The sequence below is a fragment of the Sesamum indicum genome, linkage group LG13 (genome assembly GCF_026168435.1).
Source record: "Sesamum indicum cultivar Baizhima isolate 11 linkage group LG13, ASM2616843v1, whole genome shotgun sequence".
Taxonomy (NCBI): domain Eukaryota; kingdom Viridiplantae; phylum Streptophyta; class Magnoliopsida; order Lamiales; family Pedaliaceae; genus Sesamum; species Sesamum indicum.
The window spans coordinates 18,752,294-19,022,954 of record NC_142669.1 but is presented as its reverse complement, the minus strand read 5'-3'; the positions used below and the strand labels follow the sequence as shown (position 1 = coordinate 19,022,954).

Genomic DNA, 270,661 nt, shown 5'->3' with positions numbered 1-270,661 from the left:
TGAAAGGAAAATAAAATATTTAATTTTACACGATACCAATTCTAATTTTGATAAAAGAAATTATACGGGCAATATATCAATATATTTTGCTCTAATTTGTCATAGTGCTAAATTATAAAAATCGCCACTTTGATAACTATTTTATTAGAAATCGGACATTATCAATAACATCGAAATAAAATATTTATGTAAATTATATTTGTTTAAGTTCTTCTTCTTATTCTATAGTTTCTCAAATATATATAATTATATATATTTCCTTTTATCACTTTTTCTAAGGTTTTTTTTATCATATTTTTGTATTAATTATTAGAAAATAATAATAATAATAAGTTTTGGGGGATGAGAATTTATGTGGATAAGGTAAATTGATTATATTGATATTGATAGAGAGATAAAAGGCGTGGCGAGACACAATATATATTTTGTGGTGCATACTCTATTAGTAAATCATCTTTTCCACTCATTTTATGCCACGTGTACCAGAATTTCAAGATGGGGCATGAGCCACGCATAAGAGGAGAAAATTATTACACACAAAAGGAAAAAGAAAAAAAAAGTCAAAATATTATTGAAACATGAGTTTGCCACATGCTCATACTAATTTCCCTAATTTTAACGGTCTGGACTTTAATGGAGGCCCAAAGATTAGGTCCACTGGATTCAAGGGCTAAAGAGTTTGCTTTGGGCCTAAGCCCACATCTCATAATACATCGAGATTCTATTTTTTATCTATACAAAGGCTATTTACACCTCTCAAAACGACAATTAATAGCATTTCAAGGTGTACAGTGGGTTGAATTGGCCCATTACTATTTATAATCGATCTTGAGACAGTTCTGGACCTCTAAATGGATTCTAATTGGGTTTATTTTTAAACTCAAGCCCAGTTCATAAACCAACTCAGTTGAGGTCCGAACTAGGCCCATAATAAGCCCTCATCATGCACGAATGTGCTTGTTTTATTATTTTTTTTAAAGTGATACTGAATTTATATTTGTCCTATAACATAAATGACCATACATAGGAATAGAAAAGACTCAACAATTTTCTAGAATAAAAAATTATATGTCAAAACAGTATTAGAAAATTTTTCAATGACAAAATCTAAACCTATTGGCTCTGTGATGTTCTTAATGGTAAGTACTAGACCTGATATTGCATATGCTGTAAGTTGTTTAAGTAGATATATGTCTAATGTTGGATTAATTCATTAGGATGCTCTTAAGTGTTTACTTAGATACTTGAATGACCCTATGGATTATGGAATAAAATTTTCTAAAAGCAATCATGGTGCTAAATTAATTGGATATGTGGACTCTAATTATGCTAATGATAGAGATAATAGAAAATCAACAACTTCATATGCATTTACATCATGTGGCTCATGCATTAGTTGAAAATCCCAACTTCAACATATTATTGCATTCTCTACTACTGAAGTAGAATATGTTGCTACCACATAAGCATTTAAAGAAGTAATCTGGTTAAAAGGGTTATTAGATGAAATTAGTTTTCTAAAAGAAAAAGTAAGTATGTTTTCAGATAGTCAATCAGGAATCCAAATTTGCAAAAATCCAGTTTTCCATGACAGAACAAAGCACATTGATGTTAGATACCAGTTTATAAGAGACATAGTTGGAAAAGATATAATAAACCTGGAAAAGATAAAAACTGAACTAAACCTAGTAGATATGGGAACAAAATATTTGTCTTTGGAAAAATTTAAAACCTGCCTTCAAATTTTGAACTTAGAATAAATCCTAACCCATATTTATACCTATTTATCTTTCTTGTATTGCAGATACTTTGGCGTTTTTTCAGCAATGATGAAAATCGAGATCCAGCCTTGGGTCAAGTTCCCTTTTGGATCTGGTCCAAGGTGAAGAATGTTAAATAAAATGACCCATGACCACTAAAGGTAGGCCCAAGGCCCACTATATTTCACTGGATGGCTCAGCTTAGCCCACTACCCGAACCCGACCCTGTAAGCTTAAGTAAAAAATGTTTTAACCCTAACCCTAAATCATTTTTCCCCATTTTTCCTCCTTGGTTGTGGCCGCTTACCTTCAATCTCTCTCTCTCTCTCTCTCTCTCTCGCGCGCGCGCGCACGCCTCCTTGGCTTCTCCACTTCTCCTTCTTGTGGTTCTTCACCAGCCATTTCCAATGGTATTGGAAACGTGTATCACTGCCCTTATGCTTCTTCTCCTCCTTCATTATTACCGTCTAAATTCTCTTCTCTAAATCAAAAATCATTATCCGAAAAAGCTTGAAGCAAAATAACTTAGTATTCTTGAGAATCTTTGTGATATCCTAAGTGGTTGGTTGAATCTCCTTTGTGGCTAGTTCTGTGTGAACGATCCTAATGGTTTTTCATGGTTAAAAATCGGAGCAATAATGAGATTGATTGCCGGTCTTTTTGTGGCCGTGTCTTGCCTCTCCAGATCTCTGGCTCCCTGAGCCAAATCTGTTGCATTTTTTATTTTCTGTTGTATAATTATTATTTCATTTGTTGTATATTTATTCTGTAAATCTAATTGTATTATTAAAGGAATGAAAATCCACAAATCTGTAATAGTTAATTAAGGTTCTTGAGCATTTTTCTGAAGGGTGAATACCCAACATGAAATATGAATTTTACTATGTTAAATTTTTTATGCAATGTTAATTTGATTTATCAATTTAAATTATAAAAAATTAAAAATTTGATATACTTGGTATTTGGATATTTAAATAAATATATTTAAGAAAAAAATTATGTATGTTTTAGGATGGAGAAAAATACAAAAAAAAGTCCACAAAAAACAACCTCAAAATAAAAAAAGATAAATGAGGGTGATTTTTTAAGATTAAGAAGTGTATTTTAGCCAAATTGAGTCAAAAAATAATTTTCTTTCAAAACAGCCGAGATTTTTAGGCTATTTTTAAAATATAAAAGGATTTCCATGCTTTCTTGAAAATATAATTTGACCATCAAATCAGCAGTCCTTAGCCATTAGTATTTAATGGCAAAGGACCAAAAATGTTAAAATATTAAAATCTTGGTACTATAAATATCGATTAGTAAAATTTGAGACCAAAATGAGAATGCCGATAAAAAAATACAGTTTTGCCAAGATCATAAGAATTTCCCTAGTGGCGACTTCGTAATATACACGTAAACTCAGACCTTGTCTCGTAGAAATCCTCCTATAAACTATAAAGCAGCTCCCGAACTGAGAACCATTAATAGTAAAGCAGACGTGTACTGCCATCTTTCTCTAACCTGTAATAGAGTGGTTTGTGCCCACAAGAACTCTGTCATTATTAGACCTCTTTTTCAATTTTTGAATTTTTTTTTCCCATACTCCCCTTAATATTTCATGTACGAAGTATCATTGTCATTTAAACTCTGTCTTCAAGAAGAGGGAGGAGGAAAGGGTGCTTATATATTCAAGAAAATCAAGAGAATTTTAGTATTTTAGCTGATGGAAGACCGTAAGGAGGTAAAGGGAATTTCCCAGAAATCTTTTTTGTTCTGAATTTTCTTTTGCTTATTTGGGATTCATTTCTTTTCCTCTGTTTGATGTTGTTACCTGGAAAGTTGTGAAATTTCTATGAAGATGGAGGCTTTTTTTTTTTTTTTTTTTTTTTTAAGGTTTTTGAGTTCTTGCTTGTGTTTGATTTATGTTTAATGATGTCAAGAAGCTAACATAAAGCTAATATCTTTTTTTAATTTTAGCTTGTTTTGGTTATTACATGTCTTTTGTAGTTCATTTATTGCATGCATATATTGTATGTAAAGTGTAATGATCTCAGTTCTTGTTCTGTTTTAGATGTTCTTACTCTGTTCTTTATACATTTTTGGCTGATTTACTTGAAATTTCTTTGAAAAAGAATGTCCTTTTTTGTTTTTGATTTAGTGCTGATGGAAGTTTGCTGAGTTGTGGTCAAATAGTTGAATTTATACCTTTGATCATAAGTTTCCGAGTAATTCATCTGGAGAAGTAAGGAGAGAAGAAATATTGGAATGAGTCAAGAGTTCTCAGCTTTAGTTTATCTTTTTGACTATTTGCTAAGTTTGTGTGGAGGGGATGAAGAATCAAAGATGTTTATATCCTGATGTATTTTTCTATCATTTTCACTTTTTCTCGCGTCGAATTTGAAGAGTTTCTTGATTTCTTTCCACTTTTTAAAGAGGAATTTTGAGCTGTCTTCTTTTCAAGAACATGCTATGTCTGAGTGTACGATTCGCTGCTTTACGCAAGTGTGTGGAAACAGAAGCAAGATGTCCCAATTTTACTTTGCAGAATCAAGAAAAATATAGTTAAAATGCAATTGGAACACAATTTTGTGGACAATGATTTTTGTAATATTATCAGGAAGAACTTTTGCTTTTGAGTGCTCATTAGCTATAACTTTACATGATTGTGTAGAGGAATACACAATGGCTATCCGTGCCGCAGTTTGGGGACTGGGACCAAAAGGGAGTGTTGCCGGACTACTCTATGGATTTTTCAAAAATACGAGAAATGAGGAAGCAGAACAAGAGGGATCCGTCAAGAGCTAGTCTGGGGAACGAGGAAGAGCTCATATCTTCGACGAGAAGAGATACCAACACTTCCCACAGTGTTCAACACAACTATCATCAGAACCACTCTCCAACGGTACTTATCATACTTCTTTTCTATCATTCTACACGTTTAGGTCGAGGGCAGTTATGAGTAGTTGTTAGTTATCTATATGAAAATCTAATAGGATAGGATACATTAAGAAGGGTGAGTTTGGTCCTTCGGTTGGGACTTCTGAAATTAATAAGGGTGGCAACGGGACCGGGACAGGTTCGGTTGGACTTGAGAGCTACCCTACTTATAATAAAACCCGAGGCCAACCACACATCGTCCTCCACGTAGGACCCTGACAATGCGAGTGTAACCTGAACAAGTTATTGGTTTTTTCTGTTCCTTCAATTAATAGGTATAACATTTAAAAAAGAACTTTAGAGTTATATTATTTATAAATGTCCAACAGCTATTATTATGTTAAATATAATTTATTTTGCAAATACGTTAATTGATTCAAAGTTAAAATTCTTAATAAATTAATCACATGCATATCATCGAGATGGTATGGCAGAGCTAATTGTTGATCAATCATGACTCCCGGAGGCATTAGGCAACCAAAACTATTATCACTCATACATTGTTTGAACGAAACAGTCTGCATTTTGTAAGAGTAAATATTTGAAGCTTTTGTCCTTCCGTAGTTTTCAGAATATTTAAACAGTGATAAAGACACATAGAGAGCTGTGCTCAATTTGGATACGGTCCACAAGTGGTCTAAGGTCTTATAACAAGTATGCTGCTGAGATTGTCTATTGCTCTTAAATGGCGTCGGTGAAATGTGGGGGGCCTTTGACAAGTACCATAGCACATTCCCTTGTGAAGCAACTGGCAAGAAATGGATGTGTGTTTGATGACGAAAGCGATGCTTTTCGTACTCTTAGAGTTTGAAAAAATTCCAATTTCATCTGGACCACATAAATACTGGTGTTATACCTGCTGCTAGTTCTCAATCCGCAGTGCAGCTTTTTTTTGTCGACCTTCATGTTACATCCACATGACGGTCCCTATTCTTGAGGTGTGATTTTGTCTCTTGCCTGCTTGTTAATTGTGCTTTTGTATTGATCTCTGCTACAGGCGAGGAGGAGCTTCTTCAGCTACTTTAACTGCTGCGTCAAGGCCTGATTCTTGACGGGTCAATTGGGCGCACTTTCTAGTTTTTGTGTTGATTGATGTAATGCAGAGTCGTTCATCATTCACTGTGTTTTGACAGTTTTTTATGGGAAGAATTTGAGTTGTCGATGCCTTTGTGAATTCTACGTGTCTAGTTGTCCTCCCCCTCCTCGTTCCCTTCCATTTCATGCCTGCCAGGCTCGTTGCGAACCGGACGTTCCGTGTTCCTTGCATAGTGTAGATATTCATGTTGTTGTTCTACTATCATGCATTTAAACAAGGATCCACTCTACTTGCATATGGTGGATTGTTTCTAATGCCGTTTCTTTGCGAGTTTTTGGAAAATTTGTCCGTTAAGAGTTGTGGATGCTAAGGCGGAGTGGATTTTCTTTTACACTGTATTCCATCTTTTACTCCTTTCAACATATACACGGCACCTACCCAATATACATACACACCCAAAGTTCGAACACAAGATCCCCATAGGAAAGTCTTTGTGTCCGAACTATTGGGTTGTAAATTGTTGGAGAATACATGAAATTTTTCGGATTGGATCTTTAATTTTACTCCTATTGTATATTTTATTTCATTCAATATATACAGGTTTTGTGTATATTTTTTTTTAAAAAATAAAATATATAATGTAATCATGTATATCTTAATTGAATATAAGATGAAAGAAAAAAAAAAAGTTTGGAATAGAAAATCCAATCGAGCCTCAGCCACGATTGCTTGTGTTTTTCTCATCTCATTTCATTTCAAAATTCAAGATAATGTAAAAGTATTATATAGTAAAGAAAAGAGATAATACACTGCCCTGTTACAAGGTTTTATATAATTATATATAAATTTTTTGTTGTTCGAGAAATTATTCTTGATGTTTATTTAATAAAATATTTTGTTTGTTAAAATATTCCTAATTTGAGGATATAAATGAAATTATTAAATAAAAATTATATTTACTTTCGATTGATATATTAATGATGTATTGTAGGTCAAATAAATTTTTTTCGACTAAACAATTTGGTCAGAAAAATATGTATTTGACATGCAATAAATTAATAATAAGTTGATCAGAAGAAATATAAATTTTCATTCAAATTTTTTTATTAATATCAACATATTTGATAAATTTTAACTAATAGAGCGATTTATTTATTGAATGAGTACAAATATTAATAGTACTAAATATAACTTTTAAGATATATAAAATTTATATATAATTACATTAAATTTTAGGATAGGATAATGCAATTATCCGAAAAGAAAATCTCAAATTTCCTATGCTTAGCACACTTGGTCAATCACAAGTGCGATTCAGTTGTTAGTGATTGATATCGATGGAGTCAAATTCAATTGAATGATTAGTTTGGGTAAATGCTATAAGTGCCACATGTGAGAGTACGCTACCACGTGTGCTGGCCTTCCTCCTCCCTTCTTTCTGGGCTTCTTGGTTACCTGGGTTGTTTGGGTTACATGTTTTGAGTTGGGGGCTAGGCTGTTCCAGGCGCCCCTGTCATTTTGGTCTGGGCCATCCCAGACATAATTTATTATTTTAATATATATTTTTAAATAAAAATTATGCGCCCACGTAAATACTAGTTAATTATAAAACTCAAGCATCAACATTAGTTTTAATCTTGGGAGAATACACAATTAATTAAAATAAAGGGATAAATTTATGAAAACAATAAATTCCTTATTGAAAAATGGGATTCACTTTGGATGCCTAAGCGAAGCAATATAACTTTGTTGAAAGTAAAAGGTTAAAAGAATCATTTCTTGTCCCATTGATCACATGCAAATTTCTACTTCACACAACCACAAATCCCGCACTCTCAGGTTGAGAAGTTGCTGTGGCCACTACCAAAAATTTCCCATCATAAGAAGCTGAGCAAGAATTCCATGTTGACATTGTAAACAAGTGAGCTGTTCGTAGTCACCACCATTCTTGAAGTTTCTTGTAAGCTGTTCGTCTGTTTTATAGTCCAGTCTACGGTATGCCGCCGTCTCTCAGCCTTGAAATCCTCTTGTTTTATGTAATCGTATGTGTTAATTGGGTATGTTGCCTAGATTTGAAGAAAATTTGTTCTTTTCGCTGTGTATAAATTTTTGTATTTGTGTGGTCAACTGGGCTCGTTTTAGTTTTACTTGTAACGTTAATTTTTATGTGGGCTTGTTTAGCTGCTCTGTTTCTCTTTGAAGTTTTAATCTCCTGTGTTACTGTCAGTAAATGGTGGTTTCAGATTCTAATAAAAAGGAATGTGATAGGGTAGTAAAGATTGGATCTTTAAATTTTTGTGGGTTTGTCCATGTTTTAAATTTGATTCAGGGAACATTGATTTTTCTACTGAAATTTTTTTCGAAGTTTGTAGAATATCTTAATTGAAACTTGGTATGCAGTGACCTTCTTCATGCTGCTGATACAATTTTTTATGTTTGATTTTCTTGGAAATGTAATTAGTCTTGGAAGATAAAGGAATTGGTATAACATGGAGGCAAAAGTTTTGCAAGGCATGCAATCGTCAACATGGATAATGCGGGGAAGGATTGTGATGAGGAAACAGGACAGTTCTTTACAGTTTTTCCAGAAATCTGGGGAGCAAAAATGGAGTGAGGTTCCTGCTTCTTGTTGTTTCCCGACTAGCAAACGAAGATCACATAGACTTGTAGTTCTGAGGGTCTCTTGTTCTTCCGGAAATGTTCCAGGTAGTTGGTAATAAAAATTCAGTCTGATTGTTGCTGAAAATTGTGAATGAATGATTCTCTTGATTGCCCTGATTCTGAGATTGTTTTCTATCCCAGCAGTCCTTCCTAGTGGTTCTGATGATATGGATTAGAGTGTAATCTAAGATGCTAGGCGAAACGATTGTTAATTGTTTGGCCAAAAGCGCTAACTCACATTTAATCAAGAACTGCCTTGTTTTGCCTTATCTTGATCCGAAATTCATAGCGGGGTCTTTCTGCAACATCCAGATTCGCACCAATTAATGGACTATACCGAACTCAGAAATGGTCTCTTGGTGTTTTGGAAATTAGATGTGTCATGAGCTAGGTGCATTAACTTATAGGCCGGCTGCAGAATAGGATTACTTGAATTTTCTTTTATGAGAATGATTTTTAGTTTCACCGCGCTATATATAGTTCTCCACTTCTTAGGAGGTAATGTTCAGTTTAAGTGAAAATACAGCTAATATGCCGATTAAAAAACAATTTCTGCTTATATATAGGGAAGCTATTATTAATTAAAGTATCATTGTTCTCGTCTTTTGCAATTGGTAAGTAGTTCCTTATGTTTCTCTCTTTGTCTAGCTTCAGTACTGGAGTCTGGTAGTCTTCCAACATTGCTTGATGAATCTAAGATTTTAAAGGTGAGTCCTCAGTATTTTCTTACATTGATTGATGCCCCAACTAAAGTAAAACCTTCCCAGTCGAGGTTTCATGGCCCAGAAGTTGCCCTACCATTGTATATCCAGAAGTTGGATAATGTTGCATTATACCAAGTATTTCATTGTGGATGCTGTTGCAGAATAAAGCTGAAGAAATGGAACCATATATAAACGGCCGTTGCATATATCTTGTTGGTGGGTAAAGCATCACTTTTTATCGAATCAGCATAAGTTCTTCAGGTCATTGGCATTTTATCCCTGTTTTTTCATATTGCAGGAATGATGGGCTCCGGAAAAACAACGGTGGGCAAGGTTTTATCAGATGCCTTAGGATATTCATTTTGCGACTGGTTAGTCCAAAGATATACTATATTGATTCATCTTACTTAGCATACACTTGCATATCATATAAATCATGTCAACTTTATATTTTTTCGTTATGATAGATATTGATCGTTTTACGTGTTTGTGGTTGCTTCAGCGATACACTAATAGAGCAGGCTGTTGGTGTAAGTACTGTGGCTGAAATCTTCGAGCAATATGGTGAGGGCTTCTTTAGAGATAACGAGGTAGTGAGCAATAAACAGTTCTTTCCTATTGGATAGATCGTTTCCAGGCCTTGACATCAAAAGAGTGAAATGTTCCCACACACACACACGCGCGCAAGCACATATATATATATATATATATATAGGTTGATCAATTTGCAAAGAAACTATTTCCTTGTGGTTGATCAATTTGCAGTACTGAAACTTCGAATGGATGCAACGAATCTATTTTCATATGGTTGATCAATTATACACAGTGATTGTTGGCTGTTTTTTTTCATTAGACTTTTCTTGACGAGAAGTGTTCCGCATTGTTTTGTTGAATTTGCTATTTACAAAACTGCGCAGCCTTGTATTGCGGCAGCATTTTGTTTCCAACATATAAATATCTTTCTGGTTAAGTAAATATCTTCAGGCCCAGTGAATGCTGTTTATTACTCGACTATGAAGAATTTTCCATCTTGCTAATAGTTTTCGACTATTTGTTTGTCTTTTTCTCTGTAGACTGAGGTATTGCAGAAGCTTTCTTCAATGCATCGACATGTAGTTTCTACTGGTGGTGGTGCCGTCATTCGGCCAATCAATTGGTAATACCGTGTGAAATTCTTGTAACTTTTTGTACTGTTGATGACTTCATCTACCTCACAGTTGTTTTAACTATTCTCTTCTTTTCCTGCACCAGGAGACACATGCAAAAGGGTATCAGCATCTGGCTAGACGTACCTGTCGAAGTCTTAGCTCAGAGAATTATGGCCGTCGGAACCGATTCTCGCCCCTTGTTGCATCAAGAATCTGGAGATCCTTTTTCCAGGGTATTCAAACACTTCATCTCCATAATACTTGACATACACTTTCCTCAATAATATAGGACTGTTGTCATTTCGGGAAACCCTTTGAACTATTTTTCCGTTTGCTTATCTGTCTGTCTCGTGTTTGTTTAGATTATGAAGCGATTATCTACTCTTCTCCAAGAGAGGGGCGAAGCGTATGGCAATGCCGATGCAAGAGTTTCTCTAGAAAGTACGATTACTCTAATTAGATTTTTCTTCTTTTCTCTCTCGTTGTGCTTGTGCATAAACCTATAGTGCCGAAATCTGTTCGTCGTTGTGATATTCACACGTCTCGTTTATGCAGACATTGCATCAAAACTTGGACTCAAAGATGTATGCAATGTCACGTCAACTGCAATTTCAATCGAGGTCCGTCTCCCTCTTTCTCTCTATCATCATTCACAAACATTATGATTTCAACATTTTGGAAAATTCTACCAGATATGTACTGATCGGATCCAACTAATCACATGATAAGTAAATTTTTTTTTACAATATGATTGATTACTCGTCTTGAACTTTACACCAATCATGTGAGAAATGTAATTAATAGACATTGGCTAAGATTCGTTCAGACTGAGTCCGAACTAGAATTTTGTCGTCAGTGTTCTGTTTAAGATATATTTGTTTGCTGCATTTGGCTAACTTGATCATGCATGTGTTGCCAGGTGCTCTCTCAAATTGAGTATTTCTTGAAGAAATAAGGACAACCATTACTCAAAAAATTTTCATTCCTTTTCAAGTTTGGGAAGATCAGTGTTGTGTTTCAATTTTTTAGTAGTGGAGCATGGTTTGAATAATGTAAATCAGATTTAGCTAAACTAAACTATTTATAGAGCAAGTGTAATACACATTGGTCACTTTCCCTAAACTGCACACCAATCACAAGGTAAGTATATTGTACTTATCATATAATTAGTTCATATTCGATCAAATTTGATTTGGGTTAGAATTTCTCAACTTACGGATTGAATTTTCTATTTCAAATCATATTATATTTTTTTATTTTATTTAATATACACACGTCATTTTGTATAAATATTACCTTATATGTTTTATTTAAGAAAAGATTTTGTAGGCTTTCCTTCGATGCTACCAAATAACATGTGGATTTAAGATTTATATTTTAAAAGAAATGTTTTAAAGTTTGGTAGAAAGAGCAAAAAAGAGAAGAGAGGAGTAAAGTAAAAAAATTATTGCCACACTTTATCTTTTGTAACTATAGTAAAAAAATATTTACATAAGAAAAAAAAAGTCAGCTATACTCAAGTTGATAACATCGAACTCACCCCAAATACCCATGTGTAGAGACCCAATTTGGTGCAATGATCGCATTACTCGTTACGAGATTATCAATTTTTACTAGACTATTGATTTTAGAAAAAAGTGATTATTATATTTAAATTCATAATTTAATAATAGATTATATTTAAATTTCAAAATCAATCTCAAATTTAAAGTTAATAAAGAAATTAAAAAATATTTAATGAGCATAGTGAGTAATTATATAAAAGAATAATTTTGGTGGAATCAAAAGTTGTGATTATGTTGAAAATGATTATTAAGGATAGAAAGGTCAAAATATAACCTAATACTACGGTATCAGTTCATGAAATAGGGTTTTTGGGATAAGCAATTCCAAGCACCTCCCAATGAGTAGTCAGTAATGAGTCATTCTCAAATGGCTGTAGTCTTTAGCAATTATCCCGATTTCTTGGATGGATAGCGATTTCCAGCCGCCAGAATAGACCAAGGCAGCCTATTTGCCGGATTTGCCACGCCATGTTTGGATCAACCTCAAATATGTGTTATTATTATTTCTTTTACACACCATAGTCTAGGTATTTATCTCATTTATGGGTTTATCATAATTTATTTTATAGTGTTTAATCATATTAATATATTAATTGAAATTTATTATTTAAAGGATAATTTCAATTTATAATTTTACAACCCTTCCTCTTTTTCGAGGTTTTGTACAATTACACATAAATTTTATATGGTTTGAAAATTTATATTTAGTACCGTTCATGCTTGCATATATATATAAGAAATATGTCCATTTATTAGTTAAAATTTACTGAATTTATTCATATTTAAGAAAAAACTAAATGAAAATAGAAACTGACACTCAATTAACGTATTATTAACTTATTATAACTAAAACAAATTTTTATTGACTATTCTACTATTATAACGGTAAAGATATTCTTACATACAAGCATTAACATGTGAAGGTGTAAAAGGGTAAATCGATCGCAAAAAAAATTCTTTGACCAGTAATAATAAGTCAACCAGTTTAAATATGAGTTTTATTTATTTTTTTTTGTTAATATCAATAAATTCGCTAAACTTTGACTAACAAAGGGATTTATTTGTTAGACGAAAGCAAACTTAAAAGTATTAAATGTGATTTTCCAAATCACTGATAATTATGTATAATTATATTAAATCTCAATGAAGAAGATTGTAATCATCCGATTATTTAATTAGTTGTCTAATTTATTGAAATATCGATAAAATAATATAGTTATTGCCTTTATTAAAAAAAAATAGCATTTTATTCTTTTTCTTTCTTTTTTTTGATTGCTGCCAAAAGTCCCTATTTCTGTTATTAATGAGAGGGTCTACATATATAACCATCTGTTTGAATTGGTAGGTATGAAAAATTGACATCTAACAAACTAAAATCTATTGCACCTCCCCACTTATGATTTAAATTTTGGGTAAATTATATTCATACTTTTTTAAATTAGATTTTATTATACAAAAACTCATATTTTTTTTTTTGGTAAAATTATAAATACACATTTTTAAATAGCATGTTGTCATTATATATTTATGAAAAAGGCAAAGAATGTTACATAATCAGACTTAATATCAGGGGACGTTGAAGTAATTTACCTTTAAATTGTTATATTATTTCCCAGATGAGGTTTGGTCGGATTTGAACCAATTATATAGCAAGTGCATCATATTTGTTAAGTGATTGATGTGCATTTTAAAAAAAGGGACAAAATGCATAAAACTCCCCTGTGTTTTAAAAAGTCTGTAAAAAGCACCTTCCTGTTTTCAGAATAGGCTAAAAGCTCCCATGTGTTTTGTAAACTCAGCTCAATCACCCCCTTTCCGTTAAATCCAACTAACGGTGTTAATTTCTTAGAAAATGACCGTTATACCCTTACTTAATATAAATTATTTCTTATTCTAATGACCGTTGGATTTTTTTGATCAAATATTGATCGTTAGATCTAATCAATTAATCTCAACCGTTAGATTTTGAAAAAATAAAAAGTCTAGATTCAACATATTATTTAATTTATATTATATATAAATAATTTAAAATTTTAAAAATATATTATTATTATATATTAAAAAAATAACTAACTACCCCACCCACCCCCTTCCCCCCCCTACTGCCCCCCAGCCCCACCCCCACCCCCTTCCCCCCCCTACTGCCCCCCAGCCCCACCCCCACCCCCTTTACCCCGGCTTCCCCACCACCACATCTCGTCGCCGGCGACGAGATTTCGATTAAATCATCATATCTCCATAAATTTTCTACCAAATTGAGTGAGACTGGTCTCGTTAGAATCGTCTTGAAGAGACGAGTCTGATGGTGCTAGTTTGAGACCGAGATTCGATAGGACGGAGACGAATCGATGGAAAATATGTTCGGCGATCGTTGCTTGAGCCCACTCTCTATGATCGACGAAAACTCAAATTGAAGGTATGGAAATATTCGTCTTGAAGAGAGGATTCTAATGGTACCATTGGGCGTCGGAAATTCGTCCGGACGGCGTCGGAAAATTGTTTCGAAGTTTCCGACGAAAGTGGGCGAAGTACCAGATTTTTTTTTAATTTTTTAATTAATTTTAATTATATTAGTTAAAATATATTTTAGTAAATTAAGAATATTTTAGATAATTATAATAATTAAATATTTTGGCTAATTAATAATAATTATTGTAATTAAATATATATTTTAATTAATTAAAAATAATAGTTAGATTTAATAATTAACAATTACAAAATTATTTGAATTTAAATATAATTTAATTTAATATTTCAATTTAAATTTAATATGCCAAAATTTAATTTATTTTTTAAGGTGAGAAATGACAAAAAAATACACAAAACAAGCAAAAAACTCCTTTGTGTGTTATATAGACCCATAGAGGGGTATTTTGGTCCAAAAAATCATTAAATATCAACCTAAATCGCAGAAAAAGACTACCAAACGCAGCAGACGCGCGTCTTCTCCACTTCCCGTTAGTTGCTAACAGAATGGGGGTTTTTTGCTGACTAAAACAAAACATGAGGGGGTTTTTAGCCTATTCTGAAAACAGGAAGGTGCTTTTTGCATACTTTTTAAAACACAGGGGGGTTTTATGCATTTTGTCCTAAAAAAAGTGACCAATCACATGATTATTATACTTGTTTTGTAATTAATATGATTCGATCGAATTTGATTTGTGAAATATTATATATATATATATATATATATATTAAAAATAATCAGTTATCAAAGTGAACAAACTTGTGGGATTATTTTAAATTTTTGGACAGATAAAATAATTATAAAGAGATGATTGAATAAGAAAGCCTATAAAGGCGGCTTGGCTTATAAGCTGCAACTCCAGAAACACAAGATTGACATCATCATATTCACAGCACTGTGTTTACAGCAGCCACTGAGATGAAGTCGAAGCTGCAGGCGCTGTGGAACCACCCGGCCGGCCCCAAAACCATCCATTTCTGGGCGCCGACGTTCAAGTGGGGTCTGAGCATAGCCAACGTCTCCGACTTCTCCAAGCCGCCGGAGACGCTTTCCTACCCGCAGCAGGCGGTGATTGCTGCCTCCGGCGTCATCTGGTCCCGCTACTGCTTCGTCATCACCCCCTGGAACTGGAATCTCTTCGGCGTCAACTCCGCCATGGCTTGCACTGGCTTCTATCAGCTTGCCAGAAAGATCCGCCACGACTACTACTCCGGGGACTCTCCGCCGCCGCCGACGGACATGTCTGATTAGTTGTAGTTACTATGAATTTTCCCTGAATTTTTTCTGTGTACTAAGTTTTAATTAGGCTAAATTACCTTTGTTGTCCCATAAAGAATGCACATTTTTTCATTAGTCCCACATTTGACAGGATTTATCTTTTGATCCCATTTCGTTAAAAAAAATTCAAGTTAATTCTCTATAATTTTTACCGTTAATATTTAACGGTAGAAGTAGTCAAATGTTAATCAAATTACTGTTGGAAGTGCCTGCACGATGAGGTTTCAACGTAATAATATATTCATATTCATTTGAAAAAAAATTAAAAATATATATAAATATAAATAGTTCAAGATTGAACAAACAAAAAAGTTCAAAAAATAATTATAATATTTAAATATGTAAAGACAACATATTAGACTAACATTTGACTTCTGCCATTAAAAATTGTGGAGGACTAATTTGAAAACTTTTTTTTCTAACAAAATGGGATCAAAATAGAAATTTGGTAAGTGTGGAACTAACAAGAAAATGTACCTTCTTTGTGGGACCAAAAAGTAATGTAACCTTTTAATTAAGTAATTGTTATATAATTAATAGGAGAAATTAAGGTTAATATATTTTGTTTTCGGTGGGTCCGTGGATTGCGCAATCTCTTCATGCTGAGGGGTCTTTGACCTCTACACAGTAATTGATTGGTCGATACGTTTGGAACTGTGTTGATGAAATAGAGGATACAGAAGCAGAGTTGAAGCTGCAAAGCTGAAGAAGAAACATGAACAGAGCAGCTGGTCTGAAGAAGAGGGAGAAGCAGTTAGTGTGTCTTCATCTTCTTCACTCAACAATCTTGAATACAGACAGATTTTTCTTCCTGGATGCTCAACATCAGAGCCATAAACTCTGATACTGATTATCTTACTCCTTTTTCTACAACTCCAAACATGAGCAAATTGGAAAAACTCAAAGCCTCAGGCAGATAAGAATATCATAAAACTCAAATTACAAGGGAATGATAATCCTGGATTATAATATTTTAGGATACAATGATGCCACACGTCACACAATCCCCGTCTATATGCATTTGCAAACTACCTTGTTGCATAAGCATCCTAGTGGCTTAACCTCCTTTTAGTTCTACCTACACAAACAATCTTTATATCAATATTGTGAAACTTGGATCCCATCAATTGAGCCATGATACAACTGGACATTCAATTCAGGAAGCTGTTAATTAATTGAAAGATGGATTCCATAAATATATATCATTTTTTGAGGGAAAATGGTGCTATGAATTACCAGACATTGTAGATTAAAATCACAAGTAAGACCCTTTTTTCTTCTTTTGAGGTTGGATTTTAGACTGGAGGACTAAGTACATAAGGTATGTACACGTCAGAATAGTATTGTGTCTCACTATATATATATTAGCAGAAATTTCAGATTTTATTAAAATAACTATATGTAAAAATGGTTGAATATTATTGATGAATTATGCTTTATATCTATATAGTTAACACGTCGGGATTTAAATTGCAAAGTTAGTCAGACTTCATTAATTGCGACAACAAACGTTAGAGGGTCGAGCGATATCAAAAAAAAAATAATAGTAATGTTTAATTATATATATGTACTAGTTTCCAAATGCATATTAATTGTTCGTCACCAAATTTTATTATGCATATTCTGTATTGCACTAAATTAGCTTTCTATAAGTGTAATCATAAATTGAGCAATTGAGATATTTTTGTGATTCATAAGGAAAAGATGGTAATAACTTATAATTATATAAGATTTAAGCACGTGGGCAATTAGCTGAAAGGAGATTTTAATAATAAATTAAATTACAAGATAATTAATTAGATTTTAAAAATTCGAGTCTTAAATGGTATGCAAAATAATTCATGTCTCTAATCCAGTTAAGGTTATGTGGTCCAAAAATGTTTTAAGGTAAATTAATGAGTCAGAATCATCTCATAACAGACATTAAATTGTCCATAAAATGAGCATAATTACCCTGCTGACTCAATTTAGAAGTAAGTTAGTCGAATCCAACTTATAGGAATAAATGATTAATGCCTATTTGTGTAATGAATGACATAAATTTCAAATTGAGATAGCTAGATTGTAGGAAAGGGATTGCATCATAAGAATGATAATTAACAAAAGTTTTATAGGGTAAGTAAAAGAAATATGATTTACTGCATACCCCAAATTAATATATATATATATATATATTTATATATATGTAATTTAGGTTAGATGGTCAAGAGCATTCTAAATTTTATTAAGGGATTTAAGTTGAAAATTGAATTTAATGAAAAGGGTAATCACATATATTATGTTCTTGACATGTTTCGATGCGATTTATTTATATTTATGCATGTGCTTAACTTGAGAATACTGTTTTATTTTTTGGACGAGTAAGAATAGTTACTTATCGTATTATTATGTCTTATCGTGCAATATTGCTAAACACCTAAATTTTCCTTAAAAATCTATAAAATATCAGATCACATGAAGTATATAGAAAATAGTAATGCAGATCATTAATTTGTCGTATAATTGAACTCCAAAATTAACTTAGCAAGACCAACATTGCTTTATGAATTGTGTCAAACAAATTAAAAGGATTGCACAAAATTGCAAAAATGGATCATAATGTAAATGTTTATTACCATTCAAAGATTAACTTTTGCAGTGATTATAATCTTTATTTTTCGTGATAAATATTTTTGTTAATACACATTGTGTCATATTACTATTATTAATTTGTACACCACTTTTGCTTACAATACGTAAACATTTGAGTTAATTTTTCTTTATCTGATCAGAAGCTTATGTATCAACTATATATAATACTAACTTTCTAAATTACTAGATTCGATATTATTAAATCTCGACATTAATTTGACAAATATTAATGCATAGAGTACGTACATTAAATATAACAAAAAATACGTGTTATAGTTTAGAACTAAAAGATTTTAAAATACTTTATGTCCGCTAAGATTCCGATTAATAAAAATCACTTGACTCATTTGAAATACATAAATGTGTATTCCATTAAGTGAAAAATGATCTCCTCAGAAGAGCATAAATTAAAACAAAATTCCAGAAAATGGTGAATCTACTAAGTTTGTTAGATTTTTTATCTTTGGGTAGAGAATAATTCATTTGAGTGTGCTTACCTTCTAAATGTGAATTAGTAGGACAAATTAAGAATATCTGAGGTTTGTGTTGTAAATTGTATCATTGCTGACTTACTATAGAGATATGCTAATGACCCCTTATTCTACCTATATAAACCCCCATTTTCTACTACAATTCTCACCACTCTATCTTGTCATTAATCTTTCCAAACCTCATCGCCTCACGCTAAAATGGATTTTGGCATAGTTACGAAGGATTCAAGTTGGTGGGTTTTCACTCTCCCAGCTTTTCTTGGCTCAAAAACCGTTGTTGATGAATATGTAGTTCTCACCATACTCATAGCTTTAATGTCTATTGCACTTCTCAAATGGGCCTTTTCGCCAGGTGGAGTGGCCTGGAAGAATGGCAGAAACAGTAACGGTGCCGTCGCAATCCCGGGACCACGGGGGCTTCCCATTTTTGGGAGCCTCTTTACTCTCAGTCGCGGCTTGGCTCATCGCTCCTTAGCCTCCATGGCTTTACATTACAATTCCAAGCAACTCATGGCTTTCAGCTTGGGCTCCACGCCTGTTGTGGTGACTTCCGACCCTCAGGTGGCTAAAGAAATCCTAACCTCCCAACACTTTGCTGATCGCCCCATCAAGCAGTCAGCCCGTAGCCTTATGTTCAGTAGGGCCATCGGCTTCGCTCCCAACGGCACCTACTGGCGTCTTCTCCGCCGCATTGCTGCCTCCCACTTATTCGCACCTCGGCGAATTGCAGCACACGAACAGGGCCGCCAGCTAGACTGTGCCACCATGCTGAAAAACATGGCAAACGAGCAGAGTCTTAACGGTGTCGTCTCTCTAAGGAAGCATTTACAGGCTGCAGCTTTAAATAACATAATGGGCAGCGTTTTTGGGAAGCGTTATGATCCAACGGAAGACGGCGAGGAGTTTAGGGTTCTCAAGGCGATCGTTAAAGAAGGTTTTGAACTTTTGGGTGCCTTCAATTGGTCAGATTATTTGCCATGGCTTTCCTACTTTTATGACCCATCCCGCGTTGTTGCGCGTTGTGAAGCCCTGGTGCCCCGTGTGAGAAAACTCGTTAAGGCCATCATAGAGCAACACCAACTCAAGAACCAGTATGAGAATGCTATTTCTGATAATGCTGATTTCGTCGACGTCTTGCTTTCTTTGGATGGTGATGAGAAGCTCAATGAAGATGACATGATAGCAGTTTTATGGGTACACATATACCCATGTTTATTTCTACTTAATAACTATATATATGTTGTTATTTATCGAGAATAACCCTACTTCCATGTTCTTCTTATCTATTTAGCCGAAAACCAATTCATGTAAAGTTGAAATGAGGAGGGCATATCGAAATTAGGCATTGGTGATAATTATTGTTTGATGCATGCAGGAAATGATATTCAGAGGTACTGATACGGTTGCTCTGCTGACGGAGTGGGTAATGGCGGAGCTCGTCTTGCATCCTGAGGTACAAGCAAAGTTGCGTCAGGAGCTAAACGCTGTGGTAGGGGATCGTGCCGTGGTGGATGCAGACATGTCGAGGCTTTCATACTTGAACGCAGTGGTGAAAGAGGTTTTGAGGCTACACCCGCCGGGGCCGTTGCTCTCTTGGGCCCGATTGTCCACGGAAGACGTCTGTTTGAGCAACGGGATGGTGATCCCTGCAAACACAACAGCCATGGTGAATATGTGGGCTATTACCCATGATGGGGTGGTGTGGGATGACCCACATAAGTTTATGCCGGAGAGGTTTGTGGCGGAAATGGGCGGGGTTGATGTAGATGTTCGTGGTCGGGACCTAAGGCTTGCGCCCTTCGGGGCGGGGCGAAGGGTGTGCCCAGGGAAAAACTTAGGGCTGGCGACGGTGGCGCTCTGGGTGGCCAAGCTGGTGGATCACTTCGATTGGGCGGAGGACAAGGCCAAACCAGTGGATTTGAGTGAGGTTTTGAAACTATCGTGTGAGATGAAATACCCACTATCTGCTGTTGCTGTTGTGAAAAAAGATGTTATGGCATGAGATGATGTTCATTTAGGAAATATTGATGGTGCTACTGTTCAAGTGGCTTAGATTGAGTCCTTTGTCCGTGTCTTTTTATTTTTCTTGGTGGTGTTGTCCTAAGGTGAAGGGTGGTTTGCATTTACCTTGGTTGCTCTATGGGGTCGATAATGTCTCACATATAGTATTAAAGATCTCTATTAATAATAAGTGAGTTGCATTTCATTTGTGTTTCGTTTTTGCATGCGGATCTTCGTGGGGCTTTCTTTTCTCTTAGCACTTATGCTCTATAAATGCGTATTGCCTTAAGTGAAAAATTATCTCCTCAAATTAAAATAAAATCCCAGGAAATGGTGAATCTACTAAGTTTGTTAGATTTGGGTAAGAGAATAATTCATTTGAGTGTGCTTACCTTCCAAATGTGAATTAGTAGGACAAATTAAGAATATCTGAGTTTGCATTTAGTTTGTTGCCCTATGGGGTCGATAATGTCTCACATCTTATTAAACATCTCTATCAATAATACTTGAGTAGCATTTAAATTACATGTATTGCAAATTTTATTGGGTTACGGCATTCCTATCTTCGTGGCGCTTTCTTTTTCTTGCGATTAGTAGTTCACACGCATGTGATATGTGAAAAAATAAAAAAAATTATATTAAAACTATTAATGTACATTAATCAATGTGTTCAAATTACGTACTTTGTTAACCATATATTTGTTAACTATGTGATTCTAAAATGATATTATAGAAAAGAATTAAGTAGATGCTTTATTAAATTAATTTACAAAAACACTTACTCGATGAGCTTAATCTATCTATCCATATTATTTTCAAAGAAAGTCTTTTGTGGTATCAATTTTTGAATGCGCAAATTTGCACTTTAATTTGTTTATTCTCTTCAAAGAAAAATGTGGCCAAAATAATAATTTCAATATTTTTTAATAATCTCATAATTATAATTTTTTTTCCTTCTCAATTCGCTGCTCCACGATCTTCTATGACCATACTTTTTCATATGTTTTTCACTCACAAATTTTTATATTTTTAATAAACTTACAATTACAATTTATTTTTTCTCTCTCACCCTACTCTACATTTCTTTTTACCCATAGACTTCTTTTTTCCTCATCCCTCACATCACGATTGTTTCTTTTCATATATTTCTTAATTCTCTTCATCGGATAGCCATTTCTTTTTTATATGTGGGAAAAAGATTCGTTTGGTCCATTAAATTTGCCCGCTGTTAATTTTAGTCCATTAAGTTTGATCATTTTTAATTTAGTGCAGTAACTTTCATAATTGCTTAAATTTAGTCCACAAGCGGAATTTCGAACAATTTTACCCCTGCACAGCTTTCAAAAGAGCATTTAGTCCATTCGTACTCGATTTGTATTTTATCACCCATGCTCGCAAGAATAGTATCAGAGTTTAGGTTTTCTGAAGAAATATTTGTTTATATTACATTCAGATATTTTATCCACTAGAGACTTTTTAAGAGAATGGAACCGAATAAAAGTTTGAGTTGCAATATCAATAGGGAATATTTTCAAATTTTAGAAATACAAAAGAAGAAAATTTCTCATGAAAATTTTTGAAAAATGTTGCAACGGTCCCAAAAGGATATATCCAAATCTTCTCATACCAGAAGAAGAACAAGAATGGATGAGGAATTTTCAAGTCCTACAGACACTACCAAGAACGCAGTGAGGCATTTACACTCTACTGAAGTTCATGGTAGAATCCCAACTAGGAAAAATGGAACTAGTAAATTCCTGCACAATTATAGTTCTAAAAATTATGGTTAAAAGAACTGATTGAAAAGAACTCCAGCCGGAGACCTCGAAAATCTCTATCTAAGAGAAATTCAAAAGACAGTTTAAAACTATGGACATAAGTAAATCCATATACCTATGAAAATAGAAACTTTGAATCAAAAAGTGGACAAGATCCTTAAGATCCTCCAAATCTACACAAGGATCTTATAAATCTAAAGACAGAAGTTGCAGATCTAAAGAGAAATAAAAAAATAAAAAAAAATCCTAAGACATCCAAATCCAGACAAAAGCGGATCAGGGACTCCTTAAGACAAGTATATTTCCTACATCAGAAGGGAAAGAGAACAGTGATTCCAAAATCGAAGACAATAGATCATCTAATCATTTAAGCCATAGAATCCATAAGATAGTGGAGGTGACGAGGGCGGATCTATCATATCTACAAAAATTGGCTGAATTAATTTCCCAACTTAGGATTGTGGATTTAATCAACATTCGAACCAATCACTCCAGCACTACCACCAAATGATCCTTCACCAGATCATCCGATGAGAGAGTGTGGATTTCCACACCGAAGTAACATTGACATCCTTAGAAACTAGACTTAAAGAAAATTCAGGGAGAAATCCAAGGAGGGTGCCAGAAAATACATCTTGGCCACGGGCCATGCTTCAAACCCTTGCATCCATATGGCGCCATTCTCAATTTGGATGTTATTAATTTCCAAAATACCGATAAGTTAAGAGAATAAATAAATTAAGGGGTAAATTTAAATATTCAAAAATTAATATGAAAATAGAATTTTTTTTATAATAATATAGATTATAGACAGACTATACTCTATAAATTGGGACAAACCTCAAGGGGTTTTCATGAATGATCATAAGCCTAAGCAATCATGTGACGTATTCCACTTTCGATCACGCTAAGGTACATCATTGAATATTAAAAATTTATCTTTTATTCAAAATACAGCAAATCAAAATCATATCGATTGCTGCGCATGTATGAGACACTATATTACTTATACCACTTGCATAATAAACTGATGAAACATCCCTTCCGGTTTAAGCCTACTTACAAATATAAATAAACTTCTTTGCAAAAAGATTAAAATCGTACTATTTGGGAGCAATTAACACTGTAAATTATTCAAGTTAAATAAATTATTATCGAACTTTAGAAATATATTTAAATTTAATTTAATTATTAAATTAATCAAATTCAAACAAAGTTTAGTTGAATTAGATATAAGCCGAACTCGAGTAATTTGATGTTTTTAAATATATTTTAATATTTTTGTACTAATCAAGACAAACTTAAAAGCTTATCAAACAAAAACTTTGGTTCGAATTCAGTTTGCTAGGTTTAGTGAATCGAGTTCGGACGAGCTTTTATCAAGTGATTATGGCAAATATTGGTAATAAAATTGCATTGGCATTCATGTCATGCTAATGGAAACAACAGACACAAAGGAAAGTTAATAGTAACAACAGCAACCATCATACCCACAAAGGGAACATATTGTACCAGTTATTATTTGATTTACACGAGGTACTTACACCCCTGAACGAAGCCGCATTCTTCAAATTCCTTGTGAAGCCATAGACGCTGTTGAGATTCAGAGTCGAGCCGGCTTATTTCACGGCACGGCAGGCACATTTTTTAGTCACAGCACAAGACTGCTATCTTTGTGTGTTTTATACTGCTGCTGATGTTTCAGACGTTTATAACCAGCTGGAAGGTACGGAGAAGAACTTGAAAACGGTAGCAGGCCAAGTTCTGAGTGCTCTTACCAGCAGGATTTCGAAGGACTGTCAGAGGCGACCGTACATTATAAGCATTTCTCTTAGTCTTTTTGCTTCGGACATCAAGCTGTCAAAGGGCTTCGATTTGGGTACTCTCCAGCTCCAGTTTCCGTACTACGTGCAAGTAAATCAGATGCAAATCAGATGAAATCGTTAACGAGTGCATGTACTGACAGCTTCAGATGTAAAAGTTCCATCCAAGAGTTCCTATTTCTGGCAGATTTTAGGTACAGAATTTCCGTAGGACGGCAGTAGGCATATGCATGTTTTTTTACCTGAGTTGCTGGAATGTTCATCCTAGCAGAACTTCCTAATCCCAGCACGTCCTGCATGGGTATAATTGCAGTTTTCGCAACTGAAGAAAGTGCAGCTTGGATTAGCCCCCACGAGATATCTTCTTCGACAATATTACCGAGATACTTGACCACCTAAAAGCAGAAATGTAAAGTAAGAACAAGGTTCACGTTGAATCTTGTTTTAACTTCTGTACATGTTTGAGAAGTTTTCAGTGGGACGAACTGAACCACACTCACATTAGACTTCTCTTCTTGTGGCAAAATGTCCCACCATCCTCGAATCTGCTCAAAGAAAATACCATATGCGTCATTTTCAAAAAATAAGAATGCTTTGCTTTCATAAACCTTAAACACACCTACGCACACACACACAGAGTCAAGGGCCCAAGACTTATCTACATGGGTAACTCAAAGCACTGATAAATACCGTGTCGTTGTCATGAGTGCCGGTGTACACGACTTGGTTTTGTTCATGATTATGGGGCAAATGTGGATTTTCAGCATCACTACCGAAGCCTTGATGAAACCCCAAAAGAAGAGCAATTAGTCAATCGAAGTATCTGTGATAGACACTTACAAGCACAAGAAAAAAAAATAAGAAAGCAGCAAACAGTTACCAAACTGGAGGACTGCCATTCCAGGTGCCCCAATGGACCTCCTAAGCTGCACCACATCTTCCGTAATTACCCCCTGTGGCAGTATAAACAACAAACGGCAAAATCAAAAGAAAGAAAAAGGAGAAGATAGCCAAAGAAAGAAGATCGAATGGAAGTAGAATTGTGCATTGATCTGGCTAATATACTTCAAAACTATTAGTACGCAACTTATTATACACATGATGGAAAATTTCCTATCAAAATTTTGGAAATATTTATAGTATTTTTTGATCTCGTATACCAAGTCTTCTGCTATGATATTGATATCTCCAACAGCTCTGAAGATGGCGTCGAAAAGAGACTTCCCAGGTCCGACCTACTGTCATTCGGAACATCATTTAGGGAATGTTCTACAACATTGGTGGTCAAAGATATAGTTACAAAAATGATACAAGAGGAACCTGACCTTCCATCGCCCTACCATTGCAACTTTTGCTTCTGCACACAAATTGATGAAATGTAATTGTTTCCCGTTACAATAGTATCATGTAAGCTTTTTTCCAAATTAAAGCCATCTCACCTGAAGGAACAGCCCAAAAGCCAGCAAATCCTCGAAAGTGATCAATCCGGAAATCATCAAATAAATTTTGTGCGCGCCTTATACGCCGTATCCACCATGAGAATCCATCTCTTTCCATAGCTTTCCAATCATATAAAGGGCTATTTTCAATCCAAAGGGCTTAGTCAATGCTTCGTTATAAGAGTAGAAAAGAAAACCATTTTTTCCAATAACTAAAAATCAAGTAAGGCTGGTTTGAGACATTACAATTGCTGTAGCATAGAAAAATTTTCTTTGCACTCCGTTAGCAAGTTCAGTTAGTCCGATTTACTAGTATCGAGGTTAGCAGAACGCCCACATGCATTAATAAATGAAGCATTAAACTGATGAGGAATTTTGTGTGTTCAATCTGTAGAATGATGTTAACCTGTTCCAGAGCTGACCAGTTTCACTGAAGGCATCTGGAGGAACGCCACTAACTAGGAGAGGAAAGCTGCTGCTGTTCTGCTGGACCCATTAGATGGTGAGTTCAATAAATAGAGAAGTTTGGAGCAGAAGTGATTTCTCAGTGTTAATAAAGGGAGAACTCACCAGCAAAAATTGTTTCTTATTAGCCCACACATCTGCACTATGATAACCAACATATATAGGCATATCTCCCATGATATTGATTCCTTTCATCCGTGCATAATCATGAACCTTTTGCCATTGCCTTTGGAACAAAAATTGCTGAGCAATGAATATATCTATCTGTGGAAGAGAAAAATGAGGTGCAAGTCATACAAGATTTTCAGCATGGGAGCAAGTCCAAATAGGGTAAAAGGATCAAAGGAATCTTACAAATTCCTTTTTGCTTTGATAAATTTCTTCCAAAGCAGCAAGATGACGATTTTTCAACGGATCAGGCCAATCATACCAGCTAAATGTATTCAAAGTGTCGTCAATGGCAGCAAAGTATGCCGCGTCCTCAAGCCAACCTGCACAATTATGAAGCTTTATAGCACTGGATATGCTCTTTTACTTGGAACAGGGAGCATATAAACCTTAATAAGGAAGATAATATTTTTACTGAAGCATTTTCAAATTCATGGAATTAGAACAGACAAGTTCATGGCTTGTGTCTAGGTATTTCCGAAAATTAGTAACATGGAAATAAACGTAGAGGAGAATTTTTGAAGATCACCATGGAAAAGAAGAAGTCTCGGAAATGCATATCAGGAAAATAATATTGTCTCTGCTGAACTGAAAAACAGAACTCCATTCATTACACTTATATCAAACTATGACAAGTGCCTTACTTGTTCAAGCCTCTTGAAGCAATTAAGAGGCAATATAACTACAAGGAGAAAAATCAGTAATTTGCTGATTAGGGATTCACATTTTATGGAAAATGAAGAACCACAGTAGTAGGCTGTACAAGCAGATGAGGAATCTGCATAAGATTGACTGTCTCCTGAAATTAACAAATTTGGCATTTTTCATAATGGGCATATACCCCGAGATCACGAATATGTTGTTTTATAAGGAAAAAGTAAAGACAATATCAGGATATACCTTATTTACAGCTACACTGATAATAATTGAGTCCTCAATTATAGGCCCAGTAATGCAAGATAATAGAAAGTATTGAACTTTTGACTCAACTTGGTCTCACAGATATTGGCAACAGAAGCCATTCGGAATCTACCACTCTTGCACCTTTAACATTGTAAGCTATAATGTTCTACTCATTGGATCATTGACTAGTGTTGAACAGAAACACAGACATCTCACCTGCAATGTTTGGATCCTTACGGAACTCCAGAAGTTGATCCTTTAGCTCCCCCTCACACAAAATAAGCCTCCTTGCAGCCTAAACCAATAATGAAAACCAGGAAGGTATTTTATAAAAATCATCTCAAGCTTTAATCATTGAAATATGCAGCCAAGATGCTGATATCAGTTTTGTCCAATAGCAAACATGATACTGTCTATGCCTGAGGACGTAAAGAATATTGCATGTCTTTCAAGTAGGCTAATCATTGGGGTAAAACAAGCCATGCAGAAAATCAAATTATTATTAATCCCAATGACTGGAAGCAGAAAGCAGCAGCATTCCAGTAACAGTTTATATAAGATCCATTCCACAAGTGTTCTATTAATCTTCTGATAACGCTTACCGTTTGCACTAATCTAACTCTTAACATATGTTTATCTGACTAGTCACAAACATAACCTGGTAAATAGTAGTCATTGTCAGAATTCATCATATATGGGTAAAACCACTGTGTCTACTTCGGAAATCCCATATGTAACTGCAAGACATCTTCATCTCATTATGAATACTTTCCTATCTCACTTGTATGCTTTGATAGAATTACATGACAACATCAACACGATTATCCACGACCCACAAGATGTCTTATGGTGTAGAATTTTTTATCTCAAAGCAGCTTTTGGCTTACTTAATGTTCTCTAGTGTTTCATGTGAACGTGAGCATAGACATTATGCATGGAAGGAGCATAACAGCTCCATTAAATTACACTCACATTTCTCAGGGTTTATGAACTATACCCTTACTTCTTCATGTCATTTGTTCAGCTCCAAGATCTTGATTTGGTTAAATACTTAGTTATTCATCAAATTTCGTTTTAATTATGGAAAGTCATGAATGGATAGACCAACTTTTCAGACACACATTTACACGGCAACTGCAACTCACATGGACAACATTGTGCAGGAACTATTTCTAAGAATATGCCAAATGAATTACTGAGAAGACGAATATGAATACTTTACCTCAGCTACCAAGGGATCCTTGATGTCAGCAACAGCTGTGAAATTCACACGATCCATATCTCTGCAAGTATTATGACACGGAAATTACGGCCACAAGATGTAATAAGACCTCTACGCATTAGAATCCAGTCACACACAACTTATTTCTCACAATGGTTTTGGAAGCTCTTCCTTTGACAGTAGACCATCTTTCACAAGTTCTTCAAGAGAAATCAAAAGAGTGTTGCCGCAGTTAGCATCCTGATATTGTTCAACCATCAATCATTGAATCATCTGGTTTTACAGAGCTGAAAGTATAACAATATAATAGGAAAATGCACTCTGACGAACGCAAGCATCTATGCACAATAGTTATATCTCACTTTCACACGGTTCGTTTTTCTTACTTTTCATTTTTCAAATTCTAGATATGATTCAATCTATATTGTGAAGAAAATTATGCAACCTGTCCAGAGTATGGAGATCCCTCTTCATCAGCCCTCCTCCCAGGAGGAACAAGAGGCAGAACCTGCAAAAACACATCAACCCAATTTCAAGAAAACGTTAACAAAATCGCATCTTTTCTACTAACTAAGCAACATTACATGCAACACAAATAAAACAGTCCGCAAGTATCGATATCAATCAGATAGTCGAGTGGGGAAAAAAACAAGGAATAATGAAAAGCGATAATTGTGAGCTCTCCCGGGTAGAATAAATGGAATCCCCATTCAATTTGAGGGAAAGATTCTCATCAGAACCAAAGTATCATCTTGAACAACTACTCAACAAGATTTTCGAACCCAAAATATATAAAGTACAAAATGCGAACAAATTATCAATATGAACAATGACCTGCCAAAGGGAGCAGCCGGCGTCGTGAAGCCAGTCGACGAACTGGAAGGCTTGAGGGCCGAGATCACCGATGCCAAAAGGACCAGGCAACGACGTCGGGTGGAGGAGAATTCCGGCCCTCCTGCGATCCTTGACGTCCCGTTTCGGGAGCCACGTCTCGTAGTCCATCGGCAGGTCATCTCCTGCAGATAAGCCGCCACCATTCTTGAAGCGGACAGTTACACTACTGGGCTTGACGGGACCGGCGAGAATGGGCTTTGGAGAGGAAGAGGGAGAGGCGGAGAACAAGGAGAGAGAGGTGGATATTGCCATTTCAATGCTTCTTGGATCCGTCGGTAATGGCACTGCACTACATGTAGAGGTGCTGTGAGTGACTTTGAGGTTCGTGTAGCTTGAACTTTACGGTGGGAATGGGAGGAGTTCGATGGAAATGAGTATGGCGCTAGAGAGTGAAAGCAGCAGGAAGCATGTGAGTTGCTGCTGATCCGGATATTTTGCCTGTTTTGGATGTTTTTGAATCAAAATATGATTTGTAATACATTTGCCATTGAAGGGCTTTCTTGAGGAGGTTGTCTGTCTGATGAATAGGTTGTCTGTTTTCCTTTCGTTTGAACAACGAAGGCCCATCAAATTAGCCCATTAGGCCTAATTGGACCAAATAATGAGTGGTGAAGGAAGTAAACCCACGTTTGCTTACAACGTTGAGATTGATCTATGCACAATTTTTAATTTGGATGGAATAAGATAAAATTGTTGTACACTAACAGTACACGCACACATCACCTGTGAACAAATAAATATATGATTTGAGATACACATATACATATTTACAAAAATACAAATATAAATATTGTTAACAAAATCATACAACCTTTTTCTTTTGCCTACATAGAAAAAAATTAAATATGCTATGTATAATACTATTACGAATTTGTATATTATATAATACTATTACGAATTTGTATATTATACAATACTATTATGAATTTGTATATTATAGTCTAACTTACATAATAGTAGAATTATTTGTCAATTGACTTGCTTGTATATATGGGTGTAAACGAGTTAAGCTCCAAAAAAAATTCTAACTCAAGCTTAAACTCTAGTTTTTTATTTTCAGATCGAACTCGACGAACTCAAAATTTTTAGAGCTCGAGCACATAATTTCAAATTCGAGCTCAAGCTCATTAAAAGCTCGAGTTAAGCTCCAAATCGAACCGGCTCATGAGCCTGCAAGACACAACACACTTTGTACATATATGAAAACAAGTTCAAAAGTTCTATGAAATGCCGAAGCCTCCCATGTCTTCTTTGTCATCAAAATTTTCAAATCCTCGTACCATATGTTAAGGTAGCCTGTGAATTTTTTCCCCCTACTCAGATGAGATTAAGTATCCAATTTAAAAACAACCTTCCTCATATTGAAATTTAGAACAAAAAAATCAGGGAATAAATCTTTATTTTTAGAGATTGTAATAGTTAAATTTAAACCTATAGCAAATTCATCTGTCCATAATGTTTCTATTCTCATAATTCTATTTGCAACCTGGGGATATATGTAAATATATATTTACTTACAGAGTCCAGAAATATATGGAAGTTGAATGTTAAAATTTTATATAAAATTAGGTGAGTCCGATATTTTCTTAAATAAATTGATATTGTTGTAACCGACCCAACCCACTAAGGCCGTAATAGTAATAGTAAACCACAATCCTTTTATAAATGAATAATTTCACCATTCTTGATGAAATTTGGTATAGTTATATTTAAATTTCTTGTAAATAAAAAATACATTATTAATAATAAGGTTTGCTTCTATTTAATAAATTATTGGTGGTTGTCGTACATAGTCTCTACAAATATATAAAAAAAACTACAATGTGAGAGACGTTAGAGAATCTCTCTGTATGAAGGAGTAAATCTGTATCTATAGAGGGGTGTCCCCGAGCTTTGCACGCTTTCTTCATTCTCAAGAAGAAATGGATAAGGGTCGTTTGGATAAGTTATAATCTATTCTTATCTTCTATTAATCTTGTTGTCGAATGTTTATCTCCGAGTTGGGGGACCTTTCATCAGCAAAGACTCCTAACTATTAGGAAGTTCTAGCCGCCAAGGAGTCTAGAGTTTTGGGGGAACTTTTCTGGTCTGCAAGGAGTTCCAGCCGTCAGGAATGTCCTTCTTGCTAGGGCTAATGTGGTTCTAGGGTGGCTGCTGACCTCTGAGTTCATAAGGTGTCACGTGTGTGGATCTTTTGAACTAAATGTTTTGGCAAACTTTGATCATGGTCTGAGTTGGGGGATGTTCTGGATCTCCTCCCTTTGCCAATCTGTTTTTTAGGAGACACTCGCTAGGGTCGTCTGCTAGGTCGTCTTGGGCCTCTTAGGATGTTACAGACCTCTCATTTTTTTCTTCTTTTTAGATCGCTTGAACCTATTTGGGCCAACTTATTTTTATGCATATTTATACGATAAAAAGTTTTTTGTTACTAGTTACTGCCACACATGGTTGCCGTGAGTGTATAAAAAGCATTTTGGTATGAGATGATGAGAAAAAAGAAATTTGTGGAAAAAACAAAGCATAATTATAAATTATAATTAATGTGGAGAAGTGAGGTGAGAGAGAAGTGTGGAGTAGTGGGTAGTTAAGGGAAAAAAATATAATTATGAGATCATTAGAAAATAATAAAATTATTAATCTGACCAATGTTTTTAAAAGAGAAAAAATGAAATAAAGGATAAATTTGTGTAAATAAAAGTTGGTATAATAAAAGGTTTTCTTTTATTTAAAAGTTCTCATGAGTATATACAAAGAACTTTGGTGTGAGATGATAAAAAATATTATGAAAAATAAATAAAATATAATTATAAAATAAAATAAATGTGGAGAAGTAAAGTGTGCGAGAAATGTAGAGTAGTGGGTAGTTAAGAGAAAAAAAATAAAATTGTGATATTATTAAAAAAAATTAAAATTTCTAATCTGACCAAATTTTAAAAAAAAGTAAAATAAAGAATAAATTTGAGTATTTAAAAATTGGTGGGATAAAAGGTATTCTTGCATAATAGAATAGATAACATTTATGTAATAGAAATCATATAGCATCCCATTGAACAAAGAAAGTATATTAACTCTGATAAATTCTGGAGTCTCTTAACATTGCAAACCTTTATGATTTGAGAAATTATATATAATTTTCTTAACATTTATTTCTATTAACAAATGCATGTATCCATTAGTCAAATTTACAAAATTTATTCAAACTAGCCAAAAATAAAAAAGAATGAAAATTCATAGTTATCACTGACTTATTACTAACTTAATGCAGGTCAAACAAATTATCTTTTGTAACCAAACTACCTTATACATCTTCATATGCTAATACACGTGAGAAGTTACATCTTTACCCTTATAAAAAAGTAGTTTGGGAAAAAAAATTGTTTGACTTACAAACTTGTATGTTTGTAAGTCAATCGTGGGTAAATATAAATTTTCATTCAATTACTTTGTCGATGTTAGCAATTTTTTTTAATTTTGACCAACAAACAAATCTATTTATTAATTAGAAACAACGTCACAACTATTAATTGTAATATTATAAATCATAAGAATTTACGTATAAGAAGCTCAAGAAATTATAATTCGTTAGGATCAAAATGGTTATAGTACGACAAGGAGTCGGCGGATATCCGGCGGCCCTCTTACACACATTTTCCAGTGGTTTAGAAAGTGTAAGTTTTCAAAAATATAGTATTTCATAACTATTCACATACTGGTTTATATGAAATTAGTCTTATAATTGTTATTCTTGGTCTTGTTTTTATTATTTTTGTATAATTATGTGGCCCGAGCTCTTTGCCTAAGGCCTAAGCCCATCGCACTCGATGGCTAAAGCACTTTAGCCCTCTGTGCCTCTTAGCCAACATCATCTATCTAAATCCACTTTTTTTTACTTGGTCCACCTGTCCGACCTGCTTCGATCTCTTTAAATAAGGTGCCTCTCTCAATCAAAACCCTAACCCTGATTCCCGAAGCCTTTATTCTCCGTCTTCTCTCTCCTTTTGTCTCTGGTCTTGGTTTCTCCTCTGTCGTTTCTTGGTCATCCCTCCATCACCTCCTTTTCTCAATCATTTTCTTTGACTTTTAATGGCTTGTCCTTATAAATATCAGGTTTCACTCTAGTTCAAAGATAACCTGAAATCATAACATCTCTCATCCTCTGTACTTCAAATTAAAAGTTCTTAGTGAACTAACCTTTGTGGTTTGTTTAGTAATCCTTGGGTGGATCTATGCCTGAGTGCCTCTAGATTGATTTGTGCCTTTGTAGCTCTAGGTTGATCAGTGTTCTCTATGCTTTAAGCAATCGTGAGTTGGGTTGCAGACCTTTTGTGATGGTTGGTTAGCAGTCACTGAATCTAGTTTTCTGAGTTTTAAATCTTGTGTCCCATCTTATTCTTTATTTGCTATATTATTTACTGTATATTTCAGCTTTTGTATTATATAGATTTGTAATTCTTTATATTATTAAATAATTGTATAAGAGTTTTTTCGAATCCATTATCATCTCTGTAATAGTTTGATATAATTTTTTTTTTTTTTTTTTTTGCTATCTATTAGTGATTAGCACCCAACAATTTTATCGTGTTTCATAATCCATTTAACCAAATATTATGCTAAATCAGTACTTAAAACATTATATTTTACGATCTACCTAATCAAATCGAAAATAATAGATCAACAATTATCCCTCAATCTCATCTCACCTACTAATCCCATCAATTGAACCAAATATGTCCCAAATGAATGCTAGGGGTAATTTTATCCCAAAAAAAGAAAAACTTAGTGTGACAAATATCACTAACTTTAGTTTACTTTACCCATCTATAGACACCAACAACTGGACGCGATTTTAGTAGCAATTTTGATGACTCTACAAACACGTTTATTGCTTCCAAACGCAACTTCATCCCTCAACAAAACATAAATCAAGAAAATTACAACTTTCTTCAGAAAATTATTATATATATAATGCATGTGAAAAATGAAGCTCCTTTGTATCTCATGCTTTATCTTTAGCTGTCTGAGGAGGCGGCGGCTTCGGCTTCCCGCCGGTGGTCGGACCCCTTGCTCTTACCGCCATCACTTCTACTTCTCCACTCTGTCATCCACACACAAATAAAAAAAATAATTAAATATTACTTTAATCTTTAATTTTTTTTCAAATTATTTTTCTTTAATTTTTTCAAGAATGGGATCAATAGACTCCTTTTTTAAAAATATACAAAAAGGGTTGTTTTCTGTTTTTTTTTTTAAAATAAAGTGAAAGTGGAAATTTTTATCAGAACAATGGGTCAAAACATATATAAAAACTGAAAGGGAAAAAAGAAAAATAAAGTAAAATTTATACCTCAGCTTCGAACTTGGTTTCTCCTTCATAGTCGTCTCTTGCTGAAAAGTATAACGTTAATTGCGCTTATCAGACATGAGAAGCACGATTTTTAATTTGTCAATAAACGATACAGTGCAAGAAAAAAGAAACAGCGAGAGAGAGAGAGAGAGAGAGATCTGGTAAGGTTCTTACCACCTCCGCTGCCACAAGATTTAACTGATTCAAACAGGTGAAGGAAGCTTTTCTTCATTGTCGAAACAACTTTGGCCATTTCTCTCTCTCTCTCTCTCTCTCTTCTCTCTCTCTCTCTCTCAGTCTGTGTGTGTGTGTGTGTGTGTGTGTATGCAGACTGCAGCAGAGGTTGTGAGTCGTGAGGTGAGGGGGCGATGATTTATGGGTCAAAATTAACCTCACCAGCAGACAGCAGTAGCATGTGCTGAGTCTCTTAATTTATTCTCTTACATTACACGACTTGCAATTATTATATGCATATGCTATATTAATAATAGTAATAATGACTTGCAGTTGTACTACCAATTTTTGTTTTTGTTACTATATTGTTCTTCACAGACATAATGGGTTGGTACGCGGGCTGCCCCTTCTTCTCTATCCGTGTCTCTGATTTATTTATTTTTTCAGTTATTAAGGTAAATTAGAAAAAAATACAATTTTAATCTTGTAATTTATAGGGTGGTATTTTTGGTTATGTACAAATAGATTTTTGTAATTTAGTTGCATGTGACTTGCACATAACTCAATTAAATTGCATTTTTAGTCTTGTAATTTATGGGGCATTAGCATTTTTAATCCTATATATTGGAAGAGTTGTCATTTTCCGTCCTGCATGTATTTATTTATAAGACAAAAACATCCAATCTGAACTATCCCCAAAACTACCTTATTCCTGACTCAGATCAAATTTTACAAAAAAAAAAAAAAATCTAAATAATGTGTAGAAATTAATAAACTATAGAGGGTATTACAGCTTAGCTAATGCCCAAATGAATAACGCAAAAAAGAGAGATTTGATGCAGATATTCATGATCAACAAGTAACGTAATTCTTTTTAATTTCTATTTATTGCATTCTTCGAAACTTGTAGGACTCATCAAGTGCAAAAACCGGTTCTTTTGTAAGAAATTTTAGCTAATATCGTAAGCCCGGCACATTTTTTTCTTATATAAAAAGAAGAAATCTTTTGTGAATATTCTTCAAGTACAAAAAAGACCTTTTATGAAGAATATATTTCAAGATCATAAATCCGACATTTTATTCCTCTCCAAAAAGAAAAAAACAACTTATGACATCACAAATCCAGCACTTTTTTCTTCCTTGCACTACAAAAAATTACTATTGAGTAATTTGCTGATTACCTTTCTATATTATTTAAAATATTCACATAAGTCCACATTTCCTGTATTTTTTAAGAATGCTCCTGCATTCGTAGTGAGGGGCATATGTAGCTCCTTTCTAAGAAATACAGAGGGGGTAAAATGGTATTTTATTTTTTATAAAAACTTATGTGAACATTTTGAATAATATAGAGAGGTAATTTGTAATTTATCCAATTACTATTGGTTATAACTAAAAATCATAGTAAATAATTATTATTAACTATGATTACATACAATCGATGCAAAAAATTATTTTTTTCATCATGAACAAATTATTTGCCACATCTAAGAGCCATGACAAATGTTTTAACAATTCTCGAAAAAACTACGGCTAATAATCATTGTTTGATCGTGATCAATGACTACTTGCTAGAACTGTTTATTATTAATTATAATAATTAATCATGATTAAATAATATATTGATCATAGTGTCCATAGAAAATTCCTTTCTTACCTTTTACGTGCATTTAATTATGATCCGACTCAAAATTTTGAACTTTGAGATCAAATTCACTGAATTGACTCATAGGAGTTATTATGTAATCCCGTGTGGCATGATCTAGAAGACTAGAACTCCTTAGCTGCAATAGTACAAAAACTAGTCGTCCGACATGAGGCACAAGAGCCTTGTGTATGAGGCTATTGTATCTTGGTCCTGGCTGATGTGGCTGGTATTGCGTGGTTTTTAAAAGCCCTGAACTAGTGCAGTCAAAACATACATGGAGGTTGGTACATTCCAAGAACTCCATCGTCAATGAGATGTTGATGATCCTCGATATCCTATGGACTATGTTAATCTCTATAAGTTTGTGATCACAACTATGGATCAAATAGCAAAATAGTTTCTCGTATTGATTAATGAGAAACAAAATCGAGAGTAGATACATATATAGTTATCAAAGTTAAGTATAGAAACTGATTTAAAATTTCGTGCCCTAGATTTTGATCATGAGATAGCTTGATGGAAGGACCGTATCTATATGATACAGACAGCCAAATGTTCACAATTTCATGTATTCTCTAATGTCATGGACCATTGTTATATGTCCACCCATGTTAACGGGTATTTTTAGATTAATGTATTGATTGAGAGTGATTAATTGAATATTTTCAATTAATCTAGAGCAAGTCAAGGGTAAGTGAGCTCCAATTAAGAGAATGCAAGCCTTTAATCAAGAGCCTCGAGGGACCACACAAGGAACTATAATGTATTAAAGGCCCTTGATGCTTGCATCCTCATGAGTGGTTGGCCATTTGTAGGTGCTTGCAAGGTGTGTATATCTATATTTCTCTCTCTTACATACTTTCTTATATATTTATTTTTTCTCAAAGAGTTGTATCTATTTCATCTCTTTTTTAAAAGCTTGAAACTCATTCAAGGCTAGTCCCACGCTCTTGAGTTTCTAACAAGGCTCAAAGAAACACAAGTTTATATTTTGTATGAACTTGCTAGAGAGAGCTTTATTTGGCTCTTGTGTGGACAAAGTTAGAAATCATTGTTGGAGGAGAACCTTTGAAACCAGGATACTCCACTACTCTCAAATAAGTATTTACCTTTGACTTCCATTGCTCATTTTACGTTTGGGACTTATACCGATTCCTTCACCTTGCATGTATGTATATTTTCATAACCCAATTTAAAAATTAAAAGCAGTTGATCAATTTATATAAATCCTAGCTAATACCTTATCTTCTCAATGAGATGTCTTTTCAAAATAAAATCATAGCACGCATATAAAATTAAAATAAATAATATCTCTAGTATCATAATATCAATATAGGCACGACAATCAATATTAAATTCAGTCAATATTTTGATGCGACTTTGGAGGAAAACACATATACACTAAAAGGAAATTCATCATTTACACCATTTTCCAGTTGAACAACAACTAGGCTGATCAAATTCAACACATTGTGGGACGGAGCCAGAATTGTCCATCATGCGACCAAAAGTCGACATGTGACTTCGTCTCCACATGTAATTAGTACCAATTCCTTAACTCCTATAGAGAGAATTTTCTTAACAATTAAACAACCTTAAAGGCATCAAACCTCTATTCTTTACACCTTCTCCTAATAACAAGTGTGTAAAAATATTAAATAAATAGAACTAATACTAATACAATTTAAATCTTTGGAAAGAGATGAACAAGTATGATTATACCCGTACGAAGTATATACTCAAATCAGGTCCACTGCTCCCATCTGGGCTCACCATGTATAGCGTCTCCGAGTCCTTGGATCCCACCACCCTCTCGAAATGCGCCCGCACATACGCCAGCTCCCCTTCCGGCCCCTCCGCCTCCGACGGCGGCGGGGGGATCACTCCCGTCCCCATCGACACCGCCTTCAGCATCTCCATCACGCGCAAATCCTCCTCCGTCGCCTCCCTCCTCACGCCGTACCCATTCTTCTTCCCATTACAATACATCGTCCACAGCGGCTCCTCCATCAGCTTCGTCTTGTCCTTTTCCGGCCGCTTGTCGCATTCCATGGCGATTCTCACCATCCCGAGGCTCAGCTCCTTCTGCAGCGCGTGGGTCTGCATCGCCAGCTCCACCACCATCATCGGTAGGGTTCGAGGGTTTTCCTGAATCGAGAGGCTGACCCGGCCCTTTCGGTACCCGAAGAGCGTGCAGCTGACACGACCTTCTCCGCCGTCGGCGAGGCGACCTCCGGGAAGGGCAGGGAATTTGCAGACAGGGGTAATAATAGGGAGGGACCGGAATGCATTCCGGAAGGCTTTTCTGAAGGCTTTGACGGGTTTCTGTTTCTTCTTGGAGGAAGGCTGGACGAGGGTTACTGCCAGGGACCGCGGAGACTCAGGAGGAGAAGGACGGGAAGTGTCGGCGGTTGAAGATGGTGGCTGCGGCGGCGCTGGTGGGTATCCCATCACCGGATTAGCAATGGGAGGAGGATGGCGACCGAGCATGCACGGTATTTGGATCAATTATGTGATGAGCATTCAGCAACGGTGGTTTGTGGTGGGTGGTGGGCGCACTGGGCGGGGGTTGATGAGAATGAAGATGATGGAAGAATAACAGTGGTGGTGGATGATTCTGAGAAATGGAAAATGAGAGAGAGAGAGAACAAGAAAATGGGGAATGGGCAAATTAGTTCGAGTTGTTCAAGGAAACTTTTGTTTTGGTCCCATGAAGTTAGGAAGGAAGATGAGCATTCCCAGATATTAGGAACTAAATATCTAAAATTTGGAGGAAATCGAATCTGCACGATGGAAATTATTATGGTTCACAACTATTAATCCTGTAGACCTAGCTAGGATTATGACATGATTAACACCCCTTAGCACCTAGGAATCATATGATGATGTATCCTCAAACTTTGTAAGGGACAGGAAAATTGTAATTTTATTTGTGTAATTTAGGAGGTAGTATTTTTAGCTTGATACAAATTAATTTTTAAAATTTAATTTTATAACTTTATAAATTTGGTTTTTTTGGCGTTATATTTTTACTTTTCTACCCAATTTTGGACGAAAATAAAATTGGACTCTAGAGGAATTTCATATACATTGAATTTTACTTTCCCTCCATCTCTTCCCTCTAACCAAATATCAAATTATCTCTTATACATTACTTTTTATTTTCACTTTTTTTATATTTCTACTTTTCGTCCCAACCAAACATACTTTAATATTACAAAACTACATTGGATAAATCAATTCATACAAAATAAAAAATGCCCACAAAAGATATAAGGGTAAATTGCATAAAAAACCCTCTTGTGTTTTCAAAATTTAGTTAAAAACCCCATGTGATAAAATAATAGGCAAAAAAACCCCTCTATTTTGTAAAAAATTGCATACTCTCCCCTTCTGTTAGGTAAACCCTAACGGCGTTAAATTTTTGCTAAAATAATCGTTATACCCTTCTTATAACAAGCATTGATCTTTGAATGTAAAAAAATAAACGGTCCAAATCTTAAGTAATTTGAATATAATTTTTATTTATATACAATATATATAACGTAATATAATTATTTCTCTGAAATCTTCTCTCTAAGATTTCAGCGTCGTCTGAATGAATTCCTGGCCGTGGCTTACACCATTTGAATTCTCTCCTTAAGGCGAACATATCCGTACCATCAATTTGAATTTTCATTGACCGAAGAGAGTGTGCTCTAAGCACGACCGTCAAAGCTTCTTGCATCAATTCATCACTGTCCGGATGAATTTCGATCTCAGGCCACCACCACTAGACTCGCCTCGATCTGACGATTCAAACGAGACCAATCTTGCTCATTTTGATCAAGTTTTTGCTGATCCAAAAATTTTAAGCTTATTTCCATCGTGAAGTTTCTTGCCGTCACACCGCCGTCTGGACGAATTACGGTCTGAGACTACCACTGTTCGACACCTCTCGTCCAGATGATTCCAATAAGGCCAAGCTTGTATTTTCAACACGAGTCGCCGACGGAGAAGAAGAATGTTAAAGAAAAATTAAGTAAAATTATTTAATATAATAAAGTTTAAAAATAATAAACAAATATTAAATATTTAATTTAATTTAAATATATATTAATAATATTAATATAATTTTTATATAAGTTAAAAATTTTGATATAATTTTTAGGTATTTTTATATTTATTTAGTATATTTTATAAATAAATATTAAAATATATTTAAGTTAAATAATAATTGAGTAAAATTATTTAATTCAATAAATTTTAAATAATTAAATGTTTATTTTTAAATAAATATTAATAATTTTAATATAATATTTTATATAAGTTAAAAGTATATTCTATAAATAAATAATAAAATATATTTAAATTAAATAATAATATATAATATTATAATTATTTTTTATTTATATTCAAACAAAAGGGGCAAATTGGACATTTTCACTTAAAAAAAATCTCAAAAGCAGCAAAAGACAAGGACCACTTGGACAAACCGGGCGTATGGCTCACTCTCTGTTAGTTTCTAATGGAGAGGAGATATTTTTATTGTATTTTAGATAATATAGAGGGTTTTTTACTTATAAATACAACACATAGGGGGTGTGTGAAATTTTTTCAAGATATAACTATCAATCTTCACTAATCCAAATATATAATACATTAGCTCTCCCACCGACAAGAAAACAAAAATATAATCTCATCAACTAATTTAAATATACTTTTATTCCATATGAAAATTATTATTCAACTAAGGGTTAAATATAGTTAATATTTTCAAATATCCACCCCACACCCCTAAAGTATTAAAACCCTAAAAAAAATCCTAACTTTTAATTTTTTAAGTTTGAAAAGTCACATTTTACTCTTACAAAAATTATTTTTTGGAAAAAAATTAAAGAGATTCCTAAAATGCCAAAATCACCTTGTGTCGGAACTTTTTCTAGTTCTAATTTCACTCATTTATCAAGCTCTTTTATTTCTGTAATCTTAAAATACTTGGAGCTCATTTTATTTTAGTTTTACTTGTTTGTTAAATCAAATTACAATTAAATTTATACATGCATATATATTTATATATTTACTTAAAAAAATATACAATTAATAAAACCAAAAGGTTTGATGAACTAATAAAAAAATACAATTACTATGTATTTATATATGGTAATTATATGTATGTATAAATTTATTTTTTAATTAATTTGACAAACAAGTGTGATGCGTTTAAAAAACACACGGGTTCAATTGATATGACTATGCTCAAAACTTGGGCCAAAGCAAATGCAAATCCTGAAGGGGGGTCTGGAAAAAAGACGTTAGCACTCCGACACCCAAGTTAATATCGGATTTAGGAGAAAAATAATCGTAAAAAATAAAATATAATGAGAAATCGTGATAGATCAAGCAATTTCATAAGAGAAATCATGCTAAGAGTGCAATTACGTGTGTTCATTTACAAATATTAAAATTATTAGAAAGATATTTTTGCGAGTACATTATATAAATTGTTAAATGATGGATAAAATTAAAAAATATATATAAATTTGATATTAATATTTCCTGTTTAAATTTAAAAAATATATATATTTTTAAAATTAAGAAAAGGATACTGTTATAAATGGAGAGTCCTCAAAAGCTGTAAGTATAATTTAAAGAAAAAAAAACTTAAAAAGTTATATGATTTGATATTTTAGAGAAGTGTAATTAATTATTAATCCTTTTTTTTTTTTGTTAATAGTAACATTTTACTGAGAAACAGTGACCTCCTCCGGTCTCGAAAATCTTCAACCCTCTTCTTCTCCGCTTCTCTCTCTCTCTCTCTCTCTCTCTCTCTCTTCCCCGTTTTTTGTGTTGAATTGGAATTGCAGACAAGAAATGGTGGAGTTTGGGGATGAGTTGATCATAGAAAGCTACAAAGTTCCATGGCTGATATGGATCCAACTACTTATTACGTTTCTGCTCATCATTCTCCTCTTTTCTGGGTTCAGTGTCTTTACCTCAGACCCCTCATCCAGCTCCTCCGCCGCTTCGCCATCAACTGGCGCCGCCGCTGCCTCACTAACCCATCTCAACAAACCCAGTTCTTCCAACAGAAGAACCAAGGTACTCTCTCTCTCTCTCTCGCGCGCGCGCGCGCCCTTCTCTACCAAATACACCTCTTTCTCTTTCTTTTTGTTTCTTTGGTGGCCCTTTGTAGCTTTTGTTTCAAAGCTATTGCAATTGATCTTTACCATGTTGGAGAATTAGGTTGAGAGAGGAAAAACCTAGAAAGTTTTGATCTTTGGACCAAAATCATATGGGACTGAGCATGGCTTATTTTGCACTCATTGAATTTCCTTGAATTTGATGGTTCATTCTTGATTATTGTTTGATACTTTTATCCTTGGACAGAATTCAGGACATTCATTTCAAGTCATTTGGCAGTTTCTTGTGTGATATCTTTGGCATTGTTGATAATGTTGTTGATGCGATTTTCAGTGAACTATGCATCTAAATTTATCTAGAACTTTGTTCATTTTGCTCCAATTGTGTGAGATCCATCTTTGCTGGTTCACTTTGCTTCAGATTGATCAATTTCAAGTTTGATTTTAGTGTTTCCAAGGGATAGTTCATCGGAATTCATCCTTTGGGGATATAGCAACATAGACATTTTCAGAATTTGTCAAAATTTTGTTTCACTAACTGTAGAATAATGGCCCTCTAACTGCTCCCACCTTATTCCGTATTTAGACAGAAGAAGTGGTTGAATGTACACTTGGGATTCCCTCTGATAAAACGGAAACAGGGTTTATTGTTGGTGTTGGGGTTTGGGGATTACTGGAGCTGAGAAAGAGAAACAAGATTATGACTCTGCAAATTGGATGCCAAATATGTGTGTGATAGATAGATAGATAGGGAAAGAGAGAGAAGAAAGCGGATGAAGTTACAGGAGTATATTTGGATTGCTTTGAAGTCTTTTTGTGGTTCAGTAACACTAAAGCAATCTTGCCCACGATTTATAAGTGGATCATATCAATAAAGAATTTAAGCTGTTGGTTTCCAACGTTCTGCTATCTGATCATGTCAGCAGTTCAAACATTTCTTGTTATGATCATGTCAGCTGGAGGACCAGGGGGGTAGGAGGGATGAAGAAACTAGTGGAGTGTTGATCCAAGAAGACGGCCAAAACGGAGACGAATCCTCTTCGAAGGATTCTATGATTTTCAGAATTTTCCGACATCCAAACCATCCTTGCAATTATTTTGGGCTAGCCAAACAAGCGCTTCTCAAGTGTTTAGGCTTGGATTCCACCTCCGAGCACTCCAGCAGACATCAACACGACAAACAAGAATAATGTATGCGCGCATCCTCTCTCTCTCTCTTCATTCGCACGCATTCCCTGAAGAAAAGAAGTTAATCATTTGAATAAACTTCCAGACTTTATCATTCCACATATACCACATAAAAAGAGATACATCGACAAAGTGAAAACTTTTACAAATTGCTCACCGTTATTAGATAATGAAAATCATTACTGTGACAATGTTATTATGGTCGCTTGAATTTTGTACTAATATATAACCTTTTGGTAGTGACCATTGTTTGTTTTACTATTGCACAGGCACAGACTGTAGTGACACTCCTGGGCCGATGATTAGATGAGGAGAGTGAAAGTCAGGAGTCGCCGACTGCTGAATTAGGTCTTAAAATCTTGTGTAAATAATGACCCTATGATGTGTGTAGTAACAGCAAGTTAGTAGATTGATGTCAAATGTAACTAAATATCCACTAATTGTCATGGGCTCCAATTCTTTGATAGTTGAGCAGCTTATGCTTTTTTGCACTTGTAGATAACTATATGACTCTTGTTCTCTTCTTCTTTTTCTTTTCTGGCACTCGAAACTGTGCCTTTCTTTTCACTCCCTATCCTGTCTCAGCCTCTTGTCCACCTTTCCTTTTCATATTGTTCTGTGTACTATGAGGTCTTAAAATGACACTTCAGTTTTATCGAATGAACACCTCTGGCTCTGATGAGTATAATTTTACATCTATATATCATAGCTTATGAATTATTTACATAAATTATTCTGTCTTTTGATAATATAAAATTTTTGTGTTTTGAAAACTCAGTTAAAGATTTTATTGTATTTTAAAAATAGACTAAAAATTTTACTAAATTTTCTTAAATGTAGCTTACTTCTCTATGTTAAATGTAACTAACAGCGTTAAGATTTGTCTTATAAAGTAGTCTATACGTCTTTATCTATTATATATCTTATTTTTTAATTTTAATGACTGTTGAATTTTTTTTCTATAAGAACTGTCAGAGCTAATCAATTAATCTAAATTGTTAAATCTTAAATTTATAAAAGAATCGAAGGTTTAGATTTTTTCTTTTTTGAAAAAATGAAGGATATTATATATGTATATATATATATATATATATATATATATATATATTGGTCTTCAATGATATTAGCAGTTATGTTTGTAGGAGTGAATATGTCTTGGAATCTATCAAACTCTCTAGCAAGTTTAAATGTATATAATAAAAAATAAAATTATTATTTAAAAAAATAAATGAAATTAACCCTCACACCCTTCCGCAGCTGCCCACCCTCACCTCGGCCCGCCGTCCAACAAAAGGGGGCGCAGCTGCCCACCCTCACCTCGGCCCGCCGTCCAACAAAAGGGGGGTGACGACGATGTCGTATCCCCCTAGTTTGGGCGATAGACGTTGCCCATGATAAATTTGGGAGACAGCGAGCGACTCTCATCGCCTAGCTTATAAAAAAAAATATATATATTTTTATTTTTATTAAGTTTTTTAAAAAATAATAAATTTAGATGATTGTTTAATCTTTAACATTATTCTAAAAGATTTTGAAAAATTGATATTTCATTAAACATTGATCTATAATGTAAAATATAAAATATCAATTTCAAAATATTGTGCTAGACCATTTGTAGCTGGCCTGGCCGGTACCCATATAATTATTCTAATCAACTCGAAGATGATCAAGGGTAGACCACCTACCTACCATCAATAAATCTCAATATATATATATATAAACATACCATAACTATAACGTCAACGCATTCTATTATTTAATGTTAAATGATTAGTGGAAAAATGGCTTTTTATTATTATAATTAATTAAGATGGTCCAAATAAACACTTGTTACAAAATAATAATTAATCACGATTATAGAACGGCTATTACTCGTCCTTTCTCTAAGCAATGTCGAAACATTGACCACAGTTAAAAATCATAACAAATATTTTGATTAGGGATAAAATTATAACAAATATTAATTCACTGTGATCAAAATTTAAATTTTTTATGTTGATATATTTGACTTCGACAATAATAATAATAGTATTAATATATTATAATTTTTAAATTATTTATAGTTTATAACTTAGAGAATAATTATGAGGAAAAGAAAACGTAGAGAATAATGATCGATCAATATTCTATTAAAATAGTCAACTATATATGTTGTAATAGGAAAGAGAGATAGATTACGAACAGACAACCAACAAAATTACAATTCAGAGCTCGTAATTAAAAAAAAAATGAAGATTATACAAATATTTATTATAGTATTCCTAACATATAAAATTATTTAAATAAGAAATAAACTTGTTAAGTCAGCAATGGTCGTGGCTCCTAATTCATATCTACAATGACATTAATAGTTAATGTAAGTATACTTACATAATTATATATATATATATATATATATATTGATTAATGCAATACTACTGAAAAATGAAATACAAATACTTAAAGGGATGTTTGTAATAATTTAATTTAAATAGTTATTAGTTTCTTTCCCGTAAAATAATTTTAAAAAAAGTATTTTATTAATTGATTCACAATTTAAATTTTTAAACTGTTTAAATTAAAATTTGTTGAAGCAAAAACTTATGAGTTTCTTAGTTCCAAGTTCTGCAATTTATTGATAAAATTATGTGTTAAGTTTTCTACCTAAACACGAAAAATTCATTTTATTTTCACTTTGGAGGAATCACAATTGTGTAACTGAACTTACAATTTATTACAAATTTACCACAACAAAAGTAGAAATATTGCAGTTAAGCCCTTGAGTCTGCAAGGGCCTTCCTGATCAAAAACCTTAAATAGTTGTCTTCATCTGATTTATCTCTTACACTTGGATGTTTGTTCATCAACATGTCCTTAATTTTACAATTCATAGGCAATATCTAGCAATCTTTTGACCAAATTTGCTCTATTTTTATATCGGAAGCATTGACTTTTCGCATAATTACATGTAAAAAAAAAAAAAAAAAGTTACGAATGCTAATGAATATAGTTGCACAACAATTGGCCGTTGTTTCGATAAATAAGGTTAGAATATTAATTAAAATTAAAAATTATAACAAATATTGATTAATCACAATAAAAACTAAAATTTTGACATCAAGTTCAATTTTTTTAGATCATAATAAATGGTATTGATTTATCATAATTTTAAATCATAATTAATGTGTCATAGTGCCGATCGAAAATAATTTAATTTTTTTTTGTGAGATCATAAGGGAAAAACAATGCACTTAGCTTCTTATTATTACCTTGGTTTAGACAAGTCCAATTAAAATTAAAATTCTCTTTGCTCTAGTTAGTTTGTCCTTTTTTAAGGCAAAATAATAAGCTTGAAAAGATTATAATTAGTAATTAATTAAAATAAATTCAAAGTTATAAAATACATTACTTTCTATTGGTAAATTATTGACTATAATATTAATTATTATGGCTAAAAATTATGGTAAACAATTAATATTAACCACAGTTAAATAAAATCGATGCAAAAAAACTAGCTCATCCACCAAAAAGAAATTATTTGTCACAATTAAGAGATATGGTAAAAATATTTATCATGACTTTTAGCTATTCTTACAAAAATTACGATCAACAATTGTTGCGGAGTCGTAATTAATGATTATTTGCTATAATTATTTATTATTAACTATATACAATAATTATTCATTATTAAATGTTATATTTATTATACATAGTTCTTGTAATAAATTAATGTTTGACTAAACTAAGAAGAACCCACAAATAATTACTTTTGTCCTAATGATTTGAGACTTGAAACCTTCATATCAGACAGCAATTTAGGGACAATCAATTCAATTTTCAGTATATAATTTAATAAATGTAGATAGGCAAAATTTATCAAAATGTGCCATTTGGCAAAGTTGTATACATAGTCCTGTTAAACTATACATAATTTGTGATTGACTTTTTAATAAGAGAATCTGATGGATTGGTATAATTTTTTGGACTATATATGAAAAGTTGTTAATTTGTTTCATCAGTCAATCAAATATGCAATTATTTAGATTTTATTGTGTTGTCATTTAAAAAAAAATATTAAGAAAAAAAAAAGAAATTCCAATACCAAAATAAATTATTTTTCGGATCAAATATTTGTAATTTAAATCAACATCAAAACCGCCTTTCCACAACTAACCTCTCTTTTTTCCTCCCCTTTATAATTATCTTTAAAACCCTAACACTCCTCACCGTACCTCCCCACACAAAACCATCTCCATTTTCTCCAAAAGCTTCTTCACTCCCACCCTACCCCGACCCACCCCCCACCCCCAAAAAAAAAAAAAAAATGACAACACGAAGAACGCCAAACAGCCCCTTATCCACCACCTTCGACAGCCCAGACAGCCTCCTGCCGATCGCCAACGTAAGCCGGATCATGAAGAAATCCCTCCCAACAAACGCCAAAATCTCAAAAGAAGCGAAAGAAACCGTCCAAGAATGCGTGTCCGAGTTCATAAGCTTCGTGACGGGCGAGGCCTCCGAGAAATGCCAGAGGGAGAAGAGAAAGACCATCAATGGCGATGACCTCTTGTGGGCTATGACAACACTTGGATTTGAGAACTACGTCGGACCCTTGAAGGATTACCTCAGCAAGTACAGGGTGGTCGACAGAAACGAGGAACAGCATGGCTCTTCTTCACCTTGTACTGACCATGATGATCATTGTCAGAGTGTCGACAAGAATATTGTTCTTGCTGCTGCAGGGTCGTGTTTTCAGCAGGGTTTTTATGGTGGTGATTATCGTGATGGGGGAGTACTGATGGATGGTGATGATCTTGTGGGCAGTGGAGGTAATTGTGATGATCACCATCAGTTTGAACATGGGAATGGGGAGAGAAATATGTGTGCAACTGCATGTCATCTTCAACATGGGGTTGAGTGGTAGGGTTTGAATTGAAGAAAAGAACTTTTCTTGGGGTGGAATTGAAATATTCTTGAATTTGTTAATGATGTTGATGAGTTGTATTAAGTGAAGAATCTATGGGAGGGTTTTGTTGGAGGGAGATATAATGTATATTCCTTCCTTTTCCATTTATGAAAAAGGTTCCTTTTCTCCTAAAAAAGAAAAAGGAAAAAGAAGTTTTTATTCCATCTGAATCCAATTTTTAGATGAAAAGTGAAAAGGTTAAAATTGCTATTAATATTATTATTATTATATAAATTACTATTTGGGCTTAAATGCAATTTTCATCAAGTAATTTTTGTACTTTTGACATTTTAGTCTTTTAAAATTTTAAAGTAACAAATAAGTCATCTAGTTTTTTAACTTTTCTCGATTTTGATCATTCAATCATTGTAGTTTGCAAATGTTATAAAAAAAAAAAAAAAAAAAAAAACATATGCCTCTCACGTGCTTTTTTTAATTTACAGCTTTTGCTTCTATTGAACAATTTCTGCCAGCACAGAAGTAAATTTTTTAACTTGTATTTTAACATTTTAGTTCTTTATCTTATTTGGATAGCAATATAGGTTATGTAAATTTTTTAATTTTTTGTGATTTTGGTCCTCTAAATTGACCAATGAAAGCAAAAGCTTAAATTAAAAAAAAAGACACATAGGGCACATGATTTTTTTCCTACAACTTTCACAAAATTGGTGATTGAAAAACTAAAATCGTCAAAAATTAAAAAATTATGAACCTATTTGCTACACTAAAAAATAAAAGGTTAAAAAGTATCAAAACACAAAAAATATAGGACAAAAAATTATTTAATCCTTACCAATTGCGTCATATAATGCTATAGTCAATATGATGTTTCAAAAAACTAGACGTTATTTAGAATATTTTGGAAGAAAGGTTTGAAAGTCTTGAGCTCAAAATTAGATGGAAATTTGCATAAATTTTTTAATAATTGAATTATTCTCAACAAAATTTAATCAATAAAAGGGTTGATGAGAGGGAAAAAAAACATTTTAAAATTGTTCATTATATGAATCAAATGAGCCAAAATATTATAGTTCATAAATTCTCATATTAAATTTCAAATATATTTGAATAGAAAATTGGGTTTGATAAATGAAGAATTTATAATTGCTCAAAAGAGTATTTGTTTGGCGTTCAAAATTCAAATCCCAACTAAGATAGGGCTTTTTCCATATTTGGCCAAAGTATAGGGGTCATAAAGGAAATACCAAAATAATTGAAAAGTCGGGTAAATATTTGTCACGTATTTATTTTTAAACCCCGTTTTCAAACCAGAGACCCCCTCCCAAAGTTTCGCCATGGATGCCCACCACCACCGCCCCACAGTTCCGAACGGCACCGCCACCGTCGTTCCGCCGGCGGAAATCCCTCCTGACCTTTCAAGATTCCGTACAATTGACGACCCAAAATCTGCAACCACCATTGCTAAAAGAAAGAATAAAAAGAAGAAACAAACATTAGGTTCCGACTCTGCATCCTCAGCGTCTTCCAGTAATTGTTGCTGTGCGACCTCCTCCTTGCAAAAGGGTATCAAGGTTTTGAGAAACCCTACTAGAGTTCGGGTCGGGTCTTTGACGACCTCGCGGAGAAGAGTCGGCCCGAGCGAAGTTGACGCCCTCGGCCTTCCTCTGGGAATGTCAATTGCCGCAGTTGTTGCTCAGGTTTTTAATTGCAACATCTTGATCTTGTTTATGTATTCCTGTTGAAGCTGAGGATTCTGTCATTTGAGATTAATCTTTCTTTGTTTTCTTGTATATGCATTCTTGATTAGTGTAGAAATACCTCTTCTTTAGAGGAAAAAATTTGTGTGTTACTTGGACGAAGGTGACTTCTGAATAAAATGATTGAGAAATTTTCTTGTAGGCATTATTTTCTAGTGCACTCCCGGTTTTATGGTAAAAGTTTTAAACTTTAAGGGTGAAATCTTGCTTTTATTGATACAATTCCTGATGTTAGTGCTTTTCCCGAGCATAAATTGGGGAGGTTCAGATTGTGGTTTACATGCATTCATGATTCTATGGAAGAAGTTTGGGCTTTAATGGCATTTATAACTAAGTAGTGGAATGATTTTTACTGATTACAACGTTGAGAAGTGGGGTATTGACCTATGTATTTTCTCCTATGCATTTCTCGGTTTATGGAAAAAAGATTCGAGCTTTAGTGAGAACAACCCACATCCTTTTATCAGAAAAATGGTTTTGTATGATTTTATCCATTGGAAGTTCATGTTCTGTTTATACATTTTCAGTTTTTTGGGAAAGCTTTTATTTTTAGTATACCATATGTATGGGAAAGATCTTTTTGACAGTGAATAATTGGATAGTTGTCATTATAAATGCTTATTGGTGTTAATGCAAAAGGGTTTCTGGATAGAATGCGTTTCCACTATGAGGAGTTTGTTGTGCGAAGCTGATGTTTGCTTAAGGGTGGAGACCATCTTATCAAGAGTTAATTATTTCTGGGTTGATACTGTTACCTATATTGAGGCTTTCACTGGGATAAAAGTCATGCTGTTATTGTTGAACCTTTACATGTTGGAAGCAAACTCATTTACAGGTAGGGACTACTTAATGGCATTGTGATTTCACCAGTATTATGTGAAATGTCTGGCCTCAGTTGGTTTTGTTTTAGGAAATGTATTGGAAAATGTGTAGAAGATACTCATTTATTTGAAAATGAAAATGTTCTCGGATTAGTTGATTCAGAAGTTAGGGAAGGACAAAATGTGTTTGGTCTGATTTCCAATCAAATGATGCCATGTGTCATTTCAAGTGGCTCCATTTTATGTTTGTTGTATGTTTAATAATATATCTGATGATGGTTATGGGATTGATGTAAAATGTATTACTTATCTTATGCCGTAATAGTTTATTACTCCTCAGCCAATGATATGGATTGAGTCTGAGTGGATAAGGCATTTAGGGAAGCGGTGAAGAAGTTGAGATGTTAGATATCTTTACAATATTGTTATAGTTGAGAGTTAGTGGTATCGCATCATTACTTAAAGTGAGAGTAACTTTGGGAAAGTTTTCTATTTATGGAGACTAATGTTCCAACAAAAAAAATAGGACATAGATGGGTTATAATCTCATTGAACTTATAGAACGGGGAGTTGAGGAAGAGTGTTTGTGTTTCATAAGTTGCGGAGAAGGGTTGGTAATGAAGGAGAGAAAAAGAGGAGCAACAAAAAGGTGGCCATCATTGGGAAAGAGGTGAATTTTTAGACATCTTTGCAATCTTGTAATTATTGGGAGTTAGTGATATCATATCATTACATAAAGTGAGCGTAGCTTTGTGGGACAATTTCTATTTTGGGAAATGGAAAGAAATTTGACAATAAATCTGGGATAGATGGATTAAATTTTTGTTTAATTTAAAAGAGAGAATTAAAAAAGGGTGTTTTGTTTGGGAAGTTGGAGAAAAGGGTTAAATATGGAGTCACGGAGGGAAACGACAAACGGATTGCCATCACTAGGAAAGAGGATAGTTACAATACGAATTTGCATAATTTAAGTGTGTATCAAGGATACTAAGACAAACACTGTAACCAAAATTATGACGGTAGAAAAATGAGAAAATGGATCCAAAATGAAGCAAGAGGAGGTGTTCGTTTATCAAACTGGGAAAACAGACAAATGATCAGTTATTTCCTTTGTTTGTGGAAGAGTTCCTCTGACGGAAGTATTTAGTACTTTGTTGATAGCTTTGATGAATTGAGCAATGATGCTTCTTCATATCGATGTGGAGTTTTGTGATTTTGTGCTAAAAAACTCAAGGAGAAAGTCTGACCAACTAGTTTATCTGTTTTTATTTTTACATTCATCTGTGTTCATAGTTGAGGAAATGTTGGTTTTGGTGAGTGCTACAGTGTCTTTTGTTGTCTATCCATTGAAAATGACTTAGTTGTTCAGACATGTATAAGTAAATTTGTTTTTGATCCAGGCTTTTCCAGAGTGCTTTCTTTGGTCGAGGCAGTGTACAATAGTATTAATCTGTGGATGATGCTCATAAGTAATGATAATTGGATGCTAGATTTAATTTTACTCTATGCAGTTCTAGTTGCCCATTACTTCTTAGTTAGATGCCTTCTTTTTCCTTATGGAAAAATATTTGAGAGTTGCAATCCTATGTTTCATTCAAGTTTATACAGATTTTGGCTAGTGCAAATGAAGTAAAATTTTAGAATCATTATTTACATTCTGGCGGCATCCCAACCTCCTTTGTGGTAAGATAATATCATATTGGAGTTAAAATGCATATCTTGTAGTCATACTCTAGTCTTTTACTTGATAAGTACATAGGAGGGTTTATGTTAGAAAGCTTATTCCTAATTTTCTGCATCTAAAGTTAGGAAGATACTTTGAGGTCACAATGGTTGTGTAATAAAGCTGAGTGGAGTTTGTGGTCCTCTAGTTTCGACGTGTGGGTTTATCTTCTTCTTTCTTTTGTTGTACAGTGTACTTTAGTTTTAGGCTTTTAGCCACACTTCTGCTTCTCATTCAGTCATATTAACAATGCTTTACTGCCCGTACATTACTTACCACCATATCAAGCACCTTAAAACTGTGAAGACTGGAAATTCTTTTAACGTTAGGAAATATATGTTCATTCGTATCGTCGTTCACATCAGCGACTTGCATTTTATTAATAGCTTAACATGAATACTGCTATTGTAGTGTTGTACATGGCATTGTCGTGCATTGAGTAATCATGTTGTCAATCTGCTATTCAGCAATTGTTTGGGGTTAATCATGTTCTACTTTCACTATGTTGGGGGCATATTTAGTTTTTCAGAAGTGGATTTAATCACGATTTAAAGCAAATCATGATGTATTTTTTACTTGTTCAAAAAGCAAATTTGTTTTGGGAAATCAGAGTATTGAGAAGAGAATGCATTATAGATAGGGCATGATAAATATTTAACCTTCAATGCAATCTGGTCACTTCCTTACCATCTAAGTTATTGCATGGGTAAAGCCTGAATGCATTTTGGTGGCAGGGTCTAGCCCCGACTTCACGAACATATGTTATTTCCCAAATTATTCTTTTCTCATAAATCTTGTTGTCTGTAATTGTTTAAGCATTCGAATGGCTTCTTTGCTATATTTCTCTATATCTTTCAATTACTATTAAACATTTCAGTCATTTAATGTAGTATTTGTTGCGTTCTATCTTTAGGTTTTGGAGAGAAAAAATGCAGCCGGGGAGAAGATGTCTGTTGATCATCTGTCTGGGGTACTTTCTGTGACCTCCTTTGATGCATAGTAAATGACATATACTTGCTTAAACTATGAATTTATTTCTGTCTAAAAGAATCTTTCATCTCGGCAATTAACTGTCTCAGTGATTTGTACAAACTTCTGATAAGTCAGATGTTTCTTTATCAAACTAACACCTATTAAGCTGAGATGGAGAAACAATTCATTATATTCATTGGATTGGTAGAAAACTATTGTACTTTTTGATAATTATTCCATATCTTAGTTGTCCTTATCTTTTCTGTGTTTGGAAATTAAAAACTTGCAGATCTGCATTTTGGCCGTAAGAGAATCTCTAGGAAATGTAAGCCTTATCTTAACCTTGTGCTGCTCTTGCGGTCATCTTAATCTTTCCTTTCATACCTAACAATTTGAGCAGTATAATTAAGGCTATGTCTTTTCTTTTTTCTTCTCCCCCACTCTCTTTGCTTGTTAAACAGGTTTTTGGTGATAAATTTGATAATTTTTTGACGAACTTTGAGAAATCTTTTCGGAGTACATTGATGACATTGAGATTAATTAGTGATTCATCTCAAAATGGAGAAGAACTCCAAGGACCTGGATTTACAGGGAGTTCTAGCTCAACAAGAAGGAACTTCTTGTCTCCTGACAAACTCAAAGATTCTGCATGTACTTCTGGTGCTACCGATGGATTAGAATCACTTCATCATAAAAACAGCAAAGAACAACACCAAACAGCTGCATTTCAAGATAGTGCTTCTACGTCTCTTGATAGAATTGAAGATTCTGCACTCCCTTCTGGTGGTACAGATGGCTTGGAATCACTTTCCTGTAGAAGTAATACTGACAGGCAACGTTGCACTAGTGAGCAAATGGAGGAGAACCCGACGATGGATTTGATGAATCGGCAGCTTATGCTGCATGATATACAGCCAGAGCAGCGGCTGGCTTGTGTTTCTGCAAGCACCAGCTCCTTTAATTCCGGGGTCAACCAAACTATGCTAAGCACCATAGAGAAATCTGTCATGGAGCAAACTCGTTCCAATGACCTAAAGACATTTGAGATTGGTCTTATCATGAAAAAGTTGCAGCTTAAGGAAAGACAATTGGCGTTAAATTCTGATTCAAATCTCCTGGAGAGGTGGAAATTATCAATGGGTTTCTCTAAGGCATCCTTCAAAGCTGAAAAATTCAATACTCAGTTACAAGATACAAGACAAGTGGAGTTACTTAGGAAATGCTTGGACTTTCTGGTTGCTGGTTTGATCATGATGTTGGTTTCCCTTGCTTATGGAACTTATATTTATTCTCACCGAAGGATTGTTGAGGCTACTGAAGTTTGCTCACCGTTCACAGTAAGGGTTATCCCTATTCTAACAGTGTATCTGATCGTAATTGTTTATTGCATGTGCATGGGGCAAACTTAACTTTCTGTTGATAATTGTATGTTCTATCAGTGCGATATTACTCCATGTGTTGTCAGTTTTCTGCGTGGTTCTATCACTTAGAGAGGTTCATTTACTCATTTGTTTTCAGGAATCCAAGTCTTGGTGGATGCCGAAATCAATGGCAACATTCAACTCAGGCCTGCAGTTGTTAAGATGCCAAGTTCAAGTTTTCAGTCGCATGTTGTTTGGCGCTCTAATGATCGGAGCAATCGCTGTTTTACTCATTCAGCGGTCAGCCACTTCAAATCAGACGATGCCTGTTACTGTCATACTGTTGCTGTTAGGAGTGGTATGTGGCTACGCAGGAAAATTCTGTGTCGACATGTTGGGTGGCAGTGGAAACCATTGGTTAATTTATTGGGAGGCTTTATGCTTGCTCCATTTCTTCTCCAATACCTTCCATTCGATTCTGTATTTTATCCTCAATGGACCTATCATCGTTGCAGAAAAGGTGGAAGGCAATCCTATCTTTCCGTACTGGATGAGAAGGTTGATGTTCTATGCTACCCTGCTAGTTCTCCCGTTATTATGCGGTTTTATGCCTTTTGCGAGCCCGTTGGAATGGTTTAACCATTTCTCATCACGGGCTACGGATTTCATGGAATACATAGATGATTAACTGATCAAAGAGTAGCAGAATGTTGTAGATTAGTTTAATTGTATTCTTATCCTCACATCATTGTACCATATCAGTCATTGTTTATGTAATCCAGAGTGTAGATCTGGGGGGTTTCTAGGTGCTTAGTCTTTTATTCCTTTCATTCTGGTACTTCTCCTTAAGTTACAAATGGGAATAGGCATGTTCGTGAAGGGTTGCATCATTCCTAATGTTGCCTGTGACAATGTTATAAGCCTGTTACTCTTTCCATAAGTTCATCTACTGTTTCTATTCTTTGAACTGTGAACGTGTTAGATGCTTAAACAATCAAAGCACTGTTTCTCCAGCCTAGCAACGACAGAGTTTACTTTATAAAAGTTGGTGGCAGCCCCAGGTTAAGTATCAAACTATTCACCCAACAGGCAAATACTCCCGACAAATGTGTGCAAGGGATCCGAACTTGTGACATCGGACTTATCAAACCAATTTGAGTCTACAGAGATTAACTGTAGAATCACTTGACCGGCTTCTAACAGTCAGAGTTAAGCAACATAGTTAAACATCAGTCTTGATGGCAGTGGTATCATACAACAATATATGTTTACAATTTGAAGCGCTGTTGATTTTTGAAACTAATTCGGAAGTAAGCAAGCCACTTAGTCCAGTAGCCGGAGCTCCAAGCCACCTAAGGAAAACCTTCACATCATACTGGGAACACCTCACTTTCAGGCATATAGGTGTGAATGAGCCGAACTTGGTTTGTTATACTTAAATAGTCAAAATGAAACATATCCGCACAACTGGAGCCAAAAAACTGCACCTCCAGTCCAGGCATGAGGAATCATAAGGGCACCGAGAAGCTACAGTATCAGGTAAACCTTTTCACTGCTCTTGCTGCGAAGCAGAAAGAAAGCAGGGCTTATCATGCAACACTATAACATCGACGTGCAATGAAACTTCAATTTATTAAATAATGGTACACCTCAGCAAAGTGCGAAAGGCCTATATTTCAAATATTACATTGTAGTGAACCCTGTCAAAAATTGAGTGGGAGTAACTATTAGACTGGATAAATAGTCTAAGGAACTCACAGCTTCTGTATTCAACTAACTGTCTCCAAAATTGATGTTCCCCATTAATACAAAACAGGTGCGCTAAATGATTCCGGCTTTTGGTTGTTCAATCTTGTTTCTCTGGTCTTGACCTCTAAAGTTTACACTTCCAACAATGAAAACTGTAAACCAGTCCTTACTGAATCCACATGGCACCGTGCAGTTCCATAAATTTGTCTGCTAAATTTCATTGCCAAGGACACGCAATGCTGTTATAAGTTGCTTCCTCTCTTAGATGACTTGTCCTTGGCATTCCACTCATATAACGTTGTGAGCCTTCCCATAGTATCTGTTGATGAAGGGCGACTGTAATGCAAGAAAAGCAAGAAAAGGTCGTATCACCGTAATCTAATAAATAAAAATTAATGGTAATCATGCGGAGAAGCAAATAATTAAATTATGAGAATATTCACCTTGACGCTGGATACATCGGGTGTATCAGGTGTAGATACGGGATAAAATTTATAGAATCTCATATTCTCAAACGCAGCCTTTGTTTCCGCACTCATTTCTGCCAGTGCCTTTTTACGTGCTTCCCTTGCCTATGCAAAAGGAGGGCAACATTTCAACATACATGAGGCAACAAAGATTGACAAGAAGTTCCATGGTCCTGTCTTATTGAAAAAAATACCTCGCGGTTAGCTTTTTTAGCTTCCCGAACTTTCTCCTTCACAAAATCCTAAAGGAATAAAACATATAACTGAAACACCAGAGTATAGGAAAAATGGGATATTAGGAACGTGGTAACATGAGCTACATGCAAATTATCATGAAGATGTACCTTGAAGGCATCATTCTGATCTGCAGGCAACTCCTCTTCCTCAATAAGCTTATCAGTAAACTCCTGAATAAATTTTCATACCACAGCCAAAAGTTTCCTATAGTTAAGATGCTTAACGAAGTTATACATCCTAAGTTCCTAACAATACAAAACATGCAATAGATATATGTATCAGTTTGTTGATACACAAAAAACAACTAATATGCAAACATAATTTGATGCATACCTCTAGCTCATCAAGCTCCCAATCAAACTCACAGAAAACCTGGACACAAAGTTGAGATTAGGTTAGCTTGCTGCATTGATTCAAATAGCTTCCTAAAGTGATCCAGCATTTGTTGTTAATTCAGTGCACAATCTCTCAACAGTTCTGTAACTGTTATGAATGTGATCATATCACAGATACAATCTTACCGGCTTGGGATCAATAGGAAATAAAAGTTGCACCACTGTGCTCTGCTCGAGTTCATCTTCCTGGAAGGGATGGTAGAAGTCTGCCAAAAGATGCCGATGACATGACAAGTTCTAGTCAGTGCAACCAGAAGGACCATAAAGACGGTTGATAAACAGTTAAGAAGCTTTCATCAATTCAGTGCTTATTAAAGCCACTAAGAATTTATGGGTGTCTAAATTGCAGCAGACAGCATACTAAAGACAGGGGAGAAACATAATCGTTGTGCACATGAAATTAAGATGAAGTGATAGCAAGTTCACTCACAAGGTAAGCAATATTCAAACTTCTTGACACGTTCTAACTTCAAATGTTTGAGACCAGCCCTGCAATAAGCACTCTGGCAAATAAATATTAGAAGTTCAATAAGGCACTCTGTCCTCCAACCTCGTGTTCCCTTCAACTTCACAAACTACATCACTTATCAACAACAATGAATATGTAAATAAGACAGGATAAGATGAATAAAGCAATGATAACAAAATGGTCTTAAACAGTACAGCCAATTACCCTTAACGGTTGCAATACCACAAGGTGATCAAGTATCAAAGAATAAGATAAAACACAGCAAAGCTAGGTTAAAACTAATTTACAATTATCTTGATTAAGCGGAACAGGGGGAGAAGTGGAATCTGAGAGAGATTACCTCCTCTGGTTACAGCTCAAAATGAAAATTTGGGAGTTCTTAAGTCTTTCAACTTGGGCTTCCCTGTGGGGAAATACAATTGAAGAACTTTCAACAATTTGATGGAGGAAAGCAGCATGAGACAAATACAGGAAAACTAAGACCTGTTTTCAAGTGGGATATAAGGGACCCAGTCCATTTTCATCTGCTTCATGGGAACGATTTCTTCAGTCTCCCTCTGAACTGATTTAATCCCAATCTTGTCAGAAGGAGGAAAAGGTGATACTACCTGTTCAACACATATGCATGAAAGAGCAATAAATTCCACAATAATTGAAGAACATGTAAGAAGGGGTTAAGAAATAGCTAGCACCATAATTTTCTTAATGTAGAGATACTCTACGAATAACTTCCAATTCTGAGGGCCAACACATCATACTACTAACATCATAAGCGAATAGCACTGTTGAGATTTTCACACAAATACATTAGAAATTCCAGAAACTTCAAGCACAGCAATGCATGGGAATAATCATCACAGTAATGCAAGTTACAGCAGGACAGTTACTGGAGGAAAAGACATTTCGGAATTGGTCATTATAAAATAAAAGAGGATATACCCCTGAATTTGAAACAAGACAATATAAGATGAAGATTGGATACAACATATTTTAATGGTCAATACTCGATCATAATAAAACATTTTCAAGAATATGAATGAAGCCACGCTGAGACATATACAATTTCAATGCAGGCTGCGGCATGAGAAAAAATCCAAAAGTCTGCAATGCTAAGCAATAAAAGATAAAAAATCAAAATGCCACAGAGTCGTGAACTGTCTTTATCATATAGAAAGTTTCAGGGCTTACAGCAACCACAACAGGTATCATTGTAACTTTTCCTTGACCTTGAAAGGAGACCAATTGAGCTGCAGAATAAACAGGGATAAGAAGGCGACCAAGAAAATTTCACAAACACAGCATGAAGCAATTATCAGTCGGGGAGATGTCAAATCCCTGAACCTTAAAATACTGCTGAGGAAGTTAACTAGTATCCAAGCAATAACTATGTTCAGGCACACCAAGAAACTGTCATGGAGTATTAAACAGCAGGAAAAGGACAACTATATCCATAGTGACAAAATGTAAACTCCAGCAAACCCCTCTGGTTATGGTAAAGCAGTTTAGGCATTTGATACACATCATAAGCTTGAAATGCAAAATAAATAATTACATGTGATATTTAAAAACATTGGAGACACCATGTTCAAAGGGTTACTTACGCTCTGTACAGCCAAAGAGGTAGACCTTCTTATTATATAATTCTCCACCTTCTTCAAATGCATCCTGGCATGATCAACAAGCAACATTAACCTTATAATCCTTGACTTCTTCACTTGTCTAATTAAATATGCTCTCTGTGATTGGTCAATTGGTGAATAACCAGACTACAAACTAAAGAAGAACCAATGGAACAAAACATTTTACTGGTTGAAAAGTAAGAGGGTAGCAAGATTTGGGCAACTCACTTCCAAATTAGAAAAGTTCCACTTGTATTGATATACCATGTCCAACTGATCCCACTGGGAGCCAAAATTACAGAAAAAGGAGAATCGATCTCACCATCATTAGAGCAGCAAGAAAAAACCACATAGATGCTCAAATTCCTAGGATTTAATCGTATACTTACCTCTGTGCCCACTGGAAAAACCTGCTGCCAGAGGTCCTCCTGTTCAACATATATTGCAAAAATTAACTATATTGCCAGAGGTCCTTCCGTTCAACCATTTTCAAAAAGACACACTATTCATCAAACCTCCAGATGCAGAGTTTACATTTCTCCCTCAGTGTTGAGAAAGCAAGATATCTCACAGCAACAAATAAATAGATAAATAATTTGAAACCAACAATAAACAACTGTTGAAGAATTCAATAAACAAGAATGTACTAAGCAACTTGCGTAGTACCATGCAATCTTATGCTAAAAATAACAACAATTTACCAAATTGCGCTTCTCCGGGAAGTACTCAGGCTCGGCTTCCGGCTTCGAGACCTTGGCTCTCTTCGGCCTGCCCTGTGCAGCTGTTTTCTTGCTCCGCTCCGGCTCACCATTCCGGCTCTTCTCCTCCAAGTGGTTCTCTTTATCCGGCTTGCTGGGGGATTCGCTCCGCCCATTTTTCTGATCCTCAGCAGGCTTGCTTGGAGACTCGCCCTTGTGAGTTGCCTTACGCTTAGTGCCCTTCCTCATCGCTCTGTATGCCCACACTGCACTTCTAGAGAGAGAAGATGTGCTCGGAAGTCCGGGTTTAGAGAGAGAAAGCTAGGGTTTGGTGAGAACCCCAAATTTGAATTCGAGAGGCGAAATCCGATGGCGGAAACAGGCAGATTGAAATTGGATATGGCTTTGCATATTTATATGGCGTGTACATCACGCGCGTGAACACTACGCTAATTCTCGCTAGGAGGAGGCCGTGAGTCACACTCATCTATGCATGGTACAACTTTCGATTTGCTATGTACAACACTTAATTTTGTACCAATCAAACGTAATGTCACCCTGTTCCCGGGACAATGTAATAGTTCAGGCACAAGATCTTTATATGAATGTTCTTGTATTCGAATTTTAATATATGCATGTTTTGTATGCGTAAATGTACATATATATATATATACATATCAACATATTTTGATTCTAGTTTTCAAGTACAGTTCAATGGTTCGATCATAATATTTTAATATAAAAAAAATATATTTAAATATTGGGTATGCGTGAGTTGGGTGCATAAGTATAAAAATAAGGAATAATACACTCTCCTCTTATGAGGTTCGGTGAATTACACGTGAATTCCTTATACTATGGAATATTACATCTAGTACCCTTGAAATTTATTTTCATCTAACAAATAAGTCCCTCCTTCAGTAAAAAAATCACCAAATTTATAATATTAATAAAAAAATTTAAAATAATTATAATTACTCTCGATTGGCTTATTACTGACTTATTGCAGATTGAATCAATCTTTTTATAATTATCTTCATACGTCTTCACGCGTTAACGCATGTGGGGAGGTATTTCTTCATCGTTATAAGGGTAGTTTAGTCCGAAAAAAATTATTAGACCTGCAATAAGTCAATAGTAGGTAAATATCGATTTTCATTCAATATTGTTTTGATTAATATCAGCAGATTCAGTGAATTCTGAATACGAATTGACCTATTTGTTAGACTGAAGCAAACCTCAAGTATATCAAATGTAATTTTTCAAATTACAAAAAATTTACCTGTAATTACACCAAAACTCAGAGAAGAAAGTGTAATTATCCCTAAAAATAAATAAATCCTGTAACCTGAGAAAAGAAATATCTCACAAGAAAATATATATGTATGTACTCTCTGTTGATCTTATTAATTATCATAATATAATTATAATACTTAAATTATTTTTGAGAAGGTAATTGGGGATATAGTCTTGAAATAAAAATATTGATGATCATCAAAACTTGCCCTCTTGTTAGTGGATGAAACTGAAACTGTTTGATATGGATGGAGGTTGTAAAGAGTTCAACTAAAAATGGGGTTCATGATTGGAGATTCAGCCCACAACTAAACCTCCTAGTATTAGCTTAACTTAATAATAAAGTCAGAATACAGCTAAAACCCCTTATATAGGGTTCTGGAACCGATCAGTCGGATCCTAACATTATAAATGCTTATGCAGACATGCCACGTTTAATGGTGCCTATTAGTATTTACAAAGGGTTAATGGTCATTAAAGCGGATTGTTGGATCGCTTGATATAGCACAACGATTGTTAAAGTGGACTATTGGCTAGCTTAATAATCAAGCCACATGGATCTATGCCCTTCCTGACAGTTACCATCAGGACACAAGCGTACACAACAGAATTCACTTTATACACTTGCTACTTTCATGCTCATCAGTTGATATACGCTTTACAAGTATTATTCTTACATAATTGGTTTGTTTTTCATTCCAATTCGCACATAGAGTGGAACGTCGAAATTCTAATCCTTTTTTGTAGGTATTCTGCAGCATCCTCTAACTGTACTACGATTATACATATTTTCCTAAATATTATATTTAAAGTAAACTTATTCATATGTATATGTAAATATACACATAATTCAGTCACTCTGAATATATATACGTAATCTTATTATCACAAAAAGTTCAATTAACTTTTCATCCACAAAATTATATATATATATATATATATATCAAACACCACAAAATTAAACTGTTTAATTAGTTCACATGCCATCCACTCTAGGTGCCCGAGGTACCATCCGTTTGAAACAGAAGCCCATAGTCAATTCCCGGTGCAAATCACCCTTCCACTGTATGCTCGTCAAGATCCATGCGCATACAGTGTGCGGAAATGGCGCTGAACCTCAAATATGATGCTTGTGGCCGTAAATTGTACCCCATGATATTTTGCAGCATCCTATTGTGTCCATGTAGACCATAGGATCGGAAATAGTACCAAAGTGCGAATATGTAAATTCGAGTGAAACGGGATGGAGTAACGCCAGAAGTGCACCATACGAAGCAGGTCCCTCATTTCACAAAGCGTAAGCCCAAAGATATTAGCAAAGTGCTGCCACACATCCCACACTACTGCACCTTCAACAAATAGATAAGAAATGGTCTCCTCTGCCTTGCAACATTGACATTTAGATGGGAAACTAAAGCCCTTCTACTTCATGCATGCATCCACTGGAATCTAGTCCCGGAAAAGCCGCCACAAGAAGACGGACGTCGTTGGCCACAAGGAACGGAGCCATATATCTGTAAAAAGTTGCCGCCGAGGAGAAACCACTCGAATATCTTCCCACTAGTAGCCCCTCTCCGGCATAGTTCAAGCTTAACTCGGATGGGTTCTCGCTCGGGAACCCTAGGCCGGCAACAGTGGCAGACATTATTCGGGATATAGTTGGATAGGTGCAACTAGCATACCAGTTTGCTTTGAGCACAATCACTAGTGTGGTTTCAGAGCTTACTGCTGTCTGGCGTGGTTTAGAGCTTGCCCGAACACAAGATTTAGCCCCCTTAGTAGTTGAGGTGGACGCTACGGTAGTTCTCCAACTCTTACAGTCACGAGAGTCTGGGATTTGGGAGGTAAAGCATTTGATCATGTGGATTGTGCAGCTCCAACAGGAATTAGGATCGGACGTACGATATATTTTTCGAGAGGCTAATGGTGCGGCTGATCATCTTGCGAAGGATGGCGCTTCTTGACAATTGACTCGGGTTATGTGTGAGGAGGACATTAAGGGAGTATTGCGAGGCATTGTCCAACTTGATAAATTGGGTATTCCCTACCTTCGTCGGTGAGCTTGTGTGACGCTTTGGGATTGTTTTCATATCGGGTATTGGGGGAGAGATTGGCGGGGCGCACTACACAGCAGGTCCGACCACCGTATAGAGGGATGGGCAAGCCTATTGGAAAAGTTCTTTTTGTTTCCTAGGCTTAGATAGACCTTGAAAATTTAGTATTACTCATTGATATTGCAAATATATTAGAAATTTTGACTATAAATGGAGTAAGTACTCCTTGTTTACCGTTTTTCAATTGTACACACTATATTTTTTTTAGGTAATAAACAGGTAGGGATTCGCCAAACCCCCCGCCTAGGCATAGGCTGTTTTTTGGGGAAAAAAGAAAATCCTTCAGGAGGACTTATTGGAAGATACCTTGCTTATGAGGGGGGCACCCTGCTTCACGCAAAGTACCTCTTGAGGTTGTGAATATTCCAGAGGCGTGATAGTGGCCTCCCTTCAAATTCTTGAAGCTCATAAGCCCCTCGTCCTAAACCTTGAAGGGTCCTTCCCAAGTAGGGTCCAGCTTTCCCACTGGTTTCAGTGTGTCCACTCTTTGTAATACAAAGTCACCTACTTGGAAACTCTGCGTCCTTACCCTTGTATTATGGGTGTTGATCATGGTACTCTTGTATCTTTGGATACGAATGAAAGCTCTTTCCTTTAATTCTTCGATGAGGTCCAAGTTTTCTTTCGGAGAAATGTAGTATTTTGTGGGAGGGTACCCCCAACTATAATGGGATAATTGCCTCAGTCCCGTATACCATGGTGAAGGGGCTTTCTCCTGTGGATTCTTGAAGGGTTGTGCGATATGCCCAAAGGACACTAGTTAAGTCTTCTGTTCAATTTCCACTAATACGTTCTAATTATTTTTTGATTCCTTGGACAAGGATTCTGTTGGTGACCTCTACTTGTCCATTAGCCTGGGGATGTGCCACTGATGTAAATCTCTGCTTGATACGTAAGGCCTTAAAACCAGTCTTGTATTTTATGGCCTTGGAATTGCTGGTCATTGTCTATGATTATTTCGCAAGGGAGCGCAAAATGAAAAATGATGTCGTTCCATATAAATTTCATCATCTCCGTTTCTGTGATGCGAGCGAGTGGCTCAGTTTCCACCTATTTGGTGAAGTAATCGATAGCTACCAGCAGGAATTTTCTCTGACCAATTGCTAGAGGAATGGTCCCATGATGTCTATCCACCATTGTGCAAAAGGATAGGGTGATAACACGATTGTACGGGGCTCCGCAGGCTGATGTATGAGGGATGTATGCTTTTGACATTTCTCGCATTTGATCACCAGCTGTTTTGCATTTTGTTTCATGGAAGGCTAGAAGTATCCTGGCTGTAATGCCTTGTTGGCGAGCACCCAAGTGTGCGTATGTGCTCCACAACAGCCACTATGTATTTCTTTTAGGATATGCATCCCTTCTAACTGGGATAAACATCGGAGTAGAGGATGTGTTAAAGATTTTTTGTAATGGATCCCTCTTTGTAGTTGAAAACGGGTAGTTCGGGCTTAAGCCTAGCAGCCTCCTACCTATTGTTTGGACGGTGTCCCTCTTTCAACCATTGGATGAAGGGGGTCTTCCAATCTTCTGAGGAGGATTGAATACAAATTGGAGCTCTTGGTTGAGGGAGATATTGTATAGTGATGTGCCTTATTATGCAATCTTCTAAAGCGCTAGCTAATTTGGAGAGACAGTCGATTTTGATGTTTTTCTCTCTTGGAATTTGAACAATTTGAAAGCTCTGAAATCCCCTTTTGAATTTCACTATATGCTTTAAATACTAAATCATGTTTTCCTCTTTAGCTTCGTAAGAGCTTTCCACTTGGTTTCACTATCAACTGGAAGTCTGAATAAGCTATCACATGTCTGGCTTCCACAACATGTGCCATCCTAAGTCATGTTACGAGTGCCTCATATTCAGCCTCGTTGTTGGAGGCTTTGAATCCAAATTTGACAGCAAACTCCAAATCTTCTTCTTGGAGTGAGGTGAGGATTATGCCTACACTGCTACCTTGAATAGTGGACGACTCGTCTATAAGCAACAGCTATTTTTCGGCTTGAGAGGTGCCTTCTTCAGATGTCCCTGTCATCTTAGAGATGAAATCGGCTAGGGCTTGGTCTTTGATGGTAGTTTGAGGTAGATATCGTACTCGCTTAATTCTACCCCCCATTTCACCAATTGTCCTGAGGTGTCTGGATACCCAACGTTTGTTTCAAAGGTAGATTGGTTTTCCCTCCGATGGGATGTGAGAGGAAGTATGGACGTGGCCTTCTAGCTGTAGTGACCAATGCAAGGGCGATTTTTTCGATGAGAGTGTATCGTCCTTCTGCACGATTGAAGACCTTGCTGACATAATAAATTGACATTTATTTTTCCTTACATAACCCTTAAATATCACATGTATGTTATATTTTTTTGATAAAAAACTTGATTAAAAAATAGTTATAAAGGGCAAAAGTGCAAAAAATCATAAAATTATAATTGTAAATTAATACCAAAAAAATAAGTATCAAAATATAAAAATAATTATAATTCGAATGACAAAATATAATTAACCCATAAATTAATTCTTGAATTATGGAGTATGATATATAATATGTCATGTTAGAACAACTTAATAGGGTTATAGGGATATGGCTTACCAGCGATGACTTATGAACCACCTCAAACTTAATTTTTGAAAAAGTTGTACTTTACGTTCTATAAGATGAGTTTTTTTTAATAATATTAATTTATATCACCACATTGTATCTCATAACTTGCAACGTACCTACAAGCATTAAATTTATGATGTTTTCATAAAAAGATTAACAAAATTAAGATTTGGCACTAAAATTGTAAATATATATTTTTCTTCCAGCGAATTATGGAATATAATATAAAAAATAAAAAATAATAAAATTAAAATCACAAAAGAACTAAGTTGCGTACGCAAATACAAACTTTTTTTTCCCTAATTATCATTATGAGGTCATTACTTTTGGCGGCTATGTAGGTTGCACGTTAATTTCGTAAAGATATTCGCAGTTTGATGAATTAATTAAATTGAATCAAATTTGAAATTTTGGTTTCTATCAAAATCGAAATTGGTCTTTTGTCAACTTAGTATTTAATTTTGGTTTATCGAATCAGACCAAATACCAACCTATTATTTTATATATAAAATTCTTAAGCTTATATAGTTTCATATCTATTACATATCATTATACTATTTTTATATTTTCATTCAACAAAAATAAAGTTCAAAAATAAATTTAATTATGACATTGAAATTAAATTTTTCAACAATTTCCTTTTCTAAAAAAATCAATTAGAATGCGGATAATTTATCAATAATTACAGAAATAAATCGATTAATTCAATTTGACATTCATTTTTATATTATTAAATGAACACAGGTTCTTTTTAAATAACATGTGAATTACTTATTAAATTCAAAATAGCAATCTCATTACATAATTTACAGTTCATTTTGTATGCCGAAATTTTAAATGTGACTAATGTTTTGATCTCATCTGCATAAACAATGATCAATAGTCGTTGAGTAATAATAATTAATTAATATTCATCACAATTTTTTATTTTGATCATAATTAAAAATAATAATTTTCTTAGTGTTAGTTTCATGGTCTTGCTATTATTTTTCTTGCTCAGGTGTCTCCTGTTTTCTTTAAAAGAGACACGGCACTGTTGGGAAGCCGAATTGAAATAATTTATTGAATTTTTTGAATTAATTTACAACTTTATTTTTATATTTTCATGAGTTATTTGTGCATTTTTTTATGATTTGGAATCTTGATCACCTTTTAGATTAATTTAATTTAGTAATGAACTGAGAAGGGATTCTATATAGTGGGAAGAGTAATTTTTATGAATGATAAGTAGAGATAGATATACATAATTTATCTAATTTAGTAGATTTTTTTATAGATTCTAACTCACTATTGTCTCGAGTAATAAAAGAGAGAGATTATTAATTCCTTGATAATAACATATTTGGAATAACTTGAGAAAATATGCAGATTTGCTTGTGAAAAACCTCAATTTATGAAAATAAATACTTGTTAAATGAATTAATTAGTGAAGTCAAAGTTTTTAGGATTTATAAAATTTTTAATAATTTTACTATTATATTTTTTTTTTCTCTTGACTGTCCACTACTCCAATACATTTCTTTATCAACTTCACATTTATTATAATTTATAATTATTTTTATCATTTTACACTAATTTTTTTTTTTAAATGCTCACACAAACTGCATACGAACACAACTTGTGATAAGAAACCCAAATTCCATGTCTAAGGTTTCTGGCCAATTTGTCACTTAACTTCAATAATTGCATGAGACAAGTTTGGAGAACGTCCACGCCAGCTTTATGCTCTTCTAACTTCAGGCCTAAAAATCGTCATCATAGTTCTGTTCTATAAAGCAGGTGTGTCTTCATCATAAATTCTAATGCTTGCAGAACCAGAGCTTCAATTTGAAAAATTCAACCCCCAAAAAGAAAATATCTACATACTAAAAATGGCCTGGATGTGGGCAGCACTATCGGTGATTGTTTTGGTTTATCTCCTTCAAGAACTGCTCAGCCTGACAGAGAAAAAAAGGCTGCCTCCAGGCCCGAGAGGGCTTCCGATTTTAGGCCATTTGCACCTGCTGGGAAAGAATCCCCACCAAAACTTGTATCATCTAGCCCAGAAACATGGCCCGATTATGGGTTTGCGCCTTGGGTTCGTGCCCACTGTCGTTGTATCATCACCTGCCGGAGCCGAGCTCGTCCTCAAGACCCATGATCTAGTTTTTGCCAACAGGCCTCGGAATGAAGCCTCCAAATATATAATGTATGAACAGAAAGATCTGGCTTTCGGGCAATACGGCCCGTATTGGCGAAACATGCGAAAACTCTGCACCTTGGAGCTACTGAGTAACCGCAGGATCAACGAATTCGGGGCCATGAGAAAGGTAGAGCTGGAACTGCTGGTCAGTTCACTCAAACGGGCTGCTGAAATGAGGGAAATTGTAGATCTCAGCGCCAGGGTTTCAGGCCTGATTGGGGATGTGACTTGCCTGATGGTATTCCGGAGGAAGTACGCTGACAAGGATTTGGATCATGAGAAGGGTTTTAAGACTCTGATAATGGAGGCACTAGAGTTTGCTGGGAAATTTAATCTTGCTGACTATTTTCCATATGTTGGGTTTTTTGATTTGCAGGGAATGAACCGTAAAATGAAGAGCCTGAGCAAGACTTTCGATCGGTTCCTCGAGAAACTCATTGATGATCATGTTAAGAACAAGCAAAAGAAGAAGCAGACTAAGGACTTTGTCGATACGATGATGGAGATTATGGAGTCTGGAAACGCGGAATTCCAATTTGATCGCCGCCATGTCAAGGCCGTGCTTTTGGTACCTAGTTTGATTATGTTCTAACGACAATTTCCATATTCACTATGTTCTATTGATCGCATACCAAAGTGTTGAGAGCCTTGCATTTTATGAAATTAGTTCGTATGGTACGCTTTCCTGTGTGTATAATAAATAACATTGTATGTTTTAAAATATGTTATGAATATATATATATATATATTTTTTTTTTTTTAAAAAGGAAAAAAACAAAGAAAGAAAGAGAGTAACAAAGAAAAAATAGAAAATTAATATAAAGGTATTATTGGTATAATAATAAAATTGATATTGCAATGTCATAATAATCGTTTGTGAGAGAAAAAAGGCTTTCTCTTTTTATTTCATGAAATGATATGACTCCATTTATAATACAAACTGAATTTCTAGGCAAATTGCAATTTTCATGGTACGTGACAAGGGATTCTATATTTTTGGTTATTTATTTGATGCAAATTTTAAAATGGTTAAAAATTTGAACATTTTTACACATTTAAATGGCAAAATCACGTATCCTATACCTAATTGTTGTTTTTTTTTATGAAACGTGACTTTTTGGAACTAAATGTGTAGAAAAAATTTAAATATTATAACTGATACCAAAAGTGTAGAATCCCGTATCCTATACGACAAAAATATTTAGGGCAAATTTGCATTTTTTGATCCTACATAATATGATGGTCTAAACTTTTAGCTCCAAAAATTGGAATGTTTTGACACATTTAGCTAGAACCCGAAAGCACTTTTCATCAAAAAATAATTGCCATGTGCAGGACACGTGACGTCGCAGTTGGACTTGAACTTAATATAAAAAGTTCATTTGTCTAATAAACTTCTTATGTCGGAGAAGAAAATATAAGTGTATAAAACTCACCCGCACAATGCCTCATATACTTATCGATTCCCATCATTCTCCTATATGGGACAAACATCTTTCTCATTTTCTCAACCTAATTTATGAATTTTTCATATAACTTGTATTAAAATTACAGAAGATCGAACTATCTAAATTTTGTGTTTCATGTTTTAATTTAAAGTTGTGTTTGCTTATTGTTATGCTACAACACAAAGAAATTGTTTTTGTGTCAGGATATACTCATAGCGGGAATAGACACTTCAACATCAGCAATAGAATGGGCACTCGCGGAACTCATCAGGCACCCACGAGTAATGAAAAAGCTACAGAAAGAACTTGAAACAGTGGTCGGAATGGATCAAATGGTGGAGGAATCACATCTTCATGGACTCGAATACTTGGACTTTGTGGTGAAGGAGACGCTAAGACTCCATCCTGTTGGCCCCTTGTTAATCCCACATGAGTCGATGGAAGACTGTGTGATCGATGGTTACCACATACCAAAAGGATCACGAGCCATAGTCAACGTTTGGGCCATTGGGAGAGATCCTAACGTGTGGCCTGACCCTGAAGTTTTCAAACCCGAAAGGTTTATTGGGAGCAATATAGATCTAAGGGGACGTGATTTCCAACTCTTACCATTCGGGTCTGGCAGAAGGAGTTGCCCTGGATTGCAACTAGGGCTCACGATGGTTCAATTGGTGCTTTCACAACTGGTGCATTGCTTTGATTGGCAGCTTCCAAATGGTATGCAACCAAGTGATTTGGACATGTCTGAGCACTTTGGTTTAACGGTTGCAAGAGCTAAGCATCTTGTGGCCATTCCCAGTTACCGATTGCTTAAATAATTGAAGGTTTGATTCCAGGAAACAGTAAGGACTACTCTATGAAATTGGAAGCACCAAATGATATAGCTCGTCGTGCCATCCAAAGCTTAATGTTTGTTTCACAATACAAGAAACCTTAGCCAGCAAGTTTTTGTAATTATTCTTCATCATTTTTGTGCAGATACTTATCCCTAATGAGGCAGACAATATTTTCTTGTGTATAAATTTTGGTATATGTGATATCCATATACAAGTTTCTCATTTTAATCTCTTTCCGAATGAATGCTTGCAATATGAATATAAAGCATTGTATACATTTTATTTTAATTTCTAAAATATGCTTTGTTAATATATCTCCTCCAAATTATTTTTAGTGATTTAAAATATTGGTCACATTTTATTTAAAATATACTCTTTATATTTTTTTATAAAGTGTATAGAACACAGAAAATACTTACAAGCTCAATATATGAAAATATATTTTATAAATTAAATAAATTACGTTAAAAAAGTACATGTACATATGTGTCAATACATAATCCTACAATACTATAGAAAAAGTATGTAATATAATTTATAAATTTTTATTCAATTATATGTCCACATAATAAAAGTATATCATATAATTACTTAAAAAATACAAAATATTATATTAATGATATTATAAATTTGCATATTTTATAGTATATAATGTAAAATTTTAAATTTGTATTGATAATTAATTTTTTAAAATATTAAATATATAACAACACAAGCAAATATTATGTAAATTTTTTACCAATTATGTAAAATATATAAAAATTATAAATTTATGGACTTTATACAGATTCTATACTCAATATAAAAATCATAAACTTTGAGTAGTGTTTATTCTAAATAAAAAAAATATAATAATTCTAATTATATTTACATAAAGTAATGGAGAAATAAAAAACGTGATATGATAAGTATAGAATCAACCAATAATATTAGTGATAATAATATTTCATAAGTTCAAAGTAGTGGAGAATAACACAATTATGAATTCTATATATAGGGATTTTTTTGTTCGATTACCGAAATAATTTTTTTTTATTTTTATATATATGGGTGATTTATATTAACATTTGTTGAAATTAAGTTCAAATGTATTTACACATTCTGTTATTTATAAAATTATTGATACATCTGTTTAAAAAAGTGTTAATATATTATACTTCAGAGGAATTTATATAAATTTTTACCACTGAATAATTATAATTTTACAAATGCCAAATAATAAACAGAGGCCCAAATATGGCAAACTCACTTTATCCATTAAGGCCCAATATTTATTTGTTAGTGAACCTTAGTTTAAAAGAGATCAATCGGCCCGGCCCAATTGAAAGTAAAATAGGGTTATAAAAGTCCACATTTTGTTACCGTTATATAATACAAACACATACTAACACACTATAAATATGGAAAATTCGATGAAAATGCATTAGAAAAATAACAAGGAAAAACAAAATTTATTCATTATTTCTGACTTTCTGATCATCGTCTGTTGCATTCCTCCGCCTCCAGCCTCGGTTTCTTCTTTGTTTAGGTAAGGATCTCTTGAAAGTCATCAACTCAAAGCAAGTGTTTTCTTTCGTTTTTTTTTTTTTTTTTTTTTTGTAAAGTTTCTTGATTTAGGGTTCTTGATTTTTTAAAGCAATTGTGAAATTAAATGTATCTTGGTTAAAGGAATTTCTCTGTCCGACGGAAGATTTGATCTTAGTTCTTCTTGATGATCATCGAATTCTTGAATTACACGGTCTCAGTCGTGGTATGTGTCTCACATCATGTAGGGTCCAGCATGACCCATTCGTTGATTTGATCCGCACATCTCCCTTTCCTACAATCTTGAGGGGTTTGTTATCTGCAAGATAAATTAAGCCAAAATCACCTGAGGTGTATGGCTCCATGATGTCTTTGTTGCTGCATGAGTGGAATGAGGCCCCTGAATCCACAACCCAATCATCGGAAGAACTGCTCACACTCAACAAGAGTGCATCCGTGATCTCTTCCGTCGCGGCATTCGCTGTCCGGCCCTCCTTTTCCTTCTTTGGCGCCTGACATTCGCTTTTCATGTGTCCGGGCTTCTCGCAGTTCCAGCACACCATCTCCTTCTTGCCCTTGTTCTTCCCCCTGGACCTTGACCTTCCACGGTATTTACCCCGTGTGTCAGGTCTCCCTCTGGACTCTGTATGTAGTGCAGAGCCAGATGATCCACCCGTTTGCTTTCTACGGGTTTCCTCGTTCAACATCATGTCCCTGATGTTGTCGAACTTCATCTTCTCCTTCCCAGACGAAGTGCTTACCGAAGTAACAACCACATCCCAACTGTCAGGTAAAGATGAGAGCAAAATTAACGCTTTTACCTCATCGTCAAACACGATATCCACAGATGCCAGCTGTGTCGTGAGTTGGTTGAAGTCATTGAGGTGATCGGCCACCGACTTCCTCTCCTCCATCTGCAACCTGAATAGTTTCTTCATCAGCATGACCTTGTTCATTGCTGAGGGTTTCTCGTACATATCGGCAAGAGTCTGTAGGACTTCCTTCGTGCTCTTCGCTCCCTTCACATGATAGGCGACATTCCGAGAGAGCGACAGGATTATTGCGCTCATCGCCTTTCGATCGAGCACCTTCCATTCTTCATCACTCGTCTTCTCGGACTTCTCTGCAAGTGGTTCGTATAGGTCCTTCCCGTACAGGTAGGCCTCCATCTGCATACGCCAAAACCCAAAGTCGGAACCATTGAACCGTTCGACTGGAAACTTTCCCTCCATCTTAACTCCTTGAACCAGGCTCTTGATACCAGTTGTTAGGAAATGGATCGGATTAAGATGGACAACAGGTTGGAATATGAAGGCGATAAAAGACATACGAATTTGTTAACCCAGTTTGGATATAAATCCTACTTCTGGGGGCGATACCAAGCCAGGAGAAAATACTCAAAGAGGAGGAAAATTGAGGAGTACAACGCACACACACTAGTATGTAAGTCTTCACCACACGTGAAGACAACACTCACTCTCGTCTCAACTCTTTCTCTCGATTATACAGAGAACCTATATGTTTTTCTCTCTACTCTACTCTACAAAACAATGCTAATAAGAGTAGTATATATAGCCATGACTTATCCTTCTCCAACTCAACTTGGGATTTCTAAGTTGAATCGGGTTATCCTTCTCCAACTCAACTTGGGATTTCTAAATTGAATCGAGTTATCCTTCTCCAACTCAACTTGGGATTTCTAAGTTGAATCAGGTTATCCTTGACTTCTTCAAATCAATCTTCACAACTTAGCATTAATTAAATTGAATCAAATTTGAAATTTTGGTATCTATCAAAATCGAAATTGGTCTTTTGTCAACTCAGTATTTAATTTTGGTTTATCGAATTAATCAGACCAAATACCAACCTATTATTTTATATATAAAATTCTTAAGCTTATATAATTTCATATCATTATACTATTTTTATATTTTTATTCACCAAAAATAAAGTTCAAAAATAAATTTAATTATGACATTGAAATTAAATTTTTCAACAATTTCCTTTTCTAAAAAAATCAAATAGAATGCGGATAATTTATCAATAATTACAGAAATAAATCAATTAATTCAAATTTGACATTCATTTTTATGTTATTAAATGAACACAGGTTCTTTTAATAACATGTGAATTATTTATTAAATTCAAAATAGCAATCTCATTACATAATTTACAGTTCATTTTGTATGCCGAAATTTAAAATGTGCCTAATGTTTTGATCTCATATGCATAAACAATGATCAATAGTCGTTGAGTAATAATAATTAATTAATATTCATCACAATTTTTTATTTTGATCGTAATTAAAAAATAATAATTTTCTTAGTGTTAGTTTCATGGTCTTTCTATTATTTTTCTTGCTCAGGTGTCTCCTGTTTTCTTTAAAAGAGGCACGGTACTGTTGGGAAGCCGCATTGAAATAATTTATTGAATTTTTTGAATTAATTTGGAATATTGATCACCTTTTAGATTAATTTAATTTAGTGATGAACTGAGAAGGGATTCTATATAGTGGGAAGAGTAATTTTTTTGTTAATTGAATGATAAGTAGAGATACGTAGACATAATTTATCTGTTTTCGTAGATTTTTTTTATAAATTCTAACTCACTATTGTCTCGAGTAGTAGAAGAGAGATTATTAATTCCTTGATAATAACATATTTGGAATAACTTGAGAAAATATGTCAGATGTGCTTGTGAAAAACCTCAATTTATGAAAATAAATGCTTGTTATATTAATTAATTACTGAAGTCAAAGTTTTTAGGATTTATAAAATTTTTAATAATCTTATTATTATATTTTTTTTTTCTCTTGACTGTCCACATCCCAGATCACATGAAAGTTGGGGTCCGTCTCATTCCTTTGGTACGTTAGATCATATCCCATTGAAGTTCCGTGTGTGATATCTCGACATTAATTTTTAAAGAAAGTGTATAAAGTGTAAATGAATAATTTTTGATGCAGTAGTATATCGATTTTATTAATAGTTTCTTGTAGATATTAATAAAATAAATAAGAAAAAAAATTACTAAAGTTAATTATAAAAAATCATGATAAGTAGGGAAGTTATAATTAATTATTTTAAATTATAATAAGAGATTCGTATCTAATTACCTATTTTTTTAATAATATATAAAGTTACTTTTAAGATTATTATTATACTTAACAAACCTATCAATTATAATCAAAACTTTAAACCACAATTATCACGATGTAAAATATCAATTATTTTCAACAATACTTTCGCACATTTCGAGAAAACATTATCAGCCCTTTTACTCTTAGTCAACATAAAATATTCATACATAGAATCGAAATGTTGCGTACACGTGACCTGTTGCCTTTTTCGAGACGTTGAGAATTTGGAAACGAAAATATCATATAACAACAAATTGATAACTTCAATAATTTCAATAGTATTTAGTAGGTGTTTGCAAACCTTTATTTTAAATGTTCATTAGAGTAAAATTACATTCTTAGTTTTATAAGGTAAGAGTTCCAATATTTTTAGTCTTCTATTTTATAGAATTTTTAAAATAGAAAAAACTCGAAATATTTAGTTTCATATATTGTGATATTTTCAAAATAGTCCCAAAATTGAAAATTTTTACACATTTGGTCCCACAAATTCCGTAGAACAGAGGACTATGTGTCTAGTCTTCTCAATTTTAGGACTATTTTAAGAATTTCATATGTGGGTGGGCAAATTCATTCGAAAGCGATTTGCCTTTGCCAAGGCTCACCTAACTAGGCCGATGTGGCTAGCCAATGAGGTTTAATACCACCGAGATGTAGATTAAAACATCTTTATGTATATATTTGTAAACATACAATGTTTGTATTAATATAATATTTATTTCATTTTTTAATATTAATTGCATTCTATAATTCACTGTTAATTAATTAATTAACATAAAACAAAATAATTAACTTTATTAATTAATTATTATATCAAAATTAAAAAATAAACAAAAATATAAATTAGAAATGGACTTTTGCAGGATTTGTGAATGTGATTAAACAAAATAAATACCATTCCAAAATTAATGACTAAAAAACGTAGGAACCATTCCAAAAAGTATATTAAATCTAGTGGAAAATGGTGGTGGAAAAATTATTTCAAAACATATTCTACAATATCGATCCAATAGTTCCAATAAATATATATATGGTGGGCTCTATTCCACAAAAATACCCACGTCGGCTTTGTTCTTTTGTGGCCTTAATATCGTCATCTTGCTGCAGTTTTCAGATTTGGTGGCTGCCAAAATCGAGATACTTCTTCGTTATACATAAGTTTCTGAAGCAGAAACCAGAGCTTTTAGTTATTTCTTCATCAGATCCAGCTGGAAAATTTCAAACCCTACAAAGAAAACAATTACGTACTAAAAATGGCCTGGATGTTGGCAGCAGTATCAGTGATTGTTTTGGTTTATCTTCTTCAAGAGCTTCTCAGCCCGACAAAGAAGAAAAGGCTGCCTCCAGGCCCGAGAGGGCTTCCGATTTTAGGCCATTTCCACCTGCTGGGGAAGAATCCCCACCAAGACTTATATCATCTAGCCCGAAAACATGGCCCGATTATGAGCTTGCGCTTGGGCTTCGTGCCTGCTGTCGTTGTATCATCACCTGCCGGAGCTGAGCTCGTCCTCAAGACCCACGATCTAGTTTTCGCTAGCAGGCCTCCTCACGAAGCCGCCAAATATATAGGTTATGAGCAGAGAGACCTGGTTTTCCTGCCATACGGCCCGTATTGGCGAAACATGCGAAAACTTTGCACCTTGGAGCTGCTGAGTAACCTCCGGATTGACCAATTCCGGGCCATGAGAAAGGCCGAGCTGTCGCTGCTAGTTAGTTCACTCAAACAGGCTTCTGAACTGGGGGAAATCGTGGATCTCAGCGCCAGAGTTTCGGGCCTGAGTGGTGATATGATTTGCCTGATGATATTCGGGAGGAAGTATGCTGACAGGGATTTGGATGAAAAGGGCTTCAAAGCTGTGATTTCGGAGACAGTGGCGATTGCTGCGAAATTTAATCTTGCCGACTATTTTCCGGGTATTGGGGTTCTTGATCTTCAAGGAATGAATCGTAACATGAAGAGGCTGAGCAAAATTTTCGACGGGTTCCTGGAAAAAATTATCGATGATCATGTTCAGAATAAGCAAGAGAAGAAGGAGACTGAGGACTTCGTGGATATAATGATGGCGATTATGGAGTCCGGAGAAGCTGAATTTGAATTCGATCGCCGCAATGTCAAGGCCGTGCTCTTGGTATGTTGATCCTGGTCCTATATTTATCTCATCTTCTAGTTGACCGCATCAAGGCCCGCCTATTTGCCTACACTCAAGTCCATCCACCATAATTAATACTAGATTTGGACACAATATCACTTCATCATTGTGAGGAGAATATCCCTTAGTGATTTCTTCAAAACCTAACAACTATTACGAAAACAGTGGGTGCAAAATCCTTAATATTACAGATTAAGATATACAATGAATATAAAATACACATCTTGCGAAGAAAAATAAATATATTTTTTGGTCCAAATTGGATATATAAAGAAATGGATATTGATGGACGGAGACCCAATCCAGACCCGATCTATATATTTTTAATGAATTTGGATTTGTGTCAAATAATATTCATTAGTTTTGGGTTTGAATTTTAGAATTAATCTATAGGTTTTGGTATAGAGTCTCATCCTACCCGTTGACAATCCTAATGGTAGAGATGATATTTGGTCCAAAAAATTAAATGATGAAATATGTTTTGTAGATCTTACTCATGAGATCTAAATCATGAATACTTTATAATAATTAAGATTTAATGATTTTTAAATAAGTATAAATGTTGTTTTAAATTAAAAAATATAAAAATACAAAAAAGGGCATGAGTAATGCACTAATTGTGTGGGAGGTATTTTTCTGCATCACTTTAACATATGGAGGTATTTTACTTTTTTTTTCCACAGGGAATTTTCTTTTTTGTTTGACATTATCAGTAACATCTGGGGGTAAATTATTTTTAATCCATTTTTGTTTAGTCTCTTTTCATCAACCTGCATATATATATATATATATATATATATATATAGCTAGCTAGGTTTTGGGGTTTGTGAGTTTGTACTGTATAAAATTTAAGAATACTCTGTCTGTCAGGATTTGCTCATAGCGGGAATGGACACTTCAGCAGCAGCAACAGAATGGGCATTCTCAGAGCTCATCAGGCACCCACAAGTGATGAAGAAGCTACAAAACGAACTAGAAACAGTGGTGGGATTGGAGCAAATGGTGGAGGAATCACATCTCGACAGACTTGAATACTTGGACTTTGTGGTGAAGGAGACGTTACGGCTGCATCCTGTTGCGCCCTTGTTAGTCCCACACGAGTCGATGCAAGATTGTGTGATCGATGGTTTCCACATCCCAAAAGGATCACGAACCATGGTCAACATATGGGCTATCGGGAGAGATCCTAACGTGTGGCCTGACCCTGAAGCTTTTAAACCTGAGAGGTTCATTGGGAGCAATATAGACATTAGGGGGCGTGATTTTCGGCTAATACCATTCGGGTCTGGAAGACGGGGTTGCCCCGGATTGCAACTAGGACTTACCATGGTCCGGTTGTTGGTTGCACAGCTGGTGCATTGCTTTGATTGGGAGCTTCCAAATTGTATGCTGCCAAGTGATCTGGACATGTCTGAGCATTTTGGTTTAGTTACATCCAGAGCTAAGCATCTTATGGCCATTCCCCGTTATCGATTACATAAATAGTTGAAACGTTTGGTCTGGTTGCGTCTAATGCTATGAATAAGATCCTATGGAATGGTTTCATATATATATCAAATCTGCTAGAACCTTGTGGATTGATTTGAATGAGAGGTATGGTGTTTGCAATGGACCATATCATAGATGTTGCACTACAAGAAAATACGTCTATAGCAACGTAAAAAAAATAGAGTTGAGCTAATTAATAAGTAAAATTCTCTTTGCTAATTTATATTATTTAATATAAAATATTTACTTGCTAATGAATGTAGTAACGGAAATTTACTTGCTAATGAATGTAATATAGATTTTGCAACAAGAATTTTACTTGTTTAACAGCATCAAATCTTTTCATAGCTATTGAGCCATTTTCTTGTAATGTTGTACATTTTTAGTCTTATTACTTACGAAATTCTCAAAAGTAGTCCCCTAATTTTAAAAACAATGGCGTCATCAATGTTAATTGTGTTGATATCATGCATGTAGATTTCTTCTTTAATTTTGTTAGAATCTAGTATAGATGTTCCATTTAAAAAATCTTCTTATTACAAAATTACATCTAGGTTCTTATTATAAAATTTTGGATCTTAATTAATTATAGAAATAAAGTTTATTAAAAACATACATATTATATAATAATAGAAATAAAGCTTATTAAAAACATTTAAAGAAATCATACATATAAAACGTAAAAATCGATACTTAAATTTCAATTAACACGTACATAAATTCATCATCCTACTTTTACGTTCAAAACATCGATTCAAATTACCACATTATATTTCTCTAGCTAAAAATCACATTAGTTTGGTTAAAACTTATGCTTGCTTCCAAGATATAAGAAGAATACCATCACAAGGTACAAATGTTTTCTCGTAGCAAAGGAAATTAAATCACACCTAGAGAAATTATTCAACTTCATAATTAAATCATTCTAACAACAGTTAAAATCATGTAATTTTACATGCCCGAATTATTTTTCACAACAACAGTCTAAGCATTGATTGTTAATTCAGAAGATAAGTTGGGCACCGTCTGTCCTTCTTCCATGGGAATAGGCACTTGCAATGGCAGCATTTTTTGGCAGGCTTCGGCAGCTTGGTTGGATGCAGAAGGGTCGGAGGAGGAGCTGGTGGGCCGACTGCAACGCACATTCCTCGACCACGATATTGTTGTGTGCACTTCGTTTTGCACACATTTATGTTGACTACACACCCGATATATTCATTACACATTTGAAGTGCGGCTAGCGAGTTGTCTGTCAAAAAAATAAATTATAATAAAAAATTAATAATCCAATTGTTTCTCTAATTGACTTATCTTTTGTGATTTAATTATTATCTCAGTTGTACGTCGATTTAAGCACTAATTTTAAATCACTAAAATAGACAAAAGAAAGAAAAATAGTATTCTTAGTTGATTATTTCTTCTAAACATATAATATATATAGTATAAACTAAAGTGGAGGTCAAAGAAAAAATATTGATAAATGATCGATCACTCATATATTCATATAGAATATTAGATTTTTTTTACCAATAAACACAAATGAAGAGTGAGACCTGTGAGAAGAATGAAAAGACATAATAGAATGAAATATGCGATTTGTATCTTCACCATCTTTGTGTTGTGACTTAAGTCCTTATGTTTGGCTATTTATAAGGTGAACTTTCATGGTTTTTAATTTCTCTAACATATGTAGATAGTAATATTCTTTCGTGTCCGATTAATATCCTATTTAGAGATATAAGATGCATTTATGTTTCCAACAGAAAAGTGATTTTGAGACATATGTGGGATATGATCATTTGGGTACATTAACTTTGTTAATCCAATAGATCATGTTATAATTAATGATTGGGACTTTCCTACATCTTTGTATTGTGTTGATAAACATGTAATTATAATTAGATTTGGATAATTGACTTGCATATATAAAGTGAAATGTAACTTCTACTTATACTTCTCTTAAATTAAGTTGAAAGGTATAAGTCGGTAAAAAAGTAATGTTATTACAGCATAAGGTATTATAAGAAAATATTGACCTAACATGCCTGATTCAGGACTAGGTGCTTCTAAACTTTTAGATTACGCTGTTCCTAATATTAATACTTGGGATCAGCCCAAGACCGTCCCGATTTCAAGTTGCCCTAAGCTAAATTAATTTATTTTTTATTAATTCAATTCAATTCTAGATAGATTTGGGCCATATTGAATTATTGGCTTCATTCCTTGTTGATTTTGTGAATCTCATATTGAATGGGTTTCTCTATTGTTAATATGGGCCTGTTATTAGTCAATGACCAAAAACCAAGTCCTATCAAATTGATAGGACAAATGATTAATGATTATAAAAAAATTAAATAAATAAAAAAAAATCATAGGCTAATAGCCCTTGTAATCGGGTCAAATCCTGTCGGCTGCATGGCCTCAATAGGGCTTGACATTACACTTAGTTGGCTGAGCTATAATAATTAAATGAGATAATTACATTCTTTTTCAATAAGATTTGATATAATTATATATAAATTTTTTTGTATTTTTTTAAAATTACATTTAACACTTTTGAGATTTGCTTCAGTTTAACAAATAAGTCCCTCCATTAGTCAAAATTAATCGAATTTGCTGATATTAAAAAAAATCAAAACAAAATTCTATATTAATCCCCGGTTGTCTTATTATGATTTATTGCAAGTCACATATATCTTTTATGACCAAATTAACCTCATACGTTTTCACGCATTAATGTATGTGAAGAGGTATATTTTCACAGATATAAGTGTAGTTTAGTTTGAAAAAAATATTTAACCTGCAGTAAGTGAGTAAATCAGTAAATCTGGTAAATATAATTTCTCATTCAATTTTTCATTAATATTAGTGAATTTTGACTATTAGAAAGACTTATTTTCTAGATGAAAGCAAATTTTAGAGGTACTAAATATAATTTTTTAAATTATAAAATATTTATGTATGATTACATAAAATCTGATAGAAAAGAACTTAATCATCCCTAATTAAATTGTTCAATATTTCAACATTTTTTGCCCTGAAAAATATTTTATAATAGTGATTAGTTAAATTCGTTTAATTGGGATGGTAACAGTTAATATATTCCGATCTAATTTTAATATATAAATATAAAAAATATCATTTTGCTTTCATAAATTGACAAATAATCATCCATAGGTTGGTATCATTTACATTTTTTTTTAATAATAAATTTAATTTTGTGCGTGGAAGTGTAGATTGATATGCATAGATGGTAACGACTGTAAACGCAAAGGAGAGAGTCAGACCACCTAGTCTCCTCCCAGCCAATCACAGACCTCAAATTGCCTAAACTCATCTTTCTGTTTCAACGTGGCACTCTTCCCTCCTCAGCCTCTCATTTCTTGAAATTCTTCATAAATAAAAATTAAATATTAGAAATAATTCCAACTTTCATTCTCCGCCACCACTCTCCCCCCACCCCCCCTGTGGTTTCTGCTCTCTGCATTCTCAAACGCTCAAAGATCACATAAAGAATGACTCTTTGGGTTTGTTGAGATTCAAGAAACCTGTTCCAAAAATGGCCGCCTCTTTTGCAGCTTCTTCTACCACTCCAACTTTACCTGAGCTAATCTTTCTTTCTCCTCACAGCCCAGCAAAAAGACTCAAACTTTCCCTCTACAGACCTCATAATCTTGAGCGCAGGAGCAATATCAGGGTTCTTGGAACTAGAATTAGAGCTGTTCAGAGAGAAGAAAGCAGTACTGTTCTTGATGAAAGAGACAGAGAGTTGGTGACTAAGCTGAATGGTAGTGTGAATGGGAATGGTTCAGTTGCGAATCACACTAACGGGAGTGTGAAAGTTGAGAGTGGGAATGGGAGTTTGGTCAAGTATGTAAATGGGAATGGGAATGCGAATGGAAGTGTTGCCAGTAGGAGCGAATTGGAAGTAGTAGAAGTGGAGGAGGTGATTAGTCAAAAGAAGAGCATAGAGGAGATTGGACAAGAAGAGGCCTGGTTTAAGAAAAATGGGGAAGATCAAGTCGAGGTATATTACATAATTATGGTATTTTCATACAGTAATTTAGTTTGTTTCTTTATATAAAACTGTTGTCATGTTGAAAACTTGATCAAATATGGCTTGGGTGTTTGTTATTTTGTGGGATGAAAGTCATGTTTCTTATAGGTTTTGTTTTCATTTTATGACTGTTCTTGCTGCCTTTACTAAGGGGATCTCTGTAAAAAGACTGTGGGTTCAACTAATTGATGGAAATTGCAAGACTTGATTGTATTACCTTAAGTCTATACATCATATCATGAAAATGGTGAACCGAAATATGATTGATGTGATGCTTGCAAACTTGACCTAGAAAGGAATATTTAGATGAAATGATCTTAGGAAGAAAAAGGATCCTGTATTCATGGCATCACCTTGTTACTACATAATTTTCTTATTCTTAATGAGTTTCTTAGGTGCTCAAGAAGGTCTCTCTTTTTTCATTATGATGCTAGTTAGGAAGAAATGCAAAGTTTTTGGCAGTTGGGAAGTTCTAAGAGTTAAAAAACATTTAGTATCTTTGAAGAAAAGAACCACTGATGTGGAATTTTGATTTGGCAGACAAGCACGTATTTGATATTTCCTACCACTTTTACTATAATGATAATGGTGAGACTTTCGCCCTATACCTTACATGGGAAAATTTTAACCTTCCCTTAATATCTTCGCAGACGTGCAAAATTTGGTGATACATGTACTTATGTAGAGAGACAAATTGGGTCTTATAAATGTGATATATGGTTCTCACAGGTATCTGTTGCCCCTGGTGGACGATGGAGCAGATTTAAAACATATTCAACAATTCAAAGGACTTTGGAAATATGGGGATTTGTTCTTAGCTTCATATTCAAAGCTTGGTTAAACAATCAGAAGTTCTCATACAGAGGTGAACTACTTCAAGAAAACCTATCATTGATTGCACAGTTTGGGCATTAGCTTGTTATCTTGTTCTGATATGTTGCCTCAGCTATGTTGGGAAGCCTAAGAAACTAATAAGCGTACGCAGTTTGCTTTACCGAAAATCTGTCTCCAGCTCTGATATCCAGCTACTCGAATACATGTTGCTCAATCAACTTGAGCGTTATGTTTCATAATCAATATTATCCATAATGAACTGAATTGACTTCCATGATAGAATCACTATGTCCTACCTCACTGTGTATGTGTTTCTTTTCTTTTGCTCCTTTTGTAGTTGTTGTTGTTTCAGGAAACGTGTTGGATGGGACCATTTTTCTGGAGTAGCACTGTTGTTACCATGCTTTATAACTTAACCTATTGATAAAGTAATGTCTATCTCAATGTTTCTATAGGGAAACCAACCACTTGATTGGTTAAAACACTGGTCACTTATCGACGGCATTAACATTCTCAATATGGTTCAACAAGCAATCATTCACGAATTTAAGTGCTAGCACTGCTATTTTCTATTTCTTAGACATCACTAGCTGAAATAGATGCTTCTGGCACATTAGTTTGTGCTATTATTTGTATAGTTTTCATTTTAGAGGGCCAAAGTTTTTTGTTCTTTTTTACCCCTTTTCGCTTTCACCTTAAGTTGCTACAAAGGGATCTAAAAGGATGTCTTTGTGCAGGTGGGATGACGGAGGAGAAAAAATCTCAGAGGAGAAAGGTTCTGGCCAAATGGTTAAAGGAAAATATTTTGAGATTGGGTCCTACATTCATCAAAATTGGTCAGCAGTTCTCTACAAGAGTAGACATTCTTGCACAAGAGTACGTTGATCAATTGTCAGAGCTTCAGGTAAAATTCAGTCATCTGCAAAACATTATCACTGATCACTAACTCTGTGTTTTCTAACCCATGTTTACTTAAGAAGTTATGTAATGATGTGTTTCCGGGTACAGGAAATTGTAAAAAGAACTTTGTTACAAGCTTCTGCCTGATTCAAATTTAGTTAATCGGTATGCTACTTAAATGTGGTTAGGGCAGTTTTACGCAACTTTGATATAAGAGATAGAATTTGTGTTTAATAGGACCACCAAAGCTTACCACCAAAGCTTATCTAATATTAAGTAAATTTAGTCAACAATGCATCAATTCCGCCACCTTCTTGTTGCACGCCTATGTTTTGGTATTTAGTTTGATGCCTGTCTGCATTGTTCCTCCTTTCTATTGTCCTCAAGAAGCAATCATTTCATGATGTGGTTAGCTCTATACACAAAATAAGTTCCACAAGAATCTTACATATTGCTCTTTCATGAAGGACCAAGTTCCTCCTTTTCCATCAGAGACAGCTGTATCAATAGTTGAGGAAGAACTTGGAGGCCCCGTTAATGATATATTTGAAAGGTTTGACCGAGAGCCAATTGCTGCTGCAAGTCTAGGTATTTTTAATTCGCAGTTGATGCGCTGTGGTAGATAAAGTTCATTCTATTAACATCAGAAGATTATATTTATCAGACTAATAATTCCCCTTTTAGGTCAGGTCCATCGTGCAAAGTTGAAGGGACAAGAAGTCGTTGTTAAAGTACAAAGACCTGGACTGAAGGATCTATTTGACATTGACCTTAAAAATTTGAGGGTGAGTTAATAAAGTGATGGTTCCTTTGTTCCCAATTTCATATGCCCAATGTGGTTCTAAGAATTTACTATTATCCCTTTTTCTCACTTTGACCATTGTCATGTATATCAATGTTATTGGACTTAAGTACTAGGGATTGGAATAAGCTGTGGTTTCTTTTGTCATTTTGAATTTAAGTCACGAGAAATTTCATTCATACTTCTACCCGTTATGATATTGGTGAACAGTTCACTTGACATATATTTTGATAAAGGTTGGTCCTCTTGTTTCCTTGATATTTTTATCATTTGGTTTCTTCAGGTGATAGCTGAATATCTTCAGAAGGTTGATCCAAAATCTGATGGTGCAAAAAGGGATTGGGTTGCTATCTATGATGAATGTGCAAGTGTCTTGTATCAGGTAATGAGTTACTGTTCAGTTGTAATATGTTATTGGCTGATATCTAATTCCTCAGAACTTATTCATTACATTACTGTATTTTCAAGTAAACGACGTGTGGTCTACAGTTCAAGAGTTAAATGTTGACAAAAAGATGTTGAGATTTAGCTACAATTTAGTTGGTAAATTTTACATATATATGTGGAAACTCACATACATACGCGCACAATTGTGTGTGTATGTTTATACATATATATATTAGCATCTTCCAGGGGCTGGTTTCACTGACAAGGAGGGAGGCTGGTGAAGCTACACCATTCAAAGAGTGAAATTGAGTGAAAGATAATTTGTAGAAAGTTCTTATGGTGATAGCTAATAAGTTTCACATTTTTGTTAAATGCTGGTTGGTTTCCATCTACACTAGTGAAACCCATAGGTCAGATTAAAAAAAGGTAGAATGCTAAAACATCAGTGAATTGTCATAATTTGGCCTTAAAACCTTTTAAAGTAATTGATCAAGGACAATGAAATGTGTTGCAAACACAGTCTTGAATTTTGTGGAGGAATATTTGTGATAGCTGCAGACTGCAGCTCCATTTCAAATATATCATATCTTTTTTTATCTTTTCAATAAAATATAGAATGTAGTGAAACCAAGATATGGATGCAATGTTGTTGATATTTTGCATTCTGCCTAATTTGAACATCTTAGAATCCACTCCAAAACACATAGGGATGCAGTTGTGTTGTCAAGTTTTGTGATAAACCACTTTTAGCAGTACATTTCCTTCTCAAATTGCAATGCTACCCGTCACTGGCTCTAGGTATTCTACAGTTTCATCATCAAATATTAATCTCTACTCCTGCTGCCTAATCATTTGATTGCCATCTTGGACCAAATAACTCAACCAATGCTTATATTAGACTAATTAATGGATTGGTTCTGAGACTTGAGAGTCTACCTAGTAATTCATCAATAAGTTTCTCAGACTGTTATTGACCGTCTTCCAGATGAATCACAATAAGAGCTAAAACCTAAAAAGTGATCTCGTGGTGCCAAACGGAAACTACAATCAATCAGAACGCTCCAAGAAAAAGAGTATGACACACGAACTTTCAACAAATGAATGTAAGAGTTGCTTCGATTGTTCAATTATAAACTAGTAAAATGAAGAAGCCAGAACAAATGTATTCTAGTAACTGCTTAATTCCATTTAGGGACTGTTGTAGGTGAGAAATTTGGCATACTTCATCTGCAAAATAAACCTTGTAAGCTCAACTGCAAGATTTATGATGGTCTTCTATGTATCTGGATCCAGACTTCTGTCATCATTGTCGTGATCCGAACTTTTGTAATTATTTATGGCGTAATGTTTTGAACTATTAAAGTAAGAACTTAAGAAGACTCTGGACTTCTATAGAGAAAACATAAGTATGTGTAACAGGTTGGAAATATGAAGCAAGATCACTTAAGGAGCCCTATTATGCTTAAACTTTTTACATGATATGACTACATAATAATGCTAACCCTTAGTACGATCATTTCATAGTCTTTTCCTTTTGTTTGATAGATCTTGCATTTACTCATGATTTTAAACTCCTTGCAACTTTCAGGAGATTGACTACACCAAGGAGGCTGCTAATGCTGAGCAATTTGCAGATAACTTCAAAGATATGGATTACGTGAAAGTCCCAACTATATTGTGGGAATACACAACCCCACAGGTCTAAATTTTTAGCAATTGATCATGTTTCACATTTTAATGCTCCAGATCCTTTTATGCAACATTATTTATTTGAGTAGGTTTTCCATGTTCTGTAGGTTCTCACAATGGAATATGTTCCTGGGATCAAAATAAACCGGATAAAAGCTCTGGATCAATTAGGTGTTGATCGGAAGAGGTATCAGCCGTATAAGAACTGCAACATAGAGTACATTTGTTATTTGAATCTTTATCGCAATTCTGGAACAGTTATGACTTTGGTGCTGGTTAATTCTCAATAGGTTAGGCCGGTATGCTGTAGAGTCTTACCTTGAGCAGATTCTGTCTCATGGATTTTTCCATGCTGACCCAGTGAGTAGTCCTCTAAATTTATTCTAGATTTTTTCACAAATATCTTTCACTGTTTCCTCATGTTCATCAAGTTAAAATACCTTTATCCATTCCGTTCAGCCATTCACTGTTGGAACTACTTGTACTACCGAAATTTCAGAACTGATTTTTTTCAGTTAACCATGTCAACTTTCTTTCTTTCTTCAGCATCCTGGAAATATTGCTGTCGATGATGTTAATGGTGGAAGACTGATCTTCTATGACTTCGGAATGATGGGAAGGTGCATTTCCTCTCTGCTTTCCCTGTTGAAAAATGTTTTTCCGCTCTCAAAGTTTTCTTTGAAGTCATCATGGTTTCTTCTACAAAATAATTCTCAGCATTAAATTCATGCAGTATAAGTCCAAACATCAGAGAAGGCTTGCTAGAAGTGTTTTATGGAGTTTATGAGAAAGACGCTGAAAAGGTGATGTTCTTTAAATTTGGCTTTCTTTCATGTCTGATTCATTTTTTGTGGTTCAATTAACAGCAAGCATGAAATGGCTGATTAGTGATTACTATGTCAATATATTTTTCACACAAGAAAATGCCTAAATTTGATGCAGGTTCTTCAAGCAATGGTTCAAATGGGTGTTCTTGTACCCACGGGAGATATGACTGCTGTCAGACGAACAGCGCAGTTCTTTCTCAACAGGTTTTACAATCTCTGAAATTGATGTTCTAATGTAGCTTCATTTTATTTCTTTGAAACTTAATACTAGCACATGTGCTACCTTAATCTCCTTGAAAGAATTTGTGCTGTTGATTTTTACTTTCCATGGCTAATGAGAGCCCATGACGAAGATAACAAGATTAGGTAAATCTTAATTGCTGAAGTTAGACTTAATGAAGCAACATAGATACGGGAACTAGCTCCTCGTCCATAATCTTTTGTGATGTCTCCTTTAAACATATCTTCCGAATATGAATATATGAATAATTCAAGAAATTCATTGCCTTCTTTTCAGTGAAACTGAAAATTCTTCACCAGATAATAAATAGTTGCTTGGCTGCCTGCCCAATCTCATTTCTTTAAGGTAACAAGTACAAATTCCAAAAGCAAACTGATGAATAATTATCAAGAGACATGCAGTATGATGTGATTCAAATACATGTACTAATCAGGAGAGGACGAAACAGATTTTTTCGACACCATATCCGTCATCTCCCTTTTGGCTCCTGGAACCATTTGTGGCGAATTAGCTTGTTTGGAGTACCAAAGTGATATGTAGCTGGAGAGAATAATCTCATGTGATAGAGAAATAATTTTCACTTTTCTTTGCTTAGAGTAATGATTTTCTCTCTATGGGTGCCTCTCAATGGAACCACTTAAGTTGAGAATTGAATGTTGCAGCTTTGAAGAGCGCCTCGCAGCACAAAGAAGAGAGAGAGAAATGGCAACAGCAGAACTTGGGTTCAAGAAGCCACTGACCAAGGAGGAAAAGATCGAGAAAAAGAAACAACGTCTTGCCGCAATTGGTAATTTAATAAATGTTTCATATTTTGGTAAAAACTAGTATGGTTCTTGCTGTTGCTAAACTTATGGCATATTTATTTTTCGATAAATTATAATATGTCAACATGAGGTTGGTTCTGTCAGAAACCTGTGTTCTCTATCTTCTCTAAGAATAATTTGTGGATCACATATGTATTCTACGGATGTGGGCTTCGTTTTATTCAAACTGACTTCCACACATAAGTTGATTTTCATTACTTTTGGACTTGTTTTACTGTTCTGCTTGGAAGGATTAGTCCTCATGGCTGTTTTGTATCTTTAACAGGTGAAGATTTATTGGCCATTGCCGCAGATCAACCTTTCCGCTTTCCCGCCACTTTCACTTTCGTTGTTAGAGCTTTTTCAGGTACTTCACCGTCATTCTGAGTACATCATGACTTCCGTATATTTCTAGTACCGGTATTTACCTCAACTTTATCTGCACAGTGTTGGATGGTATTGGGAAGGGACTTGATCCTCGTTTTGATATCACCGAGATTGCTAAACCGTAAGTTTATGTCCGAAATTTATGGAGTACAACGTCAAAATTGTGAACCTGCTATTAAATTCTATAAATTGGATTTTGAAGGCATATATTATCTTTTTTGGCGACTAACGATTTATCTTTTTGTGCAAAAATAGCTACGCTCTAGAATTGTTACGTTTTCGTGAAGCTGGTGTTGAAGTTATCATAAAGGTAAATTTATCAATCCTTTCGGCACAAAAATAATTTTTTTCAAGATCGGGTAAGAGGAATCAAAATAGAAAAGGTTGCTAAAATTTGACTTTGCATGTTTCCAGGACTTCAGGAAGAGATGGGACAGACAATCACAAGCATTTTACAATCTTTTTAGGCAGGCTGATAGAGTCGAAAAGCTTGCTCAAACCATCCAGCGATTGGTTGGTATCATTTATTATCAGTGGGTTTAATAAATATATAAATGATTGGCCTGATTCCCCAGTGATGTGAATTTCGGTTTATTATATGTCTTCTTTATAGGAACAAGGCGACTTGAAGCTCCGCGTACGAGCCTTGGAGTCTGAGAGGGCTTTTCAACGTGTTGCGGCTGTTCAAAACACAATTGGGAGTGTAAGTTTGTGTAAAACTAAGTTACTTTCACAAATTTAGGTTATATTCTTGCATGAAAATACTATTTTGCATTTGGATGAGGCGCATAATGTGCGGATACTCGTAGAATACGCATTCAATGCTTCAAAATATATCCAAAGCATTTCATAAAAACTCAAAAGAGTATTTAATATTAACTATATCCCAACACTTCAACACCTATATCACACGTGGTGTATGAGTAAAATGCAAATTATGCAGTATGAAATATGAAAAGTAAATATATCATAAATTTGGCTGTGAAATAATTATACAATGATGCAGTTATTAATTACATTATCTCCGTTTGATGCTTCTGATGTGCATATAATGCAAAACTCAATTTTCTTCCTAAAAGTCTAGTTTCATTTTCATACAGATTCATTGATTATGTTTCTAATGTTTTTTTTTTTAATTTTGTATGAAATTATTTCTTTTAGTTAACATGTTCAAATTATATCATATCCTATACTTTTCACATTTACCATATTGTCATCTATATGCTCTGTCTCTTCACCATTTACTGGAGTTTGAATTTTTTGTATGCCGCACAAAAGGAATTTAAGAAAAGTGATGTCCGAACGGAAGATTTCTGTTGGCTTTACACTGAGGATCATTTTGACTGATAATCCTCTTCGTCTTTCCTCTCATCATTTGGAGTCGCTAATTGACAGGCGGTCGCTGCTGGAAGCTTAATCAACCTGGCGACGATTTTATACCTCAACTCCATCCAAGTTGGTCTCCTTATCTATATTTATGTGATACACCTCAATAATGTCCCATCTGATACTCACTTCAGCACTTCTTTCTGTCTCCAGATGCCTGCTACAATTGCGTATTTCTTGTGTGCATATTTTGGCTTGAAGGTTTTGATCGGCATAGTGAAGGTTAAGAAATTTGATCAAAGGGAGAGGCTGATCACTGGAACTGCTTAAGTTAAATGGTAAGGAATTTTTGCTTTATGTTAATCTGGAAAGTTCCCATTCTCTATATCAGAAATTTTGGTTGCAAAATACTGATGTGTCATGAAACTTGGTTGAGAACGATCTCTATGAAGCTCTGTTAGTCACTTGTCGACGGAAAGAATTTCGTTATAAGACTGAGACGCAATTTATATAAATTTATTCATTTCCATTAAAGCTCATGGTCGAGAAATAACTGAGTTCTTCACTTGAAATCTGAACTAAGACAAAAGATTGGTTGAGAGCGAGGGACTCTTCTACTCGATGCTTAATTATGCAAGCAGGATGTGTAGAAATCTTGGGTTGTAATGAAATTCCTTAAATGCCTTAAATTAACTTCCCGAATGAAACTATTTATAAGTGATGCTATATCTTGGAGTTATTACGACGACCTGCTCTGGGAGCTAGTGTAATTACTACTAGAGTTGGTATAATTATTAATCATACACTGGATTGAAGTGCCGGAATGCTCCTTCCAAGTTTACATGCCACTTAATTTCGTTTGAACGGTTGGTTTCCATGAATATAGGGGTATACTCTTAACAGGGATAAGGAGCTTTGAAATCCTCTCTTCTTTCACTCGCCACTACACTCGATTTCAGTATATATGACCGGAAAACTTAACTAAAATGTTTGCTCTCGTGTTATTCTTTTCATGATTAAAGATTAGAAATGCTTGTTCTTTTATCCTCTCGTGTCTGATAGGAATTACGCACACACATGTCAAGTCTGTTTACAAAAGGAAAACGACAAAGCAAAAGTAAATACAAGAACACATAGATTTTACGTGGCTTGGAGGTTGAATTCTCTTATGCCCACAGTTGTTTGAGTTCTTTTACTAGGATAGAACAATGTGATATTACAAAAGACAACCACCCAATAATTTAACTAAGGCGCCCTAAAAGTACCGTGAAATACCAAAATACCCGTAGGCCAAGTGTAACATAGAGTCGGGCTTGAACTTCTAGGGTACGAATAGTTTTTGTCATAATAGAGGGTGAGTTGGCAGGTCTTTCGGAGTCACTCATCAGCCTTTTGCATTGCAGTTTATCCCGAAATTCTTTGCTCTCGAGTTTTTTGCAATGCATATACTTGCTACATACAGGCTTATCAAATGCTATTCATGTGCAGATTCAGAACAGAGATAGTTAACATACTCGAAGCTTGTTCATAAACGCTGATTCAACCTTTCCAACGTTCTTAAGAAATGAAGACTTTCGTTGCTGGGAACTGCCTGCTGTGATATCCATGGTAAACGTACATCCGAGGCTTGAACAATTGGTCGATGGAAATTAGTAAGATCTTACAGTTGAAAAAACTCGGACATTTATAAGGTGAGCAAAAGCCAATGTTGTTCTCCATTCACTATCTTAGCAATATTTTCCCAGGAGGCTCGATTTTTGTGCGGTGGGCCGGTCATTAGTTTTTCGCAGCTCTCTTTTGTAGGTACGTTGTGGTAAAAAATTGTGTACTAGATACCCATAGTGGTTAAACTTGATCTCTGGAAGGAGGACGAAGCCAATATAGTATGTATAGTGTCATCAAATGTTCATGTTGTATTACGGGAACTTCTTTGGGGAACTTGGAAATCAAAAGAAACGTCGATTGGAAAATCAGTTTTCCACTCTGTTGTCAGAATCCAATCTAGTGTTAGTCTGTGATCCGTCGGACATAAGAGCAATATAGTAGAGAGTTGTATGATGGTCGGAAGGTATCTCGGATAAACTTTTCCAACCGTGAAGAGAGTATGATGTTTGATAAAGAATAGTAAATTGGAAGGATCGACAGTTTAACCCTAGATCAGATTCTGACAACATCATATACACTATGATGTTCGTTTGGAGAAAATTGAAGCCTTGGTTGATGTGGTGATTTTTGGAGTTCAAACCTTAACCCAAGGCTTTTCATAGTAGTCGCTTGTTGATTGTAGGAATTAATGATTGAAATTCATATTATAATTGTAATTAATTTAAAAAAAGTAATTGTATGACAAAAATCCAGAAGAAAATGTGCCAAAAAATATTTAAATAAATTAATTAAAATGGTATGTCAATCCACCAACCAAAATTATTAATTTTTAATCTTATTTGAGATTCATTTAATCAAAATCCATTATTTAAACCAACCCAAACATTCTACATTTATGACGAATTTAATTTAAATAATCACTTCCACTAAGGAACAAGGATAAAGGTATATTTTATGCTAATTTGTCTATTTCAAACTCCATAAAATAAGTTAATATTTAAAAAAAAAGAAAAAATTCCAGCCGCTCCCTAAGATAGCTAGACTAGGGGAAAAAAATACTATTCCCTCCAATTTTATTAGGAATGAATTAAAAATCATTGTAAATAATTATTATTAATTATGATTAAATAAAATCGATGTAAAAATTTAACTTATTCATCATAAAAATTATTTTTGTTATGAGAGATGTATTACTCACACTAACAAAAATTACGAATAATAATCGTTGTGTGGTTGTGGTTTATAATCTTTTACTACAATTATTAATATTTGGTTATAAAAATTAATTTTAATTAAACATTATATTTGTTGTAGTACTGCTAAATCACAACTTATGTTATAGAATTTTGATAAATGAGAATATAAAAATACCATTAAAAAAATGCTGCTATCATTGTGAAAATCCACTTAACTAAGTGCCCAACTTGAATATCGTGGCATGAACCAAAAAATATTATTTTCCTGTTAATTACTGAAGAATATATTGGGATCTTTTTCATATTTTTCTCAAAAAAATGAGAACATAAATGTGTTGTTAATTACTTATAGCGATAATTTATAATATAAATTTTTTACACTAACAATTATATAGTGACAAGATAAAAGTTGTTGCCACTTTACGCATATTTTCAGTAACAATTTTAAAATCATCGTTTGAATATTTTGTCATTAATCTTAATTTTAGGGTAAATTACAACAAGTTCCTTGAGAGTTTTTATTATAACGAATATCCGATCATTGTTTGAACAATTATAAATATCGACTAAAATTAATAGCCATGTAGCAAATACCCCTCATGACAGCCCATTTGTAGGGGGTATTAATTCGGCAGCCATCAATTTCAAAAAGTATTTATAATTTCTTGAAAACAAAAAAATATTTATAATTATGACAAATCTAAAAAAATTTATTGTAATTTACCTTATATTTTAGGGTAAATTACAACGATCTCCCCTGAAATTTGGTATAATTACGAAAAGATATTTATAATCATGTCAATTCTCAGAAGAAATCGTTGGTATTTTATTATAGAGACACTAGTCTTTTTCAAGGGTTAGGCCCAAAAACTCTTGCTTCAGCCCCACCAATTTAAATGTCTCAACAAAGGCATATTTCCTTAAATATAAAACACCAAATTAAAGTTTGATACTCTTTTTTGTCGTCTTCTTTTTTCCAATTCATTGATTTCACACTGAAGAAGTCTTGTGTTGCACCATAAAGTTCACACTCATATATGTATAATTATAACTCAATAAAATCTATATATGGGTTCTAAATTTTTAGGGTGAGTTCTAAAGCATTGATCTTACTAAATACTCTTTTTTTTATTTAAAAAATTTAAATAATTTCAATTGAGATTATGATCATAGGACCAAGCAGGCTGCATGAACTATAAGTAGTTTAAAGAAATATTTATAATTAATTATCCACCAATGCAGTTCTCATATTAATATAAAAATATGCCGTCTAATAGAAAGTGACATGTTTTTATCAATTGAATCAGCATGCATTAATGATATTTATATAGAATAAATGCTATAAATCACTCCTTAAATTTGTGTTTAAAATCACTTTAATTCTTTATTTCATTCATAATGTTATCATCCATAAAGTTCACATTTAGTGCCATTCCAGTCCGCAGTCAACTATCCGGCCAAATAGTCACCGAAATTTGGTCATGTGATGTGCACATCGCTACAACAAATATGGATTTTTTTTTACTATGATTGATTACTATCATTAGAAGAAATTTATCATTTAATCATGATTAATTTGTCATTATAAAAAATAAATAACTCTATTATTTAGTCATTAATCATAACCACACAATGGTTGTTAGTCGTGGTTTTTGCAAGTGTGACTAAAATATTTATGATAGCTAAAAGACATGTAATATTTGCTACTCCTCATACACAGGTTAAAAATAGTTTTTATCATAGATAATCTAAGTTTTTGCATCTATTTTTTTAACCATAGTTAATAATAGATATTTACCACGATTTAAGTCAATAGTTAATAAAATTGTAGCCAATAATATATTTTCTTCTATGTATATGGTTAAAAGAAAAAAATTGATTGTGCGGCGGTCTTTAGCCATTATTTATGCATATGAGGCCAAAACATTTTGTATAGCTAAAAACTGTGACGGATGTTTCTGTCATAATTAAAATAGTGATAAATATTGATTAACTATGTCTAAAGTTTAAGTTTTTACATTAATTTTATTTGACCATAATAAATAGTCTTCAATTACCATAATTTTCAACTCGTAGTCGGGAAAAATTATTTTTTCTTGTAATGCTTACAGAATTTTGAGGGATAAACTATTTTTTTTTTTAAATGATTCAGAATTCCTCCAACTTTTTTGCCTCAAATTTTATTGAGGAACTGGGAACTTTAAAAATAATAAGACTAGGAAACGAGGATAAAAAATTGAAATGATTCTAAATACAAATTTAAGAAATCATTTATGACATTTACGCTGTTCATATAATATCGATTTTGCATTTAAATAAAAATAAAATGTTGTAAGTTGACATTTAATTGATTTTTCCGCTAATGTAGGACCGATCAATTTTTGCGCCTCCTCTTCTCTTGTCGTCTTCATCGTCCTCGTCCTCGTCCTCGTGTTATTTCATTAGAAAAGGATTAGCCCTTTTATGATGGACAATTTAAAAAAGGAAGATGTAACATAAAAGTTGTGGACAAATACATACCATCTCATGTTTGTTCAAATTAGGAGATACTAACAATCTCATCAATTACTATGGCAAAAATATTTTGATGGGAAACAAAGTTGCATCACATCACATGTATGTGCCGTGCCTACTTCATTTTTCTTCTTCAAGAATTGCATTCATCAAAATATATATTTCCATATCAATCCACCACATGGGTGGGTCAATCACATATTATCATTAATTTATACACATTTCCTACTTATTCTTTCCTATGCTATATTTTTCTACCAAGGAAGAAAAATAACAAAAACGACAACGAATGCTATATATATAGGATTAAATGTAATTTTCGTCTTGTATTTTTGGTAATTTGATATTTTAATCTTTTATCTTTCTAAGATAGTAAATAGGTCTTGTAATATTTTAATTTTTTGTATTTTGGTCTTTCAATTGTTGAAGTTTGCAAATGTTGCTGGAAAAAAAAAAAAAAAAAAAGCATGTGTCTAGTATGTGCTATTTTTAATTTGAGGTCTTGTTCCTCTTGATCAATTTACTGGACTAAAATTGCAGTAAATTATGTTAGAGGACATATTTGCTATCTATAAAGATAAAGGACTAAATTATAAAAATACAAAAAGTATGGACAAAAAATTTGCTTCCATACTGGCAGAAATTGACCAATGGGAACAAAAAATTACTGGAGGGGCTAGAAGTGTAATGTTAAATTTGTTTTGGGGGAATGTGTAATTTACATATATAGATGTTTACAGTGAATAACAACCATATATTTGTTGGTCGTAATGTAACTCTTTTATGATAGATCTCATACACGTACTATTATGTGGTTATGAGGAAATAACAATTTTCATCCTGTAACTTCTTTTCACTTTTGGTGTTATTGTCTACAAAATTCTCATTTATGGTTCCATAACTTCTAAAAAGAAGCATTTTTGGTCTCATGGTACCTTTTTCCTTAAATACTTTAATGAAAAATACAGAATCTTTATACTTCTGGTCTCATTGGTCAATAAATTCTCACTTTTAGTCACATAATTTTAAAAAAGTAGCATTCTCGGCCCATGCATTATAGACCATGTTGCTTTTTTTATTAAAAAAATGTGTCATGAAATCAATAAAAAGTACTACATTTTGAAATTTACAATACAAAAGGTGAGAATTCTGTAACTAATGAGATCAAAAATAAAAAGACACTCAGTGAAGAGACGAAAAATGCTATTTCTCCTTATTCTTGTGGTCCGTTATCATGTTCAATGTGAATAACTCTGTAGTTTAGGGTTTGAGTCTTATTTGTCTTAACTACTATGCATTATTGATCAAAATTCTAAAGTAAAGGAAGATTCTCTCCAAGCAAATTATGAAAAAGTCATCAAGGACAATATTGACCTACTTTGATAGAGACCCTGAAGGAGACATAAGATCATTTCCTCATGTTATTCATTCAGATAACATAATTTATGCTTTTTTTTTAAAAAAAAATTATATATTCAAATTTTAAATTATTAAGAAGTTCTTGAGTTTCTATTTTATTTTAATATTTTTTTTTAATTTTGAGGAGATATTCAACTTCAAAATTCTCGTGGGGCCGGTCTCATTTATTCGTGTCAATTTTTTTTAATTAGCATGTATTTTAAGATTATTTTAAATTTGAAATTCAAGTTTTTTGGCTACTTCATATAAGTAATCATAAATAAATCTTACTTTTAGTATTGACAATTTTAGACATTAGTAGTAATAATATGTTTCATTTTTGTAGTTATGCAATAAGATATTTATAATAAATAGTAAACAACAACACTCTATAATATAAATAAAAAAATTGGCAAAAAATCTTTAGGTTTAATTTTGATTGCTTGTAATTAATTAGCAAAGTTTCTTTAGAAATATATATAATTAGTTTATAAATGTATATAATTACAATTAGTTCTCTCTTTTTTTTTTTTTGCTTTAGAAACGCCATTAGTAACTAATACATACTACGATTAATGATTAAATAATTACATAATTAAGAATTAATAAATTATAATAAATTCACATAAAATAAACGAAATATCCACATATACCGTTACAACACTTAACTCAGATCATGAGGCCACGATTTTTTGATATAATTTTTCATAAAAAAAAAGGCGGTATATTTTATTTCTTAAAATAGAAATGAAATTATCATCTTCACAATTTTTATAAATTTGCATTTCTAACCAAATTATTTATGGGTCTGAATTAAGATCTGCCCAGATATTCATACACCATTTTAGAATATGATTTTGATGAATACCAAGAAAGTTAATGTTGGAACCAAACTCAGAAAAATTCCAAGTTGCAGGTTAGCACAAACATCCAAATTTAAGTATCTCATAAATAAGTATATATACCAAAAATCATAAAATTTTAAAATTTGAAATGGATTGATCATAAATAGAACAAACTTATGTGTTCAAAGTTGATCAGGTGTTATAATTCCTCTAACAACGACAAAGTATTTATAATTATGTCAAATTTCAATAAGGTAGCTGTAATTTACATAAAGTTTTTATATTTGCCATCATTTTTAGCAGTAGTTAGTATCTTGAGATGGATTGCAGAAGCAATGGGTAGTAATAATTGTGAATCATTGATTAATTAGTATTCGCTACAAATTTTTACTTTTAGCTATGATAATTAACTATAACGAAAAGTTATATTTCTTCTAGTGCAATATGCAAATAGATATTCTGAATAAATATAAAAGGATTTTAGATCAGAAAAACCGACAAAAATTGGAGTATAAGTGCATAAATAGATATATTCAAAGAGATGTCGAAAAATTTAAAAACTAGAATGTAACATATGCACGTAAAATCCTAGTTTTGTGATATTTATGTTTTTAATTTTAAGTCATTTGTCATATTTTGTTCTGCGAAAATATTAATTTATCATGATTTGTTTTTATAAAGAAAGCTTTTACAAAATTCTAGAACCTAAACATTAATTTTCTATTTTGTAAACTTGTTTGTTTCGGATAATATTGCATATATATCGATGATGTCTTGATTTAATGGTTACGATAAAAGCCTTGCAGTTCAGTTCGATTTCTGCATCAAAATAGAAAATGAGACGGAAGATAATCTATTTAACAAAAATTTAAAAGGCATATGACAATCTTGATTATTTATAAAAAAGGATAAATTATTCCATATATTATAAATTATTAAAATTTAAAAATTATGATAAATCAACACTATCTGTCACGGTCAAACAGAAATAGTGTGGTATAGTTAATTAATATTTATCATGGTTCTGATTATATCCGAAATATTTATCATGGTTCCCAGCTATGACCAAAAACATCTGTAATGGTATGTCAGCGAAAACAATAGCTAATAATATTAATTAGGATTCGTGTTTTTTTTTTCACTTATGATTATAGTAATTGATCATAACAAAGATCATATTTCTTGGTGATCATAACATAACAACAGTTAGGTCTGATTGTTCATCCATTTTTTTTGTTTTTTTAATTTATACAAGGTGATCAACCCTAATTAGTTTTGATCAGCATAAATATAATAGTATATCCCGACATATCTTATGAAGTAAATATTTTATTTCCAAAAATTCGAAACAAAGACGCAATTATTATTTAATTGAAAAGAATTAGAGCTAGTGAAGTAACTGAACAGAACTTTTATTATAAAACGAGTATGAAAATATCAAATATCGAGAAATCATGTCCATTTGCTACAATAATGAAAGGCCAAGATTTTCAGCCAAAGAGCTAATCTCAAAAGCCCTAAAGAAATGCACAAGGAAAGTGGGAAAAATTTGTACTAGTTGTCTCTTGCTCATTTGTACACATATGGACAGGAGAGTAAAACGTGAAACAATGCGAGTTCCCTTTACTTACGCTTGTGAATTCACATAAATGTTGTGGCAAATATGACCACAATTGGTCTTATTGCTTCAATGTTTGCACACTTGTTCATGCTTTTGTACCCTTCTTGTTCTCACAACTTTGTATTCTAAAATGGATTTTTTTTCTTTTAACGGAAATTACATCGACACATTTTCAAGTTTTTTATCTAATTATAGAATACGTTCATGTTAAATTGAAACTTATAATTACCTCCTTAAAACCTGCAAAAGATTATTAGCTTGATTGAATAATTTTAGAAGTGTTTACATATCCTTCCTCTTTTTTGGCGGAAGGAAAAAAGAAAAATGTTATATAAAATTTGATAAAATGATCAAAATTCCCAATTTGTTTCTTTTATGCATCACTCTGAATTGTCTCCATCATGTCCCCATATGTATCTAGCTGTCTTTTCGCCTTTTTTTCTTTTTTGTTATTACCAATCTTCACTTTAAAATAAGTCCCGCAACGAGCGCAACCCTCATGAAACCCTGAACAGACTGCCGGTGATAAGCCGGAGGAAGGTGAGGATGACGTCAAGTTATGCCCCTTATGCCCTGGGCGACACACGTGCTACAATGGCCGGGAAGGATTTCGGCTCTGGGCATGCTCGACACCATTAGGGGAGAATCAACGGAGCTTGAATGCTTATACTAAAGAAAGGTAATTCCCAGGATAGAAGTGTCTCATCAGCAGAGATTGAAACTAATAGTAAAGAAGGCCAAGCCAGGTGCCTTTAGTAATCGAAAGAGTTGCGATGCTGAGAATGTAACTAAGGATATCTTATTTAAAGTATGGTCTAAGAGTATTTTAGCTAGAAAAAAAATGATCAAAATTAAGTGGTGTATTCCATGTAAAATTTGTGGGAACCATAAAGTTACACATAAGAAGAAACAAATTTCAAGTGGGATGATTGTAATTTTTAATATATTGGAGTGTATTTGTAACTAGTTGAACCTAAAAAATGTGGATGTAATTTAACGCCCCTCCCCCCCAAGCAAAAATCGAGTTAAAAAATATTAACAATATGAATTACACCCATGTTGGCATAGTATAACCCTCGCACTTAATATAATATTATTCAAATCGTTTGATATTTTTATATTCGATTTATTTACATATAAAAAAAATTCCTAAAATTAAATATCAATACCATTAATACGGTGCTCTACTTGGTACTTAAGATACCAGTTCTCAACTTCAATGTTACGATCAAACCTCATTGCAGAGGTGGAGTTTTACCATTTTATATCGGTGTATTATTGGCTGGCGGTGGTCAATTTATAACACTTGACCGAAGGAGATTTTGCTTAATTTGTAACGTGTCAGTGAAATTTCAATGGCCAAATATTTATGTCTCTACGAGTTTTACTGAAAGAAAACATTCATTGTAGTTAGGTTTTCTTAATTAAGATAGGCACTATGCATTTATCCAATTAAATTCAGTGTGCATTCGGTGCTTTGTGCATTGTGTATACAGATAATCGTCATATACTTTCATTCACTTAATAAGGTATGTGTTGATAGCTAACTGTTCGAAGTATTGTATACTTAATGTAGCATCGATAAGTCCAATTTAACACCAACCTCACTTTTATTTATATGAAAAACAAACATGGGAGTCATAAAGAAGATGAAAACTTTATCTTGTATTATTTTCTAAAATTGTAATCCTAAAACATATAAAAGACAATTATTTGGAGAAGATTTGGGCAATGTAGGAAGTATCTTTCTACCATATGAAAAAATAAAAAAATAAGAATAATTTTGTATATATTTGTTATGAGAAAAGTATGAAATATTATGAACACTTTTAACTAAATTAGATTAGAATATGGTAATAATAGTGTAAAAATATTTAACTAATAAAAATATAGGAAGAACTCATTGGAATATTTAAAAGCCACAGTTTTTTTTATGTATTATGTATAAAAATATTAAATACTATAAATTCAATAGCCGAATGCGGGAAGAATTTAATTTACATAATTTAATATTTTACACTCAATACTTTTGTACTATTTATTAGTCGAGGTATTAAAGTAACTACTTTTTATAGACGAAATATGAATTTACTATAAAATATCATACTTATATTTATTAATTTAATTATATCAGTAAATTTCAGTACTATTTATTAGTCGAGGTATTAAAGTAACTACTTTTTATAGACGAAATATGAATTTACTATAAAATATCATATATATATTTATTAATTTAATTATATCAATAATTTTCAGTACTATTTATTAGTCGAGGTATTAAAGTAACTATTTTATAGACGAAATATGAATTTACTCTAAAATATCATACTTATATTCATTAATTTAATTATATCAATAAATTTCTATTTTATTAGATTTAGATTTAACTGGTTTTACATTCTTTTACTTCAATTAATTAAACAAATATGATAAAATTATTTTATATAAAAATTTTCATTATAATCTGATCAAGTGAATTTTCTTAGGTTTTTTTTTTTTTGGAAATTTTGGATGTAGTTAAAAAAATAATAAGAAATACATATATGTATGTATAGATATACAAATACAGTGTGGGGCCCACGCCACTCCCATTTCTACACCTTTTTCACTCATCTCCCTCTAACAACTCATTTTCCACATATAAAAACCCTACACACTCTCTCTCTCTCACACACAACTCAGAGAGAAGAACACTGAGACCAGCACACACCTATACATACACACACAGGCACCAACTCATCATCTTCTTCCATTCCCAAATAATATAAAAACCCTAATTTCCCCACCCCCTCCCCTTTACCCCTCTTCCTCCCCACCCCCCAATGCCTCCTCACTCCTAGCACCCCCTCCACTTCTCCACCACCACCAATGACTCTCACTCTCTCTCTCTCTCTCCTCCTCACTCTCTCTCTCCTCCTCATCTTCCACCACCACCACCATGCCTCCGCCTCCTACGACGAAATCCGCTCCCTCCTCGAGTTCAAGAAGGGCATCAAATCCGACCCCTCCAACCGAATCTTCTCCACTTGGGTTTTTCCTTCCAACGCCTCTGCCTGCCCTGACGCCTTCCACGGCGTCGTTTGTGACCCTTCCACTTCCTCCGTCGTCGCCATTGCCCTCGACAGACTCGGCCTTGTTGGCGACCTCAAATTCAGCACTCTCATTCCGTTGAAGTTCCTGCAGAATCTAACCCTTGCCGGAAATTCACTCTCCGGCCGGTTGGTCCCGACTCTTGGTGTGATATCATCCCTCCAAGTCATTGATCTCTCAGGAAATCAGTTCTACGGCCCAATTCCTGCTCGCTTGACTGATTTATGGGCACTGCATTTTGTTAATTTGTCAAATAATAACTTCTCTGGGACTTTTCCGGAAGGAATTAGGAATTTGCAGCAGTTGAAAGTGTTGGATTTGCATTCGAATCAGCTCCAGGGGAGTGTGGGGCAGCTGATTCCTGAGCTGAGGAACGTGGAGTACTTGGATTTGAGTGGAAACAAGTTTTTTGGGTCGATGGACTTGAGCGTGGAGAATGTTTCTAGTTTGGCTAATACTGTGCAGTTCGTGAATATGAGAGGGAATGATCTGGGAGGCAGCCTTTGGGGGACCGATGCGATGAAGTTATTCCGTAACTTGAGGGTTTTGGATTTAGGTGACAATGGGATTGTTGGTGAGCTTCCAGATTTTGGGCAGTTGCCAAATCTTCAGGTCTTAAAGCTAGACAGTAATCGGCTCTCTGGGTTGGTGCCAGGTGGGTTCTTGCAGGGGGAACTCCCACTGGTAGAGTTGGATCTCAGTGGGAATGAATTATCGGGTGAGATTTGATTTTTAATTCTGCTGTGTTGCTTATATTAATGACTAATTTTAGTTCAGATAGATCAGTGTTATGCTGAAAAAACTTTTGGCCCTTCTTTGTTTGAATTATGATGGGCTGTTTCTTGTGTGAATAAATGTGGTTATAGTTGGAAAAAGTTAGCTTTGTTACCCTTGATCTTTTGGCCACCTCTTGTGGGACATTTGTCCATTAATTATTTTGTGCTATGTGATCTGCGATTGCGGGGTGGTGTGGTGTAATTCATTTAGCTTAATTTGATTCCAGTCGAATAGTACTTATATACTGTTAACTTAATACAATCACAAAACGATAAGAAGAACTCTTATTGTATTCAGTTGTTTAATAGCTGCACTTTTATTTTGATTGCATAGACCTCAAGCTAGAACATTCAGATGGGCATTTATTGTGAGCCTCATTGAACACGAAAAAGTATCTCAAAGTCAATATCAGGCTCAGAAAACTGTTTTTGTTGTAAGACTCATTTTTGTCACTTATGGCAAGGTTTGTGTGCAGTTTAAAAAGAAAATGCAGTAGAAACAAAAGATGTGATTGCACACTTTTAACAAGAATTTTTCGAAGTAAAACCTAAATTTCTACTGTCTACTTTGCTGAGAGATAAATAAAACACCATGCAGCAGCTACCACCTCAAATAAATGCGCGTCAGACACGCACGTTTTTACAAAATTACAAGAACTAAGGATCATATAATGGTCCAATTTTTAATAAGCTCGGATCTTTGACAGTTGGAATGGTCCAGAAGATGCCATACTTGGGGATATCCTGTCTTTTTTGGTTAATGAATTGTTGCAGAGGTATATATCAACTCATACGTTGACTAGAGATAGTGCTTGAATGGAGAATTGTGCCATTTGTTTGTATTTTGATGCAATTTGTGCTCCATTTGGTTGTGGCTCTCTACCCAACTTGCTCTGGCCCCAGCTAATTTTAGTGCTTGGATTTTTAGTGCTAAAGATCGTAGGCATGGTAATTTCCTGACGCCGATATAGGTTTTCTAGCGTAGCTGGTAGATGAGAATAGGTGACAGAAGCCGTAGAGCTGGGTTAATTTACCATGGATTTATGTTACTGAGAGTAATTGGTTGACAATCAAGTTAAGGTGATTGAAGCAAAATAAAACTGACAACGAGTGCAGTGGGTTTTATTTATATGAACCAATTTAAAGTAGTTGATTTGGTCAATTTTATTAAATGGGTCCGGATGAATATGGCCTTAATGTTTTCAGTCTCTTAACGAAAAAGCCGGAAAATTGAGAAGCTTTTTGTCTATAAAGATGGTGGTCATTACATTTCATACCTTAAGTAGATGCTTCAACTAAAAGTTGCACGTCTTTTCACATTTAAAGTTGTGTTCTTGAATTAGTTGCTCTGTTTTCTTATAGATTCACATGGAGTTTGGATTTTCTTTTTGCTACTACCTGTGCCACATTTGCTGTTTATTTTTCGATCTTTAAATGGAGTATCATGTGCATATAGCTACTGTACCCAACATAACCAAGAATCAGATTTAAGATTCTAATATCATGAAGTGGTAATATTTGACATATATGTAACTGGAACAAGTTTTATTATACCACCATTTTATATTTTTGGCTAAAAAGAATGCCATATTTCTGTGACAGGAAACATTGCTTCCTCTTATTGCTGTTGCATTTATCTGTTATTACTATCTTTGAACATAAAACCTAAAGTTTCGGTTTATATTATCAGGTGTCATTCCGGGAATCAATTCAACAACTTTGGGTACTCTGAATCTTTCGTCAAACTCACTCTCCGGGCTCTTGCCGCCTTCAATAGGAAATTGTCGGATTGTTGATCTTAGCAGAAATCTCCTATCAGATGAAATCTCTGTTCTGACAAATTGGAATGCTGATTTAGAAATTTTAGATTTGAGCTCCAACAGCTTGACTGGCAGCATTCCGAATCTGATGCAGTTCCAAGGACTGACTGTGCTTAGTATTAGAAACAATTCCATAGAAGGAAACTTGCCTTCTGCATTGGGCTCCTTGCCAAAGCTCAATACAGTTGATCTTAGCTCCAACAGACTTGACGGTCCAATCCCACATAGCTTCTTTGCTTCAATTACCTTAACAAATTTGAATTTGTCTACCAATCGTTTGACTGGAGGAATTCCTCTTGGAGGCTCACATACTAGTGAGTTACTGGTTCTATCATCTGGTCCAGCAATGGAGTCTCTAGATCTTTCAAATAATTTGTTGGCGGGTGGATTACCTTCTGATATAGGTAATTGGGGGAGGCTGAAGTTGTTGAATCTTGCTTACAATAGTTTATCTGGGCAGCTGCCAATTGAGTTGAGCAGACTTAGTGTCCTTGAGTACCTTAATTTGTCCCACAACTCCTTCAGTGGAAATATTCCTGACAAACTACCATTGACACTGAAGTTCTTTGACGTGGCCTACAATAACTTATCAGGAAAGATCCCAGAAAATTTGAACTACTTTCCTGATTCTTCATTTTCTGGAAACAGCCTTGAACCCCGTCATGGTTTTGCACCTGGTAATCATGTTCCTAAACAAATTCAAGACAGGGTAAACCATCATAGGTCAAAATCTAGTATTAAAGTAGCCATTATTGTTGCATCTGTTGGAGCTGCTGTGATGATTGCCTTTGTTATATTAGCTTATCGTCGGGCTCGATTTCACGATTTCCATGTCCGAAGAGGATTTTGTGGCCAAACCCCCGGTAGAGATATCAAAGCAGGAAGGTTTGCTCGTACTTCCCTTTTCGGATTCCATACCAGCATGGAGCCCCCTCCAACTTCGTTGAGCTTTTCTAATGATCATTTGTTAACTTCAAACTCAAGATCTTTGTCGGGCCAAATGGGTTCTGGTACTGAAATTTTTGGGAATGTATTGCCTGAGGGAGTGGCTGCTAGTGCTGCTTCCACAAATCCTTCTGAACAAGATAACCGCCCAACAACCTCTGGAAGGAAATCGTCTCCCGGGTCTCCAATAGTGTCCTCCCCCCGATTCATTGACACATTAGAACCTGTTACTCTGGATGTGTATTCGCCAGATAGATTGGCAGGAGAGCTGTTCTTTGTAGATACCTCTCTAGTATTTACGGCTGAGGAGTTGTCTCGAGCTCCAGCAGAAGTACTTGGTAGAAGTAGTCATGGCACTTTGTACAAAGCTACCCTAGATAATGGGCATATGCTGACTGTAAAATGGTTGAGGGTTGGCTTGGTCAAACACAAGAAAGAATTTGCAAAGGAAGTAAAAAAGATTGGATCAGTAAGACATCAGAGTATTGTACCTTTACGAGCTTATTATTGGGGGCCAAGAGAACAAGAGAGGCTTATTCTGGCTGACTATGTTGTGGGAGATAGCTTGGCTTTACATCTTTATGGTAAGGATTTGGATAATACTGCTTATATAGTATTTGGATCTGAAATTGGATTTACTTTATTGGCGTTTTTCTTATATGCTTCAGCCATATAGAATATAGTGATTTGCCTGATATTGAGGTGCAAGAGGCCATGAAATTATTTACAGAATCTTGCAACAGATCTTTAGTATACATATTTGAGGAGAGGCTTTTCATCTCAATATGTCTAATTCATTACAATTCCATTTCCATGGCATCGGTAAACCTACATTACTTATGACAGACTTTCTGTTTCCATTGTTTAATGCCCCAGTGTCTGTTAAAGATTTGCAAATTCAGTTTAGCATCAGATTTATGCTAATACCTTTACTGATATTCTTTCAAGATGAGAAATCAATTAATTAACTTTCATCATTTTTACTTTCTGTCTGAAATATTAAACTCTGATGGATTGCCCGAAATGCCATCTGAAGCATTCTGAAAATTGCATTCTCAAGGGTTTCTGACTTCCAGGTTTAATTTAGCTTCTTGTGAATTGCTTTCAAGGAACTTTATTTGTTACTTCTATTATCATCTTTGTCTATGTCTCTGAGTTGTTGCTCTTGGTGCTTGTCTGTAAGTCTTAACTTACTGGTTCCTTGGGCCTGACCTTTCCTAGTGATTGCACTTACGAACCCGCAAATGAGAATTTACTACAACATCGTTTTTACAGTAATTGATTTTGAATGCTTTTGCTAGTTTAAATCACGCATTTACTACAAAGCATGTGGTTAACTATAGTTTTAAATGACTTTTCATACTATGCCAAAATATTTACCAGTATATACATTTCATGCAGAGACCACGCCTCGGCGGTACTCTCCCTTATTATTCAGCGAGAGGTTAAAAGTTGCTAGTGGTGTTGCTCAGGCTCTTATGTTCCTTCACGACCGAGGCCTACCTCATGGAAACCTAAAGCCGACAAATGTACTATTGGTGGGCACTGAGTACAATGTTAAACTCACTGATTATGGTCTCCACCGTCTGATGACCCCTGCAGGAATTGCAGAGCAGATACTTAACCTGGGGGCTCTTGGCTACCGTGCCCCAGAACTCGCTAGTTCAGCCAAACCCGTCCCTTCATTTAAGGCTGATGTATATGCATTTGGTGTAATCTTGATGGAATTATTGACAAGAAGAAGTGCCGGCGACATTATCTCGGGCCAGTCAGGTGCCGTCGATCTTACAGATTGGGTACGGCTTTGTGATCGAGAGGGACGGGGAATGGATTGCATCGACAGAGACATTGCTGGTGGAGAGGAACACTCCAAGGCGATGGATGACTTGCTTGCTGTATCACTAAGGTGCATTCTTCCTGTAAATGAAAGGCCTAACATCAGACAAGTCTGCGAGGATATCTGTTCGATATCTGTGTGAAATTTTTGTACATGTGTCTTGAAATTAATTCTTTTTTTTTTTTTAATTTCTGTGACCTGTTTTCATTTGTTTCTATTTTTGGAAATTTTTTTAATTTCTTCCATTTGCCTTGTAATTTGGGCTGATCTTCACATATGTTTAGTTCCTCCCCTTCAACTTTTGTGTAAAGGGATGTTTAGTCCATTATTTAATTGACGGGAATACCCCCATTTGCTGTAACTTGTTATTTATTATACACTATAATTGTTTCAGTTAATTTGCTTAAAGGTTTTCTCTTTTTTGTTTTGTATTTTTCCCGCCGGCAGTTCTATATAATTGAAAGCTCTAGCACTAGTGATCAGTTTCTCGTGTAAGATTGTCTTAATTTAGCTTCTAATCATGATTTGAGATACAATTCTTTTAGTAGTTTGAGATTTTGATGCATGTCAGATTTTACATAGTTATAAATATTTATTTATTTAAAAAATTATAATATTCTCTTAATTTTAACATTGGTGTAGTAACAAGTTCATTGTCTTTTCATCTTATTGAATTGTTCAAAACGTCTTTTTAAATGATAAATTATAATTTTACATATACTTTTAAGAATTTGAGAACAGGTTAGAGGCAAGGAAAGAAGGTAATAAGGCCATGCCTTGGCAATTCGCTTTTAGCGATAGAATTGGGCACAATGAAGCAATCAAAGTCGGAGGAAACAAGCTAGCCCGAGCCTCGAAAGGAATCCATCTCTTTTAATCAATCCCCTACTTTTGATTGACAAGAGCGCAGACAGCAAGAGAATTGCTTCCATCGAGCTTCACAGTACTTATCTGAAGGGAAGGAAGACTATTCAAGGGTCCAAGTTGGCTGGCTCAGACTACTGTGCTTAAGGGCATTCCTGAGGGAAACTGCTATGCATTCCTACTCAACATCCCGCTTCCAATTGTTGGAAAATTTCAATAATTGAAACAACGTTTTGAAATATTGCATGTTGGAACAAGTAATTATAGCAATTAGAAACATTATTTATAATAAGAAAATTAAATTAAAAAACTTACAACAAAAATAGTATCGTAACAATTCTCAATTCAATTATAGTCGTTAATTTACCCGAATCAAATAAAAGGTTTCATGCTCAGCTTTTTGTGAATAAATAGTAAATTAATACACAAAAAAGATCACAATAATATAAAAACGAAATAGCAATTTCAAATTCCCAAATTGAGTTCTCCACTTTGAATTACCAACTTTCATGTTCTGTGTTAAGTCAAGCTTTAGTTTGTGTAATCCTTTCTTAAGAATTGTTTCCTGAGGTTAGGTTACCTCCATGAATATATAGAGCCTCCAGTCGTCCATCGAAACCTAAAATCAAGCAGATCAACAATGGAATCCAAGATTTCTCTTTGATATTGGGATTATGGAATTCTTAGGTCCCGAATGGTAATCATGTAACACCTGCTCCTCCTGCAGGAATGTTAGGGTAAATCGTCTACTTTTTATATGAAATCAAGAAATTTCTTTACTAATCTTACATGTAGGAGTAGTACATTTGATCTCTAACTGATTGGTATACATTATTATGATGGATATCTAGTTAATTGGTCGTGAAAACAACCGTACTTGTGGTGTTAAATGAGAAGTAGTGACGATGTTCACATTTGGAATACTTATAATCAGGGAAATTGGCAACTGCGAGTGAAATAGAGGTTTTGTGAAATCATGATATTAAGCTTGAAAGAGAAGCTGCCGTATAGCACAGTTTTGATAGCAATAGGATATGATGTCAAATAATGTTAAATTGTATTTTTTTATTATGAACTGAAATATGTGTAGATTATTAACAAGTGTGCAAAAAAGCACATAAGTTGATCAAAATCGGATACATAGACCTAATAAAAAGATTTAAAAAAAACTTTGCTCTATCGATCAAACAAGTTTTAAAACATATCCTCCATCCAGGCAGCAAAGCCAAACTCAAACTCAAACCTTCCCGTTTCCCAACACCAACCAAACACGTTGAGTTAGTATGGTTTTGGGTCATCCCTTCAACATCAGTACTAGTAAAATTCTTCTTCTTGCCAAATAGAAAAATCGATACACGGTATGTAACATTCTTCCCATGTAATTTATGCTTGTTATTTCAGGAAGTGGTTTGTCAGAGCCAAACCGTAAGCGCCTATCAAAATTCATAAAAATGGGACTGGGTTACACATTTGGCATTAGCATTCTGAGTTGGGGTTTCCTGATTATGAAAACAAAGAGTGAAAAATGATGTTTATTTTAGGAAACAAGAAACTGTAATGTTGTTGGTTGAGTTTGTTGTCAATTAATTTCCCAAAATACTCTTGGATCGCAACGGTCACTAACTCCTTTCTTTCCCTCTCTCTCTCTCTCTTTCTCTTTCTCTCATCTCAATATAAACAAGCCAGCCTACCACACCACCACGCTCATACAGACTTCATCGGATGCAACTCTAGAAAACTTTTCATCACTCTTAATATGAAAAACCTTTAGCACAACACGCTTATAGAAGTTTTCATCTATCTCCTTGTATACAGACTGGAGAGTTGAGTTGAAGACCTGTTTCCTCTTCACATTACTCAACAATATTGCTTTCTCTCTCTGCAGCAATTCATCCAACTCCAGGTATGAACACGGCCCTTTTCCTTTCTTTGTTTTATGTTTTTTTTCATTTGAACAGAGTCCTAGTTTTTTGTCAAATCTTGAACTCAAACATTCAAGAACATTAATAGTTTTCTATCAAGAAACAAAAAACTCTTACTCAAAGATTCAACCGCTGTCAAGAATTTCAAGAAATCAAAGAATCTTGAACTCAAATATTCAAAAACTTTATGTTTTTCTCTCAAGAGTTTCAAGAAATCAAAGAATCTTGAACTTAAAGATTCAAGAAGTTTATGTTTTCTATCAAGAGTTTCAAGAAACAAATAAAGATTGAACAAGTTTAAGGTTTCTTACAAGAATTTCAAGAAATCATGGAATCTTGAACTCAAAGATTCAAGAACTTCATGTTTTCTGTCAAGAATTTCAATAAACAAACGAGTCTTGAATCTTTGTGATTCAAGAATTCTAAGTCTTGTGTCAAGAATTTCAAGCATCAAGGATAGTCTCAACAAGATTAAGTTTAATGTGTAGAAACAAGGAGTCTTCCACTCAGCCTTGGTTGTGTGCAGTCTGAAACCAGACCAAGCATGATTGTGTCTCCAGTGCCAATAGGTTGCTCAACTCCTAATTGCATACCATAAGTTATTTTCAGTGAGCTCTTTCGGTTATTGGGACATGATCTAGATGAAATTTTCACAAAAATTTTTCTAAACATCTTCAGTTCACATTTGTCCAGGTTTCATAGTGCTTCAGTGTTCTTGGCTCTGTTATTCTGTAATGCTGTTCAGTCATATCATACCTCAGGATGTGCATTTGAGGCACGTTGACATATTTCTTCACACATCATTTTTTGCTTTACTATTGATTTTAAATTTCTCGAAACGAAGCTGTCTGAGGAACGTCCTGATTGCTTTGTGAACACTTCCCCTACTGCTGAGGAGACCTTGAATCATCTACGCCAGCAGTGTGACTCCTCTCCACAGTCTCTGTGTCAGCAGAGACTGCATTGTTAAGATAAGTTTTTCCAGCTAAGATTCTCATATTTGATGTGATTTAGGGTTTTAATTGCCTTACAGGGTAAGATTGCTCTATGTTGTCACATGGTGAGAATATTTACTCTAATGAAAGAAAGTTGAGGCAAACCCTCCTGGTTTTGCATGCAGAGTTCACTAACTGAGGGATCTTTACTGGTGTACAACCTGGATAATTTGATTTATTTTCATATGTGTGAAGTAGAAGGAGAATGCATCCTGATGTGCTCTTTGAGAAGAAAATCCTTGCTCAGGCTGTTGCATTTGGTGATGTTGGAGTTACTTCTGATGACATCTGGCACTAGAAGATGTGAAAGAAACCCAGTTCCGTAGTGTTTTGACTCTATATAATTTTGTATATGTGATTCCTTTTTATTACCTTGATTGATAAGTTTCTTTTTTTTTTTGGTCCATTTTGCTGCACACTTTCATAATTTTGGTACTTAACTAGCAGTTAAATTTCTTCCTATTTGCAGGGATGTCAAGGACCCCGTTCTTGTAAAGTTTCAAGATCACCACTCTTATAAATTTCTTCGTGCCTCGTAATTTAGGTTTGAATTAGGCTTCATGTATTGCATACTCTTGTGAACCAGCATGAATGTTGTTCTCAATGATAAATAGCAATTCGTAATCATCACCTTTTTGGCACAATCTGTTTCTGGCAGAATCCTCATTGTAATGCAATGTCCTACTTCCACTCTTGGTCAAGGCCTCCAATGTGACTTGTGGGTAAGAGATCCAACAATCAGTAAATCCTCGTGCAATCTCGAGCATATAGAATAAGAGGTTATGTTATGTGTTTGCTTTTTAGTTAGTTTAGTTGAGAGGTTCAACTCGTCATGGTATTTTGTCAAGGTACTGGAAAATTATTGAGATGTTCAATTAATTCTATTAGTGACTCCAGGACGAGAATCAGTTGTGCTGTTTGAAATTACTGGGCAAAATAAATAAATAAATAAATAAAAAAGCAGTTGTCCAGGTGAATGCAAAGATTTATTTTAAGGTTCAAGTGTTCCGCTAAATGGAGGTGATGAAGTGGTTTCCACCTCAACTAGCAAACATACTTACGCATCCTTTTACCCACATATTTGAGTTAAGGTTTGTGTGGCTATACTCTTTTGGTCAAGGCGCCTAGCATGAGTAATGCAATTAGATACCATTTCATGTTATAAGTTACGTCGCTGATTTTGTGGATCTGCTTTTTCTCCTAGTGAAAGTACTAACCAACATTTGTATAGCATTTCATGTTAAAAGCCACGTGAAGGTGCTTTTCATATAATTCTCAAACTTTTGCATTTATTTTACAAAATGTCTTGCCTCATACTTCTCAGGTGATAGATACTTAAAGTTGTAGATTATAGTAGAGCACAAAGTCATGTTTGTGCCTCGTGTTTTAGAAGACGAGTGACTTGTTCTGGCTAGTGATGGCTTATGGGATACAATGACAAATGAAAAAGTTTGTGCGGTGGCTAACAAACGAATCTTAATATGGCACGGAAAGAATACCACGAACCTATTAAATAAAAGGGGTCTAGGAGTTGACCCTGTTGGCAAGTTGCGGCTAACTACTTTTCGAGCCTCGCACTTCAGAAATGGAACAAGGATAATATTTCTATAATTTTGTTGAATTTATTGGATATCCGGAAGATATGAAGGATTTTTCTCTTAAATGTTGTTTTGAGAGAGCAACAGTATCTGTACATATTTGAGTGTCAGTTCTTGATATTTCATGCAGGCGTTTTGTTCTTTTGAGACAATGTTAAAATAATTATTTGCACAATAAATTATTAACAAATTGAGTAATGTGACAGTGTAAAATGTATATTGATTGAAATCGAAAAAAATATTCATACCGAAACTTGATTATTAAAATTGAACTTCAACCCAATATTTATACACTTGGCTCTCCAAATATGTAATGCAAGAGAGATGACATTTATTTTCAATTGATTCACGTATTAAATTACTTATTTGAGATAGTAAAGTTATGAGATCAATTCTTTTCAAAATTTGTACATGTATATTTTATTTTATATCAAAATCATTTTGCTTTAGAATAATTACATTGATATTTGACATAATATTATAAAGTGTTATAATACATATAAGAAGTTGTTCGATTTTGTCCCATGCAATAAATATGTATAATCTAATTTTAACATATTTTAAAGTTTAAATTATAAAATTAATTTGAGAAAATCCATCATATCTTCCACATATCCAAGTACATTGATCTCACGTCAAAAATAGAATACTTCTTTATAAAGATTCATTAAAAGATTAGAAACATATATATCTTTTTTATTTTGAATTGAATTCGGGCATAAAAATAATTATTCTTCCAAATTACTGGTTCAAAACTTTTAAAATATTACATAAATTGAGACGCATGTGTATGAAATATAAATAAATTATTCAAACCTAATTTTTTTTTATCTAAGTTATTAATTTAGCATGAATTATATCAACATAATTAATTAAACTTGTACTCCTCAATAAATTACACATTGTGAAATCATAATGATCTTTGTTGTGCTTTTCTGGTTATATTATTTTTAGTTAGAAGTATTAGATCATTTATGTTAATTATCAACTTATTTAACTCACTAAAAAATTAGATAGAATAATTATTAATCCCACTTGAATTTAATTGAATATATTTAGTCTCTATATTCTTTATATATTTTTTTATTACATATAAAATAAAATTTATAAAAAAATTGGTATACTAATTTAATGTTTTAGTGACTTTTTGTATACCTATATTTTTGTTTATAAGGAATATAAATATGTGATGCTCATACTCTTAAAATAGTATATTTTTATGTATTTATATATAAAATGTAGACAAGATATATAAATATATAGATAAAATATTTGGATTTTAATTAAATCTAAATAACAGATGTACATACAAAATTAATTAATAATTTTAGAACTCAATGAACCTATTTTATTAAATTTGTTACAAGATTGTACAAATTCAATGTTTTCAATTAATATATTTATTAAATTAAGTTAGATAAAAATATTATTAATAAATAAATACACTAAAATTAATAAAATAATAAGGATTTTTTGTGGAATCAACAAATGGTAGGCAGTGCAAAAAGAAGAAGAAAACGTGAGAACCGAATCAGCACTAACACTTTTATTAGTTGTCTTAGGCGTGTTTTTATTTAACTGGCAACTCTGTCTTGTAAAGTTGCTATCGCGCTTCTTCTTTGCCAGAATACCCAACTAGCCGTTGGGAAGAGATTAACGAATTCTTGATTAGGTGCAGTTGGGCTCTGTATATATACTGCCTTGTAAATACTTCTTCTTTAATCTTGAAATTATCTTCTGCATCTTTCTTTCATCTTCTTGTTTACTCTCAACTTCTACACACATCAAACACTACCTATACAGTACCATTGTTCTTTGGACACACATATATTTGATTTCTGTTTAGTTCCATCCGTCTATCATGACGGAGTCCTTCGACGAAGAGTGTGATTATCTCTTCAAGGCTGTCCTCATAGGGGACTCGGCAGTCGGGATAGAGGAGGTTCGTGAAGAACGACTTCTGCTTAGAGTCCAAACAAACCATTGGAGTTGGGTTTGCGTACCGGAATTTTTATGCTTATTTCATTCTTTCTTAACGTATGGATGTGTTCTTGTGCAGATTTTGGAGTACCCAACAAAAGGTTCGTTTACTTTGTTTTCTCCGATCAATTACCATAGACCTGAGGTATGACAAATAACAAGGCCCTTTTCCATTCCATTCAAAGATTCAAGAAATTTAAGGTTTTTGCCAAGAATTTCAAGAAACCAAGTATTTTGAACCCAAAGATTCAACAACTTTTATGTTCTCTGTAAAAGATTTCAAGAAATTTAAGGTTTCTGTCAAGAAATCATGGATTCTTGAACTCAAAAGATTCAAGAAGTCCATGTTTTTGTCAAGAATTTCAAGAAACAAACAGTTTTGGTTTTCTTCGTCCCATAGCTAATGTGTGCATTATGGGTAATTGTTATTTGCTGGGAAACAACTGAGGGATGGTAGGACTCTCACTGAGAATTCCACATGTTACGTGTAGCATGTGGGTAATGATATTATGAGAAGTGTTGTTTGTTGTGGATTTAGCCTGTTGATATCTTGTTTGCTTTGTTATCTATTGTGCATATAAGCCATCTTTTGGCTGTATCTACGTGGCTCTTTTTGCCAGTTTTGGTTTCTGTTCTTGAACGTCATGATTACAAACACCCTCATTATGAAGTTTTCTTTGGTTTCCAATAATTCTCTTAGTTAGTTTTGTTATAATCATAATTGTTTTCTTGCGGCTGTAATCTTACCTTAGTTCTACGATATATCCCTGAACTTTTCGACAATGAGATGATGGTGGGAAGAGTCCTCATCTTTCTGTACGATTATCATGCTCAAGTTATAAATTCCTAATTTTGCCAAGGGTCTTGCATATGCCTGCTTGATTGTTTAATATATATCTTATTCTTCATGTTAATGAGATTCATCAACTTGGGAGACATCCTGTTTCTGTTTAAGGGCATTGGACATGTTGTCAGAGTTTTCGAAACGTGTGGAAGATCCATTTGATACATTGATATTCCTAATGATGCGTAGTTCTGAAAACAGAATGCTGTCAAGAGTAGTTTGTTGATTTAGGTTAAAAGGGGATGCGGCTCTGTGATATCAACACCCCAATTCATCTTTCCTAGGCCTGGAAACCATTAATAAACATGTGTTGTTTGATCACTTTATTCTTTTGGCATCTTGCTAATTTAATTTCTTCACTTTTTTCGCAGGCTATAATATAAAAGTCGTCACATAACTTTATAGATAACCTGACTTCAACTATTGCTGCTATTTCGAAGAGCACGACCTTGGAGATTCAGCAGTGCTATCAGGAACGCTGCCTGCAAGCCCAAAGTTCCTAAGGGAATTGCATTTTATTTTAGGCATAGAACTCTTTGTGGAGCACTCAGGTGAGTTGGGCTTAGGTACATGGACATATTCTTACATTGCCTGTATCCTTTTCCTTCTCTTGTTTGCTGTGCTGCAAATTAGAATGTTTATTTGGCAGGGGGTATGCTGGTTCTGTCACAGCTTCAGATACTCAGAGGTAATTTCTGATATTCTTTTTCTTTGTACTTGAGCTATACATCTTGAAAGAGCAAGTGTCCCAAATCTAGTTGGAGACAATTAGTTGTGATGCACATCTGCAGGTTCGTATGAACTTCATTCAAAGGAATTGGTGATGCTGCCTCCGCAAAGGACATGTGACGCAGGTGCATTAGCTTTGTAGTTGTAGAGCATGTCGAAGTTTAATAGCTTGTTTATCTGTTGTAGAAAGTTGATCGTGTTTGCTGTTTGATTTTTGGCAGCCCTGGAAGGGAATACGGACAGCACCACCTCCCCGTACTAGTAAAACTATGCTTGCACAAGCTGTCGCAACTGAAGCTGGTGCAAAGTTTGTCAACATATCTGTAGGGAGCATTGCGTTTAAAGTACGGTGTTCTTAGTAGCCCTTCACTTTCGTAGTCTTTCTTTTTCAATTATCTTTTCTTCCCCCTTAAATATCAACTCGTAATTTGTTTTGCATTTACTGGTTTGGTGAAGGAGAAAGAGGGAAATAGGTAAAAGCAGTATTCTCTTTGGTGTGGCAAAATAGCCCAAGTGTCTTTTCTTTTTATGAGGTTGGTACAATCTTCCACTATTTCCATCTCGTTTTCTTATCATTCTCTTCTCTTATCTTCTTTTGTTTATGTGTTCAGCATAGGGTGACGACATGCCACGGAGAGGGGAAAATCCTGGGGAACAAGAATCAATGTGCAAAATTAAATATGAATTGAACATGGTTGGCTTGCGTACACAGGGGAAGGAACGCGTACTACTCCTTGAAGCCACAAAAAGACCTAGCGATCCACTTCCCGAGAGGTTTTTCCATTCGCGGACCTTAGAGCTTTTTCTAACGGAAAGGAGAGAAGTGTTTGTTGTATTTGATTAAAAATCATCCCTAACCAGCAACTTCTTTTAAAACCGTTTGGGTGCAGACCAATGGTTAGCATGCCACATGCTCGAAATAGGGAAAATTTCTTAAAGGTGATATGAGCTAAGGAAGAATTGGGTGCAACAAATTCAGATATTGAAGCTGATTCTAGTGCGATGGAATGGTATTCAGGACGTGATCTAAAGGTTTGTGCAGTAAATGTGGGAACATGCATATATCACTAACTATTTTGCTTTGTACTCTGGGTTAATTATTCGTTTACTACTTCCATTCGATTCAGGAAATTGTATGTTTTGCAGAATCTGTGTGTGACGGCAGCTGCACATTGCGCTATAAGAGAAATTTTTGAGATGGAGTACAAGGTGTGTAAACTTGACTCGTGTCATTTTGTTATGATGGAGCCCATCATTCAATTTGGACTTGAACTACTGAAAATTCACAAGTTCTCATGCGTAGAAGATTGAGGCCCGTTGCTTTATTATTTTTTCTATTTCGCGATAAACGCTACTTCCAGTCATCTTTTGACTTAGCCTTCCAATATAATTACCCTTAGATGTTTCTTTCCTTGCATTTGCATTTTATGCATCGACATACGTCCAACTCACAACTTATTGTTTGCATATGTTGTGCAGTCCATTGCTTCTTTCTGAGCACGTGGCAGTCCAAAGTCGGAGATTTCTCGCCTACTCCCCTGACATTGTCCTATGTATGTGAGAGTGGCTTTTCTGCATCTTTATATGTTAGTGTGGCTATAGATGTGCGCTATGCAGCTTTGCTTTTCCCTGCTCACAGGCTTTTGAGTGTTTTTCAGCTCCATATGTTAAACAAGTGTTGTTCGACGGATGTCGTCCAAGGCATAGGAGCCGTGACTCTTTTTCCCCCCAATGTTGTTGAGTACATTCTCATTTTGCTTACTTGTTGTTTCCAATGTGTTTCATTGTTTATTGTTTGCGTAGTACTCGATTTCTTACTTAGGATGGTTTGTTTACATGATTCAAGCATCAAATACATCAAATAAATCTTACATGGCTAGTTATGTAAACATTGTAAAAAATAAAAAACCAATACGCCGTGGTGTAAATTTATGTAAGTTACTTTGAGAGGATGCGTACGGAGATTTGATCCGTCGAGAGACTAACGGAAGAAATGGCTTGAAGCGGCGATTTATAGAAAGATGTGCAAATGCAAAAACCTGGCTGAAAAATTTCGTTGGGGTTTTGACATTTTAGTGCCAATTAGATGGATGGCTTCGTCTAATTGAATTTCTATTCGTTGCTCGCCGTCTCTTCACGTCTCTCTCTGGCCTTTGGATCTCCCAGTGCTATCCCTCTTAAGAATAGAAATTCCCTATGGTTCCGTGGCGCTCCGAGTCTGTGTAATTTTTTATGTGTGGTTTCTTGATAAGATTTTTTATTTTTTTGGTACACTCTATTTAATTTCTTTATGATATAAAATTGGGGTTGTATTTGATGGAGGAATTCGTGAAGGTAATGATCTTGAGGGCCTCTGTGAAGAAGATCGTGGTTTCTATGGGTAACTGTTATTTGCTGGGAAACAACTGAGGGATGGTAGGACTCTCACTGAGAATTCCACATGTTACGTATAGCATGTGGGTAATGATATTATGAGAAGTGTTGTTTGTTGTGGATTTAGCCTGCTGATATGTTGTTTGCTTTGTTATCTATTGTGCATCTAAGCCATCTTTTGGCTGTATCTACGTGGCTCTTTTTGCCAGTTTTGGTTTCTGTTCTTGAACGTCATGATTACAAACACCGTCATTATGAAGTTTTCTTTGGTTTCCAATAATTCTCTTAATTAGTTTTGTTATAATCATAATTGTTTTCTTGCGGCTGTAATCTTACCTTAGTTCTACGATGTATCCCTGAACTTTTCGACAATGAGATGATGGTGGGAAGAGTCCTCATCTCTCTGTACGATTATCATGCTCAAGTTATAAATTCCTAATTTTGCCAAGGGTCTTGCGTATGCCTGCTTGATTGTTTAATATATATCTTATTCTTCATGTTTATGAGATTCATCAACTTGGGAGACATTCTGTTTCTGTTTAAGGGCATTGGACATGTTGTCAGAGTTTTCGAAACGTGTGGAAGATCCATTTGATACATTGATATTCCTAATGATGCGTAGTTCTGAAAACAGAATGCTGTCAGGAGTAGTTTGTTGATTTAGGTTAAAAGGGGATGCGGCTTTGTGATATCAACACCCCAATTCATCTTTCCTAGGCCTGTAAACCATTAATAAACATGTGTTGTTTGATCACTTTATTGTTTTGGCATCTTGCTAATTTTTAACTTCTTCACTTTTTTCGCAGGCTATAATATAAAAGTCGTCACATAACTTTATAGATAACCTGACTTCAACTATTGCTGCTATTTCGAAGAGCACGACCTTGGAGATTCAGCAGTGCTATCAGGAACGCTGCCTGCAAGCCCAAAGTTCCTAAGGGAATTGCATTTTATTTTAGGCATAGAACTCTTTGTGGAGCACTCAGGTGAGTTGGGCTTAGGTACATGGACATATTCTTACATTGCCTGTATCCTTTTCCTTCTCTTGTTTGCTGTGCTGCAAATTAGAATGTTTATTTGGCAGGGGGTATGCTGGTTCTGTCACAGCTTCAGATACTCAGAGGTAATTTCTGATATTCTTTTTCTTTGTACTTGAGCTATACATCTTGAAAGAGCAAGTGTCCCAAATCTAGTTGGAGACAATTAGTTGTGATGCACATCTGCAGGTTCGTATGAACTTCATTCAAAGGAATTGGTGATGCTGCCTCCGCAAAGGACATGTGACCCAGGTGCATTAGCTTTGTAGTTGTAGAGCATGTCGAAGTTTAATAGCTTGTTTATCTGTTGTAGAAAGTTGATCGTGTTTGCTGTTTGATTTTTGGCAGCCCTGGAAGGGAATACGGACAGCACCACCTCCCCGTACTAGTAAAATTATGCTTGCACAAGCTGTCGCAACTGAAGCTGGTGCAAAGTTTGTCAACATATCTGTAGGGAGCATTGCGTTTAAAGTACGGTGTTCTTAGTAGCCCTTCACTTTCGTAGTCTTTCTTTTTCAATTATCTTTTCTTCCCCCTTAAATATCAACTCGTAATTTGTTTTGCATTTACTGGTTTGGTGAAGGAGAAAGAGGGAAATAGGTAAAAGCAGTATTCTCTTTGGTGTGGCAAAATAGCCCAAGTGTCTTTTCTTTTTATGAGGTTGGTACAATCTTCCACTATTTCCATCTCGTTTTCTTATCATTCTCTTCTCTTATCTTCTTTTGTTTATGTGTTCAGCATAGGGTGACGACATGCCACGGAGAGGGGAAAATCCTGGGGAACAAGAATCAATGTGCAAAATTAAATATGAATTGAACATGGTTGGCTTGCGTACACAGGGGAAGGAACGCGTACTACTCCTTGAAGCCACAAAAAGACCTAGCGATCCACTTCCCGAGAGGTTTTTCCATTCGCGGACCTTAGAGCTTTTTCTAACGGAAAGGAGAGAAGTGTTTGTTGTATTTGATTAAAAATCATCCCTAACCAGCAACTTCTTTTAAAACCGTTTGGGTGCAGACCAATGGTTAGCATGCCACATGCTCGAAATAGGGAAAATTTCTTAAAGGTGATATGAGCTAAGGAAGAATTGGGTGCAACAAATTCGGATATTGAAGCTGATTCTAGTGCGATGGAATGGTATTCAGGACGTGATCTAAAGGTTTGTGCAGTAAATGTGGGAAACATGCATATATCACTAACTATTTTGCTTTGTACTCTGGGTTAATTATTCGTTTACTACTTCCATTCGATTCAGGAAATTGTATGTTTTGCAGAATCTGTGTGTGACGGCAGCTGCACATTGCGCTATAAGAGAAATTTTTGAGATGGAGTACAAGGTGTGTAAACTTGACTCGTGTCATTTTGTTATGATGGTTCAAACAAAACTAGGATGTGGCAGTCCATTGAGCCCATCATTCAATTTGGACTTGAACTACTGAAAATTCACAAGTTCTCATGCGTAGAAGATTGAGGCCCGTTGCTTTATTATTTTTTCTATTTCGCGATAAACGCTACTTCCAGTCATCTTTTGACTTAGCCTTCCAATATAATTACCCTTAGATGTTTCTTTCCTTGCATTTGCATTTTATGCATCGACATACGTCCAACTCACAACTTATTGTTTGCATATGTTGTGCAGTCCATTGCTTCTTTCTGAGCACGTGGCAGTCCAAAGTCGGAGATTTCTCGCCTACTCCCCTGACATTGTCCTATGTATGTGAGAGTGGCTTTTCTGCATCTTTATATGTTAGTGTGGCTATAGATGTGCGCTATGCAGCTTTGCTTTTCCCTGCTCACAGGCTTTTGAGTGTTTTTCAGCTCCATATGTTAAACAAGTGTTGTTCGACGGATGTCGTCCAAGGCATAGGAGCCGTGACTCTTTTTCCCCCCAGTGTTGTTGAGTACATTCTCATTTTGCTTACTTGTTGTTTCCAATGTGTTTCATTGTTTATTGTTTGCGTAGTACTCGATTTCTTACTTAGGATGGTTTGTTTACATGATTCAAGCATCAAATACATCAAATAAATCTTACATGGCTAGTTATGTAAACATTGTAAAAAATAAAAAACCAATACGCCGTGGTGTAAGTTTATGTAAGTTACTTTGAGAGGATGCGTACGGAGATTTGATCCGTCGAGAGACTAACGGAAGAAATGGCTTGAAGCGGCGATTTATAGAAAGATGTGCAAATGCAAAAACCTGACTGAAAAATTTCGTTGGGGGTTTTGACATTTTAGTGCCAATTAGATGGATGGCTTCGTCTAATTGAATTTCTATTCGTTGCTCGCCGTCTCTTCACGTCTCTCTCTGGCCTTTGGATCTCCCAGTGCTATCCCTCTTAAGAATAGAAATTCCCTATGGTTCCGTGGCGCTCCGAGTCTGTGTAATTTTTTATGTGTGGTTTCTTGATAAGATTTTTTATTTTTTTGGTCACTCTATTTAATTTCTTTATGATATAAAATTGGGGTTGTATTTGATGGAGGAATTCGTGAAGGTAATGATCTTGAGGGCCTCTGTGAAGAAGATCGTGGTTTCTATGGGTAACTGTTATTTGCTGGGAAACAACTGAGGGATGGTAGGACTCTCACTGAGAATTCCACATGTTACGTATAGCATGTGGGTAATGATATTATGAGAAGTGTTGTTTGTTGTGGATTTAGCCTGCTGATATGTTGTTTGCTTTGTTATCTATTGTGCATCTAAGCCATCTTTTGGCTGTATCTACGTGGCTCTTTTTGCCAGTTTTGGTTTCTGTTCTTGAACGTCATGATTACAAACACCGTCATTATGAAGTTTTCTTTGGTTTCCAATAATTCTCTTAATTAGTTTTGTTATAATCATAATTGTTTTCTTGCGGCTGTAATCTTACCTTAGTTCTACGATGTATCCCTGAACTTTTCGACAATGAGATGATGGTGGGAAGAGTCCTCATCTCTCTGTACGATTATCATGCTCAAGTTATAAATTCCTAATTTTGCCAAGGGTCTTGCGTATGCCTGCTTGATTGTTTAATATATATCTTATTCTTCATGTTTATGAGATTCATCAACTTGGGAGACATTCTGTTTCTGTTTAAGGGCATTGGACATGTTGTCAGAGTTTTCGAAACGTGTGGAAGATCCATTTGATACATTGATATTCCTAATGATGCGTAGTTCTGAAAACAGAATGCTGTCAGGAGTAGTTTGTTGATTTAGGTTAAAAGGGGATGCGGCTTTGTGATATCAACACCCCAATTCATCTTTCCTAGGCCTGTAAACCATTAATAAACATGTGTTGTTTGATCACTTTATTGTTTTGGCATCTTGCTAATTTTTAACTTCTTCACTTTTTTCGCAGGCTATAATATAAAAGTCGTCACATAACTTTATAGATAACCTGACTTCAACTATTGCTGCTATTTCGAAGAGCACGACCTTGGAGATTCAGCAGTGCTATCAGGAACGCTGCCTGCAAGCCCAAAGTTCCTAAGGGAATTGCATTTTATTTTAGGCATAGAACTCTTTGTGGAGCACTCAGGTGAGTTGGGCTTAGGTACATGGACATATTCTTACATTGCCTGTATCCTTTTCCTTCTCTTGTTTGCTGTGCTGCAAATTAGAATGTTTATTTGGCAGGGGGTATGCTGGTTCTGTCACAGCTTCAGATACTCAGAGGTAATTTCTGATATTCTTTTTCTTTGTACTTGAGCTATACATCTTGAAAGAGCAAGTGTCCCAAATCTAGTTGGAGACAATTAGTTGTGATGCACATCTGCAGGTTCGTATGAACTTCATTCAAAGGAATTGGTGATGCTGCCTCCGCAAAGGACATGTGACCCAGGTGCATTAGCTTTGTAGTTGTAGAGCATGTCGAAGTTTAATAGCTTGTTTATCTGTTGTAGAAAGTTGATCGTGTTTGCTGTTTGATTTTTGGCAGCCCTGGAAGGGAATACGGACAGCACCACCTCCCCGTACTAGTAAAATTATGCTTGCACAAGCTGTCGCAACTGAAGCTGGTGCAAAGTTTGTCAACATATCTGTAGGGAGCATTGCGTTTAAAGTACGGTGTTCTTAGTAGCCCTTCACTTTCGTAGTCTTTCTTTTTCAATTATCTTTTCTTCCCCCTTAAATATCAACTCGTAATTTGTTTTGCATTTACTGGTTTGGTGAAGGAGAAAGAGGGAAATAGGTAAAAGCAGTATTCTCTTTGGTGTGGCAAAATAGCCCAAGTGTCTTTTCTTTTTATGAGGTTGGTACAATCTTCCACTATTTCCATCTCGTTTTCTTATCATTCTCTTCTCTTATCTTCTTTTGTTTATGTGTTCAGCATAGGGTGACGACATGCCACGGAGAGGGGAAAATCCTGGGGAACAAGAATCAATGTGCAAAATTAAATATGAATTGAACATGGTTGGCTTGCGTACACAGGGGAAGGAACGCGTACTACTCCTTGAAGCCACAAAAAGACCTAGCGATCCACTTCCCGAGAGGTTTTTCCATTCGCGGACCTTAGAGCTTTTTCTAACGGAAAGGAGAGAAGTGTTTGTTGTATTTGATTAAAAATCATGCCTAACCAGCAACTTCTTTTAAAACCGTTTGGGTGCAGACCAATGGTTAGCATGCCACATGCTCGAAATAGGGAAAATTTCTTAAAGGTGATATGAGCTAAGGAAGAATTGGGTGCAACAAATTCGGATATTGAAGCTGATTCTAGTGCGATGGAATGGTATTCAGGACGTGATCTAAAGGTTTGTGCAGTAAATGTGGGAAACATGCATATATCACTAACTATTTTGCTTTGTACTCTGGGTTAATTATTCGTTTACTACTTCCATTCGATTCAGGAAATTGTATGTTTTGCAGAATCTGTGTGTGACGACGGCAGCTGCACATTGCGCTATAAGAGAAATTTTTGAGATGGAGTACAAGGTGTGTAAACTTGACTCGTGTCATTTTGTTATGATGGTTCAAACAAAACTAGGATGTGGCAGTCCATTGAGCCCATCATTCAATTTGGACTTGAACTACTGAAAATTCACAAGTTCTCATGCGTAGAAGATTGAGGCCCGTTGCTTTATTATTTTTTCTATTTCGCGATAAACGCTACTTCCAGTCATCTTTTGACTTAGCCTTCCAATATAATTACCCTTAGATGTTTCTTTCCTTGCATTTGCATTTTATGCATCGACATACGTCCAACTCACAACTTATTGTTTGCATATGTTGTGCAGTCCATTGCTTCTTTCTGAGCACGTGGCAGTCCAAAGTCGGAGATTTCTCGCCTACTCCCCTGACATTGTCCTATGTATGTGAGAGTGGCTTTTCTGCATCTTTATATGTTAGTGTGGCTATAGATGTGCGCTATGCAGCTTTGCTTTTCCCTGCTCACAGGCTTTTGAGTGTTTTTCAGCTCCATATGTTAAACAAGTGTTGTTCGACGGATGTCGTCCAAGGCATAGGAGCCGTGACTCTTTTTCCCCCCAGTGTTGTTGAGTACATTCTCATTTTGCTTACTTGTTGTTTCCAATGTGTTTCATTGTTTATTGTTTGCGTAGTACTCGATTTCTTACTTAGGATGGTTTGTTTACATGATTCAAGCATCAAATACATCAAATAAATCTTACATGGCTAGTTATGTAAACATTGTAAAAAATAAAAAACCAATACGCCGTGGTGTAAGTTTATGTAAGTTACTTTGAGAGGATGCGTACGGAGATTTGATCCGTCGAGAGACTAACGGAAGAAATGGCTTGAAGCGGCGATTTATAGAAAGATGTGCAAATGCAAAAACCTGACTGAAAAATTTCGTTGGGGGTTTTGACATTTTAGTGCCAATTAGATGGATGGCTTCGTCTAATTGAATTTCTATTCGTTGCTCGCCGTCTCTTCACGTCTCTCTCTGGCCTTTGGATCTCCCAGTGCTATCCCTCTTAAGAATAGAAATTCCCTATGGTTCCGTGGCGCTCCGAGTCTGTGTAATTTTTTATGTGTGGTTTCTTGATAAGATTTTTTATTTTTTTGGTCACTCTATTTAATTTCTTTATGATATAAAATTGGGGTTGTATTTGATGGAGGAATTCGTGAAGGTAATGATCTTGAGGGCCTCTGTGAAGAAGATCGTGGTTTCTATGGGTAACTGTTATTTGCTGGGAAACAACTGAGGGATGGTAGGACTCTCACTGAGAATTCCACATGTTACGTATAGCATGTGGGTAATGATATTATGAGAAGTGTTGTTTGTTGTGGATTTAGCCTGCTGATATGTTGTTTGCTTTGTTATCTATTGTGCATCTAAGCCATCTTTTGGCTGTATCTACGTGGCTCTTTTTGCCAGTTTTGGTTTCTGTTCTTGAACGTCATGATTACAAACACCGTCATTATGAAGTTTTCTTTGGTTTCCAATAATTCTCTTAATTAGTTTTGTTATAATCATAATTGTTTTCTTGCGGCTGTAATCTTACCTTAGTTCTACGATGTATCCCTGAACTTTTCGACAATGAGATGATGGTGGGAAGAGTCCTCATCTCTCTGTACGATTATCATGCTCAAGTTATAAATTCCTAATTTTGCCAAGGGTCTTGCGTATGCCTGCTTGATTGTTTAATATATATCTTATTCTTCATGTTTATGAGATTCATCAACTTGGGAGACATTCTGTTTCTGTTTAAGGGCATTGGACATGTTGTCAGAGTTTTCGAAACGTGTGGAAGATCCATTTGATACATTGATATTCCTAATGATGCGTAGTTCTGAAAACAGAATGCTGTCAGGAGTAGTTTGTTGATTTAGGTTAAAAGGGGATGCGGCTTTGTGATATCAACACCCCAATTCATCTTTCCTAGGCCTGTAAACCATTAAAAAACATGTGTTGTTTGATCACTTTATTGTTTTGGCATCTTGCTAATTTTTAACTTCTTCACTTTTTTCGCAGGCTATAATATAAAAGTCGTCACATAACTTTATAGATAACCTGACTTCAACTATTGCTGCTATTTCGAAGAGCACGACCTTGGAGATTCAGCAGTGCTATCAGGAACGCTGCCTGCAAGCCCAAAGTTCCTAAGGGAATTGCATTTTATTTTAGGCATAGAACTCTTTGTGGAGCACTGAGGTGAGTTGGGCTTAGGTACATGGACATATTCTTACATTGCCTGTATCCTTTTCCTTCTCTTGTTTGCTGTGCTGCAAATTAGAATGTTTATTTGGCAGGGGGTATGCTGGTTCTGTCACAGCTTCAGATACTCAGAGGTAATTTCTGATATTCTTTTTCTTTGTACTTGAGCTATACATCTTGAAAGAGCAAGTGTCCCAAATCTAGTTGGAGACAATTAGTTGTGATGCACATCTGCAGGTTCGTATGAACTTCATTCAAAGGAATTGGTGATGCTGCCTCCGCAAAGGACATGTGACCCAGGTGCATTAGCTTTGTAGTTGTAGAGCATGTCGAAGTTTAATAGCTTGTTTATCTGTTGTAGAAAGTTGATCGTGTTTGCTGTTTGATTTTTGGCAGCCCTGGAAGGGAATACGGACAGCACCACCTCCCCGTACTAGTACAATTATGCTTGCACAAGCTGTCGCAACTGAAGCTGGTGCAAAGTTTGTCAACATATCTGTAGGGAGCATTGCGTTTAAAGTACGGTGTTCTTAGTAGCCCTTCACTTTCGTAGTCTTTCTTTTTCAATTATCTTTTCTTCCCCCTTAAATATCAACTCGTAATTTGTTTTGCATTTACTGGTTTGGTGAAGGAGAAAGAGGGAAATAGGTAAAAGCAGTATTCTCTTTGGTGTGGCAAAATAGCCCAAGTGTCTTTTCTTTTTATGAGGTTGGTACAATCTTCCACTATTTCCATCTCGTTTTCTTATCATTCTCTTCTCTTATCTTCTTTTGTTTATGTGTTCAGCATAGGGTGACGACATGCCACGGAGAGGGGAAAATCCTGGGGAACAAGAATCAATGTGCAAAATTAAATATGAATTGAACATGGTTGGCTTGCGTACACAGGGGAAGGAACGCGTACTACTCCTTGAAGCCACAAAAAGACCTAGCGATCCACTTCCCGAGAGGTTTTTCCATTCGCGGACCTTAGAGCTTTTTCTAACGGAAAGGAGAGAAGTGTTTGTTGTATTTGATTAAAAATCATCCCTAACCAGCAACTTCTTTTAAAACCGTTTGGGTGCAGACCAATGGTTAGCATGCCACATGCTCGAAATAGGGAAAATTTCTTAAAGGTGATATGAGCTAAGGAAGAATTGGGTGCAACAAATTCGGATATTGAAGCTGATTCTAGTGCGATGGAATGGTATTCAGGACGTGATCTAAAGGTTTGTGCAGTAAATGTGGGAAACATGCATATATCACTAACTATTTTGCTTTGTACTCTGGGTTAATTATTCGTTTACTACTTCCATTCGATTCAGGAAATTGTATGTTTTGCAGAATCTGTGTGTGACGACGGCAGCTGCACATTGCGCTATAAGAGAAATTTTTGAGATGGAGTACAAGGTGTGTAAACTTGACTCGTGTCATTTTGTTATGATGGTTCAAACAAAACTAGGATGTGGCAGTCCATTGAGCCCATCATTCAATTTGGACTTGAACTACTGAAAATTCACAAGTTCTCATGCGTAGAAGATTGAGGCCCGTTGCTTTATTATTTTTTCTATTTCGCGATAAACGCTACTTCCAGTCATCTTTTGACTTAGCCTTCCAATATAATTACCCTTAGATGTTTCTTTCCTTGCATTTGCATTTTATGCATCGACATACGTCCAACTCACAACTTATTGTTTGCATATGTTGTGCAGTCCATTGCTTCTTTCTGAGCACGTGGCAGTCCAAAGTCGGAGATTTCTCGCCTACTCCCCTGACATTGTCCTATGTATGTGAGAGTGGCTTTTCTGCATCTTTATATGTTAGTGTGGCTATAGATGTGCGCTATGCAGCTTTGCTTTTCCCTGCTCACAGGCTTTTGAGTGTTTTTCAGCTCCATATGTTAAACAAGTGTTGTTCGACGGATGTCGTCCAAGGCATAGGAGCCGTGACTCTTTTTCCCCCCAGTGTTGTTGAGTACATTCTCATTTTGCTTACTTGTTGTTTCCAATGTGTTTCTTGTTTATTGTTTGCGTAGTACTCGATTTCTTACTTAGGATGGTTTGTTTACATGATTCAAGCATCAAATACATCAAATAAATCTTACATGGCTAGTTATGTAAACATTGTAAAAAATAAAAAACCAATACGCCGTGGTGTAAATTTATGTAAGTTACTTTGAGAGGATGCGTACGGAGATTTGATCCGTCGAGAGACTAACGGAAGAAATGGCTTGAAGCGGCGATTTATAGAAAGATGTGCAAATGCAAAAACCTGACTGAAAAATTTCGTTGGGGGTTTTGACATTTTAGTGCCAATTAGATGGATGGCTTCGTCTAATTGAATTTCTATTCGTTGCTCGCCGTCTCTTCACGTCTCTCTCTGGCCTTTGGATCTCCCAGTGCTATCCCTCTTAAGAATAGAAATTCCCTATGGTTCCGTGGCGCTCCGAGTCTGTGTAATTTTTTATGTGTGGTTTCTTGATAAGATTTTTTATTTTTTTGGTCACTCTATTTAATTTCTTTATGATATAAAATTGGGGTTGTATTTGATGGAGGAATTCGTGAAGGTAATGATCTTGAGGGCCTCTGTGAAGAAGATCGTGGTTTCTATGGGTAACTGTTATTTGCTGGGAAACAACTGAGGGATGGTAGGACTCTCACTGAGAATTCCACATGTTACGTATAGCATGTGGGTAATGATATTATGAGAAGTGTTGTTTGTTGTGGATTTAGCCTGCTGATATGTTGTTTGCTTTGTTATCTATTGTGCATCTAAGCCATCTTTTGGCTGTATCTACGTGGCTCTTTTTGCCAGTTTTGGTTTCTGTTCTTGAACGTCATGATTACAAACACCGTCATTATGAAGTTTTCTTTGGTTTCCAATAATTCTCTTAATTAGTTTTGTTATAATCATAATTGTTTTCTTGCGGCTGTAATCTTACCTTAGTTCTACGATGTATCCCTGAACTTTTCGACAATGAGATGATGGTGGGAAGAGTCCTCATCTCTCTGTACGATTATCATGCTCAAGTTATAAATTCCTAATTTTGCCAAGGGTCTTGCGTATGCCTGCTTGATTGTTTAATATATATCTCATTCTTCATGTTTATGAGATTCATCAACTTGGGAGACATTCTGTTTCTGTTTAAGGGCATTGGACATGTTGTCAGAGTTTTCGAAACGTGTGGAAGATCCATTTGATACATTGATATTCCTAATGATGCGTAGTTCTGAAAACAGAATGCTGTCAGGAGTAGTTTGTTGATTTAGGTTAAAAGGGGATGCGGCTTTGTGATATCAACACCCCAATTCATCTTTCCTAGGCCTGTAAACCATTAAAAAACATGTGTTGTTTGATCACTTTATTGTTTTGGCATCTTGCTAATTTTTAACTTCTTCACTTTTTTCGCAGGCTATAATATAAAAGTCGTCACATAACTTTATAGATAACCTGACTTCAACTATTGCTGCTATTTCGAAGAGCACGACCTTGGAGATTCAGCAGTGCTATCAGGAACGCTGCCTGCAAGCCCAAAGTTCCTAAGGGAATTGCATTTTATTTTAGGCATAGAACTCTTTGTGGAGCACTCAGGTGAGTTGGGCTTAGGTACATGGACATATTCTTACATTGCCTGTATCCTTTTCCTTCTCTTGTTTGCTGTGCTGCAAATTAGAATGTTTATTTGGCAGGGGGTATGCTGGTTCTGTCACAGCTTCAGATACTCAGAGGTAATTTCTGATATTCTTTTTCTTTGTACTTGAGCTATACATCTTGAAAGAGCAAGTGTCCCAAATCTAGTTGGAGACAATTAGTTGTGATGCACATCTGCAGGTTCGTATGAACTTCATTCAAAGGAATTGGTGATGCTGCCTCCGCAAAGGACATGTGACGCAGGTGCATTAGCTTTGTAGTTGTAGAGCATGTCGAAGTTTAATAGCTTGTTTATCTGTTGTACAAAGTTGATCGGGTTTGCTGTTTGATTTTTGGCAGCCCTGGAAGGGAATACGGACAGCACCACCTCCCCGTACTAGTAAAACTATGCTTGCACAAGCTGTCGCAACTGAAGCTGGTGCAAAGTTTGTCAACATATCTGTAGGGAGCATTGCGTTTAAAGTACGGTGTTCTTAGTAGCCCTTCACTTTCGTAGTCTTTCTTTTTCAATTATCTTTTCTTCCCCCTTAAATATCAACTCGTAATTTGTTTTGCATTTACTGGTTTGGTGAAGGAGAAAGAGGGAAATAGGTAAAAGCAGTATTCTCTTTGGTGTGGCAAAATAGCCCAAGTGTCTTTTCTTTTTATGAGGTTGGTACAATCTTCCACTATTTCCATCTCGTTTTCTTATCATTCTCTTCTCTTATCTTCTTTTGTTTATGTGTTCAGCATAGGGTGACGACATGCCACGGAGAGGGGAAAATCCTGGGGAACAAGAATCAATGTGCAAAATTAAATATGAATTGAACATGGTTGGCTTGCGTACACAGGGGAAGGAACGCGTACTACTCCTTGAAGCCACAAAAAGACCTAGCGATCCACTTCCCGAGAGGTTTTTCCATTCGCGGACCTTAGAGCTTTTTCTAACGGAAAGGAGAGAAGTGTTTGTTGTATTTGATTAAAAATCATCCCTAACCAGCAACTTCTTTTAAAACCGTTTGGGTGCAGACCAATGGTTAGCATGCCACATGCTCGAAATAGGGAAAATTTCTTAAAGGTGATATGAGCTAAGGAAGAATTGGGTGCAACAAATTCGGATATTGAAGCTGATTCTAGTGCGATGGAATGGTATTCAGGACGTGATCTAAAGGTTTGTGCAGTAAATGTGGGAAACATGCATATATCACTAACTATTTTGCTTTGTACTCTGGGTTAATTATTCGTTTACTACTTCCATTCGATTCAGGAAATTGTATGTTTTGCAGAATCTGTGTGTGACGACGGCAGCTGCACATTGCGCTATAAGAGAAATTTTTGAGATGGAGTACAAGGTTTGTAAACTTGACTCGTGTCATTTTGTTATGATGGTTCAAACAAAACTAGGATGTGGCAGTCCATTGAGCCCATCATTCAATTTGGACTTGAACTACTGAAAATTCACAAGTTCTCATGCGTAGAAGATTGAGGCCCGTTGCTTTATTATTTTTTCTATTTCGCGATAAACGCTACTTCCAGTCATCTTTTGACTTAGCCTTCCAATATAATTACCCTTAGATGTTTCTTTCCTTGCATTTGCATTTTATGCATCGACATACGTCCAACTCACAACTTATTGTTTGCATATGTTGTGCAGTCCATTGCTTCTTTCTGAGCACGTGGCAGTCCAAAGTCGGAGATTTCTCGCCTACTCCCCTGACATTGTCCTATGTATGTGAGAGTGGCTTTTCTGCATCTTTATATGTTAGTGTGGCTATAGATGTGCGCTATGCAGCTTTGCTTTTCCCTGCTCACAGGCTTTTGAGTGTTTTTCAGCTCCATATGTTAAACAAGTGTTGTTCGACGGATGTCGTCCAAGGCATAGGAGCCGTGACTCTTTTTCCCCCCAGTGTTGTTGAGTACATTCTCATTTTGCTTACTTGTTGTTTCCAATGTGTTTCTTGTTTATTGTTTGCGTAGTACTCGATTTCTTACTTAGGATGGTTTGTTTACATGATTCAAGCATCAAATACATCAAATAAATCTTACATGGCTAGTTATGTAAACATTGTAAAAAATAAAAAACCAATACGCCGTGGTGTAAGTTTATGTAAGTTACTTTGAGAGGATGCGTACGGAGATTTGATCCGTCGAGAGACTAACGGAAGAAATGGCTTGAAGCGGCGATTTATAGAAAGATGTGCAAATGCAAAAACCTGACTGAAAAATTTCGTTGGGGGTTTTGACATTTTAGTGCCAATTAGATGGATGGCTTCGTCTAATTGAATTTCTATTCGTTGCTCGCCGTCTCTTCACGTCTCTCTCTGGCCTTTGGATCTCCCAGTGCTATCCCTCTTAAGAATAGAAATTCCCTATGGTTCCGTGGCGCTCCGAGTCTGTGTAATTTTTTATGTGTGGTTTCTTGATAAGATTTTTTATTTTTTTGGTACACTCTATTTAATTTCTTTATGATATAAAATTGGGGTTGTATTTGATGGAGGAATTCGTGAAGGTAATGATCTTGAGGGCCTCTGTGAAGAAGATCGTGGTTTCTATGGGTAACTGTTATTTGCTGGGAAACAACTGAGGGATGGTAGGACTCTCACTGAGAATTCCACATGTTACGTATAGCATGTGGGTAATGATATTATGAGAAGTGTTGTTTGTTGTGGATTTAGCCTGCTGATATGTTGTTTGCTTTGTTATCTATTGTGCATCTAAGCCATCTTTTGGCTGTATCTACGTGGCTCTTTTTGCCAGTTTTGGTTTCTGTTCTTGAACGTCATGATTACAAACACCGTCATTATGAAGTTTTCTTTGGTTTCCAATAATTCTCTTAATTAGTTTTGTTATAATCATAATTGTTTTCTTGCGGCTGTAATCTTACCTTAGTTCTACGATGTATCCCTGAACTTTTCGACAATGAGATGATGGTGGGAAGAGTCCTCATCTCTCTGTACGATTATCATGCTCAAGTTATAAATTCCTAATTTTGCCAAGGGTCTTGCGTATGCCTGCTTGATTGTTTAATATATATCTTATTCTTCATGTTTATGAGATTCATCAACTTGGGAGACATTCTGTTTCTGTTTAAGGGCATTGGACATGTTGTCAGAGTTTTCGAAACGTGTGGAAGATCCATTTGATACATTGATATTCCTAATGATGCGTAGTTCTGAAAACAGAATGCTGTCAGGAGTAGTTTGTTGATTTAGGTTAAAAGGGGATGCGGCTTTGTGATATCAACACCCCAATTCATCTTTCCTAGGCCTGTAAACCATTAATAAACATGTGTTGTTTGATCACTTTATTGTTTTGGCATCTTGCTAATTTTTAACTTCTTCACTTTTTTCGCAGGCTATAATATAAAAGTCGTCACATAACTTTATAGATAACCTGACTTCAACTATTGCTGCTATTTCGAAGAGCACGACCTTGGAGATTCAGCAGTGCTATCAGGAACGCTGCCTGCAAGCCCAAAGTTCCTAAGGGAATTGCATTTTATTTTAGGCATAGAACTCTTTGTGGAGCACTCAGGTGAGTTGGGCTTAGGTACATGGACATATTCTTACATTGCCTGTATCCTTTTCCTTCTCTTGTTTGCTGTGCTGCAAATTAGAATGTTTATTTGGCAGGGGGTATGCTGGTTCTGTCACAGCTTCAGATACTCAGAGGTAATTTCTGATATTCTTTTTCTTTGTACTTGAGCTATACATCTTGAAAGAGCAAGTGTCCCAAATCTAGTTGGAGACAATTAGTTGTGATGCACATCTGCAGGTTCGTATGAACTTCATTCAAAGGAATTGGTGATGCTACCTCCGCAAAGGACATGTGACGCAGGTGCATTAGCTTTGTAGTTGTAGAGCATGTCGAAGTTTAATAGCTTGTTTATCTGTTGTACAAAGTTGATCGGGTTTGCTGTTTGATTTTTGGCAGCCCTGGAAGGGAATACGGACAGCACCACCTCCCCGTACTAGTAAAACTATGCTTGCACAAGCTGTCGCAACTGAAGCTGGTGCAAAGTTTGTCAACATATCTGTAGGGAGCATTGCGTTTAAAGTACGGTGTTCTTAGTAGCCCTTCACTTTCGTAGTCTTTCTTTTTCAATTATCTTTTCTTCCCCCTTAAATATCAACTCGTAATTTGTTTTGCATTTACTGGTTTGGTGAAGGAGAAAGAGGGAAATAGGTAAAAGCAGTATTCTCTTTGGTGTGGCAAAATAGCCCAAGTGTCTTTTCTTTTTATGAGGTTGGTACAATCTTCCACTATTTCCATCTCGTTTTCTTATCATTCTCTTCTCTTATCTTCTTTTGTTTATGTGTTCAGCATAGGGTGACGACATGCCACGGAGAGGGGAAAATCCTGGGGAACAAGAATCAATGTGCAAAATTAAATATGAATTGAACATGGTTGGCTTGCGTACACAGGGGAAGGAACGCGTACTACTCCTTGAAGCCACAAAAAGACCTAGCGATCCACTTCCCGAGAGGTTTTTCCATTCGCGGACCTTAGAGCTTTTTCTAACGGAAAGGAGAGAAGTGTTTGTTGTATTTGATTAAAAATCATCCCTAACCAGCAACTTCTTTTAAAACCGTTTGGGTGCAGACCAATGGTTAGCATGCCACATGCTCGAAATAGGGAAAATTTCTTAAAGGTGATATGAGCTAAGGAAGAATTGGGTGCAACAAATTCGGATATTGAAGCTGATTCTAGTGCGATGGAATGGTATTCAGGACGTGATCTAAAGGTTTGTGCAGTAAATGTGGGAAACATGCATATATCACTAACTATTTTGCTTTGTACTCTGGGTTAATTATTCGTTTACTACTTCCATTCGATTCAGGAAATTGTATGTTTTGCAGAATCTGTGTGTGACGGCAGCTGCACATTGCGCTATAAGAGAAATTTTTGAGATGGAGTACAAGGTGTGTAAACTTGACTCGTGTCATTTTGTTATGATGGAGCCCATCATTCAATTTGGACTTGAACTACTGAAAATTCACAAGTTCTCATGCGTAGAAGATTGAGGCCCGTTGCTTTATTATTTTTTCTATTTCGCGATAAACGCTACTTCCAGTCATCTTTTGACTTAGCCTTCCAATATAATTACCCTTAGATGTTTCTTTCCTTGCATTTGCATTTTATGCATCGACATACATCCAACTCACAACTTATTGTTTGCATATGTTGTGCAGTCCATTGCTTCTTTCTGAGCACGTGGCAGTCCAAAGTCGGAGATTTCCCGCCTACTCCCCTGACATTGTCCTATGTATGTGAGAGTGGCTTTTCTGCATCTTTATATGTTAGTGTGGCTATAGATGTGCGCTATGCAGCTTTGCTTTTCCCTGCTCACAGGCTTTTGAGTGTTTTTCAGCTCCATATGTTAAACAAGTGTTGTTCGACGGATGTCGTCCAAGGCATAGGAGCCGTGACTCTTTTTCCCCCCAATGTTGTTGAGTACATTCTCATTTTGCTTACTTGTTGTTTCCAATGTGTTTCATTGTTTATTGTTTGCGTAGTACTCGATTTCTTACTTAGGATGGTTTGTTTACATGATTCAAGCATCAAATACATCAAATAAATCTTACATGGCTAGTTATGTAAACATTGTAAAAAATAAAAAACCAATACGCCGTGGTGTAAGTTTATGTAAGTTACTTTGAGAGGATGCGTACGGAGATTTGATCCGTCGAGAGACTAACGGAAGAAATGGCTTGAAGCGGCGATTTATAGAAAGATGTGCAAATGCAAAAACCTGACTGAAAAATTTCGTTGGGGGTTTTGACATTTTAGTGCCAATTAGATGGATGGCTTCGTCTAATTGAATTTCTATTCGTTGCTCGCCGTCTCTTCACGTCTCTCTCTGGCCTTTGGATCTCCCAGTGCTATCCCTCTTAAGAATAGAAATTCCCTATGGTTCCGTGGCGCTCCGAGTCTGTGTAATTTTTTATGTGTGGTTTCTTGATAAGATTTTTTATTTTTTTGGTACACTCTATTTAATTTCTTTATGATATAAAATTGGGGTTGTATTTGATGGAGGAATTCGTGAAGGTAATGATCTTGAGGGCCTCTGTGAAGAAGATCGTGGTTTCTATGGGTAACTGTTATTTGCTGGGAAACAACTGAGGGATGGTAGGACTCTCACTGAGAATTCCACATGTTACGTATAGCATGTGGGTAATGATATTATGAGAAGTGTTGTTTGTTGTGGATTTAGCCTGCTGATATGTTGTTTGCTTTGTTATCTATTGTGCATCTAAGCCATCTTTTGGCTGTATCTACGTGGCTCTTTTTGCCAGTTTTGGTTTCTGTTCTTGAACGTCATGATTACAAACACCGTCATTATGAAGTTTTCTTTGGTTTCCAATAATTCTCTTAATTAGTTTTGTTATAATCATAATTGTTTTCTTGCGGCTGTAATCTTACCTTAGTTCTACGATGTATCCCTGAACTTTTCGACAATGAGATGATGGTGGGAAGAGTCCTCATCTCTCTGTACGATTATCATGCTCAAGTTATAAATTCCTAATTTTGCCAAGGGTCTTGCGTATGCCTGCTTGATTGTTTAATATATATCTTATTCTTCATGTTTATGAGATTCATCAACTTGGGAGACATTCTGTTTCTGTTTAAGGGCATTGGACATGTTGTCAGAGTTTTCGAAACGTGTGGAAGATCCATTTGATACATTGATATTCCTAATGATGCGTAGTTCTGAAAACAGAATGCTGTCAGGAGTAGTTTGTTGATTTAGGTTAAAAGGGGATGCGGCTTTGTGATATCAACACCCCAATTCATCTTTCCTAGGCCTGTAAACCATTAATAAACATGTGTTGTTTGATCACTTTATTGTTTTGGCATCTTGCTAATTTTTAACTTCTTCACTTTTTTCGCAGGCTATAATATAAAAGTCGTCACATAACTTTATAGATAACCTGACTTCAACTATTGCTGCTATTTCGAAGAGCACGACCTTGGAGATTCAGCAGTGCTATCAGGAACGCTGCCTGCAAGCCCAAAGTTCCTAAGGGAATTGCATTTTATTTTAGGCATAGAACTCTTTGTGGAGCACTCAGGTGAGTTGGGCTTAGGTACATGGACATATTCTTACATTGCCTGTATCCTTTTCCTTCTCTTGTTTGCTGTGCTGCAAATTAGAATGTTTATTTGGCAGGGGGTATGCTGGTTCTGTCACAGCTTCAGATACTCAGAGGTAATTTCTGATATTCTTTTTCTTTGTACTTGAGCTATACATCTTGAAAGAGCAAGTGTCCCAAATCTAGTTGGAGACAATTAGTTGTGATGCACATCTGCAGGTTCGTATGAACTTCATTCAAAGGAATTGGTGATGCTACCTCCGCAAAGGACATGTGACGCAGGTGCATTAGCTTTGTAGTTGTAGAGCATGTCGAAGTTTAATAGCTTGTTTATCTGTTGTACAAAGTTGATCGGGTTTGCTGTTTGATTTTTGGCAGCCCTGGAAGGGAATACGGACAGCACCACCTCCCCGTACTAGTAAAACTATGCTTGCACAAGCTGTCGCAACTGAAGCTGGTGCAAAGTTTGTCAACATATCTGTAGGGAGCATTGCGTTTAAAGTACGGTGTTCTTAGTAGCCCTTCACTTTCGTAGTCTTTCTTTTTCAATTATCTTTTCTTCCCCCTTAAATATCAACTCGTAATTTGTTTTGCATTTACTGGTTTGGTGAAGGAGAAAGAGGGAAATAGGTAAAAGCAGTATTCTCTTTGGTGTGGCAAAATAGCCCAAGTGTCTTTTCTTTTTATGAGGTTGGTACAATCTTCCACTATTTCCATCTCGTTTTCTTATCATTCTCTTCTCTTATCTTCTTTTGTTTATGTGTTCAGCATAGGGTGACGACATGCCACGGAGAGGGGAAAATCCTGGGGAACAAGAATCAATGTGCAAAATTAAATATGAATTGAACATGGTTGGCTTGCGTACACAGGGGAAGGAACGCGTACTACTCCTTGAAGCCACAAAAAGACCTAGCGATCCACTTCCCGAGAGGTTTTTCCATTCGCGGACCTTAGAGCTTTTTCTAACGGAAAGGAGAGAAGTGTTTGTTGTATTTGATTAAAAATCATCCCTAACCAGCAACTTCTTTTAAAACCGTTTGGGTGCAGACCAATGGTTAGCATGCCACATGCTCGAAATAGGGAAAATTTCTTAAAGGTGATATGAGCTAAGGAAGAATTGGGTGCAACAAATTCGGATATTGAAGCTGATTCTAGTGCGATGGAATGGTATTCAGGACGTGATCTAAAGGTTTGTGCAGTAAATGTGGGAAACATGCATATATCACTAACTATTTTGCTTTGTACTCTGGGTTAATTATTCGTTTACTACTTCCATTCGATTCAGGAAATTGTATGTTTTGCAGAATCTGTGTGTGACGGCAGCTGCACATTGCGCTATAAGAGAAATTTTTGAGATGGAGTACAAGGTGTGTAAACTTGACTCGTGTCATTTTGTTATGATGGAGCCCATCATTCAATTTGGACTTGAACTACTGAAAATTCACAAGTTCTCATGCGTAGAAGATTGAGGCCCGTTGCTTTATTATTTTTTCTATTTCGCGATAAACGCTACTTCCAGTCATCTTTTGACTTAGCCTTCCAATATAATTACCCTTAGATGTTTCTTTCCTTGCATTTGCATTTTATGCATCGACATACATCCAACTCACAACTTATTGTTTGCATATGTTGTGCAGTCCATTGCTTCTTTCTGAGCACGTGGCAGTCCAAAGTCGGAGATTTCCCGCCTACTCCCCTGACATTGTCCTATGTATGTGAGAGTGGCTTTTCTGCATCTTTATATGTTAGTGTGGCTATAGATGTGCGCTATGCAGCTTTGCTTTTCCCTGCTCACAGGCTTTTGAGTGTTTTTCAGCTCCATATGTTAAACAAGTGTTGTTCGACGGATGTCGTCCAAGGCATAGGAGCCGTGACTCTTTTTCCCCCCAATGTTGTTGAGTACATTCTCATTTTGCTTACTTGTTGTTTCCAATGTGTTTCATTGTTTATTGTTTGCGTAGTACTCGATTTCTTACTTAGGATGGTTTGTTTACATGATTCAAGCATCAAATACATCAAATAAATCTTACATGGCTAGTTATGTAAACATTGTAAAAAATAAAAAACCAATACGCCGTGGTGTAAGTTTATGTAAGTTACTTTGAGAGGATGCGTACGGAGATTTGATCCGTCGAGAGACTAACGGAAGAAATGGCTTGAAGCGGCGATTTATAGAAAGATGTGCAAATGCAAAAACCTGACTGAAAAATTTCGTTGGGGGTTTTGACATTTTAGTGCCAATTAGATGGATGGCTTCGTCTAATTGAATTTCTATTCGTTGCTCGCCGTCTCTTCACGTCTCTCTCTGGCCTTTGGATCTCCCAGTGCTATCCCTCTTAAGAATAGAAATTCCCTATGGTTCCGTGGCGCTCCGAGTCTGTGTAATTTTTTATGTGTGGTTTCTTGATAAGATTTTTTATTTTTTTGGTACACTCTATTTAATTTCTTTATGATATAAAATTGGGGTTGTATTTGATGGAGGAATTCGTGAAGGTAATGATCTTGAGGGCCTCTGTGAAGAAGATCGTGGTTTCTATGGGTAACTGTTATTTGCTGGGAAACAACTGAGGGATGGTAGGACTCTCACTGAGAATTCCACATGTTACGTATAGCATGTGGGTAATGATATTATGAGAAGTGTTGTTTGTTGTGGATTTAGCCTGCTGATATGTTGTTTGCTTTGTTATCTATTGTGCATCTAAGCCATCTTTTGGCTGTATCTACGTGGCTCTTTTTGCCAGTTTTGGTTTCTGTTCTTGAACGTCATGATTACAAACACCGTCATTATGAAGTTTTCTTTGGTTTCCAATAATTCTCTTAATTAGTTTTGTTATAATCATAATTGTTTTCTTGCGGCTGTAATCTTACCTTAGTTCTACGATGTATCCCTGAACTTTTCGACAATGAGATGATGGTGGGAAGAGTCCTCATCTCTCTGTACGATTATCATGCTCAAGTTATAAATTCCTAATTTTGCCAAGGGTCTTGCGTATGCCTGCTTGATTGTTTAATATATATCTTATTCTTCATGTTTATGAGATTCATCAACTTGGGAGACATTCTGTTTCTGTTTAAGGGCATTGGACATGTTGTCAGAGTTTTCGAAACGTGTGGAAGATCCATTTGATACATTGATATTCCTAATGATGCGTAGTTCTGAAAACAGAATGCTGTCAGGAGTAGTTTGTTGATTTAGGTTAAAAGGGGATGCGGCTTTGTGATATCAACACCCCAATTCATCTTTCCTAGGCCTGTAAACCATTAATAAACATGTGTTGTTTGATCACTTTATTGTTTTGGCATCTTGCTAATTTTTAACTTCTTCACTTTTTTCGCAGGCTATAATATAAAAGTCGTCACATAACTTTATAGATAACCTGACTTCAACTATTGCTGCTATTTCGAAGAGCACGACCTTGGAGATTCAGCAGTGCTATCAGGAACGCTGCCTGCAAGCCCAAAGTTCCTAAGGGAATTGCATTTTATTTTAGGCATAGAACTCTTTGTGGAGCACTCAGGTGAGTTGGGCTTAGGTACATGGACATATTCTTACATTGCCTGTATCCTTTTCCTTCTCTTGTTTGCTGTGCTGCAAATTAGAATGTTTATTTGGCAGGGGGTATGCTGGTTCTGTCACAGCTTCAGATACTCAGAGGTAATTTCTGATATTCTTTTTCTTTGTACTTGAGCTATACATCTTGAAAGAGCAAGTGTCCCAAATCTAGTTGGAGACAATTAGTTGTGATGCACATCTGCAGGTTCGTATGAACTTCATTCAAAGGAATTGGTGATGCTACCTCCGCAAAGGACATGTGACGCAGGTGCATTAGCTTTGTAGTTGTAGAGCATGTCGAAGTTTAATAGCTTGTTTATCTGTTGTACAAAGTTGATCGGGTTTGCTGTTTGATTTTTGGCAGCCCTGGAAGGGAATACGGACAGCACCACCTCCCCGTACTAGTAAAACTATGCTTGCACAAGCTGTCGCAACTGAAGCTGGTGCAAAGTTTGTCAACATATCTGTAGGGAGCATTGCGTTTAAAGTACGGTGTTCTTAGTAGCCCTTCACTTTCGTAGTCTTTCTTTTTCAATTATCTTTTCTTCCCCCTTAAATATCAACTCGTAATTTGTTTTGCATTTACTGGTTTGGTGAAGGAGAAAGAGGGAAATAGGTAAAAGCAGTATTCTCTTTGGTGTGGCAAAATAGCCCAAGTGTCTTTTCTTTTTATGAGGTTGGTACAATCTTCCACTATTTCCATCTCGTTTTCTTATCATTCTCTTCTCTTATCTTCTTTTGTTTATGTGTTCAGCATAGGGTGACGACATGCCACGGAGAGGGGAAAATCCTGGGGAACAAGAATCAATGTGCAAAATTAAATATGAATTGAACATGGTTGGCTTGCGTACACAGGGGAAGGAACGCGTACTACTCCTTGAAGCCACAAAAAGACCTAGCGATCCACTTCCCGAGAGGTTTTTCCATTCGCGGACCTTAGAGCTTTTTCTAACGGAAAGGAGAGAAGTGTTTGTTGTATTTGATTAAAAATCATCCCTAACCAGCAACTTCTTTTAAAACCGTTTGGGTGCAGACCAATGGTTAGCATGCCACATGCTCGAAATAGGGAAAATTTCTTAAAGGTGATATGAGCTAAGGAAGAATTGGGTGCAACAAATTCGGATATTGAAGCTGATTCTAGTGCGATGGAATGGTATTCAGGACGTGATCTAAAGGTTTGTGCAGTAAATGTGGGAAACATGCATATATCACTAACTATTTTGCTTTGTACTCTGGGTTAATTATTCGTTTACTACTTCCATTCGATTCAGGAAATTGTATGTTTTGCAGAATCTGTGTGTGACGACGGCAGCTGCACATTGCGCTATAAGAGAAATTTTTGAGATGGAGTACAAGGTGTGTAAACTTGACTCGTGTCATTTTGTTATGATGGTTCAAACAAAACTAGGATGTGGCAGTCCATTGAGCCCATCATTCAATTTGGACTTGAACTACTGAAAATTCACAAGTTCTCATGCGTAGAAGATTGAGGCCCGTTGCTTTATTATTTTTTCTATTTCGCGATAAACGCTACTTCCAGTCATCTTTTGACTTAGCCTTCCAATATAATTACCCTTAGATGTTTCTTTCCTTGCATTTGCATTTTATGCATCGACATACGTCCAACTCACAACTTATTGTTTGCATATGTTGTGCAGTGCATTGCTTCTTTCTGAGCACGTGGCAGTCCAAAGTCGGAGATTTCTCGCCTACTCCCCTGACATTGTCCTATGTATGTGAGAGTGGCTTTTCTGCATCTTTATATGTTAGTGTGGCTATAGATGTGCGCTATGCAGCTTTGCTTTTCCCTGCTCACAGGCTTTTGAGTGTTTTTCAGCTCCATATGTTAAACAAGTGTTGTTCGACGGATGTCGTCCAAGGCATAGGAGCCGTGACTCTTTTTCCCCCCAGTGTTGTTGAGTACATTCTCATTTTGCTTACTTGTTGTTTCCAATGTGTTTCATTGTTTATTGTTTGCGTAGTACTCGATTTCTTACTTAGGATGGTTTGTTTACATGATTCAAGCATCAAATACATCAAATAAATCTTACATGGCTAGTTATGTAAACATTGTAAAAAATAAAAAACCAATACGCCGTGGTGTAAGTTTATGTAAGTTACTTTGAGAGGATGCGTACGGAGATTTGATCCGTCGAGAGACTAACGGAAGAAATGGCTTGAAGCGGCGATTTATAGAAAGATGTGCAAATGCAAAAACCTGACTGAAAAATTTCGTTGGGGGTTTTGACATTTTAGTGCCAATTAGATGGATGGCTTCGTCTAATTGAATTTCTATTCGTTGCTCGCCGTCTTTTCACGTCTCTCTCTGGCCTTTGGATCTCCCAGTGCTATCCCTCTTAAGAATAGAAATTCCCTATGGTTCCGTGGCGCTCCGAGTCTGTGTAATTTTTTATGTGTGGTTTCTTGATAAGATTTTTTATTTTTTTGGTACACTCTATTTAATTTCTTTATGATATAAAATTGGGGTTGTATTTGATGGAGGAATTCGTGAAGGTAATGATCTTGAGGGCCTCTGTGAAGAAGATCGTGGTTTCTATGGGTAACTGTTATTTGCTGGGAAACAACTGAGGGATGGTAGGACTCTCACTGAGAATTCCACATGTTACGTATAGCATGTGGGTAATGATATTATGAGAAGTGTTGTTTGTTGTGGATTTAGCCTGCTGATATGTTGTTTGCTTTGTTATCTATTGTGCATCTAAGCCATCTTTTGGCTGTATCTACGTGGCTCTTTTTGCCAGTTTTGGTTTCTGTTCTTGAACGTCATGATTACAAACACCGTCATTATGAAGTTTTCTTTGGTTTCCAATAATTCTCTTAATTAGTTTTGTTATAATCATAATTGTTTTCTTGCGGCTGTAATCTTACCTTAGTTCTACGATGTATCCCTGAACTTTTCGACAATGAGATGATGGTGGGAAGAGTCCTCATCTCTCTGTACGATTATCATGCTCAAGTTATAAATTCCTAATTTTGCCAAGGGTCTTGCGTATGCCTGCTTGATTGTTTAATATATATCTTATTCTTCATGTTTATGAGATTCATCAACTTGGGAGACATTCTGTTTCTGTTTAAGGGCATTGGACATGTTGTCAGAGTTTTCGAAACGTGTGGAAGATCCATTTGATACATTGATATTCCTAATGATGCGTAGTTCTGAAAACAGAATGCTGTCAGGAGTAGTTTGTTGATTTAGGTTAAAAGGGGATGCGGCTTTGTGATATCAACACCCCAATTCATCTTTCCTAGGCCTGTAAACCATTAATAAACATGTGTTGTTTGATCACTTTATTGTTTTGGCATCTTGCTAATTTTTAACTTCTTCACTTTTTTCGCAGGCTATAATATAAAAGTCGTCACATAACTTTATAGATAACCTGACTTCAACTATTGCTGCTATTTCGAAGAGCACGACCTTGGAGATTCAGCAGTGCTATCAGGAACGCTGCCTGCAAGCCCAAAGTTCCTAAGGGAATTGCATTTTATTTTAGGCATAGAACTCTTTGTGGAGCACTCAGGTGAGTTGGGCTTAGGTACATGGACATATTCTTACATTGCCTGTATCCTTTTCCTTCTCTTGTTTGCTGTGCTGCAAATTAGAATGTTTATTTGGCAGGGGGTATGCTGGTTCTGTCACAGCTTCAGATACTCAGAGGTAATTTCTGATATTCTTTTTCTTTGTACTTGAGCTATACATCTTGAAAGAGCAAGTGTCCCAAATCTAGTTGGAGACAATTAGTTGTGATGCACATCTGCAGGTTCGTATGAACTTCATTCAAAGGAATTGGTGATGCTGCCTCCGCAAAGGACATGTGACGCAGGTGCATTAGCTTTGTAGTTGTAGAGCATGTCGAAGTTTAATAGCTTGTTTATCTGTTGTACAAAGTTGATCGGGTTTGCTGTTTGATTTTTGGCAGCCCTGGAAGGGAATACGGACAGCACCACCTCCCCGTACTAGTAAAACTATGCTTGCACAAGCTGTCGCAACTGAAGCTGGTGCAAAGTTTGTCAACATATCTGTAGGGAGCATTGCGTTTAAAGTACGGTGTTCTTAGTAGCCCTTCACTTTCGTAGTCTTTCTTTTTCAATTATCTTTTCTTCCCCCTTAAATATCAACTCGTAATTTGTTTTGCATTTACTGGTTTGGTGAAGGAGAAAGAGGGAAATAGGTAAAAGCAGTATTCTCTTTGGTGTGGCAAAATAGCCCAAGTGTCTTTTCTTTTTATGAGGTTGGTACAATCTTCCACTATTTCCATCTCGTTTTCTTATCATTCTCTTCTCTTATCTTCTTTTGTTTATGTGTTCAGCATAGGGTGACGACATGCCACGGAGAGGGGAAAATCCTGGGGAACAAGAATCAATGTGCAAAATTAAATATGAATTGAACATGGTTGGCTTGCGTACACAGGGGAAGGAACGCGTACTACTCCTTGAAGCCACAAAAAGACCTAGCGATCCACTTCCCGAGAGGTTTTTCCATTCGCGGACCTTAGAGCTTTTTCTAACGGAAAGGAGAGAAGTGTTTGTTGTATTTGATTAAAAATCATCCCTAACCAGCAACTTCTTTTAAAACCGTTTGGGTGCAGACCAATGGTTAGCATGCCACATGCTCGAAATAGGGAAAATTTCTTAAAGGTGATATGAGCTAAGGAAGAATTGGGTGCAACAAATTCGGATATTGAAGCTGATTCTAGTGCGATGGAATGGTATTCAGGACGTGATCTAAAGGTTTGTGCAGTAAATGTGGGAAACATGCATATATCACTAACTATTTTGCTTTGTACTCTGGGTTAATTATTCGTTTACTACTTCCATTCGATTCAGGAAATTGTATGTTTTGCAGAATCTGTGTGTGACGGCAGCTGCACATTGCGCTATAAGAGAAATTTTTGAGATGGAGTACAAGGTGTGTAAACTTGACTCGTGTCATTTTGTTATGATGGAGCCCATCATTCAATTTGGACTTGAACTACTGAAAATTCACAAGTTCTCATGCGTAGAAGATTGAGGCCCGTTGCTTTATTATTTTTTCTATTTCGCGATAAACGCTACTTCCAGTCATCTTTTGACTTAGCCTTCCAATATAATTACCCTTAGATGTTTCTTTCCTTGCATTTGCATTTTATGCATCGACATACATCCAACTCACAACTTATTGTTTGCATATGTTGTGCAGTCCATTGCTTCTTTCTGAGCACGTGGCAGTCCAAAGTCGGAGATTTCCCGCCTACTCCCCTGACATTGTCCTATGTATGTGAGAGTGGCTTTTCTGCATCTTTATATGTTAGTGTGGCTATAGATGTGCGCTATGCAGCTTTGCTTTTCCCTGCTCACAGGCTTTTGAGTGTTTTTCAGCTCCATATGTTAAACAAGTGTTGTTCGACGGATGTCGTCCAAGGCATAGGAGCCGTGACTCTTTTTCCCCCCAATGTTGTTGAGTACATTCTCATTTTGCTTACTTGTTGTTTCCAATGTGTTTCATTGTTTATTGTTTGCGTAGTACTCGATTTCTTACTTAGGATGGTTTGTTTACATGATTCAAGCATCAAATACATCAAATAAATCTTACATGGCTAGTTATGTAAACATTGTAAAAAATAAAAAACCAATACGCCGTGGTGTAAGTTTATGTAAGTTACTTTGAGAGGATGCGTACGGAGATTTGATCCGTCGAGAGACTAACGGAAGAAATGGCTTGAAGCGGCGATTTATAGAAAGATGTGCAAATGCAAAAACCTGACTGAAAAATTTCGTTGGGGTTTTGAATTTTAGTGCCAATTAGATGGATGGCTTCGTCTAATTGAATTTCTATTCGTTGCTCGCCGTCTCTTCACGTCTCTCTCTGGCCTTTGGATCTCCCAGTGGTATCCCTCTTAAGAATAGAAATTCCCTATGGATCCGTGGCGCTCCGAGTCTGTGTAATTTTTTATGTGTGGTTTCTTGATAAGATTTTTTATTTTTTTGGTACACTCTATTTAATTTCTTTATGATATAAAATTGGGGTTGTATTTGATGGAGGAATTCGTGAAGGTAATGATCTTGAGGGCCTCTGTGAAGAAGATCGTGGTTTCTATGGGTAACTGTTATTTGCTGGGAAACAACTGAGGGATGGTAGGACTCTCACTGAGAATTCCACATGTTACGTATAGCATGTGGGTAATGATATTATGAGAAGTGTTGTTTGTTGTGGATTTAGCCTGCTGATATGTTGTTTGCTTTGTTATCTATTGTGCATCTAAGCCATCTTTTGGCTGTATCTACGTGGCTCTTTTTGCCAGTTTTGGTTTCTGTTCTTGAACGTCATGATTACAAACACCATCATTATGAAGTTTTCTTTGGTTTCCAATAATTCTCTTAATTAGTTTTGTTATAATCATAATTGTTTTCTTGCGGCTGTAATCTTACCTTAGTTCTACGATGTATCCCTGAACTTTTCGACAATGAGATGATGGTGGGAAGAGTCCTCATCTCTCTGTACGATTATCATGCTCAAGTTATAAATTCCTAATTTTGCCAAGGGTCTTGCGTATGCCTGCTTGATTGTTTAATATATATCTTATTCTTCATGTTTATGAGATTCATCAACTTGGGAGACATTCTGTTTCTGTTTAAGGGCATTGGACATGTTGTCAGAGTTTTCGAAACGTGTGGAAGATCCATTTGATACATTGATATTCCTAATGATGCGTAGTTCTGAAAACAGAATGCTGTCAGGAGTAGTTTGTTGATTTAGGTTAAAAGGGGATGCGGCTTTGTGATATCAACACCCCAATTCATCTTTCCTAGGCCTGTAAACCATTAATAAACATGTGTTGTTTGATCACTTTATTGTTTTGGCATCTTGCTAATTTTTAACTTCTTCACTTTTTTCGCAGGCTATAATATAAAAGTCGTCACATAACTTTATAGATAACCTGACTTCAACTATTGCTGCTATTTCGAAGAGCACGACCTTGGAGATTCAGCAGTGCTATCAGGAACGCTGCCTGCAAGCCCAAAGTTCCTAAGGGAATTGCATTTTATTTTAGGCATAGAACTCTTTGCGGAGCACTCAGGTGAGTTGGGCTTAGGTACATGGACATATTCTTACATTGCCTGTATCCGTTTCCTTCTCTTGTTGCTGTGCTGCAAATTAGAATGTTTATTTGGCAGGGGGTATGCTGGTTCTGTCACAGCTTCAGATACTCAGAGGTAATTTCTGATATTCTTTTTCTTTGTACTTGAGCTATACATCTTGAAAGAGCAAGTGTCCCAAATCTAGTTGGAGACAATTAGTTGTGATGCACATCTGCAGGTTCGTATGAACTTCATTCAAAGGAATTGGTGATGCTGCCTCCGCAAAGGACATGTGACGCAGGTGCATTAGCTTTGTAGTTGTAGAGCATGTCGAAGTTTAATAGCTTGTTTATCTGTTGTACAAAGTTGATCGGGTTTGCTGTTTGATTTTTGGCAGCCCTGGAAGGGAATACGGACAGCACCACCTCCCCGTACTAGTAAAACTATGCTTGCACAAGCTGTCGCAACTGAAGCTGGTGCAAAGTTTGTCAACATATCTGTAGGGAGCATTGCGTTTAAAGTACGGTGTTCTTAGTAGCCCTTCACTTTCGTAGTCTTTCTTTTTCAATTATCTTTTCTTCCCCCTTAAATATCAACTCGTAATTTGTTTTGCATTTACTGGTTTGGTGAAGGAGAAAGAGGGAAATAGGTAAAAGCAGTATTCTCTTTGGTGTGGCAAAATAGCCCAAGTGTCTTTTCTTTTTATGAGGTTGGTACAATCTTCCACTATTTCCATCTCGTTTTCTTATCATTCTCTTCTCTTATCTTCTTTTGTTTATGTGTTCAGCATAGGGTGACGACATGCCACGGAGAGGGGAAAATCCTGGGGAACAAGAATCAATGTGCAAAATTAAATATGAATTGAACATGGTTGGCTTGCGTACACAGGGGAAGGAACGCGTACTACTCCTTGAAGCCACAAAAAGACCTAGCGATCCACTTCCCGAGAGGTTTTTCCATTCGCGGACCTTAGAGCTTTTTCTAACGGAAAGGAGAGAAGTGTTTGTTGTATTTGATTAAAAATCATCCCTAACCAGCAACTTCTTTTAAAACCGTTTGGGTGCAGACCAATGGTTAGCATGCCACATGCTCGAAATAGGGAAAATTTCTTAAAGGTGATATGAGCTAAGGAAGAATTGGGTGCAACAAATTCGGATATTGAAGCTGATTCTAGTGCGATGGAATGGTATTCAGGACGTGATCTAAAGGTTTGTGCAGTAAATGTGGGAAACATGCATATATCACTAACTATTTTGCTTTGTACTCTGGGTTAATTATTCGTTTACTACTTCCATTCGATTCAGGAAATTGTATGTTTTGCAGAATCTGTGTGTGACGGCAGCTGCACATTGCGCTATAAGAGAAATTTTTGAGATGGAGTACAAGGTGTGTAAACTTGACTCGTGTCATTTTGTTATGATGGTTCAAACAAAACTAGGATGTGGCAGTCCATTGAGCCCATCATTCAATTTGGACTTGAACTACTGAAAATTCACAAGTTCTCATGCGTAGAAGATTGAGGCCCGTTGCTTTATTATTTTTTCTATTTCGCGATAAACGCTACTTCCAGTCATCTTTTGACTTAGCCTTCCAATATAATTACCCTTAGATGTTTCTTTCCTTGCATTTGCATTTTATGCATCGACATACGTCCAACTCACAACTTATTGTTTGCATATGTTGTGCAGTCCATTGCTTCTTTCTGAGCACGTGGCAGTCCAAAGTCGGAGATTTCCCGCCTACTCCCCTGACATTGTCCTATGTATGTGAGAGTGGCTTTTCTGCATCTTTATATGTTAGTGTGGCTATAGATGTGCGCTATGCAGCTTTGCTTTTCCCTGCTCACAGGCTTTTGAGTGTTTTTCAGCTCCATATGTTAAACAAGTGTTGTTCGACGGATGTCGTCCAAGGCATAGGAGCCGTGACTCTTTTTCCCCCCAGTGTTGTTGAGTACATTCTCATTTTGCTTACTTGTTGTTTCCAATGTGTTTCATTGTTTATTGTTTGCGTAGTACTCGATTTCTTACTTAGGATGGTTTGTTTACATGATTCAAGCATCAAATACATCAAATAAATCTTACATGGCTAGTTATGTAAACATTGTAAAAAATAAAAAACCAATACGCCGTGGTGTAAGTTTATGTAAGTTACTTTGAGAGGATGCGTACGGAGATTTGATCCGTCGAGAGACTAACGGAAGAAATGGCTTGAAGCGGCGATTTATAGAAAGATGTGCAAATGCAAAAACCTGACTGAAAAATTTCGTTGGGGTTTTGAATTTTAGTGCCAATTAGATGGATGGCTTCGTCTAATTGAATTTCTATTCGTTGCTCGCCGTCTCTTCACGTCTCTCTCTGGCCTTTGGATCTCCCAGTGGTATCCCTCTTAAGAATAGAAATTCCCTATGGATCCGTGGCGCTCCGAGTCTGTGTAATTTTTTATGTGTGGTTTCTTGATAAGATTTTTTATTTTTTTGGTACACTCTATTTAATTTCTTTATGATATAAAATTGGGGTTGTATTTGATGGAGGAATTCGTGAAGGTAATGATCTTGAGGGCCTCTGTGAAGAAGATCGTGGTTTCTATGGGTAACTGTTATTTGCTGGGAAACAACTGAGGGATGGTAGGACTCTCACTGAGAATTCCACATGTTACGTATAGCATGTGGGTAATGATATTATGAGAAGTGTTGTTTGTTGTGGATTTAGCCTGCTGATATGTTGTTTGCTTTGTTATCTATTGTGCATCTAAGCCATCTTTTGGCTGTATCTACGTGGCTCTTTTTGCCAGTTTTGGTTTCTGTTCTTGAACGTCATGATTACAAACACCGTCATTATGAAGTTTTCTTTGGTTTCCAATAATTCTCTTAATTAGTTTTGTTATAATCATAATTGTTTTCTTGCGGCTGTAATCTTACCTTAGTTCTACGATGTATCCCTGAACTTTTCGACAATGAGATGATGGTGGGAAGAGTCCTCATCTCTCTGTACGATTATCATGCTCAAGTTATAAATTCCTAATTTTGCCAAGGGTCTTGCGTATGCCTGCTTGATTGTTTAATATATATCTTATTCTTCTCGTTTATGAGATTCATCAACTTGGGAGACATTCTGTTTCTGTTTAAGGGCATTGGACATGTTGTCAGAGTTTTCGAAACGTGTGGAAGATCCATTTGATACATTGATATTCCTAATGATGCGTAGTTCTGAAAACAGAATGCTGTCAGGAGTAGTTTGTTGATTTAGGTTAAAAGGGGATGCGGCTTTGTGATATCAACACCCCAATTCATCTTTCCTAGGCCTGTAAACCATTAATAAACATGTGTTGTTTGATCACTTTATTGTTTTGGCATCTTGCTAATTTTTAACTTCTTCACTTTTTTCGCAGGCTATAATATAAAAGTCGTCACATAACTTTATAGATAACCTGACTTCAACTATTGCTGCTATTTCGAAGAGCACGACCTTGGAGATTCAGCAGTGCTATCAGGAACGCTGCCTGCAAGCCCAAAGTTCCTAAGGGAATTGCATTTTATTTTAGGCATAGAACTCTTTGTGGAGCACTCAGGTGAGTTGGGCTTAGGTACATGGACATATTCTTACATTGCCTGTATCCTTTTCCTTCTCTTGTTTGCTGTGCTGCAAATTAGAATGTTTATTTGGCAGGGGGTATGCTGGTTCTGTCACAGCTTCAGATACTCAGAGGTAATTTCTGATATTCTTTTTCTTTGTACTTGAGCTATACATCTTGAAAGAGCAAGTGTCCCAAATCTAGTTGGAGACAATTAGTTGTGATGCACATCTGCAGGTTCGTATGAACTTCATTCAAAGGAATTGGTGATGCTGCCTCCGCAAAGGACATGTGACGCAGGTGCATTAGCTTTGTAGTTGTAGAGCATGTCGAAGTTTAATAGCTTGTTTATCTGTTGTACAAAGTTGATCGGGTTTGCTGTTTGATTTTTGGCAGCCCTGGAAGGGAATACGGACAGCACCACCTCCCCGTACTAGTAAAACTATGCTTGCACAAGCTGTCGCAACTGAAGCTGGTGCAAAGTTTGTCAACATATCTGTAGGGAGCATTGCGTTTAAAGTACGGTGTTCTTAGTAGCCCTTCACTTTCGTAGTCTTTCTTTTTCAATTATCTTTTCTTCCCCCTTAAATATCAACTCGTAATTTGTTTTGCATTTACTGGTTTGGTGAAGGAGAAAGAGGGAAATAGGTAAAAGCAGTATTCTCTTTGGTGTGGCAAAATAGCCCAAGTGTCTTTTCTTTTTATGAGGTTGGTACAATCTTCCACTATTTCCATCTCGTTTTCTTATCATTCTCTTCTCTTATCTTCTTTTGTTTATGTGTTCAGCATAGGGTGACGACATGCCACGGAGAGGGGAAAATCCTGGGGAACAAGAATCAATGTGCAAAATTAAATATGAATTGAACATGGTTGGCTTGCGTACACAGGGGAAGGAACGCGTACTACTCCTTGAAGCCACAAAAAGACCTAGCGATCCACTTCCCGAGAGGTTTTTCCATTCGCGGACCTTAGAGCTTTTTCTAACGGAAAGGAGAGAAGTGTTTGTTGTATTTGATTAAAAATCATCCCTAACCAGCAACTTCTTTTAAAACCGTTTGGGTGCAGACCAATGGTTAGCATGCCACATGCTCGAAATAGGGAAAATTTCTTAAAGGTGATATGAGCTAAGGAAGAATTGGGTGCAACAAATTCGGATATTGAAGCTGATTCTAGTGCGATGGAATGGTATTCAGGACGTGATCTAAAGGTTTGTGCAGTAAATGTGGGAAACATGCATATATCACTAACTATTTTGCTTTGTACTCTGGGTTAATTATTCGTTTACTACTTCCATTCGATTCAGGAAATTGTATGTTTTGCAGAATCTGTGTGTGACGGCAGCTGCACATTGCGCTATAAGAGAAATTTTTGAGATGGAGTACAAGGTGTGTAAACTTGACTCGTGTCATTTTGTTATGATGGAGCCCATCATTCAATTTGGACTTGAACTACTGAAAATTCACAAGTTCTCATGCGTAGAAGATTGAGGCCCGTTGCTTTATTATTTTTTCTATTTCGCGATAAACGCTACTTCCAGTCATCTTTTGACTTAGCCTTCCAATATAATTACCCTTAGATGTTTCTTTCCTTGCATTTGCATTTTATGCATCGACATACATCCAACTCACAACTTATTGTTTGCATATGTTGTGCAGTCCATTGCTTCTTTCTGAGCACGTGGCAGTCCAAAGTCGGAGATTTCCCGCCTACTCCCCTGACATTGTCCTATGTATGTGAGAGTGGCTTTTCTGCATCTTTATATGTTAGTGTGGCTATAGATGTGCGCTATGCAGCTTTGCTTTTCCCTGCTCACAGGCTTTTGAGTGTTTTTCAGCTCCATATGTTAAACAAGTGTTGTTCGACGGATGTCGTCCAAGGCATAGGAGCCGTGACTCTTTTTCCCCCCAATGTTGTTGAGTACATTCTCATTTTGCTTACTTGTTGTTTCCAATGTGTTTCATTGTTTATTGTTTGCGTAGTACTCGATTTCTTACTTAGGATGGTTTGTTTACATGATTCAAGCATCAAATACATCAAATAAATCTTACATGGCTAGTTATGTAAACATTGTAAAAAATAAAAAACCAATACGCCGTGGTGTAAGTTTATGTAAGTTACTTTGAGAGGATGCGTACGGAGATTTGATCCGTCGAGAGACTAACGGAAGAAATGGCTTGAAGCGGCGATTTATAGAAAGATGTGCAAATGCAAAAACCTGACTGAAAAATTTCGTTGGGGTTTTGAATTTTAGTGCCAATTAGATGGATGGCTTCGTCTAATTGAATTTCTATTCGTTGCTCGCCGTCTCTTCACGTCTCTCTCTGGCCTTTGGATCTCCCAGTGGTATCCCTCTTAAGAATAGAAATTCCCTATGGATCCGTGGCGCTCCGAGTCTGTGTAATTTTTTATGTGTGGTTTCTTGATAAGATTTTTTATTTTTTTGGTACACTCTATTTAATTTCTTTATGATATAAAATTGGGGTTGTATTTGATGGAGGAATTCGTGAAGGTAATGATCTTGAGGGCCTCTGTGAAGAAGATCGTGGTTTCTATGGGTAACTGTTATTTGCTGGGAAACAACTGAGGGATGGTAGGACTCTCACTGAGAATTCCACATGTTACGTATAGCATGTGGGTAATGATATTATGAGAAGTGTTGTTTGTTGTGGATTTAGCCTGCTGATATGTTGTTTGCTTTGTTATCTATTGTGCATCTAAGCCATCTTTTGGCTGTATCTACGTGGCTCTTTTTGCCAGTTTTGGTTTCTGTTCTTGAACGTCATGATTACAAACACCATCATTATGAAGTTTTCTTTGGTTTCCAATAATTCTCTTAATTAGTTTTGTTATAATCATAATTGTTTTCTTGCGGCTGTAATCTTACCTTAGTTCTACGATGTATCCCTGAACTTTTCGACAATGAGATGATGGTGGGAAGAGTCCTCATCTCTCTGTACGATTATCATGCTCAAGTTATAAATTCCTAATTTTGCCAAGGGTCTTGCGTATGCCTGCTTGATTGTTTAATATATATCTTATTCTTCATGTTTATGAGATTCATCAACTTGGGAGACATTCTGTTTCTGTTTAAGGGCATTGGACATGTTGTCAGAGTTTTCGAAACGTGTGGAAGATCCATTTGATACATTGATATTCCTAATGATGCGTAGTTCTGAAAACAGAATGCTGTCAGGAGTAGTTTGTTGATTTAGGTTAAAAGGGGATGCGGCTTTGTGATATCAACACCCCAATTCATCTTTCCTAGGCCTGTAAACCATTAATAAACATGTGTTGTTTGATCACTTTATTGTTTTGGCATCTTGCTAATTTTTAACTTCTTCACTTTTTTCGCAGGCTATAATATAAAAGTCGTCACATAACTTTATAGATAACCTGACTTCAACTATTGCTGTTATTTCGAAGAGCACGACCTTGGAGATTCAGCAGTGCTATCAGGAACGCTGCCTGCAAGCCCAAAGTTCCTAAGGGAATTGCATTTTATTTTAGGCATAGAACTCTTTGCGGAGCACTCAGGTGAGTTGGGCTTAGGTACATGGACATATTCTTACATTGCCTGTATCCGTTTCCTTCTCTTGTTGCTGTGCTGCAAATTAGAATGTTTATTTGGCAGGGGGTATGCTGGTTCTGTCACAGCTTCAGATACTCAGAGGTAATTTCTGATATTCTTTTTCTTTGTACTTGAGCTATACATCTTGAAAGAGCAAGTGTCCCAAATCTAGTTGGAGACAATTAGTTGTGATGCACATCTGCAGGTTCGTATGAACTTCATTCAAAGGAATTGGTGATGCTGCCTCCGCAAAGGACATGTGACGCAGGTGCATTAGCTTTGTAGTTGTAGAGCATGTCGAAGTTTAATAGCTTGTTTATCTGTTGTACAAAGTTGATCGGGTTTGCTGTTTGATTTTTGGCAGCCCTGGAAGGGAATACGGACAGCACCACCTCCCCGTACTAGTAAAACTATGCTTGCACAAGCTGTCGCAACTGAAGCTGGTGCAAAGTTTGTCAACATATCTGTAGGGAGCATTGCGTTTAAAGTACGGTGTTCTTAGTAGCCCTTCACTTTCGTAGTCTTTCTTTTTCAATTATCTTTTCTTCCCCCTTAAATATCAACTCGTAATTTGTTTTGCATTTACTGGTTTGGTGAAGGAGAAAGAGGGAAATAGGTAAAAGCAGTATTCTCTTTGGTGTGGCAAAATAGCCCAAGTGTCTTTTCTTTTTATGAGGTTGGTACAATCTTCCACTATTTCCATCTCGTTTTCTTATCATTCTCTTCTCTTATCTTCTTTTGTTTATGTGTTCAGCATAGGGTGACGACATGCCACGGAGAGGGGAAAATCCTGGGGAACAAGAATCAATGTGCAAAATTAAATATGAATTGAACATGGTTGGCTTGCGTACACAGGGGAAGGAACGCGTACTACTCCTTGAAGCCACAAAAAGACCTAGCGATCCACTTCCCGAGAGGTTTTTCCATTCGCGGACCTTAGAGCTTTTTCTAACGGAAAGGAGAGAAGTGTTTGTTGTATTTGATTAAAAATCATCCCTAACCAGCAACTTCTTTTAAAACCGTTTGGGTGCAGACCAATGGTTAGCATGCCACATGCTCGAAATAGGGAAAATTTCTTAAAGGTGATATGAGCTAAGGAAGAATTGGGTGCAACAAATTCGGATATTGAAGCTGATTCTAGTGCGATGGAATGGTATTCAGGACGTGATCTAAAGGTTTGTGCAGTAAATGTGGGAAACATGCATATATCACTAACTATTTTGCTTTGTACTCTGGGTTAATTATTCGTTTACTACTTCCATTCGATTCAGGAAATTGTATGTTTTGCAGAATCTGTGTGTGACGGCAGCTGCACATTGCGCTATAAGAGAAATTTTTGAGATGGAGTACAAGGTGTGTAAACTTGACTCGTGTCATTTTGTTATGATGGTTCAAACAAAACTAGGATGTGGCAGTCCATTGAGCCCATCATTCAATTTGGACTTGAACTACTGAAAATTCACAAGTTCTCATGCGTAGAAGATTGAGGCCCGTTGCTTTATTATTTTTTCTATTTCGCGATAAACGCTACTTCCAGTCATCTTTTGACTTAGCCTTCCAATATAATTACCCTTAGATGTTTCTTTCCTTGCATTTGCATTTTATGCATCGACATACGTCCAACTCACAACTTATTGTTTGCATATGTTGTGCAGTCCATTGCTTCTTTCTGAGCACGTGGCAGTCCAAAGTCGGAGATTTCCCGCCTACTCCCCTGACATTGTCCTATGTATGTGAGAGTGGCTTTTCTGCATCTTTATATGTTAGTGTGGCTATAGATGTGCGCTATGCAGCTTTGCTTTTCCCTGCTCACAGGCTTTTGAGTGTTTTTCAGCTCCATATGTTAAACAAGTGTTGTTCGACGGATGTCGTCCAAGGCATAGGAGCCGTGACTCTTTTTCCCCCCAGTGTTGTTGAGTACATTCTCATTTTGCTTACTTGTTGTTTCCAATGTGTTTCATTGTTTATTGTTTGCGTAGTACTCGATTTCTTACTTAGGATGGTTTGTTTACATGATTCAAGCATCAAATACATCAAATAAATCTTACATGGCTAGTTATGTAAACATTGTAAAAAATAAAAAACCAATACGCCGTGGTGTAAGTTTATGTAAGTTACTTTGAGAGGATGCGTACGGAGATTTGATCCGTCGAGAGACTAACGGAAGAAATGGCTTGAAGCGGCGATTTATAGAAAGATGTGCAAATGCAAAAACCTGACTGAAAAATTTCGTTGGGGTTTTGAATTTTAGTGCCAATTAGATGGATGGCTTCGTCTAATTGAATTTCTATTCGTTGCTCGCCGTCTCTTCACGTCTCTCTCTGGCCTTTGGATCTCCCAGTGGTATCCCTCTTAAGAATAGAAATTCCCTATGGATCCGTGGCGCTCCGAGTCTGTGTAATTTTTTATGTGTGGTTTCTTGATAAGATTTTTTATTTTTTTGGTACACTCTATTTAATTTCTTTATGATATAAAATTGGGGTTGTATTTGATGGAGGAATTCGTGAAGGTAATGATCTTGAGGGCCTCTGTGAAGAAGATCGTGGTTTCTATGGGTAACTGTTATTTGCTGGGAAACAACTGAGGGATGGTAGGACTCTCACTGAGAATTCCACATGTTACGTATAGCATGTGGGTAATGATATTATGAGAAGTGTTGTTTGTTGTGGATTTAGCCTGCTGATATGTTGTTTGCTTTGTTATCTATTGTGCATCTAAGCCATCTTTTGGCTGTATCTACGTGGCTCTTTTTGCCAGTTTTGGTTTCTGTTCTTGAACGTCATGATTACAAACACCGTCATTATGAAGTTTTCTTTGGTTTCCAATAATTCTCTTAATTAGTTTTGTTATAATCATAATTGTTTTCTTGCGGCTGTAATCTTACCTTAGTTCTACGATGTATCCCTGAACTTTTCGACAATGAGATGATGGTGGGAAGAGTCCTCATCTCTCTGTACGATTATCATGCTCAAGTTATAAATTCCTAATTTTGCCAAGGGTCTTGCGTATGCCTGCTTGATTGTTTAATATATATCTTATTCTTCTCGTTTATGAGATTCATCAACTTGGGAGACATTCTGTTTCTGTTTAAGGGCATTGGACATGTTGTCAGAGTTTTCGAAACGTGTGGAAGATCCATTTGATACATTGATATTCCTAATGATGCGTAGTTCTGAAAACAGAATGCTGTCAGGAGTAGTTTGTTGATTTAGGTTAAAAGGGGATGCGGCTTTGTGATATCAACACCCCAATTCATCTTTCCTAGGCCTGTAAACCATTAATAAACATGTGTTGTTTGATCACTTTATTGTTTTGGCATCTTGCTAATTTTTAACTTCTTCACTTTTTTCGCAGGCTATAATATAAAAGTCGTCACATAACTTTATAGATAACCTGACTTCAACTATTGCTGCTATTTCGAAGAGCACGACCTTGGAGATTCAGCAGTGCTATCAGGAACGCTGCCTGCAAGCCCAAAGTTCCTAAGGGAATTGCATTTTATTTTAGGCATAGAACTCTTTGTGGAGCACTCAGGTGAGTTGGGCTTAGGTACATGGACATATTCTTACATTGCCTGTATCCTTTTCCTTCTCTTGTTTGCTGTGCTGCAAATTAGAATGTTTATTTGGCAGGGGGTATGCTGGTTCTGTCACAGCTTCAGATACTCAGAGGTAATTTCTGATATTCTTTTTCTTTGTACTTGAGCTATACATCTTGAAAGAGCAAGTGTCCCAAATCTAGTTGGAGACAATTAGTTGTGATGCACATCTGCAGGTTCGTATGAACTTCATTCAAAGGAATTGGTGATGCTGCCTCCGCAAAGGACATGTGACGCAGGTGCATTAGCTTTGTAGTTGTAGAGCATGTCGAAGTTTAATAGCTTGTTTATCTGTTGTACAAAGTTGATCGGGTTTGCTGTTTGATTTTTGGCAGCCCTGGAAGGGAATACGGACAGCACCACCTCCCCGTACTAGTAAAACTATGCTTGCACAAGCTGTCGCAACTGAAGCTGGTGCAAAGTTTGTCAACATATCTGTAGGGAGCATTGCGTTTAAAGTACGGTGTTCTTAGTAGCCCTTCACTTTCGTAGTCTTTCTTTTTCAATTATCTTTTCTTCCCCCTTAAATATCAACTCGTAATTTGTTTTGCATTTACTGGTTTGGTGAAGGAGAAAGAGGGAAATAGGTAAAAGCAGTATTCTCTTTGGTGTGGCAAAATAGCCCAAGTGTCTTTTCTTTTTATGAGGTTGGTACAATCTTCCACTATTTCCATCTCGTTTTCTTATCATTCTCTTCTCTTATCTTCTTTTGTTTATGTGTTCAGCATAGGGTGACGACATGCCACGGAGAGGGGAAAATCCTGGGGAACAAGAATCAATGTGCAAAATTAAATATGAATTGAACATGGTTGGCTTGCGTACACAGGGGAAGGAACGCGTACTACTCCTTGAAGCCACAAAAAGACCTAGCGATCCACTTCCCGAGAGGTTTTTCCATTCGCGGACCTTAGAGCTTTTTCTAACGGAAAGGAGAGAAGTGTTTGTTGTATTTGATTAAAAATCATCCCTAACCAGCAACTTCTTTTAAAACCGTTTGGGTGCAGACCAATGGTTAGCATGCCACATGCTCGAAATAGGGAAAATTTCTTAAAGGTGATATGAGCTAAGGAAGAATTGGGTGCAACAAATTCGGATATTGAAGCTGATTCTAGTGCGATGGAATGGTATTCAGGACGTGATCTAAAGGTTTGTGCAGTAAATGTGGGAAACATGCATATATCACTAACTATTTTGCTTTGTACTCTGGGTTAATTATTCGTTTACTACTTCCATTCGATTCAGGAAATTGTATGTTTTGCAGAATCTGTGTGTGACGGCAGCTGCACATTGCGCTATAAGAGAAATTTTTGAGATGGAGTACAAGGTGTGTAAACTTGACTCGTGTCATTTTGTTATGATGGTTCAAACAAAACTAGGATGTGGCAGTCCATTGAGCCCATCATTCAATTTGGACTTGAACTACTGAAAATTCACAAGTTCTCATGCGTAGAAGATTGAGGCCCGTTGCTTTATTATTTTTTCTATTTCGCGATAAACGCTACTTCCAGTCATCTTTTGACTTAGCCTTCCAATATAATTACCCTTAGATGTTTCTTTCCTTGCATTTGCATTTTATGCATCGACATACGTCCAACTCACAACTTATTGTTTGCATATGTTGTGCAGTCCATTGCTTCTTTCTGAGCACGTGGCAGTCCAAAGTCGGAGATTTCCCGCCTACTCCCCTGACATTGTCCTATGTATGTGAGAGTGGCTTTTCTGCATCTTTATATGTTAGTGTGGCTATAGATGTGCGCTATGCAGCTTTGCTTTTCCCTGCTCACAGGCTTTTGAGTGTTTTTCAGCTCCATATGTTAAACAAGTGTTGTTCGACGGATGTCGTCCAAGGCATAGGAGCCGTGACTCTTTTTCCCCCCAGTGTTGTTGAGTACATTCTCATTTTGCTTACTTGTTGTTTCCAATGTGTTTCATTGTTTATTGTTTGCGTAGTACTCGATTTCTTACTTAGGATGGTTTGTTTACATGATTCAAGCATCAAATACATCAAATAAATCTTACATGGCTAGTTATGTAAACATTGTAAAAAATAAAAAACCAATACGCCGTGGTGTAAGTTTATGTAAGTTACTTTGAGAGGATGCGTACGGAGATTTGATCCGTCGAGAGACTAACGGAAGAAATGGCTTGAAGCGGCGATTTATAGAAAGATGTGCAAATGCAAAAACCTGACTGAAAAATTTCGTTGGGGGTTTTGACATTTTAGTGCCAATTAGATGGATGGCTTCGTCTAATTGAATTTCTATTCGTTGCTCGCCGTCTCTTCACGTCTCTCTCTGGCCTTTGGATCTCCCAGTGCTATCCCTCTTAAGAATAGAAATTCCCTATGGTTCCGTGGCGCTCCGAGTCTGTGTAATTTTTTATGTGTGGTTTCTTGATAAGATTTTTTATTTTTTTGGTACACTCTATTTAATTACAATATATTTTCCATTATTTATTCACGATGTGAACTAGGTATAAATGCCAAATACATGTGATTCACTACTACTAATTTCCTGCTTAGCATGCATGCCTTTGTGGTTGTTACTTTACAAGCTTTCTCAGTTTCAATCACTTGTAGTCTATCTACATTCCACAAACATATTCAAACAATGTGGTGAGGAATACTTTGTGCATCCATGGTCCTTTGTTATCAACATTAAACTTGTGAATTTGTTGGCTATCCTTGCACATCGACTTTTGTGCACCTTTTTTGTTAAAAAAAAATGATGGAGCACTTTCCCTGGGCTCTTGACTTGTTCAACCCAACTACTTTCTCCTGCTTTGGTTTATTAAGTCACCTATTCGTTTATGAAGGTATGTTCACATTCATTTTGTTTTCACATAGATACTCATTTTCCATTGCTGTGAAATTAGACTATATCCCTATTTATGATCTTCCAATACGAGCATTTTTGTGGTTCTTATTGAATATAAGTTGGTGAAAAGTAAACATCATAGGTAAACTGGGTATGTCTTTTAAATTCTCTCACCATCTTCTTTTACCTCTAGCATAACATGACAACTTTTATTCATTCGTAGCATATTTCTGGACGAATGGCTACAGGTTATTCTGTATTTCTGCAACCTATCACATTGACTGCCCTGATTTTGACTTCTATAGTTTGTAATTCAAATACTAGTTTTTCGACATGCTTCTCTTGCTATGTATTCCAAAGATTGTAATCTGTCTTGAGCATTATGCTAACTTCGAATGGTGTTTGGCATGCATTTTTGAACAAAAGCAATAGATAAGAGATCACATTTGTCCTCGTAAGTTTAACTAAGTCTTGTCGCGTTGTAGAAGCAGTTAAAATTTGCGTGTTGTATCTTCCCCATATCTCTTAATTCTCCCTTAGTTGCACCGAATTTGCTGGTCCCATCTATTCAGGGACTGCATTGTGCATTCTACTGATATTTCATGTAACTAATACACAACGCTGCGGGTGCAGGCCATAGGAAAAAGATACAGATTACTTGCTGAGTATTGCCCAAATTTGACTAGGTATGAAGCTTTTTGGTGCTGAAATACATCAATGAGCTGCTGAATACCGTGCTTTGAGTATGAATGGTGCAGCTCCTATGGACATGTTTGCTGGAATGCAAAAGTTCTCTGAGTGACGAATTGCAATATGAGATTCTAGTTTTGACTGCATGAGTTTAGCCTTCATTCTTGTAGAGTAGTGTGAATAAGTTCTATTTACAAGATCAGCTTCACTTATTTTACTACCATTATTGATGGTGACAAATTGTTGGTCGCAGTTTTCCTTAATCACAAAGGCAGGCTGAAGATGACGAGGCACACACTGCAGAACAAAGTGCAATTAAATTGCGGGCGCAGCAGCATACTTCCAATACATCCAATGTTTCTTCTTTCTCAATTTTCTTGTAATTCTTTCTTAGTTTTTCTTTATCTATTTGTCTATGTTTTTTGGATTATGGCTTATGCTTGTATGGAATATTTAACATGCTTTACGGGTAGTGCTGAAACTTTTGCATTGATTTCTATTGGTATATGGGTATGGGGAGGGATAGTGAAACCTTATACAGAGGGATTTGAAAGTGTTGGGGAGTAAAGTCTGTATGATGACATGTAAGTGTCCAAAGGTTATAGTCTAATCTTATCAGTGATTCAGAGCGTAGGTCTTTTACGAAATGCTGATGTTCGATTGACATTGTTTTGACAGCACTTGATTCGGAGGACTTTTTCCATGGCGACTGTGACGAGGTTGTGCTTGTATACAATCTACCCCTACGGTTTGTGCCTTTGCTTGGTGCTGATAGACTAACGTTTAGTTGAAGAAGGGAACCGATCATGCAATTAACGTGTTCTTAATTTCTTTCCATTGAGAGCTACATGTTTGGATACTTTGGATTTTTTGTAGCCAAATATGGCCATCTTGTAGCCAAACGCCAATGATGCAGTCCATTGGAAATTTTGTGTGTCATAACTCCGTAAGAGCATCTCCTTTTCTGACTTCCATCATAGATTTTGATGCGCACCAGCCCACCACAGTAGGAGCTGACGAGTCAGATCTGGAAAATATTCGGTAGTTGATTTTCTTTCATCACTATGTTGTATTAGTATTTTGTTTTCGTACTCAAATTGGTTGCTACATCTCAGGTATGAAAGTTGCATTGATGCTTCATTACATCAACGTGCCGTTGAAGACCACGCTTTGAGTATGAAAAGTGTAACTCTTATGGCTATGCTTGCCTAAATGCCAAAGTTCCATGAGCAGCAACAGGTTGTATTGCGAAATTTTAAGTTTTGAGTAAACGAGTTTAGCGTTAATTCTTGTAGAGTTGTGTCAATAACATTTGTGTACAAGATTAGCTTCACTTATTTCACTATACGGGTGACCAATTGTCGGTTGTAGTCTTCCTTTATCAGAAAGGCGGAAGATGCCGAGCCACATAGCACAACAAAGTGCAATTCAAATTGCATGCGCAGCAGCAGACTTCCAATGCTTTGGTAGTGACAAATCAACCTGCGAATATTCGCACGCATGCTGTGAACCAGCCTGGTCTTGTCAAGGTGTGCCTAGCATGAGTAATGTGAACCAGCCTGGTCTTGTCAAGGTGTGCCTAGCATGAGTAATGTGGTTACGTGTGATTTCATTTTATAAGCCCCGACACTTATTTTGAGGATTTCGTCCTCATTGAGCCTAGGGTGTCTTAAGACACTCAATTTTTCCAGGTATAGTTCTTCGTCTTGTTTGTGTATATACATATCCAAGTCATTGTTATCTATATTTATGTCAATCAAGATTTATAGTTTCTCATAAGATGGTTTCACTGATCTAATGCATGAGTTCATTAGGATAATTACAATGCCTTGTTTTGTCTGATTAATTTGAGTTGGGTTGGGCATGGGATAGATCCGGTCCGTAGCTTGGCGGGGCAAATCCGGACGCCATATGCGACCCTCTCTGTGGGTCATATATGCAACTGGGTTTTGCAGCCATGGCGGTGCTTGCATCTCGTGCCCATTGTTCCCAAACCTACGCCTCTCTCGGTTTATTTTATTGCTTGGTTTCTTTTTACCACCATTGTTGGTCGCAGTCTTCCTTGATCAGAAAGGCCAAAGATGCCGAGGCACATACTGCACAACAAAGTACAATTAAATTGCAGGCGCAGCAGCGATGCTTTGGTGGTGACAAATCAAAGCCTTGTGAATATTCGCACTCATGCTGTGAACTAGCTTGGTGTTGCCCAGGTACCTAGCATGACTAATGCAGTGAGATATCATTTCTTGTTATAAGCCCCAACACTGATATTGAGGATTTGTTTTTTCTCGTTGTAAAAATATAATCCAACATTGAGGACACGATGAGAGCGATGCTGAACACAGGGCAAGACATGCAAATGGGGCTCTTGAGACTCCGAGTGTAGTGGATCCTCAATTGCGTATGTCCTGATTTTCTTGGGGATCTTTAAGTTCATTGGGCCAGTTCACCAGGAGTGGTTTCTGACTCGGAAGGTGGTGCAAATGCAGAGATGCATCAGCCATTGCACGTGTTGAAGAACAAACTCAAACTGTCTCATGCTGTCCACGGGTGTACTGCTTCGTCTTGTTTGTATATGCATATCCAAGTCATTCTTTATAGTATTTATGTCAATCCAGATTCATAGTCGCTCATAAGATGGTTTCGCTGATCCTATGCATGGTTTCATTAGCCTAATATCTATGGATCATTTTGTTTGATTAATTGCAGTTGGGTCGGGCATGGAACACATCCGACCCATAGCTTGGCGGGCCAAATTGGGATGGCATATATGCCCCTCTCAATTGTGTTCTTACTGCTGCATCTTTTGTTTTGTGTGTTAATTTTCCTTGGGTTTTCCTTTCTCAATTTTCTTATAATTCTTTCTTTGTTTTTTTTAATCTCTTTGTCTATGCTTTGTGGATTATGCCTTATGCTTTTATGGAACGAACATGCTCTCTGGGTATTGCTGAAACTTTTGCATTGATTTCTATAAGTTTATGGGTGTGGGAGATCCAGTGAAACTAGGTATTGATGGAGTTATTGTTGAAATTTTATTCTAATTTCTTGAAATTCAAATATTTGGATGAGGGAGGAAAAATGAATTTTGATTTACCACAACACATTTGGATTAAGTTTCATTTCAATACTCAATTGCCTCTTTAATCAAAATCCTCTTTAATCAAAATCAATTCACAATGCAGCTGTTTCAATTTCTAGTATGAATTGATTGCAATTCTACCGTTACTGGAGGATTAATGTTGTAACCTTCAAATTGGAATGAAGGTCATTCATGCCGTGTTCAATTCCTGCATTCATCTTGAAGAAATGACCTCTATATATAGCTGCAATTTTTCATTTGAGAATACACAACATTCTCACTTCTCCCTAAATACTCTCGATTGCCCTTTTTCACTTGGCATTTGTATTTCTTTCAAATTCTGGTATTTGAGTCTCTTGTTTCGATAAGCTTCTGAGTGTTTGATCGAGGTGTTCTTTCGGTATAGTGTTAAAACCGAAAGAACTGTAATCGTCTTATTCTGGGAGAAATTACGTTGCACCCGGTGCACTGCTGATACGGGGCGTATATTTTCTTCAAGGCAAGCAGTTATTCTGCGATTCGGTTAAAAGTTAACGACGTCAAATTGGACTGAGAATTGTTACGATACATTCTCGTTGTAAGTTTTCAATTTAAATTTCTTGTCATAAATAGCGTTTCTAATTGCTTTATGTTACTTGTTCCAACGTGGCTTTATTGCTTTTGATTTCTAAATCCGATTGTATTATTTCAAAACGTCGTTTCGATTGCTTGAAACTAAATATTTTTCCAACAATCTTGAAGAAAATATACAGGTTTTGAAAAATCGGATTTTGTCGTTGGAACTGTTTTGGAAAACGCTATTTTCAAACTCTTTTTTTTTTAAACGTTACTTTTAGTTTCCTAAAATACTAAAGATGGCCGAGCCGATTTCTATTGCAATTTCGATCACACAAAAGGTCGACTTGACCGGTTTACCGGACAAGTTTTCGAGCCAATTTTTCAAACGCTGGCAACAACAAATGAAAATTCGATTGACAATGAAAGAACTCTTGTCAGTGATTCAGGTGATCAGACCTGAACCAACTAATACCGATCCCAAAACTGCTGAGATAGCGCAATGGACAGAAAGGGATCAAATAGGCAGAGGAGCAATTTTGTCAGCCTTGTCAAATATGCTCTTCGATGTCTATTATTCCGATTCTTACACTGCTAAGTCTCTATGGGATGAGTTGGACCGAAAATATAATACTGAAGAGCAAGGGCTCGAAAAGTATTTTGTTTCCAAGTTCATGAGGTATCAAATGGTTGAGGATCGGTCTGTAGCCGAACAGACTCATGAAATTATCAACCTTGAGCATGCTCTGGTTGATGCTGAGATGAAGCTTCCCGAGAAGTTTGTGGCCATGTTCATAGTGAACAAATTTCCCAAATTCTGGGAAAATTTTGGCATCACACTCAAGCATCAGAAAGGGAGATTGTCTCTGTATTGAGGAAGAACATAGAAATCAAACGCACAAGATGTCTGTTGAACATCAACCAAGAGCCAATCTTATAGTGGAGAAACAGAAAGTGAATAAGATTAACACGAACTCGAAAGCCATCAATAAAAGCAAGGCCTCCAAAAGTAAGAAACCAAAAGCAAACAAACCATGCTGGAACTGTGGGCAGGTTGGACACTGGTCCAAGCTTTGTCCTAATAAAAAGGCCAAGATTGGGCAAATAGCTGTCGACATGGTTGTGGGAGGTTCTAGCGGCGGTAGCACCTCAGGAGCAACTGATGGGTATGTAACTGTACAACCCGAACTCCTGACTATTTACGAACCATATGATTGGTTGATTGACACTGGAGCGAATGTTCACGGTTGTGCTGATAAATCTCTCTTTGTGTGTTATCAGGCCATCAGTGGAAGGACAGTAAGCATGGGGAACTCCAGTACAACTGAAGTACTTGGGATAGGAAGCGTGGACTTGAAATTTCCTTCAGGGCGCATTTTGTCGCTAAAAAGAGTTCACCATGTACCCACTGTCAGAAGAAACATCATTAGTGGTTCTGTAATAGTTATGAAGGGATATGAATTGGTTTTTAAATTTAATAAAGTTGTATTCAACAATTTGGTATTTTTGTTGGTAAAGGCTATTTAGACGATGGCTTGTTCAATATTCGAGTTGATAATAATAAAATTGATGTTTCTGATTTTATTATATTGAATGTTGAATCTTCTACTCTGTGGCATAGTAGGTTAGGTCATTTAAATTTCAATTCGATCAAACGAATGATGAATTTGAATTTAATTCCTAGTCAAAATATTGAACGAAATCACAAATGCAAAGTTTGTGTAGAAGCTAAACAAGTTAGGAAACCCTATCAATCAATTGAAAGGGATTCGAAAATACTTGATTTAGTTCACACTGATATTTGTGAGTTCAATGGAGTTTTGACCAGTGACCACAAACGATATTTTATCACCTTTATAGATGATTGCAGTAGATATTGTTATGTGTTTCTCATGAAAAATAAGGATGAAGCCTTAGACAAATTTATTTTGTTTAAAAATGAAGCAGAAATCCAAACTGGTAAGAAACTTAAAAGACTAAGGTCCGATAGAGGAGGAGAGTATGAGTCAAGTAAGTTCAATGAATATTGTCAAACTTGTGGCATTGTTCATGAAGAGACTCCTCCATATTCCCCTTCGTCTAATGGAATGGCTGAATGAAAGAATAGAACATTCAATGACATGATTAACAATCTCCTACTAACCTCCGGGTTACCAAAGTATTTGTGGGGAGAGACTTTGAATACGGCTTGCCATATTCTGAATAGTGTCCCTCTGAAACACAATACGAGTACTCCTTTTGAGTTGTGGAAAGGTAGGAAACCAAGTCTCAAATACTTTCGAGTGTGGGGGTGCCTAGCAAAAGTGCTAGTCCCAGAACGACAAACAAAAGAAATTGGATCCTAAGACTGTCGATGTTGTGTTCTTGGGCTATGTGGAGACAAGTTATACCTTAAGATTTCTGGTTATTAAATCAGAAATGCCAAGCATTGAGGTCAACACAATAGTCGAATTTCGTGATGTTGTATTCCTAGAAGATGTATTTCCTTTAAAAATAGGAATACCTTCAAATGTTTCGCTTCATGATTCACTTGCCTCCACATCTATTCCTGAACATGTGGAAAAGATGTCAAATGTGGGGGTTAGTCATAGTAGTTCTAATCAGACTCATGAGGAGTCAGATGAATCTAGACGGAGTAAGAGAGCTAGGATTATCAAGGATTTTGGAAGTGACTTTGTCACTTACAACATCGAGGATGATCCGATTACTTTCAAAGATGTTATGGCTTCTAAGAAAAGAAGCTGTCAAAAGTGAGATAGACTCCATTGTTTTCAATGGAACATGGGTGCTAGTCGATCTCCCTCCGAGGTGTACTACTATTGGGTGTAAGTGGATCTTTAAAAGGAAACTGAAACCTGATGGGACCATAGATAAGTTTAAAGCCAGATTGGTGGCTAAAGGGTTTCAACAAAAGGAGGGAATAGATTATTTCGATACTTATTCTCCGGTAGCTCGATTGACTACAATCTGGGTGTTTATAGCACTTACTTCGGTGTATAATCTCCCGATTCATCAGATGGATGTGAAAATGGCCTTCTTGTATGGTGAACTCGAGGAAGAAATTTACATGGATCAGCCTGAGGGGTTTGTAGCTCATGGTAACGAGCATAAAGTTTGTAAACTTGTTAAGTCTCTATATGGACTTAAACAAGCACCCAAACAGTGGCATGAAAAGTTTGACAAAACTATTTTTGCATTTGGCTTCACTGTAAATGAGAATGATAAGTGTATATACTGCAATGTTAAAGGAGATAAGATGATAATTCTATGCCTGTATGTGGATGATATTCTGTTAATAGGATCTTGTCTAGATATTATTACCGAAACCACGTCATTTTTGAAAAATAAGTTTGAAATGAAGGATATGGGTGAGGCTAATGTGATTCTTGGCATCGAGTTGACTCGGTCAACTGATGGGATAGTCATTTCTCAATCTCATTATATTGAGAAGATAATTGAGAAATTTGGTTATCAAAATAGTAGAATTGCTAAAACACCATATGATCCTTCTGTAGCTTTATTCAAAAATGAAAGTGGTGTTCCGGTTGCACAACTAAGGTATTCCCAAATTATTGGGAGCTTACAGTATCTGGCGAATGGCACGAGACCAGATATATCTTTTTCTGTCTCTAAGCTAGCTAGATACACTAGTTGTCCTGACAAAATCCATTGGGGTGCTTTGGATAGAGTACTAAGGTACTTAAAGGGCTCGGTGTCACTGGCCATACATTATGGCAGATTCCCTACAATTCTTGAGGGATATAGTGATGCTAGCTAGATAGCCAATAACTACGGGAGTAATGGGTGTTCAGGATATGTTTTTACTTTAGGTGGGGGTGCAGTCTCCTGAAAGTCTGCAAAACAGACTTTGATAACCCGGTCTACGTTCGAAGCCGAGTTATGTGCGTTAGATACGACTGGTACTGAGGCAGAATGGCTATTTGGGTTGTTATCACAACTTTCCATTGTAAGTCAGCCTCTTTCACCGATTGTTGTACATTGTGATAGCCAAACCATAATAGCAAAGGTGAGGAGTTGTAAATACAATCAAAAGACCAAACGATATATCCAAGTTAGACTGAAGTCTATAAGGGCATTAGTGTCGGACACAGTAATGGGCATTGACTTTGTGGGAACAAAGGATAATGTGGCTGATCCTTTGACGAAAGGATTGAATCTGTCACAAGTTCATAAGTCCAGATTGGGGATGGGACTGAAAACCCATGAGTGATATATCTACGACGGCAACCCAACCTTTTAAGTGGAGATCCCACAAAGAAGGTTCAATGTGGTATCAACAAGTCGTAAGGGTATGTCAAAGCACCAAATAGACTGATACTTTGTATCTGGAGTCTGTCCCCTGAAATTCTGGAAGGTACTGCTACTGCAAGTATAGTAAGAGTTCATCTCTGAATGTGGTCAAGTCTTATAAGACGAGATGATAGCAGTGCATCCTTGGAGATGCCCAACTAAGTGAATGTCGTTTTTTGGCCGCAACTAAGGAATTGGGTTATTCCTGAAAGCATTCATGAATAGGATCAGGATACATGGCCTAAGTGTCAACCCTAAAGATCAACACAAAGCTGGTGGCTTGTTATTACTGACAGACGTTGTCACACTCACAGGCTTAAATTCAAGGCTTAGTTCCATTTGACCTGGTGATAACTAACGTCATATAACTTAGACAGTGGTTCAAAGCAGAAGGTACCATTGTTGAAAGCAAGTCATGGAAACTTGAGTTCAAATCTATGAATTTGTGGGGGATTGTTGAAATTTTATTCTGATTTCTTGAAATTCAAAGATTTAGATGAGGGAGGAAAAATGAATTTTGATTTACCACAACACATTTGGATTAAGTTTCATTTCAATACTCAATTGCCTCTTTAATCAAAATCCTCTTTAATCAAAATCAATTCACAATGCAGCTGTTTCAATTTCTAGTATGAATTGATTGCAATTCTGCCGTTACTGGAGGATTAATGTTGTAACCTTCAAATTGGAATGAAGGTCATTCATGCCGTGTTCAATTCCTGCATTCATCTTGAAGAAATGACCTCTATATATAGCTGCAATTTTTCATTTGAGAATACACAACATTCTCACTTCTCCCTAAACACTCTCGATTGCCCTTTTTCACTTGGCATTCGTATTTCTTTCAAATTCTGGTATTTGAGTCTCTTGTTTCGATAAGCTTCTGAGTGTTTGATCGAGGTGTTCTTCCGGTATAGTACTAAAACCGAAAGAACTGTAACCGTCTTATCTTGGGAGAAATTACGTTGCACCCGGTGCGCTGCTGATATAGGGCGTATATTTTCTTCAAGGCAAGCAGTTATTCTGCGATTCGGTTAAAAATTAACGACTTCAAATTGGACTGAGAATTGTTACGATACAATTCTCGTTGTAAGTTTTCGATTTAAATTTCTTGTCATAAATAGCGTCTCTAATTGCTTTATGTTACTTGTTCCAACGTGGCTTTATTGCTTTTGATTTCTAAATCCGATTGTATTATTTCAAAACGTCGTTTCGATTGCTTGAAACCAAATATTTTTCCAACAGTTATAACTTTTGTCTGCTATCTTCAATCTGATCCAGAGGGATTCGGAAGTGTTGGGAAGTCAAATGTATATGATGACACGTAAGTGTCTAAAGGTTATCGTCTAATCTTATTTGTGACTTAAAGCGCAAGTATTTTAGAAAATGCTGTTGTGCGATTGACATGGTTTTCCAGCACTTGATTTGGAGGACTTTTGCCATGGCGACTGTGATGAGGTCTGTGCTTATATACACTCTACGAGGGACGGTTCGTGACTTTGCGTGGTGCTGGATAGACTAACAGTTAGTTGAAGAAGGCAACCGATTATGCAGTTAACATGTTCTTAATTTCTTTCCATTGTGTTACTGGCTGAATTGATACTGGCTTAACATGGATGCATTTTAAAGCGAAAAACATGTTTCTTGTCTCTTATGAAAGAAGAACATATGAAAGGCTACTTTGTTCTTGCTGAATTCATTCTTCTACTGATTTTGTGAATGTGGCTAAACTAGGTCTTGTCCTTACATACCAGTGACGGAGATTCACACTCGCCCTGAGGTGGCAGGTGGGTAGAAGTGCTTTGGACATGCAAGCATTTTAGTTTCCCTATTCAATCTTGTGTTGATACAAGGCCAAACTTGGTTGTTTCATGCAGACAGAGAAATTGAACAATATTGTTCTTTGATTGTTCTATCCCTGCTACATTAAAGCATTTTAAAGTGAAGAACTTTGTTCTTGTCTCTCTTGAAAGAGAAACCAAAGGAAGGTTACTATCTCCATTCAATCTTCTGCTGATACTTTGTTTAATCAACCGAACATGGTCTTTGTACTGTATAGAGCAACAGAACCATTTATTCTTACCTTATTTAATCATCCACTGATGTTTGTGCTACCGGCCGAATTGATGTTGGCTTAACATGAATGCATTTCAAAAGGGAAACACATTCTTCTTGTCTCTCTGAAAAGAGGAACATATAGAAGGCTATTTTGTTCTTGCTGCATTCAATCTTCTGCTGATTTTGTGCATTCAGCTAAACTAGGCCTTGCCGCTATATAAAGAGAAACAGAAACAGGTGATGGTGTTCTCATCCTAGTCAACTTCTGCTTGTACTGTAACTAATGAAAACTGGAAAGACATACCAAAGGTGGAGTTTCACTCTTGCTCTGAGGTAGATGGTGGATAGAAGCTCTCGTGTTGCCTGGTTTGTGGTAGTTCTTGCATCTTCCGTCTGGCTTCTTGGTTAGTTCTTCCATTATTCTTCTAGTTCTTGTTTCTTGTTTATGTGGCTCAATTGTGTCTTATCACTCTACAAAGAGAAACAAAAAGAACATTGCATTGTTCTAACCCTATTCAATCTTGTGTTGATATATTGTGTTTGGTATAACATGAAAGCGTTTTAATTTAAAGAACTGTGCTTGTAAGTGTTGAAAAAGAAACAAAGAATGTTACATTGTTGTTTCCCAATTTAATAACGAACGCATTAAATGGGGTTTAACATGAACGCTTTAGATAAAGAAAAAATTTGGCTTTCTTTCCAGAGGATGGTTGCCTTAACTTGAACGCAATCCACTAGCAAGCTGCCTATTCTGACTCCGAGGAAGAATAGAATAGCAGCACTACCTATCTATTCCCAGAGTTAGATGTTTAGATGCTCTGAGTTCCTTCTTTGAGCCATGAGTTCTGAGCTAGATGGATGTTAGATGCTAGAGTTAGAGTCCGGACTTGAGTTATGTAGCTATTGAGTTGCCTCTTTATCTTCTTTTTCCTTCTATAAATAGTCCTTTTGGCAGCCTTATAGATTGCTAAAGAGCTATAAGATAGTACAAGGACTCTAAAAGGGCCCGGACCATCTTCTGAATCCTTCCAGGACGAGGGTCAGAATCTGCTTTGATTCACGTCCTGGAAGGGATTTTACGAACACCCTAGAAAGTGGAACGGAAAAATCTCTACATTGTCGTGACATTGTTCACTCTTCTGTTGATGTTTTGTCGTTCTGCTTGAGGATGGCTGCCTCAACATGAGGCCATTTTAAATAATGAACTTGGTCTTGTCACTCTAGAAATAAACAGCATAGAAGGCTGTGTATTCTCCCAACGAGTGCCATAGTATGTCAGTACTTTTTCTGTCCAGCGTTATTTTGCTGAATCTTCTGCTGATGGTTTGTGTTTGTGGCCCATAGTATTCTTGGCTTAACATGAAAATATGCTTAAGTATTTTAAAGTTTATAGTTAAATTGGAGACCGATCTCTGTGATAGAAAATGCAAAATCTGGATATTATGATTCGTCTTGAGATTATGCAGGTATATGGATTCTGCCTTTTAGGCAATCAGAATACTTCCAAATTACCAATTCTCGGCAGTGATACAATATTCATTCTTGAAGGTCTGATGCTGTATTAATGTAATGACTTTGTTGTTCACTGGCAAACTTGAATAGCAGCAGTGGTAGAGTCGATGTTTGCAATCTAGTGTTGGCAACCTCATGAGGTATTTGATCATATTTTAACATCTGCAGATATTATACATTGTGGTGATGTATTTGTTATTTATTTATTCTTTTTTCTTTCTTTTTTTTTGGAACCAATCATCCTTACCTTTTCCAGTTTTCCCGGCAAACAAAATTGTGATGATCTGAATGAATATGACGTTAATGTTTTGAGTCACTTTTAACTTTGAAAGCAGGAAAATTGAGAAGCTTTTTTTCTATAAAGATGGTGGTAATTACACTTCATACTTTATGTAGTTAAAGTTGTGTTCTTGAATTAATTGCTCTCTTTCCGTCAAAAGAAAAAATTGCACTTACACCCCGTCCAAAAATTCTCTATTTACACCTAACCTCTTCCTTTAGGGTTTGAACAAAAAATGCTGATTTTAACCAAAAAAATAAAATTTCATTTTTAATTGTGTTAAATCATAGAAATTTCATCTACTACATGCAAAATTTACAAGAATACTCCCTCTTTTAATTTTCATTACATAGATTAAGTGTAAGGAGGAAGAACTCCTATCATCAAGGTAGCAAGTTTAGCTCTTGGTGGTTAATTAGTTCTGTACTACTTCTTGAGCTGAGATGATTGAAGATCTGTTTTTTATCACATTGCGGGTGATTTGGTTTGGGTTGGAAGATTGATATGACGTCTTGTTATTTCTAGGGATTTGGGGGGTCGGCTGAAGGATTCTTGAACTGGAATGTGAATGAGAGTGTGTACGTTTGCATGTGTCAACCAATGTGCGTGTCTGTAAACCACATTCAGCCAAAGTGTGGCATGCAACACTCAAAATCTCAGATTGGTCATTCTGTTATAAATTCTGTTTTGTTTGCCGAGTGTTATAGTCTTGTGGGCTTGTAGTAGCTGCTGAGTTCCGCGTTGTCTTTGGCTCTTACTTCTCTAGCCGGGAGTGTCCATGACATGTTTGATATGTGGTCTGCGTGCGCGTATTGATTGGGAGGAGCGAGGTTTTATGTTGCTTTTTAGTCCTGAATTCGTTACTATGTTCAATGGTCTAATTTGTTTGTTTTTCTATGTAGATATTGCAGGAATAATGACTAGTATCAGTAAAGAGTCGAGCAGCTAAATTTAGTGATTTCTGGAATTATCTAGTCTTGTATATAAGGTCCATCTCTCTTCCTACGAGGTACCACGTAAGAAATTAAGATTGTGTTAGTTTAGTTTCCAATAATAATTTGAGATATGATTCTTTCCTTCATAATAATGAATTTATGAATATAATTTTGTCCTCCAAACAAGTGAAAAAGTAAGTCAGTGTCGGATAATCTCCTACATAAGTGAAAATGGGATAGAAACAAGATTTGTTAGAGAAGAAGGCTATGCGGTCAAAGGAGGAGGAAAAGAGGAGAATAAAGAATATAAACTGCTGAGAGATTTTTTCGATAAAGCTGCTATACCAAAAGAGCAGATGTGTCCGACATTGCACCCTCTGTACGAAATTCCAGTGGATTTGATCCTGAAACAAAACTTGAACTTGTAATTGACATTGTTCCGATTGAATCCATATCCATTGGTCCGTCTGCAGGCCATACAAAAGCTGGCTTGAAGGGCGGAACTGTAGGCACTGGCATCGTTCCTGATATGATCTGAAGGATGGCCTGTGTTTTAGGCCTCTCACTGGCTATAGGATGTGAACATGCTAACCCCAGCAGAAGCAGTCTCTCAGCTTCTTCAGCTGTATAATTGTCGCTCAACCTTGGATCCACAGCTTCAAGTAATTTGTCATCCCTATGCAACAGCCAAACCCAATCCACCAAGAATTGGAAGCCAGCAATCTTTGTCCCAGGTCGTTGTCCACAAACAATTTCCAGCAACACAGCCCCGAATGCATATACATCAGAATGTTGTGTGGCTTTTCCCGTAAGGAAACATTCCGGGGCAATGTATCCCATTGTGCCTAGCACTCCCTCAGCCTCTTCATACGAGGTCTTCCCATTTTCCAGCGCCCTTGCAAGGCCAAAATCTCCTAGACGAGCATTGAATTCAGAATCAAGCATAATGTTGCTGGCTTTAAGGTCTCGGTGTACCACCCTATGGTCGTAATCATTGTGAAGATAGTGCAGAGCTGAAGCCACCCCTGAAATGATTTTGTGGCGGAGATCCCATTCCAAGGGTTCTCTGTTTGGCCCAATAAAAAGGTGCTGGTCTAGGCTGCCGTTAGGCATGTACTCGTAGATGAGCAGGAGCTTCCGGTTCTTGTGGCACCATCCTGTTTAACAGATAAGTAAGTCACTCTTTTTCTTTCTGATCTCTTTCTTTTTTAAGCATCACTGTTTTATCAGTTGTTCATTCTGTAAATCGATACTTCAAGTGAATTGGTTCCTTATGTTTAGAAAATATAATTTACCACATTTGTGCAAACCTAAGACAGCTTAATGGCCAGGGTTAAGACTAGGTATCAGAGAAGACAAAATATTTATTAGATTAAGTTATACATTGATTATTGAGTGTGGAAATTTCACATAGATGATATTGAGTTGTAAACTGACTTTAGCTCTACATTTTCAGAAGTTTATAGAAGTCTGGTGGTGACATGACTGGATTCCGCCAAATTTGCTAACTACCGGGGTAATTGTTAGTAGGAAATAAGCAATAAGGGAGGATATTGTAATTCTCAAAACAAAAAGGGAGCTTTTTTCAGTAGCAGGGGAAAGTGGTGTAATTAGTCCATGTAATATAAGATGAAACAGCAAATTGGAATAGAAGATTGAAACTAGTAGTTGAATGCTGAGTAAATTAAGGAAGGATTTGTGAATCATAAAAACTCTGCAAAAAGTTAACATACCTAGTAATTTGACAAGATGCTTGTGCCGGAGACGGTTGATAATGGTAAGCTCAGCCAAGAAATCATACTGCCCTTTAATACTTTCCCTGGAAAACCATTTTACTGCAATTTCTGTATTCTCCTTAGCCAACAACCCTCTGTACACCACTCCAAAACCTCCCTGTCCAAGCTTGTTCTTCTCATGAAAATTGTTGGTCGCCCTTTTCAGGTCACTGTATTTGAACTCTCTCGGCGTTCCAGGCAGACATTTCAGTCTTCCCAACAAGTTGCTTTTCGAGGATGCCTCTTTCTGCTTGAGGAAACAATATCCAAACCCGGCTGCACCCACTAGCACCAGCATCAGCACCGTCACCCCAGCCCCCAGCATTATCTTCTGCCGTTTATCAGGCCATTTATCAGGCGATTTATCAGGATCAGGAAAGTAGTGGACAGTCAAATTCCACCTTATTACACTATTCAATTGGGAGTCATTCCCTGTAGATGCTGAGAACCCAAAGTAAGAATACTGATTTACATAATCTCTCAGGTTCAGATCTGCTGATAATATGGGGGAGCTAGGCTTGGGTGGGATGGCACCATTAAGCTCGGCCTGTTCTGCCATATACACATCAAGGACCTTATTAAGGCCATCATAATCCACCCAAACATTGTAGAACCTGGCTCCTATTGGGGCAATAGTAATGTTGTGGGGTGTCAAAGACTCAGTCTTGATGGACCTGACACTGTTCACATCAATTCCCACATGGTTGTTGTCGGGATCAAAGTACTGCTTGAACGTGTCAAATTCCACTGCTATTAACTTGTTTCTGTGACTGTTGTCCGTCATTGAATTCGTCAGGCCGAGAAACTGGCCGAAGCTGTTGGGGGGCAGGAGGAGGTCAGGGGCAATCAAGAAAGCCAAGCCTTCACCTGTGGTGTTATCATTTCTGATCCTGTAAACATTGAACAGAAAGGAAGTATTGAAAGATGCTACCTTGGGTTGGCTCGCATGGTCGTCCCACAGCTTGAAAGGCTGTTTTAGGAGGATTCTTGCTGAATTGTAAGTCATCATCATGTCTTCTTCAACAGCAGAATAATCTGGGGTCAACTGAAGGGCACCGTTGTTGATGAGTGCAGGACTTATAACCTCAAAGATTTCGTAGTGTGATGGATTGAAATGGCCGTATTCTGCACTGAAAGTTTTGAGGTTCGCACTTTCGGCAACGGCTGGGAAACAGTAGAGAAAAGATATGGCGATGAGGATAAAATTTGCAGTAAGTTTCATCGTTTCATGTGGATTGGGGGAACCAAAGGAGCATACTCGTTGGAGTATGTTATATCTCTTTTCTTCATTCCCTTCAACATACAGCACGTTGGCATGATGGGGAAAGTTGATATTTTATGCCAGGTCCATATAAAAATTCTGGTTTACATCTTGTTTTCTTCTTGCATTTCTCGGAATTTGCATATACATATATATATGTCTACCTACCTCTTGCTCCATTGCTTGGAACTTGCCTAAGTTGTTTCTCATTTATGTGTCGGCACACACATACATACCATACCCTTCTTCCATTTCTTGGCAGTGGCCTCTCTTATGTCTATATATATCTATATAAACGTGTTAGTCATTGTTATTTTTTGATTCGACTAAATTCAAAATTTTTCATACCAATTATACAAATTTTATAAATTACCACCTTCTAAATTGGTAGAATTAATTATAGCAAAAGAAAAGTGGATTTCTTTTTTTAATAAAAATAAGGTGATTCTGCTAAAAGATAAACAACATAAATCTAAATTTTGATAAGGAACATTGACGGTTCTTGAAATTAAGTTTAAAGATTACGTCCCCTTAGAAGGCGTTAGGTGTAATGTACTTTAGAGGGTTTTTGTGTGAACTTTTGTTATTGTGTATTTGTAATTACAACTACAATCTCAAATAATGTAATTGTAATTTTACAGAAATTAAAGAGCATTTGTGTATTTAAACTTAACTTAAAAATGACATCAATGGAAAATAAAAGTAGTAAATCACTCCAAGATGTGCATTTTGATAAAACTAATAAAATTTCATAATAGTTCTGCACCATCATAATTTCATATAAGAAATGTCTGTTCATTGTGACAGCTCATTTCTTGGATTTGGATAAGATACTTTATTATTTTATATAAATTTGGATATTAGTGAACTATAATCTAGATATAGACTTCTTTTATTTCCATTTAATACGTAAGAACAACATTCGCACTTTTCCGAAAATTCTTTATTTACAGTTATATCCCTTTCGTTTGGATTTAAATGCTAACCCCTTTACATCCTTTTAACTTTATACTTTATGCATTATATTTATCCTTTTACAAGTATAAAAAAGTATTACCATATAGGGAATTTTTGTCAATAAATGATACAGAATGTTGAATAAGAGATAAATTTAAAAGTTTATGTATTTTTTTTTTACATCAGTATTTTTCATGTAAATCCTAATAAAGAGGTATAATGGAGCATTTTTTAAGGATGTGCAAGTGTAAACGACAATTCTAATGTAGTAGTAGCATCCACTGCTGCGTTACACCCAAATCTATCGCACCATCACTAATTAGGTATTAAAATATATAGACGCTGCAATATGTGTTAGGTATTAAAACATACTCTATATGTGTATATAATATAGTATTAGCAACTTTTTTTGTAATAATTGATCAGTAAATTAAACTTATTTTCCTAGTCAATTAGAATTGATTTATTCATTATAGTTAAGTAGTAATTACATAATTTTGTCTGGAGCTGTCAAGACTCGAAAAACTTGACTTCAATTATGTGAAAATAATACTATTAAATATTTGAATTTTGGGAGTCGGCAATACGACTGACAGAGTTAGGTACCTCAGCAATCACTTTTAACACTATTTTACTCATCCAACTTTTGAAATTAGAACAATTTAAAGCTTGAAATTCAATCTGAACATCGACTTTACATGTGGGGAAGAAACAGAATTTGTCCCTACTTGTGGGGTCACTTTTGAAATACCTAATACTTGAGGGGAATTAAATAATAAAAAGTAATGTGAATAATACCAATTTCAAGTAAATCATTTGTAGGCTTGACTTCCTCCATCAATATGAGAATTGTGCTGAGAAATAATATGTAAATATCACTCTAAGCGATATATGATTTTGATAACATGTTCTGACTCATGATAGTAATGATCATAAAGATGCTGAAAATACAGCTTCGAACAGTAAATCACAAAATGATTTGGGGATTTTGGACCTATAGTCTTCAGATCATCTTGGTATGGCTTTGGTATCTACAGACCTAACCAAAAGTACTCTGTGTGCGTGAAGTAAATAGAGAGTTGAAAATTATTTATATGGTAGGACGTATATATTTATGGTGAACCTCCATTATTAAAAATTGACTATTATACACTTGGTAATTATTTAATTATTACTACTATGTTCGTTACAAATTTTCTTTTTAATCCAAATTAAATCTGGTCGAACATGACACAGCAAATATGTCCACTTGACATGTTATTGATCAATTTGCTTGATCTATTCAACAACCAAGATCTTACCAAATTCGATCAAGGTTACAAGTTCTGGTCGTCATTTTGTCGTACAATCTCCTCCCTAAGTGCAAATTTGATAGAAATAAGGCCTGTTAGATGAGACTTAAGCATGGTAACAATAAGGAGAAAGATTAAGTGAACAAGGAACACATACTGCACATAGTCTTTTCCCATTCAGACACACTATACTAAGAGAGTTGATGTCTCCATCATTACACACTCTGTATAGATTCCAGTGGACTCCATTCTGAAACAAGACTTGAACTTGTAATTGACATTGTGTTAACAGAATCCATATCCCCCGGTCCGCCTGCATGCCATATGAACGCCGGCTTGAAAGGCGGAACGGTAGACATCGGCGCCGTCCCTGATATGATCTGAAGGATAGCGTGTGCATTAGGCCTCTCATTCGCATTAGGATGTGAACATGCCAATCCTAGCAGAAGCAGCCTCTGAGCTTCTTCGGCAATATAATCATCGCCCAACCTCTGATCCACAGCTTCAAGTAATCTGCCGTCCCTGTGCAGCAGCCAAACCCAATCAACCAAGAATTGGAAGCCAGCAATTTTGGTACCGGGCCGCTGGCCGCAGACTACTTCCAGCAACACAGCCCCAAAAGCATATACATCAGACAGTTGTGTGGCTTTTCCCGTAAGGAAACATTCCGGGGCAATGTATCCAATTGTGCCTAGCACTCCCTCAGCCTCTGCATACGAGGTCTTCTCATTGTCCAATGCTCTTGCAAGGCCAAAATCACCCAGCCGGGCGTTGAATTCGGAATCAAGCATAATGTTGCTGGCTTTAAGGTCTCGGTGTACCACCCTCTGGTCATATTCGTTGTGAAGATAGTTCAAGGCTGAAGCAACCCCTGAAACGATTTTGCGCCGGAGATTCCATTCCAGAGCCTCTTTGTTTGGGCCAACAAACAGGTGCTGGTCTAGGCTGCCATTCGGCATGTACTCGTAGACGAGTAGTAGCTTCCCATTCTTGTGGCACCATCCTGTTGTACAAATAAGCAAGTGATGGAGCAATTGAAAGCAAAAAATAACAAGAACACATCTTCAATAATCTTGAAAGTAGAGAAACAAAAGTAAAAATAGTTTGTTGTTGATGACTCTCTTAAACACGCATAGAACGAACTAAAATTTGTAGTGTCTCAAAATCCCGCAAGATTCGGCCCCAAAATACCCTACTACTGTAGCATTTTAGAAAAATATCAAGCCCAAAAGTAACCACAGAAAATAGGAAAAATACACAAAAAATCGACTGAAAAATAGAAAATATAAGAATAGTCCAAACAGTGGTTGAAACGATACAATTTCACAACGATTGACTGCCCTCACGAAAATAGTGGTGAGGAGTTGGATTCTCCTCTTGAAGACGATCGAAATGGTAGGTAGCACCTCCGGTAACTCCAACCGGATCAAAAGTTACGGTCATTTTAAAGTTCCGTCATCAAACCACTCGACCAAAGCACTAAACTTTTGACTTACACCTATCCAAACGATCCAAAAACGCATCCGCCTCTTGTTATGCATCAGTAAGTCATTCTTGTTCTTTTACATTTCTTTCTTTTTCACCGCTAATACCCTATCAGTTGTTAATCATGTTTCAAATCCTATACTTTGACAGAACATTTGACAACAGATAGTAGTTGGATTATTGAAATGTTTATTTGCATAATTAAGTTTCTTTTGGATCTTTCTCCAGTTTCCCTGACAATTTTTAGGAAACTTAAATATGCACGTAGCGTGTATATGTAAATATGGAGCGTCAGATGAATTGAAAGGACATATGAACTGTAAAAGTTTGCAAATGCGGAATTAACTTACCAAGTAATTTGACAAGATGCTTGTGCCGGAGACGATTGATAATGGTAAGCTCGGCCAAGAAATCATGCTGCCCTTTAATACTTTCCCTGGAAAACCACTTTACTGCAATTTCTGTATTCTCCTTAGCCAACATCCCTCTGTACACCACTCCAAAACCTCCCTGTCCAAGCTTGCTTTTCTTATCAAAACTGTTTGTTGCCTTTTTCAAGTCCCTGAATTTGAACTCCCTCGGCGTTCCAGGCAGACATTTGAGTCTCCCTAGCAGGTTGCTCTTTGAGGATGCTGCCCTCTGTTTGTGGAAAAGACATCTGAACCCGGCTGCACCGACCAGTGCCAGTGCCGCCATCCCAGCCGCCAGCACTATCTTCTGCCATATATCAAGCCTTTTTCCAGAAGGTAAGTAGTGAACAGTCAAATTCCACCGCAAGACACAGTTCAATTGGGATTCATTCCCTGTAGATGCTGAGAACCCAAAGTAAGAATGCTGATTTACATAATCTCTCAGGTTCAAATAAGCTGACAATATGGGGGAGCTAGGCTTCATTGGGGTTGCACCGTTACGCGTTGCCTGTTCTACGATATACACATCAATGACCATGTTTAGGCCATCGTAGTCCACCCAAACATTGTAAAACTTGGCTCCTATGGGGGCAATCGTAATGTTATGGGGCGTCAAATACTCGGTCTTGATGGACCTGATGCTGTTAACATCAATGCCCACATGGTTGTCATCGGGATCAAAGGACTGTTTGAACGTGTCGAACTCCACAGCTACCAACTTGTTGCTGTCACTTTTATCCGTTATCGAATTCGTCAGGCCAAGAAAGTGGCCAAAGCTGTTGGGAGGCAGGAGGAGGTCCGGGGCAATCACGAAAGCCAAACCTTCGCCTGCCGTATCATTTCTAAGCCTGTAAACATTGATCAGAAAGGAAGTATTAAAAGATGCCAGGTGAGTTTTTCCTGCATGGTCGTCCCACAGCTTGAAAGGCTGCTTCAGGAGGATTCTTGCTGAATTGTAAGTCATGTACATGTCGAAATCGGGCGAGGCGTAATCCGGAGTCAACTGAAGGGCATTGTTGCTGATAGTCGCAGGCTTTATAACCTCAAAGATGTTATAGTGTGATGCATTAAATGTGTTGTATTGCATACTGAATGTTCTGACAATCGTCGTGCCGTCGACAACGGCTAAAAAGCAGTAAACAACAGATAGGGTGATGAAGATGAACTTTGGTATCAACTTCCTCATTGCAGGTGTGTTGGGGAATCCGAATGGGAAGTTTGGAGTATGTTGGCCTTCTTTTCTTGATTTCTTTGGCAATCAGAATAATGTCATTTCAAGTTTGAACACTCTACCGCGTTTCTATGTTTTGGTTTAGTCAGAATACTTTTAGACAACAAATTGATTATTCACTGTATTGTAAACAAATACGCCTTAAAAATTATAATAAATCAATATAAGTTAAATATTATTTGCACAAAAATATTTTTACTTTTGAAAAAATTACACATACGTTCCGAAAAATGTCAACAAAATTACACAAACTACCCATACTTTTTAATTATTAGGAGCCATTTCTATAATTAAGCAAAAAATATCGATAATTTATGTAAATAGAGCATAAATTTATGAGTGTAAATATAAGTATTTCAATTATTAAATATTTGAATTTTGAGTGTCGAAAATACCACTTTTATTTTTATTTATTAAATTTATTCACATGATTCGAGTGTGATATAAAAAGTATAAAAGTTTGACGACCACATCCACAATATATACCTTTAATATAAAAATTTTGATAATATTATATGCTTATAATTTTTGGTTTAATTAATGCCTAATCATTTAAGAGTTAGGTACCTCAGCAATTAATTTAACACTACTCTACTCATCCAACTTTTGAAATTAGAACAATTTAAAGCTTGAAAATTCAATCTGAACACGACTTTACAGTGGAGAAGAAACATAATTTATCCATTCTTGTGGGGTCGCTTTTGAAATACCTAATACTTGGGAGGAGTTAAATAATAAAAGTTATATGAACAGGATCCAATCCATGGGGATTTAAGCTTGGAAATAACATAGTTTTCTGCGTAAGTTTGTGCTTCAAAAAGTTAAAAATCACCCATTTTGTAAAAGTACTAAGGGTTGTGTACGTCTGTGTGTTTTTCTTTTCTTCTCTTTTTATTAATGGGTTGGGAGAATAATATCATAGCTTGCTATTTTGGGGGTGGGCTGAAGGATTCTTGAACTGCGGTGCAGATGAGTGTGTGTGTAAGTGTAAGTGTGGCTTATGACACTCGGACTGGTCTACTGAGTTATAAGTTCTGGTTTGTTTTCGGAGTGTTGTGGTATTGTGGGCTTGCAATAGAGTTGGTCTGGGTTGTCTAGTTGGGACAGAATACCACATGTTTGATGTGAGGTCTGTGTGCGTGTATTGGTTAGAATGATTCAGTTTTCTCTTGCTTTTTGGTCCTGAGTTTGTGTAACCTTGTTCAATGGCTTAGTTTGCTAGTTTTTGTAATCGAGTAAAAAACAACTAGTATCCGTGAAGAGTCCAAATCCAATAGCCAAAGTGTAGCTATTTCTCAAGTTATCTGCTGCTGTATACAAGGTTTCGGAATTCTTCCTATGTGGTAGTATGTAATTCAACAAGATTGTCTTAATTTAGTTTCCAATAATGAGTTGTGGTATAATTCTTTTATCATAATATGTTTGGAAATTTGTCCTCCAAACATGTAAAATAAGTCTTCCTTCCCAAGTGCAAGTGGAATAGAAAGAAGAAGTGGAGAGAAAAAAGGAGGACAAAGGAGGAGGAAAAAGTGGTGACCACGGAATACATACTTGTGCAGATTTTTCCATAGGAGACACTAGACCTGACGGGGTTTATCTATTAAAAAGATAAAAATGTCCTTCATTAAGGACAAAACGGACATTTCGTCAAAATCCATGAACCCCAAAGATTGATCCGAAATTTGAAGAGGATTATACACCACACGGTGAAAGTTAGGAGAAGCCAAAATGAAAACAAGTAGTCTGATCTACAGTGCCAAAGACCCTATAAGTACCTCAAATTTGATTCATGGGCATTTATTGCTTTTGATTTTTTAACTTTTGATCGCATATTTCTATATCGATCCAAAATTAACTTGAGCGTCGGAGGATTTTCGTTTAGGACGATCCCGACAAGCCTGACATACTTGTTTTATTTCTCAAAACCCATCACAGATTTGAGAGTACGTGGCAGATCGTTGATGGAGGTCGCATATTTCGAGCCGAACCAAGTTTCTTCGGTGGTTGTATTTTCTGATGTTGGTGAATGGAAAATATGTTGAAATGGTGTACTTGATGTCAAAAGGGAAGGAAGAGTTTTGGGCCCCGGAATATAAGGATATTGAAGGTGTTGTTGATGTAGGATACTTTCAGCAGAAATACAAGCACTACAAAATCCTGATTGTAGGAAGGATAATAAGAAGGAAAAAGGAAAATGAAGAAAATTCGGGCGAAACTACTATCATATTAGAGCTGTGATGCATTGATGAGATTCAAAAACATAAATGCAGCTATCGGTTTTAGATCAGTACCGCATTCCTCAGGTATAGATCAGGCACCAGCTACGGTCTCCGGCTTTCGTACATCTTGGAAACCTTAAAGATGGGCTTTAGCTACTTGTTTTCTTTACAGGTTGGCGCGAACCATCAGCATCAGTTATCATTTTACTGTATTTAGCCCGACTTTAGGTGGCATGCACCAAGGAAATGTAGCATTGAACTGGACGTCGACACCTAAGTAATGTTCAGGAAGCACATTTCATTATGCATAGGAAGAATTATTGATAGGAATTCATGCAACAGTGATAGACTTCTAAGATCCCTCAGCTAGGATGCTAACTTTTCTGTAATAAAAAATGGCATGCTCAAGCTTTAATTCTGCAACCGAAAAGTGGGAATAGCTATCAGATGATTGAGCCTAGCAAGAACAAGGGCAAACTCCTCAGTCATGTCCAACTCCTCTGGCAACATATCATTTGGCAGGTTCCAATCAAAGCAATGAACTAATTGTGACACGATCAGTCGAACATGTATGAGCCCAAGTTGCATTCCAGGGCAACCTCTTCTCCCAGAGCCAAATGGGAGAAGCTGGAAATGCTGTCCCCTAACATCAATGTCACTCCCCACAAACCTCTCTGGAATGAACTTCTCCGGATCAGTCCATACATTTGGATCCCGTTCAATTGCATATGCATTGATGATTATTCGCGATCCTTTTGGTATATCATAACCATTTATTTTGCAGTCTTCCATCGCGTAGTGAGGGAGCAGTAGTGGAGCCACAGAATGTAACCTGAAGGCTTCCTTTACAACCATGTCTAAGTATGCAAGTTTGTCTAAGTCAGACTCCTCTACCATCCTCTCCAACCCCACCACTTCTTCCAACTCTTTCTGGACTTTCTTCATTATTCTGGGATTCTTTAAGAGTTCTGATAGTATCCACTCAATTGTCGATGCTGCAGTGTCTATTGAAGCTGAAAGCAGGTCCTGCACAGGTGATGCTTCCTTATAAGTTGTATCATCTTGTTTTATTCAAACTCTTTAGAGAATATACATCTTATAAGCTTAAAAACACGTTGTAAGCTCTGTGCAGCGAGTTTGAATGACATTACCAGCATAATGGCCTTGACATGGCGTCACTCGAACTCAAACTCAGTTTCTCCTGATTGCATGATGGATATCAAGGTATCAACAATGTCTTTTGTATGCCCATCATCCCCAGCTCTCACATGCTCATCAATAACTTTCTCCAAGAAATCATCAAAGACTTTGCCAAGTGCCTTCAGTTTCCTTGTGAGCCCTTGGATGTCAAGTACTCCAAGGAAAGGAAAGTAATCTCCCAAATTAGGAACTGCTGCTAATTTCATCCCCTCTTGGATCACACTCTTGAACCCTCTCTCATCTATATCCTTATCCTCGTACTTCTTACCAAACACCATCCTGCAACTCAGTTCTGCGCTTAGGGACGAAACCTTGGCACTAAGATCGACAGCAACACCTTCCCGAGCAGCTTGTTTGAAGGACTCAATCAAAATCCCAAGTTCTTCCCTTCTTGTAGGTTGGAAAGAATTGATCCTACGGTTGCTAAGCAACTCTAAAGTGCATAGCTTACGCATGTTTCGCCAGTATGGACCGTATGGGCCAAAGATCAAGTTCCTTTGATCCCAAGAGAGGTACTTAGCAGCTTGATGAGGTGGTCTGCTAGCGAAAACGAGGTCGTATGTTTGGAGGAAAAGCTGAGCTGCTTCAGGGGACGAAACGATGACGTTAGGGGTTAGCCCGAATCGCATGTACATGATAGGGCCATATTCTTTAGCTATCCTCTGCAAATCTTGATGTGGATTCTTCCCCAGCATGTGGAGGTGTCCCAGAATAGGGAGCCCTCTTGGACCTGGAGGCAGCCTCTTCTTCTTCTTGTTTGTTAACCTGTGAAGCAAAAAACTTGCTAGAAAGGCTATGAGTGTTAGCCAAATCCAAGAGGCACCCATTTCTGATTCTCTCTTGAATGAATGATCATGTGGGCATATAGATATTGGTTCGTATTTATAGCACTTTTCTTTCTTGGTCAGACAGTGTTAATGAGGTAAGAGGGTGGATGTTGAACAATGTTAGTATCAATTTCTGTGTAGTAATTGAGAAGATGGATAAGGAACTAGTGGTGCAGTTTTGGTTTCAACCTTAGCTTTGTATTTGTGTTTCCTCCCAAAAAACTTAGTATCAAAGGATTATGTAGGTTGTTGAATAGGGGCTTAACACAAAAACTTTATAAGTTGTCAAAAATTGAAGATTCATGTCATGAAATAGAATTTCAATTATTTATGAAAAGATATTAATTGATACAACTATTGATAAAGGAAAGAAATGCCGTGTTTGAATCACTCACGTATTCTTCTGAATTATATGTATGTGCGGAATTCATTTGGAAACATTCCTACGATGAATTCCCTAAAAACTTCTATAGTAAATGGAATATATAGAATTATGATTAATCAAATACTGCAAGCTCCCAATATTTATTATCGATCAGAATTGAATTGTAACAGAATTTTGATCCGTACCAGCACTATCTGTCTATCAGTATTTATTCATCATAATTAAATTAAATTCACAGGACACACCAATTATATTAAATTGGGAGAAAAATTAGAATTATACCCAAAGAATTAGGACCATGTCTTAGACTAATGTAGAGTTCCTTGTCAAGAGACCACTAATTTAAATAAATATCTAATTTGTTGGGAACTTCACACACATCCTCATCAAAATCATCCCCTCATTTACCAACAAATAATCTAATTGCCAATATCCAATTTTCCTATTTCAAGCTAAAAGGTAAATGTTGACCTAAGTTTTCGAGTTTGCAAAAAATAATTAAAATATTTAAAAGCATAAATAAATTAATTTATAACTTTTTTTTAAGGTTGTATTTACATTTTTTTTTCAAGGGACAAATGTGGGACAATTATGATTTTGGTCCTATATTTAACCACTTATTCAGTTTTGGTCCGCAAATTTTCAAGCTGGACAATATTAATTCTCAAACTAACATTTTTTTAACAGTTTTGGTCCTTGTTGTTAGATTTGGTGTTAGAATTGGTGGAAAACTATTTGTGATGTGCACGTGATGCAAAAGTAATAGGTAAAATTTTGAAAAAAATTACAATTTTGATCCCTAAACTTAACCATTTATTCTGTTTTGGTCCTCAAATTATTGGGCTTGACAATATTAGTGTTCAATCTAACTATTTTTTAATAATTTTTGCTTCATTCTCTCATTTTTTTCCAACTCTCATTCTCTCCCAAAGGAACTTTAGCTCGAATTCCACTCGACTTTCTCAAATTCACTGATAATTTTATGTTATTCACTAAATTAAATCAATTTTTCTCATTTTCTTCAAAAGCCATTTGAAATATTTGAGTATTTAGTCCCAAATCCCCAACGTATAGAACCCTCAAACCCTAATCATAATTTGGACAAGTATGAATTTTTCTACCCGAATTTGTGAGGAGTCCATGATGTTAAAAATGGAAGCTTAAATCCACAATTACAGAAGAATGGAGACTAGGCTTTTGAGGAGTTTTGAGAATGAGAAATTCTTTTTCCCCAACAATCTCTCAAGTAAACCTTAAAGCTTGAACAAAAATGATGAAATTGATATTTTTAACCAATTTCATGAAGCATCTAGGCTCCATGATGGAAAAAGAAAAAAGGAAGCTCTTTTTCCCTCTAATGCTATCACCGTCAATTCTAACGAAAAATCTAACGGCAGGGACTAAAATTGTCAAAAAAGTATCAGTTTGAGGACTAACATTGTCAAGTTTAAAAGTTTGGCAATCAAAATTAAATAAGTGGTTAAGTATTGGGACCAAAATCATAATTCTTCCAGATAAGTGTGGAGTGTGATGTGATAATATTAAATGGCGGATAAAATTAAGGGTAAATTTTATTGCACTCCTAGAGGTTATGTCAAAATGCACAAACAATACTTTCTATCTTTCGTAAAATTACAACTATATTTTCTTAGGTTATAATTGTAATTACAACTACACCCCCCATTAGAGGTAAAACTTATACAAACACCCCCTGAAAAATATTACATTAACACCTCTCAGAGGGTGTAACTATAATTTTATAAATGATAAGAAGTGTTTACACATTTTGACCCAACTTCAGGGAGGGTTAATGTAATTTATCCTACAAGCAATAATTGCAATTTTAGTCCTCAAACAATTAGAGTTTGCAGTTCTAATCCTCAAACTGTTATTTTCTTGACGTTTTTAGTCATTTCATTAGTAAAATCGTTAAAATTAACGGAAGTTTCATTTGAATGGAGAAAAATAACAATTTACTTTCATTTTTCCCCATCTTTTTCAAGTTTCAAGATAAAAATAACCATAAAAAATAAAAGAATTTAAACAATATATTTTCTATATAATCTTAACTTTTACTTTTCCTTTATTTATTTTGACTTTCTTTTTAAAATTTTCTAATCTATAGATAAAATAAATATGGTAAAACCAATTATAAAGATAAATAAAGCAAATATGATAAAACCAACATTTTGTGTCACATATATGTGACAGGTATTGCATTAAACACAAAATAAGTTATTGACAATGGTTTGTTAATATTATACAGAAAAACTATTGCTTAAATCATTTTTGAGGTTTTTTCTCTCTTGAATCTTGAAGAAAAATGGAGAAATTTGGAGCATTGGACTAAAGTTTGAAAATACCACAAAATGAGAAGAAAATAGCTATTTTTTTCCTCTTCAAATAAAACTTTCTGTTAACTTGAACCATTTTATTAATGGAAGGACTAAAAGTACTAAGAAAATAATAGTTTAAGAAGCAAAACTGCAAACTCAAATTATTTGAGGACTCAAACTGCATAAGTGGCTTTATTTGAGTATCAAAACTGCAACTTTAAATTATTTGAGGATCAAAACTGTATAAATTACATATTTGAGAACCAAAATTATGTTTATCCCTATCCTAAAATTAATTTTCAGTCAATAATCCAATATTTATATGTAAGGACGGAATAGTCCAACATTTTGCACATCATAAGTGGTTGATACTTATATTATACATCAATTATATAATAAGTATATTATATTTATCTAATAATCTATTTTGATTCGATAAAATTGGTTCGAATTAGAAATTTTTATTTCACGGCAATGTATTATATCAGGATATCTACAGTTTTGGTCCTTATATGTTGCCTAATTTATTTTTAATTTCTAAACATATTAAAATTCTATTTTAGTCCTTTAAATTTTAAAATATTAACAATTTCAGACCTTAGGCCTAATTAATAACCATTTGGCCCTTTCAAAAAAAATATATAGGCCAACTATATTTTTCCTATACTCATGATCAGGTCCAACAAGCTTTCGACAATAAAATTAAGCCTTCATAAATTTATACATACCTTTTTTTTACTGCTTTTTTTCAGAGTATTCCAAGTTTTCGATTTTACGGACTTTCTCCGACCACACTACCTGAGAATACCGAGAACTTGGAATACCCGGAAACAAGGAGGTCAAATAAATGTATGAATTTATGGATGCTGAATTTTATTTTCAAAACCATGTTGGGACTGATCATGAGCATAGAGAAAAAATAGTTGAACTCCATGTTTTCTTTGAAAGGACAAATTAATTCATTAATTAGGTATAAAAACCAAAATTGTTAATATTTTATAAGTTAAAGAACTAAAATAAAATTTAATATATTTAGAAAATAAAAATAAATTAGTGGCAATATATCACAACCAAAACTATAATTATATCAATATGCTACCACTTCTGATCAACAAAGCAATTACATGAGACGAGCATCCAGACATATTTTGGCCACAAATATCTTTAAAATCAATTAATTAGAATATAATTTATTTATTTTATACAATATATTGAGTAATCAAAAGTACAAAAAAAAGATTATTTACATATTTATTTTATTATTATTATATATATATAATTGGAAGAAAATAAAATAATGTGAACATGATTTAAAAAATCATATCCAACACAGGTTGGTGGAATCTTCTTACTTCTGCTGACTGTGCTAATGCCTATGACAGATCATCTGATAAGCTTCCAACCAACGCCCCCCCCCCCCCCCCGGCGGGCTCCATTGCATATACACAATCACAAACTGTGTATACAAGTGTGTGATTTTCTTGATTTTGTGAATATAGGTTTTCATGAGGAATCTTGTGAGTGGAAGTTTGGTGGGCGCATTGATCAAAAGCCATACAAGGCGGTGGCTTTGCAGTGGGAATGTGGGGTTGCAGCGCGGTTTCTCCGTCACGTCTCCGCCGGAGCTGCCGGCGTTCGACTACGAGCCGAAGCCGTATAAGGGCCCTTTAGCAGATGAGGTTCTGGTGAAGCGGAAGAGATTTTTAGGGCCCTCTCTGTTTTATTACTACCAAAAGCCCGTAAGCCCGTATTCCATATGTGTGTGTGTGTTTTCTAATATAACTTGGATGGTGTTATAGATATGGCCTGTGTGCACTGCGGATGTATTGTTTTCTTTTCGATTTCTTTCTTTTTCTTTTTCTTTTTCTTTCTTTTTTTTGGTGATTCTGCCAACTTTTGAGGTTCTGCGGATGGGAAATAATTGGGGGTTTGACATGCATAAATGTTCTTCATCAGTACAATTTCTCCTTTGCTTTTTCTATCTGTGGAAAAATGAAGGGTTTTAGCATTTCTTTTAAATAGAAATGGGATTTCTGTTGGGAATTCACTGAGCCCATTTGGCAATATGGTAGTGACTGTTATGTGGAGCTGAATTTGAGTACCCTTATTCCGTTTGAGGTTGTTCTCTTTTTCTGCTTGATTTAAGAATGTCAAATTCATTCTCTTTTCTGTAATAGCAGCTGTTTGTTATGCACACAGAAGAATTTAGCATAAAATCCGTGTTGCCTCTAATGGTAGTTCTTGTCTCAACTACGTAGTATTGTTTCAGAATTCTTTCTGTAATTACTCGAAGTAGAATGTATTTGTTCAGCACCCTGGGCTGATTTTACGACCATGCTCACAGCTGATGATCAAGAATTGACATAGGAATTTCTGCCAAGTGATTTGTTTGCTTTCGTTGGATTTTGCAAGATTTTGGAGTAGTCCCATTGCTACTAATATGTGTTTTCAAATTTCCTGTTTGAGCAGCTCAATATAGTTGAAGGCAAAATGCAGTATTTGTTTGACGAGAATGGGAGGCGTTATCTTGATGCATTTGCAGGAATTGTGACGGTTTCTTGCGGTCACTGCCATCCTGAAATCTTGAATGCCATAATCGAACAAAGCAAGCTTCTTCAACATGCAACGACCATATACCTGCACCATGCAATAGCCGATTTTGCTGAGGCTCTAGCATCTAAAATGCCTGGAAACCTCAAGGTTATCACACCAATCCATCTTTTTCCGTAACACTGCAAAATGTGACATTTTTAAGGTTTTAATTGCAGTGATCTTAGAGTTACATGTAATTAATGACTGAACCCTGCGTTATCTTGAGATTTCCAAAACCTTTCTCCAGATTAAAATGTGCATGGGCACATTCCACAAAAGGGGAAAAGAAAATGTTCAATCCCTGCAATTCATTTAATGTTAAGAAATGGTTGGTCACCAGTTTACTGCTTTTTGTGGTTTTTCTTTTTTTGTTAATCTTTTGTGTTTTTCATGAATCAGTTGTCTCTTTACTCATCTATCATTCTAAAATTTCTTGTTATTATGGCTTACACGCTCCACCAGCATATTTATGAATATTTTTGGTTTAATTCTTCTCCGAATTGCAGGTTGTGTATTTTGTAAATTCAGGGACGGAAGCCAATGAGCTAGCTATGCTGATGGCACGACTCTACAGTGGCAACCTTGGAATGATTGCCTTGAGAAATGCTTATCATGGTGGAAGTTCTAATACGATAGGACTGACCGCTCTTAACACCTGGAAGTACCCAATTCCTCAGGTTTATCTTTGGATCCACTTAACTGAGCTCTGTCCCTTCAGAAACAATTTAATTTATTATTTTTTCTACATTACTATTACAACTGGAGGTTCTCATGTGTACATAGGTCAATCATGTGTCTGCATCCGGTAAATCGATATCTTGTAGTGTCAGTCGAATGTTGAAGTTTGATTGTTTAACTCAAAATGCTTGAAATTCAAAATCAGGCCCCAAATTGATAACTACAGCAATTTATGTGCAAACTTAAGGACTTTGGCTCTCCAAATATCTACATCTTTTTCCATTTCCTCCCAACAGGAAAAGTGACAAAGTATTAACTCAGCTTACACCCTTTTTTGCTTCAGTTTCTATCTATTTTACCCAGGCGTGATACATCCATTAATTGTCTGGGTTTGGAAAAGAAGTTGTTCTCATTTCTCTGATACGAAACTCTGCAGGGTGAGATTCATCATGTTCTAAACCCAAACCCTTATCGAGGAGTGTTCGGCTCTGATGCCAATCGTTACGCCCAAGACGTACAGGATCACATTGATCATGGCACTTCAGGAAAAGTCGCGGGGTTTATAGCTGAGACAATTCAGGTTTGTCTCAATTAACTTTGTTTCCATGTTAAACAGGGTATGTCCTGAATCTTTAGGAATATTTGCACTGACACCTCCTAAGATCTAGGCATATTACCAAAAACGTTCTGAAAATTGAAGTACACCCCCTACAGTCATATTTTGCATTACAAATTCTCTTTGAGAATTGATGGTTCAGGGCTGGACTTATTAGTTCTTTGATGACCATAGGGAGTTGGTGGAGCCGTTGAATTAGCCCCTGGATACTTGAAACTGGTTTATGACATTGTTCATAAAGCTGGTGGTGTGTGCATTGCTGATGAGGTGCAAACCGGCTTTGGTCGTACCGGGAGCCACTATTGGGGTTTCGAGACACAGGGAGTCATTCCCGATATAGTTACCATGGCTAAGGTGCCTGCCGCAACTCCTCTTCTCCTTTCAGTTATCTCCAAGCTCTATCTTTAGGTTCATCCTGTTTAACTAGAAGGCATTTAGTTTGTGTATCTGTCTTTCTCATGGCACAATTAATTTGCCTGACTGCCAAAGTTTCAAAACTCAGGGGATAGGCAACGGTTTGCCGCTTGGGGCTGTTGTGACGACTCCTGAAATAGCAAGCGTGTTGGCTCAGAAAATACAATTTAACACCTTTGGAGGGAACCCCGTATGCTCAGCCGGAGGTCTTGCCGTGCTTAAAGTTCTTGATAAGGAGCAACGTCAAAAGCATTGTGCTGACATCGGCTCTCACATGATGGGTCGTCTAAGAGATCTTCAGCAAAAACACGACAGTAAGTTCCCTTTACCGCCCCCCTTCACAAGATATCCTATATGTTGCAGTATTGATGATGCTCTTTGTGTGGATATTTTGAGCGGTGGATATTGATCAGAAGTCTTCTCATTTTGCTAGTAATCGGTGACATGAGAGGCAGAGGCTTAATGGTTGGGATAGAACTTGTGACTGACAGGAAAGAAAAGACGCCCGCCAAGGCAGAAACTGCAGTATTGTTTGAAAGCCTTAGAGGTTAGTTGAGCCTCCTAAAACCCCAATAAAGTGTAAACAAATATGACTTTGCTAACTTCTTACTTGATTATTTTTGCTATAACATGTTAACCAAGCAAGATTTTCATGATTGTAGAACTTGGTGTTCTGGTCGGGAAAGGCGGACTTCATGGGAATGTCTTCAGAATAAAACCCCCTATGTGCTTTTCTAGAGATGATGCAGGTACCCTTCATGGCTCTTTCTTTACAGCAATGGCATAAAAGAATTCAGAAAATTCAATCCAACCTTTGGTCCCACCCCACCAATGGTTACTTTGCTAAAACTGTATGTCAAACATTCGACAAGTGTAATGCAATAACCATATAATTTGGTTGTACTGACTGAACTGATTCAACTAAAAACATTCCACAGAAATCCTTCTCATTTGCATACTATAGGTAAGTCGTAATAAAGTTTTCAATTGTTTCGGTTCGTGCAGATTTCCTGGTCGATGCACTGGACTATGCCATATCAAAGTTGTGACAAATTCATCCCGAAATGTCTAAATGTCGAACCACTAGAAGATCAACTAAACCTCTGTAAGAGGAATGCTTTTAAACTCTCTTGCCCAACTTCAGTTCCATCTTAGTCTTCTCCTCTGTGGTGGATAAGATTGGAAAATGTGTGTACGACTGAATACAGTTGAATTTTCTTGAAGTCTATGTTTCTTTGGTGTATATTTGATTCTACATAAGTGCATATAAATCTCAAATGCTCCAAAATAAGATGCACTTTGGCATTTCTGTATACACTTTTGGCGTTTATTTGATTCTAAATAATTGTACATAAATTTTAAAAGTCTCAATACCATAAGAAGAATAATCAATCATACGACAATATCCAATTCTCCTAATACAGAAACGTCATAATGCTTCACTAACAAACCGTATAAAGACTTTTTCCTTTCTTTCTTGATTTTACTCACACTTTACCTCTGTTCGTAATTCCTTACATTGAGACTTTTGTCAGTGCAAGAGACTAAGCGGACGAAGAACGACACAATCCTTAAAAGTACGATGTTGCAGAATTCATTCCTTCAGAAACTTAGGATGAGTAAAAGGAATTTTGCGTATATCTTTACAAGAACAAGAAAAACTTATCCTTTATCTCACATACATACAGTTGGAGCAGCTAAGATTTCAGAAACTACAATGTAAATGGAGACTGCAAACTAAGCTGTTAGTTTTTTACATACTACAGACCCTCAGAATACAAAGAGAGACAGCCATGCCTGGAAATATACAGATTTCAGACAGACTGTAAAACTAGACGTAAAGATACCTCAGAAGAGAATGAAGTTCATAATCAGGTGATTGAAGAAAAAAAAAAAAAAAAAGGGAGGGAAAGTATCCGACATTTCCTCTTGATGATATAGACTACCTAATCATATTTACAAATTTTCAATCACAGGAAGCAGCTCAAAAATTGGCAGAAAAGCTAACATTAAGTTTGCTACATAGGTAATGAACTAAAATGACAATTCGGCTTATTTTTCGTGGCTAGGTTGATTCACGCGGATGTGAAGACCAATGTGAACTTAGATCTCGGAGACGTTGGAAATACATCCCCAAGGCAAGGAGGCCTCGAGCTGCTTGTCGAGTGGTGAGAATGCGCGAAATCTGCTGCAGGGTTTCCTGCCGAAGATGATCTGCCTGTTTTCACGATTCAGAAAGGTACATTAATTACATTGCTGTCAGGCGTAAATTTGTAATTTTGCAATGTTCTACAAGCTCCTATGTTGTATACAGCTGAAACTTGACAGTCGGTCGTAATTGTACAAATATTATATCATAGTAAAAGAAACTTGCGCTGCGACATATGAGTAATCTATCTCCACAATATGTGAAATTTGTAATGCTCTTTCAGCATTTCCAGTTTCTTACTTGTTTCCGCATAGGTTTCAGTCTAGCTTGCATTTTCCTAACAATTTTATCAGGGATGAAGAAGATAAGCAAGTGGAATCTATTACCTGACCCACAAACCTAACTAGAGCATCTAACTTCTCATAGGCAGCACCAATTTGTTGGTAGTAGTTCTCGTCGCCCAGTAGACGGGCGGCTATGGTTTCAGCAATAATTTGGTGGAGTTTCTCCATTCCCTGTGATAAGGCATCCTCCGCTTGCTGACACGACTGTCCGAGATTACATAGATCCAAACGTTGTTGTTCCGACAGTGGCTCCAGATGTGGTAAGAGAACCTGTTGAATGAACATATGTTTACGGCCATCAAAATGCCATCCTTAACAACAAACATAAGAGAGTGCATAAACTAACTTGAAAAGGCTGAACAGAAGAATATAGTCAGTGGTTACTTGACTTTCACATTAATGTGCAACTATCATTCTTCAGAAAGCAAACTCACTCTTTCAAATCATCAAGAAGAGCATATAAATACACACATATCTGCCTATAAGCATATCTTCTCCAAGAAAGTGACCCTTTCCCCCTTTTTGAATCAGGAAAAAAGCAATGAAAAGAGTAAAGCAAAGCCTGAACTGGGACGAGCATCACCTTTAGAAGTTCTGAAGGCCGAAAGCCCCCAATCCAGAAGAAAAAACGTTCAGCCGCTGTTTTCCACATGCCGGACATAAGATAGAATACATCAGACCTAGCAGCCGTTGCTTTCATAGTGAAGAGATCAAAGTAATGCCTCATTCCACTCTCAACAAACAGGCGCAGTTCCACATCTCCAATATCAGAATGCAATGCATTCTTGAGATCAGAGATTTGTCTATTTTGTTCTTCCACCCAACGTCCATACTCCATTTCAAATGTAGCAATACCTGCAAGGTGCAGAATGAATCTTATTGAGACAAGAATATTAAGAGAAGAATAAAAGAATCATACACCAAGAACCACAAAAAAAAGGTTTCTGGAAACATACATCAAATGACATATCAAGAATGAATTATATCAATGCAGTATGCTGTTCTCCACAAAAAAAGCAATATTTTAAACTAGGAGCATTGGTGGAATATTTCACAACAAACCTGGGTTTGTAGTTCCAGAGTAACCTAGCTGACTATTATCCAAAGCACCACCAACATGCAAACCCTGCAGCAGGAAGTTCTTCTTTTAGGTCCTTTTCTTTTATAAGGAAAAAAGGGGGATGAAAGTGGAAAAGTGCACCTCAAATTATCAAGAGAAAAATAAAAAAGTATGAATTAAATAACAGTTGTGATTTTTCATTTACCTGTCGGCGGGCACGGTCAAGCTCTTGCTCTAACTGAATAAGTCTCACTTTACTATTTTCCAATTGCTGAACATATGCCTGCAAAACAAATTTAGCCAAAATATTCGTAGTCCAAATTATGCACGGTCGCAATATTAAGATGTAATAACAGTTTCTCAATAAGATTTACAAATTTGGGATAGCGTTGCCATACCTTTTTCCGCAGACGACTTTTACGAGCAGCCTCACGGTTTTGTGCCAGGCGTCTTAATACCTTATCAGCTGGTTTACTTGCTTCTTGGTCATATTTATTGGATGGTCCATCAATTCCATGTGAAGTATCCTCTGACTACACATACGCAAAGAAAAAGTCAGCTAACAAGCTGGATATAACTAACTAAAAATAGTTTACATATATGCTAAATGGTAACTAAAACTAATTATACCTGGTTGTCTAATTTAGCTTCAACCTCTAGAATCATTGGTGGAGATGTGTCCAGACCTTTGAAATCTCCCCACATGGCCATTTGATGGATAGGCTCATGTATGCCCATCCGTCTAGAGGGAACAAATTGGGTAGATGCAGAATTCATTCTCGTTGACTGTTTAATGATAGAATTAAATGAGCTACTCCTTTAATTTGACAGTCGAGTAAAACAGAAGAAGATATCTACATGCTCTAACACCTATAAATGCATGAAAAACTTAAACTCACAACTCCGAGGAGAGTAAATCAAGAAATGAAAAAGAACCGACAACTTAAGTTGAGAATGAATATATTGTAAAAAGTCGAAAAGTATATTTCTATCTTTGAGTTCCCAATTAAATCATAACCACAGAAGCTTTGATTTGGTAGCCGGGGTGAAAGTAGTATTCGTACCATTAGGAGTCGGCCATTGCTTTCTAGAAGAATGTTGCTTTACACGAATGGCTTATTAGCCATATATTCTCTGCAGATTAGGTGTCTGTTCTATTTGATTACCCCATGGATATGATTTTGGTTAAAGGTATCAAACTAATGTAAATTTGAATAGACAGCTCCTGTTCCTATGTGGAAGAAACTTTTCACACAATGAAAAGGAGAAACGGCATGATAACATTGATGTAAGAGTAGATGAACAAAGACAATCTTCTGGAAGTTGTCATTGGAACTATTGTTAGTTTCAAGGCAAACAAAACTAGACTTGATTGAAAGACTTTCGCTACAGAATATGTTGGCTCTCAGCAATGAGAACTTTTCATACACATAAAACATTCAATCAAGCATTTGCATCCATAATATTTACACATAAGAGGTTAAGAGCCGCCTCCAAAAGCATCTTTAACTACTTTGGAACGACGCAGAAGGCAGAAATTAGACATAGATTCCAGATATATAAGCTGGTCTAGATCAATTAATGAACCCAAGAATCTAATTCAGAAAGTCTTAAAAGAGCATCTGATCCTCAGACTTTACCAAACTAGTCCGACTCCCACTTCCGTAAATCATTCATTTAACAGAAAATATCAAGTAAACTACCCAAAATCATTCTCGTTTAAGCTCAAAAGCGAAACAAGAAGAGCAATGCATTCATGAACACATAGTCAACGATAAGGGACCTGGAAAGGGATATCATACAAACACAGCACATAAGCAAATGCAAACGGGCTTAGCAACAACAGACTTCGTCAACAATGGAAAAATTCTTGATTTTGATTATATCATAGCTCATATTTCTCATCATCAACAGACAAAAGATCCAAATCAAGCAAGAAATCAAAGAGATCTTATCAAAAAAAGGAGCATGAAAGGGAGAACCAATCCAAGAATCTGACCAAAAAACCACCTGCCAGCATCCAAGCAATACCATAAACTGATAAACAAGTCCTTGATGTTCCCTTCAACCCAATTTTTCTTCATTATCAGAAACATTCTTGAAAATGCAAAAATCACAGAAATAGAAACCTTTAAACGAAAAGGAGAAAGAGCCCAGTTTGAGAAGAAGCTTCCCGCTCAACAGGCAGTGCTCAAAAAGAGAAGAAACTGAAAGCAAACTATACAGTTGCAAACCCCATCTTCCATGCGTAGTTTGCTGCACTTCAAGAATAAGAAAGAATAATAACAATAAGCAGAAGAATCGAATATAATTGTGAACGCAACATCTTTTTCAAAATATATTTCTTTAAAATGGGAACTAATTAAAATTATTAAAAAACAAAAGCTTATATATTAAGAACAGTTGAATATAGATTATAGTATTCGGGGGAAAGGGATGTGAAGGGATGTTATACAAATAAAAATTCAATAGTGTGTGTGTGTGTGTGTGTGTTATCGTGAGCTACAGAGTCAAAGAGGAGAGGTAGCAAAAAATATTGGTCATATTTCCACTATCAAACAAGCAACTAAACAACAGTGTTGTGGTGTGTTATGTTTGCTTTGAATATGCGCACCAGGTCACTCTCACTATGCTTTGCTCACTTCCCCCTTCACCTCATCATCCAACCAACCCACCCCCAAGAAACTCTTTTTTTTTTTTTTTTTTTTGGTTAGGATGATAATTAGCTCAAGTTAATAAAACTTGATAAAAATAAGATATATGTCGGGTTCGAGTTAGACAGTAATAAGTTGTCCCGAATATTTTAAAATAGCATGTAAAAGTTACTACCGACTACACTTAAATTTTTTAAATTTTATATTGATCGTCCATTGCAAAAAATAATGAAGAAAGAGATCGAATGAAGAATCTTGGAATATATTTCGATTTTATCTGAATGGTCATTATGAATTTGTAGAAGTTTGGAATCGCTTATTTTAATTTGATTCAATAATTTAAAACATCAAGGTACAACTCGCCATGCAGTCGTGTGGGGAGAACGGCACTACTGGCAAAAATTGTCTGGTGAGAATGTTACAGGGGCGAAGTGTGGTAGGTAGAGGTAGCAAATGAGTCGAGCCGGCTCGCGAGCTTCAAAATTAAAAGAGTTAGGAGAGGTCGGATTATTTGACAAAAATTGAATTGAGATTAAAATAACTTATTGATTTGAAATAAATATTATTTAGGATATAGATATAGACCTTAGCATGATGGTGGGCAGAAGTCAATGAATTACAACATTTACAACTGATCACTAAATAAGGTATTTTAAGGTACAAAATTTGATACTAAAAAGATATGGGCAATTATAGAAATTTCATGGTTTTGGTAGGGTCCAGCATCGAATACGCCGATGAGGAGAGTGGATAGCACGCCCGGGGAGAGAGCGTGAGATGAATATTGGTTTTTTAAATGATTGTTGTCATTTTAGCGGGAAGCGAAGTGACGGAAGCAAAGTCCATGTGCGTGTCGTCACGCTCCTTCTTACGCAAGATGGATGAAATTATCCTTTTAGTCCTTAGATAAGTCAAAAGGACTGAAATTGCCCCAACACCTCTCTCTCTCTCTCTCTCTCATTCAACCTTTCAAGTTTTACACTAAGTTTACTGTCCAATTAATATATTTAAATATTTAATTTAATTTATAATATTTTATAAAGAGTAAAAATTATTTATTATATACACACAAAAACGACGTGCCACGATAATTAGTATTAAAAAATATAAAAAAAATATTTTTGATTACCCATATATCTATTACTACATATAAAAAAAAAGTAAAAATTTGAGTAGATTAGATCAGGGATTTATGTTGTACTGATATTTCGTGATCAATATATTTAGCATTTTTATAAAAGAAAAAAGAATCGAACAGTTGAAAACATTCGAGCATATATCCACTTTGAACTAAAGAATTTAGTTTCGTCGACTTTTACTTGTATTTTATAATACGAGTGAAAAGTTAATTGAATTTTTACACTAAAAATTTTAATTAATTCTAAATTGGGAACACATTCTATCCACTAACCTAATTTTTGGCTTTCTAAATTTCCTTTATCAATAAATATATATCCAAAAAGCTGTTAGTTTCAGAGTCTTTACAATTTATATTATTTAAAACAAATAAATTAGTTAATATTATGGAAAAATGTATCTTTAAAGTTTGGGAACCTATTTTTCCAGCCTTTCAACACAATGACCCTTCAAATCCTCTTAAGGACATTTGATAGTCTCAATTCCAACATGTTGCCACAAACATGCATGTTTGCTACCTATTCCTTATATATAATATTAGAGTACTAAATTGTCCTTTTGAGGTTGCAAAAAGCTTTGTGATCATGTATTAATTCTAGTATAGGCTGGATTTATTAGGGTTTTTTTTATATGTATCTAATGTACGTATAAATATCGAATAATGATGTAAAATTGCATAAGCAACGAACCTATATGTTGATGAGAAAGTGGTTAACGGTATGGGAAAATAAGTGGAAATAATAAGAACGAAAATTAAATGTAATAAAGATTTCAACAGTATGGAAGATAGTACTCTTATGCTTACAATTGCTCGAATTTAGGTTTTATCCAGAGTATGTTGTGAACGTACACTACATTTTCAGGGTTCTTGTACTTATGTGTGAAAATGATGCATATATGCCACGTCTGTAGTAGTCGAACATACAAAAGGTATTATAAAAAGTACTTTAGCGTTCTCCTGTCAAATATTTATATCAATATTTCTATAAAATATTATAAAATTATAAACTTATCCTGAATATAAAAAGAAATAATATGCCGAAACATTAGTCGAATCCACAATTATATTATATTAATGTGATATGGTTGGCATCATTTAAAATTTTTTTTTACTCAACTAATATATAAAAAAAATGCCCATTTGTTCCCTAATTAACCAATCAAGTAGTACTAGAAATTGAGACTGGCTATTATAAGTCAAACCTAATAGGTATAGTGCACTAATTATGTTGTTCCATTCTTGTCAATGTTGGGATGGTAATTCATCAAATGTTCACAAAGAATCATGAAACAAAAAGGTGGAACATTTTGGTAAAAAGAAGAGGAGCAAAAAATGGAAACAAGAATAACAAACTTTATTGAGATTTTCACTCATTTAAATAAAAAGGGGTTTTTTGCTAAGGTGTAGCCTTATAGGTAGGGTCTGCATAATCTTTTACTCTGGATCAGTACACGATAATATTATCATGATTAATTTATTAATCGACAACTCATGTGCTAGATATCTGATCACTTCGAGTTTCATTAGTGTGTAGGTATTCATCTACTTTAATAGTAATTGTTGATTTATTGTAATATATTAATATATGTTGATTATATATATTTGATATTAATAATTAGATAATTAGGGATTGGTCTTTCACCCAACCCACATATCCCAAGGTCAAGTTATTCATAATTGGATGGTGGGGGGTGGGCGGGGGGGTGTTGATAGAGGGGTTGTTTGGTTGTGGTGATGTTAGCCTAAGTCCACCAAGATGGTCCACCACTCTCTATATTCTACACACAAATTCATCCAAAGTGCTCAACATTTCCTGCAACTTGCCCTTTCCTTTTAGTATTTGGATCTCTACCCCCTTCATATATATGTTATTGGAGGATGGAATCTGCTTCAACATTATATTCGAAATAAAAAAAAGAAAGTATTTATTAGGGGTAAAATTATAATTTTATATATATTTTACAGATATCTTATTATAAATAGTTGATGATTGACCTTTTTATTATAGCATACCAAAAACAATCTTAATAGAAACCCATCTTGAACGACTAATGATCGAGGACTAACTCAATCAGAAAAGCTGAAGCCCCTTCACGGGTTCGAACCTAAACAACGTGAGATATTATTCTACTTTAGCAGTGGGTGTTAGATATAAATATTTGATAATAAAAAAATATAATCAATTTATTCAAAAAATAATAGTTCATTGTTTTTACTTTAAAAAAATAATAAAAACACAGGTTAACAAGGCTAAAAAGAGATATATACCAAAAGAATAGAAACTTGGAGAGTGGAGGAGACGCACACAAAATTCTTGTAGCTTTTTGGGATCCCTTTGAATGATATCCACACAACAACACCATATATATTTACCCCAATTGGAATATTTGATGGTGGTGTGTTTGGTAGTGTGTGTTACTGTTTTTGGACAATAATAATATTTTTATTCCTTTTGAATAAATAGTGATGTAATCATTTTCATTCCCCTCATTCTGCTTTCAAATCACTCTCATCAAATCACATCTACATATAAATTCATTCATTAGCTCACATTTTCTTTTATTTTTCCCTATTACTATATATACATACATTGATATCTATTAAAAATAAGATGAATTATAAAGACTTCCTCCAAAAAATTGACATAAATACAAAAAATTCTTTTGTCGTTTGAAAAATTATCAATACCCTTATGGCAAAAGCCATTTTAGTCATAACAAAATTGCCCACTTAATCCATAAAAAATTTAAAAATAAATGAAATTATAGTGCATAATCCACAATGACATTTTAGTCAGTTCACCACAAAAAATAGATGAAAACCTAATGGAGGCTAACAGATTGGGCTACTTGTTGGACGACCATCAAAATAATGAGGGTAATAGTAATTTTTCAAACAACAAGGTATTTATAATTATGTCAAATTTTATGAAAACTTGTCGTAATTTTGCTTTAAAACTAGCAAGCATGATCTGACACCTATTTTGTTTATTTTTTAATTTTTTTAATCTATCGATCATCAATTAGTCGAGCGCATCACTGTTTATTTGTCTCTGATTTTAGCCCTAGGGTCAAACATCGGTAGAACTAGATTTTTGCTTATTCGTAATTTTGTTGAGAATTAGCTCCGAACAGTTCGAGAGGGCATCCAAATATGGATCCTACACTTATTAGCAAAGGTATGTACTCCTAACACGTCGAAAATCTTAAATAGTTTGCTTGCATAATCCCTATACCACCCCATCCCCCACGCAAAAAAAAATAAAAAATAGAAAACCCTTTTAAAATTTTGCTTCTTTTTTAAAGAATAATAAAATAAATACACGAGTTAGAAAAGTCTCCCACTCATACGTAAGAACTCACGTATGCATGCATGCAAACAAACCAAACCTAAAATGAAAAAGGAAAAAAAACACAAATCCACAACTAAATATTGTACACACTCAATTAAAAAATGCCAAGAATCATAACACAACAACATCAACTAGTATAGAATGACACAATGGTCTATCCACTTTGCAAAAAAATATGTTATAAGTTTGAGAGATGTAAGAATAATATATAGTTTAATTAATTTAGGAGAAGGTGACTCCTCATGTGGAAAGATGCCACAATAATGTTGCCTCATTCCTCAAGTGATTTTCCTTTTCATATATATTGTGATGATGGTGGTGGGGTGTGTGTGTTTTCCTCCAAAATCCACTTAAAATTTGGAAAGTGGATTTCCCACTAAGGGTGGCTAATGAGAAGAAGATTCACTTACACATGACAAGTTCTCTTTGGGGGAATTCTTGGATTCTTTCCCATGATTTTGGATGCTACTATACAAGGTTAAGAGGGTACATGTCCTAAAGTTATCATCACTCTTTTCCTACCTACTATTTCAATTTTTATTGTAATCACAACCTATTTCTTCTATACTTTAATTGTTTTTTTCTTTATTATTGCTCCTACTAGGTATTTTTCTGATATTTACTATGTCGGAATTTTTAATCAATTTTGCACGTAGCAAAAAGAATTAAAGCTGTAAAATATTATGAAGATGATGATTTAGCGCGAGAGTACTTTGCAAAGATAGAGTGTTTAGTCCGTGAGAGTGTTGGAAAAGCATTATCATTTACCTCCTGTCGGTCGAGAGTTCAGTCCCCCAGAAACTCAAGAAGTGGTAAAAGATAGGCTACAATCGTATTATAAGGGAATAAGCTTCCACATTCCTAAGACGATGTTGAAACAGATCCAATAATGATCCTTCGGCATCCTTTGTTGTGAAGCATTGTCATTCATCCTAGTTGTTCGACTAAGGTTCAATTATGTGTAAGCGAGAATATGTCTCTGTCCAGGTGGCCGCCAAGTTAGGCTCCTGCCCTAAGTTTTCTTGGACTTCCCTCGGCCTTTTTGAACTTCTTCATTTAATAAGACCTTCCCAAAAATATGGGTCTGAGGTCTATTCTTCCTTGGGCTATGCACGATGGTTCTATTCTGGACTCTATATATTTTTGGGACATAGTATTTTCTTATTTCGATTCATCGTCATCTTTGAAACGTACTTCAAATAACCATAATTTAGGACGCCAACGTTGTTGTCTTTCTGATTGTAATTGCATCGATGGAGTCTCTCATTTAGCACTATTGATTTACGTTGGGCCTATACTTTGCGTGGTAGTGCCCAACTTTTACTATATTGGGCCTAAGCCTTTTGGGCCAGTACGCTGCCCTATGGACCAAAACTCTACTTGGTTATGAACTACAAATTTATTAACTTATAAATAAAAAGAAAACATTTCACTATTATATATGTATATGTATTCCGATAAATTATAACCAACACTTTTGAAATTTGATATAATTATGATTAATATTTATTATTATTTAAAAAATTATCAATACCCTCCGCTACTTGAATGAAGAGTTGATATTGTCAACTTTGTTCTTTCTGTATTTCTTTTAAAAAAATTAAAATTTGTATAAAAAATTGATGAAGTAAATGAAAAAAAACTAAATATTATAAAAAATAATCCATTTAATCATTAAAAAATTTAAAAAATTAAAAAACAAATAAGAAATATTCATAATTCAAAAAAGATATTTTGATCAATTTATCATAAAAAATAAATAAAACCGAACGTGGAGCAACAGAGAACACATGATTTGCACGTGCTCTGCTAAGTAACTAAGTATCGAATTTAACCATTAAATATTTATGAAATTTATGATTAGATCTAAAATTGTATATTTTGGTGATTTATGGGATTAAAATCAAAAAAATATTAAAATAATGAGATCAAAATCATAAAAAGAGTAAATTATGAAACATAAATTTTTGCATGATTTGACTAAATAGTAGATAGTAGTTTTAATTGGGTGAAAGAAATTAAAAAGAAAAAGTGATTATGACCAAAATAGTAAAAATTAAAGTTAAATTAAATAAAGAGAGAGTTGCGTTAATGACTAAACCCACATTAATCAAGGAATCACGGGCCGGTCAGCAGACAGCACTTACCCCAAAGGATATTATTTTTCCACATATCAATTTCGCTTGATCACAACGCTGCCCGGACTGCCCGAACCCCCTCTGCGGAGATTACGGTCAGCTCTTCCCAGAAACACCACACCACACCACACCACCCCACCTCTCTCTCTCACTCTCTTTTTCTGCTGTTATTATTATATTTACATCCTGCTGCCTCGGTAGTCCCCTCTGCTTGATCCGACGGCCCAGAATGAAAGTTGCCTCCCATCTCTGTTTCTCCGCCTTTTAGCTCAAGAACACACAGATCTGCTTCGATTCAGCCTCAGATCTGCGCTTCTGGTAGGTTTTTCCTCTCTTTTTTTCCGTAAAACTGTATTTTTGTCTGGTTGGAGTGATGTTTTTGCCTCCATCTGCTGGATTTCTCCGATTTCGGTAGATATCTGTTTTATACTTGGGGAGTTTCTGCTGGCTTCGCAATCGATCTGGATTCGAGCTGTTTTTTGCTGAATTTTTCTCTGGTACAAAATTTGTTTGTTTCTGGATTTTCGGTGGGTTTTTTTTCTCCAGGAAAAATCGATTTTTGTCTTAAATTTCCCCCTTTGATTTTCTGTTCACGGATTTTTCATATATTTTATTTTGTTAATTTATGTAGTTTCTCTTAAATCTTGGCTTGGCTTGGCTTAGTCTGGATATATAGGTGGTTTTGCAGTTGCCATCAAGGAATGGAGAATAACTGCGGTTCAGTTAACTTAACTACGATTAAGCAGAGGCTGCTAATGTGCGCCGGCGCCGAAGCGGCTCTGGCAGCTTTGCTAGTCTCAGCTCTGGTCAAAGCTCAACTCGCAGTCCTCAATCAGGTAACATAAATTAACCTTACTTTCCCTTTCTTTTATTTAAGTTTTTTTTAAAAAAAAAAACAAAATTTGCTGATTATTGAAAAAATAAAAAAGATTCGTTTAATTTTCTTAAAATAAAATAGAATTTTTTGCTTCGCATGAAACAATGTAATTTTATGATTAGTTAACATTTTTTGTTCTCACATAAGTGGAAAACGTAATTAAAAAAAAAGAACATCTTGTTGGATTGGACGTAGATTATCAGATGATAATGAAAAATATGAAATCTTTATACGAGTATTTCTCTTGAAAATAGGACTTGTAAATTGTCCTTTTTCATGGTTTTTAAGGGTAAATTACAAAAGCACCCATAATTTGTCATAATTATAAATGTTTCTCATTATTTAAAAAATTATAAATATTTTCTTGAATTTAACGAGTGTCTAATTTATACTTCCTCTACAATAAACTATCACAAGAAATATTTTTAATTATGACAAATCTTTGAAAGAACCCGTAGTAGTTAAACTTATTTTAAATTATACTGTACTTTCCTAAGATGACCAGCCATAAAAGATGTCACGGGCCTTATTAACAATCCTATAGATCCTTTTTGTGTTTTGATCAAGAATTTACAGATTAAAATTCAACTAGATTAGTACTAGTCTTTAGCTATTTTTCCTACGTTGGAATTTTAAACCCAGACACAACCCCGGTTTTCCAATGATCTCTCTAATCGTGTAAGAGACTGTTCGCTATTACACCTAATCGAACTGTAAGTCATTTTGATCATGTGAGAGATTTTTGTTTTGAACTTAGGAATACATAAAACTACTCACAAACCAACCTAAGTTAAGAGGAGACCACCACACATCTTGTCCCCGCGAGGCAGTGGATGCTGAGGATGATGCCAACGAGGATGACGATGAGGAGGACGAAGAGGATGATGATGATAAGGATCACCACAACAGTGATAACAAAAATGGTCCCAATAGAGATGTTGAAGAAAATGGCGGAGATGAAGATGACGAAGAAGAGGATGGTGAGGACCCAAACGAGGATGAAGATGACGATGACGAAGAAGATGATGAGGAAGACGAGGAAGATGGTGGAGGCGAAGAAGGTGATGAGGAAGATGATGGTGGAGAAGAAGAGGACGAGGAAGAAGAAGACGAAGAGGACGAGGAGGAGGCCCTCCAACCTCCCAAGAAGAGGAAGAAGTGAATCTAGATGACATGTACACCTCCTCCGGGTCTTGCTTTATGACTGAATTTGTCTAACATTAATACCTTTTTACTATGAGTTGTCGAGGAGGAGGTTGTTTAGGATTAATGTTGTTTTACTGTTGCGTTGTCGTTCGTTAGTGCTGTAGAACCCACGTCTGCCTGCGGCAATGTCAAGAGATGATATAACTCAGCAACTATTTTGTCCCGCTAACACAAATCACATGGTACAAGGCTTTGTTCCTCCCGGAGAAAAATTCTTGTCTACAGCTTATGCTGTCTACCAAAAGCAAGGATTATCCCATCAGCCAATGCAACATCCTTTTAACCTTTTAGTTTTTAAACATCTTACAAAATATTTTGTTTATCTATCAAACATTAGGGAGAAACTAGCAAACATATATCTGAAATTACACGACATACCACCAGAAAATGAAAAGGATAAGCACAGGAAGAGGCACATACTGCTAATGCAAGCTCACGAACAGTTTAAAACCAGGATTAACATTTCACCATTGAGAATTGATCAATAACGGTGGGTATAGGAATGAAGAGACTGAGGTGAAACATCTTCTACTGCTCTCACTTGTGGGAAGTCAATCGCTCGATAATTACTCCCTTGTTCACAGTGATTAGCAACTGATGGGAACAGGTCTCCAGATAATCAGACATCGAAAAGAACATGTTTACCAGAGACAACCAAATTTCAAGAAAAAAGACAATAAGCCTCAAAACATTTTTCTCTACTTCAAGTGTCCATAAAAGTTTAATCACTAAGCTCAAAATGCCCCAAGATCACCCATCAATGGAGCAGTAGTTGTCAACAAATGACACTCCAAATCAAACCTTAAATAAAGCAATGAGATGATAACAGCCAGAAAGAAACAAATGGTAAAGGAAGGATATCAAAACAAAAGGAAGAGAAATGTTTGAGGAAACAATGTGAGCAAAGAAGAAGAAACTCCACTCAAGATAAACTATCGATAATAAAGAAGGAACAAGAAACAGAGTGATTCTCTTGAGTTTAATTTACCACTCACCTATATTGAAAAGCTTGCCTGTATAGAAACATACCAATCCAAAACACAAATACAGAAAACTCTAGAAAGAGAAAACTATTGAGCAACAATCATCTAACAAGAAAATTGCCAAAAGATTATTCTCTGGGGTAAAAATGTTTACAATTTAAAAGTAAATTTTCTGATGAACAGGACATGCAAAAATATTTCACCTCGAGTGACTAGATAATCTCAAAATGTACACCTCATTTTCTTATGCTTTCTTGTTCTTCTCTTCAATGCTCTACTAGTGAGGATTGCAATAAAATCCCAAAAGACTACAGACTAGGAAGTTGATTCTTGACGTCAAAATACTTAGATTTTATGTAAGATTTATTCAAAGGGCATCAGTCATCAATTGGACAATATCTGTAAAATAATCCTCAAAACATGTTAAAGAGTACAAGAGATAGTACTGATGAATAGCAGGAGGTTCAGTGTTAGTAGAACTCACAAATATATAAAACCAGTGAGTGGGTTACCATTAAGAAGTTTCCAAGGTATTTTTAATCGTGCAAAATCGTAAAACTTATTGTCTTTACTAGATTATTAAAATAATTCTTGATCTAAGCCAATAAATACAGAGAAAACACCAAGAAAATAACAATGAGTTCACGAAAGGAAGACAAAAATATTATTTTCCTCTTTTTTCTTTTTTTTTTTTTGTTTCGTGTGTGCGTGGGTGGATGGGCGGTGCATGTTTCTCAAAATGAATAGCATATGAGGTAGTGTTTTTAAAGTTCAAATGCCCAGCACTAGTGGGTAAAAAGATCAGCAAAAAGTCACCTAAGCCAAAAGTGAAGAAAAGACCAGAAATGTATCATCAAAACATATGGCTCAAAAATGAAGTTCAGACCAGTAGATCACATAGTCTCCAGAAACTAATCAAGAACAAGACAAACATCCAGAAATAAAATGTTGTATAACATAAAATGATGATAGTAAAAAAATCACAAGGCAAATGAAATATGCATCCATGGAGCAAAAGAATAATGTAATTAACGTTCGCAGAGCAACATAAAAGAAGTGGAAGGAAACTGGGCAACAAAATGGAAAGAGGAAATATGAGGACATAAACAAAACACTACATAAATATCATCAAAATTAGAAAAGAACCTATAAAACAATAACGGGCGAACAAACTCTGGAATCAAATATAAAAACTAATCAAATCCAGACAAAAATGACATAAAACTTTAGCAAAAAGATGGAACGTAGCATAACACGTTTTCAAAAGGTTAGTCAAAGACTTAAAGACAAAAAGGAAAAAGGAAAAAGGAGAAAGGAATTAAAGTCAGAACACAAAACTACTATACTGTATCCCATGACTAAAACACTGACAGCACTTAAAAGCCTATAGAAATTACACCACCTTAAATGTTGTTCATCCATCTCTGTTGTCATTTCTCTGCAAGAACGGATATAAGCAGGTCAAACACAACATATTAATAACAATATAAAGATTTTAGCATGAATAACTAAGTCCAAACTGCTTTAACTTAGAAATTAGCCGATAAAGAAAATGATAAGCTTGGGAATTTTTCCTAATATTTAAACCAACCCGTGCTAACAATCAGGATTAGCAGCTGATTGCACAAATTCCAGAATGCACATTTGCCCATTAGGTCCACAGTCCACTCCCCCTACTACAGACATACCTTTTACAATTACTCAATTAAAAGTCATATTTGGCCTTCTTATCGGGCAACATATTGCCACCAACAACAATTGACTTGAAAAATACCTTCAAGTGTCTGTGCATTGACAATAACCAAACCATCTAATGTATAACTTTCTCCATTCCCTTGATTGTAAAATCTTAAAATTTAGTAAGTTGATTCATTTGAAATCTTAGAAGTATTAATGAGGTAGAGACCAAAATTTATCTCCTATTTTTAATCTACACCTGTTCATTAGTACTAATCTTACAAGTTCCGTCAACAATCAAAAGAATTTTATTGTTATCCAGTGAATATAAAATACTAGGTTTTTAGAGAGATGAATTAGCTAAAACTCATACAAACTCAATAGGCCCAACCTAAAATTTTGCCCTAGTGGTTAAAATCTGTTAATTATCCTTCTCCTCGGACTCATTTCTTCTTTTATCAGAGTATTCATAAAAATTAGTCTATGATCTGTCAGCATCATACCTGCTTCTTGAATTACTTTATTCTTGGACAACTGTTTCAATTTAATTTCCATCAACAATTTCACGATTGCCATTGTTTTTCTAGATCAAAGCTTAACTGCAAACCATACTTGAGCAAAATACCACAGTGTATTTATTAGTTAGATAAACCAGGAATCACGAACATACCATAAACTGGGAGAGTAGCCTCTTCCACTAGTCCCAGAAGCCTTAGCTAAGGATGAAGAACTTTGCCCATTCTGTCCACTTGGGTACATATATTGCAACCCTTGAAGCATTGCCCCACTCGTCCCACCATCACTGGCACCGGAAACACCATATGCACTTAAACCCAAGCCTGGTATCTGACCCCCCATCATCCCATAATAACCTCCCATTAATGCACCCAAGTTTGTATTCGCAATCATCCCACCACCGTACAAAGGATTAACCATTCCTGTTTGCTGCCCCAACAGAGCCATGTTCTGCACCTGCTGCGCTGCAGCCACTGCAGCCAGCATCTGGGGCTGGACCGGCTGCAACGCAGTCGTAATAGACGCAGACCCACCAGCCACTTTATTTTTCCCCTCGGCCGCCTTCTGACAATGCAATTGATTACCTTCAAACATCTTATACGGCTCCTCCAAAACACTCCTTGCTCCTTCCACAGTCTTAAACACGAAAATGGCGTACCCTTTAAATTTCCCAGTAGTGGGGTCTAACCCCTTCGGCCCATTCTCAATCTCTCCAAATTTCTCGAAGAAACCCCTCAACTTCTCCGCGCTCGCATTGACCGGCACATTACTCACATAAATCTTCCGTTGCGGATAATCCGACGACGAGAAATGCTGCTGCGAAACTATTCCGCCGGCACCCGGTGCTGCAGGGCCCTCAGACGCCAGCTGGCACGAGGTTATACGATTCGCAACTCTAACCCTAGGGTTTTTCAACAACTTCTTAGCAGATTTCCGGGTTTTGAAGGTAATAAAAGCGTAGCCCTTACATTTCCCTGTATTGCGGTCATTCACCACGTTAAGTTCCTCAATCTCACCATAAGCCCCAAAAACCGACTCAATAGATTGGCGGGTGGAATCCCAAGCGAGACCGTGGACAAAAATCTTGCGGTGTGAGATATCCCGGTCGGCGGCGGACTTGAGGAGGGAGAAAAGGGAAGCGTGAGATAAAGAGAGGTCGGAGACGAGAGTGATGAGCTGATCCTTGGAGAAGGGTTCGAGTAGGGTTTGGATCTTGGTATTGGGGTCGGAGTCTGAATCGGAGCCAGATTTGGAGAGCTTGGTTTTCTTCTTCTGCTTCTTGAGCTTTTTCTCGATTTTGGGAGTTGTATCGGCGGCGGACTTCTTCACCAGCTTTCGCCGTTTCAATTTGGTTTTAGCCATTGCTACTGCAGATGATGCAGCAGACGCAGAACTCGGGCGATTTAACGAACTCAACAAGATAAGAATCTGTATGCGGCCTACTTCTTTGTGTTTTATAATGATGAGAAACAGCAAGGTCTGGGTGGTGTAGTTGGTTATCACGCTAGTCTCACACACTAGAGGTCCCTGGTTCGAACCCGGGCTCAGACATATATTTCTACGAGCTTTTGTCAGTTCCATTCAAATCAATTTAGTCAGCATTCACATTTCAAATTATTCCTCTCTATTTCTTGTTTATTTCGATAGAGATTTGGATTTGTGGTTGATTGCAATCACGGCCCAGCTGCTGCTATTCTGCAATTCTTATATTCATATTATGTGTCATAAATAGGAGGAAAAATATTATTTCTTTTCCCCCTTCAAACCAAAATTTAAAAATCAAAACTGCTTAAATGACTATATTCGATGACCAAATATACAATTATTCTAATTTTTGGTGGTTTAGCCCCCACTTTTCATTTCTACATGTACAATAAAGAAAAACTATTTATGAATTATTTATAAAGATGAATTTTATTCTTGAATCAACTCTTAAAAGTGTTTTCGTGTTTTGACCCATCTTAAAACACATGCATATTAAAAAAAAAAAATCTATTTGTAGGACGACTTAACTTTTACTTTTCACATTCTATACGTATACAAACATAAAAAATATATACGAATCATTTATAGACTCTGACTTTATTATATACAATTGAGTCACATTCGTTGAACTAATTTAACACTTGCGGCCGTCATACCTGGTTGGAAATAAACCTTAACTTTTTTTAAATTATTAAATTATTTTCAATACTTGATTTTAATTTAATGCGCCAATTTAATTTAATATTTATTTAAGATTTATGATTTTATTATTATAATAATTTAATTATAATTTTGTGATGCTTGATAAGTATTTGGAAGTTACATTTGTGGGCTATTTATAATTAAGTTTATTATAATCTTATGAATTTTAATTAGACCGTTTAATATTTTACGACAATCAAATTTTTTAAATTATTTAAAGGGCCATCACCATTTTTTGTTGGGCACATTGAAAGAGTGAACTTTTGTCACTCTCACAAGCCACAATCTTTTAGAGTTTTGGCAATATGATTGTAAATTGATTTCTAATATTTTTGTGATCGTGCATATGGGGTGAGGAATTGTTGAAAGATTGTTAAAGAGTTTTATCCTGAAATTATAATCAATTGTTAAAATATGCACGTTGGGAGAATCATTACTTTAGGACAACAATAAGTATTATGACTCTCCATTGGTACATTTTTTTTTTTTAATTTTTGAGTCATATTAATTTATTTCATTACTGTATGTAATTGCAATAAATTATCATATTGATATTTTATATTAAAAACTATTTTAAAATACAATTATAAACACAAATGACATAATATTTACGATATACCTATAATGTCTTTAAATTGTATATAAGAAATTTTAGTATGTAAAGCGATTTACCATTTATTTCCATGTTTAGTACATAAAAAAAAGTTATAATTGTGAATTATTTTTTTAAAAGGCGATGATCATAAGCATCGATACGAATTATTTGATCATCATATATAGAAAATATATAAAATCTATTCCGGGGATGATTTTATATTTATTGTTTGATATTTTTATATTTGACGTAGTGAAAAATTATATTTTTAGTCTCGTAGAATAGGGGTAATACATTTTCGATCCCGTACTCTACGAGATTAACATTTTCAGTTCTATAAAATTAAAAAACGTTATGAATGCAGTCTTATGTATTAATCATGTGGGACCAAACCTATTAAGTTTTGAAACTACATTTGCAATATCTTTTAATATTTTGGTACAAAAAATATTAATCTGCAAAGTATTGGACCAAATGTACAGCACCTCTTGTCTTATGAGATCAAAAATATAATTTTTTCTTGACATATTTATTTATTTATTCTTAAAAAATTTGCAAGTCTACCCTAAAAATAAGTTGACTTACAATTTAATGACTTACCTTAAAACATACATATATATATATTAAATTTATATACGAATGTTTATGTGATATAAGGAATAAAAATTAAAACATATATATAAAACGACCATTATGTCTTTGTTTATTATAATTGCTGGATCTATATTAATTATAATGAGAACCGTTAGATTTAATTAATTAATCTCAATTATTGAATTTTAAATTTATAAAATAATTTTCAAGGGTTTATGTTTATTAATTTTAAATATTTATTATAAAAAAATAAAACTATTATTTCAAAAAATAAATTAAATAAAATTAACACCCCATCCACCCTTTCCGTCACTAAATCCTCGGCCCCTACTCCCACCCGCCACGCCCCACATAAGGGGGCGACGGCGACTATGTTGTTCTGGGCGTGCGACATCCCTTAATTTGGGCGACGGCACAGTGCGGTGACCTTTAATTTTTTTTATAAATATTTTTATTTTCTAAATTGTAAATTTCAAAATAATTTAAATTATTTAAATCTAAAATAATTCATTTAAATTTTATTTAAATTTTTTTAACTAGATGATAATTTAAATTATCAATAATATTTTATAAATATTAATATTTATACTTGATAAAATATTTTAAGTTTGAAAAATAAAATTACTATATTAATTTTTGTACTATAATTTTAATTTAAGTTATAAAACATTGAAACTTTATATACTTTTGTCATATATTTTGTTTATTAAATAGATAAAAATACAAAAAATATAACCCGGAATAAGGAAAATGATGCATAAGTGAAATATATAGACACCATGAAGATATTTTAGTAAAAAACGTCCAAAAATAAGATCAAAATTAGCTAAAATCACCTCCAAACTTTCAAGAAATCGTGTAACGCACATTCCGTTGATTACTAATAGAATGTGTATTTTTTGTTGAATTTTACAAAATAGAAGAGATAAAATGTATTTTAGCCTAATTTGTGATGATTTGCCTTTTAAGGACATGATAGTCTTAAATGTGGAGGCAGGGGACAGTTGGGGAATTTCATAAGTTAAGAACAAATTGGAAGACTTTTTTCTTGTTGCTTCAACACATTCCTCTTCTTGGAGTCATCTAAACCAAAAACCTCTCACACTTTCAGAGAATGGAAGTTTGAGCTCTGAAACCCCTTTTGCAAGAAACAATTGTTACAGTCTCCAGCCAATTTCTATGCACTGGAGAAGTTTTTTGTTTGACGAGAATTAAGGTTTTTTTTTTTTGTTTTCATCTGTATGAAATTGAGCTCGAATTTTTGATTTTATCATCAAATAATGGAGGGTGAGCACTCTGAAGATTCACCGTTGGTGCCGCCGCCATTGATCACTGAGCCCTTGGAGATTGACCTCGAGGCCGGCCCTGATGAGCAAATTCAGTGCCGAATTTGCCTCGAAACTGATGGTAAAATTCCCTACTTTTGCTCAATTTCAGTTTTTAGGGTTATGTTCTTGCTGCTTGTTATGATTGTAGTGGAAAAATGTAGTCTTGCGGTGAGCTTCGGTTGTGAGCTTTTTTCAGTGTGCCTAGGAGCGCTGTATCTAAGAAGAGAGAATTGAGTGCACTTTCCGTAATTTGTAGCAAATTTGCTGAAGGAAAATTATATTATGTAGCTTGCTCGCAATGTCATTTATATTGTCGATTTATGATGCTGGCTGTCTTGGACTAAAAGTAGATAATTATACCTAAAATTTTTGAGTTGTGATGTTTAAAAGCTTTCAGATTTCAGGCGTTTACTCCCACAATAGCTGGCTGTCAAACAAGCCACCACCTCAAGATTGCTTGGTTTTCACTTTGGTTCTTTATGCTTATTTTGTTATTTCTAATAAGTATTTTGAGAACAAATTAGACATGGCTTCTCTGAATAATGCTTTTGGATTTTGTTCCTTGTTTACGCACATCATACATACTTTGCAGTTTAATTATGTTGTGTTAATGATGTTTTTACTATATAGGCCCACATGATTAAGGAAAATCAGAGAGCTGAATTCTGTCAGCACCATATGGAAATGAATTTGTTTGACATTCCGGCATGAAAATGACATTATTATTTCCCAATAGTAAATCGAAAGAAAATTAGCTTGCTTTCAACGTAAGAGCTGAGCTGTCTCTTCTGATCAGTTGAATCAAGAAATAGCTCATAGCAGAATTAAAAAATTCCGTTTCATGTCTTTAGATTATGCTTTGGTCTCCTATTGATTGGTAGAACTGATGATCCACTACTCGGACATTTCCCTTGATAGTAATAAATGAATAGTTTTTACAATTGATTTATGCAAATAAGAATATTCTGTATCAGGTAGAGATTTTATTGCTCCTTGCAAGTGCAAAGGGACATCAAAGTATGTCCACAGAGAATGTCTGGATCATTGGCGTGCTGTGAAGGTACATATAACTGTGAAGTTAATTTTGTTTTGATCTGTCATTGTATTTGTAGTTTATCTTGAAGTGGTTTGGTTAGCATTCTCAGATGATGCTCTGATGCCCCAAAAAATGTTGTTTCTATGTTCATGTGATGCTTATATATTCGCGTATTCTAAAGTTCAGCTGTTTTATAAAAACCGCTTATCAGTTCTTCTGATTTAAGCTGAAATTATCAAAGGACTGAGGCCCTCAAGTGGGACCATCCCTTGTTCTCTACTTGTTATTGTGTTAGTTAAAGTTCGATAAAACTGTATACCCTACTATTTTGGTAGGTTGTTAGTATGATGTCATTTAATTCCTTTGTCTTCTTTTTCTTCCTGCAGGAAGGGTTTGCTTTTGCTCACTGCACAACTTGCAAGGCCCCGTATTATTTAAGAGTCCATGTCATTGCTGATAGGAAATGGCGAACATTGAAGTTCCGATTTTTCGTCACTAGGGATATTCTATTTATCTTTTTTGCCGTGCAGCTGGTATGCCATTGGACTCTCTTTTTCAATTTATTTTATGTTTCTCACATCTATTTTGTTACTTGTATGTTGTTTTACTCAAGACTTTCTAGAGAGGAAGAATGTGGGTTAGATGTATTCCCTGACTAGCAAAATGCGTACTCTTTTTTTGCAGGTTATTTCTCTACTGGCATACTTGGTGTATTTTATTGATAGTTATCAGAAATTTTGGCTTCGTCTGACCTGGGGATTTGATGGAGAATTTAGTTTCTACTACATCTGTGGTAAAATATCTTGGGCTTAACATTTATAGTGGAAGCGATCTCCGTTTTCCTTGTCCTTTAGCCTTTATCGTTTTCCTTCAGTGAAGTGATGCTTCAGTAAATATAATTTTCTCTTCTTTTTTATACATTTATTGTGTATTTCTCAAGTTTCTCTTGTATGGAATCCTGGTTTACATGGTGAAACTGTATCAGACCACATGTTAGCTACAAGAACACTTGAATAGTATAGTTACATAAACAATCTTTAAACATTTCCAGTGTTGTATTTCTCTTTTGATTCAAAAAAATGCTTGCTTTCCCAAGATGAGTGCTCTGAACTTACACCTCCGTGTGAAACAAATAATATGTATTTGCTTGTTTACTTCACCAGATTTCTACTATAGAAAATGTTTAATCACAGAACTTCATAAAATTGCTTGCTAGTTGTTTATTGGAATGTTAAGTATGTTAGTTCATTCTATCATTACTTCTATATTAGCCAAAATGAAAGTTGCTCTCATTCTTGTGCAGTATGTTCCCCTTCTTCCTGCTAGCAGCCACTTATATACTTTGCTTGTGATCTTTCTCAGTTTCTTCCCCTCTGTATGCAAGAGTATCATGTCACATGTGATTATTTTTCTTTAATTCTCGTCTCTTATCGTTGCACATTTATATAGAAAATATTTGCATTTGGAACTTAAAAATTTAACAAGAAATATGGTGCTCTAAGCGTGCAAAGCATTAGTATAAGCAATGCAAACATAACTTATTTAGTTATATATATGTTAATTTATCTGATTATCAGCTTAGGAAAAATAAACTAAAGTTTCCTGCAGAATGCCTTCATGTTTCTCCGGCATGCGTATTATAAGTGCATAATTAAAACGATTACAGGATGCCTGTGATATAATTCTTTTATATGGATTATGGAATGTCTGTTTGAGTACCTTTAGTTGCTTGTTGTAGTAACTTATTTATCAGTGCGTGAATTTTGATGTTAATGTGACCAAGGCACCCAATTGTAAACTTTATGCAGGAGCACTATTATTTTTTGCGTTGCTTGGATTGTCTGGCTGCTTCATAACTTGTTATGATCGGAGAGTACGCAATGATCTAGCACAACCATGTCGAGAGTTGTGCCTTTGTTGTTGCCATCCTGGGTAAATAATCTCTGCTTTCATATGTTATTTTTTATATCATGAATGGGAGTATTTTCTCCTTATTTCAATTTCGCATAACATGGTTAATCTTTAGATGTAGACATTGGTTCCCAGAGATGTATTCTCAATGCTTCAAACATTACAGTTTCTGATCGTTTGTGCAGAGTATGCGCTGATTGTCATTTGCCTGGAACACTTTGCATGTGGACAGACTGTACTACATGCTTCGAAAGTTGTGCTAGTGCAGCTGGTGAATGTGGTTGCATGGGAGGTGCCGGTGAAGCCGGATTGCCATTGTTACTAATAATGGCTTTAGTCGTGCTCGGTTTATTTACCGTCATTGGTATATTTTACAGCGTGTTGGTGGCCACAATGGTTGGACAAAGGATTTGGCAGCGGCACTACCACATACTAGCAAAAAGAATGCTGACGAAAGTGAGTTAGCATGGCATTTCATTTATTATGTCTTAAAATGTCTATTCAGCCTATAGTTCTCACTTTCTTGACATGTGGTATTAACAATGCCCTTATTGATAAAAACTTTTACCAGGGGTAAAATTATAATTTTACAACGATTTATAGGTGCACTAGTATAAATAGTTGATAGGTGGCCTTTTAATGTAATACACACAAAACTATCCTAGTCGATCTTGAACAATTCTGGACATAGAAGAATTCTCCTAACCACGTAAATCTTGTGTTTATCGTTTACTTTTTCTTCAGATTTTCTGTACTAACATTCTCATATTTATGAGTTTATGTGTTTTGAGGTTCTATTACTGTATGAAATAGGAACACGCTTCTATCACCCAACTGCAACTTTCTCTATTGAAATGCGTTGATTAATTTTAATTTTGAATGCCCTTTTCTGTTTATCATTTAGGAGTATGTTGTTGAGGATGTTGATGGTGAGATGACTGGAGCCGATTGGTCTCCCCCGCCTCTTCCGTCTGAGCATGTCCAGCAGCTGAAAGCACTAGGACTTCTATGAACGGCCGATTTGACAAGTGGTGATATTCACAGAGACGGACTAACTCTGCTCCTTTTAGGTTGGCACCTAAGTCTTTGCAATTTAATTATGAGAAATCAACGACGTGAAATGCATTGATGTTGTTCAAATATGTTGATAATCCAGTATGAGGAAATGTATAACTTGTATGAGTGTGACTGATATAATCCCTATCTGTTTCTTTACTTTGTGAAAAAGGAAATGATTGATGGCATATGTAATCTGTGAAATGCAAACTCTGATTATGGCTAAATTGCCGTATATCATCAGTTACACTAGCAATGATCTTCTGCTAAGCATTTGTGATGTTCAGACAGGAGGCTGAGTCGCGTCGTGATTGTTGTTATTACTGGTATTATGTGTTGGGTAAATGTAAAGGTGTTTTGGTTTATACTTGTATGAATGGACTTTTTTCTTTTGATATGCCTTATCTCACGAGCGGATGAATCACTCTAACCTCCTCTCCGCTTCAATGATTTTAGTTCTTCAATCAATATTGTATTCAACCTCACATTCTCAAATTCTCCAAAGTTATTCGGTGCTTCTTCATTTATACTTTATTACTAGGGGAGATATGCTTTTTGGCGTCTTAATTTTTTTGGTTTGCCATTTTATTTTTTTTTTTATAATTTAATTTGAGTTTCTTATTTTTTTAATCCAATTTCCCACTTTCCCATGATCTTTTAGTAGTTCCTTTTTTTTAAATTTTCATGCATCTTTTTCTCATCTCTATCTTTTTTTTTATTTTTTTATCATCACTTTCTTATGAATATAAAACTAATTTTATTTTGTATATATTTATTAAATAGTAAGAAAAATTATAATTAATATTAAAAAATCACGCAGAGTGTGCCATAAACTACTAGTCAGATAATTAATAGTATTTTGAGATGTCGGATCCTTGGTATGTTCAATGTGATTGGGGAAATGTAGCAAATGATGTATTACCTAAGTTGGTTGATTCCCTACTTATATCAGAGTTTCATAAATTTGTAACTCACTTCAAATTCTCTTTTTATCTTATCAACTAATGGTGAGAGAGATCCAAACCGAATTCATCTCATCAGCTGACAATAAGAATGCCTCCAATCATACAATTATCTTTTGTTAAATATTCAACAATCTAAATATCCAAACACTTCCTTCTCTTAGCAAAATTATAAATATATGCTCAGAGGGGTTAATGTAATGTATCTTAAAAAATATTTATGTAGATTTTACCAAAAGTAAAGAATATATTTGTAATTATTATTATAATTTTAATATTAGTACCCATAATTTTATATCAAATTAAACGTGTTTGTACATTTAGATGTAATTTTAAAGAATATCGATGTGAAATTTCCTAAAAAAGGTGAATGAAGTAGTGATGTGAATTTTTGGAGAAGTTTCCGCTGGTTTCCATTCCACGGCACATTGTTTTAGCTGAACCTGTTCTCCTCCATCCATTTTGCACACAGACCACTTTAATTAAGGGTAAATTGCAACTTGTCCTCTTTATTAAAATTACAAAAACAAGTTATCTTTCTGTATTTTTTAAAATATAGTAATTTATTTTTCCATATTTTAAAAATGAAGCAAACCTCCCTACTCAGAGGTAAATTACTTCATCTTTTAAAATATAGAGGGTAAATTGTTATTATTTTTCACGAGAAGTAATTTATTTATTTTCAATATTGATAAATTATTATTTATCCCTTTAATTTAACTACTTTTTATTTTATATATATTTATATGTATATGTATATAATATATATGTTGATTGTTGAATAATTGGAGTTGTTTACAAATATTTAGAGACGGATTTGAGTAGTTTAATGTTTCCCAGTGTGGATAAGGACAACACGAAATAGCACATTGTAACTCAATTTCCTGGAGAAGTGGTCGGCATTCTGACCACAGAAACCAACCAGCTGCTCAGCCCACAACAAAATTTAATGTCCAAAACCAACAAACACCTCAAAAGAAGAGATATGTCATCATCTTCTACTCTACACTTCAACTCCCCATCAATAAATATACAATTCAAACCCCCAACGATTATATGGGAAATATACGAAGAAACCTATATCAGCGAGCAGAGGCAGACATTTGTATTTAATGGCGGACATAGCAATGTTGGTTGCGGAGGAGTACGAGAGGAGGGTGAAGAGTTCGAGGAATGCTGAGGTTGATCTGTCGTCGTTGGTTTCTAATTGTGTCGGATTTCTTGGGGGGCAGATCAATTTGAGACGGGTTTCGTCTGTTTGGATCAAAGAGAAGGTCATGACAGTTGTAATGGTTTTGGAACCGAAATCCCAGATGAGTGTTGCTGCTACCGATGGCTTCTTTTCTGCTTAGATTAGACAGACAACCTCAAGAGTTACGTTTCTTAATATGCATCATCTATGTATATATTCGTATGTTTGCTTACCTACAGCTCTGTATTTTTTATGAAATTACTCCCTTTTCTTCCATGTTACTACGTTTTGCTTTTCGATTGAATGATTTGGAATTTAAGAGAAGATTTCGAAAAAGAAGGGAAAAAAAAAGGGATAATTAAACTTAAAGTCATTCGAAAACACAAAATTATATTTTTTCCAAATAAATTTTGAAGTTATAGTTATATATTTTCTGAAAGGTCTCCGTTTATATTTTATGTCCTTCCGATATATTTTTGTAAATATAAATTAAAAATTATTATACAAAAATATTTAATTAAAATTTTATATAATTTTTTTATTAATATCAACATTTCTCGATCAAATTTGAATTTATGAAGGAAGTGGGTGTGTATTTTTAAACCATATATACATATAGGTAGATAGGATGTTGTTTCCTGCTTAATCTCAACTTCCGGTCCTATAACTAACCACTGCCCCAGAGAACAACACTTGACTCCAACTTCACACAGATCGTAACATTACATGGGCAACTCCGGCGAACTTCCGGCGCCCCTGCCGGAGGACATCATTCGCGAAATTCTCCACCGTCTGCCGGTGAAATCCCTTGTTCGATTCAGCAGCATAAACAATTCATGGCGAAAGCTACTCCTGTCAGATCAAAGTTTCGTGTACTCCCACCTTGAACATGCAACAAACAACAACGTCAATCGCCTCACCGATGTTTTGATCTACAGCAACTGCTACCCTGATTATCTCCCAACTTCCACAATCTCGGACGTGGAGACATCGTCGTCAAGCTCAAGAACACGGCGTTGCATAATCCATTGCATCTTCCCCAGGATTTCTTGGTCGCAGGTTGCTGTAATGGAATTATATGTTTGTACAGGAAAGGGCTGTTTCTGTGGAACCCAGCGCTGCGAGAGTGCCGGGCTCTTCCTACCTGGGCGGACAGGTGGTTTCCTGATTTAGACTTCATAGTTTTCGGCTATGATTGTCGGAATCAAGACTACAAAGTCCTGAAAAAGCATAGGGGTTTGAAACGGGCCGAATTATACAGCCTGAATCGAAACTCCTGGAAGTTAATCAGTTGCGACGGTCTCTCCGTCAAGAACAAACCGGAGCGCTTCACTCCACCTTCCCTGGAACTCGACGGGCGACTGTACTGGATCTCTGAGTGCATAGGCGTCGGATCAGTTCGTTCGTTGATATCGTTCAATATCTCTACAGAAAGATTCGACGAGTTCCCGATTCCCGATTCCCGATTCCCGATTCCCGATTCCGTCCCTCCGATCAAACCCTGTGGGGCTCTAGGAGTGTTCAAGTGATGCATCTCAGTCCTTACACGCAGAGAAGAAAACAGACAAGAATACGAGGTTTGGTCGATGAAGGAATACGGGGTGTCGGAGTCTTGGACGAGGGCTCTTGTCGTAACACGGGAAGGGAGACTTATAGAATCGGGTATCCGGCCGGGTTTACTGAGAACGGGAAAATAGTGGTGCAGTGGCCGAGTGGGGCGTGTTTGTATGATCCGTCGCTAAAGTGGTGGGAGAAATTTGATATGGAGACGAATTTCTACCCGACGTACAAGTTTTTCGTCGGTGAGTATGTGGAGAGTTTGGTTTCGGTAATGCCGCGACGCCGGAGCCGGAGATGCCGACTGCTTTCGCCACTTAGGAAGTTTCCCAGTGGATTTTTCAAGTGTTTCTTGTGCTTAGAGTAGTCACAAATGAGCTTTCACAACTTTTATTACACGAAATTCTTGCTAGAATTAAATTTAATTAGATTTGAACTAATTTTATAATAAGTATAATATAATTCTTGTGTGATTAATATATAACTTTAAATATATCACTCATGATTGGATCTTCTTATTAGGCTTTGTTTTCATTCTTATATATATATATATTTTATTTTTCATATTTTTAAGTGAATTGATAACTGTTTTAAAATGTGTATAAAAAGTAGTGTATGTCTCGACGTCCACTAGTCGAATTAATTCCAAACTTAAACACGTATAAGATTATGTCTATTTAAATATATATGACGGTCTAATTTGAAATAACATGGCCTAATTGAATGTTGCATTATTTTGAACCTTGCTGATTACGGATCAAATATGATATCTCAATATTTGTATAACAAAAATATCCAAAACTTCATCAAATATAGTCTTTTATCGATTTAATCATATCTAATGATTTAATAAAAAAAATTTATGCCCAATAATAATTCAAATTAATTTAAGCAATAATATATTCGTATCAACTCAAATCATTTACGTGCTCTGCACCTGTCCAAACTTAAGGTAAAAAGACCAATAACTTTTACAACCCCCAGCCAAAAAAAAACACACACACACACTCGCTAGTATGTGTTGTCCAAACCATTGAAGAAGAGTTTGTATGATGATCACAAGACCATCCAAATCGCATGTGGACATAATTGTCCTTTACAATGAGTCCAAAAATACTAATAGGGTACATAAAATTATGTGCTTAATATTTGTACCATATTTATTAAAAAAAATAGTAAAATAATGCTTGTCCCATATTTTGTTAAGCATTTTAATAAGAAAGTGCTTTGTACATCTGATTTGATTTAATTTCCCTGAAATTAATTGTACTACTCACTGTATAATATATTTTATTTTTGTAAAATGTCAAGATTTCTAATTAAAAGCAAATTCTTTATGATACCAACCTCGTTTTACTAATAATAATGTGACATCATTAATTATTAGCCCCTACTTTTAATTATTTTATAATATAAAAATACTAAATTTTTTCTAAAAACCTGTAGTCAGGTTCTACAATAAAATATATATTAGCGATAAAATATCAAGTCATAATTTTAAAAGTTGTCTCAAATTGCATATATATATTGAGTGATAATAATTTTGTTCTTATCACAATAAATTATTAATTATATGAATTGTATATAAAATTATCATTATAAATAATTAGTAACAGATTTATAATGATAATTTAGTGGCAACACATATTGATAATATTAATATTAAAAATAAAAAATATATAATAATCATTCATACATTTAATACACAGAGCAGTGATCGTAACGTGAATTGGCACTCATAATTACTTAGCATTTGGCATCAACATTGAATGCCAAAACACCATACTACCCAAAAAGTCGAATCATCATTTTGATTTGCTGATTAATATGATTATGATTAAGTATCAAGAAACAATATAATAAATAAAAACATATTTAGTTCAATATTGGTAAAGGTGTTGGTGTGACTCAACAACACCTCATTCATGTCCCAATGGATATGATCCCAACTTTCCTTAAAAGGGAAAGAAAAAGGCAACTATTTAGTTCTATTTTTTTTTTAATTTTACCAAAGAAATAATTAGATATTTTAATTTGTACTATATAGTTGAATGATACAGAATATATTAATATTTTATTTTAAAGAATGATAGTATTTGGATTTTCTATTAAAAACTTATTAATTGTAAGAAAATAAAACCAAAATATTAAATATGTCGAGTTATTTTTTATATTATTATTTTTGGTGATGCACGTATTTTAATTCGGGAATGAATTTTGTTAATTATCATATGCTTTTTATGAAATTTATAATATTTTCATCCTCTTCAGTCTTCAACATTTTTGTACTTTTTAACAAAAAAATTTATGTAAAAACTTAATATTAAATCTAATTAACTTTTTTTTTTATTTCAGAACGAAGAGAGTAGCTAAATCATAAAAAAAAAGCTCAATAATAATAATAATTAAGAAAAAGAGATCCCACAAAAGAAAAAGCGAGAGAGAGAGAGAGAGAGAGAGAGAGAGAGAGAGAGGGCGTTTGATGGAACAGAAAGGACAGCATCAGCCATCAAGAATCTTATCGAGTTTAGGACATTGGACAGCAAAAGTCCCACTCTCAAAAATTCACTGGTCCCTCCTTTTTCTCACTTCTCTCTCTCTCCCCTGCAATTTGAGCTAACATAGAAAAGCACTGGTTACTACCACAGCTACACTCTTTTACAGCTTACCATTTGCTCAAATGAACTGAGCATCACCTCACCTCACTTCACTTCATTTCTTTTTCTTTACAAGATCTATTTTTTATTTTCTTTTAACTCTCTTTAATTATCTGTTCTTCCCCAAGAAGTAGAGATCTACTCCAAATGTTTCGCCCTCTGCTCCTCTTCTTCCTTCTGGTAAACCACCTCTCCCTCTCTCTCTGTCTTTTGTTTTTGTATTTTTTGGGTTTTAATAAAAAAGGGGAGCTGAGAGGATATGCCCGGAAAGGCCTGAACATGATGTTACTTTTCTGAACTTTTTTATTACACACTGGATAAGCAAACAGTGATTTTTGGGTTTTTCTCATTTCTTGTAATTATCGAGTTTTCTTTAAGCAGGGAAGTGTTCTATATTATGTTAGTTGATGTTATGGGTCCTGACCAGAGGCATTAGAGTTTGGGTTCTTCGTGAAAAGAAATAAGAGCGGACTGATTTCATTTGTTTTGTATCAGAAATCGTTGGTAGTGCATTTACCCTATTTTGGCAATAAGAATATAAAGATGAATTAAGACATCTCCTTTTTGGGAATGTTTACGGCAGGAATTCGATTGAGCTTGATGGAGTATGTTGTAATAATATTTAGTGCAAGAAAATATTAGAACCAAGTTCTGGTAAAAATGGGCTTTTGATTTGCAACTGTTTTATGTGGTTCCTGGGTAGCCAGAAATGTAGTAGTTTTGTCTCATTAAATTGAATCTCGGCCCCAAAAAAATTAAGCATATTAAGTAAATATGATGGAGTTAAAAGTGAGAATTTAGGCTGCATCTTCCATGACCAGGCTAACTTCAGTTCCCAAGTCTCAGTTTGAGGTTTTTGGAACTGCTTATGCTAAATGACCACCTTGTTTAAAAGTTTATATTATTACATATGCCCCCTCACATGCTGCCGGTATTGTTTTTTGTCAAGTCTTACACGTGAAACTCTATTTTTCATAAATGGGTAGTAGTGAGATTCTGATCCTGGATGTCTTGTTTGGCCTGACTCTATTCTCATACCAAATTGAATGACTACCTCATCTAAAAGTTTAAGCAATTAGAAAGAAGAATCATCTATTATTGATATCTCCAGCAGCTTCCCCCCTAGGCTTTGATGCTTAAATGGTTGCCGAATGCCCAATTCATGTGTTTACCAGAGTAAACATACTCTTTCCACAAAATTACATGAATTGTGTTGTAATGCTGCTCTTCTTGTCAGCATTTGTATAATAGTTGTGCTTACAACAGAGCCCCTTCTGTTATGCACTCTCACAACCACTTCACTTATGGATGAACCCCTCTCTTTTTTCTGAAAAATTCCAAAACTAGTGCTTTCGAGAACTCACTACCTTCTCCCATAATGATAGTTGAGTGTTTTTTTCCCCCTCCTCGAGATAGCTCACTAACAACTCTATTTAAAGAATTTATTACAATTGAAACTTCATTCTTCACCTCATAACCGTACACTCAATCATATTTGTCTGCTGTACACACAGGAGTATTTCATAAAACACCAAGAAATAGCTGGCAAGGTTGTATGTACGAACTTGAGGCTTCTTAAATGAACGACCTTAATGTGGACTCTTTTCATTTTGTATGCAAAATGCCACAAGACATTTAAAGTGGAAAATTTTAGCATAATCAACAAGATGCTTTGTTTAATTATATTTTGTTTTCTATTACAAAGTTCATTGATGACGAAATTTGAAATTTTGTTGATTGCTCCTGCAACCCCTGTCTCAGCTGTTAGGGACTCGGGCGAACGGGTGGACACTTGGTAATCATGGGAGTGGGAAAGTGTTTTCATTCTTCAGTCGATTCTGGAGTGAGTCTGTCGCTAACAGAGGTGACATTGGCATTTTCTCTATGTTGCTTTGATTCTCCATCTTCTCATCTTTCAAGAGATTATTTCTTGAGCTTTCTTTTGGAATACTAAAATATCCACTGCCTTATACAGATGTTGATGATCCTGCATCATTGAACTTGGACAAAGTGAGTGCTCTTAGTCAACCCAAGGCAGGTACTTGCCCTTGGATCAAGCTTATCCTTAGAGATAAATTGCACTTTGTTTAGCGTGGGTTATATCTTTATTCTTTGCAATGTGGATCAAATAATTTCCTTAGATGCTGCTATTTTTCTGTGTTTTTCAGTCTCAAGATAAAGGATTACTTTACGTTGGTTCCGTCTTCTGTTATTGCTTGCTATCCTATGAAATGCGAAGCTCTCGTACTTTTTATTATAGTTATAGCTTCAAGCACGTACCTCTCAATGACTTTCCTGATATTCGGTCCAAAGTTATTGTTGCTAACTTCTGTTTGTTTTGAGGTAGTTGCTGTCTGGGCTTAGTAGGATTATCATGTAATAAATCATTTGGATATGTCATTTTCTTTGGTAACAAGTGTTTTACTGCTACCATTACATGGCACTTTCATTAAATTTCTCAGTCGTCGGCAGAAGATAGATGACTGTGACTTTTTTGTTTAATTTTTCTCTCTGTTGTGGACTAACAAAAGCCCGGAGATTTAGGGACATCTCAAGTTTTGTTTTTACAGTCATCCATTATGCTTGAGTTGGGATTCTCACTCTTAACTCACTAATATGATGGGGCTTTTTCACTATTTTTCTTTACCAAAAAATAAATTCTCTGATGTTTATGTCTATATGCAGATTCCCGGAGATTATCGTCTAGCCCAGCCAAAACGAGTGCCATCAGTCATGCTGTGGCAGGTATTTCCTATTTCCATCTCCCCAGTTCAGCATCATAAATATTTTAGTATTGAGAGATTGTGCCGAATTGTTTAATTAATGTGCTTGCCTTGAGAAAATCACGAGGAGTCCTCTGTTGCACCCTGTTGTCAAGTGGCTTTATTTCCTGGTAATGTGTTATCCCTATGTGTAGAACACATTCCTTATAACATGAAAAATAAGTTCGAGGCTGCTGTGAAAATTAATTGTGTAACATTAACTGCAACCACTTGTGTATAATCGCATTTTTGTCATTGCATGCAAGAGATAATGAAGTCCCTCACATCTAAAAGTTCTGATCTATAAAGATGCCAATGGAACCGATACTTCATAACAACTGCAAAATATTGGAGTGTAGAGCCCGGCCAGGTCTGAACTGGTTTGCTAGGGGTCTATTTTTAAGTTTACAGGTGCCTTAGTTTGATACAGTTGATAGCGGTTGTCTGTTGTATCTATACAATCATTTTATCCAAGTACGAGAAACTTGAGTGAGTGATGACGAGCCGTTCATCTCTGAACCACGTAAAATCTCTGTGTTGTTCTGTTTTGGTTTCTCCTTTGCTTCTGCGCATCAGTTTCTCGTTGGTTTAAACAATATCAATTTTTCTTGGGAAGTTGTTTGGGGGTCAAACACCAATTCTCTTATTACTTGTAATGTTGCATCCAGTGGGTGGCATAGGTGCCAACTGGGGCTCACAGTCGTCTCACCGCCTGCCACCTGATAAAGTGGTGAGGATGCTAAGAGAAAACGGCATTCAAAAAGTTAAGCTTTTCGATGCTGATTACGACACATTAAAAGCTCTGGGTGGGTCGGGGATCGAGGTCATGGTTGGCATTCCCAATGACATGCTTGCAAATTTTGCCAGCAGTTCGAAGGCTGCTGAAAAATGGGTTTCACAGAACGTCTCCCATCATCTCACCTCCAATGTGCTGATCAGGTCAGTCTATTGCCTCCTATGCAAGTTAACAGTTCTATAGTGTGATTCTTGTGTTGATTGCTACGAAAGAAAGCAGCTGCTGGAAGTGTTGAATGAATTATCGTCATGTTCTTTTCGAGTTTATGTTGGGGACTGAAAGAATGAAGTAAAATTGTGTGCAAAGCAAGAGAGCAAATCAAGAGATACGAACACAGAGTTTGACATGTTATGGAGATAAATGATGTGGATGGTTTCGGCTTCAGTCACTTAAAGTAACCAAATCCGATGATTTTATAGGTACGTAGCTGTTGGAAATGAACCTTTCTTGGAGACATACAACGGAAGCTTTCTCAGGACAACTTTCCCGGCTCTCAAAAATGTTCAAGACGCCCTGACAAAAGCAGGCCTTCGCAACCAAGTAAAGGTCACTGTCCCCCTCAATGCCGACGTCTACACCACGGCAAGTGGCTTGCCATCTGGAGGTGATTTTCGAGCTGATATTCATGATTTCATGATCCCAATTGTCAAGTTACTGAGTGATAATGCAGCCCCATTTACGGTCAACATATACCCCTTCATAAGCCTCTACACAGACTCCAACTTCCCTGTCGAATATGCCTTTTTTGATGGGAACGCTACACCTGTGAACGATGGAGGTACGAGTTACTACAACATGTTTGATGCCAACCACGACACTCTTGTCTGGGCATTACAGAAGAATGGGTTTGGAAATTTACCTATTATAGTTGGCGAAATCGGCTGGCCCACAGACGGTGATAAGAATGCCAATGTAGAATACGCTCAGCGGTTCAACCAAGGCTTCATGACTCATATATCAGGTGGAAAGGGAACCCCCATGAGGCCTGGCCCGATCAACGCTTACCTATTCAGCTTGATCGATGAGGACCAAAAGAGCATTCAGCCCGGAAACTTTGAGCGCCACTGGGGAATATTTAGGTACGACGGCCAACCTAAGTACGGCCTCAACCTCGGCACGACGAGTTCAGGAACTCTGGTCCCTGCAAGAAACGTGAGCTACTTGGACAGCAAATGGTGTATAATGAAGCCAAATGCAAGGCTCGACGACTCTCAGGTCGCTCCGAGCGTGAGCTACGCTTGTGGGCTCGCCGACTGCACTGCTTTGGGTTATCAGACGTCATGCAGCAATTTGGACGCACGGGGGAATATTTCGTATGCGTTCAACAGCTACTATCAGCAGAACAATCAGCTCGACGAAGCCTGCAAGTTCAACGGCCTCGGGACGATAACGAGAGCGGATCCGACCACCGGAACCTGCAGGTTTAATATCATGATCAAGGCATATTATAGTGGTGCAGGAAGAATTTCAGGCTTTTCTCGGAAGACATTGTCGTTGGCTCTGGGACTAACCATCTTTTTCTTGATTTATTTGTGAGTTTGATGGTGGGGAGAAGGTTGCTAGCATTCAATGTGAAAACTGCCCATGATTTTCTTCTTTTTTTTTGTTTTTGTCTTAATTTGGAGGGGTTGGGATTATTAGCATTTGATGGGAAGTTTGTAGGGTTGGGATAAGATATTGTTCCCAAGTGCTTAATGCCTAATCAATGGAGAATTTGGAATTATTTCCTAATTATTTGATTATTAGAGCATGGTTTTTGTTGCATAATTTGAAGAGAAATGCATCGCAACCAAGAGAATGTGCATTTGAGTCCTATGGACGTGGGTATCACTATCAAAAATTGCTATAATTCACTACGACTTTAAAAATATAGTAAATCAATATTATTTACACAATGATTACATAAAATTGATGTGAGAATTTAAAATTTGATGGTTAATCAACATTTGCTATAATTTTATTTGAGGCCAAAATATTTTTCCACAGTTTTTAGTTGTAGCAATATTTTGGCATTACTCGTAGAAATATCGACTAATAGTCTCATTTAGCCGTAGTTAATTAGTACCGTCATAATTTTTTTATTTTTAACTATAATAAAAAAGCCATATTTCTAGTGTATATAGTTAACTTTTCACAAGTCCCTACAACCACCAAGTAAGATGCATTAATCAACATTACAAAGCCATCACTGTAATTTGTAAAACATTACAAAAACATCCCTATAATTTGTAAAATATTTTAAAAATAAACCCTATAATTTTTTAAAAACATTAAAAAAACATCCATGTCACCATACTTTTTATCTGTCTGTCATAAAAGACCAAAGCTTATCATAAGTGAAGCCTCCCAACATAGTCTCCAAACATTAAAAGAAGAATCCCCAACTATCCTTACATTCAACTTACACCACAACAAAGGTCACCGGATACAACCTATTATTTTTATCCAATCCCATAGCAGCAAGCAGCACCCCACCATATGGTCCCTTCATATGGCAACAATCAACTCATAATTTGGGACGATTCTTTTGCATATTTGATTAAGGGTGTACCAAAATGGTTATAAATTGTACCTCATTTTGGAATACATTTCACCATCATTTCTGGGACATCCATTGCAACACATATAGGAACGGTTGGGTTAGGACTATTACTAATTCTAATATAATGTTCCAAACAGAGTTCCAATTATTTACCGTTACTATTTTAGAACGGTAGTTGGAATGGTTTAGTAACCATTTTTTTGCAACTCGTCTTGGAACGGTTTGTCCGTTTTAAATTTTTAACCCAAAAAAAATGTTGAACATAACGTCATGTTTCAATGTCCGTTCCTTCTATGTTCCAAAAATTGTTCTAAGATGAAACATGCTTTGAAACTGTTGCCTAACAGTGACAAATCCCGCCTTTTTTTATAGTGTACAAATGAAATTCTCATCGTGGCTCTTGTGGAAGGGAGAATGGTTCTTGTGGCATGAAAGGAAGTTGGAAGTATAAGGAAGGTAAGGGGTCTTTTGCCAGGCAGGAAAAGTATAATGGCAATTTTTTTTTTCTCTTCTAATTATTTTTTATCTTGCCTGATTATTATTTTTGAAAAAGAAATTTAAATGAGGACAAAAGTGAAAATTTCTTAAATTCCTTAGTCAACCTTAGTCAGAGGGGTGTGTTTGTAATTTTCATAGTAAGAGGGGGGAATCTGTATATTTTTTTGGCAATAGAGGAGGTCAAGATAATTATTCCTAATTTTTTACTTCTAATACAATGACAATTAATTGGGATAATTACACTCCTTCCCATTGAGTTTTGGTATAACTACGTACACATAAGTCTCATATGGTTTGAAAAATTATATTTAGTACCCTTGAGGTTTGTTTCCATCTAACAAATGGGTCCATCCATTAGTCTAAATTCAATGATTTTTTTATATTAATTAAAAATTGATATTTACCACCAACTGGCTTATTGTAGGTCATATAATTTTTTACTAACTAAACTATCCTTTTGGCAGTGAAAATATATTGCCTCACATGCATTAAAGTGTGAATATGCATAAGGGTAATTTGATCATAAAAAGATTTATTTGACCTGCAGTAAATCAGTAATAAGTCTATTGGGAGGAAATATAAATTTTTATCCAGGCTTCTTATTAATATTAGCAAATTCGATGAATTTTGTCTAATGAGAGTACTTATTTGTTAGACGGAACAAGACCTTAGGAATACTAGATGTATTTTTTCAAGCCACATGAGGATTCACATATAATTACACCAAACTTTATAAAAGAGGAGTGTATTTATTTTTAATTAAAATCATATTTTTTGTAGCCAATAAAACAAGGACAAACAAGCACAAGTTATATATTTATTTTTGTTTAAGTTGTTGTTGGTTGGAGAGACATTATAAGTATAGTTTAGGTTAAACAAAATAAAAGTTGGTGATGATGATCATGATAAGTGCAAAACACACCTACAAGAAAGTGAAAAACTTGAATTATGCATTAGCTTTTTGGTATATGGGCACATAGTCAATAATATTAAAATAAGAGTCCAAGCTTTTGAAAAAGGATAGTGACACTTTAAATGAAATGAGTAAGACCCCAATTGCTAAGAGTTGAAAGTAAGAGGAGCACATTGGAATTGATGGGAGTTGCTTTGAAAATCCAATGGGCCATTGGATTTGCATCACATATATAATTTAAATAAATAAGAAACTTGATCACAATATCATTTTTGCTTTAATGGTAAGGTTGAGACGTGAGAACATGTAAGTTTTATTAAATAAATATTTTAAATTCGAGTTTCATGTATATTTACAATAATAGTTGGTAGTTGCTTTATTCATATGTTCCGTAAGTACTAGGATCGAATACCACGATCAATATCTGCATAATACAAGTCTAACTTGTGGTATAATATTAAGCTTTACATTCTTTTATGTATATTAAAAAACCATTATATATAAATATATATACTTGAAAAAGAAAAATTGAAAATGGTCATGATTTGCATGATAAGTACAATACAGCTCTATGTCCACATTGTCAATAGCTTATTAAATAAATATAACCCAAAGTCCACGGCCAGTTTTGGTTTTTGTAAAGGATTATGACCCTTTTCTCGGAATTAGCTATCCAACCATACTTGATCATTGTGAAGATTTTATATTTTTATTATTTCATTTAATATATAAAAGAAAGAAAAATAAACTGATCGAAATTGACATTTACTTGGACTGATTAGTCTGAATAAGAAAAATAATATATAGTAGTAGTGTGTTTATTTTGAGGTGTGGGGGCTCGCCAAGTCCTGCCCAAAATATAACTCAACCAATCAAAAATAGTAGTTGAGTTATAGACTGAATCGGATAAGGAGGATTCTTACTCCCTTTCCCCGGCTGATCCCCCTCCACCCCCTACTTTCTTGCTCGCTTGCTGTCTCATTGCCTGTTGCCCCCTTCCTTTTTTCTTCTTCGCCCCGCCTTCTTTTTCCCTCTATTTATTCTCATATTGTATATATAAGTGTAATTGATAATTTAATAAAAGTAATCAATCCACGTAAACTGCCTATAATTAATATTAGGTTTTTCTTATCACAATTATTTATTTTAATATTTAAATAACTCATATAATAAAATAAACGGGAGTTAATAAATATTAGAGATGAGTAAGAGCACACTTTGTGAGGAGTTGAAAGTAAGAGGAGCCATTGAAATTGGAAGCTTTGATTTGAATATCCAATTATGGTGTGTGGGCCTTAATTTGGACAGCCTAAACCCTATGACTCACACTTTGTTTAATGGGAAAATGCCCCCCCCCCCCCCCTCGTTTCTGAATCCTGACACGTGGTTTTCCTTAAATAAATGCTGCTGAAATTTGAAATAATTATGATATATATATAGTAATTGATGTGGATTATCTAGTCATAGTACATGCAAGAAATTCTATTTTTCTTAATCCTTTCGTTTGATTTTCTGATAGTAAATATCCCCTACAATTGATTGTCATGAGGAGTATTTATTAATCGAACATTAATTTTAAAAGATATTTGTAATTATAAAAATTTTTAGAAAAATCCCTTGTAATTTACCCCATATATATATATATATATTAATAAGTAGTTGAAAATGCATGTAAATGGCTCCACACATGCTTCTTGTTCATGGAAGTGATCATGAAAATCACTCTTTGGAGCTCAATGGATTGACCTCTTCTTCATGACCACTACCAATATATATGGGTTCATTAAATCTAGTGTAAATTACACTGTCTTTATGAGGTATGAAATAATTATAACTAACTCTTTGTTATTTAAAAAATTATAAGTATCATTCTCATTTTAGTGTTCATCAGATAATGAGTTTATTTCGTTAATTTTAGTTAGATTTTTATTTAATTTTTAAGTTGAATGAATCAAAATGTCCTTTGAATTATGAAATATAATTTTTATATATTTTAAAAAAAATCTAATATTCTTTTATCGATTATTTTTTTTACCCACCCTTAATTTTTAGTTCTATATATTTTTTTTTTCTAGTTTTTGAAAAAATTTCCATAAGCATAAAGTAGTAATGTACACTTCGTCGTCTAAGGGCTATATAATTATTTTTTATTTTAAGAGGATGTTTGTAATTATAAAACAATGAGGATGAATTCATAATCATACTAAATTTCAAAGGAGATAGCTATAATTTACGCTTAAATATAATAAAATTATATACACATTAACAAAATTAAACTCGAATTTCTAACTTTTAATTATGAAACCTCGTATTCGCCAACTTTTGTGACATGTGGCTAATGTATAGTTCCTCTCTCATTTTGTCGCTCTCAATTATTGGTGTTGCAATCTTTTGTGACAATTGTTGGATTGCTTGTATAGCTTAGTTTGCAAGGACTAGTTGGAACTGATGATTCGAGTGTAGTGGCAGAAACTTTTTGACACACTGAATCACCGTCCTCAACTTCGTCTTCCATTTTTAGCACTTTTTGTAAGGGAGTAGTACTCTTTCTTTTTGCTTTTGTAATTTTTTGTAAGGGAGTAGTACTCCTTATTTATGCTTTTGGTGATTATTTGTAAATGAGTAGTACTCCTTTTTTTTACAGCTTCTTAGAAATGATAGGGAGTAGATACTCCCCGTCGTAAATTTGCTCACTTTCTAATCTTAATAAAGAAGGGTTGGGGACTCCGAAAAGCTCTCCCCACCCCGGGTGGTTTAATTTAAAAAAAAAAAACCCTTGTTGTTGGGTTAATATTTAAAATGTTATTGAGTGAAGGGAGGGCAGCAGTGATCCCCATATCCCACTTGTTATAATGAGGGTTAATTTATTCTCTTGATAAGGTCAACTAATTGTTGCATTAGCTTATCATCCCTTTACTACAAACTAATAATTAAAGGGTAATTATAACTATATATATGTGCTTGTTAAAGCTTCGCCTAGTTTTAAGAATTCTTTTTAGTGATATATAGATGATTTCACTACAAAAAGTAAAGATTATTTAACCTTAATTAATGTTATAATTAAAAATAAATAAGTTATTGATTGTGACTACACAATATTTGTCGATCGTGCCTTAACAAATATTTTTGCCATAATAGATAAGCTAAGTTTTTGCATTAATTTTATTTAGGGTAAATTACGGGAGTGCTTGCGCACGCTTCAGAGCGCTTTTCAACTTCTAGTTTTCTAAAAGTATTTCCGAAGTGTTTGGGATACCTGCTTCTGCTTCTAAAACGGCAAAGAAAAGTGCTTTTAGATTAAAAGCTAAAAGCACATTGGACGGTACTTTTAGCTGCTTTCGTGTTTTTTGTAAATAAATGCAACTTTATTTTTTACTACTTTACTCTTACTATAATAATTTTAATTCAACTTTACCATTTTAAATTTATTTTTAAAATTATATATTTATAGTTGATATCGAAGTTTTCAAATAATTTAAATTTTAACAATCATTAAATTTACACTATTATATATTTAATATTTTAAGTTTTTTATATTTTATACACTATATCATCTAATTATATTATTTCCTTCACATATTATTATTTAATTAATTAATAAAATAATTATTTTTTTCAGTCATGTAAGTTCAGTATTTGTGTATGAATGAACATTACTTAGTAAAAGCATTGTTAAATTAACTATATTTTTTTAATAGTTTTGAAGATATAAATATGAAATACTAATCAAAATAAAATTTATATTTTTTTATAAAAGAATAATTATTAGTGATAAATAACAAGTGAAATAATAAGCAAAAAAATTAGTCTCTTTTTAACACATAGGGACAAAACAGTCTTTCATCAATTAAATTTATTTTAGAAGTGATTTTTCTCCAAACACTATCCAATTTAGTTTTTTCTGCTTTTCACTTTTTTTTTTATAAACACTACCCATTTTTTTATTCTACTACAACTTTTAATTTTTCCTACAAAAATCACTTCTCTAAAATTTTTGCAAACACTCTCTATATTGAGGTTTGACATAATTATGAATGGATATTCATTCTCTGAAAATCACAAAAAACACCCGCTCAAATGAAAAATAATTATATCGCCCCACAAAAAATCAAAGTAATTTTGCAACATGAACCCTATAAATACGAGATTATGAATTTCAGCCTCGTTAAAAATTGTTATAGAAAACTTAAAAATTTAATTAAATTATATTAATCTTATCATTAACTTTTTGTACTAAAAGAAAAATATAATAGCATATTAATTTTTTGAAAATTTAATATATTTATATATAAGTAGTTTCTGTTGCATGATAACTAATGATGAAAATACTTCAAATTAAATTATTAATACTTGTAATTTTTTATATTAAACTTTTTTTTGTAATGATAAATTTATAAGTCTTCAAATTAATCAGTATATTCTTAATTACTAATCTTACATCACCATAAAATTAAATAATAGTAATTTTAGATTTTTCATTATCTTTTTATTATCTAAAAATTCATCATCAAAGACTTGTAAATAAATGGCTTCGGTTCTGAAGTTGTGTATGTAGTGACGAACTTAACCTACTCCATGCACAATAACAGTAATACTAATATTATTTCTGCAAGTCTTTATGTTATTTTCACAAAAAAGTGCTGATATAGACATAAGGTACTGAGAATTTAATGTGTCATATCAATCCTCCTTTGATTATAACGGCCATTCAATAATTAGCCTAATTTGTTATATATCTATTAGATTCTCATTTATTTTTTATTGTGAACTGATTAAAATGACCTTGTGGACTATGAATTATAATAATACTTATTTTTTAAATGATTATGAAAAAATTTATGGAATAAGTGGTTAGTTTTTGTACAAGTTTTCAAGTTTTTCTATCTATCTCGTCCAATTTATTTATAAATTTTCATTTTTGTTTGAAAAGATAAAACAGTAAAGGCAATTTTTTTGATAATTTCAGGACTCTATCTGTAAATTATATAATTTTATTATATATTAAAAAATATTTATAATCATCACAAAAATTTTATAATTATATCAAATTTGATTAAAGTTGGCCTTGTTAAATTAAAGATGGACCTAACTTAGGTGCAAAAAGTTAAGTGACAAAGAGAGCCAATCAATGGAGGGTCAACTTCCATTCTTGGCTGAAAATGAGAGCCACACATTTAAAGCAATACATATATATATATATATATGTTAAAATAATAACTTTCCGACTTTTAAAAGATGTGATTAATTATTTATGAATGATGTTTTAATTTAATAGTTAAAATTAAGGTTGAGAATTGAGATCTTAATTGTAAATAAATATTAAGTTATGGATTCGAGTTTTACCAAAAGTATGAATATTTATTTTATTTTATATGAGCTGTTGCAATTTATTTATCACTATTCGTCATATTGATATATTTATTGAATTAAAATATTATTAGTACATTAAGATGAATTGTTGTAATTTATTTATTATTAAAAAAAATGTGATTACTTGACATGGAATTAAAAAGCGAAGCCTATAAAAAAATTTAAGTTACACTCATTTATAAAAGAAAGGTTTCACGATATGTTGGATACGATAAATAGGGAAATAACAAAAAGCACATTGAAATATAATGTATAAAAACGAATTTTATTTCATTTGTATAAAATAAATAAATAATGTTCATTTATGAATTATATGTACACTAACAACTTTAAAATAATACCATTGAGTAAAGACTTATCATGATATATATAAGTGATTTCATAATACTTTTTATATTTTCTTCCATATAATTTATATTTTACTAGTATTTATAATTAGACATGCATAATATAATATATGTGTTGTATGAGTTTTCTTAATCTTCTGTTTATATGATGTTATAGGGTGAATTAAAGTATGTTCGTCGCTAATCGTCGGACATATATTTGTTTGAATCTTGAGATGGAATTTCAAATGGCACATCGACCGTCGAAGATCTTCGACAGTTTGTAATAGTTTGGCATTTTTTGGCGAGGTAAGGCTCCAACAGAAATTCTCGATGGCTGGTCATCGGAAATTTTATTTTAAAATATTATATTCAACATGGATTTTTAGTCGAAAAGTAATAGTAGAAAATTCTGAGCACTAATTTCTAACAACTAGATTATATCATTACAAAATTCATCCCAAATGATCTAACGACTATCTTTCAACGGCTATATGCCTTTACAAAAATTGCCCCAAGAACCATTGAAAACTGGTCTAATGGCTATATATCAACCGCTATAATTATAATGGCCATATTTTTTCCCTGAACCCATCAAAACATCAGTTACAGATAACAATTGAAATTTGAGGAGCTGAAGGTATGCAAATTTTAATTTCTTCTTACTAGAATTTGATATCACATTTATTTTTGTCATACTGATAACTCAATTGCTTTCTTGCCTTGCAGCGCGTATATTGGTGGGACTGCCCGTATAGACCAATCTATAATATCTTCAACAGCTATGCAAGCACCTGGCTTAGTAAATATTTGTTGAAGCCAGGGTGATGGTTACACATCCCAATTGGTTGGGAGATAACATTTGGCATGCCCTCTAGGCGAACTAGGACTCTGACGAGTTCAAGCCAAAGTTGACAAGGATTAAGGCTAATCGGGTGACAAACCCTGCACGGCCAGCACTGTCGTCTATCGAGGCGGATCCTCCTTAGTTGACATGCAAATAAGCAATTTTAGTCCTGTAAGAGAAGGTGGCAATTTTAGTCTTGTTTGAATTAAAATTCACAATTTGGTCGTGTAACTTTATAAATTGTGGCAATTTTAGTCATTTTTTGTCAATTTGGCTAGAAAATTTAACGTCATTAGCCATGTCAACACCTAAATCAGGGCTTCCGAAGAGTTTGATGATTTGGCAGTCCAACAATGAGGCAAATTTGTGATTATGCTAAATTTCAAAAGAGTTCGTTGTAATTTACCCTTCATATATATAACATTAATTGATCCTTCCTATACATATAATACGGATAATTGCAGTTTCCACACTTGAAGTTTGGTGTTATTATATGTCATGTGGTTTGGAGAATTACATTTAGTACCCCTGAGGTTTGAAAATTGCATCTAGTACCCCTGCGAGTTGCTTTTATCTAACAAATGAGTCACTCCATTAGTCAAAATTCACAGAATTTAATGATATTAACGAAAAAATAGATAAAAATCTATATTTACACCCAATTGGCTTAATACTGATTTATTTTCGGTCAAATAAATCTTTTTATGATCAATTTTTTTTTATACATCTTCACACGTTAATGCATGTGAAGAAGTTGTCTTCACCATTATATGGGTAGTTTAATCACAAAAGATTTGTTGACTTGTAATAAATTAATAATAAGTCAATGACGATAAATATCGATTTTCATTCACTTTTTTTGTTATATATATATTAATAAATTCAGTAAATTTTAACTAAAAGATAGAGTTATTTATTAGACGGGAGCAAACCTTTGCAGTACTAAATATAATTTTTTAAACTACCATAGGTTTAAGTGTAATTATATCAAATTTCATGGGAAGAAAGTGCAATTATCCTATATAATATACATGCTCATGAGATTTTTCAGTTAGATTTATCGATGAAATATTAGGTTCGGGATTGAGGAAAGGAACGCGATAATCACATTAATTAATCACCACGGAAACGGATTATCATAATTTAATATAATTAATTAAAACTTGTGAAATCTAACATGGGATTAGCAATAAAACAACCTAATTAGCTCTAGCAAGTGACATTATTTTTTGCTAGAAATGTTTAGACAAACCACAAACAACTAACTTAGGTACTCTAGTGGTTTATGGTTTACTCAGACACACATACAAGTTGAAAAGAAATTGCAAGGAAAGGACGAAGAAAGTCTGCTGACAGCTAACCCCATTATTGTCCTAACCATATTATCATCAACACCATTAATCCTTTTAAATGCATGATCATAATGCCTTAGCCACCTTTCAATTTTATAAATGTTCAGTTCCCCCCACTTCTGATTAATCTTTGTTAATCTATAAGCTAAGTGATGTCTTGATCAGAATGCCAACCAACTCATCTTGCCTATAAATTCCCTCGCAATCGGTCCGTTGCTAACAGCTACAACTCGCAACTTAAGTGTATCAGCTACTACTTACAGCTTATATAATTAAGTTTTCTTGCGCAGCATGTCGTCGACTGGAGCTAGCTACGCACACGTTTACGTGCAGCAGAAGCGGCAGAAAGAGAAGCTGATGAGAATGGAGCAGGAACGAGGATCCGAAAAGGCGATTGCCGGTAGTGTTGGTGATAGTAATAAGAGTGCAGGTAGCAGGAACAAGAAAGTTCATCCTCGCAACTTCATGTCTCCTGACTTGAGCCCCGGGTCCGGAGGGCAGAAGGACTAAATAAGTGCATAGCAGTTGCATGCAGCTTATTCCCAGCTTAATTTAACTTGTAATTCTGGTGTTTGCTGTAGATTATGGGTGTGTAAATTTGAAACAAGAAAGTGATGATATCATTTGTGTTTGAAGTAGTTAACGTTGTCAGTTTTTGCATTTTCAGTTGTAATTGTCGTCCTCTTTTTTATGTTGTTGTAATTAATAGTGGTTATTAATTCTTGACTTGTGGCTGCTTGTTCTTACTACATATATACATCAAAGACTTAGGTTTAAGGTCTACTAAAATGTCATGAATTTGAATCGTATACAGAAATTATTGTCCAGTTAGACGATATTTCGACCAACTATAACGAAAGCAACAGTCCTATATGTATTTTCTTATGTTGTGGATCTATATGTATTTTCTTATTCTGATCCAACCGACCAATTATAAGAAAAATATATAATAGACTTGTCTGGTTCTTGGTGGCAACTATTTGAATCACATGGCAAACAAAACAACAAGAATACAACCAAATCGAGTTTGGATGGAATTTCCGACCAATGATTATTAACATGGCCCATGGTTTTGTCCTTGCTTAGTTGGCTTTTCGTGTATGGTATTGGATTTTTTTTTTTATTGCAAAATGTATTTCAATCTCTTAGAAAAAATATAATTTTACTCCGGTTTTTTTATTGAGATTGGCGTTTTTTGTCTTGTATGAATTACTTTTAGTAATTTAGTTCTGCAAGTTTAAAAATTTGGTAATTTTCATCATTTTTCGACTAATTTGGCCAGAAAATTACATGTGACTTGCACATAATTTAATTAAATTATAATTTTATCTTGTAACTTAGGGACATTGGCATTTTTTGTCCTACAACTTAGGAGAGTTGGCATTTTGGTCTTGCATGAATTATTTTTAGGACTAACGTTGCAAGTAAATTGCAATTTCCGTTCAAATTGCCGAAAAAGGATTAGAATTACCAAAATTATAAATTTATAGGATTAAATTACGAAAACCAATTCGTACAGGAATAAAAGTGTCACCTCCTAAGTCACAGAGCTAAAATTATAATTTTATATTTCAATATTCAATATACACATCATGTTACATATATAAAAATTTTCTGTAAATAAATACATCATGTTGTTTTTATATATAGGATGTGTATATATTGAATGGAAGAGGAGAGAAAACACAATTTACAAAAAAAAAATCCAATTCCGTTTACACTATATACGACGTTGCTTAGTTAATTGGTTGGTTTTCAATAATTAAAAATCATTACAAAAGCAGCACCACTCATCACTTCCACAAACAAAACCCCCTTTTTTAAGAAAAAATATTTGTTTAATATTAATCGAGAATTTATAAGTTTATCGTCCCAAGGAAAAAGCCAATGAGGAGCCAACTGCATGAACATGCAATCAGACACAAAGTCCATTTTTCTTAATTTGGTTAAGGTCCAATCGCATCAATTCATGGTTAAGACTTCTTGTAGAAATGGAAAGTTTGAATCGTCACATAAATAATTCAAAAATTTTGATTCAGATCAAGTTTGATCGGATGTGTTTAATTAATTATACTTGTTAGAGTAAGTTTATAATGAGTTTTCTTGAGATTTGGTATAATTATAAATACTTGCTCGTTTTTTGAAAATTATAAATATTCTCTTTGATGATTGATTATTTTATGTGATTTTCGGACGGAGGTTTGCAATGATCAACTTTATTTTTACTATTATTTTTTTTGTTATAAAAAATATTAAAAAATTATAAAGAAATTAGATGAGAGATGAATGGAATTTAAAAAAAAAAATGGTCCGAGATAAAATCCGAGACACATCTCAACCCGGCCAAGTTTCAATTTATTCGACCCGAACCCATCCCAAACCCTGCAAGAAGTGCATCAAACCCGGGCCACATGGGGTTTTATAAGCCTAAAAAATGTGGCCCATAAATGCTCCAACATATAAGCAAGCATGTCATCAATTATCAACAGTACCTGTAAACATATACCCAAAATAAACAAAAATCCTGTTATGTTTGGTTTTATTTTGTTATGTTTTGTAGAGGTAGAGAGAGGAAAATTAAAATAAAAAAATATTATATAAAATTTGGCACAAAATAGGTAATATGCATACGTCTTCCCTCTCTTATACGTGTACAGGGATGAAGTGAGCAAGGAATGTAAAGTTACATATATATATTGAGGGAGATGGAAAATTGTTGTAGATGTAACTGCTAAGCTAAAAACAGTGACAACTAAATAAGACAATAAATGAGCTGTTTGGTTAGTTGTGCATATTTTATGTCAATTAATAAAGAAAATTTAAGGGTACTGTTTCTACTCGGATTTTCTTCAATTTAGTTTCATTTATTAAGATTTTTTCATATACAAGTTGAAAATTTTCTCCATTTTAGTCATCACAAATATTAATTAACAGGGTTGTTAGCATTTTTTTCGTTAATTATTGGGTGATAAATGCACGTAAAGACTAATATTGAGAAAGTTATAAAATGCAATATGAGAAAATTGTAACAAATGAGACTAAATTAAAAAACATGAAATTTTCTCCTTTTGTTTTATATAGGTATTGCTAATTATCAATAAGTAGTATTTAAACAAAATTTTCGAGAATATTTAATTTTCTTAAAACTATATTATGATAAAAAAATAAAAATTACTATAATTAGTTAATGGTTTTAAATTTGTGCATTTTTGTTAAAACCAAAGTGAATATTAGGAAGGTTTGTTTGGATTGGATGTTAATTAGAGGCCTATTTTTAGGTTATTTTATAGCATAATTAGGGTTATTATTATGTAATTAATTATCTTCAAATTAGAGCGGCGCCAAACTTCTTCATTTGTTAATTAAGAATATAATTTTTTATTTATTTAATTTGATTCATATGCATATGCTCAAACCTTATATATATAATGAAAATGACATTGTTACCCCTTTATATAAAATTCTTTTATTCATTCAAAAACCAAATATTTTTATGACCATTTTTCATTCTAAAATTGGCACTATTTATTTTTATCAAATTTAGCTATTTTTACACATATAATTAAGTAAAGGAATTAATTCATATTATATAAGACCATAAAAATATTCATTTGAAAACTAAAAATTTAATACTTTTGTAATAAATGAATAATTAACTTTACACTATAAAAAGAGGGCTAATATGATGAATATTTATTTATGACTCTATTGAAGAATTGGAATCCAAACAAATCTTTAACTTGAGAAAGAACCAAAATTCTGATTACAAAACAGAGTCAATGGGCGTCTACGAGAAGCAGGTGGTGGTGGTAACGGGGTGTTCGGCGGGAGGTATAGGCCACGCCCTGGCCCGTGAGTTTGCCGCGCGGGGCTGTCTGGTTGTAGCGACTGCGCGTTCACTCGCCTCCCTCTCTGATTTCCAGGAGGATCCCAGGTTCTTCCTGCAAGACCTGGACGTGTCGTCCGACGAGAGCGTGCGTCACGCCTTATCCACGGTTCTCGAGAGGTTTGGGCGTATTGATATTGTGGTGAACAACGCTGGAGTTCAGTGCGTTGGGCCCCTAGCCGAGGTCCCTTTGTCCGCCGTTGAACAGACCTTCAACACTAATGTCTATGGTAAAGAAATCATTTTTTGGATTTTTTGAAGTTTCTTACATTCTTGTTGATGGGTTTTTGGATTTGTTACTATTATGTTCTAATTTTATCTGGATGACCCTCGGTCGGTAGTATTTTTTGAACTTGGAGCGCAGATCAGATTTGATGGATATAGATATTTCTCGTGAGTAATCTGTTTGTTACCGACAAACGATTGTTTGGATTATCAGAGTTTGATTGAGCTAGTTGGGGCACTGAGCCTGATCCTAGATTGTACTTCTTTTGAACGGGGACTTGTTTTTGGTCCTTCTTGTCTATGAATGTATTGTTTGAGAAGAAATGCTGATGGGAATTGCTCTGGGGGAAGAACTTGGGCCATCAGCTATATTTTGGTATCATCAACCACCATGTTTTCGTTTATTTTCGTCGTGTTGGTGAGCAGAATTGTGTACTCAACTTTGGAATCTGTATAACCAACTAAAGACTTTTGATTATTGCAATGAAATAAATTGTTGGGAGTAATTTTGGTTTCGGAATTTGTTTTTCTCCTGCCATAATGCAGAATATCAAGTGTTGGTGTTAATTATGAAGATGCAGACACAAATTAATAATGGTGTTTGACATTTCATAATAACGTTTATGCAGGCTTAAATCTCGTTGTAGACTTAACTTATCTAATAATTATACATTGTAGTTGATTTCTTTGGCATGACAAGAAGATTTTTGTTTGTGTTGGATAAAGAATGTGCCGCATATTCATGTTTATAGGTACATTGAGGTTGATTCAAGCTGTAGTTCCTCACATGGCATCCAGGAAGAAGGGGAAAATCGTCAACGTTGGAAGTGTCACTGCATTGGCCCCTGTACCATGGTCAGGTGCTTATACTGCATCAAAAGCCGCTATACATGCAGTCTCTGATACATTAAGGTATGTGTTTATAGCCTTGTTAAATTCAGTAGAGATGGGATTTGTTTTGCAATTATAAAATGTGGCAATACAACAATTGATTAGTATGAGCCCCAAGCCTTGTGGACTTTGTTAGCCTCGTTTTATTATGAAGACTGGTGTTTGTGGTCGGATTTACAGACCTAGAATTTCTCTTGCGATGTTCTTGCCTTGTTGGATTGGAAGATTTATAAAGTTCATCCACATGATAACATATATTGGATGAATAGTGCCCGGAAGTAGAAATTCTAGCATCTGCTACCTTTATTTTAGTTCAAATGCTCAAGTTCTTGATTTTGCTTGAGAGGACGATTGAGTTGAACTATGGTCTGTCTCGCTATATATCCACAACCTAGCACGTTGTAGTATAATTTAGAGCTGTTCATTGCAGCAGCGACGGTAAACTGTGATGCAAAGATCCTTAACCAATGCAGTTCTCATTAACGATGTATTCATATACGCAGATTGGAACTAAGGCCCTTTGGGATCGATGTGATTAATCTTGTCCCTGGAGCTATTAAGTCGAATATTGGAAACTCGGCCTTGGCTATCTACAACAGAATGCCTGAGTGGAAGTTGTACAAGCCATTTGAAGAAGCAATTCGAGCCAGAGCAACCCTTTCACAAGGCCCAAAATCTACTCCTTCAGAAGAGTTTGCAAAGAAGACAGTGGATGAAGTGCTCAAGGAGAAACCACATGCTTGGCTCTGCTTAGGCCATCAATCTACAGTAATGGCAATATTGTACCATATGCCCCTTTTCATTAGAGATTTCCTTATGAGGAGGAAATTTAACTGCTGACTCTAATAGATTTCCTTTTCACGCTGGTGGCTGTAAGAATAAGATTTATTTCTTCTCTGCTGTAATATTCCACCCACTATCCCCATCATTGTAAGAGAGTTGGCAGGAGAAAATACAAATAACAGGAGCAATCTATAGATACAATTTTCTCGTTTTCAGTATGGGAAAGATAAATTTCTTTTCTTGAGCAGAATATATTCACAGTTTGAATATGCAATCTATCATGGAGATGCGGTTTGAAGAAAATGGCATCATTACAGGCTAAAAGAACGTTCTCATCTTGAGAACTATTGCATCAGAAAATTGTCAGCGCCTTCAGATTACCATCTTATAGTTGCATCAATATAACATGGAAAACCTTAAGACAATGATTGATCAATAACACAAACAGATACACTGCATTACACTAAACTTGAAACAGAAATGAAAAGCCTATCCATACCTGGAAATACATTGGTTCGATGCACAAAATATGTTTTTTTGATCACTGTATCTCTGTATCTACCCAGTCATCTAACAAACAAAATTTCAAGTTTACAGGCACTCGTCAGGCTTTGCTTGTATAGTCAACTAATGTCAGGTCTCCATCACTGTGACTGATAAGGGTGGTATAATACACCATTCCAGATGTTGGCGTCACTGTGACTGATAAGGGTGGGTATAATACACCATTCCAGGTGCCTGCATTGGAGCTAGGGGCCGAAAACCAGCAGGTCCAGGTGGCGGTTGAGATATCGGTATAGATTGCTGCTGAGCTAGTGTTGATTGCTGATGGCCCATTGTCAATGGTTGCTGCATCAAAGGGACCATTGGGCTCACCATGAATGAGGGAGGGGCTGGCGGAGGTGGCCCGGGTGGCAAAGGGGGAAGACTACCATAATCATATGATCCCGCAATTCCACCCGATGGCTGCATATATTGCAGAGATGTCGGGTTAGGAATTGAATGATAGTGGGCTTGTGAGCTGGAAATTTGACCTGGAATTGAGGGCTGGGGCACGACAATGGATTGGTAAGGGTTGTTCTGTGGAGGAGTTAGTTGGGGAGGCATGAAAACATTAGGATCTGAAATAGGCCGGAGGTTTTCGGATTTTGACATTGGACTGTTAAACGACAATGAGAAAGAAGTGGTTGATGTTGAAGATGTCGTCAGCCCAGCGTTTTTGGCTTCTTCAGCTGCAAATGTAGAAAGGACCGACGTCATGATGTACTGGGAGGAGCTCGAAGCTGCAAGCTTGTCTGCTACCTCAGCTGCAATTGCTGCAGCAGATTTTTTAGATGTTTGCTCTTGTTTTGCACTGGCATCTGTTGAAGTACATGATGGTTTTGACTCGAATACATGATCTTCATCCAATCGTATCCGCATGTTTGTGGCTTCTTCTACTTGTGCCTGTGCAACCTGAAAAATTGTTTAAACGCATATGTATTAGTCAATAGAATGATTTTGTGATATGATAAAGATGCAAAAATAACCGGCCACCAAGTTCTACATCAATTGCAACAAGCCAACCATGGCTTATTGCAACAGTATGGAATTTCGCATAAACAATTAACTAGGCAACGAGAATTTCAACAGTCTCCAGTAAATTGAAAAGAAATCCTGTTACCATGCCAACATATTATCTTTATTCGTTATACTTCAAAAAAGTGTCACAATCATAATTTGTACATTAATAGTCAAAGTTAACGGACATTTGCTTTCAGCAGCCAAGTATTCATAAGCAGATCATATCGTGGAATAGAAATAAACAGACAACTTTCTCAAAACCGGAGCACCACATCAAATCTAGGAGTACCAAGACAACCTTACAGAATCTTAAAACAAAAATAACTTGAGCAACGCCCATTCATCAAACCACAAACCTGAATCTGTGTCCGTAGATTCTCCAGTTCAGATTCCTGAAAATCACAAAATCAAACATGGCATGTTAATGAAAGGTTCAAGACAAAAAATAGCAAGCAAAAACGGATCCTGACTGGGGAGTGATCATGTACCTGCTCATGAAGTGCATCTCGCAACTCAGATAAAAGAACAACTCTATTTGTTTCAACAACTTTAAGTTTGTCGATACATTGTTTCAAAGTATTTTCTTCCTCCTCCAATTCTTTGGCTAGGGTCTTCCGTGATGGATCCTTTGCTGCAGAAGAAAACAGCAAAGCTGATAGTTAAATACAAGGGACGAAACTATGAGGCATGAATAATAATGCAACAACAAAACTGCTGAAAGACTCGCTTGGATCCTTCGACTATATATATATATATATATATATAGTTTTGAATTTTCCCTCCTGAAGGTTTTTCTATTAACAGTGAATGACTTCCAGCCAAACCAACAATGTTCTTTCACTTAGTAACCAGCTTACCTTTTGTTAATGCCGCATCAACATCTTTTTCCAGCTTTTTCACACGATGAACAGCAGACTTGCATTTACTCATTTCTTCATCTTCATTGGTTTGTTCACTGAGCACTGAATGAAAAGCTGACACGATTTTTTCCGCCGTACCACCAATGCTCAATTTCTGGTTTCAGGAAAAACGTTTCAAGGTCTAAGAATCAAAAGATGATGCCCAATTATTCAAAATTATGTCACCGATGCCAATAAGGTAAATAAAAGACCTACGTAATGCGTGAAAATGGTAAATCCTACCGTCCTGATAGATCTTGAATCCTTTTTAACTATTCTCACGGAACGAGAGCGTTTCTTCTTGAACTCTAAAGGTGGAGGCAATTCTTCTCCAAGCATTGCATCTTTCAGGCTTTGAGCATGGGATCCAAAAACTCTCCTTTCTTCCCATATGCCCACCTATTAAAAAGAGGATATTATGGTCATTTTCAACAACTCCAAACCTACTCGATTATCTGATGCTCATATGTCAAGAATCATGATTGATTGTTATGACGTGTTACAGAGCAATATATAAAATGACAACTCAAGAGTTCAATATAGGGTCTCCAAACAACTCCATAAAACAAAAGCATATGAAAATAATCAACTTTACCAATTTGGGGTAGTGCAGAAACGAGATGTAAGAGTAGCAACGCTCTTATGCTCAAGCGAGACAGTAAGAAAAGCTCACCAGTCTGGATACTACATTCTTTCCACGATCGTCGCCTTTATTTGCTACCTCCTTCAGTGCTGAAGGAAGAACCTTCCAGAACTCGGTGACGAATTCATTTCCTTTTCGTTTGCTGTTCTGCAGTATATCATTTGCAAGGTACAGAAGAGGTACTTTCTGGGCGATATCCGAACTGTGGAATTGTTTATCCCATGTTGCAACAACCAGTTCTGCTTTGCTACGGTGAAATATGCACCAGTGCGATAAAGCTATACCCGATATCAAGGTAAAAATAGTATAACCATGAATTATTTGCACACAAAAACGAATGATAGCATAGAAGTATTTCCTGCAAGATGGACCTCTAAGACTAACTAATAAAACTGTAAACTTAAATAGTATGAAACCGAAAGTTTATGCACTTTCCTTCTTTTCATTGTTAAAAACATGAAGCAATAGCTACAAGACAGCAAGACAAAAGCAACAGCAACAGCAAGGGATTAAGGCATATAGTCTACTATAAGGAAGGCTACAAGGCAAGCAACTGGGCTGCAAGGGCTACATAGCTACGGGGCTCAAAAGCAAAAAGAAGGAGCTCAAAGGCAAGGGGAAAGGCGCCAAGATTGAGGCCTTTAGTTGGGTTGGGGTCTTTATTCCCCCCGTGACCCCCCGGCTCAGTAGGACCACTTCTGTCAGTCTTTCGTGCCTCTCCCCGAGAGTCACTCTTTCCTTCGATTTAGCTCATAGCTCAAACCAGCTCATCACCTTAGCTACACTACTCTGTCGTTCGTGCCCCTCACCTCCATCTCTGGAATGAGGCAAATGGAAAAATGACTGGCAGTGGTTTATGTCATTTAATAAATGCCACAAAACATTTCTCACATCTAAAAGAATCTAAAAAGTATTTCTCACATCCAGATTTGACATTTACGCCCATGTTTAACCAAATCACATCCAGAAATGGTCGCAATAGAGTACTCACTAGTAACAAAGATATAGTGCGACTAACATTACAATTTGGAACAGTCCATGGTTGTTAATAGCGCAAGGCGCGCCATGGAGCAAGGGTCATCTGAAGCCATGGCGGACGGCATTTTAAAACACGGCGCACATGTTCAAAAATAAATTATATATTTCATACATCAATATATATTCACATCAATAACACACAAATAATTAAATCTAAACACTAAAAATTATTTTAATCATCGTACCATAAAAGAAATTTGCAAAATAACAAATCTTAAGGAAAAAAGAAAAAAAAGAAGTTCAAAACATGCAAGATGATAAACAAATTCTACATAATCATTATAAAACAAAAACAAATATAAAATATCCATCAATCAAAATCCAAATCATCCCCAATCTCATCATCATCATCATTCTTTTTATTCTCTCTGTTGCAACGTAAAGCCCTGATTTTTCAGCCCCTATTTTGTCTAAATTTTGACTGATTTTCTTTTTTTTTTTTTTTTTTTTAAAAAAAAGCTGAATCAAAGGCTCGGCCAAAAAGCCCAGCCTTTATTTACACTGGGCCCCAGCCCAAAAAGGCTGGGATGTGCGCCTCTGCGCCATTTAGCGCGCCATCCATAAGCTCAGCGCCACTTTTATAAAATGGCACTGAGGCTGAGCGATGATCGCCATGGCGCGCCATTAACAACTATGGAACAGTCAAAGAAATACATCGGAATGAGGCTGTATATCACAAAAGAAAGAAGCAAATCAATGCTCATGAAAAAGCATTAGTGAATAAAGTTTCTATAATCAGCATAACTTCCCCAAAACCTGGCAAGTTTCAAATTGCAACCATTACATATTCAAGATTTTATATAGTAGAATCCCAAATTAAAGCATTCCATATTCTCGATCTGCAGTGCATACCATCGATTCTCAAATAATACTTTCTTGTGTTCTAAATTAACAAATGGATGAACCGGGAATGAATATCCAATTCATCATTTCATTAATTTGTGGTATGCTAATACCGAAGATATTCAAGGAAAACAGGACATGCAACCAAATATAGCATTACAGCACACAAAAGAAACTCACGGGTAAGACATGCCACGTTGATTTTATCAAAAGCATACAAAAGATATGAGAAACCAAACCACATGCTACAGAATGGATATGTATACGTAAGTAAGAAACATTGCTTGAGCATTAGTTCCACGAACAGTCAATATGAATTCAAAAACAGTATATTTTAGTCTGGTTTTCTCTTTACCAATAAACCAAATATAAAATCCTATTGTAACTGAATAGAACCATCAGAGGGAAGCAAAGTTATCCAGGAAAGATCAATCGCAACATGCAAGAACACCAATTTCCAATCAATTTCAATCCTTTTTAACTAAAGCAGAGTATCAAAATAGATTGTATCAGTTTCACATCATTCAATTAAACCATTTCACTTGTTAACACACATACACACAAACAATGTATGGACACTTTTTCTATCGATTAAATTAAAGCTGGAAAAAAAAAAAGAAAAGAAAAGCAACGCATGCAGAAGTTTTCTGCCATAAAAGAAATGTACAAACCAATAATTTATCAAGAGCATAAACAAAAATAAGTTGAGGATACTTTCAATACATTGCTGAGTGCTATTGAGCTTTGAAAGCTTGTCGGCAAGTATCTGTTCACTGAAAACACTATTCATCCCACCTCAACCAATGCCCTCCCTCCACAACCGCCACTTTCCACTTCACAGAAACAACTATATATATGTATATCTTCGTGTATCTATATAGATACAAACACCGAAGAACCCAAAAGAGGATGCATTGAATTCAAGATAAAAGCCCTAATTCAAGTATGAAAAACCGAAAGATTTGATTTTTAAGATAAATAACCAAAAGGGTCGCCGCAAAAATCACCAATTTAACAAATGCAGTGAAGAAATGGGGGGAAAAAGGAAAATTAACTGATTTGCGTTGGGATAGTATCAAAACAAGAAACGGAGAAAGGATAAGTCTTTTCAAACCAAAGCAAAATAAAAGAAAGGTGGGCAGATAGAAACTTAGAGAAACAGGTGGTTCCATAAAGCCATGAGGGAAATTCAGAGAAATCAAGAATTGTTCTCAGCTATGTGACAAACCCTAACAAATTCTTGGTGAGCTTTTGGAGGGGTTGATGTGGGGATTTATACAGAGAATGTGAGAGTGAGTGGTGCTTTTTGGTATGTGTAGTTTGCTGCTGCAGAGGGAGATTAGGAGAATTTGAGTTTGGGGTAATGTCCACTGTGTGTTGTGTGTGAAAATGTGTGTTTTTCAAAGGAGGATGTAAGCAAAACTTTGGGGTTTTTTTTGGCTATATATGTCATGAATTGTCATGTGCACGTGTATTTCTTAGTTATTGTTACAGATGAGCATCTTCTGTCTTCACTCAAATTTGGTATGAATTTGAATATTTATCAAACAAAAATATTTTATTTCTTATATTATTCGTATAATATTATTAAAAAATTGCCTTCAAATAGAAAATATTTAGTCCATGCATAATAATTTATTGTTTCCCCTAGTGAATATTATTGATGGAGCAACGAAGTATAAATCGTAACAATTTATGCTTTTCTTGAAATTTGAATTTGATAAATATCAATATATCGATAATATGAATTATTGTATAGGTAATATGATTCTCACATATTAAATAGTGGCAATTTCGTTTGGCAAAATTGAGTATTGTTTCCCATGAATTTTAAATTTTGGATAATCGTATCCTAAACCTACCATAATTAAATTCCACTATGTTGGATACTTATGTATAATAATGTATTTTATAAAAGAAAATTGTGTTCTTTCTTTTTTCACTAAATATGTTTTCCTAAGTATATGTAATGGTATGGTATTTTAAATGTGGTCACATGCCTATTCATAAATGGATTTCATGTAGTAACTACGGAATATATGAAACGGATTTGATGCACTAACTACAGATGATGACAATATCATCAAATCAAATTTGATATCATCTACAAAGCATCATGCATTGATTTAATGAAATAGTAAATTAAAACCTGATGCAAATATCTAAATAATTTATTGAGTAAGAGATATGATCAATATTAAAGAACACATTACATCATTCATGTGAGTCTATTTGTATTAATGCAAATTTACCATCACTATTTACATTTAAATAATTCTAAAATATCTTTATGTTTGGATAAAAGATATTAGTATTAACTTCTTCACATTTTGTCCTCAGATGAAATAAGGATCAATCTTTTGAAAACTTTACTGATTAGGATTAATCTTTCCCCTTTGTTTTTTTTCCTCCGAAAAACAGAAAAGCAGATTAAAAGATGATTCTTGATAGAATACTGATCAAGTATGGATAAAATAATTAATGTACGTCCTTCCTAAAACGAGAAGAAGAAGTGAAAATGACAAAATTTAAGAAACTGCTATAAATCTCTTGAGAAGATCCTAATGTGGAAGTAGAAGAGAGGGGCCAAGGGGAAGAGTGCTTTCTGGGAGAGATCAAGATAATAGCTAATGATCATCCTCCAATGACCTCTGCGAGTTACAGCTCAGGCCGAACAAAAAATATATGGATCCATGATCCATCAAAAACAGAAAATGAAAATTCAATGGAAGTTTATAAGGAATAGATAATAATCCAGTACTAAAGGTGAACAATTTCTCCGAGAATATTACCAAAGTAAGAAGTGGCACAGCATAAATAAAATTCAAGATCAAAACTTCCATGACTCTTATAATGTTCTACATTTAGAAACAGGAAACATTTCAACAAATCCAAAAGGAAGACTATAGGGATAAGATCATCTTTTCAATGTTCCCCCGGCAATGATTTAATGATGTCCGAGTCACCTGCAATGTGCACAAGCAATTGATAACATCAGCCACAAAACAACAGTCAAAGTAAGAAAGTTACTAAATACAACAAGAATTAATCTGGTACCTGGATCAATAATGCTGAGGCATGAAACACGGAAATACTTCCCACAGGCAGTTCCTAAGTCAACATTATCTGGAAAATTAAGAGTGAGTGAGAAAAGAAAGAACATTTTTCCTTTCCTTTTTCCCCTTTTTTCGAAGGGGGAATATTCTTGTTAGCCATTCGATCTATATCGTACCAAAACAATGAAATAGTAGTACGTCCCAGCATAGCCAAATAGCACCAACAGGGCAAAGTCCAATAATGACAACAAAATCTAGAAAGGCATGAGTTTCCTATTTGGACTTTTATTTCCTAAATCTAAATACTTACCCAACATAAGCAAACTGCAAATTTCTAATCCTTGTAATCTACTTTAGCAAATGAAGCCCATTTTATTCCCATCATTCAATAAAATTCGCAGGTCCCACTCTAGAATTATACCTTTCCCCGTAACATACCAGGGAATAATCACCACCATTGCGATTGATTCAACTTAATTAACTGCACGTTTGAGATAATTATGATAAAGGATCTACAAGTCCACGTTTGAAAGATACCAGCCCAAGGATTCTTCATGCTATTCACACTTGTGAATCCACACAAACAAGGTTGGAATATGAAGTCAAAAACAAATTGAGAATACGGTAAAGAAAGTTGGTTAGCTTGTAATAAAGGCAATGAGAATAATGTTAAACAGTCCCAGCAGTTGACATGAATAAGTTTCTACAATTCTAGCGGCTAGCCGCAACAAGTATTTAAGTTGTCGAATAGATTACAATGTGGGCAAGCTCGAAAACTTAAGAGGCTCTCTAAGAGTCAAAACATAGATAGACAACGAGGAGCAAAAGAAAAATAGATAAAATACCAGGCATCAAATCTAGGTGGTAAGGGGATATCCAATTCCAGTCATAAAGCTCAACCGAAAAGCATATAAAAGCTAATATAACTATCTAGGGCAATAAATAAACATAAAAACATCAGAAATAAATCCAGCATCTAGAAATTACGATATAGTGTCAAGTTTGTTGCCTACTAGAGCTCCTATGAAAACATAAACATAGTCGAATCAAAATGGTCCCAACATCCAATAGAAAAACCAGGTGAATCAAAGCCCTTCTAATCCAGCTGTTCCTTACAATTCTGTAACCAGAATGTAAGGCTTCAAACACAAAGACTTCCCATTATTGAACAATCATAATAAACTACACATATATGCAATGTTACCTAATCCCGAAATCCGAATTTATAATTTGAACAAACCAATTCCACGGAGATGAACAACAGAACCTCCAAAACAGATTGAGATTTGTCACTCACTTCCATTGTAGTGGTGAACTCCAACTTTGGCGAGCATCGCATAGTACTCAATCTCCGATTTCCTCAACGGTGGGCAGTTGTTGGAGATAAGAATCAATTTCCCTAAAAAAGTTCACCAATCACGAAAACAAATTTCAAATTTAAAACCCCAACACATCTTCAGCCAAATAACACAAAAATTAAACAACAACCTGCAGAACTCAGAGAAAACCAACGGAAAAAAAAAAAAGCACCTTTGGAGTTCCGGAGGGTTTTGAGTACAGTCTTGTAACCAAGAGTGTACTTGCCGCTCTTCATCACCAGAGCCAGCCTATTGTTGATGCTCTCATGAGTCTTCTTCTGAAGAAAAACAAAAACACGTAGCCAAAAAGTTAGTGATTGATTTGAGAAACACTGCAACAGAATGAAAAACAACAGATCGACGATCGGAAAAGTGCGAGAAGAGAATTCGATTCGTACGGTTTTCTTGCCAGCGACCATGGTTGCGGAATCTGATTTAGGGTTTTGCGGAGATGCTGGGGATGAAGGTGAAACCCTAGTGTAGCAAAGGCTGCGGCACAATGATGCAGGGTAAGGGTTTTCATAAGGTGCAATCTTTGGAGGAATTTCCAAATACCTCCTTGATATTTTTGGTATTAACAAATACTCCCCAAATTTACTGCTACATTACTTAAAAGCCCTTCATGGGGTCTTTGTTGTTAATTTTTGTTAATTAAATAACACATACATATTTTTAGAGGTAAATTACATGTACAACCCTACGAGATTATGCTAAAATACACGAATATTCTCTATTTATTTTTTTTATAAAATTCCAGTTATATTCATAAAATTATAGTCATGATTACAATTAAGCCTCATATTCAGAGGGTAAATTTTTATATAAACCCCCTAAAAAAATATTGTCTAACACTTTTTAAGGATGTAACTGTAATTTTATAACATATAAAAATAATTGATATATATTTTGATTTAACCTCAAGAGTGTCAATATAATTTGTTCATTTTTCTATTCCTAAAGCATTTAAGAACATAAGAATGTGTAAATTATCCTATCGGTTTTTTTTTTTTGTTTTTTTTTTGTTTTTGTCTTCTTGAGAAATATGAAGATTATATCAATGACAATTTCATAAAGAAAATAGAATTATTTTACTTGTTGAAACAAATATAATTTCGTAAACATCCCAAAATTATGGGTCTCGTTCAATTGACTTACTTGGATTTGTATGATTCATATATGACTAACATATTAATCAAATTTTTATATCCAATATATATAATAATATATTATTGAAAAAATTACAATGAATTCCTTCAAAAGAACAACTTATAATTCATTGTGTATCATGACATCTTTAGTTTAATTGACAAACCTAAAATGTTTCACTTCGAATAAGATGATTGTGCCTAATCAGTCAATGATGACAAGGCTTTCACCGACCTCAAAATAGTTTTCGTAAAATTCAGAATAATTATAAAAGTCTTTTTGTTGTTTAAAGAATTACTAATATCATATTTAATAAAATTGATTAATTTTTAGATAAAAATTTGAAATTATAAACTTTGTACCTACTACATTTTCTTCCATCTTTTCAAAAAAATTGTAAGACTCTAACAAGATGGATGGAAAATTTTAAAAGAATTATCCACTTAACTTGTAAAAGAAAAAATTAATAATAAATAAATTATAATCCATGATCTCCAATGGCATTTTTGCCAGTTTTATCACTAAAAATAAATAAAAAAAACCTAACAAAAACTAACGAAATTTAACAAGTAGCAGACAACTTGAAATCAAGAGGTATTCGATAATTTTTTGGACAATAAAAAGCATTTGTAATTAAAAACTTAAAAGAGCTCTTCTAATTTACCCTATATTGTTTGTTTGCACGTTTTTATTCTAAGCATTTTCTGCAAATACAGCATGAAATCGAAACTTGAATCCCATAAACAATAGCCCTTTGTATGATTTTTTTCCTGAATTGCAACAATAATACCCTCACTCCTCAGGTCCACATTTTCAAGAGTAAAATGTGATAACACTACATAAGCTAAATAATATTTGGGGTAACAAATCAAGCTCCAAAGGCTTAATCCACTATCAAACTTTTTTGTATGATAGAACACCCAACTTCACAGTAATAATGTACCAAAAAATGTCCACTCAATTCAACCAAACCCTCAATGAACATTTCAACTTTTTTCCTCATTCCCATTGAGTATTGGTTATATATTTCATCATATATTCCATCATATGCAGGTGAACACATGCCAAAAACGAATACTAGCATGGGGATGCAATCAACAGACTGGAAATTTAAGTACCAATAGTAAGACATACAACCAAACACCAACCACAGTTCTCCAATCTGAAGTTAATGCAACTTTTAAAACACAGTCTCTCATCCATCAAAATATAAAAGGCTGTCGTCTGGGGCTGCGAAAATTGGGATACCCAATCCGGTCTAGCAATATAGAGTTTTAGTCCAAAAGTACAAAACTCAAAGGAGACGTACTCAAGACTTAATAATCTCAGCCTCACCCTAACGCAATCCATGAAATAACATGAATCCATCACTGAACCAGCACCAGCAGCACCTCTTAACTGGAACATCCTACATGCGACACCTGCAGACCTGCAAAGATGTAATTATAATATACTTCTTACCGTTAACTTTCACACTAACCAATCTATCAGAAATCGATGTAGAGCTCTGCCATAAGTACATAGCCTAATGCCTACTGATTCACATTCTTCCCCTGCGCCTTGAGCTTTGCAGCAACTTGTTCATCAGACAATGGCAAGTAGTAGATGCGCGGAGTGGCTTTGGTTTTCCGGAAGAGATCGTCCAGAGTGACGATTGGAGGGTCAACCTTCTCAGGAAGTGGGGGTGGCGGTGGCAGGTTAAGTCGTTCCCTTGCTGGGAGATGCTGTTCCCGAGGCAGAGGTTCCTTTGCTGGATGCGGGCGTTCCCTGGCGGGGGGTGGATTAGACAGTGAGGGGGGAGGAAGAGAAGGCGGTGGAAGCTGCTGCCTCGGCACTTGCTGCCTTGGAGAAGGTTGAGGTTGCATAGAGGGTTGAGGCTGGGCGGCAGGGAAAGAAGGAGCCGCATTACTTGAAGGAGTTGCTGGTGATGCAGGAGGAGCCTCAACTCGTGTTTTAACTTCTTGAGGGTCAACAAACTCTGCAACCAATAAACGCCCCCCATTTAGAGGCCACTGGAGATTGTATACCGCATTACGGGTTTCTACAGCTTCTTCAACAGACGAATACTGCACCAATGAGGCAATTTTTATTAAATTCCCTAAATAGCTAAGGAGTAAAGCCAGTTCAAAAATTGAAGTTATGCATATGTGAAGGCATATACGTGAATGTATACGTATAGAGAGTCGCAGAGATATATGTGATGCATTTTGCACCAGAGGAATGATCTTTATAGTTACAGACAGTAAGCCATAATATTTGATATGCGCATTCAGAAGAGAAGAGAGAGGGGAGTGTAGTAAGCAGGGACAAAGCTTACGGAGACATAGCAGTGGGTTTTGATATGATCCATCCAGAAACTGGTAACATTGCCCGTTTTCCCAAGAAGTTCTTGGACAGCTTTCAAAGTAAAAGGGCGCAAGAAACGATCAATTCTAAGAGAATTAGTGGGGGGCCTTGATGATGGCGGAACTGCATAAAGCAAACATATAACAAGGGTCAGAGATGAAATGATATTGCCGAGAAACAAGTGAATAAGGAAACCTGGAAGTTACCAAGACGCTCCTTGGGTGCTTCTACATTAATTGCAGGATCGTTTCCTGATAAGCGCTTTAAAGCAGGCTCAGCTAAACCTCTAGGTGTGATGGAAGCCGCTGCATCACCACTTTTTGGCTCAGAAGCCTTTAAGCCTTCTGTGTTCCACCTGCGCGCCTTCTTCACGGTGTCAGTATTGCCAACTGCTTCTTTATCTGCAACATTTAAGATCATAAACGCCAAATACTGAAGTAGTAACAGGAAAGAACAAAATTGGCAATAGCAACAAAAAACCAAAAGTGATAGATCAATTCTGCTTTAGCTTGGAGTTAAAATTTGACAAAAATTGAACAACCAGAGTTATAAAAGTTTTAATAGCTTTTGATTTGGAGTTAATGAATAGGTCAAAAACATACGTCAGGGAAGGGAAACCAGATTTAAATCAACCATCCTTTGATACCACAATCCAAATAGGTTTGTCGTGAACCAGCCTTATCTGGCAAATATTGTCCAAGGTGACCTCAAGCATGTCAAAATAACAATATAAACTTGTCTGGAAAATCATACACATCCCACCATAGTTATATTCCTGTCATTTTCCAGTAAATACAAAAATCTGATATATATTTTCAGAAGCCACAATAATTCATACTCTTCTCCCACACAAGAAGCAGCATAAATAGGAAATCATGCATCTCGTGCACCTCATCTTCCACATTCTCATATAGTTTCTCAGGCATTTCAAAAAGGGCCCAGTAGCACAAGGATGAAAACTGATTCAAATACAATGCAAGCAATATGCACAACCTCCCACCAATGTGCAAAACTCTATTACCAAAACAAAGGCAGAGTTGGAGATAGTTGAATCCTGTTAATGTAATTTTACTAAAGCAAATAATAACATTGCAAAATCCATTGGACAGAACAGGGAAAAAAAAAAGATGCATATCTCTTACCATTCAACTTCCTTTTTACTGATGTCAGTGCAGAAGCACTCTCATTTTCAGCATTAGTAACCTTTGTTCCAACTGGTATATCATGACCAACTACATCAACATGTTCCTCTTCTTTTGCAATAGCATCCCCAGGTCTCTCCAAGTTGTCACTGATTTTCTTAGAATCAGACTTGTACTCTTTACTCTCCAATATATCCTCCTCCATGGAATCATCACCAGAACTCCGGTCTAAACTTAGCTTCTCGGGAGGATCCAAATCTCCACTATCCATTTTCTTAAGACTATCAAAATTTCCTGTATTGCTGCCATCTGAAACTTCCATAGGAACCTTTTGGCCAGATTGCTCTTCAGCATCTTTTTCATCAATTGCATCTTCAACATCTTTTTTGTCAAGTGGATCATCAACATCTTTTTTGTCAAGTGGAACATCAACATCTTTCTTGATAAGTGGGTCGTCAACATTTTTATGGTCAAGGGGATCGTCAGCATCTTTTTTGACAAGTTGGTCTTCAAGATTTTTTGGGTCGAGTGTATCTTTTTTGTCTAGTGGCTCTTCAACATCCATCGGATGTGATTCACCACCATCAGGGACAGTAGTGCTGGCTGACGGCTGCACCATCTCATGCTTAACATCCAGTTCTAATTGGACATTATCAGTAATTACATCTACTTTTAGTTCATTTTTTTCAATAATGGAGACAGATTCAGTAGAAACAGAATCAGATGTTACTTGAAACCCTAAATTAGGGTCAACCTCAGGTACCTGATACTTCAATGTCTGGACACTGGAATCTGGTTGAAGACACTTGGCATCGTCATTTTCCATCTGAACTGTGGTATCACCCTGAGTTTCAGTGCTATGAAAGTTTGGCCCACTAGAAGGTGCCACAGGAGTGCTGCTCTCATTGACCTGAGGCAATTGAGTATGGGGATCAGACGGTTCAATCTTAGCATCCTCCTGCGGTTGTGGCAATCCATCTTTGTCAATAACTGCAGCATCTCCATCCTCATTTGTTCCTTCACTGTGTAAATTTGATCCACTCAAAGCTGTCACAGACTCAACTGTCTCAGTGATAGTGACGGTAGTTTCCACTGTGGCAATTTGAGCAACCTTTTCCTCTTCCAGCCCAGCAGCCTTGATTCCCTGTTCTAAGTCTGACTCCACGACTTTGCATTCAAACAATGACCCTCTGTGATCATCAATCTCATGCTCAGGCTTTGCGTCTACCTTTTCAACCATGCCAATCCCTGTATCCATAGAGTTCTTAGCATTTTCAGAAACAACAGATTCTGCTGTTCCCTGTTTAGATGGAGTGGAATCATTATCTGCATTCTCTGCAACAGCTTCCCGTTCATTGCGAACTGCTTCATCAAGACGCTTCACTAGATCTTCTTTCAGCCCCTTAGTAGTCAATTTACGTTTCTTAAGTTCTTCCTTTAACTCAGTCACCTTCCACTGATCAAGTGATCGATTGCCAAGGGTAACATACGGTGATGACATCTTGTATGCCACCAAATTACCTTTCACAAAGTATTTCCTGATAGATTTAGAATCATTAACATGTCATTTGGAGAAGCAACATGCCGAAGCAATTATGTGCTCAGAACATGACATCAAAGTAAAGCAACAAAACAGAGAAGACACCAATAAGCAAAACTGCATCCACCATTCTCCAGTGTAAAGCTACAAATAACATGACAGTGGTTTTACCTTTATCCATTTGCATCTGGACAACATAGCCAAGGGGGGAAAAAAGGAATTATAAACAATTTCTCAATCTCAGAAAGGAACATCTTATGAACTAGGGTGCATTGCATGCTTGATGAGTATGCTAAATTCTGCCAAATGTACATCTGAGAATATATAATTATTATTTTTTATTTAACAATAATGTTTTGAAAACCTTTTATTGTTTATATAGTTGATAGAGAGACATAGTTTTAGGCGTCAGAAAAGAGAACAAAGAAAATGCAATGTGGAAGAAACAAATGTGTTGAGTAATACAGTAAAGTGGGAGTAATGGGACAAAAACTAGCTTGCTTGACCAAGAGAAGAATCAGTTGATGTAACGGACTCTTGAACAATAGAGAATGCAGAAGTTGTAGAAGACAAATGTAGGCATGTGCCGCATGTCATGATTTTCATCATTTCAATTCCCAATTACACTCCTGCTCACATTTCAGAGATAAAGAAAAAGAAAAGTCACATGGAAATCTTGAGGAACGCTACAAATAAGACAACTCCCAACACTAGTAGCATTATAGCCAACAATAACATATATCCTCTACTTGCATCTGCAATTTTACGTTTAAAGCTCTCCAGTCAAAATTATTCCAACCCAGATAGCAACCCTGAGAGAGGGGGAAAAATCAGCTCGCCACTTAACCAAAACACAAACATCAAAATTTCACCACACCCATACCTACAAGACATGTCAAATAATTCTATCTCCTAGGATACGGCGGAAACCACAAAAACGAAAACCCAAAAAAATAAAACAAAAAAAGGCACAGAAACAGCAACAAATGCACAAGCGCAAATTTAAGCCGAGAATACTCACAGTGGCGTTATAGGTTTTGCAGCACCGGAGCGGATGATTAAAGAATCCCACACTTTACGAGGAATTAAGGTGTGGACATACAAAACCCTAGTTCCATCACAACACAAAAACAATTATCAGAGAAAAACACAGAAATGAGAGGAAAAAAACGACTTAGAAAATTCACAAAAAATATATATATTAAATCGAGAAAATTTTTATTCAAGAAAATGGCAATCGAAAGAAAGAGCAACAGAAGCTAGGGCACGAAATAATAGGGTTGGTATGAAATGGGAGAAATGGAGGGGTCAGGGGCAGTACACGAGATATGAAGGGACAAAACATGAAAATACTGAATTACCCCTATTTCCCTATTTATAGCTCTTGATCTTATTGGACCTCTTTTGCCCTTTAGGGCCCATTGTTGCTTTCACATAATTTTTGGGCCCAGGCCCCAACAACACCTGCTTTCTGTTTTTCTTATATTGTATTTTGTTAATTTGATAAGATTTAGAAACTCTTGGAATATTAAACATATGTAATATTAAAAAATAAAAGAGGAATGATATCAGTATTTTAAGAGTAAATTACAACTAACTATCATGAGTTTTTACATAATTATAAGTATCTTTTATTGTTTAAAAAATTATAAATTTTTCTTAATTTTAATGAGCTAAAATACATAAAACCCCCCATGTGTTTTAAAAAATCTGCTAAAAACTTCCTTTTGTTTTAAAGATAGGCAAAAATTCCTTTTTATTTTATTAAACGTAGTTCAATCGTCCATCTCCTCTAAATCTAACTAACGGTGTTAGTCTTTTTATAAAATGATCATTATACCCTTACTTAATATAATATTATTTTTTATTTTAATAACTATTGAATGTTCTAATAATCGTCAAATCTAATTAATTAATTTTTCAATTGTTGGATTTTTAAAAAAATAAAAGATTTGGATTTTAATAAATAATTTAGTTATATTATATATAACTAATTAAAAATTATAATACAAAAAGAGGGTGACAATGATGGCATCGTCGTCGCCCTTCTATGTGAGGCCGGAGGCCGTTGCCGTCGCCCCTAATTTTTTAAATTAGTTTAATTATATTTATTTTGATTAATTAAGAGTAGTTTTAGATAATTTAAATAACTAAATATATATTTAAATTAATTAAGAATAATTATAATAATTATTATACTTAAGTTAATTTAAATATATAGTTAACTAAGAATAATTTTATATAATTATAATAATTATTGTATTTAAATTAATTTATGACATATAATTATTATAATTGCTTAATATTTATATTCATGTACATATCTAAATTTGATTTGCTCAACGCTATTTTAATATTAAGGATTAAAGGCATTTTCCTCCTCTAATTTTAGTCATTTTCCATTTTAGTCCTTTAACTTATTAAGATTTAAAAAAAATTCTTTAATTTTTTAATATGCTCCACTTCAAGACATTTATAGCCAAATTTCATCAAAAGTTGCCAGAAAATATGTGGCAATTACATGACTTAATAAAAATAAAATAAAATGTGATATAGCATTATGACGTGAATTTTTAGAGAAAAAATTGCATAAATATATTTCAAGAGTTGGTGGTCGTCGTCATTAAGACGACGGTTGGCTCTCGCTGCCATAAATATATGTGTAATATATTACAACTATACATGTAATGTACGTAAACATATATATATTATTTATACATACATGAGAAGAGAGAAAAAATATATATTATTTTTTATTTTCTTGAAAATCAAGTAAACATGTTTTATTTTTTTTAAAACTTTAAATAATAGAAATTTTATTTTTTATTCAAATACATATAATAATAAATATTATTTGTATTAAATAATAAAGTAAAATAATTTAATTTAAAAAAATATAAAATATTGAAAAGCATTAAAATTTTATTCTAAAAACAAAATAATAATAATAATAATAATTTTAGTAAATAATATAATTTAATGCGACATTACAATTTATTTTTTTAAACTAAAGCCACGTAATTGCCACATCATACACGATTAGCCAATAAATTCACTTTTCCCAAATTAAAATGCCATGTCATATACATGTGGCATTTTCCGGCAGTTGGTGTCCTAAAATCGAACAAATTAAAAGGTTGTAGGATCCTTTTCAAACTCTAGAAAGATAAAAGACTAAAACGAAAATCGACTAGAGGATTAAAAATTACTTTAATCCTAATATTAAACTAGAATTTTCTCACAACATATCAGTGTTGTCCCAATGGTTGGCTGCACCTACTAATACTGCAGGATTTCTTATGGTCAATTCTGTTAGAATTGTATTTCTGGGGAAATTGCAACGGTGTTAGCCATTATGTGCTGTATTTGTGGTGAGGTGGGAGCATGTATTTCTGAAATCTTGCTCTTACAATGTTTGGTTTGTTGAATGAAAGTTTAGTTCATTATATATATATAAATTACATTTTGTTATTTTATACTTTGTCATTGAAATATTATTTTTGTGTTAATTTATCATCTCAATTTTTGCGAAATTTCACTTTATCATATATAAGCATTTTTTTGTTGATTTTTCTACAGAAAAAACATCACATGTTGTGCCTATGTAATCATATAACTCTTAAATAT

The 270,661-nt window shown here is 35.4% G+C and overlaps 26 protein-coding genes, 7 long non-coding RNA genes, 1 other non-coding gene and 2 pseudogenes across 101 annotated transcripts; 24 read left to right on the top strand and 12 right to left on the bottom strand.

Moving 5' to 3' along the window:
* Positions 1 to 3,231: 3,231 nt before the first annotated feature.
* Positions 3,232 to 6,109, top strand: LOC105179012 (sorbin/SH3 domain protein). Its single transcript, XM_011102596.3, has 3 exons — positions 3,232 to 3,486; positions 4,417 to 4,647; positions 5,680 to 6,109. The coding sequence occupies exons 1-3, from the start codon at positions 3,469 to 3,471 to the stop codon at positions 5,725 to 5,727; spliced, it is 297 nt and encodes a 98-aa protein (XP_011100898.1). The 5' UTR covers positions 3,232 to 3,468; the 3' UTR covers positions 5,728 to 6,109.
* A 1,326-nt stretch (positions 6,110 to 7,435) lies between these two features.
* LOC105179011 (shikimate kinase, chloroplastic) lies at positions 7,436 to 11,442 on the top strand. Of its 2 annotated transcripts, none has more exons than XM_011102595.3 (11): positions 7,436 to 7,713; positions 8,180 to 8,424; positions 9,034 to 9,086; positions 9,245 to 9,299; positions 9,382 to 9,454; positions 9,586 to 9,673; positions 10,157 to 10,239; positions 10,335 to 10,464; positions 10,594 to 10,672; positions 10,787 to 10,851; positions 11,151 to 11,442. In XM_011102595.3, exons 2-11 carry the CDS (start codon positions 8,208 to 8,210, stop codon positions 11,184 to 11,186), a joined length of 879 nt encoding a protein of 292 aa, XP_011100897.1. In that variant the 5' UTR covers positions 7,436 to 7,713; positions 8,180 to 8,207; the 3' UTR covers positions 11,187 to 11,442. The 2 variants fall into 2 exon arrangements, with proteins under 2 accessions (XP_011100897.1, XP_011100896.1); XM_011102594.3 differs by having other exon boundaries at positions 7,437 to 7,713; positions 9,028 to 9,086.
* Positions 11,443 to 15,060: 3,618 nt separating this feature from the next.
* On the top strand, positions 15,061 to 15,638 carry LOC105179010 (mitochondrial pyruvate carrier 3 pseudogene; annotated as a pseudogene).
* A 3,184-nt stretch (positions 15,639 to 18,822) lies between these two features.
* Positions 18,823 to 20,869, top strand: LOC105179009 (cytochrome P450 78A7). Its single transcript, XM_011102592.3, has 2 exons — positions 18,823 to 19,857; positions 20,039 to 20,869. The coding sequence occupies exons 1-2, from the start codon at positions 18,862 to 18,864 to the stop codon at positions 20,663 to 20,665; spliced, it is 1,623 nt and encodes a 540-aa protein (XP_011100894.1). The 5' UTR covers positions 18,823 to 18,861; the 3' UTR covers positions 20,666 to 20,869.
* A 2,972-nt stretch (positions 20,870 to 23,841) lies between these two features.
* On the bottom strand, positions 23,842 to 29,828 carry DPE1 (disproportionating enzyme). 2 transcript variants are annotated; one of them, XM_011102589.3, is made up of 16 exons: positions 29,297 to 29,828; positions 28,908 to 28,970; positions 28,614 to 28,702; positions 28,463 to 28,523; positions 27,457 to 27,535; positions 26,524 to 26,660; positions 26,275 to 26,433; positions 26,111 to 26,190; positions 25,705 to 25,844; positions 25,591 to 25,622; positions 25,426 to 25,500; positions 25,146 to 25,218; positions 24,956 to 25,044; positions 24,766 to 24,810; positions 24,508 to 24,660; positions 23,842 to 24,346 (listed from the first exon to the last, which is right to left on the bottom strand). In XM_011102589.3, exons 1-16 carry the CDS (start codon positions 29,606 to 29,608, stop codon positions 24,242 to 24,244), a joined length of 1,692 nt encoding a protein of 563 aa, XP_011100891.1. In that variant the 5' UTR covers positions 29,609 to 29,828; the 3' UTR covers positions 23,842 to 24,241. The 2 variants fall into 2 exon arrangements, with proteins under 2 accessions (XP_011100891.1, XP_011100892.1); XM_011102590.3 differs by having other exon boundaries at positions 26,111 to 26,187; positions 29,297 to 29,827.
* A 4,256-nt stretch (positions 29,829 to 34,084) lies between these two features.
* On the bottom strand, positions 34,085 to 35,151 carry LOC148784605 (uncharacterized). Its single transcript, XR_016063573.1, has 3 exons — positions 34,875 to 35,151; positions 34,701 to 34,741; positions 34,085 to 34,451 (listed from the first exon to the last, which is right to left on the bottom strand). It is a non-coding gene; the product is annotated as an uncharacterized LOC148784605 (long non-coding RNA).
* Positions 35,152 to 37,924: 2,773 nt separating this feature from the next.
* LOC105179005 (protein MIZU-KUSSEI 1-like) lies at positions 37,925 to 39,228 on the bottom strand. Its single transcript, XM_011102588.3, has one exon. The coding sequence runs from the start codon at positions 39,010 to 39,012 to the stop codon at positions 38,239 to 38,241; it is 774 nt and encodes a 257-aa protein (XP_011100890.1). The 5' UTR covers positions 39,013 to 39,228; the 3' UTR covers positions 37,925 to 38,238.
* A 3,027-nt stretch (positions 39,229 to 42,255) lies between these two features.
* Positions 42,256 to 44,404, top strand: LOC105179004 (uncharacterized). Its single transcript, XR_849198.3, has 3 exons — positions 42,256 to 42,603; positions 43,601 to 43,835; positions 44,102 to 44,404. It is a non-coding gene; the product is annotated as an uncharacterized LOC105179004 (long non-coding RNA).
* Positions 44,405 to 48,092: 3,688 nt separating this feature from the next.
* LOC105179069 (nuclear transcription factor Y subunit B-1 pseudogene) lies at positions 48,093 to 49,016 on the top strand (annotated as a pseudogene).
* A 1,008-nt stretch (positions 49,017 to 50,024) lies between these two features.
* CPR5 (protein) lies at positions 50,025 to 56,339 on the top strand. Its single transcript, XM_011102587.3, has 5 exons — positions 50,025 to 50,435; positions 53,953 to 54,009; positions 54,301 to 54,336; positions 54,473 to 55,348; positions 55,530 to 56,339. The coding sequence occupies exons 1-5, from the start codon at positions 50,073 to 50,075 to the stop codon at positions 56,058 to 56,060; spliced, it is 1,863 nt and encodes a 620-aa protein (XP_011100889.1). The 5' UTR covers positions 50,025 to 50,072; the 3' UTR covers positions 56,061 to 56,339.
* A 646-nt stretch (positions 56,340 to 56,985) lies between these two features.
* On the bottom strand, positions 56,986 to 61,406 carry LOC105179002 (protein HEAT INTOLERANT 4). Of its 2 annotated transcripts, XM_011102585.3 has the most exons (14): positions 61,010 to 61,405; positions 60,698 to 60,736; positions 60,537 to 60,590; positions 60,291 to 60,354; positions 59,878 to 59,936; positions 59,173 to 59,297; positions 59,030 to 59,092; positions 58,651 to 58,709; positions 58,347 to 58,426; positions 58,159 to 58,197; positions 57,933 to 57,995; positions 57,783 to 57,830; positions 57,565 to 57,693; positions 56,986 to 57,457 (listed from the first exon to the last, which is right to left on the bottom strand). In XM_011102585.3, the coding sequence occupies exons 1-14, from the start codon at positions 61,253 to 61,255 to the stop codon at positions 57,410 to 57,412; spliced, it is 1,116 nt and encodes a 371-aa protein (XP_011100887.1). In that variant the 5' UTR covers positions 61,256 to 61,405; the 3' UTR covers positions 56,986 to 57,409. The 2 variants fall into 2 exon arrangements, with proteins under 2 accessions (XP_011100887.1, XP_011100888.1); XM_011102586.3 differs by lacking the exon at positions 56,986 to 57,457 and having other exon boundaries at positions 57,624 to 57,693; positions 57,783 to 57,851; positions 61,010 to 61,406.
* A 7,359-nt stretch (positions 61,407 to 68,765) lies between these two features.
* Positions 68,766 to 71,665, top strand: LOC105179001 (cytochrome P450 71AU50). Its single transcript, XM_011102584.3, has 2 exons — positions 68,766 to 69,764; positions 70,848 to 71,665. Exons 1-2 carry the CDS (start codon positions 68,817 to 68,819, stop codon positions 71,460 to 71,462), a joined length of 1,563 nt encoding a protein of 520 aa, XP_011100886.1. The 5' UTR covers positions 68,766 to 68,816; the 3' UTR covers positions 71,463 to 71,665.
* Positions 71,666 to 77,200: 5,535 nt separating this feature from the next.
* LOC105179000 (cytochrome P450 71AU50) lies at positions 77,201 to 79,880 on the top strand. Its single transcript, XM_011102582.3, has 2 exons — positions 77,201 to 78,272; positions 79,164 to 79,880. The coding sequence occupies exons 1-2, from the start codon at positions 77,397 to 77,399 to the stop codon at positions 79,776 to 79,778; spliced, it is 1,491 nt and encodes a 496-aa protein (XP_011100884.1). The 5' UTR covers positions 77,201 to 77,396; the 3' UTR covers positions 79,779 to 79,880.
* Positions 79,881 to 83,215: 3,335 nt separating this feature from the next.
* Positions 83,216 to 94,004, top strand: ATH13 (ABC2 homolog 13). Its single transcript, XM_088877209.1, has 21 exons — positions 83,216 to 83,808; positions 84,568 to 84,703; positions 85,410 to 85,576; positions 86,040 to 86,160; positions 86,257 to 86,357; positions 86,658 to 86,756; positions 88,350 to 88,460; positions 88,558 to 88,637; positions 88,741 to 88,810; positions 88,997 to 89,070; positions 89,184 to 89,253; positions 89,393 to 89,481; positions 90,181 to 90,305; positions 90,608 to 90,688; positions 90,769 to 90,829; positions 90,964 to 91,018; positions 91,123 to 91,221; positions 91,322 to 91,411; positions 92,104 to 92,163; positions 92,248 to 92,372; positions 93,523 to 94,004. The coding sequence occupies exons 1-20, from the start codon at positions 83,341 to 83,343 to the stop codon at positions 92,362 to 92,364; spliced, it is 2,274 nt and encodes a 757-aa protein (XP_088733335.1). The 5' UTR covers positions 83,216 to 83,340; the 3' UTR covers positions 92,365 to 92,372; positions 93,523 to 94,004.
* A 9,873-nt stretch (positions 94,005 to 103,877) lies between these two features.
* On the top strand, positions 103,878 to 110,042 carry LOC105178998 (Leucine-rich receptor-like protein kinase family protein). Its single transcript, XM_011102580.3, has 3 exons — positions 103,878 to 105,021; positions 106,770 to 108,428; positions 109,246 to 110,042. The coding sequence occupies exons 1-3, from the start codon at positions 104,082 to 104,084 to the stop codon at positions 109,821 to 109,823; spliced, it is 3,177 nt and encodes a 1,058-aa protein (XP_011100882.1). The 5' UTR covers positions 103,878 to 104,081; the 3' UTR covers positions 109,824 to 110,042.
* Positions 110,043 to 111,757: 1,715 nt separating this feature from the next.
* LOC110011292 (uncharacterized) lies at positions 111,758 to 114,308 on the top strand. Of its 2 annotated transcripts, XR_002286270.2 has the most exons (4): positions 111,758 to 111,903; positions 112,361 to 112,448; positions 113,312 to 113,779; positions 113,932 to 114,308. It is a non-coding gene; the product is annotated as an uncharacterized LOC110011292 (long non-coding RNA). The 2 variants fall into 2 exon arrangements; XR_016063754.1 differs by having other exon boundaries at positions 113,312 to 114,308.
* A 3,207-nt stretch (positions 114,309 to 117,515) lies between these two features.
* Positions 117,516 to 122,275, top strand: LOC148784604 (uncharacterized). The gene is made up of 11 exons (XR_016063565.1): positions 117,516 to 118,435; positions 118,534 to 118,572; positions 118,676 to 118,738; positions 118,835 to 118,957; positions 119,070 to 119,146; positions 119,225 to 119,387; positions 119,504 to 119,645; positions 119,760 to 119,822; positions 120,093 to 121,972; positions 122,071 to 122,109; positions 122,213 to 122,275. It is a non-coding gene; the product is annotated as an uncharacterized LOC148784604 (long non-coding RNA).
* A 106-nt stretch (positions 122,276 to 122,381) lies between these two features.
* LOC148784603 (uncharacterized) lies at positions 122,382 to 125,845 on the top strand. Of its 3 annotated transcripts, none has more exons than XR_016063567.1 (9): positions 122,382 to 122,494; positions 122,607 to 122,683; positions 122,762 to 122,924; positions 123,041 to 123,182; positions 123,298 to 123,360; positions 123,663 to 123,736; positions 123,842 to 125,542; positions 125,641 to 125,679; positions 125,783 to 125,845. It is a non-coding gene; the product is annotated as an uncharacterized LOC148784603 (long non-coding RNA). The 3 variants fall into 3 exon arrangements; XR_016063568.1 differs by having other exon boundaries at positions 123,663 to 123,919; positions 125,363 to 125,542; XR_016063566.1 differs by having other exon boundaries at positions 123,663 to 125,542.
* Positions 125,846 to 125,951: 106 nt separating this feature from the next.
* LOC148784602 (uncharacterized) lies at positions 125,952 to 129,105 on the top strand. Of its 2 annotated transcripts, XR_016063572.1 has the most exons (7): positions 125,952 to 126,064; positions 126,177 to 126,253; positions 126,332 to 126,494; positions 126,611 to 126,752; positions 126,868 to 126,933; positions 127,236 to 127,309; positions 127,415 to 129,105. It is a non-coding gene; the product is annotated as an uncharacterized LOC148784602 (long non-coding RNA). The 2 variants fall into 2 exon arrangements; XR_016063571.1 differs by having other exon boundaries at positions 127,236 to 129,105.
* Positions 129,106 to 129,554: 449 nt separating this feature from the next.
* On the top strand, positions 129,555 to 180,761 carry LOC105155340 (retrovirus-related Pol polyprotein from transposon TNT 1-94). Of its 50 annotated transcripts, none has more exons than XR_016063619.1 (85): positions 129,555 to 129,637; positions 129,750 to 129,826; positions 129,905 to 130,067; positions 130,184 to 130,325; positions 130,441 to 130,506; positions 130,809 to 132,687; positions 132,786 to 132,824; positions 132,928 to 132,990; positions 133,087 to 133,209; positions 133,322 to 133,398; positions 133,477 to 133,639; positions 133,756 to 133,897; positions 134,013 to 134,078; positions 134,381 to 136,260; positions 136,359 to 136,397; positions 136,501 to 136,563; positions 136,660 to 136,782; positions 136,895 to 136,971; positions 137,050 to 137,212; positions 137,329 to 137,470; positions 137,586 to 137,648; positions 137,919 to 139,799; positions 139,898 to 139,936; positions 140,040 to 140,102; positions 140,199 to 140,321; positions 140,434 to 140,510; positions 140,589 to 140,751; positions 140,868 to 141,009; positions 141,125 to 141,187; positions 141,458 to 143,338; positions 143,437 to 143,475; positions 143,579 to 143,641; positions 143,738 to 143,860; positions 143,973 to 144,049; positions 144,128 to 144,290; positions 144,407 to 144,548; positions 144,664 to 144,729; positions 145,032 to 146,912; positions 147,011 to 147,049; positions 147,153 to 147,215; positions 147,312 to 147,434; positions 147,547 to 147,623; positions 147,702 to 147,864; positions 147,981 to 148,122; positions 148,238 to 148,300; positions 148,571 to 150,449; positions 150,547 to 150,585; positions 150,689 to 150,751; positions 150,848 to 150,970; positions 151,083 to 151,159; positions 151,238 to 151,400; positions 151,517 to 151,658; positions 151,774 to 151,836; positions 152,139 to 154,017; positions 154,116 to 154,154; positions 154,258 to 154,320; positions 154,417 to 154,539; positions 154,652 to 154,728; positions 154,807 to 154,969; positions 155,086 to 155,227; positions 155,343 to 155,405; positions 155,676 to 157,554; positions 157,652 to 157,690; positions 157,794 to 157,856; positions 157,953 to 158,075; positions 158,188 to 158,264; positions 158,343 to 158,505; positions 158,622 to 158,763; positions 158,879 to 158,941; positions 159,244 to 161,122; positions 161,221 to 161,259; positions 161,363 to 161,425; positions 161,522 to 161,644; positions 161,757 to 161,833; positions 161,912 to 162,074; positions 162,191 to 162,332; positions 162,448 to 162,510; positions 162,813 to 162,886; positions 162,992 to 163,069; positions 164,636 to 164,688; positions 164,946 to 165,071; positions 165,371 to 165,733; positions 165,808 to 166,383; positions 166,749 to 178,594; positions 179,364 to 180,761. It is a non-coding gene; the product is annotated as a retrovirus-related Pol polyprotein from transposon TNT 1-94 (long non-coding RNA). The 50 variants fall into 50 exon arrangements; XR_016063620.1 differs by having other exon boundaries at positions 162,992 to 163,074; XR_016063621.1 differs by having other exon boundaries at positions 162,973 to 163,069.
* LOC148784601 (uncharacterized) lies at positions 168,626 to 169,201 on the top strand. Its single transcript, XM_088876907.1, has one exon. The coding sequence runs from the start codon at positions 168,626 to 168,628 to the stop codon at positions 169,199 to 169,201; it is 576 nt and encodes a 191-aa protein (XP_088733033.1).
* LOC105176498 (putative L-type lectin-domain containing receptor kinase S.5) lies at positions 177,542 to 180,419 on the bottom strand. 2 transcript variants are annotated; one of them, XM_011099318.3, is made up of 3 exons: positions 180,129 to 180,270; positions 179,156 to 180,012; positions 177,542 to 178,579 (listed from the first exon to the last, which is right to left on the bottom strand). In XM_011099318.3, the coding sequence occupies exons 1-3, from the start codon at positions 180,143 to 180,145 to the stop codon at positions 177,762 to 177,764; spliced, it is 1,692 nt and encodes a 563-aa protein (XP_011097620.1). In that variant the 5' UTR covers positions 180,146 to 180,270; the 3' UTR covers positions 177,542 to 177,761. The 2 variants fall into 2 exon arrangements, with proteins under 2 accessions (XP_011097620.1, XP_011097619.1); XM_011099317.3 differs by having other exon boundaries at positions 179,156 to 180,419.
* Positions 180,762 to 182,324: 1,563 nt separating the features above from the next.
* Positions 182,325 to 185,893, bottom strand: LOC105176510 (putative L-type lectin-domain containing receptor kinase S.5). Of its 2 annotated transcripts, XR_016063739.1 has the most exons (3): positions 184,543 to 185,893; positions 182,865 to 183,710; positions 182,325 to 182,771 (listed from the first exon to the last, which is right to left on the bottom strand). XR_016063739.1 is itself a non-coding variant. In XM_011099330.3 (2 exons), exons 1-2 carry the CDS (start codon positions 185,786 to 185,788, stop codon positions 182,923 to 182,925), a joined length of 2,034 nt encoding a protein of 677 aa, XP_011097632.1. In that variant the 5' UTR covers positions 185,789 to 185,893; the 3' UTR covers positions 182,814 to 182,922. The 2 variants fall into 2 exon arrangements, 1 of the variants encoding a protein (XP_011097632.1); XM_011099330.3 differs by lacking the exon at positions 182,325 to 182,771 and having other exon boundaries at positions 182,814 to 183,710.
* Positions 185,894 to 188,330: 2,437 nt separating this feature from the next.
* Positions 188,331 to 190,325, bottom strand: LOC105176509 (cytochrome P450 71AU50-like). The gene is given in 2 exon segments (XM_088877348.1): positions 188,331 to 189,078; positions 189,204 to 190,325. Coding segments are annotated over 2 exon segments (1,491 nt in total). The 5' UTR covers positions 190,080 to 190,325; the 3' UTR covers positions 188,331 to 188,463.
* A 3,890-nt stretch (positions 190,326 to 194,215) lies between these two features.
* LOC105176497 (alanine--glyoxylate aminotransferase 2 homolog 1, mitochondrial) lies at positions 194,216 to 198,343 on the top strand. Its single transcript, XM_011099316.3, has 9 exons — positions 194,216 to 194,539; positions 195,270 to 195,500; positions 195,899 to 196,069; positions 196,507 to 196,650; positions 196,861 to 197,040; positions 197,189 to 197,414; positions 197,534 to 197,647; positions 197,763 to 197,849; positions 198,106 to 198,343. Exons 1-9 carry the CDS (start codon positions 194,306 to 194,308, stop codon positions 198,147 to 198,149), a joined length of 1,431 nt encoding a protein of 476 aa, XP_011097618.1. The 5' UTR covers positions 194,216 to 194,305; the 3' UTR covers positions 198,150 to 198,343.
* Positions 198,344 to 198,803: 460 nt separating this feature from the next.
* LOC105176496 (TGACG-sequence-specific DNA-binding protein TGA-1A) lies at positions 198,804 to 203,208 on the bottom strand. 4 transcript variants are annotated; one of them, XM_011099313.3, is made up of 8 exons: positions 202,653 to 203,208; positions 201,284 to 201,439; positions 201,052 to 201,186; positions 200,859 to 200,936; positions 200,656 to 200,719; positions 200,177 to 200,448; positions 199,636 to 199,863; positions 198,804 to 199,318 (listed from the first exon to the last, which is right to left on the bottom strand). In XM_011099313.3, exons 1-8 carry the CDS (start codon positions 202,671 to 202,673, stop codon positions 199,166 to 199,168), a joined length of 1,107 nt encoding a protein of 368 aa, XP_011097615.1. In that variant the 5' UTR covers positions 202,674 to 203,208; the 3' UTR covers positions 198,804 to 199,165. The 4 variants fall into 4 exon arrangements, with proteins under 4 accessions (XP_011097615.1, XP_020554278.1, XP_011097617.1 ...); XM_020698619.2 differs by having other exon boundaries at positions 202,664 to 203,208; XM_011099315.3 differs by having other exon boundaries at positions 202,783 to 203,206.
* A 6,713-nt stretch (positions 203,209 to 209,921) lies between these two features.
* LOC105176495 (uncharacterized) lies at positions 209,922 to 212,170 on the top strand. Of its 4 annotated transcripts, none has more exons than XM_088877065.1 (3): positions 209,922 to 210,253; positions 210,599 to 210,771; positions 211,570 to 212,170. In XM_088877065.1, the coding sequence occupies exons 2-3, from the start codon at positions 210,637 to 210,639 to the stop codon at positions 211,972 to 211,974; spliced, it is 540 nt and encodes a 179-aa protein (XP_088733191.1). In that variant the 5' UTR covers positions 209,922 to 210,253; positions 210,599 to 210,636; the 3' UTR covers positions 211,975 to 212,170. The 4 variants fall into 4 exon arrangements, with proteins under 4 accessions (XP_088733191.1, XP_088733194.1, XP_088733193.1 ...); XM_088877068.1 differs by having other exon boundaries at positions 209,944 to 210,253; positions 210,624 to 210,771; XM_088877067.1 differs by having other exon boundaries at positions 209,944 to 210,253; positions 210,567 to 210,771.
* A 99-nt stretch (positions 212,171 to 212,269) lies between these two features.
* Positions 212,270 to 216,614, bottom strand: LOC105176508 (RNA-binding protein P). 2 transcript variants are annotated; one of them, XM_020698701.2, is made up of 3 exons: positions 215,349 to 216,614; positions 214,404 to 214,439; positions 212,270 to 212,612 (listed from the first exon to the last, which is right to left on the bottom strand). In XM_020698701.2, coding segments are annotated over exons 1-2 (1,209 nt in total). In that variant the 5' UTR covers positions 216,557 to 216,614; the 3' UTR covers positions 212,270 to 212,612; positions 214,404 to 214,438. The 2 variants fall into 2 exon arrangements, with proteins under 2 accessions (XP_020554360.2, XP_011097631.2); XM_011099329.3 differs by lacking the exon at positions 212,270 to 212,612 and having other exon boundaries at positions 214,164 to 214,439; positions 215,349 to 216,613.
* A 57-nt stretch (positions 216,615 to 216,671) lies between these two features.
* On the top strand, positions 216,672 to 216,745 carry TRNAV-CAC (transfer RNA valine (anticodon CAC)). Its single transcript has one exon. It is a non-coding gene; the product is annotated as a tRNA-Val (tRNA).
* Positions 216,746 to 219,622: 2,877 nt separating this feature from the next.
* On the top strand, positions 219,623 to 224,266 carry LOC105176494 (uncharacterized). Its single transcript, XM_011099308.3, has 7 exons — positions 219,623 to 219,977; positions 220,873 to 220,958; positions 221,321 to 221,467; positions 221,619 to 221,727; positions 222,743 to 222,866; positions 223,031 to 223,301; positions 223,750 to 224,266. Exons 1-7 carry the CDS (start codon positions 219,851 to 219,853, stop codon positions 223,855 to 223,857), a joined length of 972 nt encoding a protein of 323 aa, XP_011097610.1. The 5' UTR covers positions 219,623 to 219,850; the 3' UTR covers positions 223,858 to 224,266.
* Positions 224,267 to 226,781: 2,515 nt separating this feature from the next.
* LOC105176507 (F-box/kelch-repeat protein At3g23880) lies at positions 226,782 to 227,584 on the top strand. The gene is made up of 2 exons (XM_088876905.1): positions 226,782 to 227,070; positions 227,115 to 227,584. Exons 1-2 carry the CDS (start codon positions 226,782 to 226,784, stop codon positions 227,582 to 227,584), a joined length of 759 nt encoding a protein of 252 aa, XP_088733031.1.
* Positions 227,585 to 230,156: 2,572 nt separating this feature from the next.
* On the top strand, positions 230,157 to 235,558 carry LOC105176491 (glucan endo-1,3-beta-glucosidase 6). 2 transcript variants are annotated; one of them, XM_011099307.3, is made up of 6 exons: positions 230,157 to 230,449; positions 232,031 to 232,133; positions 232,245 to 232,307; positions 232,955 to 233,014; positions 233,700 to 233,970; positions 234,247 to 235,558. In XM_011099307.3, exons 1-6 carry the CDS (start codon positions 230,417 to 230,419, stop codon positions 235,361 to 235,363), a joined length of 1,647 nt encoding a protein of 548 aa, XP_011097609.1. In that variant the 5' UTR covers positions 230,157 to 230,416; the 3' UTR covers positions 235,364 to 235,558. The 2 variants fall into 2 exon arrangements, with proteins under 2 accessions (XP_011097609.1, XP_088733369.1); XM_088877243.1 differs by lacking the exon at positions 230,157 to 230,449 and having other exon boundaries at positions 232,051 to 232,133; positions 232,245 to 232,303.
* Positions 235,559 to 249,383: 13,825 nt separating this feature from the next.
* LOC105176490 (short-chain dehydrogenase/reductase rusD) lies at positions 249,384 to 251,675 on the top strand. Its single transcript, XM_011099306.3, has 3 exons — positions 249,384 to 249,791; positions 250,539 to 250,698; positions 251,181 to 251,675. The coding sequence occupies exons 1-3, from the start codon at positions 249,455 to 249,457 to the stop codon at positions 251,515 to 251,517; spliced, it is 834 nt and encodes a 277-aa protein (XP_011097608.1). The 5' UTR covers positions 249,384 to 249,454; the 3' UTR covers positions 251,518 to 251,675.
* A 187-nt stretch (positions 251,676 to 251,862) lies between these two features.
* On the bottom strand, positions 251,863 to 257,864 carry LOC105176489 (uncharacterized). Its single transcript, XM_011099305.3, has 7 exons — positions 257,161 to 257,864; positions 254,596 to 254,843; positions 254,166 to 254,321; positions 253,881 to 254,037; positions 253,512 to 253,654; positions 253,380 to 253,415; positions 251,863 to 252,915 (listed from the first exon to the last, which is right to left on the bottom strand). The coding sequence occupies exons 1-7, from the start codon at positions 257,234 to 257,236 to the stop codon at positions 252,154 to 252,156; spliced, it is 1,578 nt and encodes a 525-aa protein (XP_011097607.1). The 5' UTR covers positions 257,237 to 257,864; the 3' UTR covers positions 251,863 to 252,153.
* A 1,297-nt stretch (positions 257,865 to 259,161) lies between these two features.
* Positions 259,162 to 261,417, bottom strand: LOC105176488 (large ribosomal subunit protein eL30). Its single transcript, XM_088876927.1, has 5 exons — positions 261,259 to 261,417; positions 261,033 to 261,138; positions 260,800 to 260,901; positions 259,504 to 259,572; positions 259,162 to 259,412 (listed from the first exon to the last, which is right to left on the bottom strand). The coding sequence occupies exons 1-5, from the start codon at positions 261,277 to 261,279 to the stop codon at positions 259,372 to 259,374; spliced, it is 339 nt and encodes a 112-aa protein (XP_088733053.1). The 5' UTR covers positions 261,280 to 261,417; the 3' UTR covers positions 259,162 to 259,371.
* Positions 261,418 to 263,095: 1,678 nt separating this feature from the next.
* LOC105176487 (SAP domain-containing protein) lies at positions 263,096 to 268,341 on the bottom strand. 2 transcript variants are annotated; one of them, XM_011099303.3, is made up of 6 exons: positions 268,056 to 268,341; positions 265,495 to 267,032; positions 264,559 to 264,753; positions 264,324 to 264,475; positions 263,543 to 264,072; positions 263,096 to 263,435 (listed from the first exon to the last, which is right to left on the bottom strand). In XM_011099303.3, exons 2-6 carry the CDS (start codon positions 266,993 to 266,995, stop codon positions 263,117 to 263,119), a joined length of 2,697 nt encoding a protein of 898 aa, XP_011097605.1. In that variant the 5' UTR covers positions 266,996 to 267,032; positions 268,056 to 268,341; the 3' UTR covers positions 263,096 to 263,116. The 2 variants fall into 2 exon arrangements, with proteins under 2 accessions (XP_011097605.1, XP_088733296.1); XM_088877170.1 differs by having other exon boundaries at positions 263,293 to 264,072; positions 268,056 to 268,340.
* Between the last annotated feature and the right edge of the window lie 2,320 nt (positions 268,342 to 270,661).

What these genes read in the sequence shown, in the direction of transcription:
- LOC105176496 (XM_020698619.2), bottom strand. Translation starts at nt 202,687, where the DNA reads ATGGTATTGCTTGGATGCTGGCAG. An exon ending in AAGCTAAATTAGACAACCAG is followed by an intron (nt 201,187 to 201,283) that starts GTATAATTAGTT and finishes GCGTATGTGTAG; the next exon opens with TCAGAGGATACTTCACATGG. An exon ending in GGCCTTCAGAACTTCTAAAG is followed by an intron (nt 199,864 to 200,176) that starts GTGATGCTCGTC and finishes TTCATTCAACAG; the next exon opens with GTTCTCTTACCACATCTGGA.
- LOC105176497 (XM_011099316.3), top strand. Translation starts at nt 194,306, where the DNA reads ATGAGGAATCTTGTGAGTGGAAGTTTGGTGGGCGCATTGATCAAAAGC. An exon ending in GGAAGTACCCAATTCCTCAG is followed by an intron (nt 196,070 to 196,506) that starts GTTTATCTTTGG and finishes GAAACTCTGCAG; the next exon opens with GGTGAGATTCATCATGTTCT. An exon ending in TCTTCAGCAAAAACACGACA is followed by an intron (nt 197,415 to 197,533) that starts GTAAGTTCCCTT and finishes TCATTTTGCTAG; the next exon opens with TAATCGGTGACATGAGAGGC.
- ATH13 (XM_088877209.1), top strand. Translation starts at nt 83,341, where the DNA reads ATGGCCGCCTCTTTTGCAGCTTCTTCTACCACTCCAACTTTACCTGAG. An exon ending in TTAGGTGTTGATCGGAAGAG is followed by an intron (nt 88,638 to 88,740) that starts GTATCAGCCGTA and finishes AATTCTCAATAG; the next exon opens with GTTAGGCCGGTATGCTGTAG. An exon ending in CTCAAACCATCCAGCGATTG is followed by an intron (nt 91,222 to 91,321) that starts GTTGGTATCATT and finishes TCTTCTTTATAG; the next exon opens with GAACAAGGCGACTTGAAGCT.
- LOC105179005 (XM_011102588.3), bottom strand. Translation starts at nt 39,012, where the DNA reads ATGCTCGGTCGCCATCCTCCTCCCATTGCTAATCCGGTGATGGGATAC.
- LOC105179011 (XM_011102594.3), top strand. Translation starts at nt 8,208, where the DNA reads ATGGAGGCAAAAGTTTTGCAAGGCATGCAATCGTCAACATGGATAATG. An exon ending in TTCTTCCGGAAATGTTCCAG is followed by an intron (nt 8,425 to 9,027) that starts GTAGTTGGTAAT and finishes CTCTTTGTCTAG; the next exon opens with CTTCAGTACTGGAGTCTGGT. An exon ending in CCGTTGCATATATCTTGTTG is followed by an intron (nt 9,300 to 9,381) that starts GTGGGTAAAGCA and finishes TTCATATTGCAG; the next exon opens with GAATGATGGGCTCCGGAAAA.
- LOC105179002 (XM_011102585.3), bottom strand. Translation starts at nt 61,255, where the DNA reads ATGAGGAAGGGCACTAAGCGTAAGGCAACTCACAAGGGCGAGTCTCCA. An exon ending in TTTTTCCAGTGGGCACAGAG is followed by an intron (nt 60,591 to 60,697) that starts GTAAGTATACGA and finishes TTTGGCTCCCAG; the next exon opens with TGGGATCAGTTGGACATGGT. An exon ending in TGATACCTGTTGTGGTTGCT is followed by an intron (nt 59,298 to 59,877) that starts GTAAGCCCTGAA and finishes TGTGTTGAACAG; the next exon opens with GTAGTATCACCTTTTCCTCC.
- LOC148784601 (XM_088876907.1), top strand. Translation starts at nt 168,626, where the DNA reads ATGGCCGAGCCGATTTCTATTGCAATTTCGATCACACAAAAGGTCGAC.
- LOC105179000 (XM_011102582.3), top strand. Translation starts at nt 77,397, where the DNA reads ATGGCCTGGATGTTGGCAGCAGTATCAGTGATTGTTTTGGTTTATCTT. An exon ending in ATGTCAAGGCCGTGCTCTTG is followed by an intron (nt 78,273 to 79,163) that starts GTATGTTGATCC and finishes TCTGTCTGTCAG; the next exon opens with GATTTGCTCATAGCGGGAAT.
- CPR5 (XM_011102587.3), top strand. Translation starts at nt 50,073, where the DNA reads ATGGATGCCCACCACCACCGCCCCACAGTTCCGAACGGCACCGCCACC. An exon ending in TTGCCGCAGTTGTTGCTCAG is followed by an intron (nt 50,436 to 53,952) that starts GTTTTTAATTGC and finishes TTCTATCTTTAG; the next exon opens with GTTTTGGAGAGAAAAAATGC. An exon ending in CTGTTGATCATCTGTCTGGG is followed by an intron (nt 54,010 to 54,300) that starts GTACTTTCTGTG and finishes AAAAACTTGCAG; the next exon opens with ATCTGCATTTTGGCCGTAAG.
- LOC105176508 (XM_020698701.2), bottom strand. Translation starts at nt 216,556, where the DNA reads ATGGCTAAAACCAAATTGAAACGGCGAAAGCTGGTGAAGAAGTCCGCC.
- LOC105176510 (XM_011099330.3), bottom strand. Translation starts at nt 185,788, where the DNA reads ATGAGGAAGTTGATACCAAAGTTCATCTTCATCACCCTATCTGTTGTT. An exon ending in GCATCTTGTCAAATTACTTG is followed by an intron (nt 183,711 to 184,542) that starts GTAAGTTAATTC and finishes TTTGTACAACAG; the next exon opens with GATGGTGCCACAAGAATGGG.
- LOC105176494 (XM_011099308.3), top strand. Translation starts at nt 219,851, where the DNA reads ATGGAGGGTGAGCACTCTGAAGATTCACCGTTGGTGCCGCCGCCATTG. An exon ending in ATCATTGGCGTGCTGTGAAG is followed by an intron (nt 220,959 to 221,320) that starts GTACATATAACT and finishes TTCTTCCTGCAG; the next exon opens with GAAGGGTTTGCTTTTGCTCA. An exon ending in CTTTGTTGTTGCCATCCTGG is followed by an intron (nt 222,867 to 223,030) that starts GTAAATAATCTC and finishes TCGTTTGTGCAG; the next exon opens with AGTATGCGCTGATTGTCATT.
- LOC105176495 (XM_088877065.1), top strand. Translation starts at nt 210,637, where the DNA reads ATGGAGAATAACTGCGGTTCAGTTAACTTAACTACGATTAAGCAGAGG. An exon ending in AACTCGCAGTCCTCAATCAG is followed by an intron (nt 210,772 to 211,569) that starts GTAACATAAATT and finishes TTTTGAACTTAG; the next exon opens with GAATACATAAAACTACTCAC.
- LOC105179001 (XM_011102584.3), top strand. Translation starts at nt 68,817, where the DNA reads ATGCTTGCAGAACCAGAGCTTCAATTTGAAAAATTCAACCCCCAAAAA. An exon ending in ATGTCAAGGCCGTGCTTTTG is followed by an intron (nt 69,765 to 70,847) that starts GTACCTAGTTTG and finishes TTTTTGTGTCAG; the next exon opens with GATATACTCATAGCGGGAAT.
- LOC105176490 (XM_011099306.3), top strand. Translation starts at nt 249,455, where the DNA reads ATGGGCGTCTACGAGAAGCAGGTGGTGGTGGTAACGGGGTGTTCGGCG. An exon ending in CTTCAACACTAATGTCTATG is followed by an intron (nt 249,792 to 250,538) that starts GTAAAGAAATCA and finishes TCATGTTTATAG; the next exon opens with GTACATTGAGGTTGATTCAA. An exon ending in GCAGTCTCTGATACATTAAG is followed by an intron (nt 250,699 to 251,180) that starts GTATGTGTTTAT and finishes TCATATACGCAG; the next exon opens with ATTGGAACTAAGGCCCTTTG.
- LOC105176488 (XM_088876927.1), bottom strand. Translation starts at nt 261,279, where the DNA reads ATGGTCGCTGGCAAGAAAACC. An exon ending in TGGTCGCTGGCAAGAAAACC is followed by an intron (nt 261,139 to 261,258) that starts GTACGAATCGAA and finishes GTTTTTCTTCAG; the next exon opens with AAGAAGACTCATGAGAGCAT. An exon ending in AGTTCACCACTACAATGGAA is followed by an intron (nt 259,573 to 260,799) that starts GTGAGTGACAAA and finishes TTAATTTTCCAG; the next exon opens with ATAATGTTGACTTAGGAACT.
- LOC105176498 (XM_011099317.3), bottom strand. Translation starts at nt 180,419, where the DNA reads ATGAAACTTACTGCAAATTTTATCCTCATCGCCATATCTTTTCTCTAC. An exon ending in GCATCTTGTCAAATTACTAG is followed by an intron (nt 178,580 to 179,155) that starts GTATGTTAACTT and finishes TCTGTTAAACAG; the next exon opens with GATGGTGCCACAAGAACCGG.
- LOC105179009 (XM_011102592.3), top strand. Translation starts at nt 18,862, where the DNA reads ATGGATTTTGGCATAGTTACGAAGGATTCAAGTTGGTGGGTTTTCACT. An exon ending in ACATGATAGCAGTTTTATGG is followed by an intron (nt 19,858 to 20,038) that starts GTACACATATAC and finishes TGATGCATGCAG; the next exon opens with GAAATGATATTCAGAGGTAC.
- LOC105176487 (XM_011099303.3), bottom strand. Translation starts at nt 266,995, where the DNA reads ATGTCATCACCGTATGTTACCCTTGGCAATCGATCACTTGATCAGTGG. An exon ending in AGCACCCAAGGAGCGTCTTG is followed by an intron (nt 264,476 to 264,558) that starts GTAACTTCCAGG and finishes TGCTTTATGCAG; the next exon opens with TTCCGCCATCATCAAGGCCC. An exon ending in AAACCCACTGCTATGTCTCC is followed by an intron (nt 264,073 to 264,323) that starts GTAAGCTTTGTC and finishes TCATTGGTGCAG; the next exon opens with TATTCGTCTGTTGAAGAAGC.
- DPE1 (XM_011102589.3), bottom strand. Translation starts at nt 29,608, where the DNA reads ATGGCAATATCCACCTCTCTCTCCTTGTTCTCCGCCTCTCCCTCTTCC. An exon ending in GAAGAGCTTCCAAAACCATT is followed by an intron (nt 28,524 to 28,613) that starts GTGAGAAATAAG and finishes TAATACTTGCAG; the next exon opens with AGATATGGATCGTGTGAATT. An exon ending in TAAGGATCCAAACATTGCAG is followed by an intron (nt 26,661 to 27,456) that starts GTGAGATGTCTG and finishes ATAATTGTGCAG; the next exon opens with GTTGGCTTGAGGACGCGGCA.
- LOC105176489 (XM_011099305.3), bottom strand. Translation starts at nt 257,236, where the DNA reads ATGAATAGTGTTTTCAGTGAACAGATACTTGCCGACAAGCTTTCAAAG. An exon ending in ATTCAAGATCTATCAGGACG is followed by an intron (nt 254,038 to 254,165) that starts GTAGGATTTACC and finishes TCCTGAAACCAG; the next exon opens with AAATTGAGCATTGGTGGTAC. An exon ending in ATCTACGGACACAGATTCAG is followed by an intron (nt 252,916 to 253,379) that starts GTTTGTGGTTTG and finishes ACAATTTTTCAG; the next exon opens with GTTGCACAGGCACAAGTAGA.
- LOC105176491 (XM_011099307.3), top strand. Translation starts at nt 230,417, where the DNA reads ATGTTTCGCCCTCTGCTCCTCTTCTTCCTTCTG. An exon ending in TGCTCCTCTTCTTCCTTCTG is followed by an intron (nt 230,450 to 232,030) that starts GTAAACCACCTC and finishes CCCCTGTCTCAG; the next exon opens with CTGTTAGGGACTCGGGCGAA. An exon ending in ACCTCCAATGTGCTGATCAG is followed by an intron (nt 233,971 to 234,246) that starts GTCAGTCTATTG and finishes ATGATTTTATAG; the next exon opens with GTACGTAGCTGTTGGAAATG.
- LOC105178998 (XM_011102580.3), top strand. Translation starts at nt 104,082, where the DNA reads ATGACTCTCACTCTCTCTCTCTCTCTCCTCCTCACTCTCTCTCTCCTC. An exon ending in CAGTGGGAATGAATTATCGG is followed by an intron (nt 105,022 to 106,769) that starts GTGAGATTTGAT and finishes TTATATTATCAG; the next exon opens with GTGTCATTCCGGGAATCAAT. An exon ending in CTTGGCTTTACATCTTTATG is followed by an intron (nt 108,429 to 109,245) that starts GTAAGGATTTGG and finishes CATTTCATGCAG; the next exon opens with AGACCACGCCTCGGCGGTAC.
- LOC105176507 (XM_088876905.1), top strand. Translation starts at nt 226,782, where the DNA reads ATGGGCAACTCCGGCGAACTTCCGGCGCCCCTGCCGGAGGACATCATT. An exon ending in GTCAAGCTCAAGAACACGGC is followed by an intron (nt 227,071 to 227,114) that starts GTTGCATAATCC and finishes TCTTGGTCGCAG; the next exon opens with GTTGCTGTAATGGAATTATA.
- LOC105179012 (XM_011102596.3), top strand. An exon ending in ATCAGAACCACTCTCCAACG is followed by an intron (nt 4,648 to 5,679) that starts GTACTTATCATA and finishes TCTCTGCTACAG; the next exon opens with GCGAGGAGGAGCTTCTTCAG.